The 288358-nt window shown below is 44.7% G+C and overlaps 1 long non-coding RNA gene across 1 annotated transcript; it reads left to right on the top strand.

Moving 5' to 3' along the window:
• The first annotated feature begins 242100 nt into the window (after window positions 1–242100).
• On the top strand, window positions 242101–244105 carry LOC144761542 (uncharacterized). Its single transcript, XR_013595776.1, has 6 exons — window positions 242101–242260; window positions 242361–242436; window positions 242557–242676; window positions 242801–242871; window positions 243191–243267; window positions 243953–244105. It is a non-coding gene; the product is annotated as an uncharacterized LOC144761542 (long non-coding RNA).
• Window positions 244106–288358: the final 44253 nt, after the last annotated feature.

The following is a 288358-nucleotide window of genomic DNA, read 5'->3' as shown; positions in this document are numbered from 1 at the left end:
ATGGCCTGAAATGGGTATACAGATTGGATAAGAATAGACTCATATATATTTAAATCTGCCAGTTCCTAAGGAATAGACACCAACTCTAAGTTGTTATGTACTGCTCTATCTGGCGTTTTGTTTTCTTTAAATTTGCTGTAACAGTACTTATTTATAACTTGATTACTGGACAATTGAAACTGTCCTTCTACAAACAAATAAAGAGCAAATTGCTGCCACTTATTATTGTTTTCTTTTTCACTTTTTAAATATAAATCAACATTTCTAGTTTGACTTCTGCAGGGAGTATGTCGACAATAAATACAAACATTGTTTGGTTTTTCAGTTGAAACAGTGTGAAACTTTGTAATTAATTCTGCAAAATCATCAGTAAGCATCTGTTTGTCCTGTTTGACTACACCTAAAGTTATCAAGTCTTCACTTTCTCTACAGTCCTCTTCAGAACCAAAAAAACAAAATTGTACATCATCACAAAATTTCTATTCATTTAAAACAGCTGTATTTATTTACTTAGTATAGTCTCCTAACTAATTTCTGCATTTCAGAGTGGTGTACAGCTAACATTCTTAAATGATGCTTTGGCACACTTTTCTCAGGAGACAAGCAAGAGAATGACCCTGCAACTTAGTATATTTTCTAATGTTACATGCATCTAGTCCTTGCAACATCTTAATCTCCAGTTCAACACTTTTTTCATTTGTCAATAGACTCTCAGTAAATACTACAAATACTGGTATAATCCCACTTATATACAGGAGCTTGTGTATGCCTTCCTTGAGCTTCATCAGCTAATACGCGTTCTACATTCCTAGGAACCATTTTTTCTTTGAAATGGAACAACCATCTTTCACCTCATAACATCGACCATTAGTATGAACTGCATGTACTAATCTGTTCTCTTGAAAATAGCTTTCTTCATTAAAGAAAGGCTTACTACTGGAAGTGTGCTTCCATTCACCAGTACATTATTTTACAAAAATGTCATTCATTTAACCCATCTTTTTTTCTTAACTTTATCCTTCATAAACACCACTGTTCTATTAAGTGTTCAATATTAAGATAAATAATTTTCGATTCAACTCAAACGCTCTACCTACTACACTTTGAATCTGTTGCTTTTTCTTATAAAATACTGATCTTTTATATTTCTTGATATTTTAATACATTTTGAATTATTCTACTTCTAAACATTCTTCTTATACTGTTTATGCCTTCTTGTCAGATGTGTTGTTTTTCTATCATTTGAAGTTTTTTCAACATGACTAATTCTCTTTTGTTTCTGATTTATTGATTATATTTTAGTTTTCAACATGTTCCACAATTTTTAATCTTTGTATTAGTGTTTGTAAGAAACTGTTTAGTTCTCTTACCAGAATTTTTTTCCCTCTATAACATAGTGTGCAACATCTAAATTCTTCTTTTCACTCTTCTTTAAGAAGTACTGTTTTTTTTGTTCTCTTCTCTCTTCATGTTTTCTTGCCATCTCCAAGTTTTTTTATTAAGTAAAGTAAACATCTAAAAAAAAGAACAGTTTCAATTGTGTGTTACATAAATTAATAATTCTAAATGATTTACATATTATTATTGATAATATTCGCTAACCATTTATTCAAATTACTTTGCTATTGTCTCCATAAGCAATACAAATAGTGGATATCTAACTATGTACATTAGGACAGCTGTCAAAGGTTGAAAGTCTGGTAGAAAAGTTTTATAAATTGGTATACTCTTTTATTTTTTACATTTAGGATTTCTTATTTATTTTTACAGGATAGACAGGTCTGAACCTGTTTATTCAAATGCTTACATCAGTCCTGTCTAGCAAACAGATCTATCTTTTAGTACTAGAATATGAAGTACTTTTCATAATACTTTCCCATGGGTATGATTAACTGTATACTTTTTCACTTACTCTAATCAGCTGTACTATACATGTTAAACTAAACGTAGAAGTAGTAACATACCTAACTGTTGGACGGGGACCTGGAGGGTCGGCCGAGCACCGTGATCGCACAGACAGGTAACTTCCCCCCCACAGATGGACACCACACAAAGATCAGGGTAACACCTTTTATAGGCAATTCTTGTAGTAGAGTGGTACGATACAGGGCGATCAGGACACGATGATCCTCTCAATTCTAGTCTCTAGTAAGGGAAGGGGGTAGCGGGACAGTCTTGGTACCCACGGGTACGGAGGTGTAACGGTGATAGCTCACAATCCTCGAGCTCGGTGTTCGGATGGGTCAGACCGCGGCAGCGCCGGCAGGTCCCGAAGAGGTCGTAGGTGGCAACGGGCCGCGGCAGCGCCAGCAGGTCCCAACGAGGATGAAGGTTACAACGGGCCGCGGCAGCGCCAGCAGGTCCCACGAGAATGCAGGTTGCAACGGGCCGCGGCAGCGCCAGCAGGTCCCACGAGGATGAAGGTTACAACGGGCCGCGGCAGCGCCAGCAGGTCCCACGAGGATGAAGGTTGCAGAGGGCCGCGGCAGCGCCAGCAGGTCCCACGAGGATGAAGGTTGTAGAGGGCCGCGGCAGCGCCAGCAGGCAGGACAATAGTTCACAAGGTCGGGCTGTGGCAGCGCCAGCAGTCCGTCAAGGATGAGTTCGTCGCGGTGTCTCTCGACTCCCGGATACAACTCCTTCCTGTCCTGGGGCGGCCTCAGTTATAGGTCTGGCGCCCTTTGATGTCCGGACCCTCGCTCTTGGAGGTCGGGAGGTCTGGGATGCAGGGAGTCCAGACACCCAGCAGGGGGGTGGAGCCAGCGCCTGAGGAGGCTGGGGGTGCTCGGCACCTGGCGGGGGAGAGCCATCGACACTTCTTACTCCCATTGACCTGCCAAGTGGTCCGTTCACCTCCTGGGTGGAGGGTGGTGCCGGGATGTCGGGGCCTGGCCAGGCCCAGGGTTGGGGTCGGGCTGAGGCCGCGCGGCCGCGTGGTGCCGTGTCCAAGATGGCGGCTGGGCCGGGCAATGGTGCTGACGGTGGCCCGGGCCCTGTCCTGCGGGGAGGGAGCGAGCCCTTCATGGGGCCTGTCCAACATGCGTCCCCCCCAGCTGAAGGCGGGGAGAGTCACCCATCTTCTTGGAGACTTTCCTCGTTGAGGCGGAAAAAGCGGGACAGGCCATCCGCGTTGGCGTGGTCTTGGCCAGGGCGATGCTCCACAGTGAAGTCCATCCCCTGCAGGGAGATGGACCATCGCAATAGTTTGGGGTTCTCCCCCCGCATCTGCATGAGCCATTGCAGGGGCCGATGATCTGTCTGTACCTGGAAATGGGTTCCGAAGAGGTACGGCCGGAGCTTCTTGAGGGCCCATACCACTGCGAAGGCCTCTCGTTCAATGGTGCTCCAGCGCTGTTCTCGGGGCAGTAGGCGTCTGCTGATGAAGGCCACTGGTTGGTCCACTCCTTCGGGGTTCAGTTGGGAGAGGACGGCCCCAATACCATGGTCGGAGGCATCGGTCTGCACGATGAACTCCCGGCTGTAGTCGGGGGCCTGGAGCACCGGAGCGGTGCACATGGCGGCCTTCAGCGTCTCGAAGGCCGTGTGACAGTCGGGAGTCCAGTTGACTCGTTTTGGGTTGTTCTTAGACGTGAGTTCCGTGAGGGGCCCCACCATGCTGCCATAGTCCCTCACAAACCGCCGGTAGTATCCGGTGAGCCCCAGGAAGGCTCGGACCTCTGTTTGTGTTTCGGGGGGTTGCCAGGACTGGATGGCAGCTACCTTGAGTTGGAGGGGGGCCACCAGACCGCTCCCCACTTGGTGTCCGAGGTAGGTCACGGACCCCTGGCCGATTTGGCACTTGCTGGCCTTTATGGTGAGGCCGGCCTGTTGGAGGGCCTGCAGGACCGCTCTGAGGTGGTGGAGGTGGTCTGCCCAGTGGCGGCTGTATACCGCGATGTCGTCCAGGTAGGCGGCGCTGAATTCTTCGAGGCCCGCCAATACCTGGTTCACCAGTCTTTGAAAGGTGGCTGGAGCGTTCTTCATGCCGAAGGGCATCACTCTGAAATGGTAGTGCCCGTCCGGGGTGGAGAAAGCGGAACGTTCTTGGGCCCTGGGGGTGAGGCCGATCTGCCAGTAGCCCGCTGTCAGGTCAAAGATGCTTAGGTAGCGGGCTGCCCCCATGCGGTCGACTAGTTCATCTGCTCGGGGGATAGGGTGAGCGTCGGTTCGGGTGACCGCGTTCAGCCCCCGATAGTCGATGCAGAATCGGAGCTCCGGCGTGGTGCCCGGTGCCGCGGCCTTGGGGACCAGGACGACCGGGCTGGCCCAGGGACTGTCCGAAGGCTCGATGACCCCGAGGGCGAGCATCTTGGAGACTTCTTCTTGGATGCATGTACGTACCCGATCCGGTACTCGGTACGCCCGGTGTCGGACAGGAGGACTGTCCCCCGTGTCCACGTCGTGCAGGCACCAGGAGGTGACTCCGGGTGCGAGGGAGAACAGGTTTGCGAACGGCAGCAGGAGGGCCCGGCAATCTTGACGCTGCTCTGGGGTCAGGGCCTCGGAGAGTCGGACCCCGTCCACCGAGCCATCTCTTTCCCGAGTCCTCAGTAGGTCAGGGAGGGGCTCGGAGTCTCCTTCTGTGCCACTGTCGGTAGCCATCAGCAGGCTGAGCTCTGAGCGCATGAAGTGGGGTTTGAGCCTGTTGGCGTGGAGGACCCGGAGGGGGTTCCGGGGGGACTCCAGGTCGATGAGATAGGTGACGGGACTCCTGCGCTCGATCACCTTGAAGGGCCCCGTCCATTTGTCTTGCAAGGCACACGGTTCGATGGGGGACATCACCCATACCTGCTGACCCGGTTCAAACTCGATGGAGGAGGCATGTTGGTCGTACCACTTCTTCATGTCCTCTTGACTGGCCTCCAGATTGGCTTTAGCGATCTCCCTGAATTTCCGGGTCTGATTGCGGAGGGTCAGGAGGTATTTGTAGACGTCCGGAGGGGTCTTTAGGGGGGTCATTTCCCATTCCTCCTTCACTAGGCTGAGAGGCCCGCGAACGGGGTGTCCGTACAGGAGTTCGAAGGGGCTGAAGCCGAGGGACTTCTGGGGGACTTCTCGGTAGGCGAAGAGGAGGCACGGTAGTAGCACGTCCCACTGGCGGCGTAGGGGTTCTTCCAGCCCCATGATCATCCCCTTGAGGGTGCGGTTGAACCGCTCGACCAGTCCGTTCCCCTGGGGGTGATAGGGGGTGGTGAATCTGTAAGTGACTCCGCACTGCTGCCAGAGAGATTTCATATACTTTGAAATAAAGTTCGTACCCCTGTCGCTGACGACTTCCCGGGGGAAGCCCATTCGAGAGAAGATCCCCATCAAGGCTCGACCCACTACTGCGGCTGTTATAGTACGAAGGGGGACCGCCTCAGGATAGCGGGTAGCGTGGTCCACCAGGACCAGGATGAAGCGATGCCCCTGTGCTGTTCGGGGGTCCAGGGGCCCCACAATGTCTATTCCCACCCTTTCGAACGGGGTGGTCACCACGGGGAATGGTTGTAGGGGTGCCTTGAGTTTGCGGCCGCTCTTCCCGCTGGCCTGGCAGGTCGGGCAGGACCGGCAATGGTTGGAGACGTCATTTCTCATTTTGGGCCAAAAAAAGTGAGTCACCAGGCGGTGGTAGGTCTTGTCTTGGCCCAGGTGCCCGGCCAGGGGGACATCATGGGCTAGGTTCAACAGGAAGTCTCTGAAGTGGAGGGGCACCACCAGCACTCGCCCGGCCCCCAGTTCTGCGATTTTCTGCTCGCTGTACAAGAGATCATTGTCCCAATAAACCCAGTGGGCCCCGGTGGTGTCTCCTTGGCTCTGGGCGAGCGCTTGCTGTCGCAATCCCTCGAGGGAGGGGCAGGTCTTTTGCTCCTGCCGGAATTGTTCCTGGGTGGGCCCCCCTTCTTGACGCCACTGAGCCAGGTCGGGAAGCTCGGGGGGCTGTGTGGACCCCTCTGTGGTGGGGTCCGGGTGGTCGGTCAGGAGGAAGTCTTCTTCTGGAGTGATCGAGGGCGGAGGTGCTGCCCATTCTGGTTCTTCTGGTCTAGGGATGGTGCGGGTGGCCATGGACCGGGTGGTTACGCACGCCCAGTCCGGGAGACCCAACATCCCCAGATGCTCTCTTCTTTCCACAGCGGCCCACGGGGAGCTCTCGAGATCGTTCCCCAGGAGGCAGTCCACGGGGGCATCGTCGCGGACAGTTACTTTCAGCATGCCGGACACTCCTCCCCATTCGAAGGGGACGCAGGCCATCCGACACAGGCTCTCCGAGTTATCTGCCGATCGGACGGGGCAAAGTACGTTTGGTAGGATTTGTTCTGGGGTCACCAGGTGACAACGGACGGCCGTCACACTGGCCCCGGTGTCACGCAGGGCCTCGGCCTTGCGCCCATTGATGCTCACCCATTGGCTGTACTTCCGAGTGTTGGCGGGCAGGGGAGTCCGCGGGACCATGTCTCTTCCTCCCAGGCAGGCCAGGGTCATGGCGGCGGGTTCCCACTCGAACTGCTCCGACTCATAGGTCTCAGTGTCTTCGGAGACTTGTTCTTCTCCCAGGGCGGCGGCCGCCATCTGGCGGGGCCCGGGGACCTGGTTCTTCGGGCAGGTCGGGTCACTGGCATAGTGGCCGACTCGCTGGCATCGATGACACGTCACGTTGGCTCGGAACCCCGGGCGCATCGGGGGGTTTCCCCGGCCTGCTGGGGCCGGGGTGGCGTTAGTGGGCGTGGCCGGGACGGCGTCTCTGCCCCGGCCCGGGCCTCCTCCTCCTCCTCGGGGACGATGATGACCTTGGTTGGTTCTGTTCTGCTCATTCGGCCCACTCCGGGCCACTCGGGTGCTCTCCCACCGGTCAGCCTCGGTGGCGAGCTGCCGGGGTTCAGTCAATTTACTGTCGAGGAGGTGCTGCCTGAGCTCGACGAAGCAGTTGTTGGAGAGGTGCTCCCACACAATGAGATTGAAGAGTTGTTCGTAAGTGGTTACGTTGTTACCCTTGATCCACCCCTCGAAGGCTCGGCTGAAATAGTTCACGTATTCCAACCACGTTGTACCTGGGATCCGGGTGCAGTTGCGGAACCTCTGGCGGTACATTTCGGGTGTAAGCCCATATCGACTGAGGAGGGCGGCCTTCATATGGTCATAGGACGTCATTTGATGGTCCGGAAGCTGCAGCAGGGCATCACGACCTTCGTTGACGAATCTCCCCCATAGACCGGCTCCCCAGTCACTTCGAGCGACCCGGTGGGCGGTCATGGCAATCTCATAGGCCTTGAACCACTGCTGTATGTCGTCGTTCCGGTGATATTCTCGGACCACATCCTTGGGGATGTGGACCTTCTGCTCGGTGCGGTTGCTCGGGCACCCCTAGGTTTTTGTTCAGTTTGCGTATTTCTATCTCCGCTAGTTTGCACTCGTGCTCGTATGCCAGTCTTTTTTCTTCGAGATCTCTCTGTCTCTGTTTTTCCTCTCGCTCTTCTCTGAGCCGTAAGTGTTCCAAGTTTATTTTTTGTTCCGCCAGTTTCAATTCTCCGTCTAATCTGAGTCGTGCCAAGTCTAACTCGTGTAATCTATTTTTTTCCCGCTCTTGGATCTCTTCACGGGAAGGGCCTGTTCTCCGTTCTTCCGTCCGGGTGGTGTTGACTTCCGGGGCTGCGGGGTCCCGGGGGGTTGCGGTATTTGTCTCTGTCCAGGCCTCTAGGGCGTTTTTGAAGTCTTCTTTTGTGCTTAGCCCGGTGGTAGCAATGCCTAAGTCCATGCAAAATTGTTTGAGCTCTCGGTGGTTGTATTCTTCCAGCCTTTCCATCTGGAACTTCTCCGCCGATCCGCTCTCTTTGGTCGTCATTGTGGTTTTAGTCGTAGGGTGAGTTACTGTCTGTACGGTACGCGTTGGTTCGGATCGCGCCGCTAGCCACCAATGTTGGACGGGGACCTGGAGGGTCGGCCGAGCACCGTGATCGCACAGACAGGTAACTTCCCCCCCACAGATGGACACCACCCAAAATCAGGGTAACACTTTTTATAGGCAATTCTTGTAGTAGAGTGGTACGATACAGGGCGATCAGGACACGATGATCCTCTCAATTCTAGTCTCTAGTAAGGGAAGGGGGTAGCGGGACAGTCTTGGTACCCACGGGTACGGAGGTGTAACGGTGATAGCTCACAATCCTCGAGCTCGGTGTTCGGATGGGTCAGACCGCGGCAGCGCCGGCAGGTCCCGAAGAGGTCGTAGGTGGCAACGGGCCGCGGCAGCGCCAGCAGGTCCCAACGAGGATGAAGGTTACAACGGGCCGCGGCAGCCCCAGCAGGTCCCACGAGAATGCAGGTTGCAACGGGCCGCGGCAGCGCCAGCAGGTCCCACGAGGATGAAGGTTACAACGGGCCGCGGCAGCGCCAGCAGGTCCCACGAGGATGAAGGTTACAACGGGCCGCGGCAGCGCCAGCAGGTCCCACGAGGATGAAGGTTGCAGAGGGCCGCGGCAGCGCCAGCAGGTCCCACGAGGATGAAGGTTGTAGAGGGCCGCGGCAGCGCCAGCAGGCAGTACAATAGTTCACAAGGTCGGGCTGTGGCAGCGCCAGCAGTCCGTCAAGGATGAGTTTGTTGCGGTGTCTCTCGACTCCCGGATACAACTCCTTCCTGTCCTGGGGCGGCCTCAGTTATAGGTCTGGCGCCCTTTGATGTCCGGACCCTCGCTCTTGGAGGTCGGGAGGTCTGGGATGAGGGAGTCCAGACACCCAGCAGGGGGGTGGAGCCAGCGCCCGAGGAGGCTGGGGGTGCTCGGCACCTGGCGGGGGAGAGCCATCGACACTTCTTACTCCCATTGACCTGCCAAGTGGTCCGTTCACCTCCTGGGTGGAGGGTGGTGCCGGGATGTCGGGGCCTGGCCAGGCCCAGGGTTGGGGTCGGGCTGAGGCCGCGCGGCCGCGTGGTGCCGTGTCCAAGATGGCGGCTGGGCCGGGCAATGGTGCTGACGGTGGCCCGGGCCCTGTCCTGCGGGGAGGGAGCGAGCCCTTCATGGGGCCTGTCCAACACTAACACATAGTAGCAGTCAGACATTCAAACTTGAGAGAGAATGCTTTCAGATTAAAGCACACACCTCACTATCTATGGCTTACTTGAAGTGTACCTTTGCAAAGACTTATATGGATTCGGATACAGGTTAATGCATCTGGGAACATGCTTGAAATGTCACTTTTCTGTACCAGTTTGATTAGAGGAGAAATTGCAATGCCAGGGCTAAACCAAAGTGAAAAACAGACTCCTGTCATGCCACTCTTGTGAATGTCAGCCTCTTTCTAGAGAGCTCAATCACTGTTCCAGTGCCTTTTTAGAGGAAAGATAATACATTCAACCAAGCGTATATGTACTAGAGTACCTCTGCTTCACACATTATACTTTCTAAATGTCAACATATTTGTAGAGACCTCAATGAGTGTCAGTGCCATTCCAGAGGTAAGATAACATCCAAACAACACTCTATGTACTAGACTATCCTTGTTAGGCACCACATGCTTTCTAAATGACTGTATAAGAATCTGCATGAATCACTTTCATGTCATTACACAGCAAAGCTCTGTGTGTTCTAGTGTTATCATTATGCCTGACTAGAAAAGGCATCTGTGCTTATGCAACTGAATGCTGTAGTAGCTCTAACAAGATTTGTGCAGCTGTATAATAAACTACATAGTTCTTAAAGTTCGGGTCTTTAGCTGTACCACACGTATCAGACTACACGTAAAAATACACACATAGCTGAGACATGGTAGCAGTGAGATTTTAAAACTTGTCACGCTGCACTTTCAGTTTAAAGCAGACACCTAACTATCTACTCCCTACTTGAAGTGTACCTTTGCAGAGACTCATATGGAGTACTATATAGATGAATACATCTGCAAACATGTTTTAAACCTCAGTTTCCTCTTGCAGTTGTATTAGACACTTCCATGACTGTGCCTGTGCATTTTACGGGTAAACTAACACATGCAAAGAAGCCTATTGATATTAGACTGCATCTGTTTTACACCACATGCTCTCTAACTTTGTTAAAGAAGTTGCATGGATCACTTTCTGCTCAGTATACAGGGGAGGCCAGTATGCAACTAAGTCTTTGAGTGCTTCTGTGACAGCTGCCTAGGTAACAGAGCTATGCTTCTGGGACTGAATGCTGAAGCAGCTCTCACAAAATGTGTGCATCTGTATGATAAACTACATACTTTTTAAGTTAGGGTCACCAGCTGTACCACACTTGTCAGACTATATGTGAAAGTACAGATGTAGCTGAGACATGATACCACTGAGATATTCAAACAAGACACACTACGCTTTCAATTTAAAGCAAATACCTAACTGTCTACGGCCTCCTTGAAGTATACCTTTGCAGAGACTTATATGGAGTACGATATAGATGAATACATCTATCAATATGTTTTAAACCTCAGTATTCTCTTCATTAGACAGTGACAGCTCACAGTGCCACACTTACACCAAAATGAAAGGCCAACTCCTGTCATATAACTCTTGTGAATCCTCAGCAACTTTCTGAAAACCTGAATGAGTGTCTCTGTACCTTTTTGGGGTGAGATGACACATGTAAAGAAACACATAGGTACTAAAATGTCAATTTTTTACTTTCTGCTCATTATACAGGGCAGGCGGGTATTGCACTCTGTATTCAAGTGCTTCTGTGACGCCTACCTAGGTGCAGCTGTATGATGAACTACATAGTTTTTAAGTTAGGGTCATCAGCTGTACCACACATGTCAGACTGCACGTAAAAGTACACACATACCTGACACATGATAGCACTCAGACATTCAAACTTGACAAAGTACACTTCCAATTTAAAACACAAACTTCACTATCTACACCCTACTTCAAATATACCTCTGCAGAGACTTATATGGAGTGGGATATAGGTTAAAATATCTGCACACATGTTTTAAACCACACTTTTCACTACTACTTTCATTACAGAGTCAGACCTTAAAATGCCAGACCTACATCAAAATGAAAGACTGACTCTTCTCATGCCACTGATGAAAGTTGATGCGGACTGAAAGCCCGAAACCGGTCCTAGGATGCTTGTTTCCAGTCCAGGGAGGATCTGGCCTGGCAGTTTGGGCTGGACTGTTCCCATTGGGCGCAGGGTCAAGACTGAGTAGCATATGGCTGGGTCCAAACTGGAATGGTATGGTGAACAAAAAAAAATTTGATTTAAGCCCAGATCTCTGAACTGGGGTGAATGTAGGACATTGTTCTGCATTCTGTCCATCAATTATTCTTTTCCATTTGTCACCCCGAGTGGGACGGGTATGCCCATACGTGGGTCTCGTGCTCGCCATGCCACTGGAGTCAAGCTATCCTGGCTGTTGAGGGCTGAATGCCCGAAACCAGTCCTAGGATGCTTGTTTCCGGTCCAGGGAGGACTTGACCTGGCAGTTCAGGCTGGACTGTTCCCATATGGTGCAGGGTCAAGACTGATTTGCATATGGCTGGGCCCAAACTGGAATGGCATGGTGAGCAAAAAAATGATGGATTTAGGCCCAGATCTCTGTACTGGGGTGAATGTATGACATTGTTCTGCATTCTGTCCATCAATTGTCCTTTTGCATTTGTCACCCCGAGTGGGACAGGTATGCCCAGACATGGGTCTCGTGCTCTCCATGCCACTGGAGTCAAGCTATTCTGGCTGATGAGGGCTGAAAGCCCGAAACCGGTTGTAGGATGCTTGTTTCCAGTCCATGGAGGACCTGGCCTGGCAGTTCGGGCTGGACTGTTCCCATCGGGCGCAGGGTCAAGACTGATTTGCATATGGCTGGGTCCAAACTGGAATGGCATGGTGAGCAAAAAAATGATGGATTTAGGCCCAGATCTCTGTACTGGGGTGAATGTATGACATTGTTCTGCATTCTGTCCATCAATTGTTCTTTTCCATTTGTCACCCCGAGTGGGACGGGTATGCCCATACGTGGGTCTCGTGCTCGCCATGCCACTGGAGTCAAGCTATCCTGGCTGTTGAGAGCTGAAAGCCCAAAACCAGTCCTAGGCTGCTTGTTTCCGGTCCAGGGAAGACTTGACCTGGCAGTTCAGGCTGGACTGTTCCCTATATGGTGCAGGGTCAAGACTGATTTGCATATGGCTGGGTCCAAACTGGAATGGCATGGTGAGCAAAAAAATGATGGATTTAGGCCCAGATCTCTGTACTGGGGTGAATGTATGACATTGTTCTGCATTCTGTCCATCAATTGTCCTTTTGCATTTGTCACCCCGAGTGGGACAGGTATGCCCAGACATGGGTCTCGTGCTCTCCATGCCACTGGAGTCAAGCTATTCTGGCTGATGAGGGCTGAAAGCCTGAAACCGGTCGTAGGATGCTTGTTTCCAGTCCATGGAGGACCTGGCCTGGCAGTTCGGGCTGGACTGTTCCCATCGGGCGCAGGGTCAAGACTGATTTGCATATGGCTGGGTCCAAACTGGAATGGCATGGTGAGCAAAAAAATGATGGATTTAGGCCCAGATCTCTGTACTGGGGTGAATGTATGACATTGTTCTGAATTCTGTCCATCAATTGTTCTTGTGCATTTGTCACCTCGAGTGGGGCGGGTATGCCCAGACGTGGGTCCCGTGCTCTCCATGCCACTGGAGACAAGCTATCCTGGCTGTTGAGGGCTGAAAGCCCGAAACCAGACATAGGATGCTTGTTTCCGGTGCAGGGAGGACTTGACCTGGCAGTTCGGGCTGTACTGTTCCCATATGGTGCAGGGTCAAGACTGATTTGCATATGGCTGGGTCCAAACTGGAATGCCATGGTGAGCAAAAAAATGATGGATTTAGGCCCAGATCTCTGTACTGGGGTGAATGTATGACATTGTTTTGCATTCTGTCCATCAATTATCCTTTTGCGTTTGTCACCCTGAGTGGGACAGGTACGCCCAGACATGGGTCTCGTGCTCTCCATGCCACTGGAGTCAAGCTATCCTGGCTGATGGGGACTGAAAGCCTGAAACCGGTCCTAGGATGCTTGTGTCCAGTCCAGGGAGGACCTAGCCTGGCAGTTCGGGCTGGACTGTTCCCATTGGGCTCAGGGTCAAAATTGATTTGCATATAGCTGGGTCCAAACTGGAATGGCATAGTGAGCAAAAAAACTATGGATTTAGACCCAGATCTCTGTACTGGGGTGAATGTATGACATTGTTCTGCATTCTGTCCATCAATTGTTCTTTTGCATTTGTCACCCCGAGTGGGACGGGTATGCCCAGACGTGGGTCCCTTGCTCTCCATGCCACTGGAGTCAAGCTAACCTGGCTGATAAGGGCTGAAAGCCCGAACCCGGTCCTAGGATGCTTGTTTTCAGTCCAGGGAGGACCTGGCCTGGCAGTTCGGGCTGGACTGTTCCCATTCCGCGCAGGGTCAAGACTGATTTGCATATGCTGGGTCCAAACTGGAATGGCATGGTGAGCAAAACAACGATGGATTTAGGCCCAGATGTCTGTACTGCGGTGAATGTATGACTGTGTTCTGCATTCTGTCCATCAATTGTTCTTTTGCTGATTAAAGTCTCAGCATTTTTGTAAACTTCAATAAGTGTTTCTGTGTCTTTTAGGGGTGAAATAACACATGCAAAGAAGCCTATACATATTAGACTACCTCTGTTTCACACTACATGCTCTGTAAATGTTTATAAAAGGAGCTGCTTAGATCATTTTCTGCTCATCATACAGTGCAGACGGGTGTGCAACTGAGTGTTTCTGTGCTTTTGAGACACCTGCCTAGCAAACACATCCATGGTTCTGCGACTGATCAATACCTGCTTCACAACTGTCATATAACATGGGAAACTACAAACATTACTGAGACATGGTACCAGTTAACCATTCAAATTTCATAGAATACGCTTCTAGTTTCAAGCACAGGTATCAGAATGTACAACCTATTTGCAATCTTCAGTTCAGTTCAATTATATAGACTTCAATACAGATTCCTACATTTGGTAACATGTTTTAAACCACGCATTTCTGTAATGCTTCTGAAATTTAATACATAGTGCATCTCAAAGTAAAAAAAAATTAAAATCTCTGAAGCACTGCTACACCATACACACCTTACACATGTCTAATTTACTTTTGAATCCTGTTGCAGAATGTGAAAATATCACAAAGTCTTAAATAATTTTATTTCCACACAATAAATGTGATGCACGGTAAAGCCGGTTTTGGGAAGATTTCAGGGTATGAAATAAATCAGAGTAAAATGGTTATAATGGTTTGGAACATCAACACACAGGTAGAATGTGTGAAAAAGGAAATGAGATATTTGGGCATTAGAATAGTGCAGAATATAGAACAAATTCCTGAAACCAGTTTTCTTAAGATCAATAAGGAAATCGGGAAACTGCTGCTGGGATGGTCGCACTTGTCATTATCTATTTATGGGAGAGTCAATATTATCAAAATGACCATCCTTCCAAAAATTACTTTTTTATTCCAACACATTCCGATGGCTTTCAAGGAAGAGTGGCTCAAAAAGACCCAGTCTAAAATCATCAGCTTTATATGGGCCTCTAAAGGAGTGCGCATTTCCTGGAGAAAACTTCGACGACAATATGAGAAAGGAGGATTGAAGCTGCCAGATTTATCTTACTACGCTTGGGTGTTCCTGCTAAAAGGAGGGACAAGTTTATTTAAAGCACCAGAGGAGTCAGAAACTGGAAAAATGTATAAAGCAATGTTAAATGATGTAAAAGGAGGAGATTTTGACTTTATACATAAATACGGGGACCCTCGTTATTTTAAAAAGATTCGACTAAAAACTTTGCAGGGATTAGCTATAACTTGGTATAAAGTTAGAAGGGAATTAAAAATCAATTATTATAGTGGTTTGGCGCCAATCTTTAATTTACCAGGAACCCCAGAATGGGCGAAGGACTGTTTGGCGCAGCCACTAAAAGAAGCTGGAATACTTACTTGGAGCCTTGTGATGAAAAACTGAGTTTTAATATCATGGAAAGTGGGCCAAGTATTAACTAATGGGCGACTATCAAGATTTAAATATCTTCAAATGTTATCCAAATTTGGAAATGGAGCTGTGCCAAAATGTCCTAAATGTGGTAAAGTGAGAGGCGATGATATCCATATGTTTTTAGAATGCCCGTTGATTCAAGGCTTTTGGCTGGAAGTAAGTATTACAATCTCGGTAATACTTGGCGAAACGCTCCAGGTAACCAAAAAATAAAAATAAACTGATTTTCCTCCTTATGTTACTTGCCTGTAGGGAATATGTAAGAATTGGGTGAAAGCGACTCTTCCGAATAAAATAGAATGGTTGGCCTCAATACAGCATACAAATGCATTAGACAGAGTTTGTAAAAGTAAGCGAAACAATTTCTGGAATCCATATGAGAACTGGGTAGAATCACTTATATAAAAGACAGATGATTAGGCCTCTATGTAATATTGCCAAAGTACTCTGACAGTGGCACACAAGGGTCATGATGGAATAGCTACCGATGGGTGAGTAAAGATTGCGAGATGTAGAGTGATCCGTCCCAGTATATAAGATGACTGGGTGGTTTCCATTCATTTCAGATGGGATCTAAGAGTCGACCTCTGGTATACTTGGGCAATGAGGAAAAAAAAATGTGATGCACCACTCTCGATAAGGAAAAAAAAGTAATGGCAAATTTTCCCTCTCGTTTTCCACACAAATGAATGTAAGTAACTAATCAAAATACTCCCTTGCTTTTTTCAAACTCCAAAACCACTTTCTTTTGGATACTCACACTAACCCTTTAATACTCTCTTCTGAAAGAGCTCAATCTGGTTCTGTAACTTAGCGGAGTCGCAACGCCACCACGGTACCCCAGTGAGACTTCGCAACAGATTTGCGAACCCCTACGGGAATTCCAAAAGCTATTTCCAATAATACTAGTATTGTTTTTTTAAAACATACCACTTCTAAACATAGTACTGGTTTGAGAAAACTTAATTTATGAGTATATAACATTGATATAACATTTCATTCTATATTTTAAAACCACAGTTTACTTTAAACCCTTCCCCAATAGTACTTCATATTTTCTTCCATAGCAACACTTTTTGCAACATTCAACTGTACCAGTAGGTCAAATGTTCACCATATTGTTCAATGCAGCACACTAGCTTCCAAATCCAAATAACAGGTGTGAGTGATTATTGCAAATGTTAGCTTATCTATTCTACTGTACCTTTCAAACTTGTCTCCATAAACAATCAGAAAAATACTTGTTTTCCAAAGTAACACGCAACCTATTTTTAAGCACACAATGTTTATTAACAGCCAAATACTTATCTGATTTTTCTTAAACAACATTCTGTCTACCATTTTAGATAATTTTCATTATACTAACTGACTTACTCAGCTACAGACGTCTTTTGATTCCTTCCACAAATCCCATCAAAATGCTTACAGTCTGGATTGTAGGGCACAGCTCTGCTTTCTGAGGCAAAGGTATGGTGAACACAGAGGTGTTGACAAAGACCTAGGTTTGCATAATGTGGATATTAAATGGTTTGCACAGAGAGGATTAAAGTAACACCAATTGATGCCTTTGGTTGAAACCTTTTTGCATTTCCAAACCCTGACCTCATGATTGTGCACTGTGGTGGCAATGACCTAGGCACACTGATTGGGGTAGGATTGAAAATTATAATCAATGATACCTTTGCACAACTGATGTTGCTTTTCCCCCACACTGTCTTTGTATTCTAATATATGCAAAAGACAGAAATGAAAGTGGTCAAATCAATTCTGTCCACAGTTTGACAAAGGTAGGAAACATATTAATGAAGCTGTTTCTGCTTACCTGAGAGACCCTAACATGGGATCTATCTAAAACAACAATCTATGTTTTGAGATGCATTACATCTGCAGAAGTGATGGAGTTCACTTCACAGATGAAGGGAACAGGGTGTTGCTCAACAACCTCAAGCTCTGCATCCATACTTAAATATAGCTGCAACAAAGTTATAATGAGCACAACGGCTCTTCTTAGAGCCACCCTATAATCCAACAGTGAAAGGTACATATTTTCAACACATATACTTTTTATAAATATTTGTGAACCCATCGCGAATCCTAAAAACAAAAGCACAAATTCAATGAACAGCAACACATTTCACTTTTTTGAGTATATTTTTTAATTTATATATTTTAAACTGCTTTCTAACTCTCTTAATTGGAATTTGACTATGTACTACTCTCTCCGTAGCTCTCTAATAAACTTCAAAACTGTAACAGTGCCTGTGTAATTATTTGATAGTTATTTATTTAGGGTATATATGCGATGACACCGCAAATTTACACTGGGGTTGCGCTGAGTGCCGCAATGAAGTTGCGAGTTGCGACTCCCACACCTGAGAAAAAAATACTATTATCAATGCCTGTCCTCCTCTCTTCCAATATTTGCCCCAGGGACCTGCTCATTTTCATTCTTAAAAGTAAACTGCCCCCCCTTACTTGGGCTACTTTTGGCCCCTTGGACCATATCCCGGGGTCTGCTTTCATGAATGTTTTTTATTTTTAAGAGAGGAGGGCCATGTGGCCCTCCTCCTAAGGCCTATTTCAGCCCTGGGGACACCATCCTCCATGATTGGCTTTACTCATTTATATTTTCAAAGAAGGGGTGGCCGCGTGGCACTCCTCCCATTTGGAAAATAGCACTGGGGAGGTGGTAGTCCCTGGGGCTGTGTGGTGGGGCTAGACCCCACACACATTATTTTCATATATAGCCCTGGGGAGGTGGTGGTCCCCGGGGCAGCGGGTGGAGGCTCCCACGCATTTAGAAAATGTAGCCGCGGGGAGGTCCCTTTCACACAGTTTTCTGTGTGAAAGGGGCACATATTTACAAGGCCATGAAAAGCCACTGACAGATTTCATTACAAGAACGGAGGCTACATTATGCATAAACCTTTTAATGCGTCTCTAAGCAGCCGCATACATCATAATTAAAAGGTTCCATAAAGAACATTCATAACAAATAAAGGGCATGAGCCAACAAGAGACTGCCTCTTTTAAATGCGGCTCTGAGCAGATAGGTTGGCTTTCCTTGTTACCTTATCTTTAATGTTATTATTTGGCATTATTTGGTGATATTTTGTGGTTTGGGCTATTTTTCCCTCCCTCCTCTTTCCCATCTACCTCCATACTGATTTCCAATTTATGGAAATCCCCTTACCTTCCTTCCCTTTGGTCTATCTTTAGACCTAGGTTGGTTTAAGTATATACACATTGATTATTAAACTGCTTGTATGTGTACACCCTTTTCCTAAAGGTGTTTTCTTTCAGCTGCGTAAGTATTCGCCGTTTTTTATCGATATTTCAATGTTAGCTGTTTTTTTGTAGATATTTCACTGTTATTTTACCGTAAAAGTTGCCACTTGCCTTGCCCCTTTTTCGGATCCTTCTTTAAGATGATCTCCCCCCTCGTTTGACGTCCTCGTGCATTTAATCGCATTTATGATTTTTTTGCCTGCTGTATAATGATCGCGCTCCAAGCGCGAGTACAGCTTGCATGCTGATTAAAGGAAAGGTCCTCGGCGGCACGTAAGCGCGTTTCCTAGGTCCTTTCCTCCCCCTAGAGACGAGCATTATTGCAATTGCTGGCGCGTGATGCCGGTTTCCATGGCACTAGAGATGCAGCTGATCGCGAGCAATTTCGAGTTCGTTACTCGACCTTTGCGATCAGCAGTGCCTCGTTGGAAACGCAAGTCTTTGGGTTTAAACCCTAATTTTAACTTTAGTTGGATTTATTTAGCCTTCTGTGAACTAAAAAAAAAGAGCCTCATTTGTTTTAAGCTCCGCCTCTTCCATTTACACAATATAAAAAAAAAAAGAGGCCTTAATTGTTTTGACTTCAGCCTCTCCTATTTATAAACACTCATGTCTGAGTCGGATTCTGAGGGTGCTTCTGCCCCTACTCCCAATGTTGAGGGTGAACGTTTTAATAGAGTATTAAATGATGAAGTGCAATCCTGCATGCGTAATTCCTTGAGGAAGGTGATCTCTTCTAAGAGGTCTATCTCTCCTGATGAGGATGAGTTTAATGAAGGTCATTGTATTGATATTGACGATCTGAGGGGTAAAAGAGTGAAAAAGGTTAAAAAAAATTCGCCCCTAAGAGCACTGTGGGAGGTCCTCGCAACTCACAATATCTGGGAGGCCCCTGCACCTCAAGACATCTTGGTGTTCTTCGCGGCATGACTCATCATGGTGTCCATCGCGGCACGACTTATTACGGTGTCCCTCGCGGTACAAGATACCCTGGTGTCCTTAGTGGCACACAATATCCGAGTGCTCATGACCTTATGCTTGAGAATGATCTCAGAGATGATAATTCCTCGGACACACCCGACGAATATGTCCTTGATTTTAATGATGACTACGATGAAGAGCTTTTTAACCCTCTAGAATCTTCTTCTGGTCCAAAAGATACCATTCTTGACCCTCTGGGGGAGGAAATGTTTTCTCCCCTCAATATTAAACACCCTAGGAGTTCTGAATGGTGGCCTCACGAGCACGTGGCAAAATTCATTAATAAATGGTTGAGATTTCCTCTTGAGCGCAACACTCGCAACATCCTGCGAGCTGAGTGCTCAAGACCTTCCAATGATGAAAAGGTCTGGCAAACTCCTAATTTGGACTCTGAATTGATAAAATTCCTTTTTAAACTTGGACGGGATCCTCGCAGAGGCATGGAGAGGTCCCTCAAGGTTTGTCACGACCGTGTCCTGGATGTCCTAGGTCCTTTGACTAGACTTATCGATGCAGCGGAGGAGAGCCATCTCAATGGTACCCCCCTTAATATTTACTTAATCAGAGGCTGGAGCCAGAAAGCTTTAATTCTCCTTGGGAAGGCTAATGCCAGCTTGAATGCTGAAAGACGTAGAGTTGTGCTAACCAAGATAAATCCGAAGCTTTCGGACATGGCCGACAAGGAGACCTCTCAAAATCCTAAAGGTCTACTGTTTGGTGAAGATCTCATAAAAACTCTCGGCAAATATGTGTCTACCTTTACGGCTTTGGAAAAAGCCCAACAGAACATGCGTAAGGTTTTTAATAACAACCTTTTTGCTCGGGCCAGAAGAAGGGGCCTCTCTTCCGGCCGGTTTAACCAAAGGCCCTCCTCAAGATCAAGAGGTTTCGGAAGAGGCTTTCAGCAGTTCAACAACTCGCAGTTCTTTCCCCAGAGAGGACGTGGCATGCGCTCAAGAGGATATAGATCACGCGGCCAATACTCCACCGACGTCACAACAAGTGAGTACTCTCACCCCTCCTTCCCCTCTTTCTTTCCCCTCAGAGGTGGGAGGGAGACTCAGGTTCTTTTTTCAGAACTGGGGAAAGATCACTCAAGATCTTTGGGTCTTGAACAACGTCAGAGGTTTCAAAATAGACTTCACAGAGATTCCGACTCAGTCTTTTCTTCCAAAAAATTTCAGATCCCCTCAGAACAGCAGAAAATAATAGAGGAAGAGATCTCTTCCATGCTCAAGAAAGGTGCGATCTTAGAAGTCTCCCTAGAGGAACTCAGGTTCATAAGCACCCTTTTCCTCATAGAGAAAAAGGACAAAGGGTGGAGACCTGTTATAAACTTAAAATATCTAAACAAATTCTTGGTGTACAGGCACTTCAAAATTGAAGGGATTCACCTTGTGAGGGATCTTCTTTTGGAAGGAGATTGGCTAGTAAAACTAGACCTGAAAGATGCCTACTTCACCATTCCTATGGCCGAAATTCACCAACCCTTTCTCCAATTTCTTTGGAAAGATCGATTGTACCAGTTCAAAGCCCTTCCTTTTGGTCTTTCTTCAGCCCCTTGGTGTTTTACCAAGGTTATGAGACCAATCGCCTCCTTTCTAAGAGAAAGAGGAATACGTTTGATCATCTCTCTAGACGTCATTCTAATTATGTCTCAGGAACTTTCTCAAATCTCTCAAGAACAGTTATGGACCTCCTAGAAAATTTAGGGTTCATCATCAACAAGGAAAGATCAGTCTTGACTCCTTCAAGGTCGATGGAATTTTTGGGGTTCACTGTGGATACATCCAAATGTCTCCTTCTTCTCCCCTGCAAAAAAATTACCAAAATCAAAAAAGAAATTCGTCGTGTCCTGAAACTCCAAGAGCTTCCCCTCAGGGAACTCGCAAGACTCCTCGGTCTTCTCTCTTCCTCTATCCAAGGAATATTCCCTGGACCTCTGAAGTATCGAGCCCTCCAGAGAGTGAAAGCGAGGGCTCTAAGATCCGGTCTTTGGTACGAGGATCACATCTCCCTAGACCTGGATGCCAGGCTGGAACTGAACTGGTGGCTAGAAAACCTGGAAGCTTGGAATGGAAAATCGATTTTCGGTGCGAAACCCGAATTCGTTTTGGAGTCAGATGCCAGCATGCATGGCTGGGGAGCCTGCCTTCTCAACCAGAATACCGGTGGAACGTGGTCGCTGGAAGAATCCTCTCAACACATAAATTATTTGGAACTCACAGCTGGTCTTTACGCTTTGATGAGTTTCAAACACTCCCTGCAGGGAAGATCGGTCGTTTTGAAGACAGACAACATTTCTGCGGTGGCCTATACCTATACCTATAGGTGGCACCAAGTCTGCGGACCTTTCGAACCTGGCAAAAAAACTTTGGATGTTCTGCCTAGAACACAAAATTGCTCTAAAAGCAGAATACCTTCCAGGGAAAGCGAACATCTCAGCAGACTGGAACTCGAGATTCCTCAAAGATCACAGCGATTGGAAACTCGACATTACCATTTCCAACTGTCTGAATATGGTTTGGGGACCCTTGGAAATAGATCTTTTCGCAAGCATATTAACTTTTCAACTGGAAAAATACTACAGTTGGATGCCCGATCCCGGAGCTCTAGCCATGAACGCCTTTCTCCAACCCTGGAAGGATCTAAGGGCTTATGCCTTTCCCCCCTTTGCCATGATCCAGATAGTCTTACAGAAAGCGAGAATCAATCAATGCTCCCTTGTTCTAGTGACTCCCTTCTGGCCCTCTCAGGCTTGGTTCCCAACAGATCTGGAGCTGGCTTGCGACACTCCCTTCCTAATCCCTTGCCTAGATCATCTCCTAACAGGCGTAGATGGCGAAATTCATCCTCTAATACAGACAGGGAGTTTGAGCCTTCTTGCTTGGAGAGTGTCAGGAGATCAAACGAGGTCTCAGGACTTTCGTCTACAGCTTCAACTCTCCTCTCATAATCATGGTCTCCAGGAACCCACTACAGATATAACAACATCTGGAGAACCTGGGTTCCTTGGTGCGTGGAAAGGAACCTGGATTCCCTTGAGGCACCTATTGTTGACGTAGTTAATTTCCTATGTGAACAATTTGATAGAGGTCTTAGCTATAGAACCATCAATTGCTATAGATCTGCTATTTCCGCTGGTCATATTCTTGTGAATGGTAAAACGGTAGGTAAGAATGTTATCATTTGTAGAGTTATGAAGAGCATCCGTTTAAGAAGACCCCCAAAGCCAAAGAATGATTCTCTTTGGGATGTTAATTTGATTTTAGACCTGTTTTCTTCTTGGCCTGATAACACTTCCCTTAACAGGAAACCTCTCTCTATCAAACTTGCCTCTCTTCTTTGACTTATTTCCTGTAGAAGAGTCTCCGATGTTAAAGCTCTAGACATCTCCTTTAGGTCCTACAACATGTTTGGTGTGAAGTTCGAAATTTATAGAAGAACTAAATCTATGTCCGATTCTATTTTCTATCCCCGCTTTGACTCCTGTCCTAAGCTTTGTGTTGTTGATTGTTTGAAGGAGTGCGACCACAGAATGTCTCTTCTTCAACCTCCTGATGTCAATCAGTTACTTATTTCCTTTGTTAGACCTCATAAAGCTATTTCCTCTACTTCCATTGCTAGGTGGGTAAAACAGCTATGAGCTTAGCAGGCATTGATTTACGTAAGTTTCAGGCTCACTCTCTTAGAGGTGCTATGGCCAGCAAATCGCTCTGGTCTGGTGGTAAGCTTGACGATATTCTTAAAGCTGCTGATTGGTCAAATGCTAGCACCTTTGCTTGACATTACTGTAAACCTATAGAACATATGTCTGATGTTGTTTTACAAAGCTACCATCATGCATAATGTAGCCTCCGTTCTTGTAATTAAATTGCGATTCTCCTATTACCATGACTAGAGAATCTGGATTTCATTAAAGACACGGAGGCTCACATTATCCCACCCATCCCTTCCTGGGATGTGATGTGATCTTTTATCTGTTTACTATGTTTACAGCTATGTTTTACCTTTTGAGATGACTTACAACTAACTTATTGCTTTTTTGTATTCTTTGTGATGCAATGTTATTATCTTGTCCTTTTAGTTTGGTTTGTTCCAAATTTACATCTTTTCTCCTTTTCAGATAATCCTTCTTAATTTCGAGTTGCTTGGATCCTTGTGCAGTTTCGCCATCTTCGGATTTTTCAAGCTGAAGTTCTTCTGAACTTATTCGAATATTTTAGAGTTTATTGTTCTTTTATGGATTTCTCTCTATTTCCACATTTAAAAGAGGCAGTCTCGTGTTGGCTCATGCCCTTTATTTGTTATGAATGTTCTTTATGGAACCTTTTAATTATGATCTATGCGGCTGCTTAGAGACGTATTAAAAGGTTTATGCATAATGTGAGCCTCCGTGTCTGTAATGAAATCCAGATTCTCTAGTCATGGTAAAAGGAGAATCGCAATTGCTCTGGGTATTCCTATTTTCTTACCCGGCATTTCACCTGAATTCCATGGTTGCTGTTTTTGGATGAAAGATACCAGAGACCACATTACACAATGTGGCGCATTTTCCTTGCTTGCGCGGGTACACCTTTTAAAACGTGCACCTAGCACAAACAATGGGGCGTAGTATCAAGAACGGTGTTAAAATTATCGCCGGTTTAGCGGCAGAAAACTGCGGCTAAATCGGCGATAATAAGCATGATAATATGCCCTGGAGAATTCCAATAGAAGCCAATGTTCACACCAGAACATGGACTTCCATTGGCATTCTCAAGGGCATATTATCAAGCCCATTAGTTTTCTGCCGCTAAACTGGCGATAATTTTTAACGCTGTTCTTCATAATATGCCCCAATGGGAGTGCATTGTATTAGATTGAATGCACTTCCCCCAGGGCCACCACAACTGGTCCTGCCCTGGGGCAGCGCATTCAAATGAAATAAGGAGAGGCTTTGTAGCAGCCGCTCCATATTTCACTGTACAGACGGCAACCCACCTAAACTTTTAAGAGCGGTGAGGGATCCTCTTGCAGGTGGGTGCAGCGAGTGACTGCACTCACCTGCAAGGGGATGTTCAGGGGGTTACATAGGACTGTCATCAGGGGCGAACTGACGGTGCGCCTCCTTTGAGTTGGTGCACTGTCAGCGCACCTCCTGACAGTTTCTTTACCTTTGTGCCTGCGTCTATAATATGGCAAAGGTGCAAAGGCATCCCCTCATTTGCATGGAAATGAGGGATTGCGCTCTGATAGTGTTGTACTATATGTGCGCTATCTGTATTCCTGAAGGGGCCGCAAAGAGTGTCTGCAGCCCCTTCTGTAATATCGAAAATGCCCCGGGGGCATGCAAAGTGGGCGTGAATGCTCGTTGTGCCCCTGGGGCACTGTGTATAAAAGTGCCCCAGGTCCACAGTGTTTCCAGGAACCTTGTAATTGTGATGGAATTAAAATTGATGCCTAAAAAAGGAGCTGTGAATATCTGAATTTCGCAGGCAATCAGTTTTACCTGGGAAAACACTTTTAAAACAATTTATATAACATTTTAACGGACATATCATCTCATAGGCTCTGCACGATTTACAAAGAATGAAACCTGACTTTACAAAATCCACACTTAAACAAATCATACTTGGCGTGCACGTCTTTTCTGGTCAAACTGTGCAAAATTTTCAATAGTTGCATATGCTTCGAAGGCCGCGCATTCTGAGAAATGTTAACCGCATTACATTTAAGTGTTGTAGTAAATGGTTCCTAAGTGTACGTGTCAATTGCCTGCGTTATTGCATTCCGCTTAGTTAAATGGTAATAGCCTCGTTAGCCAGTAATTCTCTTATTCCAAGAGTGCGTTTACAACATTTGCAATACAAAAGAACACATTTCGTACATTCTTCGCATTCAGTAACCAAGATTTTATTGTATTACAAGCTGCCTGAGAACTACTGTGTTTAAATTGATTTCAGAAATTCATCTAAAAATATAGATTATACGAAAACATTGAAAAGAGCAGCTTTTTAAACGACAAAATTAAAACATGTTCATAGTTGCCAGCAAATCCTGTCTTGGCCATTGTAGTTCCTATCAATAGAGTCAAAAAGGTCAGTGACTTGACGGCATGTTTAGCCTGTGTTCCCTGCTGAGCGTCGCCCGAAGTACACATTTTAGGCCTTGATGAAGATTAAAGCGGGACTCTGCATGAGTATTTTTGCACAGGAGCAGTCAGCAAAATTCTGAAAATGTCTAACTCACAAGTCTGTAGCTCAAGTTTTCCAATTTGCTTGAGCCATTATGACTCCTGCTCGCAGGACAAGTTCCCTTGCCAGAACCTCCATGGACAGGGCGTCCGGAAGTAAGAAGTAGCACTTTAAATGGCATGCCCTTTCCATGAAAACTAGCAAGGGACAATGCAGGAAGGGAGTAAGTCAGTAGATGGTGCGAATATCCACACTGGATGATCAGGGAGACGATTTCCTGGGCTGGGAAACACTGCAAGTGGGTGGGTGGTCCAGGCAGGAAAGAATTTGGATGGGTTGTTGTGACAACTGAGCAGGCGTGGGAGGAAATCCCTATTAAGAGAGGCGCAAAGCTTAGATCAGGGGATGAAGAGAATGGCTGTGAAGCGATGCTGGTCCTCATTAGCCTTATGGCAAGCTGTAAGACTTAGCAACTTTGCAACCACCAGTATGTTGCCATAGATATGTTTCCTGGATGGAGCGGAGTTTTTGGGGCTTTCATAACATTTAAATTGATGAAAACAATGGAGCTGAAAAGATGCGGCTAACAGCTAAAATGGTCCCACCAGCTGGCCCCATCCACAGGCCCACCAGTCAACTATAAATCCTTTGCCTTTCATGTCTGAGACTAGCCCCGTTCCCTGGACCTCACAGCACTTGCAGAATGGGCTACTGTCCGTATCACTTTGCAGAACACAGAAATATAGTAAGACGTTTGTTGGCGATTGGGGGACGAATAGTCACAGAAAACATTTTTGGTGTTCAATTCCATCACCCCTTTTTCTAAATTAGTCACGTTTAAAAGCCATAGGGCTTGCTCGATAAGGGACATGATTAACATGTCATTCTGTATTTGAGTTCCATTACCTTTATAACTTCCTGAAGTAAGCTTTGACTGCTTGCTATTGCCACCTTTGGAAAGTCAAGATTCCAAAATAAATAACTTGTATCCCCCAAAAATGTAATAGCCTTCAGTTCTGAAACAGTAATCGTAAACCAGATACCAGACACTCACCAGATACTCTGGCGAGAGCGCTGCTTGCACCTAATCTTTTTAATCTTTTAATCTGAAAACCTGCGCTTTTTTAGAAAAGCATATTGTGAAATGATTTTACCATCATTTGCGCCGCATTTGAATCCTGTTTACTAACTGTTGCCCGCCCCGGTCCATCCCGGTGTGGCCAGGAAGAGCTAATCATTCTCATTTTTACTGCTTGTTTCTCATTTCACTACCCAGTTGCAGCTTGTTACGTTATTTAATTCAACCAATGGAAACAAGTTTATTTAAGGTTTAATATGTTATTGACATTAAAATACATCCACAAAGTAGGATTCGTTTCCAATCACAGAATGTCCCAAATACGCATACAAGTATAATTACAAGCCATTTGTCTCCGAGCCATGGAGTTTCTGTCATCAACACTTCTTCCTTTTTCCACAAGAGCAGTTCAAACATGAATGGCAGAATATCCTAAATTGCAAATGTTTTCTATACAATTATGGCTCTGCACTATTTGCCACTAAATGCATCACCTGCTGAATAATTTGACAATTTTAACTAATAAATTGTTTGAAGCTAAAACAGATCAAAAGTTACTAAAAAATGTGACTTGTGTTTCTGCGAAGTGGACAGCCCTTTGCAAATGTTGACTGATCACCTTTCTCACTGCTGCATTTGTATGTTACACTGCTACTAATAAGGCAAAATCTTTGCAGAATGTAAGCATGTGTAATAATGTAAAAATAATAAAGTATCAGAAAATATACAGCATTACGCTGAAGCCTTTTAATGCTTCTTAATTTAGTCAACACTGCAGAACATTTTTTCCCTCCATTGCTACATAATTCCAGTGGTCCCAAAGCAGGCAGCACATGCTAAAAGTGCTTGTGCATGAAGCAGAGAGACTGTGAAGTTTGTGAAGTTAGTTTGGTGTGATGCAAATCCTGCATTGCCGATCCCTGGTGAGTTGCACCTACTACTGCTGAAACAAGGCCAATTAAGGTACCAAAGGGTGCAGCAGACTGGTCTCAAGGGCAGGGCCAGCTTTAGCGCTGGTGGAGCCCCGTGCAACAATGTTTGTTGGTGCCCCCCAATGACTTCCTCCGCCATGGATTCCCTTACTACCACCCTATAACAGTGCCCCTCAAGTCTCAATAACCACTCTCTCGCTCAGATGCTTTTGATTTGATTTACCGCGCCACTTATACCAGTGTAGATTGTCAGAGCACTTTATATCACACACATTACAGAGAGACAATCAATCATATACGTTTGTAAATCACTCTATAGGAAATGTTACATATGACAAAGGACTACAAGGTGTAGGAGTCACATGACAACCATACTAGTAGGCAATATAGTTTAATAGTGATTGGTCTGGAGAAACGCAAACTCTAAATTTAGAATATAATACCATATCTATAGTACAAATACATGCTTATGTACAGATGGATATGCTGTATATTTCTGTTTGCTCATGGTGGTTATGTGGGGAAGAGCCAATTCTTGGGGAGAGGATGTGGCCTAACGGCTAGGGCAGTCGACCTCGAACCGAGTTAGAATCTCGCCAAGACGCTCAACATCCTGTGAGTCTGGGCAAATCACTTAATCTCCCCATGCCTAAAAATGAATGTGTCTTCATGTAATGCAACTGGTGCTCATGTAAAGCGCTCTGATACCCGATACCTAAGACTCAAGTTTGTGCTATATAAATCTCCGAAATTAATTGAGTAGTTTACTGAATATAAGGTGGTTATACATAGATCTTATGTTTGGGCATAAAGAGTTCCATAGTACGACTGCTGCTTGAACAGAGAAGGTGTGCGAGTGTCATAGGAAGGATGGTTCCCGACGAAACCCCTCCACAACTGAGTGCCACACTCGTCAGGAGTATGAAGCGCTATATAAATGCACCTACAATTACAATTCTGAAAAGGCCCTGACAGACCCATTCCTCAGCACTGTCTCCTGTGTAGCAGTCTAATTAATCCCCTAGATAGAGTGCATAATGTGAGAGCAGGCAGGGACGAGACCATGCCTGATGGTCATGCAAGCCTTCCCTGATGTCAGTACCTATGCCTCTAGGAATAACAGCGTGTATGTGTGGGTTCCAAGTATAGCCGGACTGCGCTATGGAAGGAAGGCTGTGTGTCCCTGGCATTGGCTGACCAGGTGTCCTGGATTTGCTGGGACAGTCTCTGTTTTTCAACAGCTGTCCCCATAGATTTCAACAAATTTGGCTCATGTCCTGGTTTTTAGAGAGGGTCAACTGAAAACAGTGGGAGTCACTTTTGTAGGGGTTCCAAAGCAGGGTTAGTTAGCATCTGTTATTAGTAGGTAATTTAATTAGCAGGCATGATGCTGGTTTTAAAATGACATTTTATATATCTTCTCAGTGCCTCTTCTGTGCTGCTGAGGGCATTCTCTGCCACTTACTTAATGTAAAATTGTGGGCCTTCCTCTATTTTTGAGAAATGTCCCATTTGTGGGGTCCCAAGATATGGTTACCCTACACTGGCAGCATCTTACACCCCCTCTGAAGACACTAGCCCCTCTCCGACTGGAAGTGCAAACAGCGGTGGGGGGTGGTGCAGGACTAAAAGGCACCACAGGTTCTCTGTACAGTCCAGCGTGCGTGTGCTTCCTATCAGGGTATGCTAACCCTTTGAGGCCTGCAGCAGAATGCAGCAGTCTGACGGTATGTTTATATGTGCATCTTTGTTCGTGCACATCATGTCCTCTCAATGTGCACACCTCCTCCCTCATCCCCATATCAAGGTGTTACTTACAGATCCGTAAAGTTTTCCTTTGTTGTTCATAGCCAGGAACAGAATGCTCTTGACGCTCAGTACACTGACCACGCTGCTTTCCACTGTAGAGATTACTAGCAGACTATATTGTTTTTCTATTAGTGTATGGGTTATTTAGTTATTTTTCACATTTTGAACCTTTAATTTCTCTCCTTCCACAGGCTGCACTGTGGAATAGAAAAATTTCCGAAAAAGACGACATTTCCAGAGGGATTTGTTTTTAGGTCCATTTCACGGAGGAGCAAATAAAGGAAAGGAGAGGAAAAATGGAGTCATAACCATTTCATGAAGTCACGATTTTCAATAAGTGAGGAGGAGCAAGACAAAATGAGAGGGAGGCAGAGTAAGAAAGTGGGTGGGGGCAGCTGCTGGGGGGGTGGGCAGCTACCAGCGACAGAGCAGGAGAAGTGGTAACTGTCCTTGTCTTCTCTGGGCAGGAAGGAAGAAACAGAGTCCTTTTCCTTCTCTGCCCGTCCCGCCTTCCCGAACGTCCACGAACACCAAGCCTAATCTACTATTTCTAGCATCCTGGGACACGTGTTCAAACTAAAAAAGTAGGGGAGCGGAATCTGTTAAATGAAAGAAGTAGGGGCACGCCATGCCCTGCTGATCCCGCCCACTTCGACCACTGAGGGCGTGGCTGACCTTGTGTAGCACATCATTTCCGGGTAGGGAGGCCGAGCAGGAAATTCCCGCCCGCTCCACTATTTAGACCCATGTGTGTCCGGCCGCGCAGAGGATGCGCGCAGCGGGCATGCCACTGGCGTGCCAAAAGCGTGCCAAAGGCAAGCCCGCCTGCGTCCTTCCGTGCCCCGCAGGGCCCAGGTGCCAGGACCCCTGGTCCTGCTGAGCCAATAAGGGAGACTTAGGTACACAGTTGAGGAGCTATGGAGACTATCAATGACCATTGATAAATCTTGCAAACACAACATAAAGGTAGACAGGAATGAGTTGAAATGTGAACACTGCAACATGACCCTAAGGCCGAATAATGACAAGAACAATAAAGATAGACTGCAGTTAGCATTGCTAAACTGTAGATCATTAGCGAAACGTAAATATGAGATACAGGACCTTCTTAGGGAAAGATCGCTGGATGCTCTATTTCTGACTGAGACTTGGCTGAATGAGAGCTCCACCCCAGACGTCCTGGACGCAATCCCCAAGTATTATATGTTAGTAAGACAAGATCGGGAAGGACAAACAGGAGGGGGCATAGCCATTATTTTTTAATCCTCAAAGAATTGTGAAATTCAACAGGCCGACCATGAAAAATGTGAGGCGTTCCTATTCACTCTATCGGCGACAGTAGACAATACTTTAGCCCACTTTCTAATCTACCGCCCTCCAGGCCCGGGGTCACATTTCATAACGAGCCTGGAAGAGAAAGTAGTGCTACCCGCACTTCGACATAAAAACTTTCTGATACTAGGTGATCTGAATTTACATTTTGATAACCAACAGAACGGAGAATTATGCACTCTACGCAATGACCTACTGACTCTTAACCTAGTACAAAGAGTAGAATCTCAATTGCACCAAGGAGGCCATATTCTAGATCCAATCTTCTCCAACTTTGAGCATCTAGAGGTTGAGACACCTTGGCCTATCCCCTGGTCTGATCACTATCTAGCCCAGTTTTCGGTGCCCACGCACAGGGAGAGGGTAGTACAATCTACTAGGGTAATCACTACTAGGAAGTGGAAGAATTTCAACTCCAATTCTTTCACAGAGGCCCGGTTGGAGATAGCCCATCTTAGACATAGATGTTAACTTAGCCAACAATCAATTGGAAACCTGGATCACAGAGGCATTAGATACGACTGCGCTGTGTAGTACCAGGACTCCAAAAATACATAACACACCAGCACCCTGGTTTAGTGAAGAGCTAATGATAGCCCAAAAAATGCAAAAGGTTTGAGAGTGTCTGGAGAAAGGAATATAATAGTGAGGCGAAAGAACACTATAGAAAAGAATTAAAACAATATCACTCCTTAATTAAGAAAGCCAGATGCAAATTTTACTTTGAAAGAAAAGAAGGGGCCAACAATTCCCAGAAAGAAATGTTCGCAATACTGAAATCCTTAAGAAGACAGGAAAACAGAAGTGACACAAATGCCTCTGAGGAGAGCTGTAATAAGGTGGCAGAATTTTTCACAGATAAAGTGTCAGGAATCTATGACACCTTCCCGATAGAAGTACGGGAAGGAACGAGGATGGCTAGTGATAACCAGACAAATTTTGCTGGGGTAATTCTGGATGAATTCAAGATACAGGAACTTGAAGAAATTACCACCATAGCCAAAGGGATAAATTCGTGATCCACTTTGGACCCAGTCCAACCTAAGATAATAATGCAGGGAGCAAATGTAATCATGCCATATATTTCTGAGCTCATCTTATGCTCCTTTCAAAATGGCGTGGTCCCCACAAAACGGAAACAGGCCATTGTGAAACCACTCAAAAAGAAGCCATTACTGGAGCATACAGTACTGGAAAATCTACGGCCAATTTCACTGCTGCCATTTGTGGCGAAAGTCGCAGAAAAAGCTACAAATAAACAACTTATAGACCACATTAACAATAACGACCTACTGCATCCTTCCCAATCAGGTTTTAAAGTGGCCCACTCCACTGAGTCAGTACTACTCATAGCCACAGAAATACTGAGGAAACATGCAAATGAGGGACAAACAGCAGCAGTGATTTTACTAGATCTCAGTGCAGCGTTTGATACTATTTCCCATAAGCTACTCATTCAAAGATTAGAGGCGTGTGGCATAAGGCGTAGGGCATTGAGTTCATTGACATAATTTCTCTCCACACCAAGCTACCAAGTTGCACAACAAACTTATCTATCGAAGACGATTCCCTTGGCTCAAGGGGGCCCGCAAGGCTCAATCTTGAGTCCCACCTTATTCAATATTTATGTGGGGCCTTCGGCGGAGTGTGTGGAGAAGTATGGGGTGTCGATTGTCTCCTACGCAGACGATATGCAACTAATTGTAGATGTTCATACAAGACAAGGGCCAAGCAGCTACCAGTTCTCCGAATGTTTAGTAGAGGTGGCAGGCTGGATGTCGAATCATTGCCTTAAGCTAAACGGGAGCAAAATGGAAGTCATGGTGGTAGGCAGAACGCCATCCATATGGTCATCTGCGTGGTGGTATGAAACTCTAGGCCAACTGCCCCCCCCCACAACATAGAAGTTAAAAACCTTGTTATATGGCTTGACTCTGAACTGACTTTTGAAAGTCAGATTCGGAAGGTAGCTGGCAAATGCTATGGAAACATGAAAATCTTGAGGAAGGTACTAGATCTATTACCACCAAAAGCACGGAAAACTATAGTACATGCAGTAATTACTTCCCAATTAGACTATGAGAATGTACTATATCTTGGTGCTACTAAAATGGGACTTGCCAAATTACAAAGAGTACAGAATGCGGCAGCATGAATGGTACTGGGCCTTCCGAGAAGAGCAAATACGAAGAAGGCACTGACAGCCTTACACTGGCTCCCAGTAGAAAAGAGAGTTGCTTTTAATGCAATGTGCCACTGCCACCGTATTCTATCGAAGAAAGGCTCTAGTTACCGGCAACAGTTAATAACTCAATACATCCCATGACAGAATCGAAGATCTATGGGTATGGCACTGGTTTTTGTACCGAGAATAGTCAGAGCAAGAATGGGGGCACGCTCATCCAGCCAAAATTTGGAACGGCCTACGGTTAAATCTAAGAATAGAACCATGCGAAAGTAGTTTTCGAAGATAGCTAAAAACATGGTTGTTTAGGCAAATCGAATAGGGTTACAGGTCAGTTAGTACTGCACAGCGTACCATCATAGGTGGCTGACAGCTCCCTCCCCACAGAGCATGCATATCAGCACGGGGACACACCGGTGGTGTAACCTTGCTCTCAATAGATGAATAAATAAATAAACAACGGTATCTACAATAGAGGCTGACAATCAATCACCTATTGCCTCTGATCCAAAATAAAAGTCACACCGATATACTTCTGCCTTTTTCCTATTACATTAAAATACTGTGGGATTTTTTAGAAAAAGGCAGCAAAGAGATGTCAGAATATGCTGAGGATTTTAGAGCATATTGAAGGTTATCTGAGAAGGAGACCGACCACAGTTTGTTTAGTTTTTACAATGGTAGGAACTGGTGACGAGGTGACAAGATATTGCAAAGGAAGGTCAGGGCAGGAGCTATGATCTCTAGCTCTCCGGTCAGGTCACGTACAGGAAAGTGACCTACTGGGAGCGAAATTTAGTACAAAGGTGTAAAAGGGTTTACAGGGAGCAGGTTGAAATTCTGCAGACACAGCTAGGATGGTTCAAGATAACAACCCTTGGAGAAGGAAGACCAGGGGAGTTACCATTTTTTTTTCTACCGCCAAGTTTTGGTGGTGGGGCCAAGTTGGGGGGCGCAGGCATGAGAGGAGTGTTTTGCACTGTAATCAGTGTGCCTGATAGTTTTGCTGGCCGTTCCATGCCGGCCAAACCGTCATATGCACTGCAGCTCTCTCCAACCCAGCTGCTTTGCTGGGTTGGAGAGAGCAAGCGCAGGCTCCCAGCCTCACTAGGGGGCAGATTTACAAGCCCCATATGCCACTTTTGCGCAGCCGTTGCGTCACTTCTGTGACGCAATGGCGGCTTAAAGCCAGCGGCATGCTGCGGGGTATTTACAATGTGATGTATCTAGGGAGATGCGTCACGTTGTAAAGCCCTGCGCCACATGAAACCTGTGTCATGTTTCATATGGGCATTCCGAAGCGGGGGGCGTTCCGGCCCAGGAATGCCTCGCAAAAGTGGCTGAGTGAAATCTACAAGATTTCACTCAGTCACTTTTCCGACCCCGTTGAGTCAAAACCTGGCACGTGCTTGAAGCAGGCGTAAGGCTTGATACACCATGTTGGAAATAGGCAGGGTTGGAACAGTGCTGGAGTTACGTCACTCCAGCACTGCGGCAACCTTACGCCGGCAGATGAGACACGCATCGGTTTATCCTTGCCCCATGATGTGACGCATTGTAAATGCGGCACATCTGTGGTGGTGCAAGGGTGAACTTGTGTGGTGCATCTTTCCGGGCGCATCCCTGCTGATTTGCATGGATGCGCCAGGAAACGTAAATCTGCCCCAAGTAGTGTAAATCATCGGCGCTCACGTGTATCCTGATGCTGCTTTCATGCACCCCAAACCAGCAAGAGGAGCATAAGGGTTGGCCAATGGAGTCCATGCCTACGGAGAAGAGGAGCCTGGAAGATCGCGATGTGGTGATCCGGTGAAGTGGCAGGTAAGTTGTCTTTTTCATTGTTTATTTGTGATGTCCGTCCCATACAATGCCCCTACCAACCCCCCACCCTGCCACTCTTCCGAGATACTGGCCACCACTGAGGATGACACACACATCTCAAAACTAAGATTGTTTTCCAATTTTTTACAATGAAGGCAGGGCATTTAAAACTTCAGCACAATGGACTTAGCAGCACACACTGGTTCAAAGACATGTTTATCTCTTCCCTAGCGTCTTACTTTCCTGATTCTGCCCACTTAGATTCACCTCCCCTCTCCATGCTGTACTTTTCACCTCATCACTCACTCAGCCTATTACCTACTCTTGCTGGTCAACCTCACTGATATCCACTTCATTATCTCCTCTTCACCTCTCATCTTTCCCCAAGCATCTTACCTTTTCTCTCTGATTCTACCACTCTTGCATTCATCTTTCCCATTCCGTCTTTACCTCTCATCTTTCAATTCAGCCTCTCATTGGTTTTTGCTGATCCTCTCCCTGTTGTATCCCCTTCCATGTCCTACTCTTCAACTCTAAACTCCCCACACATTCTTTTTATTTTCTCTGCTGGTTTTGCCATCCCAAATCCTCCTACCCACTTTCCTTTTGTCCTTTCCTTTTATCTTCCCTTGCTGGGTCACCCCCTGTTACATGGAACTTTTCCCTTCCTCCTTCCCCCTCTCTACTTACCATCTTTTGCTAATTCTGCCCCTCTTACATTACCTTGTACCTCCCTTATCAACTCTTTATCCTTTACCAAGTCTTTAACTTTTTCTTGCTGTTTCTGACCAACTAAGATCCACCTCACCCCTCCTCTCAGAGTGTGGACTATGCAAATATAAAAGGGAATCATTGGCACACTTACTCTTGTGCTGCCCAGCAAAGCGACAGACCCGCCAAATTCATCTTAAGCACATTTTCCTCCAACAGGGCACTTGCACAACAAAAGAAAGCAATTCATCAGCTCTATACCTTCGATACCATCAAAGACATGGCCAACTTTACGTGCACCCGCCTGAAAGGCAGCATGGCCGTAGGAGGCAGCATCCAATAGCAGACAAAGCTCATGCCACTAGGGGCTTCCCCCTAGTACATCATAGGCAGGACCTAAAGCCACTACAGGCAACTTCATCCCCACATACCCTATGCATGGTAAAAAAGTCACGAGACACTTGGGGATAAAAAGCACTGGCACTTTTTTGAAATTCTCTAAATGATAGCAGTTAACTCCTCCGTTTTAACCTCGCCACAAGAACTTTGGCCAAGAACCAACGCCTTCTGCATCAAATTGTGGACAAGATTTTAAAATGAACTTTTGCTATTAAAATTGATTTTAAATTTGATTGTTTTCCTGTTCTTAATACCTTTTGTAATGATTTTAAGTAATCACAAAATTATTCATTCATTCATTCCCTCTTCTCTCCTTCTCCCCACCAACTTCTTAACAATGCTTGATTGTTCTGCCCTCTTCCATCCACATCTGTCTCCCTTTCCGCTCTGCTTACTGGCTCTTCTTCTTATATCCATGCCTGTTATCCATGCACTACCTTTACCTTTCATATTCTCCAATTCCTCTTATATTTCTTACTGGTTCTGCCCCATATACATTCACCACTCTATTTGTATCCTTCCAAAACCTATCATTTCTCACTGATTATTCCCCTCTTACACTCACCTCTCCCGCCATATTTTACTCTTCTCATCTCTCCCCAGCCTCTAAGCTTATCCTGTGGATAATGCCCCTCGTACATTAATCTTACTCTTCTAGTTTTGTCCCTTCTTTTTCTGGTTCAGCCCCTCTTATATCCAACCCTCCTCCTTGCTCTATAATTCAACTCATCTCTCTCCCTGCGTCTTACCTTTCTCACTTATTTTGTCCTTCTACTTCCACCTCTCCACTTCTCACCATTCTCTCCCGCCCCTCTGCTTAGGTTCTGCTGTTTCTGCCTCTCTTAAATCTACATCTTCCATCTACGTACTGCCCTTCTACTCTCATCTCTCCCTCCAGTCTCCTAACTTTTTTTGTATGTCTGTCCCCTTTACACCCACCTCTCTACTGTTACATCTACAGTTAAATATACTTCTCACTAATTCTGCTCTTATTACAACCACCTCTCACCTGCCAGTTGTACAAGTCACAATTCCACAATCCACAGCCTCTAACCATCTCTTGCTCATTCTATCCCTCTAATATCTACTTCTCCCCTACCTTTTTTTCCCTTAGGCTCTTACCTGCTCTAGGTGGTCCTGCCATCTAGCATTCACTTCTCAACATGCCCTCTCCCGCCACTCAAGTTCTCCTGATGGTTTTGCCACTCCTATAGCTACCTTTTATAAAGATTTTCATCTTTCCTGCAACGTTTTTCCCCTGTTAGCCCCCTTTATATCAACCTCTTCCTTTTCCCCAACTTCTTGCTGGTTCTGCCACCCTTATATCAACATCTGCCCTCCATGATCTACTATTCATGTTTCACCTCTTTCCTGTCTTCACCCTCCTTTTACTGGTTCAGTCCCTCTAACATCCACCTATCCCTTCCGTGCTCTGCTCTTCACCACTCTTCTACTGGCATCCTGATACCTTATTTCAGCTGTTCTCATCCTATACATCCTCTTCTCCCCTTCCCCACTCCCGCTCTTCCAAATTCTCTAACATTTTTCATGGATTCTGCCTCTCTCAACATTACTCTGGTGTTTTCTCAGCTAAAGGACCTCTTGGAACCTTGAGCCCAAAACGAGCTGACCTTGGACATGGGGCAATGTGGCCTATTGGCTACAGCTGCTCAACATGCATCAGGGAAGCCAGGCTCAAATTTTGGCCTCAGCTCAGCATTCTGTGAATCCAGGCAAGTACACCTGTGCCCAGAAAAAACAAACATTGACTGTAGTATATGTCAAAAATGTTGTGGACAAGAATATCGAATGCCTTGCCCACCCTGCATACATTATATCTGAAACAGGTATAAAGTGGTGCAGGGCTTTACAGGGTGATGCATCTCCCTAGATGTATCACGTTGGTAATGGGCCGCAATGTGATGCATTGTTTACACCACCGCTGCATCACAAAAAGTGATGCAACAGCAACACAAAAGTATCTCAAGGGGATTGTAAATCTACCCCCTCTTCTTTTCAAGGTTTAGCTTTTGCATGGGCTCATCGAGTCAGAGTCGCTTCTTGCCTAGGCTGTGGCTTGGCTCTCCCTGTTAATTTGTTGGGTTGTCTACCACTCATTCCAATACTTTTCACCTCATCTCTCTCCAAGGAGGTATATTAACTAAAATGGCACTCAACACCGAGGAGCAACCTAACATGCTGTACTGGGTTGATGAGATGGAGAGAGCAAGACAGTGCCATATCTACAGAGATATAGGGCTAGATGTAGGAAACCTAATTCTGGTCGGTAACGGCCGAAATTACCGAATTTCGGCCGTTACCAACCGGAATTAGGGTTTTCAAATGTAGGTGGCCAAATAGTAGGATTCAGTAATTTACCGAATCGGTAACTTAAGGAATCGGTAAATTACCGAATTCTTAACATACCGATTCGGTAAATTACCGAATCCTTAATGTAGAGAGCACTCAAGTGAGTGCTTTTTACATTTAAGGATTTGTTATTTACCACCAACTATTAGTTGGTGGTAAATTCCGAATGCCTTTTAAAAAGCAATTTTGTGCTTTTTATTCAGTGCCATGTGGCAGACATACATGCCCTTAGGACATGTATGTGTGCCACACGTGCACCCATGCACTATTCAGGGGTGCAACAGGGTGTCAATATGACACCCTACCACCCTTGAAAGGGTTCCCCCTATTACCAATTCGGTATTTACCGATTCGGTATTTACTGAATCGGTAAATACCGAATCGGTAATTCCCATTCATTCCTATGGACCTTGTTAGCTGAAGTAGTTTTGTTGGCCTTAGGACTCTTCAGATTTTACCACTGCTGACCAGTACTAAAGTGCTTGTGATTTCTCCTTAATACATGGTAGAATTGGATTACATCTAATTTGCATATTTAATGTACTGGTAAGGCCTTAGTAAAGTGGTACACATGTACCCAGGGCCTGTAAATTAAATGCTACTAGTGGGCCAGCAGCACTGATTGTTCCACCCACTTAATTTGCCCTTTAAACATATCTCAGGCCTGCCATTGCAGCCTGCATGTGCAGTTTTTAAACTGTCATTTCTCTAGCAAGAGCAACTGTTGCCAGGCCAAACCCTGGCTTTTTAATACATATACGTCACCCCTAGGATAAGCTCTGGACATCCCGGAGAACAGGGTACAATGTATTCAAAATGATGAACATATACTTTTAAGTTTTACATGCCCTGGTAGTGAAAAACTCTTAAATTCGTTTTTACTACTGCAAGACCTGCCTCTCCCGTAGGATAATATTGGAGTTACCTTATTATGTTTATTAAGTGATAATTTCCAAATGGGAGCAGGTAATTAGTTGGTGTTTGGTGCTTTTTAAAATGTAATAAAAAATTCTCTTTTGTGGTGAAGTCAAATTTTAAATTACTATTTTGAAGATGCCACTTTTAGAAAGTTGGCATTTTTCTGCTTTAGCCATTTAGTGCCCGCAGCTTGTCTCTGGGCCACATGACTGGATGTAGCTGACAGCTTAGCTATGTGTTTGCAGCCTAAACACCCACATACAATGGAGAGTTTAGGTGTGCCTGGGTGGGGTATCACTGGCAGGATGGGTGAGAAGACCTAAGCCCAGCCCTACTCACACTTGAGTAGACACTGTCTTGGCACCACACAAAGGGCTGTATACCCCCTGCTGTTAGTCTGGATCCAGGGCAAGGAAGGCACAACACCTGTGCCCTTCAATAGGAAACCTCTAGAAGCTTCTCACACTTCAAGGGCAGACCTGGATACAAAAGTTGGACCTCAGACACCAACTCTTCAGCACATTTCTGGACCTATGAATACTCTGCCAGAAAAAAGGCCTGCTGTGCTGCTGAAAGGACTGCCACTCTGTTGGACTGCTTCTCTGAGGGACTGCTGCCCTCTTGCCTGGGTGACAAGTAAGCATGGGCGTAAAATCCGCTCCGTTCGCGGAATTTGCAGATTTTCTGCAATTTTGAAGTACATGAAGCACTTACAGGGTTACAGCAGGTGCCCAAGTTGAAGCTAATTTCTTCGTAACCATTTACAAAATGGTTACAAAGAAATTAACTTCAACTTGGACACCTGCTGTAACCCTGTAAGTGCTTCCTGAGCGGCGCCTCCAGAGTTGTTGCCTACTTACAACTATTCTCTGACCCTACTCTGACCCTTGAAGCAGGGTCATAGAATAGTTACAAGTATGACACAATGCTCCAGGCTGTCACAAAAATTAAACCACAACAGGAAGCACTTACAGATAAGGAAGCAGGAGCTGGACTTGAAGCTCAAATTCAGTAACACATTAACCAGCCCCCGGTTGAGGCTGGGCAGGTGTGCTTTCTCCCCATAATCTACAGTGGTGAACCAGAGGGAGACAGAAATGAACCAGAGGGTGGCAGTGATGAATCAGAGGGTGGCAGTGGTGAACCAGAGGGTGGCAGTGATGAACCAGAGGGTGGAAGTGATGAACCAGATGGTGGCAGGGGTGAACCAGAGGGTGGCAGTGATGAACCAGAGGGTGGCAGGGGTGAACCAAAGGGTGGCAGTGATGATCCAGAGGGTGGCAGTGGCGAGCCAGAGGGTGGCAGTGATGAACCAGGGGGTGGCAGTGATGAACCAGAGGGTGGCAGTGGTGAACCAGAGGGTGGCAGTGGTGAACCAGAGGTGGCAGTGATGAACTAGAGGGTGGCAGTGATGAACCAGAGGGTGTCAGTGGTGATCCAGAGGGTGCTGTGATGAACCAGAGGGTGGCAGTGATGAACCAGAGGGTGGCAGTGGTGAACCAGAGGGAGCTGTGACGAACAAGAGGGTGGCAGTGATGAACCAGAGGGTGGCAGTGGTGAACCAGAGGGTGCTGTGATGAACCAGAGGATGGCAGTGATCAACCAGAGGATGGCAGTGGTGAACCAGAGGGTGGCAGTGATGAACCAGAGGGTGACAGTGATGATCAAGAGGGTGGCAGTGGTGAACCGGAGGGTGGCAGTGATGAACCAGAGGGTGGCAGTGATGATCCAGAGGGTGGCAGTGGCGAATCAGAGGGTGGCAGTGATGAACCAGAGGGTGGCAGTGATGAACCAGAGGGTGGCAGTGGTGAACCAGAGGGTGGCAGTGATGAACCAGAGGGTGGCAGTGGTGAACCAGAGGGTGCTGTGATGAACCAGAGGGTGGCAGTGATGAACCAGAGGGTGGCAGTGGTGAACCAGAGGGTGGCAGTGGTGAACCAGAGGGTTCTGTGATGAACCAGAGGATGGCAGTGATCAACCTGAGGGTGGCAGTGGTGAACCAGAGGGTGGCAGTGATGAACCAGAGGGTGACAGTGATGATCCAGAGGGTGGCAGTGGTGAACCAGAGGGTGACAGTGATGAACCAAAGGGTGGCAGTGATGATCCAGAGGGTGGCAGTGGCGAACCAGAGGGTGGCAGTGATGATCCAGAGGGTGGCAGTGATGAACCAGAGGGTGGCAGTGATGAACCAGAGGGTGGCAGTGGTGAACCAGAGGGTGGCAGTGGTGAACCAGAGGTGGCAGTGATGAACTAGAGGGTGGCAGTGATGAACCAGAGGGTGGCAGTGGTGATCCAGAGGGTGCTGCGATGAACCAGAGGGTGGCAGTGATGAACCAGAGGGTGGCAGTGTTGAACCAGAGGGAGCTGTGACGAACAAGAGGGTGGCAGTGATGAACCAGAGGGTGGGAGTGGTGAGCCAGAGGGTGCTGTGATGAACCAGAGGATGGCAGTGATCAACCAGAGGATGGCAGTGGTGAACCAGAGGGTGGCAGTGATGAACCAGAGGGTGACAGTGATGATCCAGAGGGTGGCAGTGGCGAACCAGAGGTTGGCAGTGATGAACCAGAGGGTGGCAGTGATGAACCAGAGGGTGGAAGTGGTGAACCAGAGGGTGCTGTGATGAACCAGAGGATGGCAGTGATGAACCAGAGGGTGGTGCTGCTAAACTGCCCTGGAGCCCTGTGGGTGTGAGCCCCCACGCTGCTGAGCTGCCCAGGGGTTGTGAGCCCATGCGCTACTGAACTGCCCCGGGGACCAGTGGGTGTGAGCCCCCGTGCTGCTGAACTGCCCCGAAGCCCTCTCAGTGTGAAAATCATTTGTGCTCAATTGCCTGGGAGCCCTTTGGGTGTGAGCACACATTGTGCTAGTGCCCCCCTGCCCCCAGTACATATATACCCGTACCGCACAGCATCATTATGCTCTTGCACCATGAAGTCTGGTGCCTGGATGTTCCTGATCCGTGTAGGTGGTGCCACCGTCTGGTGCAGTCAAAATGTAAAGTCATAACTTGCCACACAGCACCAATAAACACGTGTCCCCCCTGGCACCGGTATGTGCATGTACCAGGCGTTGAGCACCCGCATGCCACTGCACCCTACTGCCCAGCGCCAGCATATGTCTGTACGGGGCAGTTTAGTATGAGATGAGACATTGTCCAGCAGCAGCAGCTGCATGTGCCTGAACACACTGAGCAGGATCAGGATGGCTTTGTACCAACACGCGCAGCAGAGCTATCTTGGACATCTGAAGAATTCTGGTGTGCTGTGCCAAACGTATTTTTGCATCCATGAGTTTCCCGAACGCCATCCCTGTGTAGCTCCTGTGACCAGGAGGCTGCTTTCTCGTCATCTGCTGCTCTGCTCGGTCTCTGACCCTTTATAAGCAAGATGCATGTGAACTCACATAGAAGCCCCGCCCGTTTTGCCCCGTCCACCACACACTAGCGGTATGAAACGTCTTCCCGCCCGTCCCCACTATAATGGCCAGCTCACTCAAGGGACCTTGGCGCCTTTTTGCGCGCTGGCAAAGTTACAGGCACACGTGGTCACATATTTGTGCAAGTGGCACAAAAATTCCACGAGTTCGCGGAAAAATTCGGGAACTCGTGGATTATTTTGCCATTTTGCACGAATTCGCGGACTGCGAATTTGCAAATTTAGCCCATACTTAGTGACAAGAACTGAACCTGCATCCCCAGACCCAGGACACCAGAGTGACTCTAAAAGCTATTTTCCTGGCCTCCAGATCAGAAGCCTCAGGGATATACCAGGTTTTTTAGCAATCTTGAACCCAGCACCAGGACTCTGCCATCTATGAGTTCTGCCCTCTTAAGTTTTACCACCCCAGTTCTGGACCCTTGGAGTGGCCCTGAAGGTGATCTGCCAAGTCCAGCTGTTATCCCCAATGGAACTGATGCAAAGTGATGTGAAGCGACAAAAGCCCTGCAAAGCCTTGCCACACAGCTACCAGTGTCATCAGAACCTATGTGAAGCTTCACAAAGCCTCGCCACACAGCTGTCAGCTTCTTTGGAACTGACACAAAGTGATGTATAGCTCTGTCAAGCAATGCCGCACAGCCCACTGGAACTGATGCAAAGCGATGCAAAGCCACGCAAAGCCTCGCCGTGTAGCTTCATCAGAACCGAGGTGTCAGGGACTGTCCGGGACTATGTGGGGAACACAGTCAGGGACTTGGGCAAGGACTGGGAACTGGGTAGAAAAACATACACAGAAAGAGGAGTACAGCACTGCCCAGGATCATACAAGAAGTCAGAGGAGAAAAGAGATCCAAAGGGAAGCCTGCACGAAGGAACAAGATGGCTAAGACTCAGAAAGGAAGGGCACTCATGAGGCAATTTAGCATTCAGAAAAACTACACCCAGGACGAACGTGCAGGACATATATATATGAAACAAGATTAACAATAAAGGGGAGTGTGGGGTAAAGCCCTCAGGAGCTCCACGTGGGAAGATTGAAGCTCAGTAAGTTTCTTACCCACAATTGCTGTTACAGATACTGACTGCAAATACCCACATGTAGGATATGGATGCAAAGGCAGGGTCTGTGGAGCTTATACCTATGGTGATGTTATAAAGGTAACTCAAAGACAATACTCACAGTGAACAAGAAACACCACCTAGGTAGTCAGCAGTGCCCATGGATCCTGGCGATCAAACAGGAGAACGCAAGGCAGTAACAGCAAGGGGGTAGAACTAAACACAAGCACAATAGACAAGGAGCTAGCAAGGAGGAGTGCTTAACAGGAAAGGAAGGAAATGGCAGGGCACACTTGGAAGAAAGCAGGTAACACACATACAAGGCAACAGAAGCAAGTCAGCAGAATAGAAGGACAGCAAACTAGGAATTGGAACCAAGGATTTGGGAAGAAAGGCAGGGACTCAAAAGGGATATACAGAAGGGGAGGCTACAAGGGTATACTAGAATAGTGCAGGTTGAGGAATCAAGAAAACAAAAAAGCTTAGAAGGCAGCGCTGGGTCAGGAACAAGAATTAAGCTAAGGCGCAAGTAAAGGTAGCACGGAAGACAGTGCCGGTTCAGGAACAGGGAATTACTAAAGCTTCAGGAGTCAAGGTAGCACTGCAGGCAGTGCTAGTTCAGGTACAGGGAAATTACTAAAGCTTCAGGAGTCAATGTAGTACTGCAGGCAATGCTAATTCAGGAAACAGGGAAAATTACTTTAGCCCAGGAGTCAAGGTAGCACTACAGGAGTGCTAGTTCAAGAAACAGGACATAGCTACAGCTCAGGAGTCAAGAGAGCACTGCAAGCAGAGCAAATCAGGAACAAGAAAAAGCTTAAGCTCAGGAACAGGAACAAAGAGTAACTATAGCTCAGGAACTCAGGAAACAAGAGCACTGCATGCAGTGCTAATTCAGGCACAAGGAATAGCTATAGCTCAGGAACTCAGGAAACAATGTATTCCTGCAAGCAGTGCTAATTCAGGAGAAGGGAAACTGCTGCAGTTCAGGAACAAGGAATACTAAGGTTCAGGGGTCAAGGTAGCACTGCAGGCAGTGCTAATTGAGGAACAAGGAAACCTGCAGCAGGTCAGGAACAAGGCATAACTAAAGTTCAAGAAACAAGAATAGCAAAAGCTCAGGGAGCACTGGAAACAAGGATCGGTCCCACCGGTAAACAGATACAATGAGCAACACTGGACTGAAAAGAGCTGAAGCTTAAAAGAGCTCACAGTAATCACATGCAGCAGGTGTGAGCAGGCTAGCAGCAGCCAGCCACAGGTGAAATGAATTCCTCCACCCATCCTTGGCCTGCAGGGGTGGAGACAAAGCAGTGAGCAGGGAATGCTGGGTAACGGAGTTTCAGGCATGTGTAGGCTGGCTTTCACAAAACCCGGCATGGATTGGGAATGGATGTCAATTCCCAATAAGTGCCCAAATGGCTGGAAGTCAGGATATGCATGCAGGGGAGGGTCTGGAAGCATATTAGAACACTGGAGAGTCCCACAGTTCAGCCCCCTGGTGGTGGACACAAGAGCACAGGGAGCGAATCGTGACACGAGGCCAGACGGCGCGAAGTTTCGTAAAGCAACTCAGCGCAACCGCTCACCAGGATTTAAGGAACTGTGGTCAGTGGACCTGAGTCGGTTCCTGTAGCCAGCCTGTGCCTCATCGCAGTCGGCATGAACTTGTGACTTTGGCCCAGTCCAGCACAACCAAATAACCACAATTGACGCTTTCTGCTTTTTGGCGCTATTTTCACTGAACCCTTTAAAGCTGCAAATCTCCAGTTCATACTTATTAGTTTTGTTGTTTTGGTCTTATTTTATTCATTAAAAAGTACTCTATTTTTCTAATCTGGTGTGGGATCCTTTTGTGGTGTGTTTTCACTCTTTTACTGTTTGAAGTGTTGCACAAATACTTTACAAATTGCCTCTGAGTTAAGCCTGACTGCTCTGTGCCAAGCTACCCGTATTTAGGGTTTGCTTGTGACTTCCTCGTGACAAGGATTGTGGTTAGTACTTGAGTACGGTTTGACCCCCTCAACCAGTAACCCAATTTCTCCATCGATATTAGTAAAAATAAATAATTTTAACAGGGATATTTGTGTTCTCTGTACTTATAGTTTGGTTAGTTAAGTATAAAAAGGTGATATTTTTGTTAACAATATTTAATTCCTGATATTTTTGCATATAAATATTGTGTGCATCAATATTGTGCCATATAATGCTTTTTTATTGTGGGCCCTGCAGGATAAACTTATTTTTTTCAGGTGGGTCTGGCTCTCTTCACACCTGAGGGCCCTTCAAGTAGCCAAATAATCGCTGTTTTCCTTCAGATGAAGCAATTAGATTTCTCAAGCCCTTTCAGTCCATGGCTGTGAGGCCCAGGGGATGAGGCCTCTTCCCTTAGACCTGACAGGGCAGCACCATGCTTCTGCCTAGGCCTCATGAATGAGTCTTTCAGAAGGCTGTGCCCTGGTGCGAGGCCTGTGGATGTGAAAAGGCATGGGGCCCTGGGCAGCTGCCCATACCTAGTGCCATCCCTGCTGAGCATAATGCACCTTTGCATGACTCTATGCCGCTAGCGCCTTTTGTGTGTTTATTGACAAGTATGCAGGATTGTGCCATGTGGTCTTTATCTCCCCATCCTTCCCTATAGTAATATTATGCTATCGAAAAATGCACATATGATTCATTAACTAGTAATTTAAAGCAAGTCATTATGTATAAAATCAGCACATTAAACATTCACATCAGCATATAATGCATGCAAATCTGTGCATAACGTAAACAGCCCAGTATGCTATTCTGGCAAATCAACGCATTGTACAAATGATCCAGTATATTGAGAGCACACCGACATTTTGTACATGCACACCAGTGCAATTTGCATGTATAGCAATGTCTTATGAATGGAAATTAGTAGATTCCCCAATGCAGACCACGGTATTATGCATAATAGTAAGGGCAGTACAAAGCAAACGCAATAATAATATAGATAACATCCAGCACAATGTCCGTGTACATATGTAAGGCACCGGTATGAATAAAATCAACAGCTTGTGTCTTATGTACCACATCATACAACACCATTCCGTTTCTGATGGTCTAGTGTACAAAGAGACAGGTATGAAATATAGGTATCTAATTGTACATTGACTTTTCGTGAACTGTCTCTGGTTCTACAATATCACCTATGCGCAAAACATGGCAGTCAGTATTTGTGTAGCCCTTTGATTGGCTGCAAAACGGGGATGGTGACTGCGAGGAACAGCAAACCACCATCCATGTGTTTTCATTCCCAAAGGAAAACGCTTTTAAGCAGTTTGTCTTCCTTGAGGGAACCGGTACTCATTAAGAAAAAAAAAAGCATTTGGGAAAACATCAGGGGTGATCCAGCAACTAACCCCGAAGCTGCTAACCACATTTACAGACGGGTAGTTGTCCCAAAAAGGTCCCTTCCCCTTTACAAATCAGTTATCACCTCCTTTGAGGTGCTGGTAGTTGAGCAATGGTTTGCGACCTAATTGCAGCACCCAATTGATGCACACAACCAGGAACTGCAATAGGGAAAGAACGCCACTTTCATACCCCTTCCTAATGGCATACGGTGTGAGTCAGTAAACTCCTTTTGCAAATGTGAAATGCTTTTCTAGCTCGCAAAATCGGTTTCATACACACCAAAGAGATATTTTTAAGTTAAAAGCCTGTGATTTTGGGACTTGGGGGGTTTGCATCAGCAAGATCTCTTTGTAGGTGAGGCCCCATGTGCTATAAATTACTGTCGTTATCATTAGCCAATAAATGGTTCTGACTCTACCGATCTTGTAAGGATGGAAGGCTGAGTCTGCCTAGCTGGGACACAACTGCATGACCTCCGAAACAGCATTAGTCAGCAGTGAGATAATGGCTCAGTGAGCCATTCTACCAACTGTATATACAAAAGTCTATACTATACATTTCAACAATGTATTTATTCATATAACCACTACATAATGAGAGTAAAACAATAATGAAAAGGTTCTGGTACAATGTCAATGAACATCAGTGCTTAATGAAAGCCACTAATATACTATGCACTCTAATCAGAATAGTATGCAGCCAGTTTAGGCATTCAAGCAGCTCCCCATCTTCGCAAGAAACCTCAAAACCTGGCTCTTCGACAGACCCCCTCCTTGATGGAATGGAACCTGCACCCTCCCAACCCCCCCACCCCTAGCGCCTTGAGACCCTTACGGGTGAGTAGTCGCGCTTTAACAAACTCCTGATTGATTGTGAGAGTAAAGCAAAGTTATTATTCACAGAAACCAGTACAATATCCTAGCACACCAGTATACTGTGCATGAAATACAGCAGTGATGCAGAAAGGGCGTCATGGTCCTTCATGCAAGCTAGGAAAGCGGCCATCTTAAGCCTCAATTTGAAGCACAAAAAAAGACATTATTGGGGTCCAGGAGGCCCCTGGTACTCCAGGAGGATGCGGTGGACGCATGGGCCCAGGTGCCACTGAAACTGCTGCACTACTGGTAGTTACGCCCTTGCAAATTGATATTGTATGCAGGTAAATAGAAATCAGTCAGGACATTATATGAGAAAATCAATACAGTATGCATGCAAACAAGTACACAATGCATGAACACCAGCTTGTTGTGAATTACAGCGGTAACCCATGCATACAATTATGTATGCAAATATAACTACTGTGATGAATCTATGTACCAAGTTTTTAAGAAGTCATTATTCATAAAGTGATATTATTATTTATTCTCAAAGAATACCAATTGTGTTTGTTTTCTAGACCAGCGTATTTGATATACAAACCAATATATTTTATATAGACTTTGTTTGTCGAGTTTGATATAATTAAACGTTGACATGTTTCTGCCGTCTTAGGCCTGGTTGATAAAAAAAGCAATGTGTTCCTTGGCTCAGCTTTAGAGCACTAATTTGAAATCAGAGTCCTCTTGCTCCCTTGCGAATTACTGGACAAATTGGTACACTGCACTTAGCAAAGGTCAGTTTAAAAAAACGCACACAGAAGTGATATGTCTGAATAACGCATGTACAAATTAAACAAACCCTGTTCTAGCACACACCTATTTTCTCTTTTGCAGGTTGGGTGGATGTGGGGTCTCATGTTTTGTTCTCTAGGGGCTTCTTTATGAGAGACTTGCACCGTTGGAGCTTCATTTTTTCTGACGTTCCGGCGGTGCAAACCTCTATGGGGCCACCCAAAGCGATTCGCGGCCTCATAGATATGCAGTAAGACAAAGGAGCGCAAGTCACCACGGAGGTTTTCCATGTGCATTGAAGTGGGTTTTCCCATGAAACACCTATGGTTTTGGACACTGCCCCAGATTTACTTAATCATGTAAACTAGGGACAGAGTCCAATCCTTATGTCTCCCCCCAGCAGGCGTAACTAAGAGAAATATTTGTATTTCTTGGCTTTTTTTTCCTCTTTCACACAGAAAGTGGAAAACTTCTCTTGGGGTTGTTTTTGTGCAGGTAGGTCCCCCCCCACTGCACAAAAACAATCTTGCATGCAACAGACATCATTGCACTATGGTGCACGGGTGCCTGCGTTAGTGCTTTGCAGCAAATTGTGCACCAGTGCAAGGGAAAAGGACAGTATTTCATAAATACAGTGCATTCCTGCCCTTTCACATTGGCATAGGGCAGCACAGCAAGAAGACGTGTGGTGCTGCCCTACGCCAATTCCCCATAAATGAGGCTCTGGGTGTATAAGAAGCGTACAATTTTGCAAAACATGTTTTCCACTGCTGGGTGATCCATTGACTGTCCTTTTTCTCTTTCAGTTGGTCTGACAGTAATAAGGGAAGGAATAACAATGTTGCTACTTCCATATGCCGGAAAACGCTGTGCAAGCATTGGGGCTGATTGCAAAACACTTGTAAATCACAGTGAAATTACATTTGGTAAACGGTGGTATGCTGAAACAAAACGATTGCTGCTAAGGAGTCTGCATCTGTAACATAAGATTTTCAGGGCTGAGGATGCTTTAAAAAACTAATTGCTTGACTGAAGATTTTCCTTTTGAAGGCATATTTGTCTGTTCTTTGGAAGCGGCCTTCAATGACTCCTGCTAGAATAAAACAGTGAGGGATATTCGACTAGCACCCGTTTGGGACAGTATCATCCCTCTGTGGTGGTTTGTGGTCCACAGCCAGTGCCAGTGGGACGTTTCACTACCATTGCCAACTATATACAAATAGATAACCATTTTTAGCAGTTACAAAATGGGAAATCAGGCCGTGTGCGACAGATAAAAGGGTTGTAGCATGTACCAAACTTATTTTGTGAGTGGGTAACCTGTTACAGACTCACAAAATAGGGTTTGAGAGTAGCTATTAGGAAGGGCCGAGCCAAGGGCAACCCTTCTTAATAGCAAGTCACAAGGGGATGTAATATTGTTTTGCGACTGCAAATGCGGTCTCAAAACAATCGCAGTTACCACCAATTTTAAATTGGTGGTAAGCCAGTTGCAAATGGGAAGGGGTCACAAGGGGACCCCTTCCCCTTTGTGTTTGGCAGTGAAAATGTATTTTAAGAGCTGGCAGGGATCCCATGGACCTCTGCCTGTTCTTAAAAAATGAAATGTTTGATTCTTATTTTTGAAATGCATACCATTTTCCTTTAAGGAAAAAGGAGCACCTTTCAAAGAAAGAAAATTGCTTCATGTAAAAAGCAGTCACAGACCTGGTAAAATGAGACCTGCCTCATGAATATTAATGAGGCAGGTCTTTTGCGACCCTTTTGGGAATCGCAATCAGTGTCTCAGACGCTGTTGTACATTAGAGATTACGACTCGCAATTTGCGAGTCTCTAAAACTTAAAAATTGCGGGTTTTAATCTGTAAAGGTCGTACATCTGGCCCTAGGAAGTTTTACACCATGCTATGACTATAACTACATATAAAAGTTTTCTGCATTTTTGTTGGAAATAACATTTTTTGACTTTTACGCATCTGTTAAATTGTTGAGAAAAAAAAGGGCCAACATTATACATTTTCCAAGTCTTGAGGAGAACGATAATAGTGCCAGATGTACAAATCATTTTACCAGTCGCAACCAGCTCATCGGGCCATTTGCGACTGGTAAAATGCATTTTGCCATGAACAAAATTCAAAATGCAACTTGAAAACTTGTTACTGATTTGCATTTTGCTTTTACTATTCAGTATTAGGATAGGGCATGGTTAGGGCGCCCCTTCCTAATTCTGAATAGCACTGGTATGTAAGAATGTTTTGCGACCAGAATGCTGTCGCACAACATTCATAATTTGCCAACTCCGTAGAGGAGGTGATAACCCATTCACAAACAGGAAGGGGTCCCAATGGACCCCTTCCCCTTTGCAAATGTGGGCAAACATTTTTTCTAAGAGCAGGCAGTGATCCCACGGACCACTGCCGACTCTTAAAATTTAAAAGAAAACATTTTATTTTTATTTTTGTAATGCACCCCCTTTTCCTTTATGGAAAATCGGCTGCATTACAAAAATAAATATTTATTTAAAAAGCAATCACAGACATAGTGGTCTGCCGACCCCAGCAGGACATCATCCCTGTGATTGTAGCCATTCGCAATCGGTCGCATATTGTGACCTGCCTCATGAATATTGATGAGGCAGGTCCATTTGCAAACCCATTTGGAATCTCAAACAGTATCTGAGACACTGTTTGCGATGTCCTAATTGCAAATCACAAAAATTCACAATTAAGAAATCGTAAACTGACTATTTTGTACATCTGGCCCCTCATTTTTTCTCACTGGAAAACATCACACCGATTTTCAGTGCCAAATAGCACCTGTGGAGTAGTAATTGGCGCTCATGATGAAACATTGCCATGTTCCTTAGAAAATACAAATGAATTCATAGAAGATGAAAAAGTTGGGAAGTCCATGAACTATGCGCAGACTTTGTTTAGGTCAATAATTGGGAATTTTGTGAGTCTATGTTCGCATAATTTTTTAAACTTTGTACCGCAAGCCTGAAGTATAGGACTAGGTTTAAAGTGTGTTGAAATCTAAATCTGAATTCAGGATAATATCTATCCTAGAGCAATTCTTCTTCAGTGCCATGACTACCACCTCCCTTCCTTGCTGCTCCAGAAAAAACCTACAGGCTTAATTTAATAAAATATCTTACAACTTGTCTCTTTCTAAAATAATGCCCATAAGCTTTAACTGATACACTTATTTATAGATATGGGTATTGTGGATTTTTTCTAACTATTTTGCATTTCTCTAGCTTACACCATTTAAAAGTGGCAGCTGTTGTGTTCCACTATGCAAGGCTCCATGAAGGGACCCAAAAACTTGGCGGAGCACCGCATTTGGCAGAGTGCGATACATTACACTGCTTGTGCTGATTTTTAGCGCTGGGTGTTTATCCTGCACTTTGTGCGAACTGCACTATGTGCAGTGCAAGAGGTTTCTGCTTCTTTCTGCTGCTTGAGTAGATTTTCTACTCGAGCGGCAACTTCCTCAATGCAATCGGAAGGTTTCTCAATGTGAGTGGTAGTGACCAGCCGAGACTGCCGCTGTTGAGCAATCCCCAATGGGAAGTTATGCTTATAAGATGTGATAGATGACCCTGACTCCAAAGACTCCTTGGCCGTTCTAGAATCATTATCCGCATGTGATCTTGTACAATTGGTAAAACATCCCACTCATCAGGCCGGTCATTTATTGGATGCGGTATTCTCCAATGATGACAGGCTCAAAACTGAGGTGCCCATACCATTGGCCTGGTCCGATCACTTCGCTGTCCCCCTGGAGCTGCAGACTGCCCCGTCATCGGCAAAGGCTGGGGCTCCCAGTAAATTTACATCAAGGAGGAACTTTAGAAACATCACGAGTGCCTCATTGGCCCCTCTGATGCATAATTACAATGCGGACCTCTTTGAGGATGTTAATTCGGCCGCTGCGGAATTGTCCAATGCCATCAGAGCAGTAGTCGATGTGCTGGCTCCTCTGTCTTCTTGCTATTCGGCGAGAAAAAAACCCTCGGCACCCTGGTTCTCGGAGCCTCTTAAGCTCATGAGACAGGGGTGTAGGAAGCAAGAAAGGGTGTGGAGGAAGAGTCGGATCTTGAAGGAGAGGGACAAACATAGGAATCTCCTCAAGGAGTATAAGAGGGAGATTGTCAGAGTGAAGCAAGAGTACTTTGCTAACCTGACTACTGCCCTCTCCTCTCCTAGGGATCTTTTTAAAATTGTGGATACGCTCTGTACGTTACAGTTGCCGGACCCTGTAGTAAGTTCCCAGGAATTTTGCGATAAAATCGCAGGCTTCTTTCATCAAAAATCGTGGATATTTACTCGGATCTTGAGTCACAAAGATCCGCCATCTCTCTGCCACCCGTTTCCCCCGTTTTGATCACGAAGGAGGCTTTAACCAACATCGCAAGGACTCTGTCTGAGTTTCCGCCTATATCGTACCAAGAGCTGAATCTGCTCTTGGATAAGATAAAGTCGGGGTCCCCGCTTGACCCATGCCCCCTTAAAGTCCTCAAGGAGTGCAGAGACTGCCTACTGCCCGCATGGCTGGAAATCATCGATAGTGCGAGCCGTGAGGGCATTTTTCTTCACAATGGAAGAATGCGGTGGTCAAGCCTCTTTTAAAAAAAAAAACACACTGGATCCTGAGGTGCTTAAGAATTATCGCCCTATCTCTTTGCTTCCAGCACCTGCAAAGATGATGGAGACCTATCTTAATCAACATCTGGCGGTTTTTCTGGACTCCTCCGGCCTCCTGGATCATTCTCAGCACGGATTCAGGAGGTACCATAGTACCGAGTCGGCCTTGACAGTTGTTCTGAATAACATCCGCATGGAGGTAGACCAGGGACATACCACCATCCTGGTCCTTCTGGACTTGACGGCCGCCTTCGATACCCTGTCTCCCTCGGTTTTAACATCTCGCCTGAGGGAGATAGGGGTGGAAGGGACGGCTCTGAGTCTGTTGGCCTCTTTTCTGGACCAGAGAGAGCAGAGGGTTAAGTTGGGAAAGTTCTTATCTCCATCCCTACCGGTGCAATGCGGGGTCCCACAGGGGTCGGCATTAAGTCCGACCCTCTTTAACATATACGTGACCCCGCTTGCTAGGCTAGTAAGATCTTTCGGGATGGAGGTAGTCTCTTATGCCGACGACACACAGATCCTGGTGTCCCTTTCTCATCTGGGGAACTTGTCGTCGTTCAGCTTTAGGAACTGCATGGAAGGAGTTTCCTTGTGGATGATTCACAATTCACTAAAGCTGAATGGGGAGAAGACCGAGATTCTGGTGTTCGGCCCCAACCAGAACATCTGGTCGCCTGACTGGTGGCCCCCCTCTCTGGGAGCCTGCCCCTCGCCTACGGAGTCGGCACGGAACCTGGGAGTGCTGATTGACCCCACTCTCTCCATGTCCTTGCAAGTAAATAGAACGGTTGCCACCTGTTGGGGCATTATAAAAATACTTAAAAAAACTAAAACATTATCTGTCCCCTCAGGCGCGGAAGCAAGTGGTAGTAGCCCTGGTTGCTTCCCGTCTTGAATACTGTAATGCATTATACAGTGGCATGAATAAGAGCTTGCTACAGCGTCTTCAGACCGCCCATAATGCGGCCGCTAAATTTGTTCTTGACGCTCCCAAATTAGCGTCAGCAACAGCAGCCAGGAAGGCCTTACACTGGCTTCCCATCTAATCGAGGATTACATTCAAAATTCTTTGTCTCACCTATAGTGCTCTTTCGGGTAAAGGTGCGGGGGGTGTGAAGAAGTTGCTGCTACCATATGTACCGGGTAGAGACCTTCGCTCCTCCTCAAAGAGTTTGCTTGTGGTACCTCGTTTACGCAGGAATAAATGGGATGGTAGGGCTTTTTCCTCCATCGCTCCTAAGTTATGGAATACCCTCCCCTGCGAAATCAAATCTAGGCCCTCCGCTCTGCTGTATTGAAAGGCCTTGAAAACCTGGCTTTTCGCTAGGGCGTACCCGTAGTTGCTTTATACTGGTTTTATGGATTTTGTTAGGCGCATTGATGCCTTCGGGTTAAGTTGCGCATTATAAGATTCTGTTCATTTCATTTCATTTCATAAGTACAACTCCAATTCTATACTATGGGCTAGATAGCCTTTCCATAGTGCAAAACGAAATACACTGCAATTCACTACCAGGACATTCCACACACACCAGTGCATGTCCTACCTTTAACATACACAGCACCCTGCCCACAGGGGTACCTTGTACCTACCTTAGGGGTGACTTATACGTAAGAAAAGGGAAGATTAGGGCCTGGCAAGGGGGTGTACTTGACAGGTCGACGTGGCAGTTACAAACTGCACACAGACTCTGCAGTGGCAGATCTGAGTTCCCTAGACAGGGCTACTTCTGTGGGTGCCACAATCAATGCAGCAGGCCCACCTGTTGCATTTGATTTACAGTCCCTGGCACTCTCAGTGCATTGTACCAGGGAGGTACCAGTAAATCAAATAGGCCATTCATGGAAACACCAGTCCATAGCACAATTTACAACAGCAGCACTCGCACTTTAACGCTAAACAGCGGTTATAACGTGCGTAGAGACACTAAACCAGCAAAAACAGCGTCAAAACTGGGCCAGAAAGTAAAAAGACAGGGGAAAACGCCGAAATATGCCAGGTCTAGCAATGGTTTCAGTACTAATATCCTCTGGCACACACAGTAGTGCAATGACACTCTCTATGTATATTATAGGACAGAAGGGAACGCAGTTGCAATTTGCCAACACCTTGGGCCGAGTAGACCTAAGACTGGATGACGTAACGTTACACTCTGTACAATTTTGTGCAATATCAAATTATTTTGATACCACAAAGAGGGAACACAACATGAAGGTATAATAAGATGGTTACATTTGCAATATTAATAATGTGTATCCTTCCCCTGCTTTGAAAAATAACTATATATGATACAATGACTAGCCTCACTACATAAATATAACTATATACAGTCTGAGTCTTAAATCTTACAGTTGGTTGTTGCACTGTGAGATTTAGGATTTGTTTAAATGTTGAAGTGTAATGCAGGGAAGTCTGCTTTTACTGTAGTTCAATGCAGACGAGACTACATTTTTAAATGTGGCCTGTCAAGCAGATCAGAAGATTATTGAATAATGAAAGTCTGTCATGATGTGGATCTATGTATTTCTTCTAAGTATTTTGTATAGTCAATGTGCTGTACACATTTTTAAAGTTGTGTACTTTATGTGTGTTTTGCAGCTCTAAAGAAGTAATTTTGGATGAAATGTGTTAGCTATGACAAGACACAAGGGGGTGTTTAAAAAAAATCAGTAAAGAAGTTATTTTCAAAAATGAAGAAGATGGAGTCTGTGCATTGTGTGATATATTTTTGTTGACACTTAAGAACTTATTAACTAATGTTATTAATAATTTACATAGTTGTACTTAGTAAATAGTAAATAGGTGCTTAGCTTTCCCCCTGCTGATGAGAAAAAACTCTGCTTGGGCTTTTCTCTTCTTGTATGTTTCTCTGCTTGGGAATAGCTAAATTGTGTTCCTGTCTCTTCAGTCGAGATCGTATTCATCCCAGATTTCAAGAACATCTCCAAAAAGGTTTTATATTAGCAAAGCTTCTTGAAATTTCTTCTAGAGAGTCACCTGAAAGACCTTCCTTGTATCCTTGGACGTATTCAGCATCACCCAGCATACTTCTGAGAGGCCCCGGGTTGTGAACAGCTACAGAAAGTTAGATATTACTTGTTCGGATTGGGAGACTTCTGTTGGGTTCTTATACTGTCCCCTTCATCTATGTTCTTGGATTCTGTCATGCCCTCAAAGTTGTACTTAATACAGGTCTCTTGTGCCTCTACAGTGTTTTAAGCAGATTGTAGTGTAGTTCCTATATTCCCAATAGGCTCTGCGCATTGGAATAATATAAACAGCAGTGTAGACGTAGGACTGAGGTCATCTAGGTCTCTACTGACTATATTAGACTTAATTAGTTTTGCAAGCTAGCTCAGAGGTCACTAGAAACTTTCTCGAATGTTCAAGGAAGAGTTAACTCTCCTGATTTAGACAAGAAGGGATTAGTTTCTGACAACCGCATAAACATGACAACTTTGGTCCCTCAAAATAAAGAGTATATCTCTAGAGTTGTGTGAAAACAATAGACAGTTATTTCACTCAGTCAATCGTGCATACTTAGTTTCACCAGAGTGCAGAGAAATAGAGAGACGGGCGTTTTCAATAAAAGGTGTTATTTATTGAGCAGTCTTCTTTCTCATGCAAGAGAAGTGAGTTGCCACAATTGCAATACTTATCATGAAGTAAAGTGCGTACAGTAAAAGTAGTATTATAAAATAATACTGTAAAAGCATTGATATGGTTTCTTAGCAATATGATACTTTAAAATGGATAAAATATATACATACATAAAAACATTGACTAACGTACTCAACTGGTGCTTCTAAGATACGCCTACCCCGGTGTACCTGACCTAAGCCTAATACGTGGGAAGGAGTAAGTAAGTTGCAGTTTAAGTTAAGTTGTTTTTTGCCAAGGATATGAATCAAGAATTCTCTTAAGGGTTTAGTAAGCTCCGTACCTTGGTAATATAATGTAGGCGGTCTTGTATCTCTCTCTCAGGACTCGATCTCCCAGCAACCCGCAAGGGTGACTGGAAACACCGGAGCTGGAATTTCTTGGCAGGAGAAAAGACAGCGTCTCTCTCAGTGCGTCAAATGGGAGGGGCGGCTTCCTTCAGCTCTCGCATCAGCTGGGCTTCGGGCAAGTAGATAGATGCTCTGCTCCAAACCACCGCGTGTTTGCTTAAGGCAACGTTGGTATATTTATACCTGAAAGGTGCCGGGTTTGACGTAAGGTTGGACATAAGACGTCACTAAGAACTAACAGTTCTTTCTGGACTCCAGGAGTTCTTGTGCAAATCAAAACAAAAGCAGGGGCATTTCCCGGGCTGCTGAAGGCTTGGTTTGTTTAAAGAACGCGTTGTACTTTCTAGGAGTCTATGGGAGTAGCCTTGCCGTATTTGGACTGCATGGGCTATTATTAAATATGGATATGATTCTTATGCCTTTATAAGGATATTATTTGTTATAACCATATAAGGGCATAAATCGGGAATATCAAATTAGGGTCCTAGATAGAATCACAACACCCACTCCACGTATTAATGTGCATCATTACTAACTACTAAGCAATATTAAACATATAACGATGCATGCGTGTTTTCCAACCCACCCCAAAATACATAAGTCGCATTTGAAATGGTATATGGTAAATACACGAGAATGAGTATTGGTACTTTACGTTTTTCAAGCAGTGGTATCATTCAGTTAAATGCATATATATATCAGATGAATGAATTGCGAAAATTACACATGAAATGGCTCTGTATACAGAAAAGAAGGTCGAGACCATTTCATCACATATTTATACAATACTGTACATGTGCTAGAGGCTGAGGTAAAATATTGTCTCTAGTATCTCTAAAAATAGAAGCTCTGTTCTCTAAGAATAGTTCTACTTTAAGCAGAGTACCATGTGCCAGAAAAAAATGTAAATATTTTGGAAATGGAAAAAAATAATTTGCTTTCAGGGGAAAAAATAGTTCCAATTGTTTTCAGTAGTATTGTTTATCAAAAACTGAAGGCCGAATTCAGAGTTCAGGGAATGCTGTGTGCTCGTTGTTTTAAAAGTTATTCTCGTTCACTGGAGAGAACATCATATCAGACAGGCTTGCGACAAATTGGTCTACAACATCAGGTGAAAGTTCGACCAAGTTCGAAAATGCTGAAACAGTGCATATGTGAGAGTGATTGCTATCATTGATGTTTGGATCAGCAATGATCACAGAAGGTTGTACCTGTGTGGTGCTGCTTTCATCTCGTGCTTCACCGCCACCTACTCGTAATGGTGAAGTCTCAACGAATGCCGTCATCAGAATAGGTAGCCGCTGGGGACAACACGTTGCATGAGTCGTTACCGGACCTAGCAAAGTATCGATATCCATTGGTACTGCTGATGGTAGTGTAAGACAGACGTACAACACGCATTCTTCTCCGCATAGCAGACATCGAAGCACAGGTAAGATGCAATCTTTCCAGATTGGTCTGAATGAAAGAAACCAAGTGGCACTCAGATCTCTTAGCCGGGCTAATCCGAGGACTTTAGTGATTTGGTCTCGGTAGCGTATAGCTAGAATCGTTTCTTCCATCGTAGCTGGAGTTTTGTCTGTGGCTTGGCTTGCCATATTGGAGCAGAAGGATCAAAAATAAAATTCCTGCTATGAGTCCCAAAAGAAGAGGCAGGCCGCCAAATAACGAATGCACAAAATTCGGGAAAATGCCCAGAACTGTTTCAAAGGGCGCTAACAGTCCCGAAAAAATTGTCTTAAATACATGTGCGATGCCACTGGTATCAGACATGTTTAAGATTTGACCTAACATTTCTACGAAATGCACGGGGCAATTTGTTGATAATAGGGAATGTATCTCTGCAGCTGTCCTTGCAACTTGCAGATCATACGTCTCTTTGGACGAGGTTAAAGGCACAGTTGTCTGTAAAATAATTGACTTCATTCTGCTTAAAGTATCAATTCGAATAGAAGAGATATTCAAAGAAGGCCATATTGCCGCCTCCATGTCTGGATTGCTGCTTGGAAACAATACTTGCATACAGCAAGTGACCATGGAAGTAACGCTCACAAGATAGGCTTTTCCTGGCACCATGCCACAACAGCTGTGGTCACTTATTAGAACGTAGCTGCCGTTGGAAAGCTGTCTAAAGAATGGCTCTATCTGTGTTGCAGGAGTGCCATGCAGGTGACATGAAAGGTTATTTGAAGACCCTTCGCGGGCTCCATGCAAGTTAATACCTTGACACAGAAGTGTACCGCTTAGTGATTTTTTACCATTGTTACCGCTAAGGAATACCTCCTTTTTCCCTTCACTATAACATTTGTGTGTATAAGGTAAACTCCATGTTGACTTGATGTATCCTTTACCCAACCTTTCATACAGGCCTGCTGGTATATATTTTTGGCAATACTTAAACTGGAAAGTTGTTATCGGAATTGTAATTGTTCCGTGTATTATCCATTCAATGACAGGTCTCTCTGACATTGTCAATGGTAATCTCTCAAGTTTTTCAATGCTCAGAATCTTATAGTCTGCTCCTTTTTGTGCCAAACTGATTTGTTTATCAGTACGGTTAAAGATAGAGAATAATGACGTTGTGTTGATTAAACGCCAGGGCACGTAGCCTGAACGCAGATTTTGCAACGTCCAGCCAAGTTGTACAATAGAACATAATTGGGACTGACCATGTTGTAACATTAGCAAGTCCTGCTCTATTATATCAATAGCAGATGATACAATGCTGTCCAGTGAATATATTCTGGAGGACAGAGTCGTTAACCCATTGTCCACTACAGAAAGTAATTTTTCCAAATTAATACAATCAATTTCTCGTATTTTTTCAGCAGTTTCAATTTGTGTTACTTTCCAAGCCTCGTTGTAAGCAGCGTATATACAGGCGTATATGAAACGTTTTTGACGCTGTTTGCGTGGTCCCAGTATGAAATCACGCAAGTCAGCACCGTCTTTAAGTAAAGTCAAGTGTTGCTTCATTTCAGCCAGTGTGGATTTCTGTAGCCACTCATGGCATAGTTTCCCTACACTGTATGTTGTAACTATCCCTGGATGTTGTCTCTGGGAATATCTTGGGTCTGGCCTGTTCAGTTTTAACCCCTGTATTTTGTTCAGGAATCTATCTTGACAGTTATTAGTGTCTGTGGGCCCGATCAACCATTGTTTCCAATCAGGATTTGTTCTGTTTTGGTGTAAAATATGGGATACGTCTATATCCACAGCTGTAGTGCTATTACTGTCAGGTATGGGCTTCGGAATAGACGGTTTGTTTAAGTCCTTTATCTTGGCTAAACCAAGACAGGTTGTTTGCTGAATTGTGTCATTCAGGAATATTATCTGTTTTGGGATCATGCAGGCTCTAAATAATGCTTCTAGACCTTGTACCTGCCATTCTTTTGAACGCCAGATCGTTTTTGTTTCAATGTTGTTTTTCCAGAATTCAAAACCAAATGTAGACATTTTTTCATAAAATGTTTCAGAATAAATCAATTTAGTATTTATCAACATTGTTTTCATTCCGGTCTTATTTAACATTTTAAAATAAAATGTTTCTGGATCACTTGTGTTAAACCCTGAGAAGTATGGGAATTTTTCATAAAATGTTTTCGAGCTGCCTTTTGGCGGAGTTGGACAATGTTCCCATTGGTTATAATTAAAAACATTTCTAGGTTGAGCAGATTTATGCAAATAGTGATGACCAAAATGATTATAACAATATAACTCTTCATAATTTGATTAACCCTGTAAATAATCATGTTCTGTGAACTTAGCTGACATTACTAAATCTGACATCAAATTATTAATATTTTCAAAGTCCCAATCATCAGAGAAAGTACTTGGTGTCACAAAGTCACTTAAGGAAACTTTAAACTGGTGTGGATATTTCAAGAGCTCAATCGGGCAATAGATTTCATAATCCGTTTTGTCCCATGCTACCCCACGGGGTATTGGATTGGCTGTGATGTTCACTGATGACAGTTCTCTTTTCTCGATGTGAGAGTATGTGTGAGGCTTTAGGACCAAGTTGATGTTCTGACTTGCTGTGTCCATTGTACTATATTTTCCTTCAATACATTTTCCCAAACATAGAACCATGATGAGTCAAAGCAGGAGAAAAAGTACACCTAACACAATCCAAAATTCAATCCATGGTGAAATCAGATATGTTTCTTTTAGTTGGTGAAAAAGTTCAGTTACTTTGTCTTTGAAAGTTTTTGTTGCTGGCGTTTCTTCATGCTCACTTGGATCTTCAGAAAAGTCATCGAAAGTGATGAAGTAGCCAGATGCAGTTCTGTCAATTGTTGGAATCGCTTCCGGATTTTCATTAGTCTTTGGATCTTTCTTTGGTACATTAGTATAGTCTGAAGCTTCATCATTGTAGACTGGTGTTTCTTGATGAACTGTTGCAATTTGGGTTTCAAGAGGCACAAGTTCTATGGCTTTGTTGCATAGTCCTTTTTTATTCATTGCAGGTTTATCAAAAGTGATTAGTCTCTCAGTTTGAACCTCTTGGATTGTAGCAAGATTTGGTCTTCTGCTACTTCTTGGGAGTCCACTGGGCCTACTACTTATTATTGGCCACATGATTGTGGTTTTACCAGGTCGATGGATACAACTCTGTTCTCCTTTTTACCAGCAAGGGGCGGTAGTACTACTGATCTTGTTCCGCTGAAAGCTAAGACAGGGACTGCTTTTCTGTAAGAAGGCCTGAATTCCTTCTTTACCGCAATCTTTTCCCTGACCAGATCCCCAATCTTTGGAATCCAGACAGGTCTTGCTGGGACAGGTGGTTTCTCTTCAGTGGCTGTTGGCTTTAACTTTATATTACTCAGACTTCTTCTTGTTTCATTTAAGTCCTGTAAAACAGCCAAACGATCTTTGATATCAAAGGCTTTTTCTTCTACCACTGAAGTCGGACAATCTAAGTCCTGGATTCGCATTCTAGTGCCGAACAATAGTTCGTATGGAGTGATACCTTTTAGAGAATTTCTTGGCAGATTGTTAAGACTACATTGGACACTTGTTAAATGTTTGACCCACCCATCACCCGAACCTGATACCCTCGCCGTTATAGATTGCTTTATGTCACGGTTTTTTCTTTCCACTACCGCATTACCCTCAGGATGGAAGGGGGAAGAGTACCGCAATGCAATGCCCATGCTGGTCATGGCCTCTTTGTAAGCTCGAGAGCTAAACGCAGGACCCTGATTAGAATGTAGCATGCCAATTGCGTATGTGCCGATAAAGACTCGCAAATCTTTGTATAACAGTTCTGGCGTCAGCCGAGCGCGTGTGGCTACATTTTTAAGTGAATCTAGTCTTAATAATTATGGGAACGCATTTCTCCGGCTGGATTTTTGCGTATAGATAGCCTGATGCTTTCTTATAACGGTGTCCTGGCAATAGTCTGGTCCGGTTCTCAACTGCGATCTCTGTTGCAGTCTGGACAATCCTTTGCAAATTTGTAATTTTGCAGGCTCATCCCCGGCCACCAGTATTCTGATTGTAATTCTTTTAGAGATTTCACGATCTCTTGGTGCCTTAGACCCAATCCCATGTGTGCATCTTCAATCAAGAAGATTCTCCTGTTTGTGTATGGAATTACTCTATCCCCCACTCCAGGGATTTGAGCAAAAGGAACGGAGTTTGCATCAATTATGTATGTATTACTGAGTGGATAGTCGAGAGGTAATGCTGCATAGTCGCCTTTTAATTATACTTTTACCGCCAGCATGGTTTCTCCGTCTATGTGTTTTTTAGAACGCTTTTTTGTGGCTACGGAAGCCGGTTGAACCGCTGCCGCTGTGGCTCTGTTAGCCAATGAATTCCCTGCAACGTGAACGCCATCACGTTGATGACTCAGTGCATGTATCACGTGAGTCTTTCGTAGTTCTTTCTGAAAAAGAACTACTTGTTCCCAAAGCTTTTTATGCTTTATTGTGGCACCTGTGTCATCTTTGTAACCATTTTTGATCCATGTCTGCATGTCATAATTGTAAGACTTGACGCAGTAATGCGAATCGCACACTATTAGTGTGGGGAATTCGCAATCGGCATTTTCAAGCGCCATCTTTAAAGATCTTATTTCAGCTCGCTGAGCTGTACAGTTTCTGAGTGATTCCGTTTTGGTGATTATCGGTCTGAATTTACCTAAGTGCCAGCGACCTTTAACAATCGCGCACGCTGCATTGTAGGATTTTATATCCACATCGTAATGTTGTGCAAATCTGTCCATGTAGATTACACATGTGTACTGTTCGAGAGGCAGAATTTCGATTGGCAGAGGATATTCTTGTTCATATTCTAGATCTTCTAGTTTTTTCATTTTCGGGTCAAAATAGTGCTTCACATCTTCTGGAGTAAGAGAATTTTCCCATTGTATCCATTTTGGATCTAGTGCCACAGCATTCAGATTGCGTGGGCTTGTTAATGCCTCAAGGGCTGATTCTGCTGTTAAAACAGATATCCTCTTGCCTTGGGCTAGGGCTCTTTCTTTTGCTACAGCTGTTTGAACCGCTATTAGAATCTTTTTAGTAGAACTGAATTTCATTTCAGCTGGTGTATACAAGTGTGATTTGTAAGCTATTGGTACCGTTTCTCCCTCATTAGAGGTCAGGTACGTGAATCCGCATCTTCCTGAGATGACTCGGATTACAAAGTTGCGTACGTTTTCGCGTGTTTGCAGTTTTGTTTTAGCTAACATGTCGGTTTGTAATGATCTTAAAATTTCTGTGTGTTTCTGAGTCCAATTGATTTGTTTGAAATCAGGTTTTATTAGTTCATAGAGAGGTTTAGCCCTCTCTGCATAATTTAGAATGTATGTTCTTCCGAAATTCAGGAAACCTAGTATTGATTGTAAGTTCTTCAGCGTTTTTGGAGCTTGGAGTACAGCAAACTTCTGTAAGAAGTTGTCTGCTAGGCTTTTGCCTTCACTTGATAATTCATATCCTAAAAACAGGACAGTTAGATGAGCAATTCGTGACTTTTTAAAGTTGAATTTGTACCCTTCAGCTGCGAACCCAAGTATTATTGTGTTCACTCTTTTCAAGTGTGTCTCCAGGTCATCATCTGTGAGATAGAGGTCATCGACATAAGATAATGCCTCATCATCATATATTTGTAGTAACTCTGTTACTCTTGCTGAGAATAATCCTGGGCTGTTCTTGAATCCCTATGGGAGTCGACAGAATTGTTTTTGCGACCCCATTATTGAGAAAGTGGTCAAATACCTGCTTTCAGGTGCAATGTTTTGACAAAAGAATCCATTAGAGATATCTAATGTCAGTTTATATTTTTTGCGCACAATGTTATTCATTAGTGCTGCACTGTGTGAGTTTTGTACTGCAAATGTCTTGCAGCAGGAGTTTAAGTGTCTGTAGTCCAAAACTAGACAATATGAATCGTCTGGTTTGGAGACAGGAAACAAAGGATTGTTCATTTGTGAGGTGCATGTTTCAATCGCCCCCTGATATTCAAGTTGATCTAAGATCTCCCTGACTTGCTTTTTAGCTTCTTACTTAACTGGGTACTGCCTTTGTGCAGTGGGTTGATTTTTTAACTGGATTTTGTGGGGAGGAGAATCCTCATCCCATCCTACATGATTTTTATATAATGCAGGAGCTTGGGCCACTGCCCATTTTCTAGCAAATGTGTATTTTTTATGAATTGGAATATGATTTCAGAAGGCAGGCATAATCATTTCTTCGCCATGAGGGCACTCCTTGACAAACTCTGGTGGCCAGTCTTTCTCAGCTAACAGAATATCATAGCCTTTAGATAAGTTGTCCCAAAAGAGACCCCTTACTTTCCTAGTTTTGTCCCCCTCTATGCGTAATGTTATTTCGTATAATTTATGGGATTTGCTAACTCTGGTATCTGCAGTTTCCACTTGAATGTATTCATTCGTGTCCACTGTCTCCAGAAGATTCATCAGGATCTTGCGAGCTATGGTTACTTCTGCTGCGCTGTCTAGCATTGTCTGGGCCCACTCTCCGTTTTTCAGTTGTGTCCTCAGTATCCTCGGCATGTTTTATTTTAATACTGGCTACCTTCTTTCTTGGAAATTGTAATTTTTTACTTTGATGAGCAGGTTCCTTGTCTTTGGACTTGACGTGCTCTTCTTTGTGTTCTGACCGTCCTCTTCTTTCCGATTTCTGTGAGGAAGTCTGAAAAGATCGAGAGGGACGTGTATCAATATCTTGATATCTATCAGGTTTTCTTGCCTCCTCGGTCTGGGGATCTATCTCTCCGTTGAGGAGACCTTCCTCTGGACTGGAATCTTTTTTCTCTGGGAGTGGATTGTTTATTACCATCCCAACTCTTTTTTGGAGTGTTTAGATTATTTGTAATAAATATTTTTTCAGGATTTTCAGTTAGTTGGGGTTTTACTGGTTTCTCACCCAAACTATCTCTACCTAGTTCTTCATAGGATTTTTCTATGATTCTGGCAAGTTCAAAAGGTTGTTCTGCTATATCTGTTTCTTTCAATTTCTGCAGGTATGTTATATCGTCCATTGCCAATTGAACTAATTCTCTATATGCCTTTGTTAATTCTTTTAGTTTAACTGAGAGTTCTTCGCTTGACATTTTATCAATGTCTGGATGTGGTGTGTAGCTGGCTAGAACCGGCCACGTGGCTCCTGGTCTACCTAGTGGACCGAGTCTGGTGATGTGATTTTGATGTTTTAGGGCGCCTTTAAACTAGAGCATGTGCTCTTGGTAAGTTAGTGAGATTTCAACGTCCTCGAAAGGAGCGTACTCATCCGGAGGTTCCTCTATTTTGTAATAGTGGAATTCGTATCCATGAATAGAATACCTCTGTCTGCTGATATTCATGGGCCTCTACCACGAATATGACTGTACCACCTCTTGATGATACTCCATTTTCTATATGTTTTTTAGTTATAGTTTTTCTCACATTTACCGGAATGATTATAGCATTCGGGTCATTTTCTTGGAGACTTGTGTCATCCGCTAGGAGTTGAGCTGCTAATTTAGCTCTCTCCCTTTCCTCTTCACTATCCGACATTTTTCTGACAGAAAGTTTTGTTGCAGATCAAGTTTCAAGGAAACAAAGATTAGGTGCACAATATTTTGGAACACTGTGTCCTTCAACGTTGACTAAACCAAAAACTAATACATAGGAATCTCTCCCTAGTAAGTTCTGGTGGATTTTAACCTTTTACCCACTCCAGACGTCTTTTAGAGTTTTTACAGGAAAAGGGGTCTGTGTGAAAAAGCACGACTGAGTTACTCTAATGTCTTGCGTTAGATTATCGCCTTACCAAACGTTGGGCGCCATGTAGTGTAGTTCCTATATTCCCAATAAGCTCTGCGCAGCAGTGTAGACGTAGGACTGAGGTCATCTAGGTCTCTACTGACTATATTAGACTTAATTAGTTTTGCCAGCTAGCTCAGAGGTCACTAGAAACTTTCTCGAATGTTCAAGGAAGAGTTAACTCTCCTGATTTAGACAAGAAGGGATTAGTTTCTGACAACCGCATAAACATGACAATTTTGTTCCCTCAGAATAAAGAGTATATCTCTAGAGTCAAGTGAAAACAATAGACAGTTATTTCACTCAGTCAATCGTGCATACTAAGTTTCACCAGAGTGCAGAGAAATATAGAGACGGGCGTTTTCAATAAAAGGTGTTATTTATTGAGCAGTCTTCTTTCTCATGCAAGAGAAGTGAGTTGCCACAATTGCAATACTTATCATGAAGTAAAGTGCGTACAGTAAAAGTAGTATTATAAAATAATACTGTAAAAGCATTGATATGGTTTCTTAGCCATATGATACTTTAAAATGGATAAAATATATTCATACATAAAAACATTGACTAAAGTACTCAACTGGTGCTTCTAAGATACGCCTACCCCGGTGTACCTGACCTAAGCCTAATACGTGGGAAGGAGTAAGTAGGTTGCAGTTTAAGTTAAGTTGGTTTTTGCCAAGGATCTGAATCAAGAATTCTCTTAAGGGTTTAGTCAGCTCCGTACCTTGGTAATAGAATGTAGGAGGTCTTGTATCTCTCTCTCAGGACTCGATCTCCCAGCAACCCGCAAGGGTGACTGGAAACACCGGAGCTAGAATTTCTCGGCAGGAGAAAAGACAGCGTCTCTCTCAGTGCGTCAAATGGGAGGGGCGGCTTCCTTCGGCTGTCGCATCAGCTGGGCTTCGGGCAAGTAGATAGCCGCTTTGCTCCAAACCACCGTGTGTTTGCTTAAGGCAACGTTGGTATATTTATACCTGGAAGGTGCCAGGTTTGACGTAAGGGTGGACATAAGACGTCACTAAGAACTAACAGTTCTTTCTGGACTCCAGGAGTTCTTGTGCAAATCAATACAAAAGCAGGGGGATTTCCCGGGCTGCTGGAGGCTTGGTTTGTTTAAAGAACGCGTTGTACTTTCTAGGAGTCTATGGGAGTAGCCTTGCCGTATTTGGACTGCATGGGCTATTACTAAATATGGATATGATTCTTATGCCTTTATAAGGATATTATTTGTCATAACCATATAAGGGCATACATCGGGAATATCGAATTAGGGTCCTAGATAGAATCACAACAAGATCCTGTGGGAACCTTTGTTTCTGATTGAGCCTCAAGTTGTATACCAATAACAATCTTTAGTCCTACAGTGATAATGGTACTGTCCCATTGATATATTGGCGGTTGAGTGCAGAGCATCAGAAACTGTAGAAAAGTAATGTGTGTGTCTCAATTCCTGTAGAATGGTGTGCAATCTTCCTGATGACGTCACCACTGTTGGAGAAAAAGTTATGAGAGAATATTGCAAGCTCTTCAGTGAGACTGGTAAGCAGCTGAGAGTGAGGATAAAGCATTAGCCTGACAATACATCACCTTGAATTCTCTGCAGGTGTGCATCTAGGATTGGAGGGTCAAAGAGCAAAATAAAATGGACTGGTATAAAATGTCAGTTTCCAGGTTAAAGGCAGGGAACCTGCTGAAAATAGTACCCCAATCATCACCATGAGAGTTGTTCTCATATCTGCAACTATTTCAGTTCTGTATACTGGAAATTGTGCTCCCTGCACACCAATGTTTAACAGGCAAAACATGCTAAATAGTGAAGAAATTGTCATTATCCATAAATTCATCCATTAATTGGCAGATTTTTCACCACAATTAAAACTAAAGACACCAGTCTTTGCTCAGACCAAATGATGATTAACCCATATCTTGGTAAACAAAGGTAAGGTTAGCCTTCCGTCTGCCTTTTGACATTTACACGCGATTCCAAATCTAATTCTAGAAGCAAAATGTTCATTGTGTCAACATGCAAGAGCAAAAACTAAAGCTCCAAAAACATTATTTGTGGGTTATTTCCTCCACACCACAAGGTAAGCATTGTGTAAGCAAAGCACTGCAGATCCTGAAAATAGAGTCCCATGCCATAAACTTAATTTTAATGCAGGAAGCTAGCTCCACTGCCATACAGCCCTACTTCCTGGTCCATTAATTTCACACTGAATCAATGCTAAGACTTGCCATTCAGCCTCAATGAGTGTTTGTAAAAAAGATGGAACCACCACAGATGAGGCTTAACGCTAGTACGCTGGCGCTGCATTCATTTATTGACTATGTAAAAAAAAAAACAATACTAGCAAAGGTTTTATTAAAACATGAAATACCCACCCCTATCATTCTTTCCAAACACTGAACAGTTCCAACTCATAACACAGATGAAGGCTCTTCTAGCAGAATTATGGCCTGAAATACTGCACCAAAAGATATTGGAGAAACCTTTAATAAAAGAAAATTGGAGCACCCCAAAAGCAAAAAATGGAAAAATTGTCCAAAGATTGGAATGCTATCCTCAGCAATATAATAAGGAGTTCTGAAAGTCACAGGGTGCCATTTAAAAAAATAGACTTCCTGTTGATGAGGGTGGTCAGAAGGATCTGCCCTTTTGAATTGTACAAACTAGCTGTACAATGCAAATTGGTCGCACAATGGTTGGGGGGAACTCACTATTCTGGAGCTGGTGTCTTAAAAGGCAGGGCTCAAGAAAGAGTATTAAACACATTGTTTCGGGCTCAAATGTCAATTAGGGAATCTGGTTCAGTCTCTGTGGTGGCTAGGCACTGATGAAAGAGATGACATAAATGAACAGGCTCAAGGACTGGCAATGCTTTGATCATACTGGATTTAGCTTACCTGTGCTGAGGGGTTTGATTCCCGGCATCTGTAGACCTGAACAAAGGCAGATATGGAAATGGTAGGCCAGTTCTTTGAACCTGGAATACTTGGATCCTTTAGCGCATTTGTGCTGAAGTATGGTGTGCAAAGGGGCTAGGCCCATACGTTCTAGACTTGTTCTGGAGTAACACTCTGATGGTACTTTTATGCAGCATGAAAGTGTAGAGGGGAGAAACAATCAACCAGCCAATTATTCTCTTGGAAACATATTAATTCATGGACAACTATTTAAGGTGTGTTCATTTATTACAAAGCCAAAAATAGCTGAACATAGAGAAACCTCAACACAAGAGTATATCAGTACAGAGGAATCAGAATGAAGTCAACTATGTTCATCCAGTTTAGATGGTGCAGCATTAACAACACAATTAGTTCAAGAAGTAGAATACAGAAAATCAGGAAGAATTGGCCTAAGTTTCCCTGCATCGAGGGTTGGTAGATAAAAAGCATTAAATCTCTCCCTACACTACGACTAAGGTGTTCCCTAAATAAGCATTTTCAGGAGAAAAGGTAAAATGTTTCAGCCCGTGGAGTCTTCCTAAGAAGTTTCCCCATGATCAATGGGTCAAGTAGCATAATTCCACAAAAGACAGAGCTTGTTCTAAGATACTCTCTTTGTGAAGGCACTATGTCGACGGTGTATCTTCCTCTATACAATTTGTTCTTCGTTCCCAGGCCTTTTCCCGTGTGAAGCACAACAACCTTCCTTTATCAACTCAAACCACAGGATTGTAATTTATTATCTCCTAGCCTGACAAGTAAAACAAAGACAGTATTCTATCTAAATGAGTGTGAGAAAGAATAAATTCCACTCCACACATGAAATTCAAACTGTTAATTCTAAAGCAAGATTTTTCAGGGACTTGCATTTCAGGCCTACGAATTTCAGCCAACATAAGAAAAACAATCTATAAGCTTTTGCTAATTCAAATAACATTAATGCAATTACAACTAATACCTTTACCTATGTGTGGAATAACGTAATTAATAAGCACATGTAATACATTATTAATTGTCAGTTGCACAACACGAGTTCTTCATGTTAATGTTTCGTGCTAGTTACATTCATTTTCTATGTCGATTCTCCATACTACATGTTAATGGCCTAATATACACCATGTATTTATCTTAATACATTAAAAAAATGTGATCACTTCATGTTAATACAACAAGTGATTATATGCGGGTGCGCTCTAAACATGATTATGATGCACCCCTACAATTAAATGACATTTCTGCTTCATCTGTTTCCTCCTCTGATGATCTAGCTAAACTGATTTTGTAGCTGTTCTTCTCTGCCTGAACTCCTCCAGTCGCTTCAAATTCTCATTATGACTGCCCTGCAGTATTACCACCCTTGTCTCTCTTTCCCTTATGGAGTTCTACGATTATCTCGCTTTGTGCCATTTGTATGTCCTGTTCATCCCCACCAAGACAATAACACAGATCACAACAATTATTGGCTTCAATATGTATCCAATGATTTCACTTCCTAGGCTGGCAAACCATTTTCCAAATGCACCAAATCCTTTTCCAACCTTATCCCAAACTGCTTCAGCTTCCAAATCCTGTATCTCGTAATGTATATCAGTTATATTATGAATATATCCCCTCAGATCTTTGCTTCTATCAGGGATATAAGTACAACACTTTTTCGACCTTCAGCAGACTCTGCCTTCTTTTGCAAGCAACACATCTAAAGCAAACCGGTTCTGCATCACCTTTGCCCTTATCAAAACCATCTCCCCATCTATAGACTGAGCTGTAATGACAGACAGCTTATCCACAATGGTAGACAGCTTTCTAATCTTGATGTAAATCAATACCACTCCTAGGCTAGGTATCAGAGCTCCAAATATATTGCGCACAACCTCACAAGCACTCAGTCCACATTTCTCACAACTGTTCAATTTTCCTTCCAAACCCTTCAAATCCTCCACATAATATAGCTTTGGATACACAACTGCCATATAACAAGTGCCTTCCCACTTGTTCGCAAGTCAAGCATATGCATTCTTTCCGCACACAAAATACACTCCTGGTATCATTCGAACTGCAGAATTATTTTCCATGAACCATTAACTAAAAAGATATGGTCACACATACTCTGTCCCACAAATATAATATCATACCAACTCTGAACTTGACGTATGAAAAGCTTGCCTTGTTGTTTCCAATATAAAGCTATAGAACGAGAACTTCCCTTAGTCTTGTGAGCTAAATCCTCCTTGGTCCACTCAGAAATCTTGTCCTTGTTGTCAAAATGAATGCCTAATTTCCTACGTTTATCTTCTACTTGATCTATGAATTTCTTTTCTATGTCCATTAATATGCAGGTTAATTTATGTCTGTGTGTGTAGCAGTGCCCAAGGTTACAATTGATGTAAAATATTTCTCCATTCTCTCTATTTGCTTTTAATAATCATATTTTTTCAGATGTTTATAGGCTGGAATTTTTTAGAGTACCACATCATATTTCGAGAAGTAGTACTCATTGGCCTTTTCCATTGAACATACAAAGGAGTAAAATAATACAACTAATACCATAGTTCAAGGGTAAGTGGTGATACCAAATGCCCTCCTTGTCCAAAGAATTTAATTGGATGCACAGATAACAGTCTCTCACTTCCATAGTGTCAACATACTCATACAACAACTTAGCAGAAGCATTCAGCGTGTAATCACCTTTGGGCAAATCTGCATGCAGAAAGTGACTAGTTTGTTCTATTAACCCGTTCTCAGATCCTAATGGACCCTCTTTGGAGGCAGTAGTGGCAGTTGTGGATGTCCCATGTACACCCACTCTATGTTCCTCACCCTTGTGTGTGCTTACAATGAACTCGGTGATGACTACAGCTATTACTATGATTACTCCTACATTGAGTGTACCTATAATACATGTGTGCTTACGATTCAAATTACCAGACTCCTTTTTCAAAATAGCTCCGACCACCGTTTGTAAGAGGATCAACACACAGAGTCTCTTTTCTCCGCCTCTTATTTATGAGTAACAAAGTCTCTTGAGCAATTTTCAGACTTCCCTAGCCCTCTTTCTTCTTCCAGATGGAAATCCCTATTTTTATTCTTCTTCCATTCGGGTCTAGGTTATCTTTCAACAAGCAAATTATTTCAAGTTCTATTTACATCCTTTATTAGATCAGAGCCAATCTTCTCAATGACGCATTGAAACAGTTCAGTTCTCAATGCTGAAATCTCTTGCGGAGACTCTTGAGGAGACGTATCCAGATAGCGGTGCTACTGTGTTGCAGAAACACAGTAGCACCGCTATCTGGATACGTATTTAAGCTAGCCCCCTGAACCTCCAGCCGACTATATACAGGAACTTAATGGGATTGGCATGATGCATGCTGACACGGGAGAATCAACACAACGTTACAGGCACGTAATTGAGTCTATTTATGACTGCTTTTCCGTGTAGACCGTCCATTTTCTTGCACCTTGGTCCTGAAGAAAACCTGGTAATTTCCACACATAGGTTGAAACATGTAGACCAGACCACCGCACAGAGATACTCTTGGTCATAATTACCCTCAAAGTATCTCCACAATCTTTTTAACATTGTCCAGTTACTTACGAATAAAATTTATTTTTCTATTAAGTTAAACCAGGACAATTTTTAACATTTTTTTGCACCTAACACTCACAAATCAGCTCCACTGTACTCCAGGTGTCGTAGCACACCCTGATGGCACTCGGTCATCAGGGTGGACCCCAATGATGAAGCATTTCACCACTAGGTTGGTGAGTGAGGGTTTTTTTACAAAAGGATGAATTCTGTCCTTTTTCGAACACACATCCCATTAAGAATCCATGATTCTCTATGGTGATACTCCTTCTTTTGTTAATTGAATACCAGCGGCTGCAACACGTTTACAGTACAGAAGGCTCCAGTCTGGAGAACAGCGAATTAAGAGGTATAATGCTTACCGATTGATCTGCTCCTCGCTTGACTCTCACTCTCATCTGCCTTTCTTCCTCCTCTGCCTTTCCCTCTCACAGCTACCTCCTTCTCAAACCTCCACGTAGCACGACCTGCCACGACCACCCTTCTCAGTCGTCTTTGTTCTCTCCCTTCCCCCAGCTGTTGTTTAGACCCCTTCATCACTCGCACTAGACCCCGCTTTACTGTTCCTGGTCACCAGTCTGAACACAGTGTCTGTTGTCAGCAAGCCCATCACACCACGCTATGCGCCACATGTCCTGCCCCTGTGATGAGACCTGCAGGCACTGGCCTGCCAGGGAGAGTGCCTCTCTGCCAGGATGCAAGGTAGAAAAAAGCAGGTTGTGTGGGTTCCTTGCAGTTCAATACTGCTTGCACCACCTGCATGCTAGCAGGCTTTCCCAGGGCCTGCTGCTTAGCACCAGTACACGTCGTGCTGGATCAAGAGCGCCGTGCCAGGCTGTGAAAGGCCGGTAGCTTGGAGTGGAGGCTGAGATCAGCAATAGCGTCATCATCTTTGGCCTGTCCCAACCCAGCTAAACTCAGTTAGGCCAATCTGGGCAGTTGGGTTTGGTGAGGGCAGGCAACGGGTGTAAAAAATGCCCAAGAATAATAAATGACAATTTATATTTATATCAAAAGGGAGGGAAGAGGATTCACGGTCCATTCGGTAATAAATGACAATACCAGGCTACAAAATTTAGATGCAACTCATGGGGGTTCGGCGAGCTACCGGTAGCTCGCGATTGACCGGTTGGAGACCCCTGCTCTACAGCTTGGCTTGTCCCCTTCGGTGACCCCTTGGTGCCTGCTCAAAAGACTTCTGAGAGAGGAGCTGTTTCAACAGAGGGACCTATGACTCATCAGGTAAGGGAAGCATGAACCCAGTTTGGTACTCCACCACACTTCACAGCAGTGTTTGTCACCAGTATCAATTGGTATGGTCCACGCCAGAGAGAATCAAGATAGTTTTTCCTCATATATTTTCTGTGGAGAACCCAATCCCCTGGGTTCAGGTCATGGCAAAGATGTTTTGAGGCCTGTGCAGTCTCTGCTTCAACCTGATAAGACACAGAACTAACCACATCAGCCAATCCTACAAAGTAGTCGAGGACAAAATCATCTGTAATAATTTATCACTGCAGTAGTTGGCACAACAGGCAAATGCATTGCTCTCCCCATTAGTATCTAATGAGGCGACTAACCAGTTCTCCTGTCGGGAATGCTGCGCAGACTCTTAAGCACCAAAGGCAATGAATCATGCCATTTTAACAATTTCGAAGTGCAAACTAGCCAACCTTGCCCTTAAAGTCCAGTTGACCTGCTCCACCATTCCAGACACTTCTGGCTTGTAACTACGGTGCAGTCTTTTATACACATTCAATGTGGTGCAAAGCAAATTCATAATCTTGTTATGAAAGTGTGCACCTCTATCCGATTCCAATGTAGTTGGAAATCCGAATCTAAGAATGAGTTCCCTGAGCAACAGCTTCACTACTGTGAGACAATCACACCTTCTAGTGGAGTACGCTTCAACCCATCCAGAAAAGATGCATACAACAACCAGGATGCATCTCAACCCGTTAACACACAGGCATCTCAACAAAGTCTATTTGAATCTGATTAAAGGGACCCCCTGATCTGCCAATGTGACTCAAGGCAACAGCATTCTTCTTCCCAGCGTTCATATGTTGACACGTGATACATCGATGACACACAGCTTCCGCAATCACTCAGAACCTTGGATTGAACCAAGTCTGTCTGAACAATCTCACCATCCCATCCCTTCCTATATGAGCCACACCATGAATCTGCCATGCCATTGGGTTTAACAAACAATCTGGTAATACCGTGCTGCCATCAACTGACTCCCAAAAGTAATTTTCTGCATTCTTGCAACCTGCTCTAATCCAGCTCGCTTGTTCCTATCTGTAGCTTCCATTGGCAAACGTCTCACTTGATCCCACGTGTCAGCAACAGCTAGCATCATGCTAAGTACAGTCTACTCTATACTTTAGCCAGTATATTCCCCTTTAAAAAACACATGCATGGCTAACACAGAAATGAGCAACTTCGTCCTCGTACCTATTCCCTGTAGTAACAAAGTCATTTCCCCTTCCGTGGGCTGTGCAGTGCACTTAAGAACAACCACTTCTCTTGGCAGTTGCAAAGCTTCCAACAGTTGTCTCATGTTCTAGAGGTGGGCGGAATTTGCGTTGCTGTCCTATGCAAAATTCCATGAAAAGGCAAGAAATCTCCCGGAGCGCGTGGAATTTGGCGTGCTCGCGGAGATTTCTTGTTGTCCCGTTATAATCTATGCAGGGTCTCAGGGGCAGACGAGCATCGTGCCAGAATGAATGCTGCCCTGCATATTTCTCCAAGAAGATGCAATCCGTTTTGTGCAATTCCTCTACTCAGCTGGAGTACTTTCTACGGGCTAATCAGTAAGTGATACCTCATTGGGTAAATGTATAGCGCTTTTCCTACACAACAGCTGCCTAAAGGGCCAGTGACCATGTGTGTCTGTAACTTTGCCACCGCGCCAAAAGGCGCCGGGGTCCCTTGAGTGAGCTGTCCATCATAGTGGGTAAAGGGCGGAAAGAAATTGCATATCGCTAGTGTGTGTGGGGGCGGGTGGGGCTTCTATGCGAGTTCACATGCCTCTTGTTTATAAAGGTCAGAGACCGATCAGAGCAGCAGATGAGGAGAAAGAACCTCCTGGTCACAGGAACTACACGGGGACTGCGCTCGAGAAAGTCAAGGATGCAAAGACCTCCATCAAGCATCACATCACAGCTAATGTACGATGGTAGGTAGGGGAAGAAAGCACACCTGCCCTGCCTCAACCGAGCTCAGCTCAGTAAGTTTTTGGGCTGAATAATGCGTTACAGAATTTGAGCTTCCACTTGAGCACCTGCTTTATCTGTAAGTGCTTCCTGTCGAGATTAAATTTTTGTGACAGGTGTGGGGGCGGGGCCAAACGGACAGGGCTTCTATGCGAGTTCACATGTCTCTTCTTTATAAAAGGTGAGAGACCGATCAGAGCAGCTGATGATGAGAAAGAACCTCCTGGTCACAGGAACTACATGGGGACTATGCTCGAGAAAGTCATGGATGCAAAGACTTCCATCAAGCATCACAGCTAATTTACTACGGTAGATATGGGGAGAAAGCATACCTGCCCAGCCTCGACTGAGTTCACAAGGTTTTTGGGCTGATTAATGTGTTACAGAATTTGAGCTTCTACTCGGGCTCCTGCTTTATTTATATCTGTGAGTGCTTTCTAGTGAGGTTCAATTAATACCTCATGCCCCCGAATTCCATTCAGCCGGAGATCGCAGAAGTTTCGATATTTCCGCGTTCCACGCGGAACGCGGAAATGCCGCAATTTTGCAGGTTCTGCGGGCGGAATAGAATTTGCCACCCACCCTTAACATATTCCTCATTCCTGATTGGGGAACCTGATGATGTTAGAACCCTCTCTGCGACCATAGCTGTAAAAAATCATGAACCACACCGAAACCATACTGGCTCTCATTATAGATGGTGTCTCAGATCTGCTGAGATACAAGGCATGCAAGGGTCAAGGCAATGATTTCGGCCACTTGTCGGAGTGTACTCCCTGTAACAAGCAGCTTACACCACTCCTGGAAAGGTACAAATGCTGCTCTCATATTACTTGCATTGACTCTTAGGAATGAACCATCAACAAAAAGGGTTTGATCTGGATCAGACAATGGCTCATCGGCAATGTCAGGTCTTGGTTTTGTGCAAAGCTCAGTGACATCTAAACAGTCATGGACTTCAGAATCTTCCCCTCAACATTTGGAATAGGTAACAGGATTTAACACAGAACGTTTCAGGGTAACATTCTCAGCAGTAAGTAACACCTGCACATATCTTGTCAACATGTTATTTGTCAAGTGCCATGGTTTTGTTCTCGTCATGAGGAGCTCAACTGAATGTAGTACATATACCTTAAGAGGATGACCCATCACAATGCTTTCATATTGTTCAATACTGAAACCAGTTGCAGCAATAGATTTGAGACATCCAGGCACCGCTGAAGCTACAGGATCTAATGCAGCTGAGAAATGGGCCACTGGTCTACGAGCACCTCCATTTGTCTGGGTAAGTACAGGAAGAGCACAACCCTCTCGCTCATGGCAGAATAAAGAGAAGGCCTTGTTGTAAACAGGTATTCCCAAAGGTGGAGCGCAACACAGGCAGTCTCTCAACTCCAATAAGGCAAGCAAACAGTTGTTATCCCAAGGTACCAGATCACACACATCCTTATAAGTCAGCATCTGCAAGGCTTCTCCATCAAGGAGAAGTTAGAAATCCACTGTCGGCAACTATTCCCAAGAACATTCTGACCTCTTTCTGGGTATTGGGGGGATTCATTTGCATGATCGCCTCCATTCTCTCTGGTGACACCTTTCTTTTGCCTTTTTCAATTCGATGACCCAAATACTGCACTTCATTTAGACAGTACTGAAGCTTACTTGGAGATACCTTATGCCCTTTGTTAGCTAGATGGTTCAGTAAGGCAGTGGTATTGTCCCTGCAAACTCCTGTGTTTCAGATGCAATGAGGAGGCCATTGATGTATTGGAATAGCACTGAATTTCGGGGCAGAATCAAACTCTCAAGGTTCTTTTTCAAAACCTGGTTGAATATGGATGGATTTTCAGTATACCCTTAAGGGATACAACATCATGTTAAGACATGATTCTCCAGAGGGAAAGCAAATAAAAATTGCCTTTCCTTGTGCAATGGGATGGAGAAAAATGCTTGGTAGATATCAATCTCTGTGAACCACTCAGCTTTACAAGGAATCTGAAATAGGATCACAGATGGATTTGGTACCACAGGATTACATGGAATCACAATGTTAATGACGTTTCTCAGGTCCTGGACAATGCAATATTTCCATTCGGCTTCTGCAGCCCCATGATAGGAGTATTGCACGGACTACCCATAATTTACTTTAGGATGCCCTGCGCAATCATGGACTCAATTACGGGTATAATCCCTGCCACTGTTTCTGGGGTCAGGTTGTACTGTGGCAGTTTTGGAAACTCGGCACTTGGCTTACCCTGCATGTGGACTGGCTCGACTCCTCAAATCAATTTTATCTCCTCCCCTGAGAAGTCCCATACAACTGGAGAGACTGTCTTTCAGAACCAGCGGCATGTCTTCCATCGTCAGTAGAGGGAACAAGGTAGAGTAAAAACTCTGATTTGCCAGTTTAAAGGCAATGCCCTCATTGTTAGTCTGCAAGTCAATTCCCTTTGGTGTGCAATAGATGGTACAATTCAATTTGGACAGCAGATCACGCCCTAGCAAAGAGACGGAACTCGAATCACATACCACAAACTGATGGAGATCCTGAAAAGGCTAGAATTTTCACTGGTACCTCTTCTGTCAAAGGGCTCTTCATTCTTCTATTAGAGACTCCTACAACTTAGAATTATTTTCCAGAGAGGGGCAGTTTTGGGGCTACTGCAGACCTCACAGTAGAATGGTTAGCACCAGTATCAATCAAGAATGTAATGGAATGGCCATCCACGTCTGCTTCTACATATGGTCCACCATGGTCTACCTCTAAGACTGCTCGAATTGTACAGTCTTCCTCCCCGCTCAGGCACCGTCATAAGGACAGATCCAGATCAAACTCATGCATTGCTTCCATTAAGGGCATCTGATGATAAGTTTGGTTGCCCAGTGAGATTCTCGGTGGCTGAGGTGCTTTCACTAGCTCGCTCTAAATCCCTCCTTCATCTGTCACCTGCACAAGTTCTCCTTCCTGCACTTGATTCGCAGGATTAAGGCGACACTTGCGCTTCCAATGCCCAATTTTGTGACATAAAGGACAGGCTGTGGTGTTTTTCAGGGTTGCATCATCTATCCCTGTATTGAGATCTATAGGGACACCTCTTCCTATTCCCTGTCCCATCAACCCTGCGACTGATGTTACTTGGACACCTTCTGTGATATTCCCATGGCCGCGAGTTATGGTTCCCATTATTTCTTGTACCTGTTCTCTCTTTCGCGCATTTCGCATTTGGACCAGCATCAGTTTCTCATTTATCCTCCTATGCTTAGAGTCCACCTCATCACTGCTATACCTAGAATTCCGTAGGATATCGTCTACAGATTTGTTTTGCCAGCAGATTAGGTGCTGTTGTATCATGAGGCTGATCTCCATCCTTAATCCAGTCATACATTTAGATACAAATTGTCCCATGTCCTTAGGGTCAAGTTTGTCTAACCCACTGTACTTCTTAAAGGCTTTCAACAGCCTCTCATAGTAAGCATGTTCTGACTCTTTAGGGTTCCTGGGTTGTTCGATTTATTTGAACCCAATCGATGTCCTGTGGGGCTATTTTGGACTGCAACCATGTGATCACCTGATCATGTTTCTTCATAACCAAGGGTGAAGGACCATGCGTCACTGGATGTCTCTCTGGCTCAGCACCAGGCCACTCAATAGCTATCTTACAAGCAGACCATAGATCATTAGAAACCACAATTTTAAACAAGGTATTCAAGTCAATCCACAACACTGTCTGAATTTTATCAAAGCGACCGACTTGCTTATACCGCTGCACAAGTTTCACCCTCAGCCTGGGACAATCATTTGTGAATGCAGCAAGGTCACCCCTACTCTAGAGATCATGTACATACCCTCCACTAGGAACTTCCCATAACAGATATGCCTCTACTCCCTGCATTCCCCCTCCTGGAGGTGGTGTCTCTTAAGTCTCCTTTCTTACACTCTTCTTCTTTGACTATCTCTCCTCAATCGTATCCATGCATACTCCAGGCACTCTCCTATTACCAATGGTCGAATGTGTGTCTTTAACCCCGTCACTCTCTTTTCCTATAGCTCCTGGTCACTGTAAGTGAGCCTATGATTTCCACGCAAGGTTTTTGTTGAAGACTAATCTACTCCATGCCTTTGAACCAACTCCGACAACTCTCTTGCCCTTTAGTTGACATCCTTTGCTGCAAACAACAGGTAATCTGGATCATAGGTCTCTATTCTGTCCAAAGGTAGGTTCCCACTGGTAATTTCATCTACTTCCGCCTTCAGCCTTACCACATCCATCAACTTCACCTTCATTGCAGCCTTGATGGTTCTCTGACTCAATGTTCTACTCTGACTTTCCTTGCTATAAATATAGTCTCACAACCAGGAGTACAAGACCGCTATATCTAGGACATGTTGGTTTCTAGAGGCTCTCTGACTTGTGCTTGCTTCTAAGGTCACAGCACTTGGTCCTCTCACAGGAGTTTCCCACATCCGTAGATCTGAACTATTGCTTATCATGGGTATAGCCTGTAAAGTACTGGAGCCAATACGCACTCCAGAAGGGTCAGCGGTATCCGCTAAAGGGGTACTATATTCCATAGGCACTAATGAAGGACAATTCCCATTTGAGCTCCTTGTTGTACTCAATCCAGTATCTTCAGCGTGTTTGGTTGTCTCTGAATAAGAGTTCTCACTGAAGTCGGTCATAAACAGAAACTACAGGGCCAGTTGTAACTGGTACTGTAAGAGCTACCGGCAATCGTGCAGCAGCATTAACTCCATTCTGTTCCATATCTCCCAAGGCGGACACTCCTGTTGATATCCTTCCCACGACTCCTGGATCAGGACCCACTTGAGCTACTACACTCCCTACCTTATGAGCACTTCCTGAGTCTCGCCCTTCTACAACCAATTGTGGACTATAAGGTGAAGGACTTTCAGCCAACAACCCATCCAACAAGCTGTCTTTGTTGTCCCTACTGTTGCTTCCATTTGGCCTTTTACTCATGTCCAGTGACTCCCCATTGCCTACTAATACTGGGTACAACCTCACTCCCTCAATGGTATCCACTCTCCATCTCTTAAGTATTGCATCCTGATATGCCTTCACAGTTTTCCTCATTCTCCCTTGATATTTCTCCCTCTGCTTAGCAAAGGTTGCAGTGCAAACATTGCTTCTCTGAGCTGTTTTAATTCATTCAACTGAAATGAGCCAAAGCGTGGAAATGACAATTCACCCTCCTTCTCAGTGATCTTATGCAAATTTTGGAGCCAAAATAAAATGAGAAGCCCAACTTTTGTCTTCATATAGTGTGCTGGGGCGTGGCCTCTTTGCCTACTCGAGCATCAACCCATTCATCACCTCTGCAAAGATCCTGCAACACCTTAAAACACAACATGAGTCCAAAATGCTAATTTTCATTCAATTGATTACGATGGACAAATCTTATTCAGCCACAACTTTCCAATGATTAACCAACCAATCCAGGCGCGCTGTTACAGCAACCCACCTATCGCAGCACGGCACACTCTGACATCACTCTCACTCCTCGCAGCAGCTCACTCTCCTTCACAATTTCTCTGTGCACATTCACTCACACAATTGTCTTAAATCCGTAATTGTCTGCCATCTAAAAGGATTGAAAGAATTCAACCACTCAAGAACATTTACACACAATAACCCTCAACCAACGTGGATCACCCGAATCAGTATAGTTAACCCCAGAACACAAGGTCCACTAGACAATTTCTATATGTTCCATTCACACAAAGTTCCCTGCCTTAGGTGGAACTGGTGATGACGTCTCATGACAACTCCTCAGTTCTTAAGTCAGACAATCACAATCTCAGTGTCTTCTACACCATTTAATATGTCCCGGGATCTTAGGCACCTTCAGGACCTGCAACTCAAATTTCAATCCTTGGACCATGTCTCACCAAAAACGACATAAACCCTATTAATACTCACTCCTCCTTTCACCTCTGATCTCCCCGCACCATCACACACCACTGGTCTTCGCCAAATTCCATTGCTTTCTGTTCTTGATCATTGGGCTCTATTTTGGGATTTTGGGGTTCTAGGTTCCTCTTGTATAAGCTATTTTTAGATTCTCCACTTACTTCTTGTGTGAACCATCCTACACTGCTACTGACTGAAAGGGCCTGGTCCATACGTTCTAGATTTTTTCTAGAGTAACACTCTGATGGTTCTTCTTTTTCGCAGCATGAAAGTGTAAAGGGGAGAAAAGTCAATAAGCCAATCAGCCAATTAATCTCTTGGATACATAATAACTCAAAGACAACTACTTAAGGATGGTTAATTTATTATAAAGCTAAAAATAACTAAACAAAGAGACACCTCAACATAAAAGAATATAAGTACAGAGGAATCAGCATGAAGCCAAATCTGTGTATCCAGTTTAGCTGGAGCAGCATAAGCAGCACAATTAGTTCAAGAACTAGAATACAGAAAATCAGGAAACATGAGTCAAACATTTCCCTGCATCGAGGGTTGGTGGATAAAAAGCATTACATCTATCCCTACACTAAGGTGACATCCCTAAATAAGCATTTTCAGTAACCCTGGGCGTAGTTCGCGTACGCACGGTACGCGTAGCTATGCGAACTGCGTAGTGTGGTAGGAAAAATGCTGTTCACACTGATTGCACAGTCACGGATGCTTGTCCGAACTGTGCAATCATGCAAACGGCATATTGCATAGTGCAAGTGGTAATTTTCTGCTGCTTGAGTAGACCTGTACTTGAGCGGCAGCTTTCTCAACGTGGACCAGTATTTTCTCATCACGAGTGGTTGCGAGCATACGCGACCACTCGCAATAAGAAACGTGACCTCCCTGCGTTGAGAATCTCGCCGGGAGGTTTATTTTCCACGCTCGCGATCGGCAACTTGATGCTGCTGATCGCGAACGAGGAAAAAGTCACGCCGGGATGGTGATTTTACTCGCTAGCAGTTGCCAACTTGACCTTGAGGACCGAAAGCGTGCAAAAAATGCCCGCTATGCTACTCGTTTTTGCACAGTACTACGTGCAATTAGCGTAGCACGTAGTTGCGCAAACTATGCAAACTCTGCGAGCGTAGCGTAGTGTTCCACCCAGGGTTAATTTTCACGTGTTTTAGCACGTGGAGTCTTCCTAATAAGTTTCCCCATGATCAATGGGTCAAGTAGTATATAGCGATGAAAGCAAGAGCTCATTCTAAGGTGCTCTCTCTCTCTGAAGGCAAGAAAGAAATGGCGCACTATCCCTAATTCCAGCATACAATTATTCACAGGTGGACCTTGGATCCACCCTGGGTACAGTCCAGAAGGAAATTTTTCACAATGTCGATGGTGTACCTTCCGCTACACAATTTGTTCTGGGTTCCCAGGCCTTCTCCTGTGTGAATCACAATGACCTTCCTTTATCAACTCACACCACACGATTGTAACTTATTCTCTCCTTGACTGACTAGTAAAACAACAACATTATTCTATCTAAGTGAGTGCTTCTTCACATGCAACACAAACATGAGAAAAAACTAATTTCACAGTGTTGGACCTGCGATGGGCAAGCCCAGCACAAAGGGGGTAGCTTGGCTCAAGTGACAAGGCAAGTGAAGGCTGTAGTGTTAAGCCGGCTCTGACCCAATAATAACTCCTTGTACATCCACACCAAAAAGAAGGACACCACACCACTGCTGTAGAAAAATACGATTCCTTTATATAAAAGTTCTTTGTTGTAAATAGGGTTGACTGGGAAAGCACATATACATTTCTTTTGGTCATACAGTTCTGGTAATAAATAGTATTTAATAAATAGAATAACTTCAGGGATGAGTATCACAATAAATATCAGAATAAATATCAGAATAAATATCAGAATATATATTGGTTCATTTAAATAAACAACCACATGTTTCTTCTGGTATCGCTGCCACCAATTAAATACTTTAGAATCATTACATGTGCAATACGCTTCAAATGGGAAAGATAACTCTTACTGTTATGCTGTTTTCAATGACCGGGTATACGGCTTCTCTGGGCACAAAATAAGGTTTGGGACTCTTTAATAATCACTCAAGGCGTATGCGCGTATATCTAGAAGGCAAGGAAACACAGTAAATACATCATTTGCACTCGGCGGTCACCGGGATAGGATCTCTGCTTTGCCGGTGAAGTCTATGCGCGCCTACGGGCTTTAGCACCACTTGAGCACAGGCGGCACCAGTTCAAAGTCTTTAGACTGACGAACGGGCTGCCGGAGAGGTCACACAACCTTCGCGCACAGTCAAATGAATGCCGGTTCACAGTTCCTTCACAACGCTGCATTCACTATGAAGAAACGGGCCCACCTCACATCGGCTGCAATCAAAATACGATTCAGTCGGGCACAGCACTTCTCTCGTTAGCGACGGGGCTCTCAGGGGCTCCACGGACCTCCCTCCGACTTCCGCATACAGGGTGGTTCCCGCCCACAGATACAGCTCCCGGGTCACTGGGGAGTGGCAGAGATGCTAGTCCCGCCCAACGAAGGCCGGCCTTTCCCCGCCCGGCACACCACCTCACCTTCAATCTGCGCAGGAAGCGCTCTACGCTGGCGGGGCTCGGAGACGTCCGAGCTCCCCTCTAGAGGCACCTGTCGCGAAGGGGGCACAGCTGACGATCGCGGTCGTGGCGAACTTGCTCTCGCCTCGCGACTCGATAAATCGATCACAGTTCACCACCGGGGGGGCGGGGAGGCACACGAATCTGGCCACAGTCTTTTGGGGGCAATGAGGTACTCGCTGGGCAGGCGCTGTAGGCGCTAGATCACTTCTCACGTAGCTGACTGGAACGCCAGTCAGACACAACGCCAGCAACCCTTTGCTGCTCTACTGCCTGCGCTACCAGCCACCTCAGGGGTCAACAGGGCAGGTGTCAATCTGGTGTCAAGTCTGGAATCTCTTAATCTCCTTCTCTAGTCTGAACAATCTTCATCTTCTTCTAAAATGGCCGCCAGGGACTGGGCCTTATATAGCCAGTGCCCTGGGGTACTGGCACGAGCCAGAAGGTTCTAGAACCTTCTCTGGCTGTGACAATGACAAGGCACTCTTGAGGGGTATTTAGGACACTCACAGCCACCGTACTGGGGTTCTAGAGCAGCCATTTTGTGTACCTGAGGAAAATAAAGGAATTCCTGTCAGAAATGCGCGCCAAACAAAGGGCGCCAAAACCTCAAAAGGCCAGGGTTCATGAAGGCTCCAATGGGAGTCACTTCACATGAGGAAAAAGGGTGTCCACCATTTTAGGTTCATTTTATACAGGTTGACAACCCCAGTTTGTAATGCCACAGGTTTGGGCCAGGCGCCTTGTAAATAGGTGCCACAAACTTTGTGAGCAACTGGGCATCAAGGAACATCTAACCCCATGAGACAACACATAAAAAGTCCTGGTAGACAAATAAAAAGCGACAAATTTTGGGAGGCACAGGGGAACAAAAAGAAATCATAGTGGTGAGGGGACTCTCAGAAGCAGACGGGTCTAACTCGCGTCCCCCCCAGCTGAAAGTGGGGAGAGCTACCCAACCCCTTGGGAGTCCTCAACACTAAGGCGGAAATACCTGGAGAGACCGTCTGCATTGGCGTGGTCAACTCCGGGCCGGTGTTCAACCGAAAGTCCATTCCCTGTAGGGAGATAGACCACCTCAACAGTTTGGGATTTTCCCCCTTCATTTGCATGAGCCAACAAAGGGGTCGGTGGTCTGTCTGAACAAGGAAGTGTGAACCAAACAAATATGGTTGCAGCTTCTTCAGTGCCCAGACCACCGCAAAGGCTTCCCGCTCGATGGTACTCCACCTCTGTTCCCGGGGAAGCAGTCTCCGTGACAGAAAGACCACGGGTTGATCCAGACCCTCTTCATTGAGTTGCGATAGCACCGCCCCAATGCCAATGTCGGATGCATCTGTCTGGACAATGAACTCTTTTGAAAAATCTGGAGCCTTCAGGACTGGAGCTTTACACAATGCTTGTTTCAGAGTGTCGAAGGCTCGCTGGCAAGCCTCCGTCCAAATGACTCTCCTGGGTTGCTTTTTGGCCGTGAGTTCTGTAAGGGGTGCCACGATAGTGCCATACCCCTTCACAAATCGTCTGTAGTAACCTGTGAGGCCCAGGAAGGCTCGGACCTCAGTCTGGGTCTTGGGGGGTTTCCAGGCCATGATTGCCTCAATCTTCGCCTGAAGGGGCTGCACCGTTCCCTGGCCCACCAAGTATCCTAAGTACACTACCGACCCCTGTCCAATCTGACATTTGCTGGCCTTGATCGTCAAGCCAGCCCGTTCCAGGGCCTGGAGAACGGCTTGCAAGTGTTGCAAGTGATCCTCCCAGCTGCTACTGAAGACAGCTATGTCATCCAAGTAAGCAGCAGAGAATGACTCCATCCCGGTGAGGATCGTGTTCACCAGCCGCTGAAAAGTGGCAGGAGCGTTCTTGAGCCCAAAGGGCATCACGCAAAACTGGTAGTGTCCATCAGGTGTGGAGAAGGCTGACCTTTCCTTGGCTCCATTAGACATGGGAATCTGCCAGTACCCTGCAGTGAGGTCAATGGTACTGAGATATTGGGCAGCTCCCAACCGGTCAATCAATTCATCCGCCCGAGGGATCGGATGAGCATCCGTTTTGGTTACCGAATTTAGTCCTCGGTAGTCCACACAGAATCTCAATTCTGGTGTGGTGCCAGGTGTGGGCAGCTTTAGGAACTAACACCACCGGGCTAGACCAAGGGCTACTTGAAGGTTCGATGACTCCTAGCTCCAGCATCTTAGCTACTTCGCTTTGGATACTGGCCTTCACCTTGTCAGACAGCCGGTAAAACTTTGACTTTACAGGTGGGCTGTCCCCTGTGTCCACGTCATGGGTACACAGATGGGTCTTACCCGGGACAAGGGAGAACAGAGGAGCGAATGACCCCAAGACCTGGCGACATTCCTCCTGCTGCTCAGGAGTCAGGGTTGGCGAGAGTTTCACTCCCTCCACTGACCCATCCTTTTCTTGAGACGCAAAAAGGTCGGGCAGAGGCTCCGTGTCCTCTTCCTCCGATCCGTCAGTCACCATAACCAACATGACTTCGGGCCTCTCGTAGTGGGGCTTGAGGCGATTGGCATGTAACACCCGATGCGGATGCCGAGGGGTCTTTACGTCCACCAGATAGGTAGACTTGCCCTTCTTCTCCAATACCTCATAGGGGCCTGTCCAACAGTCCTGGAGGGCACTCAGCTCTCCAGGCTCCATCACCCACACCTTCTGGCCAGGCTCCAACTCCACTGGGTGAGCATTGTGGTCATACCACGCTTTCATGACTGCCTGACTGGCTTCCAAGTTGTCAGAAGCTTGCTTCCACAACTTAGCCATTTGGCTTCGGAAGGCCAGCATGTAGCTCACCACATCCTGGGGAACTTTCCGGGGAGATTTTTCCCAGGAGTCCCTCACCAGGCTGAGAGGTCCACGTACAGGGTGCCCGTACAAAAGCTCGAAGGGGCTGAAGCCCACTCCCTTTTGCGGCACTTCCCTGTAGGAAAAGAGCAAACAGGGTAGGGGGACGTCCCATTTCCTCCGCAGGCTTTCGGGTAGACTTCTGATCATACCCTTCAAGGTTTGGTTGAACCTTTCCACAAGACCATTGGCCTGTGGGTGATAAGGAGTGGTGAACCTGTAAGTCACTCCACACTCCTTCCACATGGCCCGCATATATGCTGACAGGAAGTTGGTCCCCCTGTCAGACACAACTTCCTTGGGGAATCCCACTCGGGTAAAGATCCCCATCAGGGCCTTGGCCACTACTGGTGCAGTAATGGTTCTCAGAGGAATTGCCTCTGGATACCTTGTGGCGTGATCCACCAGGACCAGGATAAACCTGTGACCGGATGATGTAGGTGGATCTAGGGGCCCAGCAATGTCGATGCCCACCCTTTCAAAGGGGGTGCCAATGACGGGAAGTGGTTCCAGGGGAGCCTTCAGCTTCGTCCCTGTTTTCCCACTGGCTTGGCATGACACGCATGACCGACAGTATGTGTCGGACGCCACCCTCATTCGAGGCCGATAAAAGTGGGGGACAAGCCGGGCAAAGGTCTTGTCCTGACCCAAGTGTCCTGCCAAGGAAATCTCATGAGCCAACTCTAATAGGAAGGCTCGGTAACACTGTGGGACTACCAGGGCCCGTGACAATCCGTGCACTGGCGCCCTGGGTTCACTGTAGAGGAGACCATCCTCCCAGTAAACACGATAGTTCCCAGACTCGTTACCTGCTGCCTGGGCTTCAGCCTGTTGCCTCTGACCCTCGAGGGTGGGACATTCCCTTTGTCCCTTGCTCAGTTCCTCCCTGGATGGTCCTCCTTCCACTCGCCACTCAGCGGGGATAGGCAAGTCCTCCAACGGAACCATGTCCTCCTCCGCGGACTCCGGGTCCACCTCCACAGGTGGCCTATCCGTCTCACGGGGCATGGACATCGAGGCAGGCTCCTCCTATCCTCGAAATGTTCCCTCATCAGCAGTTGGGTGGGCCATTGTTCCAGGCTCCAACCCACGCGACTTCTCCTCCCGAGCAGCCGCAGACCTGGTACTCACACAGGCCCAATCAGGTGTACCCAGCATCTCAGTATGAGTCCGGAATTCCATCTCCTTCCAAGCATTGTGCTCCATATCATTGCCCAGCAGACAATCGACTGGCACGGCGGGGCTTACGGCAACTCGAAGTGAACCTGCAACCCCTCCCCACTCAAAGGGAACCTCGGCCACAGGATAGTGGCCCATTCTGCCGTCAGCCATCGCGGCTGGATGAAGTACGCCTGGAATCACCTGCTCTGAGGACACCAGATGACTCCTTACCATAGTCATACTGGCTCCTGTATCTCTTAGAGCTTCTCCTCTATGGCCATTGATGGTGACCCATTGCCCATACTTGGTAGTATTTGAGGGCATCTGGATCTTTGGAACCACCTCCCGATCACCCAGGGACACTAAGGTGACACCCGCCCACTCCCCCCCCTTAACTAAGGGCATCTCCTCCCCGAGCGCTACACTAGCGACTCCCGGGGCCTTTCCTCCAGTGGGAGGGGGTGGTCTCTTTGGGCATTTCACGTCTCCCTTATAATGTCCAATACCACCGCACTCATAGCAATGGATAACCCTTGGCTGCTCACTCTGGCCAGGATTAGGGTTCTTCTGCGGGTTAGCCTTAGAAGTGGAGAAGAAACTTTTCTCCTTAAAGGTATTTTGGGGGCCTTTGGAGAACTCCTGCTTCTTGTTATCTCCCCCCTCTTTCTTCTGGGGAGCGCCCTGTCCGGACTTCTGAGAATCTCCTCCCGTCCCCTTCGTGGACACTCGGGTACTTGCCCAAATGTCCGCCTCCTCAGCAAGCTTACGGGGGCAAGTAAGTTTGCTGTCTACCAGGTGTTGCCTCAGCTCGGGAAGACATTTCTCGAGTAGATGTTCCTTGAGTATCAGGTCGTACAACCCTCGATAGTCCTCCACCTCATTACCTTGTACCCACCCATCCAGGGCTTTCTTAGCAAAATCCAGGAAGTCAACCCAATTCTGTGAGCTCAGCTTGTGGCTGCCCCTAAACCTTTGCCGGTATTTCTTGGGGGTCAACCCAAACTTCCTGATGAGCACCACCTTCATGGCGGGGTAATTAACCTGTTCCTCCCGGTCTAGGGCCAATAGGGCATCCCTACCTGTCGGAGGCATGTACCGGTATAATCCACCACCCCAATGCTTCTCATGGATCCCATGGGCTCTTAAGGAGACCTCATAGGCTGCCAGCCACTTGGCTATGTCGTCTCCAGCGGTATAACTGGCGACTATGTCCTTTGGTAAATGGGGCCTGGGCTCCCTGGCAAATTCCTTTGACTCGACACCCTTCGGAGTGATGTTAGGGGCCTGGAATTCGAGTTCTCGTAGCTTGAACTTGTGTTCCATCCTCCTCCCCTCCCTCCTTTCTTCCAACTCCATTTTTGCTATTTCCCACCTTAACAGTCTTTCCTCTCTCCTGTCAGCTAACTCGGTTTCTGACAACCCTCTCGATGACACACTGCTGCCCTCCCGTAAGGTTGCCTTGGGGCTGATTGACATCTCACCCACCCCCGGGGGACATTCCGCAGTCCTATCAATGACAGTACCTCTGTCCGATTCCTCCTCCTCCACCGTTCCCTCCGTGTGTGCTTCCACCCATGCTCGCAGACTAGTACGGAGCTCCTCTCTTTTGGCCCCTCGCCTGATAAACACTCCCCTCTCCTGACAGAAATCCTTGAGCTGTGCCACAGTATAGGTCTCCAGCTCTGACATTTCGAATTCCATCTTGTCAGTGAAAAGTGTGGACAACCACCCCGAAGTAGGTGACCAGGATAAGAACTTTGAGGGTCACTTCCACCCACCTCCAGGAAAGAATTTGGGAAAAAACAAAACGTTGAATTGGAGGGCCGCTAGGAGAAAACTCCGGGTGTGTACCTGTGGTGCACACTGAATTATTATGGGGTTCAAAACAAGCACGGCTCGCAATCCCACCCGCTGAGCACCAATTTTATGTTGGACCTGCGATGGGCAAGCCCAGCACAAAGGGGGTAGCTTGGCTCAAGTGACAAGGCAAGTGAAGGCTGTAGTGTTAAGCCGGCTCTGACCCAATAATAACTCCTTGTACATCCACCCATCCTGTTGCTGAGCTGGGTTAGGAGAGTTAAGGGTGGGTGCTGTGACGTCAGGGGAGGTAGGACAGGAGGTGATATGCGTGTAAGTCCGAGGGTTGGAAAGGTGCTCTTTGAGAGAGGGGAACAGGTTGTCAAGTAGTTCCAGGTTACTGTCTGTCGCTTGAATTAGGACAATCCCGTTATTGTAAATAGTGATGGTGGTTCTGCCTGGGAAGAGTTGGGATGGTGTGATGGAGAGTGTTAGGCCATGGGCGGATTTCCTGGTGGTGGAGACGGTGAGTAGGGTGAGGAACGCTTTTTTCCATTCAACTTGAGTCAATCCAACCTTGTGACTGGTCAGATCATCATATTGTCTCCTTCCTCATCAATGAAAAAATTAAATTTAACCCAGTTCAACCCTCTAAGCACAAAGCGTGGAAAAGAGACTTGAAGAAACTCAACCCAAACTCCTTACCGCCTAACAGCTGCAATCTCCTACTTCCCCCTTCCGGCGCTACGGACGTTCAACTTCTGACTGACCACTATCTCAATACTATGTCCACAATAATCAATGAGGCGGCGCCCATGAAACTGAAAAGAGTTTCGTCCAAGAAGATTTCCAACCCATGGTATGACGGGAGCCTCAATGAGGATAGACGGGCCATGCGAATGGCAGAGCGCACTTGGAGGTCAGCCCCTTCTGCAGTGCACCTAAAAAGTCTAAAGAAACAGAGAAACGCCTACTTCAGGAAAATAAAACGCTCAAAAAGAGATTTCTTCAGCCTCCAGCTCGCCCAAGCAAAAAACCGCCCAAGAAAATTGTTTGAGTTAATCAGAACACAATCCAAAGAGCAACCCCAGACACTCAGCACCATGGGCGTTACACCTTCCTGCGAAGACTTCTCTGCCTTCTTTATCCAAAAAACTGAGAAAATAAGAAGCGATCTCCTCAATGACGCTATCCTGTACTCCAACCCCCGACACACAGCAGTGCCTGAACCAAAGAACAATGCTACTTGGTCATCCTTTGGCACCTACTCCGAAGAAGAAATTGGCAGATTGCTCAGCACCTTGAAACCATCCAATCACCTCTCTGACCCCCTTCCTGCTAACGCTGTAAAAGACTTTTCCCATTTGCTTCTCCCACTCTGGACTAAGATTATCAATAGCTCTCTTCAACAAGGATCCATCCCCAACGCTCTCAAAGTCGGGCAAGTCACACCGCTACTAAAAAAAACAACAGCAGACCCCACTGATCTAAACAATTACCGCCCTATTACAAATATTCCCACTCTCGCTAAACTGTTGGAAAAATGCGTACAGCTACAACTGACTAAACACATAGATAAGTTTGATCTCCTCAACGCTCATCAGTCAGGCTTCCGAGCAGGGCACAGTACCGAAACTGCCATGACTCACATAGTGGACGACGCCCTCCAAATCCTAGACCAAAACGATACCTGCCTCCTCATCCTTCTGGATCTCTCCTCAGCATTCGATACAGTTAAACATGAGAACTTACTCGAACTGTTAAACACAAGAATGGGCATATCTGGGACTGTTCTCAAGTGGTTCACCTCCTTTATACACAACCGGTCACAAAGATTCAAAAGTAACAACCTGCTGTCCTCTCCGGTACCTGTATCGCTAGGCGTCCCTCAAGGATCCTCCCTCTCCCCAACACTGTTCAACCTAGTTATGGAACCTCTCACTACTTTGCTACAGACATCTAATGTTCACTTTCACAGGTATGCCGACGACACCCAACTTTATCTCAAAATACAATCTCCCAAGGACATCATGCTTCTGAACACCACGATCAGAAACACCCAATCCTGGCTTGCTGAGAATCACCTCACACTCAATGCGCTGAAGACTGAGTTCCTCCTGATCTCACCTCCCGCTAAAATCTCCACGGCTCAAACATGGCTTAAGCACTTAACGGCTCTAAATGTACAACCTATCGTCGTAGACTCAGCAAAATCTTTAGGCATAACACTTGACGCCAATCTCAACATGCAGCAGCACATCAGCAAGGCAACCAAAGGAGCGAACTTCCAAATCAATACCTTGAGAAAACTTAAACCCTTCCTTCCTGCCAAATACTTCCAAACTGCAGTACAATCTATAGTCATCCCGCACATAGAATACGGTAGCACTGCCCTCTGCGGGCTTCCCCTAACTACAATGGCACCCCTAAGAGCGTCCCTTAACGCCGCAGCGAGACTCATCACTGGCTCAAAAAAAACTCGCATATTTCCCCTGACTTTAAATCCCTGAACTGGCTACCTTTTGAAGCCAGAATACATCTGAAAATCGCCTGCATGACACACAAGGCTGTACACATGAACTCACCCGCCTACCTCACTCAAAAGCTGACAATTTCGGGTGGCTCTAGAACTACTAGAAGCACAAACAATCTTCTGCTGAAGCCTCGAAGATTTCGGAAGGAAAAAACATATAAACGCTCCTTTTCAGGAATGGCACCCAGGATCTGGAACTCACTCCCACCTGAAACCAGGCTCATCTCCTCCAACAAACTTTTTAAGAAAGAAGTAAAAGCGATCCTAATGGCTAAATACAAATGATCTACTATTCCGTATTTCTAATGAATCTGCTCTGTAAGACCTGCCTGACCCCCCTGGTCTATTGTATTACTTGTATTATCGACTTACTTGATTGTATACGTTCACTCTTTGTATATTGTTATATTGTTGACGCACCTGTTTGACTTTGTATATTGTTATATTGTTGACGCACCTGTTTGACTTTGCACACTTTACCCACACCACCTCAACGATCCCTACTTTTCTACTACTGACGCACCTGTGGGACTATACATCCTGCACTCACCCACCTCAACTATGCCCACCTTTATGCTATCTCCAAAAATTTTAAACACGCTTAAGCAAGTATATGCTCCTTATTTTTGTACTTTATATTATTGACGCAACTGTTTGACTATGCACCGTGTACCGACACTACCTCACCTGTGACCTACCTCATGTTTTTGACCTACCTATGTAACTAAGCACCTTGTACCTAACTACCTCAAATATTACTTTGTATTACTCTATCACCCCCGTGTCATTGTAAAGCGCTCTGATATCTGCAAAGATCTTGTTCGCGCTATATAAAACTTTCAAAATAAAAATAAAAATCCACACCAAAAAGAAGGACACCACACCACTGCTGTAGAAAAATACGATTCCTTTATATAAAAGTTCTTTGTTGTAAATAGGGTTGACTGGGAAAGCACATATACATTTCTTTTGGTCATACAGTTCTGGTAATAAATAGTATTTAATAAATAGAATAACTTCAGGGATGAGTATCACAATAAATATCAGAATAAATATCAGAATAAATATCAGAATAAATATCAGAATAAATATTGGTTCATTTAAATAAACAACCACGTGTTTCTTCTGGTATCGCTGCCACCAATTAAATACTTTAGAATCATTACATGTGCAATACGCTTCAAATGGGAAAGATAACTCTTACAGTTTATGCTGTTTTCAATGACCGGGTATACGGATTCTCTGGGCACAAAATAAGGTTTGGGACTCTTTAATAATCACTCAAGGCGTATGCGCGTATATCTAGAAGGCAAGGAAACACAGTAAATACATCATTTGCACTCGGCGGTCACCGGGATAGGATCTCTGCTTTGCCGGTGAAGTCTATGCGCGCCTACGGGCTTTAGCACCACTTGAGCACAGGCGGCACCAGTTCAAAGTCTTTCGACTGACGAACGGGCTGCCGGAGAGGTCACACAACCTTCGCGCACAGTCAAATGAATGCCGGTTCACAGTTCCTTCACAACGCTGCATTCACTATGAAGAAACGGGCCCACCTCACATCGGCTGCAATCAAAATACGATTCAGTCGGGCACAGCACTTCTCTCGTTAGCGACGGGGCTCTCAGGGGCTCCACGGACCTCCCTCCGACTTCCGCATACAGGGTGGTTCCCGCCCACAGCTACAGCTCCCGGGTCACTGGGGAGTGGCAGAGACGCTAGTCCCGCCCAACGAAGGCCGGCCTTTCCCCGCCCCGGCGCACCACCTCACCTTCAATCTGCGCAGGAAGCGCTCTACGCTGGTGGGGCTCGGAGACGTCCGAGCTCCCCTCTAGAGGCACCTGTCGCGAAGGGGGCACAGCTGACGATCGCGGTCGCGGCGAACTTGCTCTCGCCTCGCGACTCGAAAAATCGATCACAGTTCACCACCAGGGGGGCGGGGAGGCACACGAATCTGGCCACAGTCTTTTGGGGGCAATGAGGTACTCGCTGGGCAGGCGCTGTAGGCGCTAGATCACTTCTCACGTAGCTGACTGGAACGCCAGTCAGACACAACGCCAGCAACCCTTTGCTGCTCTACTGCCTGCGCTACCAGCCACCTCAGTGGTCAACAGGGCAGGTGTCAATCTGGTGTCAAGTCTGGAATCTCTTAATCTCCTTCTCTAGTCTGAACAATCTTCATCTTCTTCTAAAATGGCCGCCAGGGACTGGGCCTTATATAGCCAGTGCCCTGGGGTACTGGCACGAGCCAGAAGGTTCTAGAACCTTCTCTGGCTGTGACAATGACAAGGCACTCTTGAGGGGTATTTAGGACACTAACAGCCACCGTACTGGGGTTCTAGAGCAGCCATTTTGTGTACCTGAGGAAAATAAAGGAATTCCTGTCAGAAATGCGCGCCAAACAAAGGGCGCCAAAACCTCAAAAGGCCAGGGTTCATGAAGGCTCCAATGGGAGTCACTTCACATGAGGAAAAAGGGTGTCCACCATTTTAGGTTCATTTTATACAGGTTGACAACCCCAGTTTGTAATGCCACAGGTTTGGGCCAGGCGCCTTGTAAATAGGTGCCACAAACTTTGTGAGCAACTGGGCATCAAGGAACATCTAACCCCATGAGACAACACATAAAAAGTCCTGGTAGACAAATAAAAAGCGACAAATTTTGGGAGGTACAGGGGAACAAAAAGAAATCATAGTGGTGAGGGGACTCTCAGAAGCAGACGGGTCTAACACACAGCACACCTGAAATTCAATCTGTTAATTCTAAAGTGAAATATTTCTGGGACTTGCATTTCAGACCTATGAATTTCAGCCAAAATAAGAAAAACAACATATACGCTTTTACGAATTCACATAACATTAATGCATTTTCAACTAATACCTTTACCTATGTGTGAAATAATGTAATTATTAAGCACATGAAATACATGAATAATTGTCAGTTGCACAACACGGGTTCTTCATGTTATTGTTTCCTGCTAGTTACAATAATTTTCTACGTGGATTCTCCACACTACTTGTCAATGGCCTAATATACACTGTGTAGTCATGTTAATGCATTTAAAAAATGTGAACAATTCACGTGAATACAATACAACAAGTGATTATATGCGGGTGCACTCTAAACATGATTATGATGCACCCCTACAATTAAATGACATTTCCGCTTCATCAGTGTGCACATGCATACATTTGTGCTCAAAGGAATGATAGTGAATTCACACAATAAATTATGGTGAGAAATGAAACTTCTGGCTTGCTGAGTTCTACATCATCTGCTCACACTAGGGCACTGCGTGACACACTTAAAACCAACTTGGCAGGACTCAGAGAAAAGTTGTATACTGACATTGTAACAAATTAAGTTGTGTGAGTTGGTAGTTAGTATTGAGTATTGCGTTACATGCCTCAGGTTTCTAGGAATGTTCACTTTAAGTTATCGCAATTTAATTGTATGTATAAAACTTTCCCAGGAAAACTTGAAGAATATACCCCACTGTGGATTTTACATGTCCCAGATGTAGCGCACAAGTGCCTCTCCAGTTATAGTATATTATTGGAGAGGAGTTACAAAACGTTAACTGAAAGTACAGGGAGAGTTGGTCTCTTCAAACCAAACTTCAGATCAAGGTTCAAATCTGTTTGTTTTGATTTTTGCCTCACCCCAAGAAAAAGAAAACCAACAGTAAATACATTGCTGGTGAAGAGGCAAATTATCCAGATGGATGAATGATGTGTTCAAATGGGTGGAGCTTGAAAGCTTGATGTTGTATTTTGAAGGATAGAAAGCTGTGAAGAGGTTAAAATTGGCCAATTCTTGGTAAGAAACAGTTAGATCTCTGTTAGTAAAAAGAAAGGGCTTTCTCCTGTAGCAAGGGTAAGAGGCAGTTAGTTTAGTGAATATTATAGGTGAATGTTTAGAGGGTACTGCGTACAGATGTGAGACCTTCTATCGATCTCTCTCTTGGGATTAGATTAACCCCAAAAAGAGCTGCAGAGGAAAATGTTCACTTATTTATCTATTTGTTAATTAATAGAGTTTTATATATCGCAAACAAGACCCTTTCGGGTGTCAGAGCGCTGTAAAATAGTATATAGTTAGGTAGTTATAAACAACAGATATATGCATGGTATTGGTCAAGGAAGTAAACGTTACAGTAGCAAAACATGGAAAATAACACAGAATAAAAAGACAGGAACACATAGTCTCTTGGAAGTAAAAGCGTGAAAAAGACCCTTTCGTTTGTCTGGTTGTTGTACAAATAGTATACATATAAGTGGTTGTTAGACATGGCATACTTAGCGGGGTTTCCCTTGACTTCTTGCCTTCTGGCCTCCTGTTTAACTGACTTAATTTTGCAGGCTTTGCCCCAAAACCAGTCTTATGATGCTTGTTTCCTGTTCATGGAGGACCTACCCGGGATGTTTGTTTCCAATACAGGGAGGACCTGGCTTGGCAGTTCGAGCTGAACTGTTCCCATGAGGAGCAGAGTGAAACCTGATTTGGATATGGCTAGGTCCAAACTGGGGTAGCGTGGTGATCAAAAGATTGATGGATTAAACCCAGATCTTATGACTGGGGGTGAATTTTTGCATGTCTCAGCATTCAGTCCTTCAATTGTTGTTTTTTGCTTTTACCGCCCTAAGTGGAAAGGATATGCCCAGATTTGGGGCCCGTGCTCACTGTACCACTGGATTCAAGCTATCCTGGCAGATGAGGGGTGATACCCCTAAACCTGTCCTGGGATGCTTGTTTCAGGTATAGGGAGGGCCTGGCATGGCAGTTCAAGCTGGATTTCTTCCCATGAGGAGCAGGGTCAAGACTTATTTGTATATGGCTGGGTCTAAATTGAGGTGGCGTGGTGAGCAAAAGAACAATGGAATAAACCTAGATCCTTGTGACTGGGGGTGAATGTTTGCATTGTTCAGAATTCCTTCCATCAATTGTTCTCTTACTTTTGTCGCCCTAAATGAGAAGGGATGCCCAGATGTGGGTTACATACTCACTGCGCCACTGGATTCAAGCTAGCCTGGCTGATGAGGGGTGTTGCCCCGAAACTGGTCCCAGGATGCTTGTTTCCAGTCCAGGGAAGACCTGGCTTGGCAGTTCGGGCTGGACTGTTTCCATGAGGTTTCCGTCCATCATTTGTTTCTTTTTGCTTTTGTCGCCCCAAGTAGGAAGAGTATGACCAGACGTGGGTCCTGTGCTCACTGCACCTGTAATTCTCACCTTTAGTGTCCCGCAGGGGCGAGATTCAAGTTCTCTAGCAAGGCCCCAACTTCCTTCACCCACCATATGAGCCCAAAAATGTCAAAGCTTGAAATAGTGAAATGGGGAAAGAGGGGAAAACAAGGGAAGAAAAGACACACGTCCAGCATTTTTTCAGGCTTGAATAGGGATCTTAAGAATGTCATAGGATGCCTGTATGAAAGACAAAAGTATATGTGTAACTAAATATATCTAATCTTTGGCTGTAACCCCAGTATCCCCTATGTATAGGAATGTATTAACACTCAGTACATAACTACCTGTGAATTTTCCCTCTTCCTCTAAGGTAATTTGTAACAGAAACAGCATAAAATACCTTTTCTTCCTAAGTAAAAAGATACGAGAATTAGGAATTTCACTAACCAAAGCAGGGTGCGTAAATTAAGCAGTGGCGGCTCCTCCACTAGGGTGGAGGAACGTCTCCCCATTGCTTTTTAGCAGTGAAATAAAGGAAAAAGAAAATTATGATAACTAGACTTTATCATCCTTTTATTTGTTCCTGTTGTGTCAGGTTTGCAGGGTAGGGCGGGGCGGGGCTGCTCTGATGACACGAGCTGGGGGAGTGGTGAGCACATTTGTAAGTGAGCATGAATATTTTGCCAGCCATCTCGGGCTGGTGAATTATTCATGCTCACTTTGCATGTTCTCCACCCAGGTTGTATTGCAGTCTGGGTGAGAACATGCCCAGACTCCTACTCCCTCTCTGAGCGCCAAACCATGGCACTGAGACCAATTACAATGCTGCATTGCCGCATTGTAATTGGCAATGGGGAGCCTTGTGGGCTTCTTGTTCCAGGCCAGAACGAGGGACTACACTGGAGAGACACAGCAAGGAAGCGGCGAGAAGGTAATTGTTTTCTTTTTTTTTACAGACGCTTCCCTCAGTCTCACTCTCACCCCCTTCCCCGCCCTCTCACCCCCAAACTGTGCTGGCAGCCACTGAAATTAAGAGGAGATATACTATGTACTAACCTCTTAGGTGAGAGAGCATAACATCAGAAAAGTCCTCAAACAGAATAATCAGTACAAAAGAAAAAAGCAAAAAACATATTACCCAACTGGATTGATTCACAAAAATAGGGTAATACACAAAAAATGAACGTAATTAATAATTAGTCCCTTGACTTCAGGAAACGGCTAATTATATAATTTGTTATCTATCATAGCTTGCAGTAGTGCAGAACAGGAACCGGGATCTGCAAGCTCCCTGGAGAACACATTAAATAAGTATAATACCTTGTATACATTGCGCAGTGCGCTTTACCAACATTGAAGTATACATGTATTCTTTAAATTGTTTCTGTATCTTTTTGAAGGATTTTTTCACCTAAGCACAGAAAGGCCAGACGCAATGAAGTCGAATCTCGAGGAGAAGGGAATACCGCCGAATTGGAGCCTGACGCTAATTACTCGGCATTGACCGCAGAGGTGCCCAGTTGGAAGACAGGTGAGTCAGAGGGTAGGGACAGTGACACGCAGGCATGCACTATTACGAGAATCCTCTCTGCTCCGTCTGCATACACTGTCGGGCGCGGAGCAAGCCTGACAGCGCAACTGAATTCAATCTAGCCTGACTGATGAGGGGTGTTGCCCCAAAACGGGTCCCAGGATGCTTGTTGAACTAAAATGTCTCGCCACCACGCCCATTTGCTGGTCTGATCACCACCTTATAAAATTCAGCATTATTCTCCCTCCCAACCCCAATTTGCAATACGACTTCCATGACACATCCAGAAAAAACTGGAAACTAGTTGACCTAGAAATGCTCAACTCGGCACTACAAGCCAACCCTCCAAATAACGGCCTAAACATGGACAGCCTAGCGGCCGCCGCACAAAAGTGGCTCAGTGATGCCGCCAATCAATGCTTGCCCTCTTCCCGCATTAAAGGGAGCAGACACCGCCACCCGGCTCCATGGTTCAATGACACCTTAAAAACTGTAAAATCTAACTGCAAAGCGCTTGAGCGCAAATGGCGAAAACACTACGCCCCTGAAGCTAAAAAAAGCTATCAGGCAGCTAGGAATCTCTACCACACGGCCTGCGCAAAAGCACGAGCTGCATTCGTCTCAAAAACTATCATGGAAGCCACTAATATGCCAAAAACCCTATTCAATAAAGTCAAAGAATTGGCTGGCGCTCATACTATAGCCGCAGCACCCCCACTAACCACGCAACAGTGCCAGGCATTAGCATGTTTTTTCACGGAAAAAATTGAAAAAATCATCCTAGACATTAATGCGAACGATAAAGAACCTCCCCCTCCCCCTGACTCAGAATTAACTCCCTCCTGTGCCAATGTACTGGAATCCTGGCCTGCCTTCACAGTAGACAAACTGAAAGTGATTCTTAAAACCATAAAATCCGGCTCCCCCGGGGACCCTATTCCAATTAAAATCATCAAGCAACTGGACGATAGCTCCCTGGAGATTATCGCTAATCTGCTCAATTCCTCTCTTAACCTTGCCACTGTCCCAGCCATATGGAAACATGCCATGGTTACGCCCCTCCTGAAAAAACCTACAGCAAACCCGGAAATCCTTGCCAACTACAGACCTATATCCCTACTCCCTGCTTTTTCCAAATGTCTGGAGAGGCACGTGCACTCAGTGCTATCCAATTTTGCAGAAGAAAATTCATTGCTGCACCCTTCACAGTCGGGTTTCAGGGCTGGTTTCTCTACAGAAACCGCCCTGCTTGGTGTCACTGAGCACATTCGTAAGCTCCTTGACCAAGGTCAGACGGTCGCGCTTGTGCTATTAGATCTAAGCGCGGCCTTCGACACCATCTCCCACGAAACTCTCATCAAAGAACTGCACATAAATGGTGTACGCGGAAAGGCACTTGAATGGATCCAGTCCTTCCTGGCGGAACGAACCTTTCAAATTACTTCCTCACGAGCTTCTTCGGATACCCTGCCGGCACCCCACGGAGTGCCGCAGGGATCTATTTTAAGTCCTTTATTCTTCAATTTATATCTTAGACCCCTGGCCGACCTGGTGGAACAATCTGGTCTCATCCTTATGACCTACGCCGACGATTCCCAAATAATTTTTTCCCTGTCCAAATTCCCCTTCTCTACTTAAAGTAGGACTCCAAAACATACTAAACTGGATGACGAGAAATCAATTAAAACTCAATAGTGACAAGACAGAGATCCTGGTCCTGGGAAAACATCGAGACTTGTGGAATCCCTTACACTGGCCTGATCAGATGGGCGCTCTTCCTACCCCGGTGACACATGTTCGGAATCTGGGCTTTATTCTGGACAATTCCTTGTCCATAAACCAACAGGCCAATAAAGTTACGGGTCTATGCCTCACCATAATCAAATGGTTGAGGAAAATCCTCTGGATGCTGCCTCTTTCCACACAAAAGACCGTAGTCAATGCCCTTATAACATCGCGGATTGACTACGGCAATATTCTGTATCTGGGAGCTAATAAATCAGTAGTCGGACGACTACAATTGGTCCAGAACGCAGCAGTACGTCTACTGTGTAAAATTCCTAAAAACTCCGGAGTCTCGAGTCACCGCCGGGAACTCCACTGGCTCAGAGTCGAAAACAGAATCCGCTTCAAAGCCCTGAACTATATGTTCAGAATTAAAGCGGGCACGGCTCCTAAATACCTCCTAGCTCTAGCCCACCCCTACACCCCCAAACGCAACCTGCGGTCACAATCGGCGGCCAATTTCTGTGTGCCGAGATTCAAATTGGCAAGAGTAGGTGGCAGATCTTTCGCCCATCTGGGACCATCCCTTTGGAACACACTTCCTCCATTCATCCGAAAGGAAGAAAATTATACCAGGTTCAGAAGGCATGTTAAGACCTGGCTATTTGAACAATAATCTCAATAGCCAGTTCCTTTCTTCTGTCCTCAAACTAGCTGAGTCTAGGCGCCGGGAAACCCTTCTTGGGTAGCTGTTGCGCCCTACAAATTGAAAAAATAAATAATAAATTGTTTTGTGTCCAAGGAGGATCTGACTTGGCAGTTTGGACTAGACTGTTTCCATAAGAAGCAGGGTCAAGACTGATTTGCAGATGTCTGGGTCCAGACTGGGGTGGCATGGTGAAGAATAGAACGATAGATTAAACCCAGATACTTGTGAATGGGGGTGAATGTTTGCATGATGAGGGGCAATGCCCCAAAACTGGTCCCAGGATGCTTGTTTCTGGTCCAGGGAGGGCCTTGCTTGGCAGTTCGGGCTGGACTGTTTGTGATGTTTCCCTCTCTTCCCCTTTAAGACTTGTGAGCCCTTACTTGAGTTCTTAGAATCTAGAATGTGATGCCTTTGATATTCTGTTCCTGTCAGTTGCTGTTGGCTGTTGCTGGATGAGGTTTTAATAAACCCACCTCTTACTTCTAAAAGACTTGTTTCTCTCTCATGTTTCTTTTTTGACGAATTTTACATTGGCGACGATTGGGAGTTATCACCTCAACTCAACAACTCAGCAGGGAAACTGACCTGATCCCTCCTCCAGCGGCTGCTCGGAAAGAAGTGAAGCGTGGTCTTCCCAGCGGCTGCAATTGTCTGGTGAGGAGAGCGGGTGGCACTTGAAGCGGAAAATATAATGTTAAGCGTAATTTAAGGGAGTCAAAGGAAATTTCTAATTTAAATTAGGTGTAAAGCGAGCGTTGCATCGTCCTCGCGCTGAGTTCCTCGCTGGTCTGCTCGCGAGCTACGACGTCATCCATCTCGCGCTGTCCAAGTGCTCGCGCTGACGTGTACGTCACAGTGCGCACACAGTACGTGCTGTCTCCTGACTTCCCTGCGCTTCAAAGAATCGGAACGTTGCGTTCCACGTGTCTTCTCTGAGCGCAGTGTTCTAAGAAACTTGCGCAATCTGATCCCATTGTTTTGCTCGTTCTGAGCAGAACGTTTTCAAGGATATTTCTGCTTTGGGTCCATTGTTGTGTTATTGAAATCTCGCAAATAAAAAAAAAAGGGTAAAACAGTGTACATTGTTCATCAGTTTCCCATGTTAAAAAAAATAAAAATTATATCATATTAGCAAGAGAAAGAGTCTACTGGAAAAGTCTTCAAGAAGTACACTTTATAAGTGAGGAATAAAAATATATAAGTCTATCTACATAAAAAGATACAGAATTAAAAAAGGGAGAATATGCAGAATGTAACCCAACCTGCATTTTTCCTAACAAGTCCGGGTGAGCCGAACGTAAAGTGGAAGAAGTGGAAGAAAATTTTTGCAAATTATGCAAGAGTTTGTGGAACGAACCTGAGTGTTGAAAGAAAGCATTCCCTCTTGTTACATTGTCTAGGAGGAGAAGGACAGGATGTACTTGAATATTTACCTGACCTGTCGGCTGCTGAACAGAGAAATCTAAATGAGTATGAGATAGCAATTGTACAACTTGATAGGCATTATTTACCGCGACTTAGTACTATAATGGAGAGATACCATTTTGGCTTAGGAGAACAAAAAAAAGATGAGTCGGTGGAAGATTATGTTTCTTCTTTAAGGAAACTTGCTTCGTCCTTTAATTTTGGTCAATCTCTTGATGAAAGGATTCGTGATCAATTTGTGTTAAGATGTGCACATGATGAGATCAGAAAGGAACTTTGGTTGAAAGACGAACCCCCTCTTGAGGAAGTCTTAGAAATCGCTAAACAAGTTGAACATATGACTAAATGTGTTGGAGAACTTAGAAAGGAAAAAGACAAACCTTTGATATCTGATTCGAAAGATGAAACAAAAGTGGATGAGATGGTCTGTCAAGTTAAAAGAACTGTGGGAGAAAATTTGGAAGAAAAACAAAGTAGAGCTTCAAATCCAACATATAATAGGTTTTCATGTTTTAGGTGTGGTCAGTTCACACACTTAGCTAATGCACCTACTTGCCCTGCTTTAAAAGTAACCTGTAATTTATGCAATAAGAAAGGCCATTATGCTAAGTTTTGCAGGACAAGAACACAAGGTAGTGACAACTCTAGGAGGAGATGGTCTCAACCACAAGTGAGATCTATTTGTTTTGAGATAAAGGATGATAAACCTGATCATCCATCGTTCATGGTCAAGGTGGAAAACTCTATGGTGAATTTTAAGTTTGATTCTTGTTCAAAGATAACGATAATTGATGAAAAACTGTTTGATGAATTGTTTAAAAAAAAGGTGAAAATATTTAAATGTGATATTATGGCTTTAGGTTATAGTGAGAAACCCATTTCTATGTTAGGATATTTCATGGCTGAGATTGAACTTGGTTCTCACATTATTGTGGGTAAGGTTTATGTGTCAAAAAAAGGAGATGCACTCTTGGGTTGGCTTCATCAACGCCAGTTGGGTGTTACACTTGATCCCAATGCAACTCCTCAAGTTCAAATTCATGAAATATCTGATACAATATGTAACATGAGTGATGAAAAGTTGTCTTTGAGTTTGGCTAAACAATTTCCTAATGTTTTTAAAGAAGATTTAGGTTGTTTGTGTGGTTATAAGCATCACATTAAATTGAAAAGTAATGCTCTCCCTGTTGTAGCAAAAGTCAGAAGGATCCCTCTTATGGAGCAGCCTAAAGTTCAGGAAGAATTAAACAAGCTTGTCAAGAATAACATTATTGTACCGGTTGAAGCTACTGAATGGCTTGCTCCAGTGGTTATAGCCAAGAAACCCACTGGCGAGATTCGTCTTTGTATTGATTTAAGATCTTTAAATAAGGAGGTTGTTGTTGATAGGTTTGCCCTTCCAAATATAGATGAGATGATTTGTACTTTAGAAGGTGCAAAATATTTTACCACACTTGATCGTGCCTCTGCTTACCATCAGGTGGAGTTAGATGACTCTTCTCAAGATCTGACTGCGTTTGTAACACCTATGGGTACCTTCAAATTTAAGAGGATGCCCTTTGGCCTTGTATCGTCGGCCTCTGTCTTCCAACGGATCATGTCAAAGATTTTAAGGGGTTTGAGTGGTGTCAAGTGCTACCAAGATGATTTGCTGATCTATGGCAGTAATATTGGTGAGCATGATAATAGAGTCTCCTTGGTACTGGAACGTTTGGATGGTGCTGGTATGACTTTGAAGAGGTCTAAGTGTAAGTTCAGGGTACAAGAAGTCAATTATTTAGGTCATAGGATTACTGGTAATGGTGTTTTTCCTAAGAAGGAGTTAGTTGAGGCCATTGATAAGATAAAAGAACCAACGTGCAGAGATGAACTTCTCTCATTTTTAGGCATGGTAGAATTCCATGGTAAGTTTATCTTTAATTTTGCCAACAAGACATGCAATTTGAGGAGGTTAACAGTAAAAAATGCTGTCTTTGACTGGACGAGTGAATGTAAGGAGGAATTTTTGTGTATTAAGAATGAGCTAAAAAAAGCACCTTCTCTTCATGCTTTTGTTCCTGGTCTTCCCACTGTCATGTTTACTGATGCAAGTGATAAGGGACTTGGGGCGGTCTTAGTTCAAAAGAAGAATGGCAAAGATGCCTTGATTTGCTGTTCTTCTCGTTGTCTCAGGGGATCGGAGTGTAATTACTCTGTAATAGAGAAGGAATCTTTAGCAATCTTTTGGGCTTTGAGAAAGTTTAAAAATTTGATCTGGGGCACGAAAGTTTGTGTTTTGTCTGATCATAAACCCTTGAGAGAAGTGTTTTCAAAAAAAGGGCTAGATGCTATATCTTCCAGGATCAGGAAATGGATTGTTTCATTACAAGAATTTGAGTTTGAAGTGGAGTATATTCCTGGTCTAGCTAATAAATCAGCAGATTGCTTGTCAAGATTGGTTGACTCTGACAACTCCGAAGTTGATGACTCAGGTGACTGGGAGGAGTTTATGAATGTGTGTGAGGTGACTGATGGTGCTATTGATGAATCTGAATGGAGAGTAGAATTAGAGAAGGATGAGGAAATTTCTAATGTCATGCAGTCCTTGAAGAATAACGTTTGATTAAGCCTTGGTTACTAATTTCTGATGAACTTTCTGTTAACAATGGTCTTTTAACTAGAGGGACCAAGCTTGTTCCTCCTAGCACGTTAAGGGAAAAATTGTTAGTACATGCTCATTGTGGTCATTTGGACATTGTAAAAACCAAGGAGATTCTTAGCATGCAATTTTGGTGGCCGGGAATGGATCTAGAAATTGAGAGAATGGTCAGAGAATGCCCTGAATGTTGTGCTAGTGATAAGATTTTAAAAACTAGACACATGCCAATGGTAAAAAGGGTTTTACCGGGTCATCCTTGGGATGAGGTTGCCATCGACATTTTAGGTCCTCTTTCTGGAGTCTCTGATACTCCATATCTAATTGTATTAATCGATCTCTACTCCAGGTGGATTGAGGTTTCTGCTGTCAGAGACATCACTTCCGATGCTATCATTAAATTTTTAGAGCCCCTGTTCAATAAGGAAAGTTTTCCTAACAGTTTATTGTCTGACAATGGGCCTCAATTCTGTTCCTCGGTTTTTGTTGATTTTCTTAAAAAATGTGGTATAGTTCATAAAAGATGTTCCTTGTACCATCCCGAAACCAATGGTGCTATTGAGAGAGTTAATAAGACTTTGAAAGAGTCAATACAGCTTGCTCGCTCTTCTAGTTTGAATTGGAAGTCCACCCTTCAGGACAGGATCAACACCTATCGCTTTGCCCCCCATTCTTCTACGGGCAGGTCTCCATTTGAGCTGTTCAAAGGGAGGGTTCCTAACACGTTGTTGTGCCCTGGGTGGATGTGTTTGAATAAAGGTCTGGTGGACAATGATATTGGTTCTTGGAGAGCCAAAGAATTACTCAAACAGGATGCTCGCAAGTATTATTTTGACAAGATGAAAAACGTCTGTTTTCAGGAGGTCAAGGTGGGGGATTTTGTGAAAATAAAGACTCCTGTGGGACGCAGACCTTGGTCTAAATACTCTGATATTAGAGCTGTAATTAAGATTTTCAAAAATGCTGTTAAAACTGATGATGGGAGAATCTGGAATAAGAGTCGCGTCGTTGTTGTTGATCCATATTTGTCTTCTCAAAGGGACTCTGCTCATTTTAGTGATTCACGTGATAATTTGCATTTTCTGTCTAACTCTTCCTTTGACAGGTCCTCGTCTTCTTTCAGAAGGAGTCAAAGAACCCGTAGTGCTCCCATTTATTTGAAAGATTATGTTTAAACATGCTTCTTGTTTGTATGACCTTATCTCTACACATGTTTTCTTTGTTTGCTTAGTTTTAATTCTCCTATGTTCTCTGAATCTTTTGTATTACTTTATTCTTATTCAAATGTATGGTAGGGAGATGTGTGATGTTTCCCTCTCTTCCCCTTTAAGACTTGTGAGCCCTTACTTGAGTTCTTAGAATCTAGAATGTGATGCCTTTGATATTCTGTTCCTGTCAGTTGCTGTTGGCTGTTGCTGGATGAGATTTTAATAAACCCACCTCTTACTTCTAAAAGACTTGTTTCTCTCTCATGTTTCTTTTTTGACGAATTTTACACTGTTCCCATGAGGAGCAGGGTCAAGACTGATTTGCATATGGCTGGGTCCAAACTGGGGAGGTATGATGAGCAAAAGAATGCCTGATTAAACCCAGATCCTTGTGACTGGGGTGAATGCTTGTATTATTCAACATTCCGTCCATCATTTGTTCTGTCTGCTTTAGGATTCTGGGCCCTTTACTATTGCTAACCAGTGCTAAAGTACATATGGTCTGTAATCTAAACTTTGTAACATTGGCTAATCCACAATTGGCATCGTTAATTTAATTTTAAGTCCCTAGTAAAGTGCACTATATCTGCCTAGGGTATATAAATTAAATACTACTAGTGGGCCTGCAGCACTGTTTGTGCTAGCCACCTAAGTAGCTCTTCAAACATGGCTCAGGCCTGCCACTGGGGAGCCTGTGTGTGCAGTTTGAACTGCCTTTTTGACCTGGCAAGTTAACCTACTTGTCAGGCCCAAACCCTCCCTTTATTACATATAAATCAACACTAAGGTAGGCCCTAGGCAACCCTAAGGGCAGGGAGCAATGTGTTTAGAAGGTAGGACATGCACTTTTAAGTTTTACATGTCCTGGTGGTAAAAAACTGCTAATTGTGTTTTTCAGTCCGGCAAGGACTATCTCTCCCATAGGTTAAACTTGGGGTTGCCTTAAGACATCTTTTAAGTGTAATTTCCAATTGGGAAAAGATAGAAATATAGAGTTTGGTGTCTCTGGACTCACAATTTAATATAAAAACTAATGATGAAGTAGGATTTTAAATGGTCAGCCTGAAAATGCCACTTTTAAAAAGTTGCCATTTTCTTACTTTAACCGTTATGTGTCCATGCCTGCCTCTGGATCCATGTCTAGGTTGTGTGGCAACTGGGCTTTGTGCATTTCTTCTAGATTTTCACGCAAAGGGAGCTGGGTATGGCATTGCAAATCCAAGGCTAATGGACCTTCCTGAGGTAGATTGGAAGGGTGGAGCTGTCACTTGCACCTGTACAGTGCTGTACCTGTCCCCACACAATGATTTACATACTCCTCTGTAGTGAGTTTGGAGCAAGGGCAGGAAGGGCAAGGACCTTGTGAAGTTCAAATGCCTCTTTAAAGTTTGCTTACTTCAAAGACTAAAGTGGATATAAGTATTGGGCTTCTGACACCATGTACTCAGGTCACTTTGTGTCCTGGGGAGGCTATGTCAAGAAGAAGAGTTGTGCTGCGGGAGGGACTGCCACTGTGCTAAGTTCTCTGCTGTGTTGGCCTGCTGCCTGCTGTGGTGCGGGAGGGACTGCCACTTTGCTACATACCCTGCTGTGTTGGCCTGCTGCCTCTTGCCTAGCAGTGAGAAGGACTGGATCATCTCTCTACAACTTTTGATGCTGAAAGTAGCTCCAAGGTCTTGCACACTTGCCTCCTGTTTTAGAAGTCTCAAGCTCAGAGAAGTATTTTTCTCCCCCTACGCTGCAACTGGACTCTGCCATCCGTAGGTTTTGTAGTCCAATTCAAATCTTCTCTTTCTGACCTGCAGGGGGGTCTGCAAGGGTCAAACACTTTGCTTTCCAACCTCCATACCGAGAAGTGCAAGTATTAGCGCCTGCGCTGATTGAAAACATCACATCAGTTTTCTATTGCTGCCGCAGCGCTGAGTAAAACCCTTCAGGAGTGGCTCAATGGCGTTGCCATGGGTACTAGTATCCTCCAGTGATGTAGCGTCAGCCTGCCCATATCAGCAACCTCTAAATCTCATTCTGCATCATCGACAGCCCCTCCAGAAAAGGGCGTCGATGCAGGCCCTGCCTACAAAGAAGCTGACCCCCCAGCAACTGCCTCCATGCCTCAGAACCAGCTTTCAGCTGGTTTTTCTATAACAGTGTGTAGTCTTTTTGTGGTGTTCTTATTGTGTTACTGTATCTAAGTGTGCAAAAATACATTTCACATCGACTCTTATGTTAAACCTGGCTGTTCTGTGCCAAGCTACCAGAGGGTGATTTAAGTGTGTGTATATCTTACTTTCCCTGATTATGATTGTGGCTTCTGCTTCTACAGGGTGCATATTCTGCCAACCAGAAACCTCAATTTCTATCAGTGGTTATGAAATGAAAGATTGGCAAAGATCCCAGCTGGTATTGGTCATAGAAATAATAGAAAGTCAAACATGATTGAATGAATGAGAGGGACTTATAGAATGTGCGGCTACTCAGAGGAGTGTCCTGGCGCTAACAGTCCAGATAAGCATCCACCAAAAGAGATCTTACTGCCCCTCAGAGAAAAGCCAGGTTTTTCATTTTTTATAGGGGTGGGAGGAGTTTGAAGAGTTGCACTATGTGGAATTCTGTGGAATTGGCTAAAAACTCAGTGGAATTCCACTGACTGCCTCTCCGTCCTACGGCAGCATGCCTACCTGGCTGGTGGTGTACAGCGCAGTTGTCCGGGAGGGTTCCCCCCTTCCCCTGGCCCCCAGACTGCCTCCAGCTTTCTACAGCTTACCTCATGCCCTTCACCCAGCCTCTTGGCCAGTCTAGGTGCTGCTCTGCACACCAGGCACTGTGCTACCACCTCTCCTGCCCCCGTGGTGGAGATCAGCGGTGTGTCTACTGTAATATAGCCCCTTCACTGCAGGACTCACAAGGACTGCGCATGCGCGTGCATAGAGTGTGGTCTCCCATCTCACTGTGGCAGGATTGGTGGCAGCACCATGCCGAGATGCACTGCAGACAAAGCAGCACCTAGACCGACCGACATGCTAGGGGAAGGCAAGTAGGGGTGGTTGGTGGGGGCAAACTGCCACTCGACAGATTCAGAGTTTTTTGCTGAACTCTGCACTCCCAGCGGAGCGCAGAGTTGCAAGAACTCCACAAACTTCACTAGCAGAGTGGAGTTCGCTGCCCACCCCTGTTTTTGTATGGAAAGTGAGCTCAGAAGAGATCAGGTGCAATTAGCTCGGGAGCTCATTCCACACCTTGGCCGCAAGAAACCAAAAGGCATTACCGCCCAATTGGATATGTCTAAAGTGAGGGATTACCAGAAGTGAGGCAGAAGCAGACCACAGCGCTCTAGATCGAATAAAATGGGCGAATCTAACAGCCAGATAACCATGACTAGAAAAATTTTCACCCGAGCACACCCAATCATTATTTCTGTAATCCAATTGTGGCATATATCATATAATGGCACATAACAAAGAAAGTCCTTTTACAACACAGTCAAATCCCAGAGAAATCTTTAAATCCAATTTCCCAAGATTCAGCTCCAAGAAGTGCTTCAATCACGCTTTTCAATCAGGTCTTGTGTGCTTTATTTTCAAATACATATATCTTGACACAGCAGCAGCCGACGCGCGTTTCGCCCACAAGGCTTTTTCAAGGCTGCAGAAAAACGTATATACAGAACTTTTTTTAAAAGATATTGTCCTCCTTGCCAATATCTCAAGTATATACATGTATTTACAATTATAACAACCCCATTTTTGTGTATGATAATCCAACAAATACTAACACACCAACTCTAATTTGTACATATTAATGTACATATTATGACTTATTAAGTCTGATGTTTATAAGAACAGTATCTCCTAAGAGAGATCCAAGTCATGTTAGTAAAGTGAAACTCACACCATTTCCAAACAATGCATCAAATGTAACACCCCTATTAGTGAAAGAGTGTCAGCCAATCAGTGAAAGCAAAACACGCACAGTAGAAAGAACCAAGTTGTAACCTTGATTCTAGTGACAAAAGTGATGAAGACCCATCACCTCATGCAAAATTACCTTTGATACATGTTCACTAATCTCACCTCAAAATAAATATGGTGTCAAGGATTACTGTTCTGACTGCCAAATATGATTCTGTAAATTGTTCATACGTTCACTCTAAAAACTCATCATCTAAAGGAAACAATATATACAGATTGAGTTTATCTGTTATATTTGTTGGAAATATAGTAACAAAGTGCGTATCACTAAAAGATAAAACAAGCACATATTAGTGCAAGAATGTACTTAAAACTCCAAATCCTGCATCCGATGCACTATAACTTTTGTCGTGCTGAAGAATAATTGTTCATGGTTGAAGCATAATTCAACCTGTTGGTATAACCGCTTATATAGAACCGAATTGTTAAACAAAATCATCCTGGTGAGTGTTTTGAGGTAAAATCATGTTTATACCCCAAAAGCAGTATCGATAAAAAGTCAATGCATCAAACAGATCGTTATGGAGAAACAGGCCAATCAAGTACCGCTCATACAGCTATCAAAATCGATATTAATACACTACAAAGCCTTACCCCATATGAAGGCAGAAGTTAATCCTCAATGTTGAAGTATGGACGCAAAATGAAAGTAGTCGAGGCAGTATAGGACAGACACATAATCCATCGATGAATCACAAATAGCCCATCGGACCTTGAAAGTCCAGAAGCCTAAGTTAAGAGGGAGATTGGGAAAAAAACGGGTAAAACTATATGTAAAAACCCACCCAATTATCGTACAAGCCTCCACCTAATCTACCTCTAACGCAGTGCCAAGTTCGAACATTATCGCAAAATCATGACAATGCTAACTAATCTATCACTTTTACCTGTAGTATGACAGGCGTTCTCTCCGGCGCGTTCACTTTTCCAGGGTCTCGAGGAGAACGCCGACTTTGTTTTAGCCACCATTTTTAAAGCTCCGTAAACGTGGAGCCGAACATGAACATAGAAAGAGGACTACCGTAAAAAGAAATCTCTCCATTTACATGAACACCGACGTTTTATAAAGTAGAAGCACAATATTCCACTTCAAGCGTTATTTTGGATACAGATCGATCAATCCAGAACATGAATATTATAAAATCCATTCAATTCATTAACACTCACTATCAGTATGCAAACCGCCCAGTATTACCCAAAGCGTAAATATATTATTGATAAAAAGATCAAGGATTTTTTTTTAATTTATGGGAAAAATCCTAATAGCCCAAGGGAACAATTTTATATTATTTTAAATACGTGATTTGGTATACGGTTCCTATCGTGATCCCCGATTAGGCTTGTTGATCAATTAGTCGCAATAAAAAGCAGACTATGATGTTATATCTGTGCGTCAGTTATCATACAATGAAAAACAGGAAAACAAATTTAGGCCAAAGACGCATTAAATACGATGTTAAAATTGAGTAAACCATTGCGAACGTTGCCAAATTTGAATCTGATACAAATTATGTTTCACATAATTGATCGTCGTACGGCGTATGTCTCAGTGGATCAGAAGAGACTCAAGAGCATTAATCTATCTATTTGTTGCCATTAACATTTAATAACACTGACTAGATGTCAGAAGATTAGTAATAAACAGAATGTGGAGTGAAGTTAGAAAGGAAAAAAGGAAGGGAAGATAAAAAAGACCCTTTCAAAAGATGCATTATTAAACACAGTAAATGTATATATAATTAACATTCAGTTTCAAAACGACAGCGTAGCTTCCTGTACAATTAGTATTCTTATACAATAATCGAACAGCATATGATCTTGAATTGTATAATGAGATGTATAACATGTTCACATTTCAATTCAGGATTATGTTTTCAGTAATACTGATCAAATGTTATCAATATGATCTAAAAATATGCTTTCAGTGACATTGGTCATAAGAATTCATACATCTCCTTATCAATTTTAATTCCACAGTCTACTGCCCGTAGTCTATTGATCCAGGTGCTTTCTAGCTTGCGTAGGCAGAACATCCTGTTCCCACCTCTCAAGCCCATATCCACAGTATCAATTCCATGCAAACTGAGTCTATGTAACTCATTTGGATTATGTGAGGTGTTAAAATGTTCTGCTAAGGGATATTGTGTGTTGCCATTTCTTATGGCCCGAACATGTTCTTGAACTCTGTCTTTTAGCGAACGAATGGTGCTCCCTACGTATATTTTTCCGCATATACATTTGATGCAATACACAACAAACTTGGTGTTGCAATTTATAAAACATCTAATGGAGTATGTTTTGTCAGTGTTATACATTAAGCTTGTTATTTTATGTATGCCAAAACAGCATATATTACAGCTTCCACATCGATAGTAACCATTTGGTGCACTGGGTAGCCAGGTCATGTTTTTTAATGGTGGAATAAAACTAGGACATAAATGTTGTCTTAATGTGCGGCCTCTGGCATGGATCATAATAGGATTTTTCCCAGTGACATTTTTCAAAGTCGTGTTATGGGTCAGTTGATGCCAATGTTTCTTGAGAATCGTAAAAACATCAGTGCTAGCAGTGGTGTATGTAGTGATGAAATAGCATTTATTTTGTCTCTGACTATTTGCTTTCTTCTTAGTAATAGTCAACAAATAATTTCTTTTGATTTTATCAACTTTCTTTCTTGCTTGTTTAATGACACTTTGAGAGTACCCTCTCCTCATAAAGCGATGTTCTACGACATCTAGATCTTTGTTCAGAGCAAATTCATCACTGCAGTTGCTTTTTATTCGCAACATTTCCCCATATAGTATGGCATTGATTTGCGAAGACGGATGTGCACCTGTAGTGTGTAACGTTGAATTGCACGCTGTCTTTTTTCTGTATGGTAATGTTTTTAATTTGTTATTCTCAACAATAATTGTGAGATCCAAAAAATTGACCTGTTTAACACTATGTTCTTTTGTAAATGTTATATTCATTGTTGTTAACATATGCACAGAATTCTTAAAGTTCTTTTACTGAACCTGACCAGAAAAACAGAACGTCATCAATGAATCGTCCCCTGTACAAAATAGGTTCTAATAGATATCCCGGGCAGTTACGCCAGATATGTATGTGTTCGAATAAACCCATGTAGTGGTTCACAAACGAGGGGAAAAATGTAGCCCCCATCGCCACTCTCCTAATTTGACGGTACTAATGACCATTATGCATAAAAATGTTATTATCTAATACCAACTTGATTAAATCAAGTAGCATGATGGTTTGTTCATAGCGATTAATGGGACGATTGTCCAAGAAATGTTCTATGGCCTTGATACCTTGTTCCACGGGTATGCTGGTATATAATGAACATACATCCATTGTGACCAATAAATGCCCTTCTACCCACTCCATGTCTGATACTTTACTCAAGATGTCTTGAGTGTCCTTGATGTATGACGGTAAGTTGGTGACATGTGGTTGAAAGTACATGTCAATATACTCTGATTTTTTTTCTGTTGGAGAATTGATCCCCGATATAATTGGTCTTCCTGGGGGGAACGTGCCTTGTTTGTGAATTTTGGGCAATATATATATACATGGATTAGTTGGTGTTTCATTATAGAGATATTTGTATTCTGAATCAGAGATGAGTCCTTCTCCTCGCCAGTGTTGTAGTCTCTTGTCAATCAATGCAACAGTGGATTTAATTGGATTTCTTATTAATTGGATGTAAGTAGTTTGATCCTCAAGTTGCCTATCTATTTCATGTAGATAATCCGCCCAATTCATGAGGACTACAATCCCTCCCTTGTCTGCCTCACGGATGACAAGGGAGGTATGGCTGACAAGATTATTCAGGGCTTTTCTTTCATCTAGTGAAAGATTGTGTTTTACTTTAGAACGTTTTGCCTCAAATTTGTCTTCAAGTTTATATAAATCCTCATGTACCAGTTCCTGGAAGGTGTCAATTAGATTGGGACCCGAAAGTTGGGGTGTGAATCCAGATCTCATTTTTAGACCACAATCTGCACCACTAAATGTATCCAAATTAAGTTCTGATGTCAAGCTTTGCATGGATGTAACTGAATCTTGTTCATCTAAAGACATCAATAGTTGTATAGCCTTGACATCCTTTATTAAATGAGTAGTTTCTACTCTTTCTGTGTTGGTCAAGTTAGATGAAACATGCTCTTTGTCTATAAATAATTTATGTAACTTCAATTTTCTTGTGAATTTAAAACAGCTGACATGCAAAGAAGTAAAATTGGGATAAGCATTAGGACAAAACCCAAGACCTCTGCTCAAAAGATTTATTTCAACTTCCGTTAATACATGATCTGAAAGATTGACAACATTGATATCATCCTTATCATTTGCACATTCATCATTGCTCATGCTTGGTTTGTTCGTGCTCCCTACTCTTTCCTTTGCGTTTGTATCCTGATCTGCATTTGCCCCGCCTGATCTTTTTATGGCTCGTTCCTTCTTTAGGGCTTGCTTGTTGCCCTTTCGAAATCTTTGCAGCTCTAAAAAAAATGGATCAGTACTGCTGCTGGGCATGGGACCTGGAGCATTCAAAGATTCGCCGCTGGTTATGCTACTCACACTGGAGGTGTCTGAAATGCTTGGTGTTTCAATATTAATTGTTCTAGTATCCTTTGCCATTGGCCCCCCTGTTCTTACATTATCCAACGTTTTGGCAAATGTGTACACTCTACCGTTTTGGTAGTCCCTCTCATCTCTTCTGATTTTTTGCAATTTTTTCTCTTTTAGATATAACTGATGTTTTTGTATTTCATCCTTCAATATGACCAAATTACGCTCTGTGACTTCTGGGAGATTCATATCCTCAATTTCTTTTTCTAAAACTGAAATCTCCACCAGTAATTTGTCTCGTTTTAATTCTGCGTCTCTAATCAAGATGTCCATCATCCCTGCAGAGGAATTAAATAACAATTTTTCCCATTCTTTAAGGTGACCCTTGTCCAGGTCCTCAAAGGAAGGGAAAATTAGTATACGAAGTCCCCTTGGCACTTGTTCTTTGTCAATATATTTTCGGAGGACTGTAGCGTCCCACCATCTGGAGAGCTCTTGTTTCTTGAGCCTCTCCAGACGTATATATTTTTGTTTAAGACCTTCCTTTCCTGTTGTTTTTATATTCTCATTATTCTTTGTGGGGTTGGAACTAAATAGATCATCCATAGGGCATTCCTGTTGTCATCAAATGTAGCCATGTTATTTCTTTTTCAAGTCTGGACCTGATTGAATTCTTCCTTATGTTATACTGTACTACACATCACGTCAAAGAATTTGACTACTTTACAGTATATCAATACACAATATATCATTTTGATTTAAATACAATGTTGTATCAATCCAAGAACATACCCACATATAGAATAATACTGTGGGATCCCTTGGCCAACACCTTTGACTTCTGAGGAAGAAGGAACGAGCCAGACTGACTGGCCTCTGGCAGTCAGGAATAACTTGCACCAGTCCCACACAGTATCCCCAACACCCAAGGCAGAAAGGTAGTGCAGAAGGTTAGAGTGTGGGACTGTATCAAAGGCAGCAGGCAGATTGAGAAGGATTAAAACTACAGTTTTTCCTACATCCAACGACCATCTAATGTGCTCTGAAATTTCCAGAACTGCCAATTCCATACTATGATGGGGCGAAAGCCAGATTGGCTAGGATGTAGCAGCTTGCCTTCCTCAAGGTATTCCAAGAGTTGAGCATTGACTAGCTTTTCCATCATTTTTTGGAAAGGCCGGAAGAAGAGAGATATACCAATAATTACAAAACATTCTAGGATCCAATGCAGGCTTCTTAAGTAGAGGGATCACTTTGGCAAGTTTTTAGGAGGCCGGCAGGACCTCAGAAGAAAGCGAGAGATTGAATATGGAGTTTATCACGGGATTGATGATGTCCATTGCCTCAACAAGCAGCCTAGGGGGGGGATGCTTCCAGAGGCAACACAGATTTGCATTTCAACATGACTTCCCCAGTTAGGGCTTAAAATGAGTAAGCCTGTTGATGAGCCTATTAGGATCTAGGTGAACGACAGAAGGGGAATCTCTGGCAGGGAGGACAATGTTCTCTGAATATCAGAAATTCTAATTTCAAAGTACATTACCAGCCCATTGCAGAGCTCTTGGGAGGGATCAAAAGCACTTTGGTAGGATTGCTGGGAGATAAGGGACTTCACTATCTGGAAGATAGAACTGGTATTATGCCCAGCAGAGTTGATTTTCTCTGTGGAGAACAAGCTTTGGGCCTGTTTAAGAGAGGCGTGGCAGACACTGAGAGCTGATTTGCTGATAGCTTTACTAATCAAGGAATAGTTTAGGTGCCAGATATGTTCAAGCTTTTTGCAAGCTTTACGTTCCTCGACCAGGTGCGAAGAGAACCACTGAGCAGAACATCTGCTGTTTCTCTTTTTCTGCTCTTGTAAGGGAGATAGTGCATCCGCTTCCCCCAGAAACCAGCTGTTGACGGTCTCTACATTTTGGTTGATATTATTAGTCAAACGGGGGATGTAGTGGCAAAGACGTCCACCCAGTCCAGCCTCTTCACCTTCTTCCATACCCTGAAAGCATAGCGGTCCCCATCCTGACTAGCGAACAGGGTTTAGCTGAGGTCCAATTAAAAAAATCTAAATATGGTCAGACCACAGGCTTGAGAGGGCAGATTGATAACAGACAGTTGGAGAACATTAAATCAATGGTGTGTCCTGCCAAGTGCGTGGGTGCCAGAACCAGTTGAGGCAGATTCCGAGTGAAAAAATGCTCTGTAAGCGAAAATGACAACTGGTGGCCCACTTGCAAGTTGAAGTCCCCAAGGACAGTGAAGTTGGCATAGTTCAAAAGATTAGGTGACAGGGTTCCTCCTAGGCCCCAGCTGGGCCATGATACATTAGTGCCCCTGAGAATGAAATTTGAGCGGATAGCATAAGTTGGAAGACGAGGCTAAGGTTGCTAAGCTCAAAGGTGGAGTATTGAAGTGATTTTTTAAAAGCTATTGCCACCCGACCTCCCCGTTTATGGCATCTATCATAATGGACAAAAGATTACTCCTCAGGGATTGCCAGGGCAATGTCCAGAGCAGAAGACTAATTCAACCAAGTTGCTGTCATAAAAAAGCACATCCAATTCTTCCATACTAAGAAGATAAAAGACCGAACATTGATAAGAAGGACTGACAACACTTTTCCTTGGTTGCCCCCTGGACCTGCGGTGTTCACTGAGTCAACCTAAGGTTAACAAGTGGGACCATTGGATGAATGATCCAGGGGGGCATAGTGGCAGGCAGAGCATAATACCCAACTCGGGAAATACTCTATATTAAGCAGGCAAGGGCAGGTAAAGCATGGGCGGAATGCTCTAATCTCACTGCAGGAGTTGTAGAGTCAAAGGTTGGTAGGCTTCCCCAATGGGCAGTGTGGCTGGCCCTAACTGAGCTCGGGACACGGGCGGGCCCTGATGGGCTTGCCCTTGGTGCTACCTTGTCGCACCAGCAGCGCGACCACTGCGCATGTCAGCCGCACGTCTTTCCGTGGTGCTTCGTAAATGTACCAGTGGCATTAGTTACTCCCCGCCTACTGACGAGCGACTAGAGCGATGCTTCACCAAAAATGGCACGGCACATCTGGTCAGCTCAGTAGGAAAAATGGTGGAAAAAGAACCCATAAAAGCAACAATATATAAAATGAGGAGCGTACCCTGATGCAAAATAGAAAGTAACAACGAAAAATAAAGAGAGGCAAGTAGACTCTCTGTGGTAAGGATGAGAGAAGTAAAGCATTAATGGGAAGGAATCTGTTCGATAGCAATGATTTTACTTCTTTTTTAAGTGGTATTTTGAAGGATTGGACCTGGTCTCTGGAAGAAGAAAGTTCTAGATTTGTTGAGCATTTCTGGAGAAGGCTTGCTTGTAGGTTTTCTTTTTGTTGAATTTGTGGGGACTCAGTAAAAGGGAGCTTGTTCTTAGAGAAGCTCTATTGCCGCCAGATAGGGTCAATTTCTGGGCCAGGTAAAAAGATCCTAGCCTCATAAGGTAGTGACTGGAGGTCAGAGGTGATAAGATCACTTTATTTTAGCTTGTGATGAGCAAAGCTATCGCGTTCAAGATAGCCCTCAAAGGTGCTAGTTTTATTTTCGGTATGCCTACGAAGGTAGCACTACCATAGTATAGTTCAGAGATCACAAGTGCTTTAACCACTGTCTTGAGATCTGCAGTGGGAACGAAAGGTTTAAGTTTCCTTAATGCATGCATTTGATTATTAGCCCCTCTGGTGGAGGAGCTGATTTGGTTCTGCATGGAGAGGTTAGTGTCCAAGATTATTTCTAGGGATTTTGCTGAGTAAATGATGTGTGGGCTACATTTCAGGACTGTAAGATGTGGGAGTCATTCTTTAATCTTTGGAGTGGTATTGGGTGGCAAGATTAATGAGAATTCCGTTTTGAGTGTATTAAGTTTGAGGTGGTTTCAAGTCAGCCAATGCTGTGTTATTAAGTGGAGAATTGTGGCTCACTGGTTAGAGGCGGCAGACCCGTAAGCAGAGAACGGCCCGGGACCAGGGTTCGATTCCCGACGCGGCAGGGTCGTGGACCAGGGTCAGCGGACTCGATAATTCTCGCCTCGGTGCCTACTCTAGTCAGAGACCACACGCGGCAACTCTGGGCATCAGCTTGCCTCATCTTCACAACGGCCCCCCCAGATCGCCGGGGATGCTTGGTCACACCTTAGAGATACCCATCTGGGACCATCTCTCAGGGTGAGCCAGGACGGGTTCCCCAGCGGTCGAAGCGTGGAGATACTCCTCCGGGAGTCGATTCCTAGCGCTATATAAACCCACAATTAAATTAAATTAAATTAAATTAAGGATGCTGATGTCTTCCGGTGACTCAATTTTCATGTAGAGTGCTTGAACCACTGTCTTGAGATCTGCAGTGGGAACGAAAGGTTTAAGTTTCCTTAATGCATGCATTTGATTATTAGCCCCTCTGGTGGAGGAGCTGATTTGGTTCTGCATGGAGAGGTTAGTGTCCAAGATTATTTCTAGGGATTTTGCTGAGTAAATGATGTGTGGGCTACATTTCAGGACTGTAAGATGTGGGAGTCATTCTTTAATCTTTGGAGTGGTATTGGGAGGCAAGATTAATGAGAATTCCGTTTTGAGTGTATTAAGTTTGAGGTGGTTTCAAGTCAGCCAATGCTGTGTTATTAAGGATGCTGATGTCTTCCGGTGACTCAATTGTTATGTAGAGTTGAGTGTCATCAGCATACATGTGTTAGGAGATGTTAGAGAGCTTGAGGATTTTGGTCAGGGGCTCTATGTAGATGTTAAACAGAGTGGGAGAGTGAGTTTTGCCTTGTGGGCTGCCAAATGTGATTGGCAACTGACCAGATAGTGTGTGGTTGATCAAAACACATCGAGATATGTTGTGTAGGAATGGGGAGAACCATTTTAACACAGTACCGGTGCAACCCATCCGGCATTACAAGAGGTTCATAAGAGTCCTGTGTTTGACCATGTCAAATACAGCTGACAGTTCAAGTAGGATTAGTAAGCAACATTCATTCTGATCAAGTGATCGTAGAGCTTGATCAACACTGTGGAACAGGGCAGTTTCAGTGCTGTTAACTAGCCTGAACACAGATTGGCATTGGTTGAGGAGATGGAATTGCTCGATGTGATCACCATCCTTTACAGACAAGTAATATGGGTTTTAACACTGTAAAGTGCACATCTCATAATTTAGAATACCTGGCTTTCTGCAATAATTAAACAAAACAATAAAAGATGTGTTTAGAAAATGTACATATAATAACAACAACAATACAAATTATTATTATAGTGTTTCCAAATTTTTCCAGTCAATAAACTACCTTAATTCATTTTAGGAGCAAAATATATACATATTAGTCTGATGGTCTGTTCCTTTGTTCAGGGAAAGATTATCTAAGTAAAATTTAGCAATGATGTGTAATGGTCATGTGGCATGTTTATTTCTATCCTACTTCACGGTTAACACACTTATTTTTAGGTCTGGGCTTTTACAACAAATTTGGTAAAGAAATGTGTTGATTTTAATATACTAACAGTGGGTTTGGGTCCACCTCCTTCATACATTGGATGTGTTGTCCAAGCTGTTACAGCCAACGGTGTGAGACTTTGTCAATCATTTCTTGGCTCAGCCCACTGAGTATTGCTTTCTCACCCTAATGCTTTTGGCTATTTGGGTATATCCTTCTACCTTCAGTCGAGTTCTTTCATTGCATGCAATACTATCTTCTATATATCTAAAGTACACCCACAACATCACACTGGCATTGAATTATTTATGACATGCTTGCAATCTATATTGAAAGCAATCAACAGTATTATAGTCATCCTGTCATAGTTGCTATATTTGCTTTTCATTTTGGATATGAGCCCGAAAGCCCCCCCGCTCTCATTCCTGCTTCACCCCCGGTCTTGTTCCCTTTTACTCCTTCTCTTTCCAACTTATGTCCTTTGCCCTCACCTGCCCTTGCCCCCACCCTGTTTGTTTTTTTGGGGAACTTCTTCCCTCGCCACTTGAGACTGAACTATTTTGTCTGATGCCCGATGGAGCTACCTGGTTTAGCTATAGGGGAGATGGGCCGTGGGTTCCCTCCTTGGTCGTCACCTACCCAGTCAGTCTTTAGACAGACTTCCTTTCGCCTCTCCTTGTTGTCTCTTGCCTTATCCTCCCTTTCGTACCTCCCCTGCCCCCTCCACTACTTTTCTCTCTCCTTTCTCTCCTCTCCTAATGTATTGCCTATTTTTTTTATATATTGTGTAATTGTTGATCTTTTTCTGTATATTGTTGATTCTCATGTAAAGCGCTCCGATACCTTCGGGTCTAGCCAACGCTATATAAAACTCCTTAAATAAATAAATAAATGAAATAAATAAAGAACTACTGGTCCCAAGATGATGGTCCAAGTCTTGGGAGACTTTGGCTCCATCTTGGGGTCAAGCACTATGATATGTCAAAATGAAAAGACAATCTAACCTTCCCTCTTTATCTGCCCCAAGATTGGGACACCCAGGTTCCATCTTGGGGTCAGGCATCCTAATATGTCAAAAAGAAAAGCCCATAAAACTCCCTCTTGTTTTCCCCTGTGTGGTGCTGAGCCTGTCTACATTTCCTTCTATTTTCTTCTTTCCACATGCATATCCCGCTTTCACCTCTGTGTTGCTCATCAGTCCACTCCCTACCTCCCTACCTCTCACCCATTCTCCCATTCAAGCCCTCCCTCTTGCCCGTTTCTCTTACTATCATCTCTTTCCTCTCCTTCACAGCAGATTTTCATGAGTATGGCAGAAATGAAAGCCATTCTACATTGAAGGCTCCCTTTCCTTAATCGCAGTGATGTTTTTCTCTTTATTTGAAATTATGGCTAGCTGGCATGGGGTCCTTCATGGACCCCCTTGACAGCTGACCTTCATTCACATAGAACCAAATACAGGGCTATAAAGAAGACAAGGGTGCCATCAGAACTTTTCATTTCTTAGATTTGTCTGGCTTTAATGGAATAAATGCAGTACAGTACATAAAATGGTCACAGGAGCGACAATTTTAAGACAAAGAATTCAAGGAATCCACTGTATTTTATAAACATTACTGCAGCTGATGCAGTTTATTTGACAACATATCAACTGATTATTGAAAACATCATAATCCTTTTAATACTTGAGATAAAGGTGCTCAGGATCGGGAGAAAAACTAGTGTTCAGGAAAAAAGGTGCGTTGGTGAGGGTAGTAAAGGAAAGAAGAGGTAATGAGCCATATATACATTATATTTACATAATAAAACCTGTCCAGCCTTTCACAGGCAAAATATTACATACAAATACATAGCATTGTTGTAAACCCTGATAACAAATCTCAGTGGTCACAGCATGTTGTAGGGAAAAACAGTCAACGTTTCGACCCCTTCAAGTGTAGGTAAGTACGTCTCGAGTGTGGGATCTTTATCAAGACAGAATGGGGAATTGCACCCGATCAGGGATCAGAGTGGGGAATGAGGCTGAACGAAATCCATCAGTGGGCTCATTGAAGCTCCTTAAATATATTAATGTTCTAATAGGCTGGCGAACATCTTGTGGCTCCGTGTCTCGTACGTGTCCGGGATGACCGGCCCCATTGATACTTAACTTGAATGGAATAAAGGCACTTCCCCATTCATTAGCACATGAACGCAAACCTATTGACTTGTTATGGTACTACCTTTGAAATGTCTTGAAAAGAGCTTTACCAAAATAAATCACTTCTCTTTTATGCCTAGTTACATGGCTTCAAGCTACAGAACATACAGACATGCATTGGTTGTGAGGCCATTCACCCCGCCCTAGAACTCTGCAACACCCTCTCAGTCTACTTCCACAGCAAGATCACCAACATTTACAATGTCAACCTCCAACCCGTCACCCTCAACCACAACTATCTCTACCAATCAGCGAACATCAGCCAAACAATGACCCCCTGGTCTCTGCTTGCCCCTGAACACCTGAGCCATCATATATTTCAAACACTCAGGGGCACCCACGACATTGCCACCACCAACTCTACAACGGCACTACGAGCCCAACTAGCATGCAACTCACCAGCATCCTCAATACCTCCATCTCCACAGCAACCTTCCTAGACAGGTGGAAACACACAGACGTCAGACCCCTCCCAAAGAAGGCCTCAGCCGACCCCAGCGATCTCCAAAATGATTGTCTGATCTCCCTGCTCCCCTACCCAGCCAAAGTACTCAAGAAAGCTATCAACCAGCAGCTCACCAAATTTCTGGAACAAAACCACCTACTGGATGCCTCATAATCAGGATTCTGTGCCAACCACAACACTGAGACTGCGCTGATTGCTGTTACAGACAACATCAGGACACTCCTCGACTGCGGAGAGACTGTGGCCCTGATCCTCCTCGACCTCTCCACGGCGTTCAATAGCGTCTCCAACAATACCCTCAGCAGAAAACTCCAGAACATAGGCATACAGCAGGCTGCCCTCAAGTGGATCACTTCCTTCTTTACAGGACAAACCCAGATCCCTCAACTGCCTCCCTTCACCTCTGCCCCCAAAAACATAATATGCTGTGTACCACAAGAATCATTCTTCTGCTCCACCCTGTTTAACATCTACATGACCCCCTTCCCAGACGTTGTCAGATCCCATGGACTCATATAATCTCCTACACAGATGACAATCATCTGATCCTCTCGCTCACCGAGGACCCCTCCATCGCCAAAGCTAACATCTGTAACGCCATGACCAACATAGCTAAATGTATGAGCGACAACTGCCTCAAACTCAACGCCGACAAAATTAAAGTGCTGATCTTTGGGAAGAAAACCACCGCAAGGGACCAGATCTTACACCCACACCAACTGACCATGCATGCAACCTCTGCATCATCCTCGATAGCCAAATGACCATAAAACAGCAAATCAACACAGTCGCCTCCTCCTGCTTCCACATACTTCTCATGCTCCACAGAATCTTCAGATGGATCCCAACCAACACCAGAAAGACCGACTTGTCGCCAACCACCTCGGCTACGGCAATGCCCTCTATGCCGACATCTCCACCTAGCTGCTTAGAAGACTCCAGACTGTACAGATCTCCACAGCCACTCATCCGGAACCTCCCTCGTCATCGCCCCCCACCTCTGCGACCAACACGGCTGCTCATACAGAAGAGATACCAGTTCAAGATCCTCACACATGCCCAAAAAGCGCTCCATGACCTAGCACCTGCCAACATCAACCGTGGACTGAACTTCCACCTACCCTTTACACACCTGAGCTTCTCTTCACTCACCCTAGCACACATACATTCACAGACCTCACATCTGTCACAACGGAAGCTGTGGCTGTTTCTTCTCCTGCATAAGCATGGGCGTAAAATCCGCTCCGATTGCGGATTTTTCGGATTTTCGGCAAATTCGCAATCCGCGAACTCTCGCGAATTTGTCGAAAATCCGTGAATCCGCTCGCGGCGGATTTTTTGCTTGGTTGCGGCGCGCGGCGTGGTGCACGGCGTTCACTTTCCGTCATTTAGCGTTTGCCGAGTTGTTTTTCTTTGCGAGTGACGCGCCATTTTGGATCTTGCTGCGTGATCCCGCGGGAGTTTGGCGCCCGCGAATACGTAATCGCGGCTTGCCACCTTGCACAGCACACCTCGCGAGAGTTCGCAATTGCGAACACGTAGTTGCGGCGGAAAGGAACAATCTCGCACTCGCGAAATAGAGCTTTTGCAATTCTGCACAAGAAAATCACCAGCAAACAGGATAAACCTTCAGAAAATTATGATTTTTATCAGAATCACTCCTCAGATTGACATTTGCATGGCCTTTTTTTTTGCAAGGAGTCCATTTTTGGGGGGGGGGGGAAGGAAGTGCCCCACAGTCTCCAACTTCCTGTTCCTGTCCAGCAGGCTCCTCCCAGTGCTTTGTCCATCTCCTGGTCACTTTCATTTGGATCTGGAGCTGGAAGGATTACTTTTTGTGGGTGCTGCTGGATATTTGGATTTGAGGCCTTTTTGACTGTCTTTGGATCACTTTTGGATTAGAAATCAACTTTCACAAGTAAGTTTGTTTGGGGCATTACAGTTGCTGCAAGTAAAATTTTGGAACTTTTTCAGAACATTAAATAAATTATATTGTGGGTAGCCACAGTATCCAGTAGGACCAGGGTTGGTTAGGGGTGCATGATACAACTGTTTTGTTGAATTTAAACACCATTGAGGCCATGGATGGGCTGGGATTGTGCTGATTTTTGTCGTTTTTTTGGGCCTGCTGGTGGGGCCCTTTGCCCAGGGGTGGTGAGTGTTGCATGGGCCTAGTCTTTCTGTGGGGTGTCTTCTTGAATTTAAACATAATTGAGGCCATGGATGGGCTGGGATTGTGCTTATTTTATTGTTTTTTGTCGTTTTTTGGGGGCTGCTGGTGTGGCCTTTTGCCCAGGGGTGGTGGTGCATGGACTGAGTGTGCCTGTGGTGTGGTCTCACTCTCTTTAATGTAAACATCATGGATGGCATTGGATTGTGGTGATTTCTGGCTGTTTTTCTGTTTTTTGGGGGTGTACTGTTGATGTGGACTGGCCATGTGGGTGGTGGTGGTGGCCATCTTGAGTGCTGGCTGGTACAGGCAACATGTGCTTGGGGTGTAAGGGGCCATTTTGAGGAGAGGCAGTGTCTGAGGCCTGCACTTATTTTGCCTACTTTTCATCCTTTATGCCCAGGGGTAGTGAGTGTTGCATGGGCCTAGTGTTTCTGAGGAGTGTCTTCTTGAATTTAAACACCATTGAGGCCATGGATGGGCTGGGATTGTGCTGATTTGATTGTTTTTTGTCGTTTTTTTGGGCCTGCTGGTGGGGCCCTTTTCCCAGGGGTGGTGAGTGTTGCATGGGCCTAGTCTTTCTGTGGGGTGTCTTCTTGAATTTAAACATAATTGAGGCCATGGATGGGCTGGGATTGTGCTTATTTTATTGTTTTTTGTCGTTTTTTGGGGGCTGCTGGTGTGGCCTTTTGCCCAGGGGTGGTGGTGCATGGACTGAGTGTGCCTGTGGTGTGGTCTCACTCTCTTTAATGTAAACATCATGGATGGCATTGGATTGTGGTGATTTCTGGCTGTTTTTCTGTTTTTTGGGGGTGTACTGTTGATGTGGACTGGCCATGTGGGTGGTGGTGGTGGCCATCTTGAGTGCTGGCTGGTACAGGCAACATGTGCTTGGGGTGTAAGGGGCCATTTTGAGGAGAGGCAGTGTCTGAGGCCTGCACTTATTTTGCCTACTTTTCATCCTTTATGCCCAGGGGTAGTGAGTGTTGCATGGGCCTAGTGTTTCTGAGGGGTGTCTTCTTGAATTTAAACACCGTTGAGGCCATGGATGGGCTGGGATTGTGCTGATTTGATTGTTTTTTGTCGTTTTTTTGGGCCTGCTGGTGGGGCCCTTTGCCCAGGGGTGGTGAGTGTTGCATGGGCCTAGTCTTTCTGTGGGGTGTCTTCTTGAATTTAAACATAATTGAGGCCATGGATGGGCTGGGATTGTGCTTATTTTATTGTTTTTTGTCGTTTTTTGGGGGCTGCTGGTGTGGCCTTTTGCCCAGGGGTGGTGGTGCATGGACTGAGTGTGCCTGTGGTGTGGTCTGGTCTCACTCTCTTTAATGTAAACATCATGGATGGCATTGGATTGTGGTGATTTCTGGCTGTTTTTCTGTTTTTGGGGGGTGTACTGTTGATGTGGACTGGCCATGTGGGTGGTGGTGGTGGCCATCTTGAGTGCTGGCTGGTACAGGCAACATGTGCTTGGGGTGTAAGGGGCCATTTTGAAGAGAGGCAGTGTCTGAGGCATGCACTTATTTTGCCTACTTTTCATCCATTATGCCCAGGGGTAGTGAGTGTTGCATACTTGCATGTCCCTAGTCTTTCTGTGGGGTGTCTTCAATGTAAACATCATGGATGGCATGGGATTGTGCTCATTTTTCTGTGTTTTGTCCATTTTTTGGGGTGTATAACTGAACTGATGTTCCTCTGTCTTCCATTGCTTTTAGGTGCACAAGAAGACTCAAGAGAACCACCAGTGCCAGGAAGAAGTCCTGCAGCGGTGTGTGTGTGCCACATAACGTCACGCGACGTCACGTCTGGACACAGAACCCTCTGCAACTCGTGCAACTGCTGCCTGTTGACCTGCTCTGAAGAAGATGGCCCCAAAAAAAGTAACCCGTAGCTCCTCTAGCAAGAAAGGTGCCAGTAAGGAGCAGAAGAAGCAAGTTACCAAGGACACTGGTGTGCCGCCCGCCCCTTTTTTTGGGAGTAAAAAAAAAAGTATGCCTGCAGCAGCAGCGGGATCTGCTGGGGACCAAGCTGGCAGCAGCACCCCCGCTCCATTGGGCTCAGTGCCACCACCACCACCACTCCAACTTAAGTCCAAGCCCTTGAGTGCTGCAGAGGCAGCCAGTATAGTTCTTCAATCACCATCGACCAGTGATGTTGGCTCATCGCAAGAAAGCAGCAGCAATGTCCCTCAATCAACACAGGTTGTTGTAGCTCATCTGACGAGTGTTGAACAACCACAGCCGCAACAACAATCACATGTGCAAGTACAAGCCCAAGTACATGTGGAAGGAGAGGCAGTGCAAGGAGATGCGCAAGCAGAGGTGCATGGAGGGTCACAAGTGGCCACAATAGTTGTTCCTCCCGAAGTAGGGGCACATCAGGAAATCGACAATCAAGGCGAGGTATCATTTGAGGAAGCCACTCCTCCTGATGATCCTTCATTGTCTTCCACACCCCTAGCAAGGAAGAGATCAAGGGTGGTGTCTACATCTTCTTCAAGCACACCTCCTTCTGATGATACGGATCAAACTTGGGAACCAGCACCACAGCCGTCTGAGAGTGAGGCACACCATGATCCGACAAAGGTAGTTAAGCGTAAAAGGAAGCTCGTCCAAAGTCTCAGAGTTATGGAGTGTGATGAGGCTCAACAAGAAGTGGCGGATACTGCTGCTGATGAAGACTCTGCCAACGACGACCCAGTCATCATAAAGGTCACTGCAGCCCCAGCGGGCATGCAGCAAACAGACATTTTGACCCTAGCCCGAAGAGCTGCTGAGCGTGCTGATGATGATGATGTTGTCGATGAGGAGGCAGTGGAAACACCACAATCATTGGAGTTAAGTAGTACACCAACTCGTCCCGCTTCCATATTTCTTTCTGGCAAGAAGAGACCTCCGTCAACCTCGACCTTAATTAGTGGCGGTGAAAGTGCAAAATGTACAAAAGTTGGGCAATCCAGATCCTCCACTTCATCTGGCATTAGCTTCATGACCACCACCACCAGTATCGCCGCCTCCTCCATGTCCCACAGACACTTCAAGTCCCCAGTTTGGGACTTCTTTACTGTTTGTCCAAAAAATCCAAAGTTTGCCATTTGTACCATTTGTAAGCAAGCAGTTAGTCGTGGTAAGCCAGGTACCAACTATGGTACCGGAGGCCAGAGAGGTCATCTTAGGAGACAGCACACTGTCAAATGGTTTGCGCACCTAGATGCGATCAAGAAAGGCCGAATTCAAGGAAACGTTGATGTTTCATCTGATGATGACGAGGAGGAAGAAGACGTGTCAAACACTTCCCTTACACCCAGTACCCCTGTCAGCAGCACACCCAATGTGAGGCACACTAAGAGTGTTGGAGCGACTGAGACACCAACGCACAAAAGTTGACCAGCAAGCAAAATTGGGTCAACGAAGTCATTATCAGCCCGTAAATGCTTGGTCCAGGGCAACATTAGAACAATGCTTACTTCAGACGTGCCATATGAACGCAACCACCCACTGACGCGTCTGTATAACACTAAGCTGGCTAAAATGCTAGCTGTGGACCTTCTCCCTTTTTCTTTTGTAGAAGCGGTAGGTTTTCTAGAATTAGTGGCAACGCTCTGCCCTAAATGGAAGGTTCCTAGCCGGTTCTATTTTGCCAGAGTTGCGGTTCCAGCACTACATGAAGATGTGCTGGAGGCGATTGGGGCAGCTTTGCAGAAGAGTGCTGTTCACACAATACATCTGACAACAGACATGTGGACCAGTGGCGCAGGCGCTGATTACATGTGCATCACTGCACACTGGGTCTCTTTTTCAGGTGTTAAAGCAAAGCTAAACGCAGGTGTTGACCCGGACCAAGTTTTTAAAGCTGCTCGGAAACATGCAACACTAGCCATGTTTGGCTTGGAGAAAAGTCACACAGCAGAAAACCTTTTGGAAGAGTTTAACAAAAAGGTCTTGAAAATGCTATCCCCCCAAAAACGCATGATTGGTTAGGTTTCCACGGATAATGGCGCCAATGTAGTTAAGGCCATGTGGAAGGGTGACTATTTTAGAGTGCCGTGTTTGGCGCACTGTATCAACCTGGTAGTTCAAAAATTCTTGAGTGATAAACACAGTCCAGCGTTCGAGGTAATGGCCACCTGCCGCAAAATGTGCAACCATTTCGACCATTCTTTTAAGGCCCGGAAGCATCTGAGGAGACTGCTACTTGAACGTCAAATGCCAGTGAAAGCACTCATCCAGGAGGTGGCAACACGTTGGAACTCAACCTTCTACATGCTTGAGCGTCTGTATGAGCAGTATACGGTACTCGATCACTATTTCTTCACAGAGGGTACATCTCAGAAGGAGGACATGCGGTTGGGTGCGGCGCAATGGGACATAGTTAAAAGCCTGACAGACATGCTTCGTCCTTTTGAGTTCTTCACGCGTGCAGTCAGCCAGGAGGACTGTAATTTGGGAAAAGCTATCCCATTGTTGTGCATGCTGGAGCACCAACTGATGGCGGTGTCTTCTGAGTTTGAAAAAGATGGAAAAAAAAAAGACCATTTTATTTTGTCTGAGAAATTATTAGAGCGCCTACGTGGTGATGAACGTCTTAAAAACATCAAGTCAGAACAGCATTACATTTGTGCTACTATTCTGGATCCACGCTACAAAAAGGCACTGGCAGGCGAAGCATTCTTTCCTTTTGCTGATGCAGATGTTCAAAAGTACAAACATTGGTTAGCCTTGTCAGCCAAGAGGTTTGAAAAAGAACGGCAGGTTATTGAAGGAGAAGACAGTACATCAGCATCAGCATCAGCAGGCCATCCCCAGTCACAAGAATCCACTTCTGCACCTGTGGCTGGGGCACAAGTGACCTCTCAGCCGTTAAAGGTAACTGGATCATCTGCACCACACACAACAGTATCAGTGGCTGTTGTAGAGGATTGGCTAAGTTTGCTTGGGTATGGTTCTCGAAAAAATGTCAAAGGCACAGCAAAAAGTAAGCAAAGTGGAGGAACCGTTGATGACCTTGAGCCGATGGTGCAGGACTATATGAATGACTCAACAGAGGTCTTTCTTAATGATGAGCCATTGCAGTATTGGCATGGCAAAAAACAATTGTGGCCACAGCTCTCCAACCTGGCTATAAACTATTTGTCTTGCCCACTCGCAAGTGTGTCTTCTGAACGTGTTTTCAGTGCTGCTGGTGGCATTGTAACTCCCAAACGGAGCCGCCTCTCGCCCAAAAATGTGGAGCGGCTGACAATGATCAAGATGAATCAGCACCTCATACCACCAGATTACAAAGTACGAGAAAGCACGCCGCATGAAGACGAGGAGGACGGCAACGTAGATGAGGGGATTTGTTCTCTGTTCGGTGGCACTGACCTCATCCAGCCTGAATTCGCAGAGTATGATGACGAAATCTTCTTCTTATTCCCTGACACCGAGCCCTGAAAATGAGACAATGAATCAAGAACTTTCTTTTTCGTCCTTATTCACTTTTATTCCTGTTTGTCTCTCTTTCTTTGGTTTGCACAGTTAATTTAATTCAAACTTTAATCACCTAATCCCAAAAACAAGACCATCAGCAGAACTGTCTTCACTTGTTTGCTTATTGATTTGAAGGTGCCGCAGTCTACATTCCTCAGGTTCACAAGTTCTGAAGAACATGCTCCTCTATCCTCCTCCTCCAGACTGCGATTTCCCTCAAAGCAGAGTGCTGGATTACGCCCAATGAAGAAAGACTCAGCACTTGTGGGGGTGTTGTACTTCTTTGCGGGTGAGTTGACGGATTTGGGCCCATTGCTGTGAAGCTCTAATAATGGACAAAAGTGTTTTGGACCAAATATGAGGTGGAAATTTCTTGCCGTTTTTGCTGACTTGCTTGCCTTTGGGGTGCTCTTTGGTGGGGTTCCGGGTGTTTGTGGGTGATTATTGGTGTCTGGGAGCACTGCTGCGACAATCTAATCTTGATTGCATTTGCTTTTCAGGAAATCCGTGGTGGAAAACAGGAGTTATGATGATGATTGATGATGATGACCTAGCTGCACAGCGCCGCGTTTGGACCGAAGGCCGAGAGATATTGTAAGTATGAGATTTAGCTTTTTCGCTGTTTGGGGGTGTTGTCGGGTGGTTTTTTCCGGGTGGGTTGGTTGGCGGGTCTTGCCTGGGGCATTCCTGGGAAGGTCTAATACCGGATAGAAGTGTTTTGGACAAAATCCTTAAGGAACAGCCTTTTTTTTGCTATTTCTTCTGTCATCTTGCTCAATGTAGTGTTTTGGGGGGCTTCCTGCTGTTCGTGGGTGGGTTGCGGCCGGGGTCTCTGTCGAAGCACTGCTGCGACAATCTAATCTTGATTGCATTTGCTTTTCAGGAAATCCGTGGTGGAAAACAGGAGTTACGATGATTGATGATGATGACCTAGCTGCACAGCGCCGCGTTTGGACCGAAGGCCGAGAGATATTGTAAGTATGAGATTTAGCTTTTTCGCTGTTTGGGGGTGTTGTCGGGTGGTTTTTTCCGGGTGGGTTGGTTGGCGGGTCTTGCCTGGGGCATTCCTGGGAAGGTCTAATACCGGATAGAAGTGTTTTGGACAAAATCCGTAAGGAACAGCCTTTTTTTTGCTATTTCTTCTGTCATCTTGCTCAATGTAGCGTTTTGGGGGGCTTCCTGCTGTTCGTGGGTGGGTTGCGGCCGTACTATATCTTCTAGTAGTAGTAGCCAATGTCAAATAAATTCAACGCAAGTACTAGTTATACTTGCAAGCAAATACTTTACCATTTGTTAGGCTACATTATGGCACTGTTCTGTCTGTCACCTGCTATATTCTCGATCGTACCGTAACCGTTGTAATGCTACAGTAAGGACAAACAAGGTTTCGTTTTCTTTTTTTCCATAGGCATGCAACTGCCACTGTGTCGCACCACTAGTACCACCGCAATGAGGAAATGTCACCCGCCCAGGATTGACAACGTTAATCCCCATTTCACGTGGAGCCAGCCCTGGGCCTAGCCCTAATTTCTAACACAAATTACAGGTAAGATAAGCGTTTGGTGGGAGGTAGTATAATGGAGTATTATTTCGGAGTAGACAAGAGATTGACGGTTGTACTACTAAAGTCCTACGACTGTTCAGGAAAACAAAGTTACTGTTACACCCCCGCCCCCCACCCACCAGACTGAAAAGCAGTAAAAAACAGGTATGGTCAGATAAAGTTTAAAAATATATTTATGTAGCCCTAACAAAATAATCTCCCTCACCCACCCTAACCCCAACGATTGTCTTTGAAACGTCCCAAAACGATCCCAACTCCCAAATCCCACCCCCCAAAAGTCTATAAAAAAAGGGCAAGGGACACTCCACTACTGGAGGGTGCTGGTGCATTTTGCGGCATGGGCATCATACTCCTTGCGGATTGTGGCAAGCTCGGAGCGGAGGCCCTTAACCAAGTTCTTATACTTCAGGACCTCCTGCTCCAGGTTGGACATTCGGACTCGTAGGCGGCGTTGGCGTTCCTTGCAGCTCCTGTGGGGGGCAGCTGGTATTTCTGTTGCTTGGCGGTGGCGGTTGTCTTTGTTAGCCCGGCTCGGTCCCGCTGGCTTAGTCACGGAGGAGGATGCAGCGGTCCCAGTCGAGGATGTTGTTGTTGCCCCGCTCGACTGCGTGTCCTCCTCCTCCTCCAGGGCCACCAGCCGCCGATATTCGGCGACAGTGGCCTCCAGCCTCCGTTGCCGGGCCATTCTAGCCTGCTCCCTCCGTGTTGTTGATTTGGAAGGAGCAACTATATGAAGAAAGAAAGACATAGTCTGTAACCAATGCTCCTTAGCATTAATAACACAAAGTGATTGAGCCGAAAGTTGGGTCACAGTACAAGTAGCAAATTGAAAGCACAGTACATAACTATTGAGGACAGTATCTATGTAACCTCCCACTTCTGCATCCTTGCTCTAACATTAGTGGTAGTTTAATGAACAAATTCTACGACCACTATGGACTTCCATTACAGTCGACTATGACAGTACACCAGTCTTATTCTTCTTCTTCTCTCTTGTTTAGGGAAATTGGTACGTTATCTTATGCAAGCCGGCAGAATGACATGGACAGCACAGTGAACTTGCACCCGAGAAAAAAAGTTGCACACCATGATGAGTGAGACAGACTTGCGTTACTGTACCGGTCCAGTACATGCAGGTGGTGAAGCTATTACTTTTCTATTACGGGTGGCACTGAGAATACTCTGTTACAAGGGCTACTGCTTAATTAATTTACCTTTCACCCTACAGTGCAAATGAGTACTAGAAAAGGAAAATGAAGAAGCTAACTAATTTGATTATCTATCACTTCACATGGGACGTATTTGATGACATATGGGATGACTTTAGGTGCTTTGCTTAATATTGAGTGAACAGTGATACACCCACACATGAATGACGTACTACAAGTAAACTAAAGTTATTAAGAGAGGTACGGAGTGTCCACCGTAATAACCAGATATATGCTGTGATTGCAGACGCAATACAAAGTACTGCTACTATTCATGGTAGTATTGGACACATTTACAATTTCTTTTCCTTGCCTTCCCTGCACTGGAACGGACGTGCGGGTGCGGTGGTACATGCTCTTAAAGGTAACACTTAGTTCATCTGGCGACCATCTACTCTCTCTAGATACACATGTGCTATCTAAGAGTCAGAGAATACCATGCTCCAGGCATCCATTCAGTCAAAGTGTACGCACACATACAGTTTCTGTTTCACCCACCCAGGCTGCTGTCCTTCCACCCATCCTTGCTTCATCATTGACCCAGCCATGCACCATACCATATTCTTTCCTTCCCAGCCACCTCGGGGGCCAAGCAAACACATATCGTTCTTCTTTGCCAGCCATCATACAAGTTCGCGTCCCACTTACTTACACCCTTCTTTTGCTTTTCGTTCATCCCATCCATCACGTTCGTCTAAGAACTTATTGGGATTCTTCTCACCAAAAACTTCACAGCTAAGTCGAAGTACATTTCGAGGAGGCTACTACCTGGTTGATTTGTAATACACCCGTGCAGAAAGCACACTATGCAGTCTTCAATTTCAATAAGTAAGGAATATATAGCTTACCTGTTTCCGCCACCACCGTTTGAACCCCCACAGGACCGTCCGGCGGCTCTTGCACTGCCTCCTCCCCAGAGTCCTCCGAGTCCTCGCCCAACACAGCCACCTCCGCGCTGGCCCCGTCACCAGATGTTACACCTACAAAGTACATTTAAGAATGTTAGAATACACCACTCACTACTATATAAATTTTGGTCTAGGAGAAATGTTAAAAAAACTGAATACAATGTAATAATTTGTGACTGTCTACTCCAAAGTAAAAATGTCCCTTTTTCCAGGGAAGGCTGTTGTCTTGCTGCACTTTTATGCACAACTGATGAATGCTTGCTTTTGATTTTTAACATGCACCACTTTTTCTCCTAACAGACAGAAGCTTGACTCCTAAGAACACGACCAGGATCAAGTTCAAACCAGGTGAGAGCTCGGCTCGACCACAACAAATGTGTCCAATTAATCGTCAGCACTAAACACTTTTCCGTTTTCAGTTAAATAGTTTTATGACAAAGTAGATTTTAATAAATGTGTTTACTTTTAATAAAGCTTTTAAACTTAAATAGACTCTGTGGTTTTTGTTCCTCCAGACTAGAGTGGATGAGCTAAAGGTTTTGGAATTTTTGCAAGCATGAGTGCCTCTGACACTTCTTGACTGTGCTGTGACTCCGTACTCTCTTGTCCTGCGTACGATAATCTAGAGATCATTGGGGATCAATAATCGGTGACTTCGGGAGCTGAATGACTCTGCCACACTATCTAGTCAGTAAGGAGACAGTGCATAGAGCTATTGCTGAATAGAATGGGAGTCCAATGGAATTGCCAAATGTCCAATCTTAGTTAGCTACACAGACAGACTAATAAGAATAGTCTAGTAATACCACAGGGAGTCATATTCGAGGCAGGATAAGAATTTATATCCAGTCTACAAGAAGATCAAAGACGATTTAGAAAAAATCGAATGAGGAACGCTAGGAAAAAATAGGTACTCTTTATTAAAATGTAAACTTACTGGGGCCAGCAAAGGAGCCCTCGCCTGCCCGATCCTGGCCTGCATCCTCAGCACCCTCCTCCTGTGTCCTCTTGCCCTTGGGGGGAGCTGATGTACAACATGAAAGAAAGAAAGACCAGAAAACATGGATGAGATTTTTCAACCAAATCAAACATTTCAAAAGAACAATAACAAAATATTTTGGAGAAATAGCAAATAGATAGACAACTATTCCACGGGATCTATCTCATGTGGTATACTACGTTATTCGTATTGCCTGATTTGCGGAACGTTGACTTAGAAAGTTCCTATGTAACTCAATAAACAGACTACTAAAGAGGTTTGCCTAGGCCTGGCACTGCAGGCAGCAGTCCGCAGCACGCGAAGTGACAGACAAAGTCCATCCTGCTTGCAGATCAGTGAATACTCAAACAATCAATCCACCCACCACCGCCACTATTTCTTCTTATAGCCATGTGTCTAAAGGAAGGACTGGACTTCAGTCTGTTGGGGCTGATTTAGAAGTCCCTTGCGGCTCATTTTCCTCCATTGTTGCGTGCCTTTTGTGACGCAGCGGCAGAACAAAAGACTCGCCATGGTGTTGGTGCGGCGTATATATTAAAAAAAACACATATCGGCATATGGGCGATGCATCACGTTGTAAAGCCCTGCGCCATCAGGGGGCGTTCCGGCGCAAGGGAGGGCGTACCTGCGCAGGAACGAATCCTAAAAGTGGCTGAGGGAAATCTACAAGATGTCAATCAGTCACTTTTAGGACAATGATGCATGACTCAAACCCTGCGCACTTGAAGCCGACGTACGGCTTGATGCAGCATTGGGGAGATAGGGTACCCCAGAGCATTGCTGGAGCTGCGCCATCGTTGGCACGCAACTCCAGCAATGCGCTGCCTTTACGGCACAGATGCGTAAGGCTTCTGTGACGTTTTGGGCCAATGGGTGGTGGTGGCATGGCACACAATTACTGCCGCATCCCTGCTACTTTGCAGGGATGCGCCGGTAATTGAAAATATGACCCTTAGTGTCTAGCATTACGCAGTTCTTATCTTTACACTACACTCATACATAATTTCTCAGGCCAATGAAATGCTTCTGAACACAACATACAAAACAAAGAAGCATAGTAGCAAGCAAGGCTACTGAGAAGGAGAGCAGTGCACCTGAAATGCATAGAAGATTTTGAAATATAATTTACCTCAATGTAATCGGCAGCATTATTGCTCTTGGTAAAGAGCAAAGATTTGCAAATAACAGAGCCGGATAAAACAGAGTAGTAAATGAGTAGCTACTACTACTCACCAAGCCCGGGACCTCTACGCCGAGCGCGTCCAGCAAGTCCCGTTCCCGGTCCATGACATCGGTCCAGCGGTGGGTGGCCTGGTTATATGTGCGCCGGACCCCAGAGAGCTTATACATGGCCCGGCACACCTTCTCCCACCGCTTGCGGCGCTCCCGGATGCCATAGCCAGTCGCGATCTTGCCGCCTCCCAGGATCGTCTTGGGGAGGCGGCGCTGGACGTGGAAGATGAGTGCCGCCACTTCCTCCGCGCTGAAGATCTCCCGCGGCACCACTTGCTCCCCCCTCAAACGCCCGCACGGGAGCCGGGCACGGGGTGCGGGACCCTTCCCCTTCTCAGGGTGCTTCCCGGCTCCCTTTACCATGGTCTGGGCAGAAATACAGTTAAATGATAAACAAGAAATAGAATAGTGAAGAAGAAAAGAAAAGAGTTTAAAAAAGTAGTTTAAAAGTAACTAAAAGCAGCAGAAAACACAAAAATATAGAGCTAGAAAAATAGAGGGATAGATAATAAGTAAAATTAGATCAAATAAACTTCAAACAAGCAAAGGATGGCAGAGATTGAGAGAAGATAGAGAAAGCATGCCCAGAACCATAGCAATGAATGAGAAACAAGATGGCCGCGCCCGTTCACGACCGCGTGGGTAAGTTCGCGCGAGATTTTCCTCGCGAGCACGCGCGAAATTGTACTAGCGAGCAGCACACTTTGCGAGATTACACATAGCGGCCGGAAACGGAATTACGTCACGCAAACAAGATGGCCACGCCCGTGTACGACCGATAGGGTAACTTGGCAAACGTATAGCTAGAAGCGCCTCGCGAACACGCGCAAGATCACGCGAACATACACGTCGCAAAAAAAACAATTTTGTATTCGCACGCATTCGCGGCTTCCGAAATCGATCTCGCACGGATTCGCGCCCCAAAAAACACGCGAAATTGCAGAAAAAACGATTTTAGCTAAACTGAAAGCAATGAGCAGGTGCAAAAGTTCAAACTTAACATTAGTAACATTCAAGGTAGTGCTTCCTGAGGGGCCCCTCCAGAGTTTGCAACTATTCTATGACCCTGCTATGACCCAAACAGCAGATTCATAGAATAGCTACAAGTAGACCATAAAGGTCCTGTGAAAAAAAATTTCACTGCAACAAAAAGCACATTACAGATAAGGAAGGAAGCAGGTGCCAGCCAGACTGGAAGTTTCAAAATTACTGACACATTAATGACCCACAAATTAATTGATGGCAGTTGAAGAAGGGCAGGTGTGCTTGCTTTTTTCAACCACCATAATCTACAGTGATGAATAAACCTAATGGGTGGCAGTGAGGATGTACCAGAGGGTGGCATGGGTGTCCCAGAGGGTGGCAGTGGTGAAACAGAGGGTGCTGTGAACCTGTGATGATAAACCAGACGTAGAAACAACATAGTCGCGGCCGTTGCGAGCCGAAAAGTAAGTTCGCAATTGCGAACTTGTCCCAAAATCGGCGCGAAAGCGCGCCAACACAAAAAACGGGAAAATCCGCAAATCCGCTAGAGTTCGCGTATCTTCGCGGATTGCGAATCCGTAAATCCGCAATTTCGCGTACGCGAGATCCGCTAGATCCGCCCATGCTTACTCCTACATCTCTGCCAAAACCTGGAATGACCTTCTCGTACACCATTCCAAATGTCTGGCAGCAGTTATCAGAGGGAATAGCACAATCCAGACAAGAAAAAAATCACAGTTTCTGATCTCTGTAAAACTAGGTCCCCTCCCTCTCCCGGCCACACCCTCTCCAACGCTACATTATTAAGTCCTGTACTTTTTCCATGGGGCCTAGATCTTTTGCCATTTTTTTGGGCATCCTCTGCTTTGGTAGATGACTTTCTCCACCTGTTGGCAACAGTCTATGTTGTTTCCAATCTTCAATCCTTTAAATATCAACACCCCCCATGGCTTCACAATTTTTATTTTTATCACCCTGGATACAAACATGAGCCATGTCCTGGTGTGCTTCGGCCAGTTTACCTCCCCTGTCACTTTTAATATGGGCCACTGTGCTTCTACCGGGGCCTGAAGACCCACAACAGCGGTCATCACTCAGGCTACTCCAGCCCAATAACGCTGAATCTTGGGACAGGCCCAGAGAATGTAAAAGAACGTAACCAACTCCTCGCAGACCCTGGCACACTGGTCTGAGTTGCATTGGTCCATACGGTGTTGAAGTGTCCTTGGGACATATGGTCTGTGCAGGATATGGAGTTGGATCAGTCTGAACTGTGCTCATATGAAAATATCCCTAGGACTCTGTGTGGCCTCTACCAAGATGTCGTCCTCGAGCAGCCCCACATCTGTCTCCCATGCCTCCCTCAAGGGGCCCATAGGGTCTGGGCAGTTGTTCATAATCTTTTGGTATGTGAGAGAGACAGCCTTGTCAAGCAATGGGTCGAGTAATAATTGTTCCTCTAGTGGGGAGTATTCAGGTATTAGATCTGCCTCTGGCACATGACAACACAGGGCAAGTTTCAATTGTAGGTAGTGGAACCGCCATCTTATATTCTGTCTGCAGGTCCTGAAAGGTAATCAGGGCCCACTTCGCCATTCATCCCCTAGGCGATCCATCCCAATGAAGCTCCACCTGCGAAAAAACACTGCAGGTGCCCCACCTTGCCCAGCAGGTCACACTCCCGGAGCGAGTTTGTTCTGTCGATTTGGTTCTCTACCCCAGTGATTTTGTGGCCCTTCGTTATGCTTGTACCACCATCCGCAAATGTATGGAGAGACGTTTCTTGTGCCTCTTACGATACAGCACAGCAGGGCAGCCTCCGTTTCACATGGTGTGGTGGTCTACCCGGTAAGCGTGCTCGTGTAGGGTGCAAAGACCCAACCGTTGATGATGATAAGCTGAGATGCTAAATCATAGTTCCTGACATTATGGACCGACATCCCACCTTCATAGATCCCACGCTGCATCTTACGCAGCCTATAAGCGGGCTGCTACTCCCACACAACAGGTTGCTCTGCCCTGCCTTGATCGTCCAGAAGAACGCCCCCGGAATCTGATATGGGGTATTTTGGAGTGTGTATAGCAAGCAAGGGAGAGCCATAATCATGAACAGGACGGGCCTACCCATAAGGGACATCGGGAGGTGCCGCCAGTGGGCCACGTCCCCTTGCAATCTCTTCAGTTATTAGCCATGAAGACTTCTTCTGACTTAGGGCCAGATGTAGGAAGCCTAATACCGGTCGGTAACGGACGAAATTACCAAATTATTACCGAATTTCGGCCATTACCGACCGGTATTAGGCTTTTCAGATGTAGGAGGCCGCATTTCAGGATTCCGTAATTTACCGAATCGGTAATTTAAGAAATCTGTAAATTACCGAATTCTTAAAATACCAATTCGGTAAATTACCAAATCTGTAATGTAGGGAGCACTCAAGTGGGTGCTTCTTACATTTAAGGATTCATTATTTACCACCAACTATTAGTTGGTGGTAAATAATGTTTTGCTTTTTATTCAATGCCATGTGGCAGACATACATGCCCTTAGGGTATGTATGTGTGCCACATGTGCAACCATGCACTATTCAGGGGTGCAACAGGGGGTCACTGTGACACCCTGCCGCCCTTGAAAGGATTCCCCCTATTACCGATTTGGTATTTACCGATTTGGTATTTACCAAATCAGTATTTACCGAATCGGTAATTCCCATTCATTCCTATGGGCCTCCAGGCCCGTAGGAATGAATGGGAATTACTGAATCGGTATTTACCGATTCGGTAAATACCTAAATCGGTAAATACCGATTCTTAATTACCGAATCTTACCGATTCCGTAATTTTTACAGAAAAATTATCTACATCCCATTTACCTATTCTTAAATACCAAATCGGTAAAATTCGGTATTTAAGAATAGGTAAATTGAGATTACCTACACCTGGCCCGTAGTGATCTAAAATTCCTAAGTACTTGAACTCCTCTCGCTGGACCAAGGCTGCACAGGCCGATGTGAAGGGTGGGATCTCACCGGCCAAGGGAAAAACCAAGGACTTGTCCCAATTTATCTGGTAGCCTGAATAACTGCCAAAAAGTTAGGATATGTGGGTGTGTCTGTGGAATATCTGACAGGGCGTGTGTGCATAGAGCATAACGTCATCCGCATATAAAAGATATGCTCCTCCCAGCCAGCCCCAACATCAATACCTCAAACGAGAGGGTCCTTGTGAACCCACACCTCGAGTGGTTTGGCTGACATCGCAATGATCATAGGGGAAAGCGGGCACCCCTGTCGCGTGCTCCTGTGCAGTGAGAATGATCTGATATCGTCCCGTTCACACAGACCCTCACCTGCGGGTCACAGTATAGGAGGTGGACCCAGGCACAGAAATTTTGTCCAAAGCCCAGTCGACACAGGACCATAACAGGTATGGCTATTCAATACAATCGCACCTCCAGTGACAACACTGCTGTGGCTCAGCCAGTTGGGTCTCAGTCACATGAATGACTCCGTACAAACTTCGGAGATTCAACCCGGTGGCATGAATCCTGATTGGTCAGGATAGATTACCGTGGGTGTGACTGGAGCCAGCCAATTGGCCAATACCTTTGCCAGGACTTTTGGCCTCAAAATTGAGTAGGGAAATGGGCCTGTAGGAGCTGCATAGCTCCGGTGGTCTACCTTTCTTTGGAATGACCACAATAGTGGCCAGTCTTAGGTCCTCTGGCAGTCTCCCCTTTCTGTGCTGTATGGAACATCTTTAGCATTTGCATGGCCACTCCCTCTGTCACACATTTATAGAGTGCCGCTGGTAGTCCTTTTGGGCCTGCTGATTTCCCGGATTGTAAATCTCGAATGGCCCCACAATCTCCTCATTCATCAGGTCCCGGTCGATTGCCTTCCTGTCTTCTGCTGAGAGCTCTGGCAGGGGAATGTCTTTGAGCATTTCTGTACTGTCGTCTCCTGTTCTGCTAGAAGCCGACGCTATATCCGCTCCGGACCTCCTCGGAGGACCGCCAGGCATCTGGAGCTCCGAAACCTTACTCTGGTCCCTGTCCCTCCTCTCCAGCCATGCTATTAGTTTGTTGGCCTTGTCGCCCAGATCATATAGTCATCTCTGTGCTACCACCACACGTAGACGGGACGAGTTTTCCTCCGGGTCTCTGAGCTCCCCTTGCCTAAGGAAAAACCGGTGCTCCAGTGTAGGGTCAATTTGCGCCTCTCGTCCCAGCCGTGCCTCAATATCAATGATTTCTTGTTCCACTTCATCGCCCCAAGTGCACCGCTACTTCCTCTTGCCCCCAACCACTGCCTGAACATAGTCCCGGGCTACCACATTACATGTCTCCCACATGGTGCAGTGGCAGCTCACCGAGCCAGAATTCTCATTAAAATACTGTTTCATTCATTCCCTGAACTTGTTTCTGAACTCGAAATCCTTAAAGTGCCAGGGATCTATGCATGGTGGGAGAGTGTGGTCTTGTAAAGGGCCCTTCAGCCATACTTCATCTGGGGAGTGATATCATATGCCCCTCGCTCTGTGTCTCGTGCCCCGCGCCCCGCGCAACCCCCCCCACGTGTATACTCTGTGTGAAAATGTAATCAGGATGGGACTCACCACCATGCGCTGCCCAAATATGTGTATAATGCCTAGTAGACAGATTGTGCATACTCCACAAGTCTGTGAGCCCCATTGCCTCTGTGAAAGACCATAGCAGCTGCAGCCCAGCAGCCCAAAGAGACACCATAACCCTGTCCTGATCTGGGGACATTGTGGCATTCCTTCCTTGGCGCATGTCCAGTATTTCCAGTATTAGTTTGCTGAGTTTTGGAAGTGTTTTTGTGTGTACCCTTGGTGGTATGTAAGTGGAACATATGTTGAGAGCCCAGTCCTCCCATGTCCCGGCAAGCACCACGTATCTGCCCAATGGATCCTGCCAGGTACGGCACAGCAGAAAGGGTACTGTATTTTTAGCTAGGATTGCCACCCCACTGGAGCATTATGCAAATCCTGCATGGGCCAGGAGAGTGTATCCGAGCCGATTTAGTGGTAGAAAGTGATAGCCCCTCAGATGCATCTCCTATAGAAGAACTAAGTCAGGTGACCATCCAGGCAAGTATTTTACGACCATGGTACGCTTGATTTTGTCTCCAAGGCCATTGACATGCCACTTCATGACCTTCAAAGCTGCTGTGGGTTGTGGTGTCATATTTGGACAAGGGTAAATCATGACCTGCCCTCCCCCCACTGCCCTCTCCTCCCATCTGCCTCTCTGTAGCAGAATGTTGTGTACCTCATGTGGTGGTGTCTCTGAAGCTGGGTCAAAATAAACATAGAACATGCATAACACAGGAATACAGAAGCAAATCCCCGTGGAAAACACCCCCGTCCCTGCTACCCTGCACCGTAGGTCTACAACTACCCACATCCCCAATTTGCTGAGCGTCTGTCGCCAGATTATGCGAATCACTCTGGATTGGGGTTGGTTGGCACTGTTTCTTGGGCACAAATGGAGGCCGCCTGTCCTCCCTGTTACTTTAATGTTTAGTGTATGTCCTTACATGTGTCGTAGCAAAAACCTTCAAGTGCAGAAAAATCTTGAGTTCAGTCCCCAGTCCGTTGCACCCTAGGTGCAGCCAGGGCTCGGCGCTAAGCGCAATCTTTTCCCTGTCGCCCATTCTCTTCAAACGGGGTTAAAGGCCACTCTTCCCAGCATGTTCACTGAGTCGGGCTCAAAGGGCGAGTCTCTGGGGAAAGTCCTCCACCTGAAATATCAGTTTGTGACCCTTGTGGGAGCCATCACTCTGACCCCCATGTCGCCACCGATCTTGCACCTGTTGTCGCTGTTGTTTGTTCACTCATTTTCCCTTAAGCCAGTCCCACACCTCCTTGGGCTCTGTAAAATACCATGACTTGCCGGGAAGAGCATCATGTATTTGAGGTTTTCGCCTTGTACGCTTTCTTAACCTCATCGAAGGTACGCCACTGCTGCTGTGCTAGGAGGGTAAAGTACTGGAACAACCGGTTCATTGTGCTTTCATAGGGCAAGTCTCCCCTAGTGCATGCGCTCTGCAAAATGTAGTTGAAAATCTTGGCAATTATGGCTCTAGGGGCCCCGGCTTCGGCAGCGGCACCAGCGCTCTGTGCGCTCTTTCAACTGAGAAAATGTTTGATAGCCATTTAGGCTTTAGGTGATTCACTATGAGATCCTCCGGAAAGAGGTCCATGCAGGGGCCCTTTGCCCCCTCTGGAACCCCCACCACCCTGATGTTATTCCTGCTGGCCTTCATCTCCTGATCCTCAAGTTTTGCAGCCATTATCTTGTGTGGATGAGATAACTGGTGTACCCAGTCTTCCAGCTTGAGAGTGGCAGATGAAGTTCACTGATATTTTACTCTGCTACAGTGACCTTCTCTGACGTCTTGTACATATCTGCCTGGAGGAGATTTACCCCTAATATGACTTTGTCTGTTTTCAACTCAACAGTCATTTCCAGCTCTCAGATGACCGCCACTATGACCCTAAGCAAGGGCTCCGCTGCCTCCTGACTCCTAGACGCACCTCCATCTGTCTTTAACTGTCTGTACACTGCGTATTTCTCTAGCTTGTTGGGTTTGAGGGGTGCACTCTTGGGCCACATTGTGCTGTCTATGGGAAAGAGCTTCCCTACCCCCAAACTCTCCTCCCATTTGTGTGCCTGACTCTGGTACTGAGTCTTAGTGGATTGAGCCAACAAAAGCAACGGTAGGAGGGGAAGAAGGGGGGTCACCACTCCCAGCCAAGCACCAGCTCTCTCGCTGCCCCACCGCCGCTCCGATGCTCAGGATATGCCCAAGCTCAGCAGTGTCCTTCAGGCGCTCCAATCTTGGCTCCCCTATCTATCACCGACTGGACCACTCAGTTCCCAGAACTGAGGCCCGGACCTCAGGATCTGGGCGACCGACTCGCAGACCAACACCGGCCCCCAGGGATGCAGATCAAACACTGGCAGGGCTGCTCATCTCGCCCAGGCCCATAGCACCACTGCTTCTCAGCCCACATTGGGCAACGCAGTCCCCATCCTCGTGCTGGACATGGACTTCCTATTCTAGTTGATGCAGGGCAGTGCAAGCCCCCGTCATCAGTGGCCCTGTGCATGGCTTCATCCACCAAGCCTTTGCAGTTCGCCTTACAGTTGGTCCTCATGCATCTGGCCTTGGCCTCCTCGTATGCAGGTCACATTTACTGTTGGCCCTCCTTGGCCCACTCAGATCCCCACCACTCCGTTAGTTTCTGCTCCCCCCCTGGGGGGCACAGGGTGACGCACCAACTCCGGCTTTCACTCTTCTGGGTCTCGTTGGCGTATTCCTCTGCAGTTCGCAGTGAGCTGGGGAGGGATGCAGGCCCCATGCCCAGGCTGGCATAGCAGGGAGTGGACACCACCGGGCCCCAACCAGTCCCTGGCCAGGCTCACCTCCACCAGTTATCGCCTGCAACTCCCACTAAACGTCTGGGAGATCGCAGCACGGGAAGGCTTGTGCCAATGCAAGCCCCTCCCTGCCAGCCACACTGGTGCACGGTCATCTGCCCAATGTCAACTCCGGAGGCAATCTCCCAGCGAGATGGACACCCTGGTATACCCCGTTCTTCAGGGCCAGACAGAATATTGCCAATTCAAGGGAGGGTAGGAAGGGCCGATACCGAGCTCTTCAACTATGCAGCCATTTTGGATGATGCCAACCCCCACCCCAGGCATTGTGTACCTTTTTTATGCATTACGCTGTGACAGATTAGCACATATTGACAGTGTTACAATGATCATCTGACATACTTAGACGCGCCTATTCCCAGCTTTGAGGCAACTTTGCGCTGATGTAAAGAATGCACACCTTAGCCCTCCAATCAAATGATTCTCATTTCTTTTGAGCATGGGTGAGTGGGATGCAAGAGACGAACCCCTTTTTTTTGCATCATCTCCAATTTGAAAGCTGAGAACAAGTCATAAAACAAAACTAGGTAATGAGTTATGCTTAATGGAAAAGACTTGTACTATTTTGTTGCATCTTTTGTGTACAAGACACTGTCTGCTAAATTCGTAACTCGGGGCCCAGAAAGGACCTTAAACAGAGAGAGCTGCGTGAAAGGTTTCCGGGTGCAAATGTTCAAATGCCTCTGTTGCTTTCAAATCAAAGTAAAGTATGTGTGCGAACGAGGGAGGAGGCTACGAAGGCCAGCATAGTTTGAAGTGAAAGCGACAAAAGAACACAGTCAGGTATGTTCCTGGTCAAGGACTTTCTCCGTTTGTGCTTCAAAAAAGTAATCAAAAAACATTTTAGTCATACATTTATTAATAGCTATGTGAACTTTCCCTTCAACTATCAATTTTCCCTAAATCAGTTTCCATTCTCTTATAACTATAGCTCGGATTGCAATTGCAGTAAGATTTTTAACATTGAAAATAAAATTGACTAACTCCTTGTGACTTAAACGTTAAATCATCAAGTGTGTTTTTTGGAGAAGAAAAACATGTTTTGATCTTTGAAAAATACTGAGATGTCTATTGCTTGTGGAGCTTCCCGATGTGGTCAAAGTTATGTTATTTGCTTTTTGTACATAATGCAATTTATAGCTGCATTATGTTGCTTATATGGGTGAATTGCAGAAAAAAAGTAACCCAGGATAGAGCTGGCGAAGTGCTACTATGCGCAGGCGGGCAACTAGAGTCAAATTTCGGGAGGGGCTGAAAAATATTTGTGGGGGGGGGGGCTAATTCTTCCACCTCAGACAAGAGTGGCTGTAAGAAGGGGTCAACACACAGCAAAGGCTCATTTGCAAGTAAATGGTCTTTTAAAGACCTGTTAAGTACTTGGGTGCGGCTGCAATAAGATGCTCGCCAGCCCGCGAAGCTGCCTCTGCCCGGGCTGACGGACACGACGGCGGGGGGCTGAAGCCCCGTGAGCCCAATGGGTGTTGCGCACCTGACTATGCGGAGGTCCATGGAGTTGGGGGGAAACTCCGTGGAACTCCGCTCTGCTCCACTCCACCACCCACCTCCACCCCTCCTAATAAAATATTAGTTACAACATAATTTAAAGAAATAAAAAATCACTGACCTGTATTGCGGCGTCCCCAGGCTGCCCTCCTCCTCGCCATACATCTTGCATAAACTGCGCATGGGTAGGGAAATCTCAGCACACTCCGCTGGCGGAGCGGAGTTTTCCACCCACGCCTAAAAAAAGCTGATTGTCCTAATTTAAGGCTATGAGTACGAACGATTTGCTACTCGCAAATCAGTTGCAAATTGTTTTGCGACAAAAAAAGGGGTGTTTTGTTATGTACAAATGCCATTCGGTAACCAAAAATAGCAATGCAACTGGTTTGTGATTGCTATTTTTTATGATGGATTTCTGCAAATCGCTAGCACCAAATCGGTGTTTGTCACTCGCAAACCTTATGCTCAAGACTTTTGCAATTAGTGACTAGTTGCAAAAAAACATGCATTTTTGTACCAATTTGTTTCGGGTGGTAACTGTGTGTAAACTATAAAAGCTGGCCCAGAATGGATCAAGGGTTTTCACAGTTGTTACGTTGTATGTGATTGCGAGGAAGATGCGACTACTGGCTGCTCAGCAGAGGAGGAGGAGGAAACAGGAGAGGATCTTTAGAATGAGGCTATACATTTTCCAACTGACAAAGGAGGAAATCTTTGAAAAATCAGGCAAAGTAGTGCAGTGATATTAAACTTGATAGATTTGCCCAACCCACATATTGAAAACAGTACGCTGCCAAGCAGTTCCATCCCCACTCATGTGCAGGTGTTGTGCTCACTGCACCTTTTGTCTTTGGGCAGCTACTAGGAGGTTATTGCTGTTACTGGTGAGGTGTAACAACTTGCACTGTCGTATTTTTTTACGCAAGTTTTTAGGTGTCATGCCCCTAAACATCAACAGGTACATAAACCAATCGAGGAATGCAGAGAAAATTCAAATCACAACATTTTTTTTTTGCAGGGTGGCCAAATTCCCCCACGTCTTAGGGTGTGTAGATAGAACACATGTCCTTTTTGCATTTATCATCCTAAGTGGGAAGGGTATGCCCAGGTATTGGTCTTGTGTTTACCATGCCACTGGAGTCAACCTAGCCTGGCTGATGAGGGATGTGATACCCTGAAACCCGTTTCAGGAGGCTTGTTTCCCATCCAGGGAGGACCTGGAGTAGCAGTGTGGGCTGGACTGTTCCCGTTGGAAGCAGGGTCAAGACTGATCTTTATATGGCGGGGTGTAAACTGGAATGGTGTGGTATGCAAAGATAACAATGGATTTAGACCTGATCTCTGTACTGGGGTGAATGTTTAACATTGTTTCAGCATTCCGTCCTTCATTTGTTCTTTTTGCATTATAGATATAGTGGCAAAATACCCATGGAGCACCCATGACTCATACATCTTCAAGCACACCAACACCTGGAAAGAGAGGATTTTGAGGATAGCTATTGATTAGGTCATTTGAACGTGACCATCAAATCTAAGGTTCTGCTAAGCTCACACATGTTTTTTGTTCCATGTGACAGTGCGCATGCGTTAAAGCCTTGGAACTGATCGCATATCTAGCTAAAGCAAACCAAAATCAAAGGTGTTACAACATTGCTCATTGACGCAACAGAGCAATGATTGAAAGAACATTTGGCATGCTGAAATAAAGAGTAGAGTGCCTTTACAAGAGTGGGGTGCACAACTGTATGCTCCCTAGACAGGCTGCAAAATTGTGGCAACATATGCCATGTTGCACAACATAGCAACCAAGTGCGTAGTACCCATCTTCTTTCTCAGCAGCCTAGAGACAGGATACAGTAGTGGATGGGAGATGGCAACAGGATCACATTGCAACAAATTACTTCTTAAGGAAAGTGCTTCATGACACACTGCACTCACTGAAATAATAAAAGCAGTGTAGATGCAGAAAACTGAAGCAACCTTTACCCCTTTGCTGCTAGACCTCCCCCCGTGCTAAGCCTTTTTTGGCTATTTGGGGTAGTTCGCACTTAGGCCCCTGTAACTTTTTAACCACATAAGGTATCCATGCCAAATTTGTGTCTTTTTTTCCAACATCATTGGGATTCTAAAGGTACCCAGGGTTTGTGGATTCCCCTGAAGGGGACCCAGAAATTTGCCGAAATACAGCAAAATTTTGTTTGTTTTTTTGGAAAAATTGGTAAAGAGGGCTACAGATGAAAACATCTGTTTTTTCCCTGCAAATGGTTTCAAAAAAGGGGTTGTGGTGCTGAAATCACCATCTTCTCAGCTTTCAGGGAGAAGCAGACTTTTGTCAGAAAGACAACATTTTTTTACACAGTTTGGCATTTTTCTGGGACAAAGCCTATTTTTGCTATTTTTTGTGCTTTCAACCTCTTTCCAGTTAATGGAAGAAATGTGTTTGAAAGTAATAATGGATCCTCGAAAAATATGCATTTTGGAAAAGTAGAGAACATTTTGAATTCAGCAAGGGGTCTTTGTGTAGATCCTTCAAGCTTTCTTTATAGAAACTAACCGTTCAATATAGGAAAAATAGTAAATTAGTTGAAAAAACAGCAATTTGTGTCAACATTTTCACCTGTAACTTCTTCTAATTATATATTGTATATAGAACTTAATTTGGGAAACTATACATGGAAAAATCGGTATGAAAAAAACCTATGTCTTTCTGAAATTGGAACAAAATATAGAGTTTAGAAACAGTCGATATTTGGACATTTCCAAAATTTGGAGTATGAGAATTAAAGGTCATTTTTAGGAATGACTTATTTTTTACACATTGTCTTTCATTTGGGAGGCAGAAATGCATCAAAAGTCAATAGGTAATAACAGTTGCTCTACAATTCTGTGTTACCGTAAGTCTCCCGATAAAAATGGTGCCTCACTTGTGTGGTTAGGCCTAGTTCCAGCGACAGGAAATGGCTCAAAATGCAACATAGACACACTTAATTTTTACAGTGAAAACTGACCCTTTTTTTGTAAAGTACCTAGCTGTGGATTTTGAACCCTAGCTCAGCTGGCACCTAGAGAAACCTAGCAAACTATACATTTTTTAAAACTAGAAACCCAGGGGAATCCAGGATGGGGTGACGTGAAAGGCTCTCACCAAGTTCCGTTATGCCGAATCCCTCGCAAACCTAAAACTTTGTCAAAAAAACACATTTTCCTCACATTTCTGTGGTGGAAAGTTCTGAAATCTGCGTGGATCCACATAATTCCATGCACCCGACGTTCCCCAAAGTCTTCCGAAAAAAATGATACTGCACTTGTGTGGGTAGACCTAGGGCCCACAACAGGAAACAGTCCAAAACGCAACGTTGACACACCACATTTTCAGAGTGAAAACTGACCCTTTTTTTTGCAAAGTGCCTAGCTCTAGATTTTGAACCCTAACTCTGCCAGCACCTAGGGAAACCTAGCAAACCTATACATTTATTAGAACTAAACACCCAGGGAAATCCAGGATGGGGTGACTTGACTGTCTCTCACCAGGTTCTGTTACCCAGAACCCCTTGCACAACTAAACATTTATAAAAAAAACACATTTTCCTCACAATTCTGTGGTGGAAAGTTCTGGGATCTGCGTGGATCCACAAAATCCACTGTTTGGTCCCGGGCTTGGCGGCCATCTAGGGAAACCTACCAAACCCACATATTTCTGAAAACTAGAGACCTGAGGGAGTGTAGGAAGGTATGGCGTGCGTGGATCCTCCAACGTTTATCTACCCAGAATCCCCCGCAAACCACACATTTTTATGAAAAAATCACTTTTTTCTCAAATTTCTGTGTGGAAAAGTTCTGGAATCCATGTGGATCCACAAATTTCCTACCACCCAGTGTTCCCCCAGGTTTCCCAATAAAATGTATACCTCACTTGCATGGGTGGGTCAACTACCCACGACAGGCAAGGGCCCAAAACGTATTGAAGAGACATCAAAATGACCAATCACAAAACAACCTGGTTTTGCGAGGGAGTTCACTTGGGTTTTCGGCCTCGGGCTCGACGGCCATCTTGAAAAATTACCAAACCCACACATTTCTAAAATCTAGACACCGGGGGAGTCCAGCGAGGTATAGCTTGCAAGGATGCCGCGTTTTCCTACCCAGAGTGCCCTGCAAACCTCAAATTTAGCTGGCAAAATCACAGTTTTCTCAAATTTCTGTGTGGGAAAGTTCTGGAATCCATGTGGATCCACAAATTTCCTACCACCCAGCGTTCCCCCAGGTCTCCAGATAAAATTGATACCTCATTTGCGTGGGTGGGCAAGGACCCGCGACAGGCAAGGATCCAAAATATATTAAGGAGACATCAAAATGACCTATCACAAAACAACCTGGTTTTGCAAGAAGGGTCACCTGGGTTTTTGGCCCTGGGCTCGGCGGCCATCTTGGAAAACTACCAAACCCATAAATTTATGAAAACTGGACACCTGGGTGAGTCCAGTGAGGTATGGCTAGCGTAGATCCAACAACGTTTTCCTACCCAAAATGCCCTGCAAACCTCAAACTTAGCTGAAAAAACCACATTTTCCACATATTTTGGGGGGAATCACCGTGCCGGCGCAAATGTCCTACCCCACAGCCTTCCCCTCAGTCTCCCAAGTAAAATTATACCTCTCTTGTGTGGGCGGGGTAAGGACCTGTGACTGGGAAGAGCCCAAAACAAAGGAAATAAGAGTATAGCACCGGGAATTATAAGCCCTACATTTTTTTTAAAATACGTTTTTAGCCTATTCTGCATTGGACACCCACACAAGTGAGGTATCATTTTACTTGGAACTCTAAGGAGAACGCTTTGGAGTAGGACATTTGTGCCACCACGGTGATTCCACACAAAAATATGTGGAAAACGTGTTTTTTTCAGCTAAATTCAAGGTTTGCAGGGAAACGTTGGGGGATCCATGCAAGCCATACCTCATTTGACTCCTCAGGGTGTCTAGTTTTCAGAAATGGGTGGGTTTGATAGGTTTCTGTAGATGGCGGCGAGCCCGTGGCCAAAACTCCAGGTGCCCCCCCAAACCCGGAGTTGTGTATTAGAGAATTTTGAAGTCTCCACAGTACGATTTTGGACATTTCCTGTTGCAGCCACTATGTCTACCCACACAATTGAGGTACCATTTTTATCGTGAGACCTGGGGAAACGCTGGGAGGTAGGAAATTTGTGTCAGCCCAGTGATCCTACAACTTTCCCACACAGAAATGTGAGTAAAAAAATTAGATTTTTCAACAAAGTTTGAGGTTTGCAATGGATTTTGGGTAGGGAATGTTGGGGGACCCACGCAAGCCATACCTTGGTGGACTCCCCCTGGTGTCTAGTTTTCAGAAATCTGTGGCCTTGGTTAGGTTTCCCGAGAAGGCCACCGAGCCGGGGGCCAAAAACTCATGGGACCCCACCGAGTAAAACCAGGTTGTTTTGTGATAGGTAATTCTGAATTTACCTCAATAGATTTCGGGCCCTTGCCTGTCGCTAGTACTTGACCCATCCACACAAGTGAGGTACCATTTTTCTCGGAAGGCTTTGGGAAATGCGAGCTGCATGGAATGTTGTGGATTCACACACATTCCAGAACTTTCCACCACAAAAATATGAGGAAAATGTGTTTTTTTGGACACATTTTGAGGTTTGCAAGGGATTCTGGGTAACTGAACCTGGTGAGAGCCAGATAAGTCACCCTATCCCGGATGCCCTTGAGAGTCTAGTTTTTAAAAATGTATAGGTTTACTAGGTTTCCCTAGGTGCCGTCAGAGCTAGGGTTCCCAATCTTCAGCTAAGCACTTTGCCAAAAAAAGGATACATTTTCACTGTGAAAATGTGTTGTGTCCACATTGCGTTTTGGGCCATTACCTGTCGTGGGCACTAGGCCTATCCACACAAGTGAGGTACCATTTTTCTCGGAAGACTTTGGAGAATGCAGGGTGGGTAGAATTTTGTGGATTCACACAGATCCCAGAACTTTCTATAACAGAAATGTGTTTTGTTAACTAAGTTTGAGGTTTGCAAGGGATTCTGGGTAACAGAACCTGGTGAGAGGCACACAAGTCCCCATCAAGGATTCCCTTTGGTGACCAGTTTAAACAAAAAGTACAGGTTTGCTAGGTTTCCCTATGTGCCGGCTGCATTGGGGCCCAAAATCCACAGGTAGGCACATTGCTAAAAACAAGTCTGTGCCTAGTGGGCCTTCTGCCGACCTGGTGGTGAATCGGGGGGGGTTGCCCTGATATGCCCCCAAGGGGTGCAGAAAGACTGTGGATATGTGTTGGGGGGGTGGGGCATAGGTGTGCCCATTTTGGGCAGCCCCACACCCACCCATAAAAAAGGCAGCATAATTGCTGGTGCCTCGTGGTTTTTTTGCCCCCATGGGCCACTGTCCCCATCCGCTCCTCAAGGGGGGGGGGGCAGAAAGACTGTGGTACTTTTTGGGGAGGTGTCAACATTGGCATGCCCATTCTGGGCTGACCTCAACCCTGATAAAAAAAAATCTTAGGCCTAGAGGGCTTTCATTCCCCACCCGGGAGGCAGATAAGGGGCTATTGCCCCAATTTGCCTCCAGGGAGGACAGAAAGATTCTAGTAATTGTTTTTGGGATGGGGTCATTATCATGCCGATTCTGGCCAGCCCCCACTCCTACATTATAAAAAAAATCCCTGGTGCCTAGTGGGATTTCTGCCCCCCCCCGCCCCCAGGGGCAGATCAGGTGCTATTGTCCCCCATCTGCCCCTGGGGGGAGCAGAAAGACTGTTGCATTTTTTTGGTAGGGTGGGGGCATTGGCATGCCCATCTTGGGCAGCCCCCAACCCTACATCAATAAAAAAATCCCTGATTTCTAATGGGCTTTCTGTCACTTGGGGGGGCAAATTGGGTCTACTGCCCCCGTCTGCCCCCTGGCACCAGAAAGACGGACATTTCTTTGGGGGGGCATTGCCATGCCCTTTTTAGGTAGCCCCCACCCCAACGACAATAAAAATAATTATCCCTGGTTTCTAGTGGGCTTTCTGGCCCCCAGGGGGAAGATTGGGGGCTACTGCCCCTGTCTGCCCCCTGGGGAGGCAGAAAGACTGACATACCTCTGGGGTGTAGGGGTATTTCCATGCCCTTTTTGGGCAGCCCCACCCCAATGTCAATAAGAAAAATCCCTGGTTTCTAGTGGGCAGTCTGCCCTCTGGGGTGGGGGGCAAAAAGACAGAAATTTCTCGGGGGGGGGGGCATTACCATGCCCTTTTTGGGCAGCCCCCACCCCATCATCAATAAATAAAAAAATCCCTGGTTTTTAGTGGGCTTTCTGGCCCCCAAGGGGGAAGAAAGACTGTTGGCCCAAACAAATATGGGGGGAGCGAAAGCCTTGCCCAGGCGGCCGTTCCCCCCTGCCAGGTGCTAGTGGGTGGATCCCTGCTTGGGGATCTCCCTCCTGAGGTGATTCCCAAGTAGGGATCCATTAGGGAAGGGTACCATCCGAAAGGGGAGATTCTCCCCTTTCCTACGATACCTCTCCCCTTTCCTGTTGTAAAGCCCTGCGTTACATTATACCTGTGTCAGGTTGAATGTATACAGTGTGGGCGTTCCAACATAAGAAAAGCCTCGTAGAAGTGACGCAGGCGTAAGGAGTGACTCAGTACAATGAGGATAGGCCTTCCCCTACATTGCTGGAGTTGCGTCGTGCTTGCAACGCTACTCCAGCAATTCTTGATTTTTGCGTCAACAGATGCATCAGAATTTCTGATGCATCTGTCAATCCTTGCACCATGGTGCACCGTACTGTAAATACAGCGCATCCATAGTGGCGCAAGGTTTCTCTCGGTGGCCCAGGGAAAGTGACGCATCTTTAGAGATGAGTCCCTTTCTTGTAAATCTGCCCCTATGTTTTTAAATCCAAATGAAATGCATTGCTGCATGTTCTGCATCTTCCTGTTCATGAGTTTCATTTGCTTGTGTTGCAGATGCTAAATTTGGATCATCGACGCCTCAAGGCCTCCAAACAGCTGTGCTTTGGCTTCATGATCTACAGCATGATGTGCTTCACAGTGCCTACTGCGCTCATGCCCTAGAACACGCTGCTGTTTTTGCCTCACACATGGGTGCTGGGTGGGACTGGTTGGAAGAGTTAATTTGTCATCCTCCATTAATGCTGCCTGCGGTGACAATGAGGCAGTGTTTCATTGGGCTGTAGTTATACTTGAGTGACTGGCAATGGACACGGGTTCCTCAGCTGCCATGTTTGCGTCCTCCACTCACTCCACATTGGTGCCATCACTGCGCACCTCAGGGAGATCTGTGAGACACAATGAAAATCTGTATTCATGTGATTCCTGTGCTGACATTTTGACTACATGTCGCATACTGCACTAAAACAGTAGTTCAAAGTTCAAAGTTTATTTATTATGTTTTGGCTCTCGCCGAGGGCCACATAAAGAAATTAAACATACCAAAATACTGTAATAACAAATAAAAAAAGCAAATATGTAAGCATACATAATTAACAATAAAAAATACTACAGTTATCAGCTTTAAAGTGAATCATGACGACATTTCAGTAATCTCAATAAATATTTAAGAATCCTTTAAAAAATTTAAAAATTCTACAGCAGAACAATTCATTGGGAGGGCAGTAAAGTGCATGAATAAACGATTTGGCATTTAAGATTCCCAATTGTAAACAAATAGGTTTAATCCACTTAACTCGCAGAGAACGTAAGGCAGGGCAAATAAACAAGACGTGGTTACGGTCTTGAACAGCGGCATCACAGAAGTTACATATCATGGGACTCCCGTGCCATTTTGCTAAAAGTAAATTAAGAGGGAGTAGGTCATGGCGTAGGAGATACCATAACCTACGTACTCCATGAGGAATATTCCAGCTCAAATATTGCTGGGCCATCTTGGGGGTGTATGTCTCTAGGAGAGGTTTCCTGGCACATAATCTGGGTTGGGCAAGAGTATCCAACTTAAAACATAACTCCCACGAAGCTCTTTTTAATGAATTTTTAAGTTCATAAGAAGTAAGTAAGAATAGGGTACTCTCATCCAACTCCAGGAGGGCCACAGCTTTCCTAAAATTTTTTAGTAACGAGGAAAAATCATTAAGATTACCCAGTAACTCCTTTTTAACAAGCTCTCTTAGAGTACCAGGTTTTCCTCTAGCCAAGCATGCTACCCATCTTACTAGGGCCACCAATCCCTGTGTCCAACAGCTTCGGAGCCCAAATTCTAGTCTGCATGACGAGGTAGAACATGCATTACTAAGTGATGTAATTTTTCGAAGGACCCGTCCTTCCATTTTTTGAAGGAATCCCCAATGTTTCAGCCCCACTAGTTCTATTCCATATAAAAGAGTAGCTGGCACTTTAGCTTTAAAAACTTCCAAAAAAAGTGAGAAGTGTCTCTTCCCAGTAGCATTATACAACGAACATAGCCCCATTCCATGGGACAATGCTTTACGGGAGTTATGTTCGATGTGGGGAGTCTCACTGAGATTCGCTGATATTATTTTGCCTAAGAAAGGATAAGTTTTAACAACGTCGAGTCTTTGCCCCCCAATTGACCACTTATAATTGCTCGATCTGCATTTTCTCTTACCAAAAATACACATAATTTTACTTTTTGATGTGTTAATTTTCATATGGTGTGCTACAGCAAATTCATTCAATGCAGACAGTCGATTAGATAAACCCTTCGGGGTCAAATCCAAGACAAGAATATCGTCTGCGTACATTAAAATAGATATAGCAGCTCCTCCAATTTTCGGTGCCACTCCTTCACATGATGAAATAAAAATTGGGAGGTCAGCCATATACAAGGAAAATAATATAGGTGCCAATATGCACCCTTGTTTAAGGCCATTTTGGGAGGGAATTAGTGAAGTAAGACCCTCTTCACCCCCTTGTAGCACTTTACACCATGTATTCATATGTAGAGAACGAACCAATGCAAGTAAGTATCCTGGCATACCCAATGCCGCCAGTTTTCTCCACAGCGATGGACGATCCACTTTGTCAAACGCCGTGGAGAAGTCAATAAATGCGGCATATAGGCCACCCTCACGGATGCATACATACTTGTCACTGATCACCTGCAGCATTGTCAAGTTATCGAGCGTTCCGTGTTCTTCACGGAAACCGGTTTGTTCCATTGGTAAAATCTTATTAATTTCTGCCCATTCCACGATAAGCATTAAAACACATTTCGCGAAGATTTTTCCTATGGCATCTAACAAAGCTATTAGGCGATAATTAGATGGTAACTCCCGATCCCCCTTTTTAAATATGGGGATTAATATACTACCCCTCCAGGATTCAGGAACAGTTCTTGTCCTAAAACAGGCCAGAAATATAGGGAGAAGAATCCTACTCCAAGAAGCGATATCCTGTTTGATGATTGTCATGGGGAGTTCGTCTGGACCCATGGCTCCAGTAGAGCGCATACTCTTTATTGCCGTAACTATTGTTTTTTCTGTAGGGAGATTACTATTTTGAATATCATTTATCTCCACCAAACCTATATCCTCCATTACCTCAATTGGAGCATATAGTGCAGTTACAAATAGTGTCCAAACTTTTTCACTAATGGCAATAGGACGGGGTGCTACTACAGTGCCACAACCTTTCCTTATTATAGACCAAAATTCTCTGGATCGATTAAAGGTTATTGCCTCCCTCAAATTAATCCACAATAGATCTTCCTTTTCTCTTTTCAATTTGAGTCTCAATCTAGCTCTTCTACGTTTTAATAATGCTAGCAGAGACTCATTTTCCTCAGTTCTATTGAGATATTGTTTCCTGATTAATGCATTTATCTCCCTATTCAGGAAAAATAGAGGACTAGGTGAGAAGTGTGGCCTATTAGCAATTCGCTTTTTCTTAGCGAATCCAATAACTTTTTTAATAAGGTTTTCGAGTTGTAGGAATTCTATACCCTCCCACTGTTCAAGTTCCAGTAGAGTATGGGCCAGGAGGCTTTGTATATCCTTCATAGTAGTAGGTCCCCAAAAGCATCTACCCGACCTTCGATCAATAGCAAGATCTTTATGCTTTAAGGACCAAGAGTTGTTTTCAGAAGGGGTTAGCGAAAGAGCCAATTTAATTATTTATTACTAAAACAGTACTTACTTCACTAACTTGATGAACAACCATCTGATCTATGGTACAGTTCTATGTGGAATTGGACATAGATGTCAGTTCTGAGATGTGACAGGAGTAAATAATTCACGCTTCCTTTGTGAGGTTCCAGGTGCTGAGAACCATGGTCTCCAGTGCATGGCTTCATCCACCAAGCCTTTGCAGTTCGCCTTACAGTTGGTCCTCATGCATCTGGCCTTGGCCTCCTCGTATGCAGGTCACATTTACTGTTGGCCCTCCTTGGCCCACTCAGATCACCACCACTTCGTTAGTTTCTGCTCCCCCCCCTGGGGGGCACAGGGTGATGCACCAACTCCGGCTTTCACTCTTCTGGGTCTCGTTGGCGTATTCCTCTGCAGTTCGCAGTGAGCTGGGGAGGGATGCAGGCCCCATGCCCAGGCTGGCATAGCAGGGAGTGGACACCACCGGGCCCCAACCAGTCCCTGGCCAGGCTCACCTCCACCAGTTATCGCCTGCAACTCCCACTAAACGTCTGGGAGATCGCAGCACGGGAAGGCTTGTGCCAATGCAAGCCCCTGCCCTGCCAGCCACACTGGAGCACGGTCATCGGCCCAATGTCAACTCCGGAGGCAATCTCCCAGCGAGATGGACACCCTGGTATACCCCGTTCTTCAGGGCCAGACAGAATATTGCCAATTCAAGGGAGGGTAGGAAGGGCCGATACCGAGCTCTTCAACTATGCAGCCATTTTGGATGATGCCAACCCCCACCCCAGGCATTGCATACCTTTTTTATGCATTACGCTGTGACAGATTAGCACATATTGACAGTGTTACAATGATCATCTGACATACTTAGACACGCCTTTTCACAGCTTTGAGGCAAGTAAAGAATGCAAACCATAGCCCTCCAATCAAAAGATTCTCATTTCTTTTGAGCATGGGTGAGTGGGATGCAAGAGACGAACCCCTTTTTTTTTTGCATCATCTCCAATTTGAAAGCTGAGAACAAGTCATAAAACAAAACAAGGTAATGAGTTATGCTTAATGGAAAAGACTTGTACTATTTTGTTGCATCTTTTGTGTACAAGACACTGTCTGCTAAATTCGTAACTCAGGCCCAGGAAGGACCTTAAACAGAGAGAGCTGCGTGAAAGGTTTCCGGGTGCAAATGTTCAAATGCCTCTGTTGCTTTCAAATCAAAGTAAAGTATGTGTGCGAACGAGGGAGGAGGCTACGAAGGCCAGCATAGTTTGAACTGAAAGCGACAAAAGAACACAGTCAGGTATGTTCCTGGTCAAGGACTTTCTCCGTTTGTGCTTCAAAAAAGTAATCAAAAAACATTTTAGTCATACATTTATTAATAGCTATGTGAACTTTCCCTTCAACTATCAATTTTCCCTAAATCACTTTCCATTCTCTTATAACTATAGCTCGGATTGCAATTGCAGTAAGATTTTTAACATTGAAAATAAAATTGACTAACTCCGCATGACTTAAACGTTAAATCATCAAGTGTGTTTTTTGGAGAAGAAAAACATGTTTTGATCTTTGAAAAATACTGAGATGTCTAATGCTTGTGGAGCTTCCCGATGTGGTCAAAGTTATGTTATTTGCTTTTTGTAGATAATGAAATTTATAGCTGCATTCTGTTGCTTCTATGGGTGAATTGCAGAAAAAAAGTAACCCAGGATAGAGCTGGCGGAGTACTACTATGCGCAGGTGGGCAACTAGAGTCAAATTTCGGGAGGGGCTGAAAAATATTTGGGGGGGGGGGGCTAATTCTTCCACCTCAGACAAGAGTGGCTGTAAGAAGGGGTCAACACACAAAAAAGGCTCATTTGCAAGTAAATGGTCTTTTAAAGACCTGTTAAGTACTTGGGTGCGGCTGCAATAAGATGCTCGCCAGCACGCGAAGCTGTCTCTGCCCGGGCTGACGGACACGACGGGGGGGGGGGGCTGAAGCCCCGTGAGCCCAATGGATGTTGCGCGCCTGACTATGCGGAGGTCCATGGAGTTTCCCCCCACTCCACCACCCACCTCCACCCCTCCCAATAAAATATTAGTTACAACATAATTTAAAGAAATAAAAAATCACTGACCTGTATTGCGGCGTCCCCAGGCTGCCCTCCTCCTCGCCATACATCTTGCATAAACTGCGCATGGGTAGGGAAATCTCAGCACACTCCGCTGGCGGAGAGGAGTTTTCCACCTATGCCTAAAAAAAGCTGATTGTCCTAATTTAAGGCTATGAGTACGAACGATTTGCTACTCGCAAATCAGTTGCAAATTGTTTTGCGACAAAAAAAGGGGTGTTTTGTTATGTACAAATGCCATTCGGTAACCAAAAATAGCAATGCAACTGGTTTGTGATTGCTATTTTTTTGTGATGGATTTCTGCAAATCGCAAGCACCAAATTGGTTTTTGTCACTCACAAACCTTATGCTCAAGACTTTTGCAATTAGTGACTAGTTGCAAAAACACATGCATTTTTGTACCAATTTGTTTCGGGTGGTAACTGTGTGTAAACTATAAAAGCTGGCCCAGAATTGATCAAGGGTTTTCACAGTTGTTACATTGTATGTGATTGCGAGGAAGATGCGACTACTGGCTGCTCAGCAGAGGAGGAGGAGGAAACAGGAGAGGATCTTTAGAATGAGGCTATACATTTTCCCACTGACAAAGGAGGAAACTTTGAAAAATCAGGCAAAGTAGTGCAGTGATATTAAACTTGATAGATTTGCCCAACCCACATATTGAAAACAGTACGCTGCCAAGCAGTTCCATCCCCACTCATGTGCAGGTGTTGTGCTCACTGCACCTTTTGTCTTTGGGCAGCTACTAGGAGGTTATTGCTGTTGCTGGTGAGGTGTAACAAAGTGCTCTGTCGCATTTTTTTTACGCAACTTCTTAGGTGTCATGCCCCTAAACATTAACAGGTACATAAACCAATCGAGGAATGCAGAGAAAATTCAAATCACAACATTTTTCTTTTGCAGGGTGGCCAAATTCCCCCATGTCTTAGGGTGTGTAGATAGAACACATGTCCTTTTTGCATTTGTCATCCTAAGTGGGAAGGGTATGCCCAGGTGTTGGTCTTGTGTTTACCATGCCACTGGGGTCAACCTAGCCTGGCTGATGAGGGATGTGATACCCTGAAACCCGTTTCAGGAGGCTTGCTTCCCATCACGGGAGGACATGGAGTAGCAGTGTGGGCTGGACTGTTCCCGTTGGAAGCAGCGTCAAGACTGATCTTTATATGGCGGGGTGTACACTAGAAGGGTGTGGTATGCAAAGATAACAATGGACTTAGGCCTGATCTCTGTACTGGGGTGAATGTTTAACATTGTTTCAGCATTCCGTCCTTCATTTGTTCTTTTTGCATTATAGATGTAAATGTAAATGTAAATGTACAGGAATTTATATAGCGCAAATCACCGAGCGGCAAAATACCCATGGAGCACCCATGACTCATACATCTTCAAGCACACCAAAACCTGGAAAGAGAGGATTTTGAGGATAGCTATTGATTAGGTAATTTGAATGTGACCATCAAATCTAAGGTTCTGCCAAGCTCACACATGTTTTTTGTTCTATGTGACAGTGTGCATGCGTTAAAGCCTTGGAACTGATCACATATCTAGCTAAAGCAAACCAAAATCAAAGGTGTTACAACATTGCTCATTGACGCAACAGAGCAATGATTGAAAGAACATTTGGCATGCTGAAATAAAGAGTAGAGTGCCTTTACAAGAGTGGGGTGCACAACTGTATGCTCCCTAGACAAGCTGCAAAATTGTGGCAACATATGCCATGTTGTACAAAATAGCAACCAGGTGCGTAGTACCCATTGCTTTGGAGAACACTGATTCTGAAGATGAGGATATTGAACCATCTTCTTTCTCAGCAGCCTTGAGACAGGATACAGTAGTGGATGGGAGATGGCAACAGGATCACATTGCAACAAATTACTTCTTACGGAAAGTGCTACATGACACTGCACTCACTGAAATAATAAAAGCAGTGTTGATGCAGAAAACTGAAGCAACCTTTGCCCCTTTGCTGCTAGACCTCCCCCCGTGCTAAGCCTTTTTTGGCTATTTGGGGAAGTTCGCACTTAGGCCCCTGTAACTTTTTGACCACATAAGGTATCCATGCCAAATTTGTGTCTTTTTTTCCAACATCATTGGGATTCTAAAGGTACCCAGGGTTTGTGGATTCCCCTGAAGGGGACCCAGAAATTAGCCAAAATACAGCTACATTTTGTTTGTTTTTTGGAAAAATGGGTAAAGAGGGTTACAGATGAAAGCATCTGTTTTTTCCCTGCAAATGGTATTAAAAAAGGGGTTGTGGTGCTGAAATCACCATCTTCTTAGCTTTCAAGGAGAAGCAGACTTTTGTCAGAAAGCCAACATTTTTTTACACAGTTAGGCATTTTTCTGGGACAAAGCCTTTTTTTGCTATTTTTTGTGCTTTCAACCTCTTTCCAGTTAATGGAAGAAATGTGTATGAAAGTAATAATGGATCCTGGAAAAATATGCATTATGGAAAAGTAGAGAACATTTTAAATTCAGCAAGGGGTCATTTGTGTAGATCCTTCAAGCTTTCTTTATAGAAACTAACCGTTCAATATAGGAAAAATAGAAAATTAGTTGAAAAAAACAGCCATTTGTGTCAACATTTTCACCTGTAACATCTTCTAATTATGACAAATGTTTGAAACCAATATACAGTTACATCTGTTGGTTGGTCCTTTCTGGTTGTGGGGATATATAGGACTTGTAGGTTCACCAAGAACCCGATGAACCCAGAGGCAATAACTGAGCAGCATCTTGAAATGTTTTTTTATTATGTACCGGGTATATAGAACTTAATTTGGAAAAATATATACATGGAAAAATCGGTATGAAAAAAACCTATGTCTTTCTGAAATCGGAACAAAATATAGAGTTTAGAAACAGTAGATATTTGCACATTTCCAAAATTGGGAGTACCATACTAGCATGAGAATTATAGGTCATTTTTAAGAATGACTTATTTTTTACACATTGTCTTTCATTTGAAAGGCAGAAATGCATCAAAAGTCAATAGGTAATAACAGTTGCTCTACAATTCTGTGTTACCGTAAGTCTCCCGATAAAAATTGTACCTCACTTGTGTGGGTAGGCCTAGTTCCAGCGACAGGAAACGGCTGAAAATGCAACATAGACACACTTAATTTTTACAGCGAAAACTGACCCTTTTTTTGTACAGTACCTAGCTGTGGATTTTGAACCCTAGCTCAGCTGGCACCTAGAGAAACCTAGCAAACTATACATTTTTTAAAACTAGACACCCAGGGGAATCCAGGATGGGGTCACCAAGTTCTGTTATGCCAAATCCCTTGCAAACCTAAAACTTTGTCAAAAAAACACATTTTCCTCACATTTCTGTGGTGGAAAGTTCTGCAATCTGCGTGGATCCACATAATTCCATGCACCCCACGTTCCCCAAAGTATTCCGAAAAAAATGATACTGCACTTGTGTGGGTAGACCTAGGGCCCACGACAGGAAACAGTCCAAAACGCAACATTGACACACCACATTTTCAGAGTGAAAACTGACCCTTTTTTTTGCAAAGTGCCTAGCTCTAGATTTTGAACCCTAACTCTGCCAGCACCTAGGGAAACCTAGCAAACATATACATTTTTGAAAACTAGACACCCAGGGGAATCCAGGATGGGGTGACTTGCCTTGCTATCACCAGGTTCTGTTACCCAGAATCCCTTGCAAACCTAAACATTTGTCTCTCAAAAAACAAATTTTCCTCACTTTTGTGTGGTAGAAAGTTCTGGAGTCTGTGTGGATCCACACAATTCTACCCACCTCGCATTCCCCAAAGGGGTTTCAAGAAAAATGGTACCTGACTTGTGTGGGTAGGTCTAGTGCCCGCAACAGGAAACGGCCCAAAACGCAACGTGGACACACCACATTTTCAGAGTGAAAACTGACCCTTTTTTTGCAAAGTGCCTAGCTGTAGATTTTGAACCCTAGCTCTGCCTGCACCTAGGGAAACCTAGCAAACCTATACATTTTTTAGAACTAGACACCCAGGGAAATCCAGGATGGGGTGACTTGACTGGCTCCCACCAGGTTATGTTACCCAGATCCCCTTGCACAACTAAACATTTATTAAAAAAAACAAATTTTCCTCACAATTCTGTGGTGGAAAGTTCTGGGATCTGCGTGGATCCACAAAATCCACTGTTTGGTCCCGGGCTTGGCGGCCATCTAGGGAAACCTACCAAACCCACATATTTCTGAAAACTAGAGACCTGAGGAAGGTATGGCGTGCGTGGATCCTCCAACGTTTCTCTACCCAGAATCCCCTGCAAACCACACATTTTTATGTAAAAATCAATTTTTATCTCAAATTTCTGTGTGGAAAAGTTCTGGAATCCATGTGGATCCACAAATTTCCTACCACCCAGTTCTCCCAATAAAATTGAAACCTCACTCGCATGGGTGGGTCAACTACCCACAACAGACAAGGGCCCAAAACGTATTGAAGAGACATCAAAATTACCAATCACAAAACAACCTGGTTTTGCAAGGGAGTTCACCTGGGTTTTCGGCCCCGGGCTCGACGGCCATCTTGAAAAATTACCAAACCCACACATTTCTAAAATATAGACACCGGGGGGAGTCCAGCGAGGTATAGCTTGCGAGGATCCCACGTTTTCCTACCCAGAGTGCCCTGCAAACCTCAAATTTAGCTGGCAAAATCACAGTTTTCTCAAATTTCTGTGTGGGAAAGTTCTGGAATCCATGTGGATCCACAAATTTCCTACCACCCAGCGTTCCCCCAGGTCTCCAGATAAAATTGATACCTCATTTGCGTGGGTGGGCAAGGACTCGCGACAGGCAAGGATCCAAAATATATTAAGGAGACATCAAAATGACTTATCACAAAACAACCTGGTTTTGCAAGAAGGGTCACCTGGGTTTTTGGCCCCGGGCTCGGCGGCCATCTTGGAAAACTACCAAACCCATACATTTCTGAAAACTGGACACCTGGGTGAGTCCAGTGAGGTATGGCTAGCGTAGATCCAACAACGTTTTCCTACCCAAAATGCCCTGCAAACCTCAAATTTAGCTGAAAAAAAACCACATTTTCCACATATTTTTGGGGGAATCACCGTGCCGGCGCAAATGTCCTACCCCACAGCCTTCCCCTCAGTCTCCCAAGTAAAATTATACCTCTCTTGTGTGGGTGGGGCAAGGACCCGTGACTGGGAAGAGCCCAAAACAAAGGGAATAAGAGTATAGCACCGGGAATTATAAGCCCTACATTTTTTTTTAAAATACGTTTTTAGCCTATTCTGCATTGGACACCCACACAAGTGAGGTATCATTTCACTATGAACTCCAAGGAGAACGCTTTGGAGTAGGACATGTGTGCCACCATGGTGATTCCATACAAAAATATGTGGAAAACGTGTTTTTTTCAGCTAAATTCAAGGTTTGCAGGGAAACGTTGGGGGATCCATGCAAGCCATACCTCATTTGACTCCTCAGGGTGTCTAGTTTTCAGAAATGGGTGGGTTTGGTAGGTTTCTCTAGATGGCGGCGAGCCCGGGCCAAAACCCCAGGTGCCCCCCAAACCCGGAGTTTTGTATAAGGGAATTTTGAAGTCTCCACAGTACGATTTGGGACATTTCCTGTTGCAGCCACTATGTCAACCCACACAATTGAGGTACCATTTTTATTGGGAGACCTGGGGAAACGCTGGGAGGTAGGACATTTGTGTCAGCCCAGTGATCCTACAACTTTCCCACACAGAAATGTGAGAAAAAAAATAGATTTTTCAACAAAGTTTGAGGGTTGCCATGGATTTTGGGTAGGGAATGTTGGGGGACCCACGCAAGCCATACCTTGGTGGACTCCCCCTGGTGTCTAGTTTTCAGAAATGTGTGGCCTTGGTTAGGTTTCCCGAGAAGGCCACCGAGCCGGGGGCCAAAAACTCATGGGACCCCACCGAGTAAAACCAGGTTGTTTTGTGATAGGTAATTTTGAATTTACCTCAATAGATTTTGGGCCGTTGCCTGTCGCGAGTACTTGACCCACCCACACAAGTGAGGTACCATTTTTCCCGGAAGACTTTGGGAAATGCAAGCTGCATGGAATGTTGTGGATTCACAAACATTCCAGAACTTTCCACCACAAAAATGTGAGGAAAATGTGTTTTTTTGCACAAATTTTGAGGTTTGCAAGGGATTCTGGGTAACTGAACCTGGTGAGAGCCAGATAAGTCACCCTATCCCGGATGCCCTTGAGAGTCTAGTTTTTAAAAATGTATAGGTTTACTAGGTTTCCCTAGGTGCCGTCAGAACTAGGGTTCCCAATCTTCAGCTAAGCACTTTGCTAAAAAAGAGGATACATTTTCACTGTGAAAATGTGTTGTGTTCACATTGCGTTTTGGGCCATTACCTGTCGTGGGCACGAGGCCTATCCACACAAGTGAGGTACCATTTTTCTCGGAAGACTTTGGAGAATGCAGGGTGGGTGGAATTTTGTGGATTTTTGTGGATCCATACAGATTCCAGAAAATGTTTGCTAGGTTTCCTTAGGAGCCGGCAGAGCTAGGGTTCAAAAGCTTCAGCTAGGCACTTTGCAAAAAAGGGTCTGTTTTCACTGTGAAAATGCGGTGTGTCTACGTTGCGTTTTGGACCGTTTCCTGTCATGGGCACTAGGCCTACTCACACAAGTGAGGTATCATTTTTCTCAGAAGATTTTAGGGAATGCGGGGTGGGTGGAAGTTTGTGGATTCACATAGATCCCAGAACTTTCTATAACAGAAATGTGTTTTGTTAACTAAGTTTGAGGTTTGCAAGGGATTCTGGGTAACAGAACCTGGTGAGAGGCACACAAGTCCCAATCAAGGATTCCCTTTGGTGACCAGTTTAAAAAAAAGTACAGGTTTGCTAGGTTTCCCTATGTGCCGGCTGCATTGGGGCCCAAAATCCACAGGTAGGCACATTGCTAAAAACAAGTCTGTGCCTAGTGGGCCTTCTGCCGACCTGGTGGTGAAAGGGGGGGTTGCCCTGATATGCCCCCAAGGGGTGCAGAAAGACTGTGGCTATGTGTTGGGGGGGTGGGGGCATAGGTGTGCCCATTTTGGGCAGCCCCACACCCACCCATAAAAAAGGCAGCATAATTGCTAGTGCCTAGTGGCCTTTTTGCCTAGAGGGCTTTCATTCCCCACCTGGGAGGCAGATAAGGGGCTATTGCCCCAATTAGCCTCCAGGGAGGACAGAAAGATTCTAGTAATTGTTTTTGGGATGGGGTCATTATCATGCTGATGATTCTGGCCAGCCCCCAACCCCTACATTATATAAAAAAATCCCTGGTGCCTAGTGGGATTTCTGTCCCCCGCAGGGGCAGATCAAGTGCTATTGCCCCCATCTGCCCCTGGGGGGAGCAGAAAGACTTGCATTTTTTTGGTAGGGTGGGGGCATTGGCATGCCCATCTTGGGCAGCCCCCAATCCTACATCAATAAAAAAATCCCTGATTTCTAATGGGCTTTCTGCCCCCTGGGGGGGGGGGTAGATTGGGGGCTACTGCCCCCGTCTGCCCCCTGGCACCAGAAAGACAGACATTTTTTTGGGGGGGCATTGCCATGCACTTTTTAGGTAACCCCCACCCCAACAACAATAAAAACAATTATCCCTGGTTTCTAGTGGGTTTTCTGGCCCCCAGGGGGAAGATTGGGGGCTACTGCCCCTGTCTGCCCCCTGGGGAGGCAGAAAGACTGACATTCCTCTGGGGTGTGGGGGTATTTCCATGCCCTTTTTGGGCAGCCCCCACCCCAATGTCAATAGGAAAAATCCCTAGTTTCTAGTGGGCAGTCTACCCTCCGGGGTGGGGGGCAAAAAGACAGAACTTTCTCAGGGGGGGGGGGCATTACCATGCCCTTTTTGGGCAGCCCCCACCCCATCATCAATAAATAAAAAAATCCCTGGTTTTTAGTGGGCTTTCTGGCCCCCAAGGGAGAGGAAAGGAAAGACTGTTGTGCCCAAACAAATATGGGGGGAGCAAAAGCCTTGGCCAGGCGGCCGTTCCCCCCTGCCAGGTGCTAGTGGGTGGATCCCTGCTTGGGGATCTCCCTCCTGAGGTAATTCCCAAGTAGGGATCCATTAGGGAAGGGTACCATCCGAAAGGGGTGATTCTCCCCTTTCCAACGATACCTCTCCCATCTTTTTCGGTGCTTGGGGGGCTGAGATAGCCCTACAAGTACTGAAACAATGAAACTGAAACTAAGTTTCAGTTTCATTTTCATTGCAATGACATCAGCATTCTATGCACGCGATCGGCATTGCAATGAAAATGCAAATTGGGCTCGGGAGGTTGGGAAGATCTTCCCCAACTTCCTGAGGCCAATAAAAAAAGAGGGATTTAGTGCCCCTGTTCTCATGACCGCCATCTGCAGCAGAGGGATTTAGTGCCCCTGTTCTCATGACGGAATGGTTCATTCACGAGCACAGGAGCACTGGTGCTCATGATAGAACCTTTCCCTCATGAGCACCGAAGGGGTTATTGTCAGGCTACTATATCCATAGTTTGTGTTGGAAACTATATGATAACTAAGTGGTCAGTAAGGTATAAACAAATGTTAGTTACATTACCAAAATAACTTTAACCATGACAATATAACCTAACAATATGATGTGTCCATCACTGCTTTCTACAGCTACGTCCAACATGGTCTGCCCCTACTTGTCCTCCAGTAGGTTTACGGTTGCAGCTGCATTACAGGGCACATGCATCACTGGCAGAGCGGCTGCTAACACTTGAGATATGCTCATTATCCTGAGGGGCATCTCCAACACCACTTGCTAGTATGTATTTTGCAGCACTTAAACTGCAGACGGGATCTGCCTTAGTCACCACTAAAGTGTCCTATTTCCACCTGCTGGGCAACTGTTCTTCTTGATAGGATGGAAATGGCATTGGCCAAATGAACCAATGGTATCGGTTAGGCCATCCATTCTAGCTGCAGTGCTGTGCTCTCGATTCCTTTGATAGGCACAGTCAGCCCCCATCCTCAGACCTAATTCGTCTATGGCGGAAGAAATGATGACCACATTGGTGTTCAAGGTTATCAATTATGGGGCAGATTTACAAGCCAATTTTGTCATTTTTGCGCTGCAATTGCGTCACTTTTTGGGACTCAGCAGCAGCGTAAAAATGTGGCCCTCTTACAACGTGACGCATCTAGGGAGATGCGTCATGTTGTAAAGCCCTGCGTTACATTATACCTGTGACAGGTTTAATGTATGCAGTGTGGGCGTTCCAACGTAGAAAAGCCTCGTAGAAGTGACGCAGGCGTAAGGAGTGACACAGCACAATGAGGATAGGCCTTCCCCTACATTGCTGGAGTTGCGTCGTGCTTGCAACGCTACTCCAGCAATGCATGACTTTTGCGTCAACAGATGCATCAGAATTTCTGATTCTGATTCTGCCACATGGCACAGGTGTGCATGCACAGATGTGCATGTACACAGGAATTCGTTATTTACCACCCAATGGTTATTAGGTGGTAAATAACGAATTCTAAAGGCCCTGTAGCACTGTTTAAAATGCTACCTACATAAGAAATTACAGATTCGGTAATTTTACCGATCGGTAATTTTACCGAATCTGAAAAATTACCGATTCGGTAAAATTACCGAATCTGTGTGATTTTGCAACCCCCACATGCCAATGTCCAAATACCGGTGGAAACGGCCGAAAATCGGTATTTTCAGCCGTATTTGGACACCTACATCTGGCCCTAAAACTCTGTGTCTGAGAATTTAAATTTTCGTTTTCTGCCTCCTGCATCCTTTTCTCCTCTTTGGCTGGCCATTGGTGCAGATGGGCTTTGGATAGCTGTGATAGAAATGCAGCTGCACTCCACTTCTGCTCTGCATCCATTCAGGCTGGTCTTCAGACAGCTACTTTGAGGTACTTCCTGGTTCAGAGGTGATGTCCCATGACCAGGAAGTGTTTTTTCCTCATTTGCTGTCGTGTTTGCAATTTGCAACTTGAGTCGCAAGCGATTTCCAAAATTGCCATGCGACTTAGTGGTGACTGGAAATTTGGTGCCTCTAATTGCACATACATAAAGAATTGTGATTTCCTAATTGCTATTCACAGTGATTTGCAATTAGGAAATCACAATTCTTTATTTTCATACATCTAGCCCTTAGTTCTGAAATGAATGGTCTGGTTTGAAGCTTTTTGCATAAAATAAGTTGATTCTTTTCCAGTCAGAGATCAAGAGACAAAGGACCAGACAGACAAGTATTAGGAATACTGATTCCCTAATTGTGATTCTTTTCGAATTGCTGTTAGGAAATCGGCATTCCTGGGGTATGAAACTCACTGAGTTTCATTTAGGGATTACTTGTGGGCCGCAAATCGAACTACCTCATGAATATTAATAAGGTAGGTCGTAGTTTGCGACCCATTCGAAATCACAGCCATAACATCTTTAAAGGAAAATGGAATGCATTTTAAAAGAGAAACTGAAACCATGAAGTTTGGGGCTACTGTCTGCTCTTAAAAATATTTTATTTACATTATATTAATGATATTCTCAAAGGGGAAGGGGTCCCCGGGGGAGCCCTTCCTTTTTGCGAATGGGTTGCCACCAGTTTTAAACTCGTGGCAAAGTATTACTGTTTTGCTACTGTAATTCAGTCGCAAAACAGTAATATATACCATCCCGATTCGGTCTATGAAAGGAAGGCCGTAAAAACACCCGTTTGAAATACTGAATTGCAAATGCAAAATGTGATTTGGTTACAAGTCACAGAATCGCATTTTGCATTTTGGTAATTTGGGAATCGGGGTGGGGATGGTGTGGTGAAGTTTAATGTAATATAAGGTTAGGTAGGTTAGGTGGGTTAATATAGAGTTAAGTTAAGGTAGTGTTGTTTAGTTAGCGTAGGTTAGTGTAGTCATTGTTTAGACAGGGTAAGTTAGTTAGTGCAGTGTAGGTTGTTTTAGATGTGTATTTTTCATATTACTTACATTAAATAATGTTTTCTACTTTATTGACTGCTTAATTAATTTCTGTGTAGGAGTTGCCATATATGCTTAGGTTGATTTAAACCCAAGCAGTAGGTTTTTTCTGCAGTGTTTGTAGATATGTGTAACTTTGTGAGACACCTATGGACAAGTTTTAGTCATTTTTCAATGTAGTCACTGAAGGACTCTTCAACCATGTTTGTGCACTGTAAGAGTACCTCTGTGTGCCCAACACAAGTAGTCACGTACTGTTGCACTGTGTGCATGAGGTATGCTACATGTATTGTAGGGATGTATTCTTCAACCCATAGTGACAAGTCATGGATGTGTTGGTACACACACTGATGTTAGCCACTTGCACACTCACCCTTGCACCATTTAAATGCAACAGTGTTGTTTGCTGGCTAGTATCTATGGAAGTGGCCCCCACCTGCCCGGAAATTTCCATCACCGTTCCAATTGACTACTTGCTATTTGTGGCACTTCCTGCTTGAGAACTTGGGGAACTACGTGCTAGTTTCAATGCACATAGGGTTCACCTAACCTATTCCTGTTGATATATGTCAATTGGCCCATGGGTCTGTGACATTGTTACTGAAATCTGATATGTTTGTATATGTTTATGATGATATCATGTGTGGTTACACTCACACTCAATGCATGTGAGGGTACTTAGGGGGAGAATTACCGATTGACACTGCGTATGCTCATATGACTTACCACACCATTCATCATTTGATAAATATTGAGTGCTTGCTGTTCCTGCTTACTGACATCCAAAGTGTAGCACTAAACTTCTGAATCCTTCAGTGACAAAGATATGATGCTATGCAGGTGTAATGTGGCCATTAATTGTGGCCTTTTCTTATTGGATGCCTTATGTTGGAACTCATATGTAAACTTCTGTTTGAGCTTTGAGGCTGATAAAGGTGCACTATGGCATTGCCATGACACCAGAGGAAGGTGTATGTGAATGTGTGAGCATGTCTTAGTGGCTCACATATGTCACAGGCCAAATTAGTACAGCTCTGCTATTGTGTGATTAGCTGGCCTATTTCGGTGTGTGGCACTCAAGATACCAATGCTTATTGTCACACCATGACGTTCAGTAGTTGTGAGGGATTGCCCACATATTGCCATGCAAGCGGAAGTACATGATGCTTGTATTTGTCAGACCTGTGCATGTGATAGGGACAGTAGCACAATTATCACAAGATGCTGAGATTCTGTATAATCACATCCATCCATGGTCTAGTTCATCCTATCTGCAACAGACATACAACATACTGGTTTTTGTAAGTGATTTATTTAGAAGTGTTGCAAGGAGCAAGTGGCAGTCCTTACAGCAACAACCCCAACATTGTGTGCAAGCCATAGGATGTCCAGGCAACATCCCTGGGGGATACATGTCAAGTGACATGTTGAGGAGAGAAGTGTTCCTTTGGAGGAGGATTCCAAATTGCCATTAGAGAAGAAAGGGCACATCGGCAGTCCAAATATGTGTAAGATCAACGGGTGGAAAGGCAAATAGGCGACAGTTCCAGGTAACTAGTGCATGGACCTGATCATGAACACAGGTCCAAAGAAGAACTGACCAAAAGGTAAAGACAAATATTAAAGGGCAGCTCTCCTCCGGAGAGTGTTGAAGTCCACATCTTTGTCCTCTGATGTGTGTGGTGCCTCCTCTCAGGGTGTTGGTGTTGGTGCATGAGATATCTGAGACACACACACATCAGGGGCAGAAGTTGGGGCTTTCCTGGCCGCAGTATCATTTGTCTGTGCCAACAAGGAAGGCTGCAGGGCACAGAAGAGAGACTGCTAGCTTGTCAGCACAGCAACAGCATCACAGTGGTAGGCAGCCATTGTTGCAATGTAGGAGTCCTGCTTCCGCTCCATAGATTCTAGGATGATGAGGATTGCCCAAAGCTGGTTGGCAGCCTCACTAGTGCCACTTTAGCATGGCAGTTTATTTTATTTTTGACATTTCTAAAGCGCGACGAATACCCGCAGGCGTCTCGGCGTCTGGGCAGTTGTTCATGCCTCTGCCTCATGACACCAGCAATGTCAGCCAGGGACTAATCTAATCCATGAAGCCGAGTGTAGGTGACTCTTATTGCCTCCGATGTGTCCATACCAGGACTGCGGCACCTATGGACTCCCTCTAGGGTGCCCACCTTGGTCTCCATCCCTGCCCACACATCATCTACCAGCTGCCACTGAACTACTACCACTTCCTGATGGAAGACAACTTGGGGGTCCTCAGAGTCCAGGCCTGTGCTTGAGCTAACCAATGGAGTATGTCTGGGGGTAGGAGGATCATCTGGAGAGAGGGGCCACTGTTGGCCAGGATTTCCCACAGGGTTTCTTGGTCCAGGGCAGGCAGGCTGACATCCTCAGCAGGTACCTCATCCGCCTCAGGCAGCTAGCCAGCAGGTGATGATTCTCTCTCTGCAATTAATTAGAAATATTTTAATTGTGATCTATGTTAGATGTCGACATGTGTTATCTGGCAGACAATGAGTTATTCTCATTCCTTTTCAGATCACCATTGATATGCAGTACATATGTTACTCATAGGTATTAACCCCTTCCATGCTCATGACCAGCTCAGCTTGTCATGCAGTACACTGCTCGTGTGCTCATGACGAGCTGAGCTCGTCATGAACAATGGGATTCAAGGGAGGTCAGCATCCTGGATGAAATGCTGTAGCATTGAAGGTGTTAAGGACAAGTTGCACTGTAGTTGCCTTTCAGATGGCAGTATCTCTGCATTGTTTAAACTACCACTGTGTAACAGGGCTGACGTTTGTGACTCACATTTCAACACAGCTATACAGCTCACTGGCCTACCATGCCTGTATCTTTACATTGTGGTAAGGTCCATATCTGCCTTGGTGATTACCTTACTTTTTGATGATGGCTACACTGATTGTGGTTGCACGTGTTTACATTACTACTGTACACATTGCACCAAGTCCCCAGGGTGCATGCATTCCCTGTGGCCACAACACAGGCCACCGTTCCTGGGAAGGTGATGTGGGCTTGGTCCTGTATTTGATTTGATCCTGCAGTCTGCTTTTCACACAGTACACCACAACAGTTTTCCATGTTGTATTGTCTTGTACGCACATTATGCATACATGTGGCCAAGGGTTCTTTTTTCACACCCATCCACACACCTCTACACAGCTAACAGCCTGGCTACACTGCAGGAATGTGTACGGGCATGTACTAACCATGGGTTTCTTATTTATATATATTCATGTGATGTCATTGCACACACAGGTGGCTAGGAATTCTGCACCCACCTTGAGGGAATGGGCCCAGTCAAACTAGGTACATTGCTAGCACTGACACTCATGCCATTTCATCATTGCCAGACTTGGTTATCTGCAGCATATCACAAATCGTTGGACTCAGGTCTGCTCACTTCTATGTGTACATGACCCCTTTGGCAATCCCCATTTAGGGCCAGTAACTCGACTTATTGTCACACACTAATGGAACCCAGATCACATATTGATTTGCATGTGACTCCAACACCAAAAATATGCATGACGATATTCAATTAACTGACATGGCTGCATGTATTTGAGGGTTATGCTTCAAGCTGTACCCCACATGCTAGTGGTACTGAAATTGGTGGCATGTACCTAAATAGGCTTGTCATATTATTAGGCCCATACACCTCACCCTCCAACCATCCATGAATCCTGCCCTTTGAGGTGGTAATCTAGTGAATCCCAAGACTTCAGACATCCCTGTTTCACATCCTCCTCCTTTAGTATATGTGGCAAGTTAGGAATTTCTTTTTTCAGACTCCCTCCGGCCACATGCTATATCTGCACCCAGGTCCACATCAGAAGTAGGATGTAGTACACCAATGTGCTCTTCTTGGTCATCCTCTCCCAGCTGCGATACTAGTGTGACACTGTCACACACAGCAGTGCATGTGTACTGATCAAGCTACCCTGAGGTGCACACATCAGTTCCCACCTTCTTGCAATACAATGTCTCCCCATTTAGACAACGTGGCAGCTCAACATTGCACTGCACTACCAGGGGCCCACAGAGTTGTCACGCCATGTTTTCTTTCAACACAGATGGTCCTCTGGTGTGCATCACTCGCATTCACCCCCACCCCCAGTATGAGTTATGAGTATGAGTTAATACAGTACAGGAGTGTGGCAGGTCCGTACCATGGCAGACAACACCGGGGTGCTCTCACCCCACATGTTGGTATAGCTGCGTGCAATACAGTTACATGATAGTGACTATATACGTGGATCTTCACATGTTCCTATGTTTTGCTACTTCACATGCCTCATACCTAAGCAAACTGTCAGGCAAACAGTGTATCCTCTGACAAGCCCATTCTATCCCTTTGCTTGACAGTCCTGATTTGGGTGTACAGGCCCAATTACGGTGCAAGTTGGCCTGCATCGTCACAGTCAGGTTGGGCAGGGTTCAAGTATCCATGCATGATGTGTTGTTCTACGCCAGGGGAATTTTTTACAAGCCACATGCACAGCTGGTACTTCACATTTCTTTGATGCTATGGAGGCGCATAGTGCAGATACATATCTACGAGGCCACGCAAAGACACTTTTGTTGGCTTTTCATAGCTTCATAGATATGGTGTAAGGCAACGCAGCCCAAGTTGCTGGTTGCCTTACACTGCATCAGGGGGCATTCCATGGAGGTAGCAATGGGTTTCCCCATGCAACCCCCATGGATATGGAGGCAATCCTAGATTTACAAGAACGTGTAAATCTTGGAATGCATCAAAATCGTACGTCACAGACACATTTGCACTATGGTGTAAGGATGCCTCGATTGGTGCAAGACAGCAAAGCAGCACTAGCCCGGCAGAAAAGGACAGGAATATGCCATATATCTTAAATATGGTGCATTCCTGCACTTTCCTTTTGATACAGGACAGTGCAGCAAAGTGACGTGCTACGCTGCCCTGCACCAAAAACTCATAAATGAGGCCCAATGTTTTTTTGCTTTGTATTTTGGGACTTGTAGTCCTGATGACTCAGGTTATGCATTCCTATACATGTCACAGTTTACATAGGTGGGCCTGGGGCAGTGTTGCACATCACACATGGAAAAGCCAAACTTGGTGGAGCCGGACTGAGCAGTGCAACATGTTATTGGGCAATGTGACTTACATTTATGTGATGTTTACCTGTACATGAGGACGATTCCTACCCTTCCCCTTGCACACAGAGCCGTGGATAGCAGGGACATCGTTTGCTGCACTACACAACATATGCTTTTTGCCCATATTGCCTCTTGTTGCCACTTACCCTATAGGTTTTTCTGGTCCTTGAAGCTAGCACCGTCCTGTCTGAGGACTCTTGACACAAACTCCCCTGGGTTGACACCAGCCACCTGCTCCTCCAAGGCCTCCAGCTCCTTTTGGGGCTCAGATCCTCCTCTTCTGGTCTGAATGGCTGCCTTCATATTGTTGGCCACGTTCTCCTTGGTCCTGTGCTAATTATCATGCCAGCACTTTTTGCAGTCGATGACTGTCTTTAACGCTTGTCCAACACTGTTGATCTTCTCCCATGTGGACCGCCAAAAGGCCTCTTTCTTCTCCAATGGCAATGTGGAGCTGTGAAACAGCTGATGCTTGTGGTTTGTCACCTTTGTGATCAACATGACATTCTCCACCTCACTGAAATGGCATTTCCTCTTCCCCTGGGAGTCTATCTAAACATCCTGTCTGATGCTGGGGCTGTTGCCCTGACTGCTGTTCCCTGCTCGCCCCTCCATGTCTGCCTTCTGTGAGTTTTTTTTTTCTTCTTTCACTCAAAAGTGGCTCTAGGGTTATTCACGTTGATTTAGGTGCCGCAAACCGGCCTTACGACACTTTTTCTGCACATGTGTCAGTTTTCACTGTGGCAGCCCTTGCGCAAATTCATCAGTCATTTTTAATGCAGACTCTGACTTACGCCATGGTGTACCAATCCGAAAATACGACGCATCCATGGCGTTTCAAAGTGACGTACCAAAGCGCAACTTTTTTGACTCATCGCTGCCTTGGCGCAGTGATGCGTCAGTTCTTGTAATTGAGGCTCATTGTTCGTAACTGTCAAACTATGTGAACTAATTGACCGCAGAGGAGTCAGAGAGGCAGATTTACAAGCGCCTTGCGCCTCTCTTGCGTCACTTTTACCATGTTGAAATTGACGCAAAAGTGGTGCAAGGGGCTTGTAAATCTGCCCCAGAGCTTCTATGCCTGCCTAATCCCAAGCATGGGTCTGCCAACTATTGCGTCATCCAAACATGCATAACTAACACCCTTTAAAAAACTTCCCTGAAAATCCAGCCAAAATCATATTTCCATTGTTGCTTGTTTACGTAATTAAGCGCCTTTAATTTGCATGAGAATGCGCCTCGTATTACCATAAAAATCCCATTGTAAGGTAATGGGGCCTTAATTAATTTCCCTCCATTTCAGTGTTGCCAGGGTTTGTTCTGAAATGTACAGATAATGCGTGGAGTGCTCCACTGCGAGCGTGTTGGCTTGACGTGGATTGATACGGTAATTGCTTCAAGAAATCGCTGCCATAATGGGATCTTCACAAGTTTAACTATGCTGTGAGTGTTAGCGGGAGACAACTTGCAAATGATTAATTAGTGGTGTTCTGCTGAAGCGATTATCAAATGTGGCCATAAAGCATTTCTACACATTTCTGGCATGGAGACTTAGCCTGCAAACGAATGTCGGTAATGACAGTCCAGTTCCTTTTTACACTTTCCTAAAAATCCCTTAACGAGAGCTTCACTCCAGACACAGGCAAGAAGTTTGGGGAAGACGGCGTCGTGAACAGGAGAGCAGTGCCGGGAAAGAGATGCGAGGTTTGAACGCCTTGCTGGTGAAAGATGGCGGACAATCAGGGACTAGTTACATCTGCCTTTCTCTTGGCTCAGGGAAGAGCAAGTGACAGTGTCAGTGCGTGGCTTCCAACTGGGATGAGTGTTTGACTAGAGCAGTGAATCAAAGCAGTGGGAAATTTACATAATTTTCATGATCTTCCATTGGGTCAGGCTCAGTAGAATTCGGAGGCAGTCAGATTGAAGGGCATGTTAATATATTCACATTGATGTAATCATTTCAAACACCACAAGTTAGATCTCCTTCAATGTCACGTGTTTTTGCATTTTACTTCTTAAATTGACCTGGACATGTTTTATTCCCATGCATATTTCATGTAATTTGTTTCTCGCGATTACAGTTTGCATGTTGTAGTGTTCCTTAAGACAATATACAGAGTAACTCTCTCTCTTGCAGTGTTGTCTCTACACGTGTCCCACAGGCATCACCAGTCCGGTGACCCTAATGATAAAAGGTAGTTGGGCGTATGCGCCCTCACACCGTTATTACACCTATTCAGTCAGTATCAGGCTTCCTCATGCAGCGTAGCTACGACTGCTCCGGGATACAGGCCTACGTTGTCCCTCTCTCCCAGTGTGCCTGACACAGTGCCCATGGTGATAGGGGTTCTTGATTCTGAGGGGAGACGAGAGAATAGTGATAAAAAAACCATGAAGGACGAGACTGACTCCCATAGCTGCTCTGGCCCGTGCAGGGGACAAGGGTACATACCTGGGTGTCACACGTCTCCTGAAAAAAGAAATAACAAGGTGGTGGTTGTAATGCTTGAAGTAATCTCTGCCATTGGCGATCGTTCGGGCTGCATGCCAGACCACCATTTTCACCTGCTATGCCACTCTGGACAGAGACCTGCATATTCAAATTAGTCTTGGTCCTGCCCCATAAGAACTGACCAGGCCTCATTCCTCCAGATGGGAACACAAGCAGCCCCAGATTGCATTTGCTCTTCTCAGGCATTATCAGTGAAGTATAGCTTGAGCCCTGTAGAACAATGAGCATGGGATCCACAACTGGGTATACCCGTTGTACCACCCAACTTCAAGGTGAGGGATGAAAGGCTTAAATTAGTCTCGGCCACCAGCGATGGCTCAGGTTGCACACCAATCAATCCTTTTCACCCATACCGCCACTCGAGAAAGTGACCTGCCATATGCAAATCAGCCTTGGCACTCCTCCACCAATCACTGTTTGTTTTCTTCATTGTTGAAAAATTAAGGCTGTAACATAGTTCCTCCAGACAGAAGACTGAGCAGTACCTTGCCAACCGCAATACCTGCAGGCTCCTCTAGGTAAGTTCCCAAAACTGCTTCTCTTTTGACATTGCCATGATCAGTCACTAGTGAATCTGCCTACTTCACAAAAATGTTAACCAGAGGCACATAGACCCAGGGTGATGGAGTTGCCCAATGGACCTACAGAGTTGTTCCATTCTGACCACTCACATTTCTGTTTACTCCAGTGAGGGGAGGTTGCCTACCTCTACATTGCGCTCCTACCAGACTTGCCCACTTGGCAATCACCCTTCTTGACATCACCCACTCTTCAGCTCTGCCTGATCTATCACACATCCTGCTGCCAGTAGTTGAAGCTTCTGCACCTGCTCCATTAGCTGCTTTATCTACTGCAGCCTCCTATGAAGGTGGCGCCTTGCCTGCGGTATTGCCTCCGAAGCCACAAATGTTTCCGGGATTCCTGTTCCACAGTCGCAAGCCCTTCTCTGGCATTGCTGAAATCCAGCAGGAGAAAAGATAGCCCTCCACCATCTCTCCCACTCAAGCAGAAGAGTGAAATGTGAGATGGACTGGTAGGGAAGGCTTACACCACAGCTGAGACCTCGCTCCCAGAACTACATTAACAAAGCCCTAAGACACCAGCAGAAAGCAAATAAGGGTCAGAGGAGATGTGCCAGGACCCGCGTCTGGATCCATGGTGCCTCACTCATCTGCATCTACTGACTTGCTGCCTCCTCTCAGCCTTGAAAAGGTCTGAGAGTGCTAGAGGTAGCTCTGCGGTATTGCCGTAAGGAAAGGAGCTTCAGTGACTGTGTTCTTGCTTGTGTTGAATGACCTATAGAAAGGCTTGGAAAATTAGAAACAAGGTATACACTCAGCCATGCTCTCTCATCTCCACATCTTTAAAATAAATCCAAGCAGAACCATGTCCAATCAATGGAGGTGCAGCACTATCCTCCAGTTTGACACTCACCTTATTGGCACACCATGGTGACAGCAAAGAACAATAGACTAAATAAAAAGAGAAGGGTGCTGAAAAAAATACACATTCATCTGAACATGTGCAGAAACCAAATGCAGACCTGAAGCTGTTGCGCATCATCTGCTACACTTGATGCAAACCTTCATGCTGCTCACAACTCCACGCACAGGCCTTGTGACCAAAGATCCTTCATGAAAGATTGCACATACAGCCACATGCATCATTGTTGCCGTTTGCGATTTCTTAATTGCGAAAATTAAGGAATCGCAATTAAGAAATCGCAAAAGGCTATGCATCAAGAAATCTCAATTTTTTTGTGATTTCTTAAAATTCCTTAATTGCTATTCACAATTTGCGAATCGCAATTGAGGAATCCCTTCCCATTGATTCCTATGGGCCTAGAGGCCCATAGGAATGAATGGGAAGTCATTCTCAATTTGCGAATCGTAAATTGGGAATGCAATTTCAAGGGTGCAGGGGGGGTCCAAAGGACACCCCCTGCACCCCTGAAATATAACTTTAAGTGAATTTTTTACACACACATGCTCCAAGGGCATGTGTGTGTGTAAAATGAAACTTTCATAAATGCACTTTAGTGCATTTTTGAAAGTTTTCGCAAATTACCATGAAGGTCAACTTCATGGTAATTTACCTCTCCCTATTTGCGAATTAGCAAATTTAAAATGTTCATGCATTGCATTTAAGAAATCGAAAATTGCGATTTCTTAAATGCAATCGCAATTTTAGAAATCACAACATGATTGCGATTTCTAAAATTGTGAAAAACATGATGCATCCCTATTTTGTCAATCGCATTCGCAAACGGCCGAAAATTGCGATTCGCACCGTTTGCGAATGCATTTGACAATGATGCATGTGCCCGATAGTGTCATGGTTCTGTACTCTGTTTAACAGCTGAAGGTGTAAGGAGGATTGATGACTGACCTAAAAGTACCTCTCCCACACCACCAAGACAGACCCCATTGGCTTGACTGCAAAGAACACAGGGCCACACCAAACCACTATGGGAATAAAGATAAGGCATTGACCTGTCAGTCCGAACTGGTAAACCTGCAACGACCATGGGTTAGGTCACTCCAGAAGATATCACCATCACCAAAGACTTATAATGCTGGCTGTGAGAGCATCCATTGACCCACAACAGGCAGGCTATTGATGAAGACCAACAACTTTGTAAAGGCCTGGCAGGAGAACCAGAGATACACTACATGCTTGTGCACCAGAGTATCTTCTGCTAGATTTCCAGAGAAATATCCAAATATTGACTCTGGCTGTCCTACACAACACAAATTGATGAGAGGCAGTCAACTGCTCAACCGTTCCTGTTAAAGAGTATAATAATTACATCTCACTGGCAATGTTACCTGCCTGGGGTCATACATTGATACCATCAAACACAAGGGGTTACCCTGTATCCCTCAGAACCTGGGTATACAATGTTATAACCATAATGAGTTCTTTTGGGTGTCACAATTTCTTTGCATGAAAAATAGGTCACACCTATTTTGATTTTTCTTCTGAGTTTTGTATAGTACAAACTTGACCCGAAGGTATGACATATCAGAGTGCTTTACATGAGCACCAGTTGCGTTACACAAGAACACATTCATTTCTGTTAGGCATGGAGAGATTAAGTGATTTGCCCAGAATCACAAGATGTTGAGTGTCATTGTTGTGACTTGAACCTGGTTCCCCAGATTTGAGATCGACCCCCCTAACCTTTAGACCACATCCTCCCCCCAAAACCTATATGGCAAAATCAATGTATGTTCTCCAAGAAGCTGCATTACATTGCTTAAATCAACAACATACAACAACAGTTATAATTATTTAGTATATTGAAAGTCATATATGTAAATAATACGTATACATTTTCTTTTTCATATAAGGCTGCCAAAAACACAAAAAACCTTTAGACCACATCCTCCCCCCAAAACCTATATGGCAAAATCAATGTATGTTCTCCAAGAAGCTGCATTACATTGCTTAAATCAACAACATACAACAACAGTTATAATTATTTAGTATATTGAAAGTCATATATGTAAATAATACGTATACATTTTCTTTTTCATATAAGGCTGCCAAAAACACAAAAAATAAATCAAATGATGTGAATTAGTGATAAAGTGACATACAGTGAAAAAATAAGTTTGACATTACACATTGTAGACAAAGACTGATCTTAACATGATTTACATAGAAAATATTACAAAAGATATCTGTTCTCAATCATATCCGCAGTTCAACAAACATCATATAATTTTGGCACTTTTTGGGATTTACGTCGATGTTTTGACCCTATGTGTATGTGCATCTTGGGAGATATGCATATATGGATGAAAAATATTGATTTAATTTGAAAAACACTTACGAGCTCATGAGAAAGAATAAAGAATTCTGAAAATGATCCATTGAATAACCGCGTTAGATAACTTTTGTTTAAACAACTTCTACCCCGTATCTGCTGTGCCCAGGGGGCTGTCGCTGAGTTAAGCACCGCTGCCAGTTTTATTGATTTCCCATTACACCCCTGTCAGAGGGTGATACCCCAGGAGCACACGACAATTGTACAGATTCAGAGCAACCACTTGGATTGTGTGTTCATGCCCATTGTGTTAGTAGTTAGATATCGTGGTGTGTCTTCCTCTGGACCAGAGGGATGTAGAGAGACTAAATGCTGTGCGATTCAAGGGAAAAGATCTCCTCCAAGCCAGGATGGTGCTAACACACGGATCCACAAGTATCCTTAATCATATGTCAAAAATTCAACAAGGGGAGACCCCACTTTCCAAATATTAACACAAAGGCTGTATTAAATACAGCAACATTTATGAGGAATGCTTTCTTCCTGGTCCCCAAGTGATTTAAGGTTTCATCTAAGAGCAAAGTCTTCCAGCAGCGTGTGAATGGCTAAAGCATTTAGTGAAATAGCCCTGTCATCATTAACCAATCAATGATCCAGACATCCATTTTGTTTAGGGATGACTGAAATGGTGACACCATCCTGCAATTTCCATTGTACATGACCACCTTTATCTGTAGAGTGACCTTTATCTGTAGAGTGACTCAAACCTGATTGACGCCAGACTATCAAAACCATGTAGAAAGTTCAAAAACATCCTTGACACACAAAGACAATGCTTACACAGCTCACAAGCAGGTTTGAGGCGACATGTCCAAAAAGCATCATCACCTGAGAGATGGATGTGACCCTGCCCCACTGGAGGGTAGAATAACTGATTCTGAAGCGGCCCTATTGGAGACTGTCTTTGGAGGTCAATCATCATGTTCAATGTGACTTCCGCAATGCTCCTTCCTTAATGCAGTTTTTGATTTGCTGAACACAAACTATCAAAATTTTCAGCAAAATAGACCAACTGCAACCTTTTGAAGCATCGTAATGCCATGTATCACTTCAAATAATCTTGGATCCTCTTCGCATCAAGGTTTATGCCTTAACTCACCATTAAGTTAAATGATGAACTCCGGTTATGATGTCTTGTTGCTGATAGCATTGTTTGTTCACTTGTCCACTGCTGTCCTGTTGATTGCTTCTGAAATGTTTAGACTCCCAATAATGTCCTGATTATTTTGTTTTGTGTTATACTTTTGGAGGTTTTGATCTTCAATTGGTTTTTGGGAGATACGTAGTATACATGAGGACATGCTACAGAACAACCTTCACTCCTAGATGGCTGTCACTTTCTCCACCCAGTCCCTCACAGGCATCATCAGTAAGGTGACTATGCTAATAAAATAGATTTGGGTATAAGTACCTTTACGCCTGTTAACCACCAGCTCTGGGTTTGAGTCATTCTTCTTCATGCAATGTGGCCTGTGTCATTTTCACTGGAGGGAGACGTGCTTGATTAGAAATTGTCTATTGGGAAGCTGTGAAGATGGATGTGTGGCATTGTTAGACATTGTAAGTCTTGGATTGGTCTTCCCCCCAACTTTTTGCCTTTAACCCTCCTATTTTTGCTGAAATTGTTTTTGTTGGCTTTAGGACTCTATGCACTTTACCACTGCTGACCAGTGCTTAAGTGCTTGTGCTTTCTCCCATCAACATGATAAAATTGTCTCACACCCAATTGGCTCATTTAATTAATTAGTAAAGTGGTACTGCACGTACCCGGGGTCCTTAAATAAAATGCGACTGTTGGACCTACAGAGCTGATTGTACCAGCGACTCATGAAGCCCTTTTAAACATAACTCAAACCTGCCATTGCAGCCTCCCTTTTTTAATACATATATGTCATCCCTAGGGTAGGACCTACGTGGCCCAGAGGGTAGGGTGCAATTTATTTGAAAAGTTAGACATGTACTGTTAAGTTTTACATGTCCTGGTAGTGAAAAACTCCCAAATTCGTTGTTTCTACTGTGAGGCCTACCTCTCCTTCAGGATAACATGGGGTTCCCTTATTGCATTTAATAACTGGTAACTTTCAAATGGGAGCAGATAGGAATGTCGAGTTGAAGAAGATTTAAGATTATTTATTTATTTGTTTATTTATTTATTTGTTTATTTGTTTACTTACTTAAAATCTTACAAAAAAGTAGCTAATATATCAATAATTTTAAAATTATAAAACAACCCATAAATACAATTAATGTCCTAAAACTTGATTATGTATCATACACAGTAGGTTATAAGGTAATCAGTCATTTGTGATTCTGTTCAAAGACCGATCATTTCTGCTGTGCTCTGCGCTGCCAGAGCGAGGAATCACGAACTCTTTGTGCTCCGTGCTGCTGCCTCCCCGGGGACTCGCTGGTGTGAGCGAGAGCTGCTGTCGGCACGCTCTGACCTTCGCTCCCAGCTTGAGTCTCCAGGGTCGAGGCCAGGGCAAAAGTAAGATCTGCACCTAGCCCGGGGGACTGCGAGGACCAGCAACCCCTGCTTGGAGCAGCTGGTGCCTCTTCCCCCAGGCGACACGCCCACGGACACGCCCACCGGCGATTCTAGTATTTAAATTCGTGACACCCGCTCCGCGGGCGCCACTCACCTGACTGCTGTTCCCGTTGTGCTCTGCGAGGCAAACCGATCATTTCTGCTGTGCTCTGCGCTCCCAGAGCGAGGAATCACGAACTCTTTGTTGACCAACGACCCCGCCACCGCCAGAGCCAACCTGCACGAAGGGATGAGAGACGTGGCCGAATGGATGACGACCAGCCGCCTGAAACTGAACTCAGACAAGACGGAGGTCCTCATCCTGGGCTCCACGCCCTCCGCCTGGGATGACTCCTGGTGGCCCCCCGCCCTGGGCACCGCGCCCAAACCGACGGACCACGCACGCAACCTGGGCTTCATCCTGGACTCCTCCCTCTCCATGACCAGACAAGTCAACGCCGTCTCCTCGTCATGCTTCAACATCCTGCGCATGCTACGTAAGATCTTCCGGTGGATCCCCACCGAGACGAGGAAGACGGTCACCCAAGCCCTCGTCACCAGCCGACTGGACTACGGCAACGCCCTCTACGCCGGAACCACGGCCAAACTCCAGAAGAGACTCCAGCGGATCCAGAACGCCTCGGCGAGACTCATCCTCGACATCCCCCGACGCAGCCACATCTCCGGACACCTGAGAGATCTGCACTGGCTCCCGGTCAACAAGAGAATCACCTTCCGTCTCCTCACCCACGCGCACAAAGCCCTACACGACCAAGGCCCGAGCTACCTCAACAACCGGATCAACTTCTACACTCCCAAGCGCCTCCTCAGATCAACCAACCACGCCCTCGCCGCCGTCCCCCGCATCCGAAGAGAGAGAACAGGAGGAAGGTCCTTCTCCTACCTGGCCGCCAAGACCTGGAACTCACTTCCCACCATTCTGCGCCTGACCCAAGACCACCTCTCCTTCAGGAAGAAGCTCAAGACTTGGCTGTTCGAGCAGTAGCGGCACCCCCCCCTCCCAGCGCCTTGAGACCCTACGGGTGAGTAGTGCGCTTTACAAATGACCTGATTGATTGATTGATTGATTTGTGCTCCGTGCTGCTGCCTCCCCGGGGACTCGCTGGTGTGAGCGAGAGCTGCTGTCGGCACGCTCTGACCTTCGCTCCCAGCTTGAGTCTCCAGGGTCGAGGCCAGGGCAAAAGTAAGATCTGCACCTAGCCCGGGGGACTGCGAGGACCAGCAACCCCTGCTTGGAGCAGCTGGTGCCTCTTCCCCCAGGCGACACGCCCACGGACAAGCCCACCGGCTACACGTATAAAGCAACAAGTAGTCTCACGCGACGCGGGACTAAGCGCGGAGCTAAGCCCGGGCAAAGGGCGGGCCGTCTGTGGCCGTCCGGGGACGACCGAGGACGGGACGGGCCACCCCATTAACACCTAATCTAGGAGAATAGGTCAATCGGTCTACTTGGAATTTAACACTTCCTTATGATGGCCTTAAAAAAACTTCGTTCAAGAACAATTTATATGAAGCGCATGGGTACTGACGCAGCTATCAGAAAATCTGTTGATAAATCTATGAAACCAGGTCAAATTTCCAGCACACCGGCAATAACGAAATACTTTTCCACTCTCTCTGTGAAAAATCACTCATCTCTTCTTACATCAGAAGAAGAAAAAAAGCAAAATCTCTCAATCAATAATTTTGAACATCAGTTACTATTACACTCTGAACTAAGCAACCATAACCAAGGACCATCAAACACAGAGATTAATCTGGCAAAGATCTCCCTCTTGGAAGAGTATCATCAATCAATCTTAGAGATGTCTCAAATAACACCTATTAAACACCAGGGTAATGAACTAGCCATGGAGGTCTCTGCAAGTAATATTACTAAGATCGAAGAACAAAAATCAATAACTCCGCTAAGACTAAACCAGCCACTTACCAGTTCCCCAGAAAAATCACCCCAATTGTACACTAACCAAACTAATCACACTGATTTCTACTTTTCTAATTTAACTCAGGCAGCTACCGTTCCACCCCTGTCTAAAGCACTTTTTTCCCTACAGGACATTTTGGAATCAGTTCTCACCCACCTTGGTCAAATCTTATCTAATTCAGATGACACCCTGGATGTCCAAATAGGTATTCTTAAGTTCTTGGTGGAAGAAAAAAAGAAAAAAGAATTACCTAATGACTTATCTGACAAACATGTAACGGTTAACCGATTACAATTTGAAGATGGCTGTAAAAAAGGAACAAGGTCTCTAAAAATGCAAGATGCAAGTACACAAACATCAGATGTGATAATAATTGAGACTAAAATCAAGGAAATAAGAAAAAAGAAAAAAACTCCCATAACTTATTCTCTTAAGAAACTCTTCAGAGAAGAAAAGGAAAATATCACCGAAAATAACATCAAACACTATCCCATTTTTACCAACAAAGAAATTGAGAAAGGTCCAAGTCCGATAGCTCTTGACAATAAAATACATTCAACAAAGGTTATCAATCTACAGGAAACAAAACAGACGGGAAAGACCATAAAAAACAAAGACCTGAAGGAAAAAATAGGAAAGAAAAAGCGAAGAAGACCTCAGAGAAGAATTCAAAAGAAAAAAGGGAACAAACTCAAATTTCAAAGACACATCTTCACTAATTCGGTGAACTCCTCAGCGACTCAAATAACTCCACTGGTGAAACCTTTGAACCCAAAAGCAGAAGAATACTGCCCGACCTCAGTAAAAAAAACAATAGAGCAAAAAAGTAATGATATAAAAGAACTACAAGATTACAAAATATGGCAGTGGGATGGAAATCAATCAAATCACTTAACAATAGAAGAACTTTTTCCCACTGACAATATGCCGCTCAATCGTGGAAGAATAATTAATCTATTACAAGAAATACCTTCTCTGAACTCTCTGACAAGTAACGAAATTGACCTAGTACGCTTTCCGAAAAAAGAAAATAACAAATTTGTACAAGTGTCATTCTTTTCCTCAGTTCTCCCTGGAATAATTATAAGAGAGAAGGAAATTCTACACAAGAATGGCTATGATGTAATCTCAATACCAGAAATCAAAACCAATTTACAAAATACAGCGGCAATTAGACAATCTCATACTAAAAACAACCTCAGCTCAGATTGGGGAGAATATGCATCAAACAATATGAGAAAAGATATATTAAAAATACAAGTAATGCACGGCGAAAGGTCGGTTTGGTCCCGGAACATTAACCCAAAAGATAAAGAGAACAACCTACAATCTTGGGCGTGGTTATCAGAAGCATTAAACAGCAAAAAATTGGATAATCCACAACAACATCAGGTTTAGCAAAGGTCTGAAGCTTTCGTCATGGAATCTGGCCGGGAAAACCACCAACAAAATGAAAGATGCAACGAAAGATTATCCAGATATTCTTGCTCTGCAGGAAACATGGTTAACCACCCCCTTCACACAAAAAGGATATTATGTTTATGAAATCTCAGCAAAAAAATCCAAAAGGGGCCATGCCAAAGGAGGTATGGCAATCCTGCTGAAAGAAGATTATTCTTGGTCGCAAGAAATAATTGATACATATTCACACAACCTACAATGTATCAAAGTACAATTTAAATTACAATCATCAGATATTCATAAGAAAATACTACTTTTCAATATCTACGCTCCACCAAGTAAAAAATACGACCCTTTATTTGATCATCTACTAGAGACCATAACGAACATCCTGGAAGATCAACATCATCTATCATATATCATTATGGGCGACTTAAACGCTAAAATATCAAATAGTGAAATAAAGAAATGGTCTATATTATTTAAGGAGGAATCACTGGAAATATCACTCCCGCAATTTCCAAAAGGAGTAAAGTCGGATAAAAGAGGAAGCTCATTATTATCATTCCTTCCAAGCATAAATGGGACAATATTAAATGGAAACATCAATGGAGATAAGCCAGCTTCATTTACTAGGCAGGGAAATGGAGTCCCTTCTATTCTTGATTACTTCATATGCGGGAATGAAGTAAAAGAACAAATTACCCAACTGTCTATTAAATTTAAAGAGGAAAGTGATCATGCACTCCTACGTTTAACAACACTCTGGACGCCACAAACTACTTTCCAGAATGAACCAATATTCTATAAACCCAAAACGGAAGTAAACACAGTCCAGCGTCGGATCTATTGGGGTGCGGAAAATTTGGATTATTTGAATGTATTAATAACACAAACTCAATTGTTAACTGCCACTTACTCCGATGACCCCATAAAGAATTATGAAACTGTATTGAACGAACTTAAACACGCAATACAAAGTAAATCAAAACAGGACAGACTAACACAAAGGAAAAGTGCCAGCAAGAACACAAATTGCAATCAAGCAACTATAAAAAAACTCAATAGGTTGATTCGCGCTCAGTACTTGCGTTACTCGTCAGTAAATAAAGTCGAAATAAACAGACTAAAGAATCAAATTCGAAGACAAAGGGCTAAACAGGAAAAGTTGAAACAGGACCGTAATTGGATTGATATCCAACTAGCAGCAAAACAATGCAATCAACGAAAATATTGGTCTTTGATAGCAAAGATGACGGGAACTAAAAAGAAGTTAGAAGCAATCCCTGTCTCAGAAGAAGACTGGGGTATATATCTAAATGATCTATACAAACCCAACCCGAAAGTAATGGTGAGAAAGGACACTGAACAAGAAATGGTAACCAAAGATATAAAACTCACCAAGACCTCGGCTGTGTCAATCGCCCTGAATATCAAAAAGGCAAGAAGTACGGGCGCATCCAGCCCTGATCAGATCCCTATTAAGGTTTATCAAGCTGACCAAAAAGCATGGGGCCAGATGCTCGTGCCATTATTCAATTATATATTTGACTCCGGGAACATTCCAAACTCGTGGAAAGGAAGCACAATAATTCCAATATACAAAAAAGGAAAAAGGAGTATAGCTGGAAATTATAGACAAATCGCTCTAATGGATGCTGGTGGTAAGATCTTTGCTGCAGAAATACTTGACCGGTTGAAATCTTGGGCATTTTCGAAGGGACTAATTCCCATGTTTCAGGCTGGGTTCCGACCGAACCATTCAGTTACGGACAATATAGCTACCCTTCAATTTTTATTAGACAAATACGTAACTGGAAAATCTCAACCAATATATGCAGCTTTTATAGACTATTCTACTGCCTTTGACAGGGTGGATAGGCCGACACTATGGATAAAATTGAGAAAAATGGGTATCCCTGAACCACTATTGCAACTAATTGTGAACCTACATAGTAATACCTGGTGCCGAGTCCAAATGGGGAGTGACAGGGGCCTGTCAAAGATTATTCAAACATCCAATGGCCTAAAGCAAGGATGTCTTTTGGCCCCGATTTTATTTTCTCTCTACCTGAGTGACCTACCATCGCATCTACAACAAGGGCTATGTACTCCACCGAAAATGGCCGCTCAGCGCATACATGCTTTGCTGTATGCGGACGATATAGTCATGTTCGACCTGACACCTTTTGGACTTCAAAGTCTTTTAGATATCTTATACAACTACTCGAAAGAACATTTCTTAACTCCAAATATAAGTAAAACTAAAGTAGTTGCATTTTCAAACAAGAAAAAAGATGTGAAGTACCAATGGAAACTGGGAGGAGAGATTTTGGAACAGACAAAGGAATATACCTATCTTGGTAGAATTTTTTCGTATAATATGAGCAACAGCAAACAAATTAACCATTTAAAAAGGAAAAGTGATCTACATGCCGGGGCCATGTCACGCCTGTATACGACTACTGGAAGCAGGCATTTTTCAGCACTAATAAAAATTTATAGAGCCAAAATCCCCCCCGGTTCTATCTTACGCCTCTGAACATATTCCCCTAAAACAATGGAGTTATATGGACTTAAATGAAGGCAAAATATTAAAAAAGTTAGTGAAAGTTTCCAATTCGACACCAGTACAGGCACTAAGATTGGAATGTACGATCACAAGCGCATATGCGACATCAGTAGCAAGCCTCATTAGGTGGGCCTATAACCTTCTCCATTCCAAAGAGGGTACCCTACGACATTTGTTAAAAATCGAGACTTTTAGTAAGGATACTACTAACTCTACATTTCTTAAAAACTTGGGAGAGGCTTTTCGTCTAGCAAAAATTAGTGCAGAAATGTTATTATCTTGGACACGCGCACAACTCAAACTATTTTTAAAAAACTTTGCTCCCAAACTGAGTTACGAGCTTGATCACTTCCACTGTACTAAATTATCTATGTACAAGACTTATGCTGACTCCCAAGAATATAAGCAAAAACCGCTATATCTGGAATATACTCTTACCCATGGTGCAAGGCGCACGATCATGATGCTACGTCTGGGTATACTGCCCTTATTATCCTTTACCTCTTCCTGGAGACAAAACAGCACCTCGCAATGTAACCTGTGTCAGGGGGGCAAACAGAATTTAGAGCATCTGCTCTTTATATGTCCAAATAAAAATGTTGTCATTGCTAGGTTATCATGCTTAGAGCCCATATATCGGTCTTGCAGGATTGTCAATGCAAGGGATTTTATTTCCGTATGCGTTAAGCCACCAAATGAATATGTTTGTTATAAGATTTTAAATTTTTTGAAAATTACATTGAAAATGTATTAAACTGTACGTAAAATCAAATGTATTTTCTTTTAGATAATTTTGTGGTCCTCGAAAGAGTACCGAAACAAAATAAACTTTTTGACTTTTGACTTTTGATTATGTAGTATACATTTTAGCACAGTTCATTAGTTAATCAAGCAAGAGCCTCCAACTTTTTACGTACAACACAAAGACAAAGAAATGTAACAAAAGATGAATTCATTAGTACATCTTCTGAGTTTAAACATGCAATCAGGGCTTGTCTACATGTACTTACTCCACGTGTATTAAACAGTCTTTTAAGTATAGTTTTTCCTTCATTTTCCAGTTCTGGACAAACACACAGTAAGTGTATAATGTTTTCTTGACCTGATTTACAAAGCCTACATAATTTGTCATCTTTTGATCTTGTCCATGGTGGTAAGTGAACTAATCCTGGAAAATAGCCAAATCTTGCATTGGTAAAGATTTGTTTATTTTTCTAGGACCATGAAGTTTCCAGGTAGTTTTGCACCTTTTTTCCCTTAAATCCACTTACAATCGACCATGCATGTTTTCTTTTTACAAAGATCTCTTTATCCTTTATCAGGGAAAGATGGTTGGCAAGTTTATTTATTGTTTTTTTAAACTCTGTTGTGCAACATTGGTGTTCCAAATCGGTGTTATACCAAATTCTTCAATTGCTTTATTTAAGTAGGAGTGGACATGTAAGTTTCTGTTGTTTTTTACTTCTTGCCACAGTAATCTGGACATTTCATTATCTTGATAGTTTTTTATTCTATTCCATACTTTCAGTATATGCCCTTTCCTTGCATAGCGTTTGATGTCTATAGAACTGTGAATTAAAACCATCTTTAATGGCAAATGCCACTTTTCGAAAGTTGCTATTTCATTGTTCCAAACCATTTGGTGCCTGCAGCCTATGTCCTGGGTCACATGACTAGGTGCAGATGTCAGTTGGTCTTTGTGTATTGCTCTCAGACAATGATAGAAAGGGAGGCTATGTCTTGGCAGGAGGGGCCACTCTGACTTAATGAGGGAGAGGAGCTCTTACCTACTATACTTGTACATCACAAAGGCTCTACCAGAACACTCTCACAAATGGATTGTCATCAGTCTTTTGTGTCCCCAGATAAGCTGGAACCAGGGCAGGGAGGAGGGAAACTTCAAACACATCTGGGGGCGGACACTTGTAGAAACTTCTCCTACTTCAAAGTGGGTACCAGGTTTAAATAATGTACCTCAGACACCAACTCTTCAGTACGCTTCTGGACCTGTGAAAGACTCAGAAAAAGGACTGCTGTGCTGCTTTGCCACAACAAGGACTGCCACTCTGCTGCCCTGCTGTACTACCCAGGACCTGCATCTTGAATCCAGGACCGCCAGAGGGCTAGTTGTTTGGTTTCCTGATCAGAATCCTCAGGGACAAAACAGGCTCCCCTCATCTTGAACCCATACTTGGACTCAGCCTGTTGTGAGTCTTGCCCCCGATTGGTGCCACCCCAGTCCTAGACCCTTGAAAGTGGATCTGAATGGGACTCCAGAAGAACTGAGGCAGCGCAATGCATCACTTCACCAAACTCTGCGATGCATCTCCATGCAAGTACCTCGCATCACGCCCACAGCTCTATCAGAACTGTCACTGTTCGATGCATCTCCCACAAGGACCTCAAAATTACCCATGCAGCTCCGTCTGAACCACTGGTGCACAACGCATCTCCATGCCAGGACATTGCATCGCCTCTCCTGTGCGACGCTTCTTTGATGCGGGATCTAGAGCCACTCCGTAACCAGGATTTAGGATACTTTGTTCAGCAGGTCCAACGTGGTCACTGTATCTGGCCCATGCCTCACTGCGGTTGGCCTGAACTTGTGGCATGACCAGATAACCACAGTTGGTGCTTTAGCTTTTTAGCCACTATTTTGACTTACATCGTTAAAATTGCATACCTCCGGTCCTACAGATTGGATTTTTATCATTTTGATGTAAAACGAAGTATAAAAAGTTACTATATTCTGTTAAAAGGCAGGAAAGTTTTCCTGTGTTGGGTTTTCATTATATTTCTGTTTGTGCTCTTCATACTTACTTTACACATTGCCTCTAAGTTAAGCCTGACTGCTTTTATGCCAAGCTACCAGAAGGTTAAGCTCAAGTTAATTTACTGACTTTTGCGGTTCACCCTGATGAGTATTGTCGCAATCCAACACTTTCCCTATTGTTGCACCAACTAGAGTGGGAATAGTATTTTTTTACCCCTCCTGAGTCCAGTGATTTACCTACTGTTGCATAGACTGGATTGGGAATAGTACATTTGAGACCCCACCCCCCCGCAATCCAACACTTTCCCTACTGTTGGACCAATTGGAGTGGGAATAGTAATTTTTACCCATCCTGAGTGTTAGAAACGGGACCTCTGGCCGGCCAAGGCTTGCGCCAAGGTCAGTCAAGGATCACCATTTCCAAGGTCAGGGCTAGGAGTCACACACCAAGATAACCCCCGCTCACCCTCTAGGTAACGTGGCGCGAGCAGCAAGGCTAATCTCAGAGGCGATGTGTAAAGCGTTTGCGCGCGCACCCCAGCGACAACAACCAAAGGCCCACCACAAAGGAAACTCCACACAAGGTTATATCAAAAATAGCCTTTGTATTATAATAATAAAAACACATTAGATAACACACACACTTTACAATGTGCCAACAGGCACGGGCAAGATTTACAAGGGATTATGTACAGGACAGGGCCACCTGGACCACTGTCAGGGGTATGCACTTGTTAGAAATAATACTTGTAGGTATAACACTTTAGCACATAAACATACAATGACTGTAACACAGAAATAGTAAATGTAGCATACAACCAGTAACTACTGGTAAAGAGAAAATACCTCCTACGCCACCCTAGTCTCTGTAGGGAAATCACGCAGGGAGCTAGGACCTTATCAGCAGGACCTATGGAAGGAAAACCTATCACCTCCTACGCCACCCCAGTCTCTGTAGGGAAATCACGCAGGGAGCTAGGACCTATGGACGGAAAACCTATCACCTCCTACGCCACCCTAGTCTCTGTAGGGAAATCACGCAGGGAGCTAGGACCTATGGAAGGAAAACCTATCACCTCCTACGCCACCCTAGTCTCTGTAGGGAAATCACGCAGGGAGCTAGGACCTTATCATCAGGACCTATGGAAGGAAAACCTATCACCTCCTACGCCACCCTAGTCTCTGTAGGGAAATCACGCAGGGGGAAGGAAACCTAAAATAATCACCTAGGCAAGTAACATTTAGCAAAGGCAATTAAACATCAACATTCCTCTCAGCAGGTCACTTTTAGCAAAGGGAAATAAAAGAACAAGGCATTACCTAAGCAGGTCACTTTTAGCAAAGGTAATGACACAACCAATCCTCTAAGCAGGTCACTTTTAGCAAAGGGGATAAACACATAAAGAATTACCTAAGCAGGTCACTTTTAGCAAAGGTAAAAACAAACATTCCTCTAAGCAGGTCACTTTTAGCAAAGGGGAATAAAAGAACAAAGCATTACCTAAGCAGGTCACTTTTAGCAAAGGTAATGACAAACAAGAATTGCACATGTAACATTAAAACACATTCAGAGGTGCAGGTAGAACATTTGCGCACAAATCAAATGAGCAGTAATCATAAATTGCGCAGGGTGCACATGGCACAACACTAGAAAGGTCCCTCAGGCCAACTGGCCTCGAAAGGGGCTGAATGCCCTGAGTCTCAGTGTCAGGGGGTCTGCGCAGGCAGCACAGAACACAAAGCCTAAACGTAGCAACTGTCCACTAAGTGCTGGACAGTTGTGAATAGCAAGTAGGCAAACGTTGGAGCCGCGTGGGCTCAAGAACACAGGTGGGGAGACACAGCGTGGGAGCCTCGGGGCTACAACCAACTAGCTGCCTGTGTCCCCCTAGAGCCTCTGTGGCTCGCAAAACAAAGGTGCTGGCACCAAAGAGCTTCTGCGCTCTAGACCAATGATGGGCGCTCAAGAGCCTCTCTCAGGGCTCAATGGGCCAGGGTGCCGGCACTCGAGCCTCTCGGGACTCGTGAACAAATGCAGGTGCTTGGAGCCTCGTGGGCTCTTAAAACGAATGCCCCCTCGAGCCTCGGGGCTCGTAATTATGCATAGGGCGGGAGCCTCGCAGGCTCGACAAAGATCAATTGCCCCCGGAGCCTCGGGCCCGTAAAAGAACTATGGCTGGGGCCCCTCGGGCTCACAGAACAAAGAATGGCCCCTCTCGTTGGAGTCCCTCACGGGGGACTCAGAAGACCTGGCACGTGGGAGCGGCCCGCTGCCAACCGGGGCCGCTCTCAAGCAACAAAAGACCCTGTCCCCGCACTCACCGGTCCTTCGCTGGTGCTGCGGGGGCAGACCCTGCCGGCTCCTCTCGCGCTGCTCGTCTCTTTCTCCCGGGGCTCCTCTCTCCACTCGGGGAGCCTCGGGGACACGGCCGGCTGCTTTCCCTTCGCGCTGCTCGGCTGCGGGGGCGGGACTTCCGGTCGGCCTCTCCCGGGCCGCGCTATGATTGGCCGGTCAGGCCAGTGCTTCCGGATCGCCGCGGGCAGCGCGGCGGCTCGCTTTAGACAGGCAGGCGGGCTCACAGTATCCGAGGAGTGGGCTCCCTCGTGATACTTACAATATCCAAAAACGGGGCAATGCCGGGTGGGCACCGGCTTCCAAATCAAAATATAAAGCGAGGTAGGCACTCGCTATGCCTGACAAAGCGCGCCAAAGCGCTATAATCAAAATAAAGCGCACCCAGCGCTTAGGGGGAAAATAAAGCGCTCTTCAGCGCTAGGAGTAAAACGAAGCGCTCCCAGCGCTGGGGACAAGGGAGAGCGCTCCCCCAGCACAGCAAAGCTCCAGCAAGGTCTGGAGGCAGACAGGGGGGCAAGGCAGGGCCAGAGCCAGCACACTGGGTCTCCAGGCAGGGAGACAAGCCAAGTGGCGGTCCTCCTGGCCCCAGCAGCAGCAACAGCCCCCTCTGGCAAGGATCCACAAGTAGAACAATTTCTGTGGGGACAGAGCCCCATATTTATACAGAGAAATCCTTTGTTAGGAGGTGCAGGGTGGGGGGAAACCAGTTGCAGCTGGCTTGGGAGTACCCTTGATGGCCCAACCACCCCTTTCATTCACTGGGGAGGCTAGGGTCATTAGACAAACCACAGGGGGGCGGAGCCAGCATTGTGTGGGGAAAACCCAGCCCATCCAGGACACAGATCTACTCCTCCCACACATCACTCATGCTGATCTCACACTCACCACCGGGCAGACCCATCCAGACTTCCTGGAGCCTGGCATGCCAGCCAGCTCCAGCCAATCACGCTCCACTATCCTCACTGCACACATACATCAATGTCCAGAAGTAGCACTTCCCTTCTAGACACATACAAGCCGCACATACCATTGCGCAGCATTCATTCTCACGAGTTCATACATACTAAACTCGAGCCTGCACTCCCCACACATCAGGAACTACCAGGGCACACGCATTCCCCATGCATTCCTATGGGAGGGCAGGCCAGCCATACTACACGCACGCACTTTCACTCTGGGACACAGGGAAAAAGTGCGCCAAGACCCAAAAATCACTACACAGGGTCACAAATAAAGGCAAAAAGATTAGGGGTGAACCTGCCCTAAGGCCCAAGTCTAACACGACCCCCTTCCAGCCAAAACGCAGGGCAGACCGATCACCACCGTGATGGGCTTCCCTGCTTGGGGCGATAAAACAAGGACGCGGGCCCACAACTGCAGGGACACCCTCCTGTTTTACGCCATGGTGAACCCCTAGGGTTCCTTCTAAAACTACTGTAGGGACTAACTGGGGTACCCCACTGATACTCTCCAGCTGCCCTCGGCCAGGACCAGGCCCTAGGCCACCCAGGTACCACTGGATCCTGTATACTCACAAAGTGGGGGGTAGTAACCCCTGGCACATAATAGCCATGCTCCACTCTTCCTGTCTGTAAGACAGGGCTAGACTGCCACTGGTTCTCCAGCCTAGGGTCTACAACCTCAGGTGGACCAGGAGTCTCAGGGAAGGCTCTCCTCCCCTTACCTCTTCTCCTAGGGTTCCTCCTCCTCCTGCGAGGGGTTCCCTCTAAACAACATTCTCCCAACCTAGGGTTTAACCCCTCAGGTGGTACCGGGGTCAGAGGTGGGCTCTCCCACCCTCTGCACCCCCTTCCAGAGTCCTGCTCCCTCCCAACCGGGGCGGTACTTCTGGAGAAAGAACTGGTCAGGACACTGATTACAGTAGTCCCACCCTTCAGGTCAGGCTGATCCTGAACCTGGCCATCCAACCTCTGGTCTAAAACCTTCGGTGGAACCAATGCCTGGCACTCCAGGACTTCTGGGGACTCACATCCTATCCCCCAATCACTCCTTTCACTGGACTTCTGTACTCTCCCTCCTGGAGCGGTACTGCCAGCTTCTAGGACCATAGAAGCTCCGCTTACAGATGCTCCAGGTTCTCTACACACTAGGAGATCTCCCTCAAGTGAACTAACAGGCAAGTCTAGGTTCCTTTCCTGGTGTTCCCTAAAGAAACCATCCAGGCTCTGTGACAGGGCTTCGGGCATCTGGGGACTCTCGGTCACACACTCACTCCCGCTCCACTGAGACAGGCAGTCAGCCCCTACACCCTTCTCACTAACCAAGGACCTAGCTGGGCTACTCTCACCCTCTTCCACCACACTGGGCTGGAAGACACCTGACCCACTATTGTTGGAATCACTCACTAGTGACTCAAAAGAACCTTTCGCACTGTCCCAACGGTCTGCTTCCTCTGCCAGTTCATATGGCTCAGACAATCCACACCCTAACAGGTGCTGGCGCAACCCTGGATAAACAACACTGAGCAACTGCTCTCTGAGAAACATATCGAACAATATGTCCCAATCACATTTCGTGGGCTCCCGTACCCAATCACACAGGGCTCCACAACAGTCATCCACAAAATCTTCCCAAGACTGATGAGACGGTTTCCTAAGGTTCCTAAACCTCAACCTATTCTCCTCCTCTGGGGAAACAGGAACCATACTCGGGGAACTGGGAGTGGGACTGTCCACACTAATATTTAAAAAGCTGCCACCACTGGACTCCACCCTCCCTGGGGAATCCAGACAATTACAATTGTGCGCAGGGAAGAGTCTATCCTCTAGGGCTGCTCTCTCACGGATGATGGCCCTTCTCTCCACCTCTATCCTCTCCTGCGCTAAGAGTCTCTCGATCTCTAGCTGCGCCATAGCCTGGGCATGCTCTAACATGAGCTGTTCCATCGCTAACTGATGCTCCCTCTCTTCCTTCCTATCTAACCAATCCTCTGGGGACAGGACAAGGGATGTGGCGCTGGTACTGACACTGGACTCAGCAAGGGACTCCCTACCTATGGGGTCCTCACTCTCTGCTGACATCCATCCACTGTCATCCTCATTCACTTCACCTTCTTCAGGGCTCCCAACAGACTCACCATCCTCACGACGTGCGGCCCGGGCCCTATCTCTCTCACTGCGCTCAAGATCCCACTGACCCTTTTGCCATAGGATCAGGCTGCTCCTAAGTTCTGACTGAGTATCTGACTCATCCACCCCTATGTCTCTCTCTTCACAGAATCTGACCAATTCCATCATACTGTATCTAAACAGATCACAGAAATCAAAAACAGGCTCCATTTTGGCGGACGTTCTCAAGAAGAGTTTGACACAGGGAACCTGGGGGTCTGAGCTTACACAGGAGTACACAATTACACAATTCAGCAAGATTCCTATCTCAGAACTTGCACTCCACTGTCCAGCGTAACACACACTCATTCACACACAACCCTCCCCTCGGACTGGTAAGGCAGTTTCTACCACCCCTGATTATCTCAACCTGACCACTAGCGACACAGGTACCAAACTCTGGGAGCAGGGCGGGGAACAAGGTACTGGACAAAATACAAATGACACCTTTCAGGAGAAGCACAACTGAACTTCCCTAAAAAACAATAATCCCAAAATGTGGTTATCTAAAATTGCAGAGTTTTGAAGTGTGGCCTGTCGCCACTGTGGTACAACGCAAACGCAAGTCCAATCCCACCGCTGCCACCAATGTTAGAAACGGGACCTCTGGCCGGCCAAGGCTTGCGCCAAGGTCAGTCAAGGATCACCATTTCCAAGGTCAGGGCTAGGGAGTCACACACCAAGATAACCCCCGCTCACCCTCTAGGTAACGTGGCGCGAGCAGCAAGGCTAATCTCAGAGGCGATGTGTAAAGCGTTTGCGCGCGCACCCCAGCGACAACAACCAAAGGCCCACCACAAAGGAAACTCCACACAAGGTTATATCAAAAATAGCCTTTGTATTATAATAATAAAAACACATTAGATAACACACACACTTTACAATGTGCCAACAGGCACGGGCAAGATTTACAAGGGATTATGTACAGGACAGGGCCACCTGGACCACTGTCAGGGGTATGCACTTGTTAGAAATAATACTTGTAGGTATAACACTTTAGCACATAAACATACAATGACTGTAACACAGAAATAGTAAATGTAGCATACAACCAGTAACTACTGGTAAAGAGAAAATACCTCCTACGCCACCCTAGTCTCTGTAGGGAAATCACGCAGGGAGCTAGGACCTTATCAGCAGGACCTATGGAAGGAAAACCTATCACCTCCTACGCCACCCTAGTCTCTGTAGGGAAATCACGCAGGGAGCTAGGACCTATGGACGGAAAACCTATCACCTCCTACGCCACCCTAGTCTCTGTAGGGAAATCACGCAGGGAGCTAGGACCTATGGAAGGAAAACCTATCACCTCCTACGCCACCCTAGTCTCTGTAGGGAAATCACGCAGGGAGCTAGGACCTTATCATCAGGACCTATGGAAGGAAAACCTATCACCTCCTACGCCACCCTAGTCTCTGTAGGGAAATCACGCAGGGGGAAGGAAACCTAAAATAATCACCTAGGCAAGTAACATTTAGCAAAGGCAATTAAACATCAACATTCCTCTCAGCAGGTCACTTTTAGCAAAGGGAAATAAAAGAACAAGGCATTACCTAAGCAGGTCACTTTTAGCAAAGGTAATGACACAACCAATCCTCTAAGCAGGTCACTTTTAGCAAAGGGGATAAACACATAAAGAATTACCTAAGCAGGTCACTTTTAGCAAAGGTAAAAACAAACATTCCTCTAAGCAGGTCACTTTTAGCAAAGGGGAATAAAAGAACAAAGCATTACCTAAGCAGGTCACTTTTAGCAAAGGTAATGACAAACAAGAATTGCACATGTAACATTAAAACACATTCAGAGGTGCAGGTAGAACATTTGCGCACAAATCAAATGAGCAGTAATCATAAATTGCGCAGGGTGCACATGGCACAACACTAGAAAGGTCCCTCAGGCCAACTGGCCTCGAAAGGGGCTGAATGCCCTGAGTCTCAGTGTCAGGGGGTCTGCGCAGGCAGCACAGAACACAAAGCCTAAACGTAGCAACTGTCCACTAAGTGCTGGACAGTTGTGAATAGCAAGTAGGCAAACGTTGGAGCCGCTGGGCTCAAGAACACAGGTGGGGAGACACAGCGTGGGAGCCTCGGGGCTACAACCAACTAGCTGCCTGTGTCCCCCTAGAGCCTCTGTGGCTCGCAAAACAAAGGTGCTGGCACCAAAGAGCTTCTGCGCTCTAGACCAATGATGGGCGCTCAAGAGCCTCTCTCAGGGCTCAATGGGCCAGGGTGCCGGCACTCGAGCCTCTCGGGACTCGTGAACAAATGCAGGTGCTTGGAGCCTCGTGGGCTCTTAAAACGAATGCCCCCTCGAGCCTCGGGGCTCGTAATTATGCATAGGGCGGGAGCCTCGCAGGCTCGACAAAGATCAATTGCCCCCGGAGCCTCGGGCCCGTAAAAGAACTATGGCTGGGGCCCCTCGGGCTCACAGAACAAAGAATGGCCCCTCTCGTTGGAGTCCCTCACGGGGGACTCAGAAGACCTGGCACGTGGGAGCGGCCCGCTGCCAACCGGGGCCGCTCTCAAGCAACAAAAGACCCTGTCCCCGCACTCACCGGTCCTTCGCTGGTGCTGCGGGGGCAGACCCTGCCGGCTCCTCTCGCGCTGCTCGTCTCTTTCTCCCGGGGCTCCTCTCTCCACTCGGGGAGCCTCGGGGACACGGCCGGCTGCTTTCCCTTCGCGCTGCTCGGCTGCGGGGGCGGGACTTCCGGTCGGCCTCTCCCGGGCCGCGCTATGATTGGCCGGTCAGGCCAGTGCTTCCGGGTCGCCGCGGGCAGCGCGGCGGCTCGCTTTAGACAGGCAGGCGGGCTCACAGTATCCGAGGAGTGGGCTCCCTCGTGATACTTACAATATCCAAAAACGGGGCAATGCCGGGTGGGCACCGGCTTCCAAATCAAAATATAAAGCGAGGTAGGCACTCGCTATGCCTGACAAAGCGCGCCAAAGCGCTATAATCAAAATAAAGCGCACCCAGCGCTTAGGGGGAAAATAAAGCGCTCTTCAGCGCTAGGAGTAAAACGAAGCGCTCCCAGCGCTGGGGACAAGGGAGAGCGCTCCCCCAGCACAGCAAAGCTCCAGCAAGGTCTGGAGGCAGACAGGGGGGCAAGGCAGGGCCAGAGCCAGCACACTGGGTCTCCAGGCAGGGAGACAAGCCAAGTGGCGGTCCTCCTGGCCCCAGAAGCAGCAACAGCCCCCTCTGGCAAGGATCCACAAGTAGAACAATTTCTGTGGGGACACAGCCCCATATTTATACAGAGAAATCCTTTGTTAGGAGGTGCAGGGTGGGGGGAAACCAGTTGCAGCTGGCTTGGGAGTACCCTTGATGGCCCAACCACCCCTTTCATTCACTGGGGAGGCTAGGGTCATTAGACAAACCACAGGGGGGCGGAGCCAGCATTGTGTGGGGAAAACCCAGCCCATCCAGGACACAGATCTACTCCTCCCACACATCACTCATGCTGATCTCACACTCACCACCGGGCAGACCCATCCAGACTTCCTGGAGCCTGGCATGCCAGCCAGCTCCAGCCAATCACGCTCCACTATCCTCACTGCACACATACATCAATGTCCAGAAGTAGCACTTCCCTTCTAGACACATACAAGCCGCACATACCATTGCGCAGCATTCATTCTCACGAGTTCATACATACTAAACTCGAGCCTGCACTCCCCACACATCAGAACTACCAGGGCACACGCATTCCCCATGCACTCCTATGGGAGGGCAGGCCAGCCATACTACACGCACGCACTTTCACTCTGGGACACAGGGAAAAAGTGCGCCAAGACCCAAAAATCACTACACAGGGTCACAAATAAAGGCAAAAAGATTAGGGGTGAACCTGCCCTAAGGCCCAAGTCTAACACTGAGTTTAATGCTTTCACTACTGTTGCACTAACTGGAGTGGGAATAGTAAATTTTACCCCTCCTGAGTCCAAAGTGTTCCCTACTCTTGCGCAGGCTGGAGTGGAATAGTACATTTTTCCCCCTCCTGAGTCCAATGCTTTACCTACTGTTGCACAGAGTAGATTGAGAATTGTCGATTTTAACCATCTTGAGTTTAACACTTTCTCTAATGTTGCATACATTGGAGTGGGAATAGTTTATTTAGTATGTAACTATTAAGATTTTTTTAGTAAAACTTATTTACTTTTTATGTACTATTCTATTGGAAATATTTGCAGTTTATTTATTGTACCTTTTATTTTTGTATGTGTAGGTAAATTTATATATACAAATATATATATATATATTATATTACCTACTGGAGGTCGCCAGTAGGTAGTTATAGTTAGGACCTTGTTTCTAATCAAATAGGCATTTTTTCTTTTCCCAATAACTTTGGCGCCGGTTGACGGTCAGCTCCTCTCTTGAAATTTTCGGGGTGATTCGACAAGCGGGAGCCGAGAAAAAAGGGGGGTCCCAAAATGTGTTTTCTCCATGTTAATTCCCACACGAAACTTTAGACACTGCTACAGCCAGAACTGCTGAATGGAATTACACCAAATTTGGCAAAATGGTAGCCCTTGGTTCAGAAAGAGACCTTTCTTTTTTTAATGGTGAAAATCTGTTCAGTAGTTCCTGAGAAATTCAAAAAATAGAGGTTGAAAAATCAATTTCCCATGGGAAACATTAGACACGGTTACAGCCGAAACTGCTGAACAGAAATACACCAAATTTGGCAAAAAGGTAGCCCTTGGTTCAGAAAGAGACCCTTTTTTACATGGTGTAAATCCGTTCAGTAGTTGCTGAGAAAATCAAAAACTAAAGGTTTTGATATTTAGAGGCGCAGTGGATCCGCGCACCCTCCCAACCACGAGCTTTATTCTATTTGGCTGTCAACACCCCAAACCAGGAAGTGTTGGCAGCCAAAACAAGAAAAGGGGGCAGGGTAGAAATACCCTGACCCCCTAGGCCTACTCAGGGGGCCCAACAAGGACCCCCAAGGCCCAAAAAAGCATTAAAAAAAAAATTGGCGAGATTCGCGCACCAAGCGCGAATTTCAGCCAAGAGAACTAGCCCACTAGCTGAGAGAACTAGCCCACCAGGTGCTTCCAGTGAGCGCCACAGGCATTTTTGTCCCTTTTTACACCTCTCTGCAATGCAGCTCGGTGACGCTTACTGGAGGTACCTAGTGGGCTAGTTGGACCTCAGGGACCCTCAGGATTCAAGGGGACTTAATTCCACAACTTAAAATGCACCAGGGGGCGTGTTTGCAGAGTGGTGGAGAAAGAGGGCATGCCCTTTGTCTACCTCTCACCAATCTCACTGCGTGGGGCTTACTGGAGGTAAAAGGTAGGCTAGTTGGCCCCTAAAGGACCCCAGCAGGGAAGGGGACTTCATTCCCCATCTAAGTACATGCCAGGGAGCATGTTTGTAGAGTGGTGGGCAAAGTGGGCGTGGCCTGGTACGAGTACTTATCAATGCTGCTGTGTGGGACTGACTGGAGGTAATAGTTTGGGAAGTTGGCCCCCAAGGATGTCCTTACTACTACTTGTTACCTCCAGTAAGTCCCACACAGTGGGATTGCTAAGACGTCTTTGGAGGCAATGGCCCCCTTTCTCTACCACGCTGCAAACGTGCCTTGTGGCAGACTTCAGGATGGGGGATGAAGTCCAATTTTGTCCTGAGGGAGTTTGGGGGCCAAGAATCCCTGCTGGTACCTCCTGTAAGTCTGACGCAGTGGAATTCCTGAGCATTGGTTGGATGCCCAGCACCCTTTATCCACCACTCTGCAAACGCGACTACTAGTTAAAGTAGAATTTTTCTGCACCTCTGACTTAGAGGTAGTTTTAATCCCCCTGCCCTATTATGTACTAGGGCCGTACAGAGTAGGTAATGCTAATCACCGGGGTACCCCAACGCATAGTGTTACCTAGTGTATGTAGGTGAGTCAGTTACCACCAGTACCCGTCTGAAAAAGTTGTGGGCACAGATTGATTTTGCAAAAAGACCTCTTTCTGCTCCTCTGTTGGTTCTTTCTGGACATGTCTAGCTTCTTCCTGCACTTTTCTTCGTCTTTGTGGACTTCTGTTGGTTCTTTCAGCATTTCCTTGGCTTCTTTCTGTGCGTTTTTTTTCTTTCTTCACATGTCCTACCTCTGTAGGCATAGTCAGAGACTAGCATTTAAAAAATCATGAAAATTAACTTAAAAACCATAGGTTTGAGGCACGGTATAGTTAGTAATTAGCATTTAAAAAACCTTTGAAATTCACATAAAATTCCATAGGTTTCAGGCACGTTATGTTGGAAATTTGCATTTAAAAAACCATAGAAATTCACTGAAAAAACCATAGCTTTAGGGAAAGTTATAGTTAGTTGGACATTTCACTCGTACACATCCAAAGAAATTCCCTATATATATATGCACTGGGTGCTCACGTCCACTGGGTGGAACATTCAAAACGGCGCAGCTGTGCTGAGAACTGTGTTGCCGTGCCTCGATGTTGCCTTTGCCAGTGAACAAGGGAGATTGCTCCTGAAACGCATATGGATGATAATGGCTCTAGAGAAAGTTGCTGTTTGCAAGCTACTTCAACATTGTGAAACCCCCAATAAATCGTACTCAAGCACAGAGTGTGAGGTGCCTCATTGCTTAGAGCAGCTCTTCTTTTGGATATATTTCGGTCGGCTCGGACTGCGAGGTGCCCTGCGGCGGAAGAGCCGATCCGGGGCGTAAAAGAGAAAGAGACGCTGCTGGAACTCCATGTCCAGTTGGGGATTGATACTGCAATGTTGTAAGTGGGGTGCGGCCACAACTGCCCATTGTGGAATCACTAAGACATTATCAAGTATAACTCAGTCTACCAACATGCACTGGGTGCTCACGCCCACTGGGGAACATTCAAAATAGCGCAGCTGTGCAGAGAACTGTGTTGCCGTGCCTCGATGATTGCCTGTGCCAGTGAACAAGGGAGATAGCTCCCGAAACACGTATGGACGATAATGGCTCCAGAGAAAGTTGCTGTTTGCAAGCTACTTCAACATTGTGAAACCCCCAATAAATGGTACTCAAGCACGGAGTATGAGGCGCCTCTTTGCTTAGAGCAGCTTTTCTGTTGGATATATATATACATTCAAACATATTATATTTTTATCATAGTTTTTAAATTTACCACTATAACAACTGTATATGTGTAGTTGTTATATTGGTAAATTTAAAAACTATGATAAAAATATAATATAAATTAAAATTGATGTTTTTTAAAGGTATATATTAATTATGTGTATATAAACATACACATTTTTTACATGTGGGTGTGTGTTAAGATAGAAAATATGTGTATATATATATATATATATATATATATATATATATATAAATATATATTATTTAGCATATTTATTTACATTTTATTAATTGTACATGTTGACATATTTAAGTTTGACCTATTTAAACTACATATAAAGGTGAAAACGATATTTTTGTTAATATGTTTCTATATTAGTGTGAAAATATATTTATTTTAGATATTTTTGTACTTACCATTATATTTATAGAAACACAATATATTTGTGATTAATAGTTTTGACACAATATTTTGGTATGATGATATTTATGGTATCATAATGTTTATGATTTTGATATTGTGCCAGTGATCTGATAAAGTTTAAGCCATGGCTCTATGAGACTTGACGTTCACCTGGCTTTACCACTATGCCAAAATAGTCTGGCTGTGAACTTTGTATTTAACGTATGGCCAGGTTCCATAGTACAGTGACATTTCTTTGTTGAGAGTAGTCCCAGGGTTTCGCCATCAGAATCCCTCTCACCACAGTTGTTGTGTAATGAGCAGGATAGAATCAGTGGAACTAGAAGGTATGTTTTTTATTAATCTCAGCTGCCCCTTGTGATACATTGTACGCTCTTGGGTGAACTTATTTCTCTTCTCCTTTGTTTTTTAATGTAGAAAGGAAGAACATAATCAAACTAAATACTGGCAGTGAGTATGTGTTAAGAAAATTGTACTGTAACTCAACAATCTTTTGATTTTAATCATGGGGAACAGAACACCCAGTCTCATGGTCCACTCACTAAAATGTGGTGTAGTGAGAAGGTTATGAAGCTTGAAAACAGAGTTCTGCACTGTGGTCTTGTTACCCCCTCTTCATCAAATTGTTTGCTCACAATGACATTATATCCTTCCTTTACTGTTGTCCTCTTAATTGTCAATATGTAAGAACTGTGGTGGGGAAGTTAGCCACTGAAGGATTTAGCTAAACTTGAGCTAGATGCCTGGCTCTGGCTCAGCTTGAGGTTCTCTTGGATCCTCAAGCCAAAAACGAGTTGAGACTTTACATGGCTTCTGACTTCTGTGTGCCACCCTTACTCTAACTTCTTGCACTAAGAATTAAAGACAGAGCATTAACATTTGATGTCAAATTAGATGGGGATTGTGGATATTGTTGCAGATTGAACTTACAAAGAAATCTCACCTTCCTTACATGCGCAAGACGCCTGAATTGTGTATAAGTGGTTGCATCGCTGGGTATGAATTGAGGGACATTTTATTCCACTGGAGTGGCACTGCCCCACCTTTGCAGAGCACAGATATCGAAGGACATCTTGAGAAGCTAAACAAATGAGCAACCGGGAACATGAGTTTGATGGCATAAACTCTACCAATATAGGATTTGCTTGCCTAGGCTATTATACATGGAGCAACAATATAAATCACATTCCAGAGAAGGATTTGTACAGTGCATATCCTGAAAATATGTAGATGAAGATGCTCTAAAATATAAAACAATGATGAAAAATGAAGCAAAATGAAACAAAACAATTGTCTAAGATCACATAATTTGGTTCAGCAGAGAAGCTGGGATTGGTTGTGGAGTGGCTAGATGTGAATCATTTTGGATGTGTTACAAGATTGAAAATAAGGCTGGCTATAGCATCCCTTTGGATGTGTTACAAGACTGAAAATAAAGTGGAAAACATATGTACTAAAGCATATTTGTGGATGTTTATAAATTGGACATTTGCTCTGGACAACTTTTTTCTGTTGTTTGTTTGTCTTTGTCTCTGCCTTGGAAGCAATAAGTGGCTGTTTTCATATCCTTTGAACATTATTAAGACTAATTGTTGGGATTTATAATATGATTGTGCACAGAAGTTACCCAGCCACTTCTCCATTGTAAGATATAAGATTTGTGTTTCATATAGTTATGAAAATATTAAAGCTCATAAAAGTTATTCAGATTCCTTCATAGAGACGCTTCATCCAAAGGTATCAATACAGCAATAATGTACTGGATTCCACCTGTAGGTCCATGTAGTTGCAACACTTCCAAAATAGGGGATGCAAGTCAACTTTAACAAAAAAAAACTTAAACTTTCATGGACTGTCGGAGGGAAGGGTGGAAACAGAAGTGAGGAGGCTGTATAGGGGTAATATTAGACATTTTATTGTCAAAATGTTGTTTTCGTTGTCTACAGTTATTAAAAACCAAGATGAAGAGATCAAAGAGGATAAAAAAAATACTGAAATCTCCCAGGAGTTCTTTCTCAAGGAGAGTTCGTGGTATCGTCCACCTAATAGCTAATGCATAATCATCCACCACCCTCCTGTCCCATTGTACGCGTTGGAACACTCCTTGGTGACATCACTTAGAATGTCACCACTGCGAGGGTTCCAAGGCGAGCGCCGGTGAACGGCTGTGATCAGAGAGTTGAGCCTAGTCAGCTGTGGCTGGGGTCGATGTACCGTTACTTGTCTGATTGGTAATTAAAGCTTATTCCACTACCTTACCAGTGTACTTTCTCCTCCTTGATGGAATACTACAGAGTCTAACCAAAGGAACAGTTTCTTCACTTCGTCCAATTTCTGTCTTGTTTTTTTCTGGCATTCCGGTATGCTGGCGGGGTCCCAGGAGGCTTGCGGAGGGAGCCATGCAATAGGAGAAAACAAAATAAAGAAAACACGGTACATAAGGGGTTGTGGTTTTGTTAGCTTACCCTTTTACCACACCTGGTGGGAGGGTTGTGCACAATCAGAAGAGAAAATCAGATAGGAAACGCCAGGAGTTCCTGGTGTATGCTCTACTTCTAAGCTCATAGCCTAACAAAATCAGTAGTTTCCTTTTATTTAAAAGGGGAGTGTAGTGAAGACAGTTATGGAAAGGTTGTAGGTAGGTCATGCCCTCTCTATAGAACCCTTGTGCCCAACACAATGCAGGAGAGAATGCTGTGAATGACTATGTAGAGGGTAGTGAGGCAGTAACAGCTCTATTTCCCACAACCCAACCTTCACCCTCTTCACAGTTATGTACTGCCTGTAGCCGCAACTCTCCAGAGTTGTGGTGCGTCTTGGGCATCCTCTGGTGACCGCCACTCCTTGCTTCACTCGTCTGCTGCCTCTCCAGTTCCGGCGTCTTTGGTTCTTTCGTCCTCTCTGATGGCGTCATCCTGGTTGGCATCTTCCTGGTCAGCGTCTATCTCCGGTTCCGGCGTCTTCCTGGTTTCCCCCCCTTCTCTTCTCCCGAGTTCGTCCTTTGTGTTGTGTTCCTTTGCTCCACGGCAGCAGATTGGGTCCTTTCCCACACACCCTTGCTCGTTAATTGGTTCTTCCATTCTGACGAGGAAAGCCCCTCCAGGGAAAGGGAAACAGAGTCCATCGTCACTGTTGAACAGCTGTTCCGGCCCCCAATGACGTTGGAGGTATCCAGGCAGAACAGGGACCATGGCGAAAAGATGGAGGGTGAGTAGGGTTTTGGTGAAAGGGTAGAGGGCACTTCCTCACAGGGACCTATTCTAAAACTACATTTTGTAGTATGCGAGGACTACTACATATGTTTAGTAGACCTCCGATTTCTTAACTTTTCTGTGCAGAAATCTCCACCACAGTTGAGCAGATCTCCAAACTCCTAATCCTACATTTTATATGGAAGTGTGGGAGGGACAAGGGGGGCTGGCTGTAAAATGGGGAATATTTACTGTAAAATGGAAGGGGTTTAGGGAAAAGTAAGGAAGGGTATAGAGAGACACAGACTATTACAAGCACCCACCCAGAAAAGAGTAAGAATATTGCTTTTCACAAACTACACTTATGAAGTTACTGTAGCTCTAAAGGGAATGAATTAATAGTAAATGTGATCCAGCCCAGCCTTAAAGTAAGTCAAGCACAGAACATGACCACTCACAGGATCTGCAGCACACTCCCATAGTTGGTCGGAAAGCCACCACATTTGGAATAAAAATGTGTCCTGCAAAAAATTCCATGCATGTCCTATTTCAATAAATGCTACATTTAACATAATGAATCTTAAGTTTGAATTCCATCTTCGTGGTAAGAAAGTAAGAACACAGCAAATTCCTCACAAAAGTTTTAGCTCTTTTTAGCCACACAGTGCAGGTATTTACAGTAGCTCCATTTCTCTATGGGAACTTGTGCTGCGGCCAGTTTCCGAACGCTGTACAAACTCCATTACGGAATAGCAGTTTCGGCTCCCGACCATAGGTCGGTTGGTTCCTGAAACAGCAGAGATGCCCTTAATGTAAAGTAAACACATTTTTGTAATTTTAAAAGCATGAATAAATATTTTTTTGTCTTAATAAAATATTTAAAATTGCTCCAGAATTATTTTATTTTTAATTTAAAAAAAGTTAATTTAAACATTAAATTAAAATAGATTTTTAAACATTTTGTAAAACATGAAAAGTAATTTACATTAATTCTAAACATAACTCTTACAATTTTGTGCATATTAAATAAATACAAAAATATTAATGCTGGGAATGTTTTGCATTTTTTTTAAGAAATACGATTTATTTATTACATAAACATAGTTTTAATTATTAAGTACAAATTTGTAATAATGTTGTCTCAAATTAAAAGCTCTAAATTGTAATACATATTTGACCTTATTTTCCATTCATATTAACCTATTTTTAATGTGTTATTAAAAGATTAATAAGCTTTAGTATTTTTCTGTTTACTTTTCCATAGGGAGATCGCTGCCATGGTCATGGAGTTTATTGATCACCCTAAGTTGGCAGGGTATGCTGAGACGTGGGTCCCTTGCCCACTTTGCCACTGGATTCAAGCTACCTCACTAATTAAGGGTGTTACCCCGAAACTGGTGCCAGGATGCTTGTTTCCAGTCCATGGAAGACCTGGCTTGTCTGTTTAGGCTGGACTGTTCCCATGAGGCACAGGGTCAAGACTGATCTGCATATAGCTGGGGCTGAACTGGGGTGGCAAAGTGAGGTAAAGAACGATGATGGATTTACCCTAGATCTGTGACTGGCGGTGAGTGTCTGAAAAGTTTCAGTGCTCCATCCATCATCTCCTTGTGTTCGCTTTGTTTGCCCTAAGTTGGCAGGGTATGCCCAGACGTGCGTCCCTTGCTAACTTTGCCACTGGATTCAAGCTAGCCCGTCTGATTATAGTGTTACCCTGAAATTGGTCCCAGGATGCTTGTTTCTTGTCCAGGGAAGACCTGCCTTGGCAGTTCAGGCTGGACTCTTCCCATGAGGCACAGGGTCACAACTGATTTGCATATAACTTTGTCTGAACTGGGGTGGCAAAGTGATCTAAAGAACGATGATGGATTCAAACCAGATCTGTTATTGGCAGCGAGTGTCTAAAAAGTTTCAGCACTCAGTCCATCACCTCCTTGTGTTTGCATGGAGTTTACCATCTACATGTGAAAAGTCCTGGAAGTAACTGTACAGTCATAACGCCAGCTTTTAGGGGTTTTTATGTGCTGTGGAATAATGTAAGTCTACACTTAGAAATGGTGAATAGGAAAAAGGTGAAGATTTACACTTAGGTGCTGTAGTAGATTTACAAATTAGCAAATCTATATGAGTAAAGTTACCTTTGTGAATTAGACCCTTGGTGTTCATGTTTGCATATGTCTTGATGGGTCCTAAAAGATAAGCATATTGAGGCTTACAAAGGAATCTGCATAATGGGCAATGTTTATGAAGGTCTGTGAATTAAGCCATGACTTGCGTGAGGATGGGATGCATAATATAATACAGAGGTGATATAGGAGCAGGTGCTTTTTAGGACTTGGCTACTGACAGCTTTAGATGTCTGTTGGCATGACCTGTTGTTTCCAATACATAACAGATACTTAGACTGGGTTTTTGTGAGCCTCTTGCTCATGATTAGATACATTTGTTGTCTTTTTCACTTCCCTGTTTCTGATTTGATGTTTTTTCCCTATTCCTGTATTTTCCCCAAGAGTATTTTGCTTTCACTGAGTTTTCATTGGATGATTATCCCTAATTCCACTGCTATTAGTGGCTGGCCATCTCAAAATGGTTTTCTGACAATTCCAAGAAAAGCAACCATATGTGGGGATGCTCACACATGTGCAACACCCATCAATGAATGGATTTTGTTTCAACACATCTCTTTCAAAGAATGTTGTTGTGATGCACAATCATACGAGGGGAATTTCTTTTCTTGCATTTTGTTGTAATTTACAAACCCATTCCAAGATGGTCACTACAGAAGAGTACATAGTGCTGGCGGTTATCAATGGGCAAAAAAAGCAGTCATAAAGCAAATTGGTTTCAGTACTGAGACCTATTAGAATTGCTATAACATGTATATATTGGGTAGCATGCATTAAAACACCATATTTCATGCCCAAGACATAACATATTGCCAACTTTAAAAAGAAATTGCACAATGAACTGCTCAAAGGCAGTTGATAAAGTACCCATGCAAAAGTCCAACAACATAGTGCTAGGCTTTATGAATTGCGCAATAAAATGACTTTGGAAGCTGACGTGTAAATGTGTTAACATTTCTTAACGATTGGTGTTTTACACTAGTCATTTTTTGTCAGCATGGTCCTCCCCAAACTTTTTGCCTTCTCCCCTCTTGTTTTCTAAATTTCGTTCTTGATTACCTTAGGATTCTGCACACTTTACCACTGGTAACCAGTGCTGAAGTGTATGTGTTCTCGCCTTTAAATATGGTAAAATAGACCTACCCCTGATTGGCACATTTAACTTACTTATAAGGTCCTGGGAAAGTGGTACTACATGAACCCAGGGCCTGTAAATTAAATGCTAGTAATAGGTCTGCAGGACTTTATTATTCCACCCACTTAAGTAGTCCTTTAAAACATGTGAGGCATGTCTATCCCATAGGATAACATTGGGTTACCTTATTACATTTAATAAATGATAACGTTTCATTGGGAATAGGAAGAAATGGCCTGTTTGGTCTAAAAAACAATTGCAATTTCAAATCATTTTAATGGAAAAGTAGGATTTTAAGTCACAGTTCTGATAATGCCCTAACTATTTGGTTCCTGAAACCTGTAACCTGGGTCACATGATGACCATTAGCATGTCAGTTGGCCATTGTATATTCCTCCCAGATAGTGAGACTAGGTATTGGCAGTATTGGCCATCCTACCAGGATGTGTGGGGAGGAGCTGTTCCCTGCTCACTTACATTTTAAAGGTGCTGCTGCAAAACACTCAAAAATACTTTTAGCACTCCAGATCCTTTGGAACCTTGGCAGGGAGGGAGGGAATTCCAGAACCATTTGTGGGGGGAAAACTCCAGACAATTCTACAGCTTCGAAGCTTGCACCAGGTAATACAGTAGGACCCTTAAACCTACTCTTCAGTTCACTCCTGAACCTGCAGAGGACACTCAGAAGGCCTTCCTTGTACTTCAGAGGACTTCCTTGCTGCTTCCAGATGAATCCCTGGTGTTGGAAGGCTGCCTTGAACCCTCGCAGGACTGCTTTGTTGCATGAGGACTGCCTTTCTCCCTGGTCTGATTGACTGGTCTCCTGTTCTGATCTAAACGGAAGCAAAAATCTCCATTAACTTGAACAGTGCACCTGGAACCTGCATGTAGTGAGGCCTACCCTCCAAGTGGTGCCCACCCAGTCCTGGACCATGGGCAGTGTTGCTAAACGGGCTCAAACATCCTAAAACCAAAACTTGAGACTTAAAAACATTTCAGCCAAAAAGTGCTCCAAGAACTGACAGAAGACCAGGACCTACCTGCTTACCAATCTTCCCAAGGTGCATCGCTGGTCAGTCTGATTTTGCGATAGCTCCTGCGAGGTTCTTTTCCATAGCAGCAAATGCTATTCAGAGGCTCCATGCAAAAGGATATCTGGCTTTGTGGAGCCATTGTTGGCCACAGCCTACAATTTCGTCCGGCTGGATATTCCAAATAAGAGACCTAGGGCCTGATTTCCAAGTTTGGTGGTGTGGGAGCGGGCCGCCATGTGTAAAAGCCCCACTCCCACACCACCAAACTCGACCACCACATGCCTGATTATGAGCTTCCTCATGATCTGGCAGGTGGTCCTTGGGTGGTTCCAAGGTGGTGCCTATTAAAAAGGCCCCCTTACTTTCCTCTCTGCCAGCATTTATATGCCATGAGCACAACCTTGAGTGCTGATGGTCAAGAAACTCTTAATATGCTTGGTGGTGCCGCAGCTGCACCACCAAGCATATTGCGGCCTCAGATCGCTGCTCCACTACCAGGGATGGCGGTTCCCCGGCAGTAGTGGGGGTCCCATAGTGGCCTGACTGCCAGAGTCGTAATATGGTCTGGCAGTAGCCGCACTCTTCACTGCACCACCGTGGGTCGGATCATAAACAGGCCCTCAATATAAATGTATAAATCTCCACTGCAACTTCGCCCAACTCCTCCTCCTCAAACACCACCTTGCCCAGCTGAACTTTACCTTCTCAGACATTTTTCTTCAAAATTCTCAAAGTTTAAATGTAAGCAGAGACCAGGCTAATTCTACCTCATGTATTTGTACCACGCTCCATTGCATTCAGCCATAACTTTTAACTTTGTCTCGGTCTCGTCCGAATACAAGTCCGTTGTAGGCGCTTTGATCTTTCATGCACCAGTTTTAACTAAAAACGTTAAACATTCATAACTTCGGTCCTACTGGTTGGATTTTTGTCATTTGGGAGTCAACTAATTTATTACAATTTCATTCATTTTTGTTAATTGGTCTGGGTATACACATTGCAGGTGAAAGGTCTTGTTGTTTTCTGATCTTTGCGCAGGATATAGAAAAGCTTTAGACTTTAGATTCACACTGTCGCCAATCATTATTCTAACAGACCAAATGCCTCCCCTGTGCCTTCTCTTCATGTTTTTAGCTCAAAAGGTTGGCAAAAGGGTTGTTGACAGAACTTCACCCTGTACATGAATTTACTTATCTTGAACTAATGTGACCATCCAGCCGCATGGCACCGCTTGTCCACAAGATGCAAAACCTAAACCGTGTGCCACAAATGCAGTACAGAAAACGTACTTTGTGAACAAGGTTATAAGTAATTTGTAGTTGCATTACATTTATTTTGGAGCTCAATGGATATAAAATGACATTCAGGACCCGCTGCTCTTCAAATAGTACCTTCAAATCATTGGTCATCTAAAAGATGAAGCAGGGCTTGAAGAGGCTTGTCATCTTGGTGTCAGATAATGGGACGCATGCTAGCCTAGTGCCTCACACCAACTCTTTGCTCCGATGAGGTCCAACCCCAGCATGAGTTTCCCAGTGCTCCACCAAGTTCTGAGCAGCAGCAATGGAGCTGCTGGAGCTGAGGCACCAGCCAGTACGACACACAGGTGTGATATGGTTGAAAGTCAGATTATGATGTGGTGCACCAATTCCCTGATGTTGTGCCAATTTCTCTGCACCACATCAACAGCTGAGGGTGCCCTAGCCACACAAAAGAGGACGACAGAGGGAAATTCACAATAGAGCAGTATGGAATTGCAGCTCCTGTTCTGGTGAGTGGAAACGTCTGGACAGTGGTGTTGATTCTTCATGTCACCATATTGTGGTTGGCAATATGTCTTGTTGCAGCTTGTCAACCAAAACTGCAAAGATTTCAGCCTTGATTTCAGACAGGCAATTTTACAGTTTCCATGTGCTAAGGCTGCTGCTAGAGCCCCTCTCCACAACAATTATTTGCTGCTCAGAATACAGCGTTAATGAATATGGCTATTTTGAATGTTTGTTTACCTACCTAAGTGACTGCTGTTACAAAGGAACCTATTGTTTTTGAACAACATAAAAATCCACAAAATGCTTTGGTCTGGGCCGAAAAGTGTGGGACAACCCAACTAGCTAATGTCTCAATACATCATTCTTAAAGAAGCCAATTAAGAAGGTGGCTGATGAAATCCCCTTTCTCTATGTTATATATATTGGCTCAGATTTACTAAGGACTTGCTTTGCCCTTGCGTAATTGAAGGTGACATAGGGCCATATGTATCAAGGTCAAATGCGTTTGCGAACCCATTTTCGCAAAATGGTATGTATCAAACAATTTGGGTGAAAAATAAGGAATCGCAAAATTTGCCATTCCTTATTTTGCGATTGCATTTAAGGAATTGCAAAGTTTGTGATTCCTTAAATGCAATGTATCAAGGAAAAAATACATTCCAAAATGCCCTTAAGGAATTCTAGTTGGTGGTAAGTTGCGAATTCTTTTAAAAAAGCATATTTTTTTAAATCCTTTGAAAATCCAATGGTGCCATGTGACGCTCATACATGCCCTTAGGGCATGTATGTGCGCCATATGTGCACACATGTCATTTTCAGGGTTGCAGCAGGGTGTTCTTGAGACACCCCTGCACCCTTAAAATTATTCTCAATTTGCGATTAGCAAATTGCGAATCGCAAATTGCAAATAATTTCCCATTCATTCCTATGGGCCTCCTGGCCCATAGAAATGAATGGTAAATTATTCCTTAATTGCGATTAGCAATTTGCTAATCGCAATTAAGGAATTTTAAGGAATCGCTAAAAAATAGCGAATTTCTTCATACATACCATTTTGCAATTTCTAAATAGCGATTCCTTAAAAATCGCTATTTAGGAATCGCAAAAGGGTATGTTGATACATATGGCCCCTAGGCCCTTAAGTCACATTTACTAAGCCAAACAGAGCAACCATGCATGGCTCTGTGTGGCTTTGTAAATGTAGAGTAATGCAAGGCAATGCAAATCGCAGCTGTGAGTTACTCTGAATTGAGAAGGCGTCCCACGGGTGGGGTGCAGGCATTTCCACCCATCCACCCATAGATTTTGGCACAATCCCAGATTTATTCATGGCAGTAAATCGGTGATTGCATTAAATTGCCACACCATCCGAAAAGAGGCATGGCGATATGTATATTTCTCTTTCTACATGTGCTTCATTCTGCAGCACACATAGAAAGAAGAAAATGCCTATGAGGAGTATTTGTGTGCAGGAATGTGTGCCTTCCTGCACAAAAACAATCCTACCTGTAAAGCAATCCTGCCCATGGCACAAGGGTTCCTGTGTTGGTGCTAGGTACTACCCAGTGTGTCAGTGCAGAGTGAGAGTAGGAATGCACAGTATCATGGCCCATTCCTGTTCTCACCATTTGATGCAGCAGTAACTGCATTACGTCAACTATTCTGCGTTACATCAACTATTAATACATCTGTCCCATTGTGTTTTGTTTGTTGTGTGATGGCAGAGTTCTTATCTGATAGATTAAGCGGTTGATAGCAAAGTTTAAAAAGCAAGCTTTTTGAAAATAAGGTCTGAACTTCACCAACCACTTTGGGCCCGATTTAAATTTTGGCGTAGAGGGTACTCTGTTGCAACAGAGCACCTTCTCTGCCAAAGCAAAGGTTGGCACACCTCATTTACATGCGGGCTGAGCTTCGTATGTAAACAGCAGAGACTACTCCATCTCCACCACCTACACACACCGCAGATGGCCTGATAGAGTAATGTGTTTGCTCGCCCCATTTAGTGTGGGCGGGACATGTTCAGTTCTGCTGGTGGCAAGGGGCCCTGAAAATTGCAAAATGACTCCCTTGCCATCGGAGAAATCTCCCATGGTGAGGGAGTCATTGTTTTTTAATTTTCAGAAAGAAGATTCTGCTTAGGTATTTTCTTTTGAAAATAAAAGAAGGTTGAAAGAGTGACATCCAGCTCTGTCATGTTAACAAAGCCATCAGTCAACATTTCAATGCATTTACAGGAACTGCAATGGCAGTTGCTGTAAATAGAGGCTATGTCTGCTGGGCCGGAAGACATCTCTAAATTTGGCAGGCGGGTACAGAGTAGTCAACTCTATCGCCCTCACAGAGTAAGTTCTGGTCCATCAAACTATAAATCAGGCCCTTTGTCACCAAGGTATGAATGAGCAAACTGGGTAGAAGAAAGCCAACAAAACTCCATATAAACAACCGGATTCCACAACGATAGCTAATTATGATGAAAAGTATTAACAAGTTATGATAATGAGCCATAACAATACAGATGACAAAATCTCATTAAAAGAAGTAGTGGCTCTCCAGACACTACGTAGCAACTTCTTTGGACCTGCAGCACGCCACGGGTCTCATTTGAGAAGTGTGTTCAACCTAGCTACAAATGGGTACTGGGAATACCTGATATGCAACAGCATTATTGGGCCTTGCAATTGGTCTTTGTTAATGGCTTTTCTTTTTTTATAAGAACATTTTCATTAGCTATACATCAGAAACATAAAGAAAACACACCATTCTCAGGTCCACGCGGGGAACCTACAACAAGGAGCTGTGACAGTCAATATAGACCTCTTCTCCTCTCCAGCCCCTCTTACAAGTATTTACCATCAAGCCCATAATAGGGCCACCATTTGTCCTACACCTTGGCATTTTGACAGGGCACCCTCTCGCAATATAAATAGATACCTCTAGTTTACACAATGGTCCATACCCACTCTCCATTCTCGTAGCGGGGGCTGTCGGTCTCTTCCAGTGTTTTACAATGTCTCTCTTTGCCAAGATCATCCCCATTTCCACCAGGATGCATTCTCCCCTGGGTCCTCTCAAATCTTGTAGGATCCCCAGTAAGGCAATTTTAGGAGAGGTCTTGATCCGTTGCCCCAGAACATCGGAGAGAGTTCCGAAGATGGCGAGCCAGTATTGCTGGATGGAGGGCATACCATATGGTAGAAGTCCTCTGTCTTGTCCTGATATCTAGCACTGGTTGGTTCAGGGATTCTTTTCACCTTCCATAGCCTTATCGGTGTAAAACATGTGCAGTGTAAAAAGTGTAGTTGGATGAGGCGTAGTGTGGCTGATATTGCAAGAATACATGGTGCTATACAGGCTTTAGTCCATACCTCATCTGCATCCAACGGCCTCACCCAGCCCTCCCACCAGGCTCTCAGATGTGAAAGGTCACAGGGAGAGTGGTTGAACAGGACTCTACACACCTGTGAAATGCCCCCCTTCTCTAATGGTCCTAGGAGTAGCTGAGACTCCAGGGGGTTATAATATTCCGAGAGCACCATAGGAGCCTCCTGGTGGTCCACCAGGGCAGGACCAAGCTGGAGACCATACGCTTGAGGGTACGATTTATGTGCCGCGCTGCTTGTACCAGACCATTAGCGCTAATTTTGTAATAACAGATGGCACGATTTAGGTGCTCGCACTGTGTTTGTATTTTAAATAACTTCACTTCTTAGTTTTATTAGTGTGCTGCTTTGTTCCAGAACATTCGCGCTAGCTGTGTGATAGCAGGGGGTACGATTTCGGTGCTCGCACTGCGTTTATGTTTTAAAACGTCACTTACCTTTTCCTGTTATTATTGTGTCTGACTCATACTCCCCGTTCCACCCCGAGCCTAGCTCGTTTGTTGTGGAGGGAGTTCCTTTCTATCACTGTGCTCTGCATTTCCTCACACTTCCGGCGGAAGGGGGGAGCAGTCTAGTCGTCATACCGGCGCTACCCTTCAAAACGCAGGGCTGAGCTTGAGCAGCGGACCATACGCTTGAGGGTACGATTTATGTGCCGCGCTGCTTGTACCAGACCATTAGCGCTAATTTTGTAATAGCAGGGGGCACGATTTAGGTGCTCGCACTGTGTTTGTATTTTAAATAACTTCACTTCTTAGTTTTATTAGTGTGCTGCTTTGTTCCAGAACATTTGCACTAGCTGTGTGATAGCAGGGGGCACGATTTCGGTGCTCGCACTGCGTTTTTGTTTTAAAACTTCACTTACCTTTTCCTGTTATTATTGTGTCTGACTCATACTCCCCGTTCCACCCCGGGCCTAGCTCGTTTGTTGTGGAGGGAGTTCCTTTCTGTCACTTTGCTCTGCATTTCCTCACACTTCCGACGGAAGGGGGAGCGGTCTAGTCTTCATACAGTCGCTGCCCTTCATAACCGATGTGTTGGCCGACGCGCAGCGGACGAGCGCAGCGGGCACGCCGATTGCGTGCCGAAGGTGCGCCTAAGGCAAGCCTGTCTGCGCCCGTCCGTGCCTGTACGTCGCCTCCCGCCAGGGCCCCTGACCTACTTCAGTCTGGCCCCATTGGCTATGGCATTGATGAACTCCTGGGGCCTTATTTATGAAGGCCTTGCGCCGCCGGTGCGCCACTTTTAAAATGGGAAAAAGTGACGCACCGGCGGCGCAAGGCCTTCATAAATAAGGCCCCTGGCTTTGAACACTGGTTCAGCACTCTGTATGGCTTTTCCTATGAACCTTGGGGACGCCCCGTGGGATTGCCCTGTTTGTGATACCTTTAGTATTCCGGCACCTGCCCTCCCTACCTGTGGCCATTTCATTAAACCCCAGACTCAGCTGAGACTCCTACAACTTAATGTCAGATCGCTGACAAAACACAATGCCGAGTTATTTGATCTAATCTCTGACGAACGGCCAGATATATTTTTCTTGTGTGAAACCTAGCTAAAAGATGACACAGTAGCAATATCGAACCTGGCACTACCCATGGGTTATTCCATGTGTACTATTAACAGAGACTCCAGGGGTGGCAGTCTAGCGGTTGTCTTTAAATCTCAGTACACCTGTTTATTTAAGAAAGTTAATGTAGCAGAATGTGAAGCGGCGAGTTTCCAGGTGTCAGTTAGCCCACAGTTTACTTTATCAGGCCTTTTAATATATCGTCCTCCTGGACCGGCTGCTAAGTTTAAAGAAGCGCTCCCTGACATAGTTAGAGTGCTTGCTGCGGGTTCAGTTAATTTTAGCATCTGCGGAGATCTTAAGCTTCACCTAGATCTCAACCAAGACAATGCCATCTGCAGCTTTATCTCTGACCTAGCCGCTTTCCAGCTGGAACAATTGGTTTCCGGACCCACGCACTCTGCAGGTCATCTGCTGGACCCCCTATTTACCAACCTTCAATCTGTAAATATGGAATCACCTATTCCTATGGACTGGACTGACCACTTCTTGGTTAAGTGGTCCGTCCCGCTCATGGACTGCCCCAATTCTGTGACGCCGAGATCGTTTTTTAAGTGCTCGTGGCATAAATTAAAATGATAGCATTTCCATCGCTTTCCTAGTGCCAATCCTCCAGACAACTGTCTTGACTATGACTTGTTCTGTGACTGGATTCTGGGAGGTTTAGATGCTCTTAACCCCGCTAAATGGACTAAAGGGCGCATTTCTACCAGCAACCCCTGGTATAACGATTCCCTAACCACTCTGAGGAAAGCCTGTAAACAGGCAGAGCGCGGTTGGAGGAAAGATTTCGCTCCGGAGAAAAAAAGACTCTACCAGACGAAAGTCAAACACTATCATAGAGAGATCTGTAAAACACGCGCAGCTTACTACGCCATGGAGATCAGCTCCAGTCCTAATCCCACCAAATGTATCTTTAAAATCCTTAAGGATCTTAGAACCAGGAAACTGGATACCCCTGCTGTATCATCTACACGTCATTGCGAGGAATTGGCGACTTTTTTGTCAATAAAGTGCGTACCATCTATCTATCCTTTCCTGATCCTAGTACCTTTTTGGCTGAGGTGAGGCCTAGTGGGAGACCCAGGGTCACCCTGACATCCATTCCGCCTCTTTCTGAGTTAGAAGTTACCTGGATGAGTGGCAAAATCAGATCGGGTTCCCCCCTGGACCTCCTGCAGCCTTTACAATTTAAGGAATCTATCTCCATCCTTAGGGAACCCCTACGCAAAATAATTTTTTCTCTTTATCATCTGGGACCGTTCCTACTCTCTGGAAACAAGCCTGGGTTTCTCCCATCCTGAAAAAACCCAATATGGACCCCACCAAACCTGAGAGCTTTCGGCCCATATCCCTTCTCCCATGGGTAGCTAAAATCACGGAAGCACATGTTAACAACGTGCTAACTCAGTTTGTGAACTCCCATAACATCCTGGATCCTTCCCAGAATGGGTTTCGCCCGGGCCATAGCACGGAAACTGCCCTTCTGGCCACGACTGAGCACCTGCGATTTCTCTTGGACAAAGGTCAAAGTGCAGCACTGTTTCTGTTAGATCTCAGTGCTGCCTTTGATACTGTGTCCCATGAGATTCTACTCCATAGGCTTGAGGAGATAGGGATAGAAGGCTCAGCCCTGGGCTGGCTTCGTTCCTTCCTGGCCAATAGATCTTTCCGAGTCTCAGCCCCTTCTCCTCTCAGATCCACACTATTGATCAGGGGGTGCCTCAGGGCTCAGCCCTAAGTCCACTGCTCTTCAACTTATGCGTCCAGCCACTGGTTGCGGTCGCAAAGCTGTGGGACCTCACTTTGGTCTCATATGCCAACGACACGCAGCTGGTGATCACCTTGGCAGACGGCTCTTCCCCCGCTGCCTCCAGATTTAAAGATGGTATGACCGCGGTAGCCGATTGGATGGCAACCAATTGTCTGCAGCTAAATACCGGGAAAACTGAGGTTTTACTGGTGGGCAAGGATGCCAATCTATGGAACGAGCAGTGGTGGCCGACAGCCTTAGGATCAATTCCATCCCCCAAGAGCGTGGTAAAGAACCTTGGTGTCCTGATGGACTCCTCGCTTTCCTTTCAGGCCCACACTAAACAGCTGGCCGCCACGTGTTTTGGCACCCTGCAAGGCCTTTGACCCATCCTGAAATACTTTGATCCTCCGATACGACAACTTATCGTGCAAGCTACCATTCTTTCTCGCCTTGATTACGCGAGTTCACTTCTCCTGGGGGCCAACAAGGCGGAACTGCACAGAATGCAGCACATTCAGAATGCCGCCGCCAGAGCACTGGTTGGCCTGCCGCGCTTCTGTTCTGCGACTAGCACCATTCGGAGGCTGCACTGGCTTCCGGTCGATAGACGCATTCATTTCAAGACACTATGTCTTTCTTTTAAAATCCTAAAACTCTCGAGTCCCACCCTGTTGAGCAATTTGATCATCCACTATGTTCCTTCTCGTCCTCTTCGCTCGACAGAGCAACATCTGGCCGTCGTGCCCAAAATTAGGCTTTCTAGGGCCGGCGGACGTGCTTTTAGATACCTCGCGCCCAAACTGTGGAACTCTCTTCCAATGCATATTCGTGCCATCGATTGTCTGTCTGCCTTCAGAAAAGCTATTAAGACTATCCTGTTCCCCTCATGTTAGACTCTGTAAGCCCCTTTTCTTTTTCAGCTGTTTCATATCTGTGTGCCCCTCATGGTTAGCGCCGGGACGCCTCTTCGCTGGGGCAGCTGCGTGCTCTATAAAACGGATAACATAACATAATGGTAAAATTGTGACTTGTGGAGAGAGAATTCAGTTTGAAGGGTAGCAAAGGATTTCAAGTGATCCCCTTCTGACAAATCTCCCCTTTTCGACACACCTAAACACCCAGTAAGTAAAGCCTTCCAGCCATGTCACCTGACTCAGACACCTGTCAGTCAGTCCAGAGGAGGGTCTCCAGTAGGACCTTATGGTCCAAGCCTTGCCACTGCAACACAGCCCTCCTGGTCTGGAGCACCACTCTGGTCACTTCTAGGAAGGATTGCACTATAGGTGTCCCATATAACAGGCCCGTGAAGTTGTCCAGACCTATCAGTGAAATTTCCATTCTGTAAACTGGGTCATCCCACTCTCCATGCGCCCATTCATTCAGCACCAGTGTATGTGCGGCCCAGTAGTAGGGACGAATGTCAGCCATGGCCAAATAACTGTTGAATGTTGATCTGACACTCTTGGCAAAGGAGAGCGTGGGAGGCTTGCCCGACCATATAAAGTTACACACTTTAGTACTGATGTTCGCCAGCAGGTTCGACAACACTTTGGCGTATAGTTTAACCTCTGCTTTGACGAGGGAGATGGTCCTGTAGTAGTCACACCAGTCTGATATGGCTTGCTAGATTTTAGCAATACCATAATGGGGGTAGGTCTATTTTTGAGGTGAAAGGCCGCCATTCAATAGCTTCAAAGCACATAGCTCAGATAGGAGATTTAATCATGGGATGTAGTAAATGGCAGAATTCTAACGGGAATCCATCGGGCCCGAGGTCTTACCCTTAAGCTTTGTCAGGCCCTTGTTAACCTCCTCTGTGGTCAATCAATCAATCAATCAACAGGATTTTTTAGTGCTGCTAATCACTGGGTAGGGTATCCAGGCACTTGCACGCCCCAGAAGGCTCATTCAAGCATCCAGGTCTTGAGGGCCCTTTGAAATTCTAGAAGTGAGGTGATAATCCGGAGCTGCATGTGGAGGCTGTTCCAAGTCTTTGCTGCAATGTAGGAGAAGGAGCATCCTCCACTTTTGCCTCAGTGGTTGTGGGGCATGTGGGCAAGTGATAGGGATGGAGAAGATGGTCATCAGCTGGTTCAGGGTCTCTTATTCTTGGGGGGTGAGTCTGGCTGATGGAATGTCAGGAATTACTAGGGTAGATGTCTCCTGCACCAGGCGTGTGTGTTCGGCATAGAGAAGAGCATAGTAATTTGCAAACGAGGAGGCTTTGTCAGAGCCCGTCATGGCTCAGGTATCATCTGTCTTCACCACACTGGGTGTTATAGGAATTCTGTTTGGGTACCGAACTGTGCCTTGGGAGAACAGGACGTCATAATGTAGAGACTCAGTCTCTCTACCACATCAGTACCTGTAGGCCCAAACCCAATTAGCTCACAGTGTCTCCCCTGAGCTCCTAGCCTTTCCAGAGCAGTAAGTGATTTTTGAAAACCTAGAACATGAACCGCTAGTCCTCAAGGGGAACATGGAAACGGATCATCACCTTTCGTTCTCACCCATACATATCCATTGTAAACAGAAGCAAGACACAAAGGAAGTTTACAATATATTTATTGAAGCTATTGTAGTCTAATTTGAAGCTGGTTTGCTGCGATTAGCAAACAGATACAACTAGGAAAGTTACTCAACATTACTAACAGGCTGTAAACTTTGAACAGCCCCACCATCTATCTAAGCCTACCCTCACTATGTGAGCACTGGGATATATTAGTGATCTTTGGGCTAAGCCTCGAACCCCATACCAGGTATGTGTGGTTAGGTGGGCTGCATCTTAGGTGTAAACTCAGTTTTCACAAGCTTCTGCCTCCATTTCAACACTGGTCCCTCTGATGGAATTCTCCCCGCTGACCTCGAAGGGGCCGAGATGTAGTTTACATTATAAGAACTGTGTTAGAAAAATACAGCTGTGCTTCTGTGTTGTGTCTAGAAATTTGAGGAGATGCTGCTTTCCAGGCACAAGAAAACAGTACACTATGTAGTTCACCTTGCATGAAATGTTCAGACTGATACCCAAGAAGAGTCACTGAATAACAAATAATATGCACAGCGTTTTTCAAAAATAATATCATGCCAAAAAAATGCATTACTTATGGCTGTGTGGAGCAAAGATGGCAACCAAGTGAGAACCAAAGTGGGACCAGAGGGGGAAATATACTACACCCCCTCCTTGATCAGGAACTTTGGCCCACATGCATCAAAGCAAAAACCAGTCACAAACGGGCAGATTCTTAGAATCTGCCCCTTTGCGACCGGTATTTTTGCATTTGGGATGCATCATCCCAAATGCAAAAATCGCAATTTAAGAAATCTCTAAATTGCAATTACTTAAATTGCGATTGCATTTAAGGAATCTCAAATTGAGATTCCTTAAATGCAATGCATTAAAGGTAAACAAATTTGCAATTTCACTAATAGGGGGAGCAAATTACCATGAAGTTGAACTTCATGGTAGTTTGCAAAATCTTTGAAAAATGCAGTTCCATTTTACACACACACATGCCCTTGGGGCATGTGTGTGTGCAAGATGTACTCAAATGCAGATTTCAGGGGTGCAACAGGGTGTCCTTTTCACACCCTGGCACCCTTGAAATTGCATTCTCAATTTGCGATTCTCTAATTGAGAATCGCAAATTGAGAATATCCTCCTAGAGGCCCATAGGAATGAATGGGGAGATATTCCTTAAATACTACTCACAATTTGCGAGTCGCAGTTAAGGAATGTTTAGAAATCGCTATTTTTTAAGAGATTTATACATGCATAGCCATTTGCTATTCCTTATTAGCGAGTCCTTATTTTTCGCTACTAAGTAATCGCAAAAGGCATTGTTGATGCATGTATCCGTTTGTTCCTAACAAAAAAATGTGCACAAGCTTAGCAAATTCAGTGCAATATGTTTTACTAAAAAACTTGAATCATAGTAGAAAAAATAACACCATAATTTTGAAAACTGACAAATTAAGGTGAGCCGGAGGCTTCCAAGATTTCTTCTGCATGGCCAATGCTTAGTGAGTCCAAAACAGATTCTTTCTCCACAGACGATTCCGCAATTGATCCCTTTAAAAGCTCCAAAGAACAGACATGATCCTTGTTATCAACCAATGCAGAGTAAGGAGAAGGGCAACATGCAACTGTGTTATTGGAGTCAAAGTTAGATGTTTCTGGTGCTAAGGCACCCATCTCCCCCAGAGGGAGGGGATCATGCCATGCACCTTGAAGCAGCCACAATTTCATGGGACAACTCTGAAAATGGGACATTCTCAGATGCATCAACGAGTTCATGTCCACAGGAACAGGCAATTGCAGAGCCAGACCAACATCCAGTATCCATTAGAAGGGGCACCATAGACAAAGAAGAATGGGTTGTACGCAGGTAAATCAGGCGGGTGAGAATGACAATGACTAGTCAGTGTTTAGTTCTTGGAGCAAATGGACTCCAAAGAGTCGTATTATGCATTCATGGCACAGCTGAACCAGTGGTAGTACCCGCACCAATGGGCTTCAAAATGGAATATCCATTGTGGAGCAACAAAATAGAAGAAAATGCTGCAAATGAGAAATACCAGCAAGGGTGTACCTCGAACACTGACAAATAATTAATGGATAAATGCTGGTATAACTCTAAAAATCTTCTGGAAGGTACTGACTAGGCAAGTTCCAATTATTTTTTTAAAGTGTGCAATCCTGGCAGTGTTGGAAGGATTAAACATGCTTGCCGAAATGTAATTGAAGATTGGTATTCAACAACGACTGTATTGCACTGGATCTCCTTGCAACCTGCAGTTCAAAAGTTTCTCGTACAGATGTTAATGTAACATCCTTTTGAAATATTAAGGCTTTTAGTCGGCTTACCTTGCTAAAATCTTTGGAATTGAAGGCCACAATGTAGCATTTGAGACTATATGTGTATGGAGAAAAATCACTCATTGCAGCAGGTCACTATCCGGTAGACCGATAAAACATACGATTCAGGCATTCGAGCCTCAACAGTCTTGATCATTTACCATTAAACAGCCTCAGTTTGAAAGGACAGTAATGAGGGTATGATTTGAAGGGGATGTTATTCCTTATAGATAAAAGGCCAAATTCTCTACTGAAGCATCGCATGCTCCGATAATGGTAATGTGTTTATAGAACAAAGTGCTCACCATCTTCGAATCCCTCTCAGACTGGGATGATGACATGACAACCACCTCCGCTTCAAACATCCCATATCCCATTAGCGTCCTAGACTCCTTTGTTCCACCTAGCTTTGAACTAATAACATAAACTATTAAATCCGTAAAATCTGGAACACCATCGGACCCATGCCCACCCATGAAATTCCACATGGCACCAGGCACATTCAGAAACCAACTCAAGACACTCTACAAGGAAGTCATAACATCTTGCGTCTTTCCAGATACTTGAAAAACAGTGTAAATTCTGCCTTTACTAAAAAAAAAAAACTCAGATCTCAATGATTACAGTAATTATAGGCCTATAGACAGAATACCTTTCCCGGCCAAAGTACTGGAAAAATCCTCAACTGCTAACTAACAACCTTCATTTCCTCTGCAGATCTACTGGATTCCTCCCAGTACGGTTCCTGACAAGGGCATGGCACAGAAACTGCCCTGGTTATGGCAGCAGAGGAGATCCGTGCAATTCTGGACACGGGAGCCAGGGCCGCCCTAATCCTATTGGATTTGTCGGCGGCTTTTCACACCGTGAACCATGACATACTAATCAAATGGATCAAAGAAGCAGGAGTCAAGAACTCTGCCCTAAAATTGGTTAAATCCTATCTGAACAATAGATATCCATACGTTCAGCTCCCGCTCAGAGGAGTTTACGCTACCATGTGGACTGCCGCAGGACTCCGTGCTGAGCCCCACCCTGTTTAACCTTTACGTAGCTCCTCTGGCCAACACCATCAGGAAATACAGATTTACAATAATATCTTATGCCGATGACACCCAAATTGTGGTGTCAATTTTAAGTAGCCCTGAAAACACTGCAGATAACTTTAAACAATGTATGTACCACATAAACCAATGGATGGGGTCGAATTGCCTGAAGCTTAACGGCACCAAAACAGAGGTCCTCCTATTCGGATCAGACACCTCTTTTTGGGATAAGAACTGGTGGCCCCATAGCTCCCCACCCCCGTACAAAAAGTGAGGAACTTGGGCGTCGTCTTTGATGACAAAAATTGGCCTTTCAACATCAGGTCAACAAAGTTGTATCAATGACATTCCTGACTTTAAAATCCATACGAAAAATACACACTTTCATTCCCCCTGAAGTATTAAAAACCTTAGTCACAGTTCTAGCCTTGGCCTTGGCTAGACTGGACTACGGAAATGCCCTATACTTAGTCATCCAAAAACAGCACATGGCCAAGTTCCAGCGGACTCAAAATGCTGCTGCCAGAGTAATATTGAACATCCCTAAATTTCAGCCCATTTCGGAAGGCATAAAAAAACTCCATTCGCTCCCCATGAAAAAGAGAATAGATTTTAAGGCCCTCTGTCTAGCATACAAGGCTTAACATAGTATGGGACCAGCCTTCCTGAAACAACATCTCATCTGGTACCATCCTCCAAGACACCTTCGCTCAGCACAGAGCAAACTCCTCTGGACTCTAAAATTTAGAAACGTCAACAGGGGCGGAAGAAGCTTCATCCTGTGCACAGCAAAACTATGGAACTCACTTCCAATAAACATCAAAAGCTGCCCAACGCTACTCGGATTCAGAAAGCTTTTAAAAACATGGCTTTTCTCAAATTAATTTAACCTAAGTTATCCACACCTGGAACTCCGGCTTCTTCCCCCGCTATGAGGGCCTAGACGTCTTCGGGCATTTGTGCGCTATATAAATTCTCTCACATCACATCACATCTGAATTAAGAGGACCACAATGTTCTAAATAAATGCAGCTGATATCAACAGTTGTATGTGCAGTGGACGAGCCACAGTAAAAGCTGTAATTTGTTGACAACGTCACAACAAAGTATATATTTCTTTGCCTGTTTGTATAAACCGTGCCACTAATAAAGTTGCTGTAGCAACAAAATTGTGTCCGCCACTCCTGCATGTGCAGAAGCAACACCGTCATGCATTGCTACCACTAAGGCTAGCCTGCGGTCTTGGCTGGAAATCAATTGATCACCAACTCCTCCAATTGTTACAAAGGGGCCATGTTGTTCACTTAAATGATATGCATTTAAGTTGGAAAACCCCCATATAAAATGATACAGTCACGTGTAGCATGAACGGAAGCTAATATATCATTGTCTACTTTTGTTTGAGAATGAGTAATCACAGCAACCTTTGCAGTTGCATCTGCAGATTTGACTGCTTCATCTGCCAAAGAATTCCCTGCAAAGTGTTGTCCCACACGATGATGACTCAGTGTATATATGACATGAGCCTGTGGCAACCTATTTTTAGGGTCTGCCACCTTAACCCAAAGCAGTTTAGGCTTTATTGTGTTACCTTTAAAATATTGGAATCCATTTTGGCACCAATAATATAACTTGTTGTTAAAAGACTGGACACAGTAATACGAATCCCACACTATGAGTGTGGGGAATTCTGGATCCATATTTTGCAGACCTAGGAACAAGGCTTTCAGTTCAGCCAACTCCCCGGTGCAGTCTTCTAAGGACTGTGGGTGAGTTTTTTGTGGTTGAAATTTTCCGTCTAACATCACACCAAGAAAAGCCGTGCATGTCACTGAAGATTGGTGTTTGGTACCTTTAAAAGGTTGGGCTGAATCCTCGGTGAAAAAAAGTATTTATACTACTCAAGACGAAAAATATTGCTGGGCATGGGATAATATATTGAAAAAACTCTTGTGTCTGTAAAGACTGGTCAAATGCGAAGCCTACATCAACAGCTGTTAAGGATGTTGCCCACTTTATCCCTCTAGGATGGAGAGCTTTAATGTTAGGACCACTAGCTTTGGTCACAGCTTCTAATGCTGTAATGGGAAAAACAACAATTAAGCGTTTCCCTTGTGCAAGTGGCGATCTTTAAGAAAAGGCATCTGCATGTCAGTCAATATTTTTTCGGTGGTGGCAAAATGCTTTACCGCACTGGAATACGAATGTGATTTTTAAGCATTTGGCAGGGTCTCACCTTTGTTAAAGGGGACATAGGTAAAACCAATGGCATCCGCAATAATAGAGATGACTGGGTTTGTTGTATTGACATGTGTAAGTCTTGTGCTGCAAGCAAATCAGATTGTAGTTATCTGAGCATGTCCGTGTGTTCTGATGACTATTGAGAACTGGAAAAATCAGGGTGTATCAATTGTATATAATTATTTGATGCAGTGTGCATAATCAGATAAGTAGGTTCTGCCAAAATGTAGGAATCCTATAAAGATTGCAGTTTCCGTACAGTCTTTGGAGGCTGCAGCAGGGCATAATTCTCTAGGAAGTATGGTACAAGGCTTTTTCCTTCATGTGTCAGTTTGTTCCCTAAAAATAGAACACTTAGCAATGCTATGTTCAATTTCTTAAAGTTAAACTTATAGCCATAGTCTGTGAATCTCAATATTATGCGACCCACTCTGGCTAAATGTGTATTTTACTCATCATGCATCAGGTAGATACCAAATATGCGTCTGGGTCAATATCTTGTGGAATTTACACTATGCAGGCACCAAACAGTCCAGGACTGTTCTTATACCCCATAGGGAGATGTGAAAATGACACTAAAAGCAGAGGATTGAGAAGGCTGTGCAATCTCTGCTTTCAGGTGGTATATTTTGGCTTAAAAAAATTGGAAAGATCCAAGGTTGTTTTGTATTTTTTACTGACTATTTTATTTATAAGTGCTGTGCTGTGTGTATTTTGAATTGCAAATGCACTTTTATGACTGTTTAAATGTCTACAGTCTAACACTATGCAATATGAATGACCTGGTTTTAAAACAGGAAATAGAGATTATTCATTTGAGAGACAAAGGGTTCAACTACACTCTGATACTCCAACTGGGAGAGTGTTTCTCAAACGGGTGCTTTAGCATCGCGTTTTATTGGGTATTGTGTCTGAACCTGTGGGGTTTACTTGATAAAGAGAGTCCTTATCCCAGCCGAAATGACTGCGATATAAAGATGGTGCTAGCGTTAGAGCTCATTCTGCTGCATAGGCTTGTTTGACTTCGTCAGGGACAAGCACAGAAAAAGACAAGATGATTACACCCTCACCTTAAGGGGATGTTTGGAAAAACTGCGAAGGCCAATCGACCTCTGCTAAAAGAATGTCATAGGATAACGTTAAATTTCATGGAATATTACTTTAATGGTGCACTGTATGTCACCCTCAATTTGTACATCCAAATTAATTATATTCTGTCTGGAGGGGCTACACACCTGTCTGGGGTTTCGACTGTAGCAAGGTTATCAGCAGCTGTGGCTGCCAGAAACTCTGTGAGATTCCAGTGACCTCTGCCACGCTGTTGAAGAGAGTCACCTTTAACCTCCTGTTCAGGAGGAGAGTTCTCATTGTTTCTGGTTTATTTAGTGGTTATAGCCACAACTGTCACAGTTCTCCGGAGGCAGAGATCCCCCTTGAGATTTAGCTTTTCTTTGGGTTTGGGTTTGTCTCATCGCTTTTTTTGTAACAAACTACAGGTTCAGCTTGGCAGTCTCCTTGTCAGAACCTGGTTTGCCAGGTTGTGGTTTCTTGGGTCTGGATCTCAAATGATTGCATCTTATAGAAGTGTAGGCCTCAGCAATCATTTTAGGTAGCTCACTTTCCTGGTTGAGTTGTGCAACCTGCACGAGTCGCTGATGTACAGACAGTGAAGTCAATTCATCTTTAATGTTGGACAGAATCATTGCAGTAACTACAGGAAATGTTCCCATTTGTTTCTTCCCCCAATCCAGGGCAGCGACTGCCCCATGTTCATTCTGTATTTGTTTTAATACCTCCGGCAAGACTGACATGGACAGAGTACCATGGGTTATGGTATAGACAGCGGCAAAGACTGTGCCCCAAGTGGTACAGTTATGGGAACCATCCCAAGGGGTAAGCACTTAGTCAATATCCTGTGCTTGTCTTGTGGTCACATAAGGGGTAACACAGCTTCAATTTGATGGATTTTTTTGGCAAAAATGCAATTTCATCACGTTTTGTGAGAATTTTGACCATGATTGAATGAACGATTATAGGACTTGTTGTTGGCACTGCAGGTAACTGGGCTTGCTCTGCGGGGCATTGCTGGGACAGCCAGCAAGATATGTGTAACATACTAAGTGAATCGCCTACATAGTCTAACTATACCATTGTATAAGGCTTGTAGCTCATTAACATGTAGGCCTTGTAGGTTAGGGAATGGTGTTTAACCAGCTAATCCTGGCTAGATGGCCCCATTGTTTGTAAGGGGCCCATGCGTACTGGTGCAAGTACATATGTATCTAATTTTGATGTTACCATTATGAAAGTGGAATTTCTAAGAATGCATATGCCCTTTATTGTTGTGTTGGATTAATATTAGTGCATTAATTGTGTATGTGTTACCATCCACAGCCGGGAATTTAACCCAAATGTAAAAGACTTCAAAGCAATCTCAATTGTGGGCTTTGGCAATGAAGATAACGTCACCACCTGCAGTTCCCAAGGCCATGTAGAGTTACATGTACATGGACTGCTGGTCTGCAATTGTCAGCAATAGGGCCAGGTTGTGGGTGCACCATTATTAAAACAGTAATGGAAACAAAGTGCAGAAAAAATGGGTGATCCTTTTAAAGGTTAAAGCTTGAACAACCAACTGAAAAAATTAAGTGATCCCTAAAAATACTGTGGAGAATATATCCCCAACCCCACGAACGTGTCCGGTGGTAGGTGTGCGGGTCCTATGGGAACACACAAGCACTACTTAGGAGCCCTACTGAATTAGTTCCAGACCATTGTTCGTAGTGTCATGTTGCAGGAATTCTATTAGGAAACAGAACTGTGCCTTGGCAGGACAGGACGTCAGAATGTAGGGATTGAGTCTCTCTACCACATTAGTAAATGAAGGCCCAAATCCGACTAGCTCACAGTGCCTCACCTGAACTCCTAACCTTTCCGGAACAAGAGGTGATGTTGGCAAACCTAGACCATGAATCTCCAGTTGGAAAGGGAAACGTGGAAATAGATCATCACTTTGTGTTCACAGTACTGCCTGTCCATCATAAACAGAAGAAATACACAAAAGAATATATGTATTGAAACTATTGGTGCCTATTTTGAGGTAGGTTTTCTGTGATTAGTAAACAGATACTACTAAGAAAAGTAATCAACATTACTAACAGGCTGTAAACTATGAACAGCCCAACCATGACAATTAATATATCAAACTAAGCCTACCCTCACTCTGTTAGCACAGGGATAGATTAGTGATCTCTAGGCTTATCGCCAAAACCCATACCTGGTATGTGTGGTTAGGTGGTTCGCATCATAAGTGTTAACTCAGTTTACGCAAGGCTGCTTCCTCCATTCCAAGACTGGACCCTCTGCTGGAATTCTCCCCTCTGACCTCCAAGAGGCCAAGATGTAGTTTATATTATAGGGAACTGTTGTGTTAGAAAACTGCTGCTATTCTACTGTGTTGTGTCTAAAAATGTTAGAAGATGTTGACTGGGCTGTGAAACGCAAATATGGCCTAATGCTGCTAATACAGGCAACCATGGGAAAACCGAAGAGGGTCCAGAATGGGAAATACTACACCCCTTATTGGTCTGGAAATGAACTTAGCAACTAAATAATTAATAAATTAAAACATGCACAAGCTAAGCAAATTCACTGTGATACATTTAAAAAAAAATAACTGTAATAAAAATACATAAAATGATCATTTTGAAAACAGAGCCAAATTAAGGTGAGCCGGAGGCATCCGAGATTTATTCCACAACATTAATATTTAGTGAATCCAAAATGGATTTCATCTCCACAGACTATGATTCAACAATAGCCCCATTTAAAATCTCCAAAGAATACACATGATCATTGTTATCAGCCGATGCTGAGTAAGTAGCCGGGCAACATGCATCCGTGTTATTAAAGCAAAAGTTAGCTACTTCTGGCGTTGATATACCCATCTCCCCCAAAGGAATGTGCTCATACATTGCACCTTGAAGCAACCGTAAGTTCATGGGACAACTCTGAAAATGGGTCGTTATTGGACTCACCAACAGGTTTATGTCAACTGCAACAGGCAATTGCAGAACAATCAAGGGAGAACCAAAGTGGGCCCAGAAGGAGAAATACCACATGGGCACTACCCTAAATTCTAATTCTTTAGTCTCCCACTGTCTGCAGGCCTCATCCAAGCACAGTTGCCTTCTCTAATGGCAAGCATCGGCCTAGCAATTCAGTCAGGTAACCTGATTCCTATGCTCTGAGTTTAGAATGGACCTTTCTAATTGATCAGTCAGTCCTGCATCGCACAGGAGCGGCCCAGCATATAACAGCACGCATTCCCACGTAAAATCAGCTTACCAGCTCCCTACGGTGTCCCCAGTGAATCTGACCTTTCCTGATTGACACTCAGGAATTCCTTCAGTACGATCTACAAGGACCGGGTGAAAGTCCTATCTCTGGAAAACCAGGCTTTAGGAGTTACAGCTGTTACCCGCTTCCCATGTTTGATCTGCTAACTGGAGCAACACTGGTGAGTGATCCTGAAGGCCCAGAATGTTAGAACTCTGTGTATGATTGAGCTCTAAAGCTGGTAACAAAAAGAGGTCAATGCAGAATAGGGAGCCATGCACTTTTGAAGCATGAGTCAATCAATCAATCAATCAATCAGGGGTTTATAAAGTGCGCTACTCACCTGTGAGGGTCTCAAGGTGTGGGGGGTGCAGCTCCGTATCAGTCAAAGAGCCAGGTCTTGAGGCTCTTCCTGAAGGTGTGCAGAGTGGGGGAGCGGCTTATGTTGACTGGGAGCTTGTTCCAGGTCTTTGCTGCAACATAGGAGAAGGCTCTTCCACCTGCTCTGGTTCTGCGGATGCGTGGGGTCTCTGCCATAGCGAGGTCAGTAGAGCGGAGGTTCCTTTCGGGTACGTGGAAGGAGACTCTTTCATTGAGGTATTTGGGTACAAGGTTGTGGAGGGATTTGTAGGCATGGGTGAGATTACTCTCTTCTCAATGGGGAGCCAGTTGAGACCTTAAAGGTGCTGGGTCATGTGCTCATGTTGGGGGGTTCAGAGGACGAGTCTGGCTTCGGTGTTCTGGATGGTTTGGAGCAGGGTCTTGTTTATTCTGGCTTAGAGATCGTTACGGTAGTCTAGTCTGCTGGTTATGAGTGCGTGGGTGGCTGTCTCACTGCATTCGGGGGGAACCACTTGAAGGTCTTGCAGAGAATGCGGTGGGTGTTGAAGCAGGCAGAGGCAGCAGCATTTATCTGGTGGGTCAGGGTGAGGGAGGAGTCTATAATAATGCTGAGGTTCCGGGCATTTCTGAGGGCAGGGGGCCACCAGAAGCTGTCCCACGCAGTGGGGGGTGAGGACCTCTGTTTTCTACAAGTTCAGTTTTAGTGTGTATTACCTAACATTAGCGTTCCACACCTTCCAGGCGTCACTTAAACGAAGGCCCAATACCCAATTGTTCAGAAACTTCCACTCTCTAGTTCGATGCCAGGGGCAGGCAGGGAGTCCAGGGGACCCTGGATATCACTAGAAGCGTTCCCTATGATTGTCCTAACCATGGGGAGAGTTAACAGAAGATCCCTAAATGTCATCAACATAGGGGAGCTAAACTGTGAGGGAACATAGACACATAGGAAATTATAAAGGGGTCCATCAAACAGCTTTCTCATAGCATATATCTCCCCAGGGCATCCGAGGTCACCGGGGAAACTACCAGTAGCTGGGACTTATGGTTCATGATGGCCACTCCCCTGGACCCTCCAATGAACCCCGCATGGTACACATTATTGGAGCCATATCATGTTAGAAAAGAGCAGTGTGACCTCAAAAGGTGGATTTCTTGGCACACAACAAATCTGAGCCATGACGGTGAAGGAATTGCATGACAGCTCCCCTCTTCATACTGTTGAGGAGGCTGTTGATGTTCCACGTTAGTACTATAAATTGGTCATGGTGGCCTAAACAGAGATGCAGAGGGAAGGATGTGGGGGTTGGGTGTGCAGGAACCCAGCCCTATGATCCTCCACCAGTGTCCCTCCACCAGGCACCAGCAAGAAAAATTGTGACAAGCCAGGGCCATTCAGGGCATAGGCAGTGAAGTGTGTGGCTAAAAGACTAAAACCAAAATAAATAGCACAACAGACTAACCAATCCCCAATCCCTCAACACCCACCACCCTACACTTCCCCCCTGTAGAAGCATCTGTCACCTGAACTTAAATCCAACTAGGTGCAAACAAAATCTCTTTATTGAATCGCCTTCTCAGCCCCCCGGTTGACATGCTCCGGGATACAGTGCATGCATGCATATGTCTGTCCCTTCCAGAAGAACATCTAGTAGGGGAGTGTTTCCTCCAGCAACTCTGGCAACTGGTGGGCCAGGGTGTCAGTCTCTTCCCTCTCAGAGTCCAAAGTAGCAGGCATCACCAAGTGGGCACAAGGCCCCCTGCAGGATCTTTTCCAATGGCAAGGGTCGGGTCGGGTCGGCTGCAGTTGTTTCTGCTCCATTAGCCAAGCCCACATTCTTTCAGGGTTATCAAAGAAGTGCAATATGCCATCATGAACTATTCTCAGCCTGGCTGAGAACAGGAGCATATATTGTATGCCCATAGCTTTGAGCTTCTGCTTTACTTGAGAGCATGATTTCTGTTGGGTTTGGACGAGGTGATTGAAGTCTAGGAAAAGCATCACACAACTGCCCTGGAGCATGAGTTGCGCTTTGATCCTCGCCCCTTAGAAGATAATGTCCCTGCTGTGGTTGTTGAGGATTTTGTCAATCGTTATGTGGAGTGGGGCCCCCGGAGGAGATCTCTTGGCCAATGACCTGTGTCCTCTCTAAACCACAAAACAATTTGACAGGAGGTCTCCTGCAATCCATGATGACACCCATTGCTCCAGAAAGAGTTCCAGTGTCGACCCTTATGCCCCCTCACTAAAAACCAAATAAAGCACTGGTTACTTCTGTACGCCCTGTTTTCTGCCCAGTCGGTGACTCCCTTTGAAGCTGTCGTCAGACGCAACACTTCTGTCTTAAGGTCCAGCATGTATACTCCAGCTACAAAATACATTCTTCTCCCTCAGTTACTCTGGCCGCAGGGTTCCTCAGGTCTTGACGTAAAAGGGCTAGACCCACCTAGACGTCTCCAATCTTAGATTTGAGTGCCAAGGGTGAGTACTGAATCGCTTGTAAGTTCACTGTGCTGTCTCCCCTCCTTGTGGGCTAGTGCTACTGGACTTCTCTTCCCTCCCTCAGCCAGTGCCATAAATTTGTCAATTTTTGTCTGGGCAAGAGGCTTGTTTGTCCGTCAGGGGAATCGATTCTCCCAATAAGTGGAGCTTCTCCAGAGAAGAGTGGTGCCACTCCTGGTCTGCATGCCCTATCTCCAGTCCAGCATGGGCAGCATGAGCAGCCAAGGCACAGGAGACCCCGGAAGGGGGGACAACTCTGGTCACCACTCTCTGTGGCAGTCAAATCCCAGTCTGCACCACAGATCTATTCCAAACAGGTAGTCAGCGATATAGGACCCAGCCTGCCTGCCACTTTGTGAGTTCATTGTGAGTGGCACAACCATCCGGGACCCGGAAGGAGACAAGGAAGCTGAGGACCCACTTAAAGATGAGGGCCTTCAGGGATCAGTGCCAGACGTGGGACAGAGCAGCTGGATTCTTTAGGGGCCCGGTCTCTGCCGGAGAAGCAGCACATCCCAGGGCTCGGGAGACAACCAGCAGTCATCCGCCGAACAAAGCAGAGGCAGTTACAACCTGTACAGCCGTTCACCTCATGGTCAGGAAGTCTCTGGCAAGGTGCCCGAGGGCAAAAGTGAGTCCCCCCTAACAGCCGTTTCTTCTTTCAACCGACTGTGGGGATGGGAGTTGGTTTCCCTGTGTCAGCTGTTGCCCTGACTGTATGTGGAGCAGCTAGATCAACTAGTGTGGTCTTACCCTTCCTCCTCTCCATGAAGGCAGTTGCACCACACCAGTACCGAGGCCTTCTCCCGGGGGCCCTAACACACCACTGTAGGCCCCCTTTCTCACTCAGGATCCCAGGTGGCACAGGTTTGCCCAGCGGCCAAATGGGCTTGCTTCAACATAAAGGGGGCCATGGCGCTACCACAGCTGTAGCCAGAGGCTGTTATATTGCGCCATTGGCAGACTGCCCGCCCGCCTCATGGATGGCCCAGAGTGCCTCACTGGCCAGCCATCTCAGGTGCCCCGGTCCCTTCACTGCCTGGGGGACTGCTATGTGCACCAGCACTGGCAAAATGGTGGGTGTTGTCAAAGCATTGCGGTAGCTCAAAGAAGAGCAACTGCCATCCTGGCCGTCCAGGCTCCGCCCCTCAATGACTCGCTTTTCTATGATAGTCTGACTGCTATTCAACTACAATTAAATTGCTTAGAGTTGCATGACCTATATACTTTATTAAATAGAACCTATATCCCACAAGCCTTGCCACCCATTACTAAGCCCTTGCTGGTATGCTCGACAGCCATGGTCAGTCCCAAGTGCAGCTGCAACAGGAGGAGGGTTATACATGGGGCTAGCTACCACACCATCTAAAAAAATTCATAGTTACAGAAACATCAATCAAATGCCCAAATGACATCCTGGCCTTTGGGAAGGAGGAATCTCTGTCACAGAGAGCTATGACGCCTTGTGGTGAAATCCAGAGATCCTTGAAGGCCACAAAGCCAATCCACCTGCTTTCGACCTAGAACATCACCATAGGGACATCGAAAGTGAGGACCATGTATGAGACCGGCAAGACAGCCCAAGTTGCAGTGGAGATTAAAAAGTACAACATTGCCCTGCTTGGCATCAGCAAGACCTGATGGACACAGTCTGCACAAAAAAGACTGTCTCTAGGAGGATTGCTTCTGTATTCTGGACATGAGGAAGATAATGTCCCACATACTCGGGGAGTTGCAGTGATACTAACACCAATATAGGGCTCTCATTGGATAATAAGCCCATGATCCCAGAATCATTACAAAAACCTCCTGCACAAAGAAAAAGAGGATCAGCATGAATGTTATTTAGTGCAAGCCATTGAAGGGAAGGACCTTACATTTAATAACATAACAATTACCAACAAAACAATGACAAACTGCAAAACACAGAACGTGGTATATTTAATACTATGTCCTTGTTCGAAAGAATAACAGAACACAAATCTGCAGTACGCACCAAGAAAATTAATGCCCCTTTGGTGGCACACTTCTTGGAATATGGTTATTCTCCAGAAGATGTCAGGTGGTACATTCTTGAAAGTGTGCAACCAAGAGTAGGACTCTGCCCTGATAAGATACGTAAAAAGAGAGAGGTGTATTGGATTTTTGCCTTGGCAACAACTATTACGGGACTCAATCTTGAGATTCCGTGGGAGCAAGCAATCATCTAAACATTATCATATAAGTAGTGATACAGGATTTACTATGTATGCATTAGGCCTTTTTCCTTTCTTAATTAGGCTTATAATGATTAATTTCTGGCTATATATATTTTTAATGTTTGGTACCAATTGCCCCATAACTGCCATTAAATTACGACCATTAAAACTGATAGACTTTTTAATATGCTTTGTTTATTTTAATGTATTGGTTCTCATGCAAATAAGATCGTTTATGACATATACTACCATACTAAGCAATCATTTTTCACCCAGACAAAATAATATATACATTTGTCATTTATTTAGTTCACCCCATGACTGTAGTTCATAGTCAGAACTGCTCTAGTGTGCCAATTGGTTGCTAACTTTTGGCGTGCAAAGTTACCACGTAGTACCAAGTCTCGCGATAATTACCATATCTCGTCTTGGTGTAGTTTTATTCTAAACTACTCATGAGAGCCTACTGGCCTAAAATCGTAAATAATATGAATGAAAATGAAATGAAAATGCATTTATACAGCGCGATTGCTGCCCTGGGGCGTCCAAGCGCTAGGGAACCAGAGGAGGGTGTAGTGAGGCTGACAGAGACTAGGAGGAGGGGAAGGGGGCTGAAAGATTACGGGGATATGAACAGATGGGTTTTAAGTTGCTTGCGGAAGGAGGCAAGGTTGGGGTTAGATCTTAGATGAAGGGGAAGGGAGTTCCAGATTTTTTTTTTTTATCTCGGGACAATCATCACATCGCGCCTTTCTGTAGTTTTATTTCCAAACTACTCGTGCATGCCTATTGGCCGATGCATTTTAACCGTGACGTATGCATGCGGAAGTCAACACCTTCGATATAGTGATACGTTACAAACCTCCCCCTTCCTTTCTTTGCCCCGCCCACCTATTCCTTTGTTTTTATCGCACACACCTGAGTAACAAACCTTAAGCATGAGGGGATATATAAACAGCCCACCAACGCGTAACCTTTTTTCTTGAGCTGACCACAACGACGGACGCAATTGAGAACCCCATCTACATCATGGCGTTAGTTCATAACGAGGTAACTTTTTATGATCGGTCTATCGTAAACGTAATGACGCCTATAGAGAAGTGCAGTTCTAATATAATTTATACCTTTCTTCTCTTTCTGCTTAAATTTTTTAAGGAGTGTTAGCGCTCTCGACCCCTGATCTAACGATATCGAACATTTTATTTACATCACGGCGTCTATGCAGAATAGGTATGTTCCATGATTTAACTAAAAAATAGCATTGTCATAAGCTTAAGGGAAGCCCATTTTTTTAATAAACTTTATTATTTGGTTTTTCCCTGTCCCTTAGAGATTTTATCCTTGAAGGTTTGTCAGCGCCATGTGTACTTTGTCTACCCAATAAGAACTATCTACAATTTAAACAGGTATAACGTCTTTGTATCTACCCTATCTGTAACAATATCGGCATCCTTTTGGATAACCTAGAAGTTACATTTAATAAATAACTTGACCGTTCACTAAGAGTTATTAATTCGTCTCAACAGTGGTCAAGAACGTTCTCTATCCAGTACATCAGCTGTTGCCTGTTTTAATAAACTCCCATTCCGAATGGCCACGAAGATGGTATTAAATTAAGTTGTGGCCACTAAAAAATAAAAAATAAGGTAACTATTCATTGACTTCGAATTTATCTGTATGTAAATAATCAGGTTTTTCCACCCTCTCTCCCCCCCTCCCTCGCCTTCCCCCTTTTGGGATTAATATACATGTATTCTTCATTTATTACAGTTTTTTTCACCTATTTTTCTCAATTTGCCGGCTAGTCTTCCAAGAAGTGCAACAATAGTATGGAATATAAGGTACATGTAGTACAATTACTCGTTTTTCTTTACATTAATTCGGTCAGTTAAAACTATAAGGGTTTATGTAGATCAGAATAATAAAATCAGAGTATAACAAGTATAGAGTTTAAACGATGGACCCACACCATGTAATCAAACAAGTAAATGACACTGATTAAAAAGATGAGACAAACGGGTAACTTTATATATTTACCCTATGTAAACCTTTAAATTACTAAATGAAACCTCTAAGCTATTTCTATTGAGTTCAAATGTCTGATAGCTCTAGACATAGTTTTATTTCAATGTGTCTCCCCCATTGTTTTGGTCAAAATAGGTATGGAAGCGCTACATTCTAGGTGAATAATTCACCCTGTATCCAAGAATGAAATTTGAATAATACCACATCTTTATGTAAGTAACTATATTAATAGTATTCTTCATCCTTTGTCCATAAACAAAAGAAACTCCCCCCCCCCCTCCCCTGCCTTCCCCGTCCATTCGTACCTGCTCTCTGGTTAAGGTTTAACTTGAATGCCTACAAATACCCAACAGAGATCATTAAGAACAAGTTTAGATATGACAACCCCAGTTTAATACATGTGGTATACCAACCCTGATCGTTATTCCTCTTCTTTTTCTTCTTCTTTTTCTTTCATTATCCTCTTTCCCTTCTTAATTAATTCTCTTTCCTATAATGATTAAGCTCTGATGACTAAATATAAAATTCATTACTTTTTGTGACCATCTCATCATTAAAATGATACATAGCCAGTAGCTGACACTGAAGAAGTAATTGACATATGAAGCTGGTTTGCTTTATGGTGCACATCAATTTACTAGTTATTACAGTATCCAAATGTTTAGAGCATAGTAAGTACATAGGCACATTTTATCAGATACAGAACTCACTTACTAGATTTAAAGCATAATTTTTCAATGTGCTGATAGCTGCTCCGTCATGATGAATCCTGTAATTACACCAATGATGTATAAGGTTGTGTTTTTTAAGTATAAACTAGACCTAGACCCAAGGTTGATTTAATGTAAATATTGTAGTACTAATTAGTTTGTGACACGGTTTTTATATGTTTTTCAGTGTTGAATGTAATGTCCTTTTGCAATTGACGGACTCCTGAAGAAGGCAAATGCCGAAACGCGCGTAGAGTCTCCATCCACCGCTTTGCTTACTCCACTAGCCCATCTCAAGACCATTGTCAATTGTGTTGTTTAATCCCCCTTGTTCTCCTTTTTTGTGGTGTAGTATGTTTTCATATAGGGTATGAAATATAATATGTATGTGATTGATTTTTAATGTAATCATTGTATTTATATATAAGAAATGTCTATAAAAAATATGAAAATATCTGAAACAAAATTCAAAAAATAATAAATTTCATAAATAATATGCGAAGTTTTTTTCATGTCACAATATTTTATTAAGTAAGTGTATGGTGTCCTTGGGTTTTTTGGCTTATTAACTTAGTTCACTACTGGTTGTTTTACAAAATAGTGTTTCATATTATTCCCTACAAGTAGTGAATGCATTAGTAGTAGGGGTCCCCCTTTTTTCAAAATTGTGTTATCTAGTGCTATACACCTGCAAATGACAGCAAAGAAGAGGAAAAACAACAATTTTACAACAGATTTTAGTCCATCATAGAGAAATGCCTTGAGAGGGAAATCACCATGCTGGTGGAAGCCTCCATTCTAAGATTGAAAGTGACAATACTGGGTATAAAGAAATCATGGGTGACATTGGACACAGCGTCATGAACGAGAATGGTGAAAGTCTTGCTGATTTCTGTGCCCTGACCACTTTGTGGATAATTGGTTGTGTATTCCCACACACACGAATACACAAGGCAACTTGGCCAGACCATTCAACAGAGAATGAGACTGATCTTGAGACTCTCCGCAAAATCCAAGAGAGAAAGGAAAAGAAAGCTGCAGACAACACCAGCCAGACAAAAGCAGAAAAAACAAAAGCTCAAGGCAACTACACCAAAACTAACAAGGAAGCTAAGAGAAGAGAAGCTTGAGAGCAGATAAGGGAAGAGTCATCAACGTCTTGCCACAGAAGCGCAGGAAGCAGCAAGATATGGAAGCTTGAAAGAACTCTACAACATAACAAGGAAACTCGCCGGCAGATACAGCAAGCCAGAAATTTCTGATTATTGTTACATTCCGTCAACTTTGACCATTACAGGGCATTGATTATGTATGTCCTTTGTTTTTTAAACAAGCACTCCTGTATAAAGTTTGAGATCATGTGGGTTTGACACACTCGCTGCTGCACTTTCATTTGTTCCGTGTTCACTCTTTAAAATTACACTTTTATGATGACAGGGAACACGTGAGCTGTTTTTTCACATTCAGCTTTTTTGGTATCCGCGCACAGACAATAATGCGATTGTATACACTGTTTGGTGCACATGGCATTCTTCTTATGGTTTCCTTCGCATACACTTCTGATAACATTGGTCCAAGTTTCAACATGCACTCTAATGAACGTAGGTGATTTAACTAACGGGCGGTTTTTCACTTTTTCGACTTTCCTGATTTTCAGGCACCACGTCTTTATTCTTTTGCATCCTTTTGACACCGTCGCACTTACCGAGCAATCCTATGTTTATACGAATCCGGAGGCGTTCAGCTCTCCATATTGAGTTTTTTCTTTCCAGAAAAATCATTCCCCAGATGAAGGGTTAATCCTGAAATGCATTGGGAACATGGCAATGTCATGTTAACGGCATTTAATGAAAAGTTGTTTTGAAGATGATCGTTAATAGCTGCATGTGAAGGATAACATTGTGAGCTAATAATAAGAAGTCAATAAATACACAGAAAGCAACAAGAATTTTCTTTGACTAATGAAATATTTGATTGAACTTTGAAGAAGGGGGTTTTACAACCCCCCAGAATGCAACAAGGGGATGCTGGGTGAGGATCCCCCAGTGCTTTTTTCAAGTATTATTCAGTTCACATCCTGAAGTCAGAAGGTGCTTCCCTATTTTCACCAAAGTGTATTGACAATGAAAGAATTTTGAGAAGCTTTTTTGAAACACTACTCCTCTCATAGGCTAGCATTAGGGATTCCTTAAAACACTTTTAAGCTATAATTCCTGATCAGAAAGGAGTAGCTATATCATGTTTTATTGGAATGGTGGTGATAAATCCTCGTTAGTGGTAAAGTTGGATTTGACATTACCATGAAAGTGGAAATTTCTCTGCTCTGCTCTTAGCTTTTCTCTGTGCACCTACAGCCTGTCTCCAATACACGTCTGGGTTGGGTGACAAGTACCCTTTGTGCATTCCTTCTAGACAGCCACCGAGACAAGAATGGCTAGGTGTGACAGAGGACTCATCTGTACTCTGATAGCTTCCTGGGCAGAAAGGGGGAGAGGTGGCTCACACTTACATCTGATTAGGCTGTGTCCTGTCCTCACAGAAAGGGCTGATTACCACCCATAGATTGCCTAGCAGACAGGACGGGGTTGAAAGGGATCCTTGTGCACTTCAAAGAGTTTCTTTTAAGTCACCCTCTACATCTAAGACCTTTTTGGGTATAAATACCAGGGATCTGACAATACCAACTCAGTATACTACTAGACCTGGGAAGACCTATGCTGAAGTAAAGACTGCTGTGCCACTTTGCTGTGATTGACTGTTCTGATGAACTTCTTTTCTGCTTTGCTGAGCTGCCTTTCTGCCTGCTGATCTACCCTGCTTAGGGCACGGACTGGACCCATCTCACTTAAACCGTGAGTGACTCCAAGTGTTTGCTGGCTTACCTCCTCTTTTTGAAGTCTTAGGGGCACAAAATACTTCCGGAAATCCTGATGGTGTTGCTAGACTCTATTATCTGTAAGTCCTGCCCTTGGCTGAGGTGCCCATTCCAATCCTGGGCCTCAGAAGTTGGTTCCGCAGCTGATTTCTACAAAAATGCCAAAGCAGAGGCTGCTCTACGACAGACAATCCAGAGCCTGTGAAGCAAGATAACGACGCTCAGCGCGACATGATGATGCATTGTATTGACTTCAACGGAGCTCGACGACAACGCTTGACCCCTTTGAGCAGCTAGACCGTCAACATCGACAAAAGCTCCAACCGAGATATTTCTTCAGTGGGGCCTGTCTGAGTCCTGTAGCCGTTCTGCCGTCAATCACGGTTGACCTGAATTTTGAATTTGCACCGGTCCCAAGTTACCTCAAGTAACTTTTTGACAGCTAGTGACTTCTAAGCACTGTTTTCAGATGTAATCTTTAAAAATGTATATCTCAACTTCTACTTATTTGATGTTTGTCGCTTTGGTCTTGTTTTAATAGGTTAATTTTATCTATTTTCCTACACCTGTGTGGAGTCTTTCTGTGGTGTTTTCAGTAAGTTACTGTAATTTTAGTGTTACACATTGCCTCTTAAGTTAAGCCTGACTGCTATGTGCCAAGCCACTACAGGTTGAGCACAGGTTACTTTAGGACTTACCCTGACTAGAGTGGTAGTCCCTAGTTGGACAGGGTGCAAACCTCTGCCAACTAGAGACCCCTTTTCTAACACATGGGTATTGCTGATATCAAGGCTACAGGGTTTTCACTCTTGGGAACTCATTGGTATTTCCAAATGGGATGTGTGTAGGCCTCGAGCCACATCAAAACATTTGAGCAATTATAAAAATATTATTCCATTAGTAATACCCAATTTTTTAAGTACCTGCATGTTCACCACAGGTTAGAAGCCTATGCAGGAAAAATAGTGGCAGTGCCTGAATTCAACTCATTGCAAAATCACAGGGAAAAAAAGGTAGCTCCAGAATGTATGCTAAATGCCTATATTCACTGTTGCATTTAAGAGAGCAATGGGAACATGATCTTGGACAACTTGAAGATGAAGAATGGGTAGAAGCTAAGAAGGCCTCATGTCCGTTAGCCATCACCTCCCAGTTAGGCCTTACAGAATTCAGGTCTGGTTATGGCAAGTGATTAAAGTGCCCTCTCTTACCTACTCGTGATTTGTGCACACAATGGGTACATTCTGCAAGTTATTTGGACATGTCTGGCTATTGAAATGTTCTTGTAACAAGATTGGAAGGAACCGGCAGTGATAGGGGATCACTGGGTGGAAATGAACCGTAGAGAAACTATTCTGGGGAACATGAACAGCTGGAAGGCCACAATAAGTTCAAAGACTCTTGTGGGGATTGGATATTTAGTTTCATGTTAATTGATGCACGTGGAACACTCCAACTTCACAGTGGAAATGATGCAGGGTTATAGATAGCTGCATCAAGTTAGCTGTCTACAAGATGTGTGGGTGTATGAGGAAGCAGCAGAGAATCTGGGCTTGTGGCAGCAGATAGTGGTCATTGCTGAAGGAAACTGAAGGACATTTATTGGTATCTAAACTATCCATTGACAACCAACAAGAGACTGTTTTGTGGGAGGACAGGACCCGTGCTCAGTCTCCATTTTTTGTTTCCCGTTTTAGCTTGACATCATTTTTTCTAATAGTGACTTTTTACATTACCTACATTTACACAATATTATACTCAGAAATCATTATATATGCAGCTCATTTCTTAACAAGCACTTATTTTCATGCTATTTGTACACTCTGTACAACGCTAAGAACATAGAACAAGATGCCCTTGCATTTACGTTGTTCGGTTGGAGATAGTTCTAAGACTCCAGACACACCATCATATCAGCTCTGCACCTTTGACACAGTGCAATTGGAATTGTGCTTTCATTATATATACGGCCTCTGAGTTATATTTGGCAGAGGACCATTTCTCCTGGGATTGTTCTGGAATGCAACAATGGAGTCCTGCTGACTTTGACCTCTATCCTGCAAAGAACAATAACCTGTTCCTCACAGGCCGGTTTCCTAATACATCACAGTCAGGTATTGGGGGTAAGTCTGGCAGAGTGTACTCCCACTACGCTCTCGATAGCATAGATATGGTTAGGTAGGAGTACAACCATACAATCCTAATGTAATCATGGCTGAATTGTTTATCTATTTCACCATTCTTGTAATGCTGGCTACAATGCTTTGTTTCCTCTGTTTAATAATTGCAACACATTCTTTGTTTACAAGAATGTGATTGCTCCAAAACATTTTGAAAAGCCTATTCTTTGAGATACCAAAAATTATCAAAGAGACCCAGCAAGGGCCTTCCTCTTTTATGCAATACTTTTAGCCAGGAGGGAAATATGCAAAAAATGGGTGGAATGCTTGTCTCCTTTGCACGCTGAGTGGCTGGCCTTGGTCATGTTGATGTCCAAGCTCGATCTGAGAGGGACCCAGACTTGGAGGAAAAAGCACACTGGGATTTTTTATTAAGATGGTCAAATGCTGAGGTGCATTGAGAATTGTTAAGAACCCTGATTGTGTATCCGCTTTATTTATAATAGAAATTGGGCCTATGATTATACCTATCTGGATCTCTCTAGGCTGTGTTGGGCTCCACTTGCTCCATTATTGCCAACATCAGCAGTCTCCAGTGTATACTGGACCACATTGGAGAGTGACCGTGCCTGTTTTGGGACTGTGCCCTCCTAGTACGCAGGTGTACCAGCAGGGGGGCGAAATCCTAAACCTGCTATTAACAACGTGTAAGGTGCAGGCTTGCTCTTTGGTCATGGAGGTTTGAGGTAAATGAGGATTAATAACAAATAAAAAAAGAAAAGCCAATTTGTATATTTCTTGTGTTTACCTTGAGCATGCAAAAGTAAACAACAAAAGGGTAAGATCTGTTTCCATGTTTTCCTTGGGGAGTAAAAGATCGGACATATTTTAGGTTGCTGAACCCATCTGATACCCTGGGAAGGTTAGGAGTTCAGATGCGGCACTGTGAGCTAGCTAGAAACCAGATCACATTTTCTGATGATGTGTGAGACTCAGTCCCCATATTCTGAAGCTTATGTTGTCCAAATACTCAATCCTATTTATTTCGTAGGAATCGTATAACAATAATGTCTTGGGTAGGGCGTGGAAAAGAGGAACTGCTTAATGGGGAATTCTTGATTTACTCTATCTTCTTTCTAACAGCTCCGCCAATTGTATATGTTGTACTTGCCTTGCTTATCAACAACATTAAAAATAAGATATGAAAATAAAAATGCAGCATGGCTCAGCTTTTCCGTGCATTTGAAAAACCATACACTTTACATGAAATTACTTGGATTTGTTGTGACATCCTTCAAAATAGAGCATGCCACCTTAACGCAATACACAAAAACAAATTATGCTCTCTCCTTTGCCATACTTCATTTTGCAACATCTCTATTGTTGGAATTACCTTACATCCCTTAGTGGCATAGCACTCCGCAAATGTCCCTTTCTTACCAACCTTGATTGCATTCCTGTCCGGATTCTTATCCTTTACTTGCCTGCTATGCTGCACCCATATTTTTGCTGCTTCAACTCCCAACCCCACAACCCTTGCCCTCCCCAAAGTACCTGAGGAAGGAGGTAGCCCTTACCTCGCCTCCTCAGTCCCCCCATCATACAAGGGTGCCCTGACTTGGAGCCTGGTCGCGCATCTATTCTCCCTCCCCACCTCTGTGGCACATAGCATATACATTTTAGCCCCCGGGGTATCTCCTGCAGTATCTCCTGCAGTGTATTCCCTGCTTAAAGTGCTTAAAGTGCTATCATTCTCAAAAACGGAAAGTGCTTGTGTTTTAAATATATATGCAAACCAACTTGGGCTGGTTCTGTTGGCCATAACCTGCAATACTTTATACTAGGAATTTGCAAATCGACCTATTCTTGTCAGGAAAGAAAAAGAAGAAATCCGCTTTGCGGTGTTCAATAGCTATTCAGGAAGCAGTTGCTACAAGCTTATCCCACATCAGCATACAAACTACTATTCCTCCCTCGAAAGGAGATGGAACTAAAGATCTCCAGTGAAAGTGAACACCATGTATAAAGTGCAAAATCCAATCGGGTTTCCTAATAGTAACACTTAAACAAAAAAAGGTAATCCTTAATACAAAAAGGAGTAACAACAGCTTCAAGATATACATAATCCCCATAGAGGAGAACAGAGTACAATAGTAAACGTGCACACAGTTAAAGAGAACATAGTGTGTAAAGTGCCTGAAGTGCAAGAAGAGAAAAAAAGGCACCACGCTGTGAAAAATATCACTAATTCCCTTTGCTATATATAGAGTCCAAAAGTTCCAGATTTCTGGGAATCATGCTCTGCTCAAATATCAGCCCTTTCTCTATTTTCTGTTTGCTTGGGTAATCTTTTGTAGCAGTTCTTGAGCTTCCTCAAGAAAAGAGCAGAGATGGAACTTTCCTTTCCATAGTACTTTCAACTTAGTCTGCTGGACGATAGAGACCTGTGTATTCTTTCATTTTTTTTTTATTTTTTTTTTAAAACCTTTATTGACGTAGAAGAGTACACCGCTATTCAGCCGAACATCCCGGGGGCACGGCAGCACGGTAAAGACACATCCATATGGCATACAGCGATCACATTTCCGGATAAGTGAGGTTCAATTTTATTTTAAACAGGATGATATCAGGAACATAAAAAGCTGCAATATAACGTAAAGGAATGTGGGGACCAGGTGCCGAGCCTTAAAGTATAGTCATAGTATGGGCGGGCCAGACAAGAATTCTTGCAGGATTTTAAGACGATCACAAATAAGGCATGGGTACTTTGTCAAAGACCAGGATATTCACGCATACAATTACTGTAAATACCGATTAAACGCCCGCCCAGGTCTTACCTATAGCGCAACAACAGCTCAGACACAGAATACGACAAATCAATGAGAACTTAGAAACCAACACAATAAACTGATCCCAGACGCAGAAAAAGGAAAAAGGAAAGGGAAAACCAAAAGAGCGAAGAAAAAGGCCATAGGAACAAAAAGAGAAAAAATAAACCCCTCCCCCCAGCCCCCCACCCCGCACCCCTGCAGTTGGCTATGGCCTAACCCCCCAGCAGCGTGCCAGTCGCCCAGTATCTAAACCCGAAATATAGAAGAGAGAGGAAATATAGAAAGGAGGAGAAATATAAAGAAAGAAAAAAAAAAAAAACATTGAGGGGTCCCCAGTACGGGCGACCTGTGCATTCTTGAATTGACCCATCTTGCCCACATAAATCTCTCTGTCTGTGTGCTGCATATGCTGACATATTGGAGAACACTGTCACTTTGAATCCGTCCGGTAAGAACAATTCTCCTCTTTGAATTGCTTTAGTTAGGATAGCCTCTCTCTCTCTCTCTCTATCCTGGGATACTTAGCCCCCAGAAATTTCTGTAAGGTGACCCCATGGGCCCTCATTATACCAAGATCCTCCGGTGCTTTCTCAAGTATGCGGTCTCTAATCAATGACACTATGTAGACCAGAGGATTGGGCTGGCCGTTCACTGTCCTCCGGAATCCCTTTGAAACGCAGATTTGATCGTCTTGCATAGTTTTCCATGTCATCCAACTTTAGCTGTGAGACCTGTAGCTTTTTCTGGAGAGAGGCAATATCTGATTCACATATCAGTAAGTGGTCCTCGATATCCGATACATGTTGCTCCAGTTCTTTAAAACGCTCCAGTACTTGTTGTACCATAGACTCAATTTTATCAAATTTCTGGCGTAGTAAAGATAGTTCCTGGGTCTGTGAGGATTTGCAATTACGTATTTCTCCCAAGATAGGTTTGAAAAGCTGTTGCATTTGATAAGTCAAGACCATTGGAGATTGGGCCAAGGTAATACTTCCTCCAGCAACAATAGTCGCGCTTGCATCCCCATAGTGACATTGTGAACCCAGCTCTTAGACCCTGAGTTTCAACTGGAGACAGCTAGATATTGAGGGAGACAAAAGGTCTAGGTCACCTGGTGTCACTGGCTCCTGGATGGAGGTGTCCCCACTGTCCCCTAGAGCAGACTGTGTAGACCCTCCTGAGTTGTTCTCTCGGACAGCCTGGCTATTTTGGCCTATAGTGATGCCAGATACCATATGCATGGTGATTTGAGCTGTCCCGCCAGATGATACCTGGCCCGCAGGGAGCAGCTTGGTGGCCACCGGGGTTACCTTACGATTTTTTGAATATACAGGGTAGTCTTTCGGAGGGTTGACTGACTCTGTCAGCACACTCTTAGCCTCAGTTGTTTTCCTTATAGCCTTTTGTGAAGTCAGGACCTCGCTCTCACCTCCATTAATCTCTTGATGCGTGCTAGAGAGTCATGGAGTTTCAATACCCAGCATCCTGCCTGTGACTATAGCTTCTTCTCCCCCATGGCCCTTGCCATTGACAGCACTGGTGACAATTTCTGGTGAAGACCCTGAGGTCATCCCTGGGGGTCATGCGCCGCGAGCGAGAAACCTGAAAGTGCTGAATCCATTACAATGTTGATTGTTTCTCCTTTTTCTGTATAAGTCTTCCTCTCTTAGCCGCCAGTATTCACAATTGTGCTGCTTTTCTCTTTGCTTTTTGGGTGAACTCTGGAGAGATAGGGGCCTCAGCTTTAGCTCTTACTCCTGCTCCTGCTCCTAATCCTCTCAGAACTATCTGGTGCATACTTTGTGTCTCAGCCTCCAAAATGAATATCTCTCAGCTATAGGGGACTTCAGTTTTGCTGAGTGGACAGAGACAGTTTTCCACCCAAGTTACTGCCCCTAGCAAACACAACAACCCAGAGCCTTCTAGTCCCTACATAGACAGAAAAGTGCCATCTGTTCAAAATGTCCCAGTAAAAGGTATTTTATCTTGCCAGAGAAGAATCTCAGGTATGTTCAAGAGCCGCGATATACATAGGAAGTTCCTGCCCAGCACCTGGTTACCTTACAATATCCAGTTTGTTATGACTGATGCGCCTTCCTAGTTCTCATGGGGTCCGTTGCTTGATGTGGGGGGGTCTCAAAGTCTCTACTGTCCTTGAACCTCGGCCATCATACGGTACTCTTCTGTTGTCGGTTTCCACTATTAACTGCTGTTATCCTCCTGCCACGCTACGGCCCTCATTGCAGCATGCCTCGCGGCTCCTCGGTCACAATCACGGCTGGAGAGGACCCAGAAGCAGCTTCAGAGGAAAGAGGAAGGAGAGGAGTGTGGTGCCTCAGCAGCAGTGGAGCATCGGGCTCAGCCACTGCCGGGCCTACTACTCAGCACCCACTTGATCAAAATGGTTTTTCAAGTGTATGGAAAAGAGGAGCAATGTTAAACTGGATGGCCTGATTTTCCCCACAGGTGATATTTCTTCAAGAGACACACCTAAAGTCTAACTCCTATAATTTAACACTCCCCAAGAAGTATACACATTCATAATTTGCATCGGCAGATTCTGAGGTACGCGGGGTGGTTATTTTACTCTCTTCCGCACTAGACTGGGAGCTTGGAATGGTGATCCGAGTGAAAGGTGCAAGGTGGATCTGGATTGAAGTTTCAGTTAATGGTGCAGGCCTTGTGTTGTTGAATTACTATGGGCGAATGTTTGACAAAACTGGGCCTCTGAAACAGATCTATGACTTGTTGATAAATGCCCAGGGTATTATAGTAATGGGAGGCGACTTTAATTTCATTCAAGACCTAGGATTGAATATATCAAATAAGGGTAAACCACAACTAAAACCAAAGACAGCTAGATTGTTAAGAACTATGAAAGAAGATTTTGCCTTAGTTGATCCATGGCAGCTCGACCACCTAGGCCTTGCTCATTTTACATGCTACTCAGCTAGATATAAAATATTTGGATATTTTATTGATAAATAAACAACTGGAGAGAGGCGAGTCAATTATTTTTTCTAATTATTTTCAGACCATTCATTAGTCTACCTGGTAATATATCGACCCACCCCAAAAAAACATAACAGTAGGTGGTATTTCGATAAAGCATTGCTCTCCGATCAAAATTGGATCATCGAAACTCGTGAATTCATACAATGGTTTTACAAGGAAAATATTAATCCAGCATCTGTTTTTTTTGGTTTGGGAAGCTTTTAAGGCGCCCTTTCGGGATAGAGTGATTGCATACAGGGCAAATCTTTATAAAACTAGATAGCATAAGATCCAAGGACTTCAGAATGCTGTGGATCAAGCTAGGGTAGAACTTATGTCTGGGCCTCCGGGAGACTCTGAAGAAGAAATTCTTCAGCAGGACATGACAAAGGCAAAAGAGCAATTACATTTTTCTTTATTCTGGAAGAGATTTCAGGAAGTAAAATATTCCAACAGAAGGTATATGAAGAAAGCAAACACACAGACAAATTCTTAGCTTGGTCAACAAAAACGCAACAGAGTAGGCAACTAACTTCACAAATAAGGTAAACTTTATGAAAGCTATCCTATTGGTAGCTATGGAGAGCAGCCTTCAGGCTAAATCTTGAAGAAATGAAAAGCAGCTTATTTTTACCGGGTCAGAACCTCCTGAATAACCAAATGAAAGGAGAACCACACAAGAGATATATAAAAATATGTATTTATTATTAAACACTCCCTACTAACCTCCTTAAGAGATTAGAGCACAAGGCCCACAATACTTAATCAATAGAACAACAGTAAATAGCACAATACACAGCGGGCTCCAGGGGGAGACCGAACCATATTGTAAAGAAAAGGTATAACAACAACGACTTCACTAGACACAGTGCCTAGAGCACGTAGAATCACTGGGACCCTACAGAACCACCCAAAGGAGTGACACAGGGAGCCCATGGAGGACGGGTGCTGTGTATGAACACAGACATGAGTTCCGTACAACTCTATGGGAAAGTCGCGGTTGGAAAATTACAGTTTAAGGACACTTCGGACTTCAAGCAAACCCTTTGGCACATAGAAGGTTCTAAGGCCAGCACCCTTGTGAGTACTGAAGTACCCATGTTACCTATCCCTGGGGAGCCGGGTGCTAGGGGTCAAGTGGTGTCGGAAACCTTTGTCGTTTTTAAAGGTGTGACTCAAAGAAGTGCTCCTGCCGGGAAGATGAAAAGTGTCAGATGGAATCCAAGCCTGCTTCCAAGGTGAGAAGAACCTGAAAGCAGAGGGGACAGAGTCTGGGTCACTTCAGAGTGACCAGGGGCTTGGTAGAAGAATGCTCACCGAAGTCAGGTGCTTGAGGTGTGAAAATTGGATGCTTGACTCTGCAACCACGGGGACCAGGAGATGTCGACGACAACCAAAGTCTGGAGGTGAGCTGTCCCACAAAGGATGTCAAGGGCTGAGGTGTCAGTGTCTGGATTGCACACCAACAAGCCTTGGCAAATGCAACCCATGCGGGCAGAGGAAACAACTTACGGTGAGGACCAGCAAGGTCCTGGAGACTCTCCAAGCTATGGGGAGTCACTGCACATTTGAAGCAGCCAGGAAAGCCCAAAAGAAATCAAAGTTACCTTCTCAGGGACCCACAGGCCAATGGACCAGGGAGCGCAAAGGGAACTCAAGCTGAATCACCAAGTACATGACCAGGGAGCATTCGTGGAGTGGAGGCCAGAAATCTTCAGTGGAAATATTGCTCGGGGTCAGTACTACAAGTAGCCCAAAGCAAAGCTCCAGAGATTGCCCAAAAGTATATTCTGCTGCAAAAGTATGCGGAGCACAGGGGTTCAGGTTGCACAGTCCCCACGAGGGATACTGGTCTCAGGATTGATGAGAGAGCAGATTGACCTCAGAGATGCTCAGTAACCCACCTCCTATGTTGCGGAAATCTTCGGAGTCCTCAGGAGCATGGGATATGCAACCTGGTTAGATGCGTTAAGGTGCCTGCTTCAGGAGGGGAGTAACTCCTTTACTCCAAGGGAGATTCTCCAGTTGTCCAGCAAAGTGCAGATGATCGAAGTACTTGGTTTCTGCTTGCAGAGTTTAGTCCAGGTAAAATCTAAAGTCCTGTAGTCAGGTTTCCTATTTCATACCCAAGGAAGGGGTTGGACAAACTCAGGGGGGACATGACAAAGGGGTGGTTACACCCAGGTCCTTTCGTGCCAGAACAGGAGCAAATGGCTCCTGCAACTGGTTTGAGATGTACTATGCACAGGGACACCAAATGTGCCCCCATTACAGACTTTCAGGCACTCTCAGAGTGCACCCACCCAGCCCCAAAACACTAAAGCCTGTCTGGGAGTTGGTCACACCTCCCTGTGACAGGAAAACTATTGTCAGGCTTTCCCCTGCTCGAGCTCAGCTCAGCAGCAGGAGGAAAGACTCGTGTCTGTGGCTGGCAGCATCCATTTTGTGCTGCCCAGGTCGAGAAAGCTGGTAGCTGGTAGACCTGTGACCCATAGTAGTGGTTCTATAAGGGAGGAATCATACCTCCCACACCAGTTACTGGTGTGGCGGTCTGATTCCAAGGTGTTTGGCACCAAACACGACATGTTTCTAAGCAGCCGTTCTAAAATTAGCATTTACAGCGAGGTTATAATGCACTCAAGTATATATGGTTTGGCTGCATCACAGACAACTCCTGGAAATAGATTCCGAAGGCTGCAGAGGAGCTCTGATCATGCAGGGGCACCCCCTCACACAAAACTCAGCATCCTGCCTTTAGGATTTGTAAGGCCTGCCATAGGAGTGACGTATAGGTTCATATGTGCAGTGATTTAGAATAGATCTAAGTAACCTATATCGGACCAAATCGATCGACCAAATCGTCATCGCCTCTCGACCCATGCCCTCTGAAGACCTTGAAGGAATTTAGGACTACACTTCTTCCGCCTCTCCTTGAAGTGATGAACGGAGCCATAGCTCAAGGCAACTTTCCTTCAGCTTGGAAAAGGGCGATAGTGAAACCTCTTCTTAACCCCTTCCATGCTCATGACGGAACGGTTCCGTCATGAGCGTCGGTTGAGCTGTGCTCATGACGGAACCGTTCCGTCATGGTTCCATAAGCCCAATGGAACGTTCAGCACAGCGTGAAAATTCGCGCCGCGCTGAAGCGGTTAAGAAGCCCACGCTGGACCCGGAGCAGTTGAAGAATTTTAGACCTATTTCACTGTTACCCGCTCCCACAAAAATGCTTGAATCTCACCTGAATTTACATCTTTCTACCTTTCTGGATTCGTCTGGGTTCCTTGATAGCTCCCAGCATGGATTCAGAAAGGCCCACAGTACGGAGTCAGCTCTGACTATGGTGGTGAACAATATCCGTATGAAGGTGGACTCAGGCCAAACCACGGTGTTGGTCTTACTGGACCTCACAGCAGCATTTGATACCCTGTCTCCCTCTACGCTAACATCACGCTTGAGGGAGGCAGGGATTGCGGGTCCGGCCCTGAACCTTCTGCACTCTTTTTTACATCTTAGAGAGCAGAGAGTCATGCTTGGTGAATTCCTCTTCCCTGCTAAATCCTTGCAGTACGGGGTGCCACAAGGGTCGGCCCTGAGCCCGACCCTATTTAACATTTATGTGGCCCCCCTTGCGAGGTTAGTAAAATCGCAGGGGATGGAGGTTGTGTCATACGCCGATGACACTCAAATCATGGTGTCGCTGGCCCACTCTGCTTCCACCTCCGCCACCAACTTTAGGATCTGCATGCAGACAGTCTCGGACTGGATGATTCAGAACTCCCTAAAGTTGAATGGCGACAAAACTGAGATTCTGGTCTTTGGCAAGGACCAGGATGTTTGGTCTAGTGAGTGGTGGCCGTCAGCTCTGGGAACTTGTCCATCTCCTTCCCAGTCAGCTAGAAATCTCTGCGTAATTTTTGACACTTCACTGTCCATGACTCTACAGGTCAATCGAACAGTGGCCACCTGTTGGGGGGTCATTAAGATCCTTAAGAGAATCCTTCACTATCTTTCTCCTTTAGCACGCAAGCAGACGGTGGTTGCATTGGTTGGTTCCAGGTTGGACTACTGCAACGCACTTTATGCAGACTCCAACAAGGGACTCATCCAACGCCTTCAGGTCGTACAGAATGTGGCTGCTCGATTTGTTCTGGCGCTCCCTAATGCATCCTCCGCAACAATGGCCAGAAGGAGCCTGCATTGGCTCCCTCTACATCTGAGGATCTCTTTTAAGATCTTATGTTTAGCATATAGAGCTCTCGCAGATGGGCCATCGGACCCCCTAGGTTCCCTTCTGACTCGCTACATGCCTAGCAGATCCCTCAGATCATCGGAGATGAATCTGCTGGTGGTCCCTCGTGCCAGAAGGGTACGCTGGGGAAGTAGAGCATTTTCCATTGTGGCCCCTAGACTGTGGAATTCCCTTCCCCCGGAGATCAAGACTCAACCTTCTCTGCCTCTCTTTAAAAAAGCGCTAAAAACCTGGTGCTTTATCAAGGCCTACCCATAGTGAGAGTATATTCGTAATAGCTAGTTTTCATTTGGTTAGGCGCCTTGATGCCCATTGGGCTTAGTAGCGCTATATAAATCTATTTTCATTCATTCATTCAAGTAAGGGGTGCATGCACCACCTTACACAGGCTGCAGTAGCAGACCTGTGGTGTCAGTTTGAATGGTCTCTCAGGGGTGACATAATACATGCTGCAACCCCTAGGAGGCCTCTGGGGTACCTATGCCCTGGGTACATGGTGTACCATATAATAGGGACTGATAAGGGTACCCCAGTATCCAATCTGGAGTGTACCTAAAGTACATGTAATCAATTTATAGGAGAAAGCAGATAGACTGGGGTCCTTGATAGCAGGATCCCAGTCCCTCAAAGTAAAAAAAAGTGATACATCAGCAAAAAGTGGGGGATAATCATAAGAAGTAGATCATACTCTCCTACACCAACAAATACAGAATTGCAGAAATCTGTGTGTCCCATTTTAAGAAAATATATGCAGAGAGCCAGCTAGTTGGCACCCAGGCCCTTGAGCATTATCTCAGTTCGGCCCAGCTACCCATGGTTACTGAGGATGAGTATAAGGTTATGGTTGAACCGATTACATCTATAGAACTAAGGGATACTATAAACCAATGGCTAGTGTGAAGGCAAGTGGTAATGATGGGAACCAGTTTGAAGTCTATAGGTCGTTCATAGATGAACTCTCCCCCTTGTTAGTTTCTTTGTGTACTCAGATTATGGATGAGTTGCCTGCCTGTGACAGATTTAAGGAAACAGTTGTGATCACTATCTTAAAAAAGGATAGGGATCCTACAGATCCAAGTTCCTATCGCCCAATTAGTCTACTAATGTGGACTACAAGCCTTTTATGAAAATTTGGGCAAATAGGATCTCAGAATGTGTGCAACAGGTGATACATGCAGACCAAACAGGGTTTTTGTCTGGCAGATCAATGACTGCAAATACTTTTTATTTGATTCAAGCTATTGACTATTTTTCAGCCAGGAATGATAGAGCAGCTATTTAATGATGGATGCAGGAAAGGCATTCAATTTGGTGGATTAGCATCCCCTTTTTTTCATCTTCCACATGTTTGGCTTTCCATCCCGCCTGATAGAGATGTTAAGGGGAACCTATATGGGGGCAACTGCAAAAATAATCATAAACGCAGAGCAGGTGGGTGAAGTACTGATAAGAAGGGGGACAAAGCAGGGCTGCCCTCTCTTCCCCCTTTTATTTTTGCGTAAAGACCCGCACTAACATGTCAATCCTGGCTCCCCTACCGGGAATGACAAAATTAAGCTCTTTGTCTACGATTTGATTCTATACTTGAACCCAGACAGGGCAAACATCCAGTTGGCACTCTGGGAAATTCAAGCATTTACAGAACTGGAGGGGTTTAAGTTTAACCAGTTCAAAATGGAGCTTCTCCTATTTAATTCACTAGAGGCCTATCTTCCTGAAGGGCTAAAATTTTTGCCAGTAAGACCTATCAGATACCTGGGCCTGTATGCCACAGCCGACTTCTCTCAACTGTTCCATTTAAACTATGTAAAAATGTTCATAAAATTAAAAATCTTTTAGAAAAATGGTCACTTTAATAGCAAACCGAATCTCTTTATTGAAAATTTCGATACTTCCCCTGCTGATATTCCTATTTTTAAATCTTCCTTTAAAAATACTGGGGTATATTACCAACAACTAGCGATAGTTTTTGTCTCTAACTTGTTTAGAGACAAAAATTATCGCCGCAAACCGGCGATTTGTATCGCAGATAAACCTTGCTATTAGCAAGGTTTATCGCAAATGCGATAAAAAAAGGCCGCAATGCATGAATATCGCTGAAAAGTCAGCGATATTCATGCATTATCGAGCAAATGCTCTTAGCCATGTTATCCACCTCCCATTGGATAACATGGCTAAGAACTGCTCAGGGCAGGTGTTAGCTTTTGGAGATATTCGCGCTTAGCGCGAATATCTCCAAAAGTTGGTAATAGGAGATAGCGATGTTAGCGACTGTTTCCAGTCGCTAACATCTTGGCACGCCCACTTTGCATGTCATTAGTGATAAATATCACTGACATGCAAAGTGGGGCCCATGATGGTCGCTATCTCCTATTAGCTGTCGCTAACTGGTGTTAGCGACAGCTTGGTAATAGGGAGATAATTTTATCTCCGCTTTCTTGGCTTTTAAAGCCAAAAAAGCGGAGATAAAACCCCTTGATAATATACCCCACCAATCTCATATTTTAATGAAGTAGACAAAGCTCTACGGGAGTTTGTATGGGCAAAAAAAAAGCCTTGGATCAAGCTATCTATTCATCAACTAAACATGGAGCAGGGGGGACTTGCATTACCTTACTTATCTATCTATTATCAAGCTGTGTTAATTAGTTTATTAACACAGCTGGCAGTCCATTTGGAAAAAGGGTTCAGGCAGATCAGGTCGTTTACCCCTTTTCTAGGTTTGTCCGGCGTTAGCCGCTTCTTACCCAACTCACGATTACCCAAATAAAGAGGCAGGCGCTGGAGACAGGAAGGCAGGAAACAGGAGTTTATTTCCGACGGAACAGAACACGTCAAATCAGACAACAGGGTATCTTCTCGAGGTGCTCTAACAAGTTTCTCTACGGCTCAGTCTTTTATACACTGGTTTATGATGTACAAACATTCCTTATTGCAATAAAGACACTTTGAAGTACAAAAAGGGCATGTTTGGGACCCCAGCTCCAGGCCCATTCCCACACTGACCGCTCTGATGTTGTTTTCCCCTCCCAATTGTGACATGTGATTGTAATCTCCGCAACTCTCGTAGAATCTTCAAAGCTGAGGAGAACGTTTCTGAACGGAGGACTCGTTTTTCTAGCTGGCCAGCGACCAGGCCATCCTTGCACACCAGGTTCGTTCCTGCAAGGTCGACCGCCAATTTTAGGAGTTCTGCAGCTACCGGCAGTCACTGGGTCAAATGAGCAGACGGACTCCAGCCTGTTGGGTGAGGCGTCGTAGCACCGCCACAGTGGACGAGACCCTGCTGGGTGTGTGGAGCGTCCCTATACTGCAAGAGTGGACGAACCCTTTGCCGGGTGTGTGGAGCGACACTGCACCGCAAGAGTGGACGAACCCTTTGCCGGGTGCGTGGAGCGTTGGGGGTGCAGCTGAGGGGCCTCCACCTGGGGAGGCGGGAGAGGCTCGTCCGCGCCGCCTCTCCCTCCCAGTGCACCCCACGGCGTCTCGCTGACATTTGTTATGGCCGGACCAGGCGATGAAGAAGAGGGGGGGGCCAGAGGCATATGCAAGACATCCCACCCCCGTGGCCTGCAAGGCGCCGAGAGAAGAAGGGAATGGGAGGACCAGTTCATTCCGGTTCGGGCCCATGCCTTCGGCGGCCGGACGTTCCTTGCCACGGCCCCAGGAACGGGTCCCTTGGTTCATCCCGGGGACAGGCCTTGGCGCGTGGTGTCGCCTCCGGACTATTCGCGTAATGGTTCTCCACCCCACGCAGCCGCCGACGGCTTTTGTAGACTTTCTGACACCCAAAAACCTACTAGAAAGTAGCCCAAAGTAGCCCGACATTGCTACTTTGGGAAAGGAGGGACAGGAACGGCGTCAAGCAGACGGCGAAATGCATTGTGGGTTTGTTGTTGCAGCCGTTTGCCGTGTAAATAGTTGTTTAATATATTTTTGTTAAAAAAAAAAACGTTTTAACCTGTTACTTTGCTATAGTGTTGTATATTTCTAATATTTGCTTAGGGTTTGTCGTTAATTGGGCGGGGTGGTCGGTGGAGCCGAGCTGTCTCGCAGTCATCATGGCATTGAGTTCGGCTTTCCTCACTAATTTCATACTCCCTGAGGGGTCGTTCCTAATGTTTCCATTTCAGTAAGGTTGAAAAGAGATCTCATCAGTGGCCTACTGACTTTACTCGATTCCTTTTGTTTTTCCTAACGATTCTTGTGTTCTTTTATTTGCTAGCACGATACAGCGGCTAATCGGCATTTTCTTTATATATGTCCTTTTTATTAGGGGTGTCCTCCGGTGGAGCCAGATGGTCTACCTTTAATAAATGGTCCGGGCTGAACCAACTACTGAGCAATGGGGGGGAGATAGGCATGACGGGTTACAACGGGGACAAAAGTCAGCACTACCTATCCTTCACTACTTTGCGGAGACTAGGTAGAATATTTCTATTCTACAGTATTCGCAAATAGGGAATACCCAAAGAGAGAACCAATTCCAAACAGTCAAGTTCGGACAAACAATCAATCAATCAAATGAGGAATAATATAGGCGCGACGGGTTACAACGGGGGCAAAAGCCTGCGCTACCTACCCTTCACTATCTGCAAAGAGAGAGATCTTCCTGTTCCTCTCTGTTTGTAGGCAGAGAAGATCCTTTCCAAGAACCAATTCCGAACGATCAAGGTCCGGTCAAACAATCAATCAGTGGGGGATAAAAATAGGCACGACGGATTACAACGGGGGCAAAAGCCTGCGTTACCTATCCTTCACTATCTGCAAAGACTAAACAGAGTATGGCGGCCCTGTGCTTGTTTGCAAATAGAGAATGATCCAAAAAGAACCAATTCCAAAACAATAAATGCTTGGATAACAATCAATCAAATGGAGAGGGAAGTAGGCGCGACGGGTTACAACGGGGGCAAAAGCCTGCGCTACCCACCCTTCACTATCTGCAAAGGGAGAATACTCCTATCCTTCCCCGTTTGTAGACAGAGAATCTCTCAGGACAAAACAATCCTCGAACAAACAATGTTCGGGCAAACAATCAATCAGTGGGGGAGAAAAGATAGGCACGACGGATTACAACGGGGCAAAAGCCTGCGTTACCTACCCTTCACTGCATGCAAAGGAAGAGAGAATACTTTTATCCCTCTCAGTTTGCAGACAGAGAATCTCCAAGAGAACCAACAATTCGGAGAGCAATACTAGTATTTTCCAATGACAATCAAACAATCAATTTGCAATTTGTTGTGTTTCCACGACCTTACCCGGACCGTATGGACGGTTTCTCGTCTTCCGTTTCCAGCGCCCGATCGTCCTCTATTCTCCGTAATTGCTGTGGCACTCCTGATGGTTCCCAGTCAGGACCGTAGATCACTCGAGAGAGGTCTGTTCGGAACCAGTGAAGTTCGGATGATCGGCTGTCAGACGAGGGTCTATCGGGCAGGAGCTCTTCCCGATCGTTGCAGTCGTTCACTCCGTCGTCGGGACCTCTCCCACTGGATCCACGTGTCGCTGATGGGCCCCACATTGGGCGCCAATTGTGGAAAAAGGGTTCAGGTATATCAGGTCGTTTACCCCTTTTCTAGGTTTGCCCGGCGTTAGCCGCTTCTTACCCAACTCACGATTACCCAAATAAAGAGGCAGGCGCTGGAGACTGGAAGGCAGGAAACAGGAGTTTATTTCCGACGGAACAGAACACGTCAAATCAGACAACAGGGTATCTTCTCGAGGTGCTCTAACAAGTTTCTCTACGGCTCCGTCTTTTATACACTGGTTTATGATGTACAAACATTCCTTATTGCAATAAAGACACTTTGAAGTACAAAAAGGGCATGTTTGGGACCCCAGCTCCAGGCCCATTCCCACACTGACCGCTCTGATGTTGTTTTCCCCTCCCAATTGTGACATGTGATTGTAATCTGCAGCCGGACATTCCAACAGGGCACGAGGGCAGGAGGGGTAAATCCACGAGACCCAGTTTTATGATGTGGGACTGGGTCGAGAGGCCAGGTGTAGCCGGGGGGGGCCATCAGAAGAGAGGAAGGGTGTTCCTGGGAGGGATGCGGGGGTGTCGGTCAGGTCTAGGGGTGTGAAGGCCTTGATTAATCACCGCTCCTCTGATGTGAGGCGAGGTCCTACTGTAGGAAGCAATAAACTGCATCTGTTGGGCTAGGTGATGGCCTGGGATCAGGCCGGGCAATCGGGCAGGGAGGAAGAGGTTACCAAAAGGGCCCGTTCTATGAGTAGGATGAAAGAGCGAGGGGGCAGGGGTTCAGCACGGAGACAAGGTCGGGTTTAGCGGTGCGTTTATGGCCCGAACAGGAGAGACCGGGGGCTGTCGGGGCGCAGGGTGCTTGCGGGGCTGGAGAGAGAGAGAGAGAGAGAGAGAGAGAGAGAGAGTGAGAGAGAGAGGATGACTATCAGCAATGGGCAGGGAGGTCATGATACAAAGATGGCTACTATCTATGTTCAAGATGGAGCCTAAAAGGGAACAAGATGGCGGGGCCACTGTTTCGTGACTTTCTTTACCTTCAACAGTGGCGAGGGTGAACACAAATGAACGCCGCTTATGTACATATATATTTTGTCATTTTCCACAGTCCATGTTTCGAAATTTGATAACTTTTTATTAAACCTTATGCTAATAAAAAGTGCAATCAAGCTATCAGAATTTCTGTGCGCTGCGAAGCTACCTAAAAATACAAGGTACAAGGTTGTGACTACATTTTCTAACCATATACAGTGTTTCCATAAAACTTACAAATTTCCTCAAAGACTGTGAGTGGTGGGGTCTCCAGGTTTCACAAAAGATACTGCAGTCCTATAATAGGCCATGTTTTCACTAACTAGGAGATTTTTACAATGGTACCAATCTGATATCGTGGAAAGTATGCACATTACAATGCGCACCACAGAGTCGCGATCTCTGGTTCAGTTTTCGGCAGATAACTTGCTTTCTCATGAATAAGTATAAAATAATCAACGAGAGGGAAAGAATAATTCTAAAAGCAGCCTTAGAGCTGAATTTAAGTGGCGTTGGAAATTGGTATCGATTACTACCAGAGGGTTCAAACAAGGTTCTTGTTGAGGCAATGCTTTAAAAAATGGCTCAGGAAACGAATTGCTGGTTTAACATTAAGGAATGGCAACAAGGGTGTGAATTTGGGAATAAGGCTTTGAGGGCAGCTAATTTCAAGAGAATGTCCTTCCTTTGGAGGTGGTTGGTCTATCATACCCCCCTCAGACTACATAAATGGTTTCCATCACTTCCGAACAAATGTTTTAGATGTAATCTGGCAGGGGCAGGCGATTGGACGCACATATTCTTTACATGTCCTAGACTACACCATTTCTGGGAGTTTTTTAGTGATTGTATGTCTATGGATATTTTACACACATCCCCGCTGGCCCTATTTTGCTTTTCTCACGCAGTTAGTCAGCTGCCAAAGTGTAGGCAATATTTTGTTTTTGCAGCTGTAGCGGTCACGAGGGCACTAGTGGTCACGAGGAGGAGGAGGAGGAGTCACGTTACGAGCAGCGGCAAGCGGCAAGCGGAGAGAGGGGAGAGGAGAGAGGTGCGGAGCGGCGGAGAGGCGGGGAGCGGAGAAACGGTTAGTGTGGTGTATGGCAAGTGGTGTGCAAGCGGTGTGCCTAAGCCCACAAGACACAAGCAGACCGTAAGACAAGAACCCCACACCCGCAGCCGTAGTCCGCAGTCCCCGCAATCTCCCGTTTTTCTCCCGTCTTTCTCCCGTTTCCCAACCACTCCAGCCCCTGCTCCGACGAACAATTATAGAGTCACAAACATTAACCTTCAGGAACGCAAGCCACGAGCTGTGGCAGCCTACCACAGAGCACATACCTGTCCAAAACCGATACAGCTGAAAGCCATCCCCGCCGAGGAGGCTAAGGCGTGGGCGAGAGGAGCTCGAAAGGAGAGGAGAGGAGCTCGCCTTGCTCAGCCAGTGCAGCCCCGAGGAACCAGAGGATTGATTAATTTTTGGCAATACAGAGCCATGGCCGCGGCCCTAGAGCAGGGGGTCGTCCCAGCTCCACGGAGGCGCTACTGCACTCAAGGCGCTTGTGCAGGGAGTAGAAGTCTCTCTCATGGTGGAAAAAGTGGGATGCGCAGGCTTGCATAGGCTTGCGCACTCGCTTTGACGACCACACTGACTCTAAGAGAGACTGAAGTGGCAGCAGAGGTGGAGCAAGAGTGGGAAGTGGCGAGTCAAGGCAGCTCCCTAGCGGTTGAAGTTCCATCACAGAGGAAAGGACTGCACCGCCAATCGCAGGCGGAGATAGGTCAGTGACCAGCAACCATAGTAAAGGAAAAAAAGGGCCACTACTTTCATTGCAACCGATTTCCATACGTACTACCACTGCTAAAAGCAAGCCTTGACAAGCCTGAGTCAGCAGCCGGCAGCACGCATTTGCTGCTCTCCGACTACAGCAAGCAGTGGCACTGGGTGGAACATAAGTCAACACCAGCGGTAAGCCTAGGGGAAAGCCCAACCCCCCAGGTGGTCAGACGGCGAGGCAGTAAGGTGGAAAGGTGAAGCCAGAGGGGGTGCAGGCACTCTAATCCCCAGATCCCCAGCACTTGTACCACCCGTACCAATCTAGCACTAGTTCGCAAAAACTCCACATCATGAGATCGGGCAGAGTTAGAACAGAGCCAATCAAACATAAAAGACACCAACAGCAACGTAGAAACATGAGTGAAGGATCAGGCGACCCATTCGACGAAGAACTAACAGACGGGTTTGACACAAGTGTCAGTTCCCCCCCAATAAGACCCAAAAGACAACCCCAGGCCTAAAAAACGCCAAGATAACAGTCTTCTTAATCCCTTCTACACCATCCTCTCCTGATCCTGTCGCTGCAGCAAGCACAGACACTCAAGTCTACCACCAGCAAAAATAGAAAGTCCCAGTCAGTTGGCACGACAACGATAGCCCCGCAGCCACAGAGCAACTCTATAAAAGACATCAACCAAAGCTCATGGCCAATTCCCAAAATAATGGTTGACAAAGTAACAGTTAAAGCGCAAATAAACTCAAGAGAAGCGCTAAACAATCCTAATGCCCAAAGGGAAACGTACATAGTAACTTCGGTCCCTTTAGAGGAAAAAAGCCCAAACCTGTCAGCAAAGCCGGGCTTCATAAATCAGGGCTCTCTCTGTTGCACCGCGGGGCCTGATCTAGGGGCCTCCCACCCAACACTCAAAGGAATAACACCCACAGGAATGGCCATTAGTGACATGTGGAACAGGGGCATCACAGTCACAGAACTTAAAGATAGGTCATAGGGAGAACGGCTGACTGGCAAGCCACACACAAACTCGGAAAGCCGTAGGGCACAGGACAGTCAAACAACTTTTAAGGAGCTACCCATGAATAAGAAAACATCAAAAGATCCTGTAGGTCTAGGATCACAACTAACACCCGACCGCTCCAGCGAGACCAGCTCATTAATTAGCAGTGAGGACCCAGCAAAAGTATCAAACAGCCCGTTAGGAAATGACCACTCCCATTTCACCGTGATTTCATCAAACATAGTAATTTCATCAATACTTCCAGAATCCCAGAACTCAGAGTACAATCAATCATTAACTTCCGGACCTGGCCCGGAAATTTCTTCAGAAGATTTCTTCCAGAACACACCAGAGGAAACAGCTTGGCACAGTCCCCAAACCAGGGGAAATCAATCAGAGTTGTTTCCACCAGAACAGGCGCCTTTATGGACTCCATTCATAGGAATTATGGAAACTATCTCAACAGCGCTACTCCAACACTCAGTAAAATTAGATTTACAGATAGACCTTCTGCAAACCCTGGCTTCTCACGTAGTAGGAATAGAAAGAAAAATAACTGAGTTTAACTCCCTCATCGAACGGGTGCAGAAAGACCCGCTTACAAAGTTCCATGAACATCAGTGCCTTGAAACAACGATCCATCTAGCAGAGCTGCCTAACATACTAACAGACATTCTGTCAGAAGTAAGAAAAAACACAAACAAGTCCCGTACATCCGCTGAAGATATATGCACAGGATATGCCCTTAATCCCCCGTCATGCACCACCAGCGGGGACACCCCATCCAGCAAGGACATAAATGAGGAACTAATGGGAGGGAGCCCCCAAACTACCCCTGCCAACATTGGCGGGGTTACTTCATCTAGCAAGGACACAATTGAAGATTCAACGGGAGAAAGCATCCCACTTACCATCGCAAACTCCGAGATAGTAACCTCCAATAACATCCAAACTCAACCAATTGGCATTGACGACTCAGTCAACCAAGGTAGCCAAGACCCAGGGCCACAAACCAACGAGCAACCAAAACAAACCAATTCCTTAACAAAACGTGAACGCAAACGCTTGAGGAAAGCTAGACAAAACAAGCAACAAGGAAAAAAGGAACAACACTGCTCAAAACGCACCTGCACCAAGTGACCACATTGGTCAGCCATTCAAATCAAAACCAAATAACAGAATTAAAAGAGAATGGAAAAAAGGTTAAAGAGTCAACCACTAATGCACAGGAAGACGATGGGGAAATCTGTCTGAACTCTCCCCCACCAACCCCTCCTCAGCCAGCAACTCAAAATGATATTAAAACCACCGATAAAGTTTTCCATCTAGTGCAAGAAAAGAAAAAAATGAAATCGGCGGTCGGTCTTCCTCCGCAAAAGTCCCAAATAGAACAAAAAACCATCACACATTACTTTACAAAGTCGGTCACGTTGCAAAAAGTAAACCCGTTGGCCAAAGGGTTGCAACAAAGTACCCCTACAGAAGGATCAGAGTGTGCTAGTCTCTCACAACCAGCATTTGAGAAAGAGCTTGCAGCTCAGACAAATATTCTACACCAGGGCCACCGAGCAAATAACCTAAAAACCACCCAAATCAGGCAGGTGGGGACAAAAGAAGAGTTAGAGGCATCTCATCTAGTCGAGGTACTTGCTCACGAACTTATCCCGCATTATAGCTCCAAGGGAAACAACGACATTCTCAACCGGAGCGCTATTTTAAAACTCACAAACTCAATTGAAACATTGAAACATCTGAAGACCATACACATTGAAAGCATTGAATTCAAAACAATTCCAAACGCAAATGGAAGAGAGATGACAGTGGTAATATGGAAGGATCTCTCGAAGGCCAAAGAATTTTGGCAACATAGGGAAGAGTTTGCAAAATGGGGAATCGAGATAAGACCGGTCGAAACCGAAAGATACCCGGGCCCATTATCCACGCTGCCAGATGCAAACACAAAGTCCGACAGTGGAATTCTCCGGGGAGCAGTCGGCTGCTCGGATAGTAGCAAGGGAGGATGGTCCAACCTACGGATCATCCATCAAGGCTGGTCAGGAGTTACCAGCCAGATGCGGAAAGTCTTATCCCCAATGGCAAGCTCAGCGGACAACATGAGGGACGAAGCATGAAAACCGAACCTAAAGTTATGCTCTTGGAATATAAATGGACTGGGAGGAAAAACAAATGATCTTGAACTAATAGCTTTCTTCAAACAATTTGACATTATACTATTCCAAGAGACTTGGTCAATTTCACCGGATCACATAAATGGCTTCAAAGAAATCCAACAATATGCCATCAAAAGAGGTCCAACGGGCAGGGCAGCGGGAGGTCTATCGATTTACTTGAACACCAATATCCCATGGTCACTTAAGTCAATTGAGTCAGGTCAAACATGGATCCAATGCATTAAAATCACTCTCCCTCCCGAGCCCGTTTCAGGACAACTGGATTCGCAAGATGGTCAGTCACTGGTCATATGCAATATTTATATACATCCGGCATCAAAGAGTAAATTAGAGAAAATTCTGACCCTTAAAGCACTTCTCAAATCCTTGCAAGCCATTTACCCACAGGCTGGCTTGGTGGTTTCTGGTGACCTGAATATGTTCCTACTACAAACAGATCCCGCTTACGACATCCAAAGAACCAAGCTGCACGGGAAATCAATCCCCCCAATATTAACAGACCATCGTAAAAAAGATAAATATGGCAAGATGTGCGCCCATATGTTAGCCGAAATCGGACTAATCACCTTGAACGGCCGATTTTCGCAGGACCAGCCGGCATCCTCGACCAGAATTGCCAAAAATGCTCAATCAATCCTGGATTATAACTTGGTGGACTTTGAGGTATTACAAACAGTAGTCACCTATAGAATAATCCATAAACTGGAGAGTGATCACAGTCCACAAGTAATAGAGATCAGATCACAACACTCAAGGGCACCAGCAACCAAAGACCTGACGGTAACCCCGACCCTTTACAATCTTAACCGGTTAGCTTGGAACGGAAAGAATGTAGGTGAAATCATGGTTCACATGAAAACCACGGCGGCAGAAGACGAGGAAAAAACCTCACTAGCATACCAGGATAACTGGAAAAAAATGACCGCAACCCTGACTGACAAATTTGGTCAACAAAAGCAGACTAACAAAAGAAAACCCTCTAAGACACATCAAGCGCACTTAGGAGCAATAGGGAGCAAAAAAAGGATTTTCAATCAGGAAATCAGAAAACTTAAAGGGAAAGATATAAAGAGGGGTGACGACATCAAGATGCAAATACACATTCTAAGGCAAACATACAAAAAAGAAGTATGGACCATAAAAAAAACACCAAACAGAAATCTGGCTACAATTATTAGAAGCCAGCAAATCGAATAACAACAGGAAATTCTGGGCAGAAATTAACAAAGTAGCCAACGGAGCAGGTCTCGATTTTAATGTAAATATACTACAGGAAGACTGGATCCACCATCTAGAGCAAACTCAAATGACCTATGCGCATGAAAGGAACCAACATCTCACCACCCACCCATTGAATGAAAAGCAGGAAGAAGATCAAACCTTCAGTGCAAACTGGATTAAGCAATGCCAAGTCCAAATGGTCTTTAAAAAACTGAGGTCAAAAGGTGCGCCGGGTCCAAACGGCTTTCCTAATGGACTTTATAAACATGATCAACCGTTTTGGGCAGAATATCTCACACCATTGTATAATCACGCATTTCAATCAGGAAGTATTCCCCCGTCATGGAGAGGGAGCATCTTGCACCCAATCTTCAAAGCAGGCGCGCAAACAGATCCAGCAAATTACAGACTGATTGCGCTCATTGATGTAGAGGCCAAGGCATATGCATAAAATCTCCTGAAAGCACTGGAAGATTGGGTTAGCCGCAACAACATCCTCCCAATCACCCAGACAGGGTTCAGGCCTGGAACCAACACGTCATGTAACCTGACAGCGCTGAATCTTCTTGTCGACAAAGCAATGGCCAAATCTACAAAACTGTACACCTGTTTTGTCGATCTAAAAGCGGCTTTCGACACAGTACCAAGGGAGATCCTATGGGAAAAGATGGCCAGCTGGGGCATCCCTCCGAAGTTGCTACGGGCCATCATAAATTTGTACACATCCACCTGGGTTAAGATAAAACTTGGCAACGGGGACAGAACAACACCAAAAATCCCCACCCACATTGGCCTCAAGCAGGGATGTGTATTGGCCCCCACCCTCTTTAACATCTTCACGGCGGACCTCGATAAGAGCATCTCAGAGATCCAAACAGACCCTCCAAAGCTAGCCCAACACAAAATAAGGAGTATGCAGTACGCCGACGACATAGTCCTTTGCAGCCAGACCCCGCTGGGTCTCCAACGTGCCATAACAAGGCTGCACAAATACATCTCTACGCATGGGCTGCAATTCAACTGTAAAAAAACGAAAGTGGTCTGCTTTGCGTCTCAGCCAGGGCAGCAAACATTCAGATGGTACATCGCTGGAAACAACATAGAGCAAAGTAGCACCTATAAGTATCTGGGAGTACTGGTCGACTCGAGATGGTCACTAAGAGAACACACCCTGCACAGAAAAGCCCTGGCTAACAAATTGCGGTTCGCCTTAAACATACTAAAAACAAAACTAAAATGTCCATCCAATGAATATCTGCTGAAAGTGATTGCTGCCAAATTCTTACCCTCCCTCACGTATGGCTCCGAGTTATACAGAGGTAAAGACGCTAATTTCCTGAACCTCCAACAGTAAGTGTTGTTTAAACATCTTTATCAAATCCCGCAGTTTGCATCTCAGGCGAAGGTACGCCTTGAATTTGGGTTACTAAACCAGCACCAAGCTAGACAAGCCGCCTTAATAAAAACGTGCTGGAAACTAATAGCAGCTCAGGAGGACACACTGATGGGTCACTGTTAGTCTGAAATTAACAAACAAACAAAAGGAAAAAAGACATGGAAAACAACACTGGAAGAAGCATTGAAAAACTTAGATATGCAAGAGACGTGGAACACTAAACACACCTTCGCGGCCTTCAAAAAAGTAGCCAATGGTGCGGCAAAACACAAATCATGGATTGCTGATAAAGCAGCATTGGCCAAGAAAAAACATGGCTGGATGGTATTGGCCACGTATGAGAGATGCGATCCGCAACCGTATCTAGTTAATTACATAACACCATCCACGCAACAAATGCTACTACGACTACGGCTGGGAACCTATATCACAAAAGATCAGATCCCGGCATGGCGGCAAACATGGCCAACAGCACTGTGCAGACTTTGTGGTCTCTCAGAAGAAACTTTGATCCACGTCCTGTGCATCTGTCCCTCTCTGAGCAACTTGAGACGGTATTATCTCCTTCAAACATTCTGCCTTTTCCAAATTAGAACATGCCGGTCGGCAGTCATGTTTGTACTGAACAGCCAACAGTTGCAGATAGCCTGCAGGGCTACCAGATTCTTTCAGAAAGCGAGCCTCCTACTGCTGAAAACCTAAAAAGAGGCGATCAATGGGTCAAAACCTAAAGACACAGTGAAATAAGTGACTATGAAGATTAACAATGAAAGCCAGACTTTATTTCTCCAAAAAGGACATCAGTCTGCAGATGCATTTTTAATTATTTATTTATTAGAATAAGCTTTGACGAAATATACTCTTTTTGTAAATTTTTTAATTAACCATACACAATAAAAATTTTACTTACTTACTATAGCGGTAGCCAGATCCCTGGTTTTGCAAAACTGGAGATCTCAGAAGGTGCCTACAATGGGACAGTGGCTTCCCAAGATAGACTGGACCTACCAATTCAAAGAGGCGTATGCAGAAACGGTAAGTGTGCTTCGTAGATTCAGGTCTACTTGGGAGGGCTATGCCCTGGTTTCACGCTTAGATGAAAATTTGTAAAGTAGGCTACTCTTTCTGTCTAGAAAAATGTGTGGTTTTAATCCATGACGTGCCTGCTTTTTACTTGTGGAACCGAGGTCAGTTTGCAGCATTTTTCTTTTCTGTGTTGAGTTATTTAGAATGCTGGTTATATTGTATGTGAAATAGTGTGTGAATTTATATTTATTTATTGTCTGATGAAATATGAATTTGGGTATTATGAAAGTTTTTTATATACCATGATTATCATGTCTGCTATCGACGCTCAATAAAAATTATTAAAAAAAATTAAAAAAGTAGATTTTGAACATTCACTAATGTTATTGGGAATCGGTACACAGTCACAGCGAGTCGCGAATCCTACAAACATCCAGTCTACTAAATGACTCACTTAGTACTAAACCTGTCTCATGTCACCAGTCAAATAAAATTGACATGACATGAGTCTGTGTCCATGATGCCATTTCAAATACAGGACGCATATAATCCACCAGTGAAGGGTACTCCTGTGGACATGGAGAATGCACGTCTGTTTATCAAGTCCCCCCATGCTCCCCACCTCGGGAGGTGCCTACGATCTCGAAAAATCCCAGCTTTAACATATATACCAGTATTGGGAAAGCAGAAAGAGGGGGATTTAAAAAAAATTGGGGCATTTCATTTCCCCATTAACTTGCATTGAAATGAGGGCAATTTGAGACGAGGGACAGCTAGATTATAGCCATGTTTGGCTTTAAAGGCCGAGAGCCTCCAAACTGAATCGGGTCTACGGGCATGTATGCTTTAATGCTGAAGAGACTTGGGACAGCGAAGTGGCGGCATTAAACATAATGAGAATTGAGATTCCGATCTCATGTGCATCATGTTCTAAGAGGCTCGGCTTCAGAGGGCATTGTGAAAGCAGAATTAAACAGCATGACTTAAAAGACCAAATTATATGCCTCAATTGTTTCACAAAAAGGGATTTGTGTTGCCGTTGTGGGAGATTCTGTGGAAGACGAATAGCAGGTTTCATTACATTTGTCACATATTGTCATTAGAGTGTAAATGCATCGGGCAGGAATTGTTTTTTATAGAGCTCAGTGTTTATTCTCGATTTGATTTTCAGCTCCCCCTGTCTGCCCTATTTTATGTCTGAAATATGATCCTTAAAGACATCGAGCAGCAGCCAGATGACAGCCTAACCCCCTTTTCAGTAGCATTTCGCGTGCACTTCGTTTTACTTTGCTCATAAACTGCTTTGTGTAAATTCATCTAACACTATCTGAGCGTAATGCAAGCTGCACCCCCACCTTTGATCTCTCACTGAATCAGTAACCAGACAGGCCTTTGTACAGCCATACAGATGAATATTGGACATGACACCATTGAAAGGCCGAAGATTTTTCAGTTTTCATTCATCTTGGGCGCTCCCTAATGCTGCAATCATATGCCATTTCGTGATGCTGCCATTGCGAATTAATTCCAGGGACTGGCATTTTCTATTATATTCCTGACATGTACCATGTGCCATGTTTCAGTGGTGCCCCAAGTGTAATGTGCTCATGTAGAGAACCAGAATATTTGACAAAGTTAACTGAAAAGATGCGATTTCAATATTATACATTTTATAATAATGTTTAATCAATTGTAGGGCCTAACCTCTCATCAAGTTTGCAAAATATGTCCTACTATAATCTTAGTATATGCAATTTACCTAGTAAAAATAAATAGGAAATACACTAGGTGGCTGGTGGCACGTGTAATTACATTTTTTAAAAAATATTTTAGATTTAGGAACTGTAGTGGTGTTTTGCACAGTGTTTCATGATTGCTTTATATCTATTTTATGGTGTTATGTTTCCATTACCACATACCTGTGCTTTATAAACTGAATATACTTTTGAAGTGCACTAGGGACCTCATGTATAAAAACTGTCGCTTCACTGCGTGAAAAACAGCGATGCAACAGTTTTCACAGTGCCCTCCTTCCGAAATGATTGAGGCGTCATATTTACTGTATGACGCATATTGTCGCAAGGAATGACAGATATGTCAGTATTACTGACATATCTGTCAGCGCAAAACTGACGCATTGCTGGAGTTGTATCAGAAGCGGGACGCAACCCGAGCAATGCAGGGGGAGGGCTATGAATATGGCACTGCATCAGTCTTACGCCTGATGTGAAGCAGGCGTAAGATATTGACGCAATGGCGTCCTAGAAGTGGAGCACTGAAATCTCATAGATTTAGATGCATATATTATACCTGGCGCAGGTATAATGTGGTGCAGGGGTTTACAAATTGACGCATCTGCCTAGATGCGTCACTTTGTAAATAGGGCTCAGCATGGTGCATTTTTTACGCCACCAATGTGTCACAAAAAGTGACGCACTAGTGGCGCAAAAGTTTTGCAAGGCCTCACAAATAAGGCCCTGGATTTTTGATGCTCACAGAGCACAAACTTTCACTAACCATTGGATTCTTCTTGGTCCCAACGAGGCTGCCTGCACAATAGTAGCAATCCACCTCTTATGGTGGTCAACAAGCAGTTTCTTCAGCTTTTCGGAACTTTACAGGAAGTTATTTAGGAAAATTTTAGTCTTCGATGCTTTATTGGACTCTGCATGATTCTCATTAAGTCGGAGGTTGACAGGCAGACTGTACCACATAGGAGAAACCAAGTGTGAATTCGTTTGTTCAACCATCTGACAACGATGGAAATGGGGTACAATGGCCAAATTAGCCATGACAGAGCTTCAAGTGTGGCTTGTGAGATGTAGGAAGATAGTGAAACATTTCACTCTGATTATGGTTGCTTCGACATTATTTAAACATTGAAACGTTGGAAGTTCCATTGAAAAAAATGGAGTAGCTCCGAGCTTATAATAGATGGTATAAGCCCGGAGCTCTAACATTCCAGGGCTTCTTTGTGGCTGTGAACAAAGCCTTCAGGGAGCCTGAGGGGAGTTCAATCCCCTCGCGCTCCCTGAAATCTTTGTTTAATTTGTTAGAACATTCTACTCTCTAGTGGCAGAATGTTCTAATAGCCTTATAGCCCTTCGTAGCAGTGCTATACCGGCTATTAAAGTCCTGCTGCCTTGTTAAAGTCCCTCGCCTTCGGTTCGGGCCTTTAACACTGCAGCAGGCCTGTAATATCCATTATAGCCCACTACGGAGGGCTATAAGGCTAGGATAGATGTTCCTTAAACTAATTTTACACATAGGTTTACATTAATGTCTTCTCTGTTGAACTGAATGCTTCTTATTTAGGTTTGATGTGAAATGGTGCTTGTGACCTTTATGGCAAACATATTGTATACTGTATTTCACATACAATTGGAGAAGCATCCAGCCTCAAACAATATGAAAATGTAAGATGCACTGTATTTTCGCATTCCAGCTACCAATATGTATTTCACGGAAATCACTTTATCAAGCTTGAGAAAAATCATATTGAAACGCTATTACAAATATTGAATATTAATAATATTTCTTTAAAAAACATCTAACAACTTTAAAATAATATTATATACTTGCACAATCTCAGCTTGATTAACTACCCTTCGTATAGTCAGTTATGTCTCATTGATCATGCGATTATACACAATATTGTACAATGATTGTAATGCAATGAATTCTAGTTGATGCCTTGATTGATACGTTTCATATACGTTAGGTATCTGAATTCTGTTCCACAGATACATGTTCATTCATATATATCTGTTTCAATTATAAGTGTGTGCCAAGTACCATTTAAAGATGTCTATAATAATCTTTGTTTAATTAGAATATCACAATAATATCTAATTATGCTTTATATGGTATTACCTTAATTTTCACTGTTCAATACAGTGGTTCTTTATCATCAGATAAAAAATAAATTGCAATCACAGGCCTCTCATTTTCCTGTAATGTACACACAGCCATACTCATTGCATCCAAGACACATTCTCAGCTTCTCAGCCAGGATCTATGTTAGTCATTAGCAGGCCGCCATATAGGTTAGGGCTTAAGACACCACACAGAAACGGTACATGGAGAATTTGGTAAACAGGACAATGAAGAATATGGTATTATATCACCATAACTACAACTCCCAACCACAGTAAACACGTTCCCCTCAGGTACATCTCAGATTAGTACTGGCAAACAGAGTATAAAAGAGCATACATATACACTACTGATCCTCCAACAACTGAAGGAAGAGTTGGTCTCGTACATTAGTAGCTTTCAGCAAGTGGTTTCTGAAGCATTGTGGATGGAAGAGTCTGTTGTAGCTGGAATTCAGGAAGTGCTCAAGGAAGCACCTACTTTGGTGGTTAAGAGACCCGCCACATCCACTGCTCTAATTGGTCTCTTCTTACAAATATGAAGTGGATTCAATAACAAAGGTGGGTTCTGCCGAAGCCACTGATTTCTGGCCAAACCACACATTCTAAAGAGAAAGTTCTTCTAAACAAGTAATGCCTCAGATAATGCTATATGGGCCTAGAGGTCAGTTTCTTATGCTCCGAAAGCCTAATAATCTGGAGGTTTCAGACAACCTGTATCTCATCATACCTAGATACTACTGAGTTCTGGTACACCTCTCTTGTATACATAAACTTGGGTGCTATACCTGTGACTAGTTATATTCTATTCATACCTAACTCTGATGGACATTTCTTATTTTGTCCCTCCTGATGACACTGTCCTGGCAACTCCATACCTATAGGCAACTGACTCCTGCTGGAAGCTGAATGTCCCTTTAAATTTCTATGATTATTGAAGGTAACTATGTGGCTTTCTGTTTATCATTGATGTACTACTATAAATCTGCATTTAAAATTGAATACTACTCGCTTAATTACTATATATGTATGTATTTTTTTTCTTTTCTTTTACTGAGTTTTATATAGCACAAACTTGTCCCGAAGGTATTGGGTCTCAGAGTGCTTTACATAGCACCAGTTGCGTTATATGAGGACACATTCATTTTTTTTGTTAGGCACGGGGAAATGAAGTGTTTTGCCTAGAATCACAGGATGTTCAGCATCGTTGCCGAGACTCAGACCCAGTTCCCCAGATTCGAGGTCGACTGCCCTAGCCGTTAGGCCTACTCCTCTCCCCACATCATGTTTTGTGCTACGCACATATGCTATCTCTTGCATTGATGACCTGCCCTGTATATATTTATACATATCAACACACTCCAATTCACTTTTATTTACTTTTCCTTCTTTTTTTTGTTTTGGGATGTGTATTGCCGACCCATTTCACACATCGGGGATTCTTTTTCACCATTGGCTGCCTTGATGTTGGCATATTTGATTTGATATACATTTTTGTTGTTGTAGTTGTTTGCATGGGTTAACTTCTATGTATTTCCTGTCTTATCTCAGCCTTGAGAAAGCCCCAGGCCTGCATGCCAGGAAAGGGCGAAACACATGTTGGCTGTTTCATTTCCACACAACTTTGTTCAACATTTCGGAAATTTGGTTACCCAGTAATAAATGTTGCTTTATCCTATTCATGCTATTGATTTTATCAACTTATTTTCACTGCAACTCAACAAAAAATGTGTCACTCGATTTATTCTCAACTCTACTTGACCCAATGGGTAAAAGATTTTATCATTTCTGAGGAAAATTGAGTTTTCTCAAATTTAATATACTAATCAAGGACAGGCGCTCTCTGGGACATCAACCCCTCCTTTACTTTGTATAAGAACTATTATATCATGATCAGAAAGTATTCATACTTGGAGAGGATCCCAGTCAACAGATTCTGAGAAGGAGACATGATCTCCCTGTAGCAGGGCATTTTGGAATGAAAATGATGATAGATTTAATTGCACATCATTTTTAATGGCCTCAAATGAGAAGAGACATTAAGTAGTATGTACAACAATGTGCGTTTAAGTTAAAGTTTCCTAAAAGAGATCTCAAGAAACTTTACAGCCATTATCCATAACTTCCCAACATTGGTCCCAAAATTCGATAGACTTTAGCACTGATTTACCTCCCTCAGATGGCAAAACAATGCATTCGGTTGTTTTAGATTAATTCAAATAGAGTGCTGACTTTGTTCCCCTTTCTACAACCTCTTACCCGGCAATCACATTCTTGAAATAAGTAGTGAGGTTTCACGGGTTACCAGCTGTCAACATGGCATATAGGAGTTGCAAGTTATGTCGGATTCTGGAGGGCTTTATTTCAGCCATTGTGTTCTGTTCACAATATATCCACCAGTTATCATCGACAAACTGATGGCCAAAAGAGAAACTACATCGTACTTCGGAACAGTACTTGAGATGTTTTCTGATGAATCATTCAGATCATTGGGCACAGAGGATACCAATAGGAAAAAGTTCATAAAACAACACCCTCCAAAGTTCTTGTGATTGCTCCCCCATTTTCTGTTCCTCTGGTTTTTACCCCACATTTGACCTTCTGTATTTTTACCATTTAGAATGCCTCAGTTCAGACCCTCTTACAACAAATAATAAAGGTAAAAAAGTTGCACTAAATCACATGAGATTTGAAATGACACATTGTCAACATGTGCAAAGCACACACGGCAGCCATATTCACTGTTAGATTTTCCCTTTAACAAATAAAAGCTTTAGAAATTGCTGAACCATGCACAAATCTATGTGGTAGCTTGACCTTAATTTGAATTGCTTAGAATTTCCGTCATAGCATCAGAATGTTCCGGCTTCATAAAAAGTATTATTTCTTTAAGCTACTTATTCTTGATGCACCAAACTTGAACTTCCTGTCTATATTCCTGCCTATTGTGTTTTCATACAATGCTGAATACAGAATTACATACTTTAATATGAAATATGAAAGGCATTACCTAACTAGAAAGGTGCAAGCAAATGTTTCAAATGGTAGAATAGACTCTGCAATTAACTTTCCTGGGAAACAAGGTTAGACATTTTCAGATAAACAAATGTTTAGTGATGTCTGTTACATGTTTGATGGAAGACTGCGGACTTCATATGTTTTCCATGGGAAAGGAAGAGTGAGACTGGTCACCATCGGAAAAAGTCTTTCCATTTGACTAGAGTGATCTAATCTGCAGCTAAGCATTCACATGTGTTCTTGTCTTTTACATTAGTGTGTGTTTCTAGTTAGGTCAACCATTTACTCCACTCCTTTATCTAAAATTTGTGATTTGCTATTCTGCTGTGGGCTACTGCTGATGGCTACTTTTGCCTACTACTTTGGAGTTGGCTCTTCAAGAAGTTATCCCTTTTATTTTCCTATCATGGTGGGTGTAGCTACTGCTGCACCTGTTTCCCCATATTTCTATGTTGAGGCATTTTTTGCACAGATTGCTACTGCAAATGAGACTCAGCTGAGTTTTATGAACTACTCTTTATGGGTAGTTCGACAAATTAATTTGATTTTATATTTGATACTCCTTTGATCAAAGTCTTTTCTTCATGGGTTCTATTAGCTTTTGATTCCAAACTTTAGTTAGGACTAGAGACTAATTCCTTTATGGAAAACGATTCTCAAATTGCACTATTGATGACTCTAACCATATTTTCTTTGATAATTTCTGTTAACTGATTTATCTGACTTACTACTTGAATAAAAAGACAAAAAGAATTAACAAATCTCTTTAGGAGAATAAAGGTTTTTCAAACCAATTTAAAACTTCCATTATTGACTGAACTTAAAAGCTGTTAATAGTGATGTTGATTGGTCTGATATGATTTAGCTTCCATTCAAAAATGGGTGCAAAGATCTGTCGCGTGGAAGAAGGTTTAGTATGGAGTTAGAGCCCATTCATGTAAGTCACAGGTTGAACTGGTTCTGGAAAGTACATTCTGGACTCTTTCCGCGCTATCATATAATTTGCTTGAGCAACATCTCACCACAGATTAGATTCAACCATATGCAAATATCCAATAGGAACAGTCCATCCTCAACTACCAAACCAAGACCAGTTTAGCCTGATTTCGCCTCTTTAGTGGAATGTAATTTGGTACCAGTGGTACAGTGATCAAGGGACCCACGTCTGGGCAAACATTTGGCCACTTTGGGTGTCAATTCAAACAAACAAAAGATGATTGGAGGAATGCTTGCAATAAGTCTAAGGGGCCCATTAGGATGTCGGGCTGATTGCCCCCGCCAGGCTGGCGGTAGCCACCGCCAGCCTGGTGGGGGCAATCCGCCCAACATCCTCACTAGTTTCCCCCCGCCATATTACTATGGCGGGGGGACCTCGGCGACGGAAAGACCGTCCGCCGCTTTTCCGCCCCGGTCGCCTTGCGGCCGGGGCGGAAAAGGAATAATATGGAGGCGGTGTCTATCAGACACCGCCAGCCATATTAGCATGGGCATTTTACAATGCCTTTCCGTGGCGGCAATGCGGTTTTCACTCTGGGGGCCCCCTGCGGGTGAAGGAGGGGTGGGGGCTGCACACGGGGGGTACCTGTGGTACCCCCCCGCATTTGCATATACAAAGCGGCAGGCACCGCGCGGTGCCTGTCGCTTTGTATTTGCAAATGCTAAAATGTATTTGTAGCACACCGCCCGCCACAATGCTACAAATGCAGGATGTGCCCGCCACTGTGGGACCCACTGTGGGACCCCCGCCCGTATGGCGGGCGGTCCCAATCCCCGCTAGGATGACGGGCGGACAAAGTCCGCCCGTCATCCTAATGGACCCCTAAGTTCTGGCAAATAGGGAAACATTTCAACCCATCATTCTTCTATCCACCATGCCACCTCAGATTAGACTCAGAAATATTCAACTCGGTCCTGGTCCTGCTCTAGTAGGAGCAGTCCAGCACAAACTGCCAGGGCAGGTTCTAAAACAGAACACCAGCAACCCAACAGCAGTTTCACCTTAATTAGGGCTTGTCAGTGTTCCAGTTCATAGGGTATCTATCTGGCAGTTCGGGCTGGACTGTTCATATTGGAGCAGGTAGAATACTAAGTTGCATAAGGCTCTATCCCAACTGCGGTGGTTTGGTGGGCAAAAACATGATGGGTTGGAATGCTTCCCCACCTGATTGAAAGTGATTAGACCCATTGCAAGCATTCCTCTATCACATTTTGTGTGCCAGTTGTCTTCCCTCTATCAGGCTCCATCCCATCTAGTGCTTCAGTGATGTTCTCAGCTTGTAAGATTCTTGTGCCGGACTGCTGGCATACCCAGGGACTAGTTACAGCTTATCTACTGTTTGTACTGGGTAAGTCCATATGTACATTCTCTGGGTATATGATATCTTTTCTCTATTAGCATGGTCCCTTTACTGATACATGTGGCCTCTCCGATAGGCTGAAAATTTGTCCTCTTTTGCTTGAGATACTAGGCCTTTACCTGCGTTTAATCCATTACAGACAGCCAACCTTCAGTAGCACGTTTTTTCTACCCACTAAGCCTGGTTTCTCTTTACAATGTTTGATACCTTACCAGAGGGGTAGGTGGACTTTTAAGGGCGATAAGGAGGCATTTGCCACACCACCCACATATCAGAGCTCTGAGGTTGTGGCAAACTATTATAATACACTTTGTATGTTGACTGTAAAAAGTCGCCATCTATTTTTGTTTCATGCATAATCCTCATTTAATAGAAGTGATTATAGCCGAACATTTTATTGGTCTATGTTTTGTCTTAATATTTCTCTTTAGTTATATTTTTTTCGAACACATTCACAACGTATTAGTACCCTTTTTTTTTTCATGTGCTGGCAAGAACCAATTGCATTTATCAAATATTTCAGGGGACATTTCTTAGCTCTTAGGATTCTTCTTTTATTGGTTAAAAACGGATGATACAACTTTAAAAAAAAGACAAATTCTGTGTGATGAGTTATCTACTTTGGCTTTCTGGTGTATTACTATTATATTTTTCAATCACTTTAACCCTTCTTTACCTTCATTTGGTTGATTGGCTTCGGTATACAACCTTTACAACGCAACTTTTACAACGACCTACCATTACCACGCATTTTTTACAACGCAGGATCCATTACAACGCATACCATTACCACGCATGTATTTACAACGCAGGTACTTTTACAACGCATACCATTACAACGTAAGTATTGGTAAGTATATTATTTTATTAAAAATATTATTTGGGTTTTTGGGTAAAGGGGTATTTTTAGGGTTTAGGGTCAGTTTTCAGTTTTTGGGTAAAGGGGTATTTTTAGGGTTTAGGGTCAGTTTTCAGTTTTTGGGTAAAGGGGTATTTTTAGGGTTCAGGGTCAGTTTTCAGTTTTTGGGTAAAGGGGTATTTTTAGGGTTCAGGGTCAGTTTTTAGTTTTTGGGTAAAGGGGTATTTTTAGGGTTCAGGGTCAGTTTTCAGTTTTTGGGTAAAGGGGTATTTTTAGGGTTCAGGGTCAGTTTTGGGTTTTTGGGTAAAGGGGTATTTTTAGGGTTCAGGGTCAGTTTTCAGTTTTTGGGTTAAAGGATATTTTTAGGGTTCAGGGTCAGTTTTGGTTTTTTGGGTAAAGGGGTATTTTTAGGGTTCAGGGTCAGTTTTGGGTTTTTTGGTAAAGGGGTATTTTTAGGGTTCAGGGTCAGTTTTGGGTTTTTTGGGTAAAAGGGTATTTTTGGGGTTAAGGGTCAGTTTTGGGTTTTTGGGTAAAGGGGTATTTTTAGGGTTCAGGGTCAGTTTTGGGTTTTTGGGTAAAGGGGTATTTTTAGGGTTCAGGGTCAGTTTTGGGTTTTTGGGTAAAAGGGATCAGGGTAAAAATTAAATATAATTAAATTTAAATTAAATTAAATTAAATTGATTAAATTAAATTAATTAAATTAATTAAATTAAATTAAATTAAATTAAATTAAATTACATAAAAAATTAAATATAATTAAATTTAAATTAAATTAAATTAAATTGATTAAATTAAATTAAATTAAATAAAATTAAATTAAATTAAATTACATTATATTAATTTTAATTAAATTAAATTAAAAAAAATATTATATACTTACCAATACTTACGTTGTAATTGTATGCGTTGTAAAAGTATATGCGTTGTAAATACATGCGTGGTAATGGTACTTCGTTGTAATGGATCCTGCGTTGTAAAAATTGCGTGGTAATGGTAGGCGTGGTAAAAGTATGCGTTGTAACGTCATACATCCATTGGCTTCATAGTGCGTTCTCTCAGATTGAGCATTTCTTTTAAGGCTTGTATCATAATTGGGTGCAGGCCAACAGAATATTTATTTCCAGCAATCATGTGGTCTCAGGAAGATTAAGATCGTATTTTTGAATCTTAGTTCCGTGAACCAGAAGATCAGACCCTACATTTAGTTTATTCACACAACTATTAGTTGAATGAGTTCTACCAAGCTTCTTGTTTTGCAGCTGAATATTATTGGAGGGTACATTGTATACACCATGAGTGACTATACTAGATGTCAGGATTATTTAGAGTAATTACAATTACATTTGATCATTTACCTCTTTTGCATGAAAAATTGCTTTGAGATTTAACCCATGTCTCTAATTAACTTTGTCTCCATCATTTTAAACTGTTGTGCTAGCAACTGATCATAACAGAAAGCACTTTCACATTTATCACTCCTTCTTTGTTATATTAACTAGAATATTAGACAAGATCCCTTGTGTTAATTGTTTTTCATTACCTTCACCATTTATGCTAAACATGTTTATAAACATCAATCTTCTTATTTCTTTATTTAAACATGAAATGTCCTTGCTCTGCAATCAAACTCTAGCAGTTCAGTTTTCATATCCTACTTTTAAACATGCCACCGTACCATCTCTTGTATAAAAATAAACTCTGAGGTATCCACAATTAAAATTGTTATTCCTATCATCACCGTAGCCCAAATAGTACTATCCAGTGTTGACACCCTCTAAGGTGAGATTGTTGTGCATTATCTTATTGTGGTAGCAAATTAGACTCCTATTGCGTTGGTGGTTGACAGTATAGAATTTTTGAAAATTGGTCTATTTTATAAACTGGGGATATCACTCCTACTACACTCTCCACACTCATTTAGACTATATTGGTCTAAGTTCATATAAGATTACAAATATCCATATAGTTTCCCATCCATGTGATTCTTACATTCACAGTATTTACAATATCCATCCACTGTTTCCTTTTACCTCACGATGTTCTCTCTGTTCCCTACACATCTGTCAAAAAGTACATGGTCAATTCAAATACATTTAATGTTCTGTATGGAATCAGCTAGATATTCTTTGTTAAAATGTGCAGCAAATAGATACAAACAAGACTTTCCCTCTATCTATGCCAAAATGGAATGTGAATGGTCCTAGGGTGAACTTTAGAAGGAGGTAAATCCTGGAATATTTAAGACAGTTAGTTAGTGGTATAATAATACTACAGAAGACACATCTATTGCAAAAACAATGGGAGAGCATTCTGAAGAAACAAAGATGGGTTAGCCACTTTGCATGCACTAACCAATTGTGCTTCGCAAAGGGAGTGGCCATTCTGATTAAGAGTTCTGCCTGGGCAACCATGGGGGAATATATTGCAGACTCAGAGAGACGATGGCTAATAGATATTGTTCAGATACACAAAGCATGGTATGCATTTGTAGGATACTATGGTCCAAATATTGATGACCCAGGGCCCCTCTGGACTTTATGCCATCAGTTATTAGAGGTAAAAGTTTCCATAGTTATAGAAGGAGACTTTAGTGTATTACGAGACCCTACTCTTGATAAGTCCACCACAGGAGGTACAGTAAATTATCCTGAGATGAGGGTAAATGTGCAGAAGTTGATGAACGACCTGTGGTTAATTGATATCTGGAGACAAAGCGCCAGTAGAGATAAAGGTTTTACTTTTCATAACACAAAATATGGCCACACCTCTAGAATGTACTTTTCTCTTGAAGACACCAGAAAAGTCAAAGCGATAATCTGCCTCCCAGAACACCTGTATGATCACTCTGGAGTGAGATTAGAACTACTTCTAGATAAGATATAAGTTCCCCCCAGATTGTCTCTGGACAGGACTTTGCTGCTGGACCAAGCCGTAATCAGCCAGTTGAAAAAAGGTACAGTAGGCTTCTTTCAAATAAACAATGATTCAGCTACCCAACATATAATTTGGGACACTTATAAAGCACTTAAATAGCATTCATTAGGGGAAGGATAATAAGCCATGCAGTATATAAACACAAAGAAGCCAAGTGTAGACTGAGATAGCTAGAATTAAGATTTGAAGGAATGGGGCGTGGCTTCGCACGAGCGAAAGATGGCCGTGTGAGGAGAGGGCTCCGTCCCAGCCCGTGACTATCCTGAGGGATAATTTGTAATATCCCCACAGCAGCAACAGGCGACGAAACTCGGTCGGAGCCCATCCTGCCGATTCCGGGACCCAGAGGAGACCCAGGAGTGGAGAAATGAGACTCGGCGGTGCCGGCTCCTGCTTGGGCCTGAAGCTGGGACGCTCAGTGTAGAGATTGCCCAGGACGGAGCTCCAACGAACATCCAGAGGTGAGGCGGCGGGCCCGCGGGCGGCGGTGACGTCACCAGAGACCGGCGCAGCGTCCGATCTCGGACAAGGGGGCTGCCGCTTCTCTGCCCGACCGTGGAGGTGCCGAGGGGACCGTGGGGGAGCCCTGGCACAGACATTTGAATCTGAACTGAGAGAGAAGGGGCGAGCCGGCCGCGAAAAGCAAGATGGCGGCAGCTCATCACTGAAGAAGTAAGAAGCTCTCCGGTGGCCCCTCTGGCCCCCCTTCCCCCCGCTGAGCACAAGCTTGGCCCAGGATGGGTGCTGGTGCCGGGCTGCTGGTCGGGGGCCCCCGCTGATTCCGAGCCTCGGGGTTCCGCCCCCGGTGTGACATACGGGGGTGCCCTGGAAACCGAGACGGCCACTGCCTGGCAAGAGGGACTGCGACACTAAAGAGACCACGCGGGTGCTCCAACGCAAACACTGAGGCTTTAGGGGCAAGCCGGCTGCGTAACTGCGGTGGTGCGGTGCTGCGTGCCCTCTCCCTGGCAAGACCACGGGAGCCTGTGGCTCCAAGTCCACGCAATCCAACAAACTTGACAAGAATACAGTACCTAAGGAGGCGCCATAGACCAAGACACCCAGAGACTCTGGTTCCAGGGGGCTAGGTGAGGAGGAACCGGAAATATCCCTTAAGGAGGTTATGGCCACCATTACATGAGTTAAAACTTCCTTGGATACTGTAGCTTTTGAGGTCAACCTTATTCGGGCGGACATGGGCAAACTCAATGAAAAAGTCAAGCAGGTGGCGCTTACGACGGCCAGCCTGGTGGAGGACGTTTCGCGGCTTCAGGGTGCGGTGAAGGTGCTTCAGGAGTGCCGCAAGTTCACCGATCTTAAACTGGATGACTACGAAGGC

The sequence above is a fragment of the Lissotriton helveticus genome, chromosome 6 (genome assembly GCF_964261635.1).
Source record: "Lissotriton helveticus chromosome 6, aLisHel1.1, whole genome shotgun sequence".
In the NCBI taxonomy this organism is placed as follows: Eukaryota; Metazoa; Chordata; class Amphibia; order Caudata; family Salamandridae; genus Lissotriton; species Lissotriton helveticus.
The sequence above is the reverse complement of the archived record's forward strand: the minus strand, read 5'-3'. Positions and strand labels throughout refer to the sequence as shown.